Consider the following 288,358-nt stretch of genomic DNA (forward strand, 5'->3'; position numbering starts at 1 on the left):
GGTATCTGGATGGGAATATGAATAACAAGGGTTTTGAGGTACATGGGCCAAATGCTGATAAATGGGATTGATATGTTAGATCTCCTGGTCAGCATGGATGAGTTGGACCGAAGGCTCTGTTTCCATGCTGTCCATCTCTACGACTTGAAAAGAGTGTATGTTATAGAAGAGGTGATGCTGGAGGTTTTAAAACACAAAGGTATGGAAAGCCCTAGGACCTCATTAAGTGTATCACAGGACATTGTGGGATGCTAGGCAAGAAATGGTGGAGCCCCTAGCAAAGGTATTTGTACCATTGACAGCCAAGTGTGAGGTGCTGGAAGGCTGGAGGGTGGCATAGTGGACAGTGAAGGAGGTTTGCTAAGGTTACAAAGGGACCTTGATAATATGGGTAAATGGGCTGAAAAACCGTAGATGGTATTGAATCTGAATAAATGCAACTAATACATTTAGTACAACAAACACGGGTAGAGCTTATACAATTAATGTTCGGGCCTCAGTTAGTGTTTTAGTGCAGAGAGACCTCCAGGTTCAGTTACATATTTCTTGAAGTTTGCATCACAGGATGGATAAGGCACTGCTTGGCATGTTTGACTATTGCTCAGCCCATTGAGTGTAGGATTTGGGACGTCATGTTGAGATTATATGGACATTCCTGAGGCCTCTTCTGCAATACTCCATCCAGTTGTGGCCGCCCAGTTATAGGGAGGATATTATTAAGTTGCAGGGGTTCAGACGAGATTAACCAGGATGTTGCTGGGTATGGAAGGCGTGAGATTGAAAAATTGCCTTATGAAAAAAAAGCGATATATAGATCAATTTAATGGTAGGTGCCTTTTCCTCAGGGTGGGGGATTCTCAAAAGGAGAGATCACATTTTTAAAGTTAGAAGAGAGAGATTTAAAAAAAAAGACATGGGGGCAAATTGTTACACAGAGGGTGGTTTGAGTGTGGAATGAACTTCCTGAGGAAGGGGTGCATGTGGGTACAATTACAACGTTTAAAAGACATTTGCATGAGTATGTGAACAGGAATGGTTTGGAGGGATTTGGGCCAGCAACAGGCAGCTGGGATGAGTTTCATTTGAGATTATGGTGGGTATCAAGTGAAGGGTCAGTTTCCATGCTTTATGGCTCCATGACAGGAATATGGTTTCATTCCATTATTTAAGAAAGGTTGCAATAGAAAACCAGGGAACTAAAGACCAATTAGCCTAATGGTGGATAAGTTATAGAAGTGATTCTGCCAGACAGGAGTCACATTCATTTGGAAAAGGCAAGGATTGATGAAAGATAGTCAGCACGGCTTTGTGCATACAAAGTCAGGTCTCATTAACTTGATACTTTTGTTGAAGTGGTGACCATACATTGTCTACACTAAAGTCAGCAGGGTCTTTGACAGGGTTTAGCAAGGTTAACTGGTTCGTAAGATTAGTTCACATGGGATCAAGGGGAACTAGCCAACTGGATACAAAATTGGCTTGACAATAGGAGACAGAGGGCGGTGGGAAAGGGTTGTTGTTCAGACTGGAGGCTTGTGACCAGCGGTGTGCCATAAGGTTCAGGGCTGGGTCCACTGATATGCATCACCTACACAAACGATTTGGTTGAGAATATAGGAGTCATTATTAGTAAGTTTGTAGATGATCAAATTAATGGTGTAGTGGGCAGTGAATACAGTTATCGAATACAGTGAATACTCTGACCAACTGGGCCAGTGGACCAGGGAATGAAAGATGGAGTTTAATTCAGGTTTTGGATTTTGTTAAGACAAACCAGGGATGAATGACACAGTTAATGGGAGGGCCAGTGTTGTCGAACAGTGAGAGACCAAGGGGTACAATTACAGGTGGACAGGGTGGAAAAATTGGCATCTAGGAGACTTGCCGTCATTGTCCAGCGCTTTGTTAGATACGTTGGAGATATTTGTAACATTGTCCTAAATAGTTCTCTTGGGCAGAGGAAGCTACGGAGTGACGTTATAAAGTTTTACAAAACCATACGGTTCCTAAGAATGGTGAATAGCCAAGGGGAAGTGAGTCCAAAATTAGAGGCTATCAACGGGAGGTGAGAGAGCAAAGATTTAAAGAGGGAGCTGAGGGGCAACATTATCTACGGAGGATGGTGCATAGACGGAATGGACTGCCAGAGGCACATGGGAGAAACAAGAATAATTACAACATGGAAAAGCCCTTTGGCAGGAACATGGAGAGGTACGTGGAGAGGAGAAGGTTTGAAGAGAAAAGGGCCAAACGCAGGCAAATGAGACTCGTTCGGTCTAGGAAACGTGGGCAGCATTGAGGAGTTGGACCACAGGTTGTGTTTCCGTGCTGTATGACTCTGGGAATTTGTGTTGCAAACGTTTCGTCCCCTGTCTAGGTGACATTCTCAGTGCTTGGGAGCCTCCTGTGAAGCGCTTCTGTGATGTTTCCTCCGGCATTAATAGTGGCCTGTTTCTGCCGCTTCCGCTTGTGAGTTCCAGCTGTCCGCTGTAGTTGCCGGTATATTAGGTCCAGGTCGATGTGTTTGTTGATATAGTCTGTGGATGAGTGCCATGCCTCTAGGAATTCCCTGGCTGTTCTCTGTTTGGCTTCCCCTATAATGGTAGTGTTGTCCCAGTCGAATTCATGTTGCTTGTCGTCTGCGTGTGTGGCTACTAAGGATAGCTGGTGGTGTCGTTTCGTGGCTAGTTGGTGTTCATGGATATGGATCGTTAGCTGTCTTTCTGTTTGTCCTATGTCGTGTTGTGTTCAGTCCTAGCATGGGATTTTGTACACTACATTGGTTTTGCTTATGCTGGGTATCGGGTCCTTCGTTCTGGTGAGTTGTTGTCTGAGAGTGGCTGTTGGTTTGTGTGCTGTCATGAGTCCTAGTGGTCGCAGTAGTCTGGCTGTCAGTTCGGAAATGCTCCTGACGTATGGTAGTGTGGCTAGTCCTTTAGGTTGCGGCGTGTCCTTGTTCCGTTGTCTTTCTCTTAGGCATCTGTTGATGAAATTGCGTGGGTATCCGTTTTTGCGAATACCTTGTATAGAACTGTAGAGTTGCAAAAAGACGAAGAGTGCCATGTGTATTTCACCCACCTCTTCTGGTTCCACACGTAGGCGAACTTATTCACATTTCAGAGGCCCTATTCTCTACCAAGTTACTCATTAGCCCTTATTGAAATATGTGTAAAGGCTTTTGATAATTCAAAGACACCATATCCCCCGTACCACTACACCCCTTCTATACCCATTCAATTCAGCCATTTATATTCACACAAACAAATTAAATCCAACAGGCTCAGAAACAAATTCTCTTTTATAAAATGTGTTTCTAAGTGGCTAGTTATTGTATTTTAAAATATCATTTCTAACAATTTTAGTATGCTCCCGACTTAATGTCAGGCTAACACTATTGGGTTTCAGACTGGCAGCAGAAAGGGTTATGGGAGTTCTTCGAGGAGAAAGTGAGGTCTGCAGATGCTGGAGATCAGAGCTGCAAATGTGTTGCTGGAACAGCGCAGCAGGTCAGGCAGCATCCAGGGAACAGGAGAATCGACGTTTCGGGCATAAGCCCTTCTTCAGGAAACCATTCCTGAAGAAGGGCTTATGCCCGAAACGTCGATTCTCCTGTTCCCTGGATGCTGCCTGACCTGGTGCGCTGTTCCAGCAACACACTTTCAGCTCAGTTATGGGAGTTCTTGTTCATCAATCTAAAAAGGTTAGCTTCCAAGGTCAGCAGGTAATAGAGAAGTCAAATCAAATGCTGGCATTTATTACAAAGGGAATGGAGTCTAAAAATAGGCAGATCTCGCTAAAATTAGGCAAGGTTCAAGTCAGACCACACCTAGAATATTATGAACAGTTTGAGTGCCCGAAGGAAAGATACTGTCGCATTGGAGGCAGGTCAGAGAAGGGTCACTCGGCTGATCCTGGGAATGGAGGGATTTTCTAGTGAGAAGAGGTGGAGTAGATTGAGGTTGAACCCATTGAAGTTTAAATAATGAAAGAGAAATGGAATGAACCATCCAAGATTCTGAGGGGCTCTGATCGGGCAGATGCTGTGAAGTTAGAAAATAGAACACTACAGCACAGCAACAGGCCCTTCGGCCTACCATGACTGTGCTGTGAAAGATGCTATTCTAACTCATATCATCCGCCTGCACATGGTCCATATCCCGTATCCCTGTTCATGTTTCTGTCTAAATGCCACTTTGAAACTTTATTCACATTCTGTTGCTACGACCTCCCTCGGTAACCTCCATTCTCTGTATTAAAAAAAAACTTGTCACACACATCTCGTTTAAACGTCCTCTTTCTCACCTTATACTTATGCGCTCTAGTATTTGAAACTTACACATTGGAAAAGAGATTCTGACTATCCACATTATCTATCCCTCTCCGTATGTTATATTCTTGCACCTGGTCTCCTGTCAGCCTCTGATACTCTCGCAAAACAATCCAACTTTGTTTAATTTCCTCTTACACCTAACATACCATGAAAAACCTAACACAGGCAACGTGCTGATAAACCCCTTTTGTACCCTCTCCAAAGCCTCCCCATCCTTCCTATTGTGTGGAGATGAGAACTGCACACAGTGCTCCAAATGTGGCCAAGCAGAAGTTTTATACAATCACAACATCAGATGCAAACCACTATACACAACGTTGTGACCGATGAAGGCCAGTGTTCTATTTGTTTTCTTTCCTGTCTGAAACACTTCTGTTGCATTTTCAGGGAGTTAATGTCTTGCACCAAGATCTTTCTGTTTATCAACTTCCCTCAGTATCCTAAATTTCCGTTTGAATCTGACATCACCTCACACTTGTCCAGATTAAACGCAATTTGACATTTCTCTGCACATCTTTCCAACTGATTTGTAAAGCTTTGCAACCTTGGACATTCTTGTTTGTTAACCCCATCTCCACCAATTTTCATTTCATCTCCAATAATTATCTTTGTCATTTCCCTTCGGTTCAGTTGTAAGAGAATTTGTAACCAGAGGTCATAAAATCCGATCAAGGGCTCACCCATTTAAGATGGAGATGAGGAGGAATGTCTTCACTCAGAAGGTAGTGACTCTGGGAATTCCTGACTGGAGGGGGCTGTCGAGGCAGGGTCATTAAGAATATTGACAGCAGAGATGGTCAGATGTTAATGAATCAGGGAAACAAGGGCTTTGTGGAAAAGGCAGGAAAGTAGAGTTGGAGAGTATCAGATCAGCCATGATCAGATTGAAGGGCAGAGCATCCTCAATGGGCCAAATGGTCTCATTTCACTCCTACTTCTCATGGTCTTACCTCAAACTGAGCATCTACATTATAACATTGTGGGTCTCTGCTCACAAAGCTCCTTTAGATTCGGATGTTTAGATATTTATTATTACACAGCATTTGATCTACAATAGACAATTTTGTTGATGGCTCCTTGATATGATGTCATGGAAAACCATCTCGTATACAATCCAAGATTCCATCCATTATAGCCCTGATATTCATTGGTTTTCCTGTCGGGATGGAGACCACCATCACACACAGTGACGGTACTGCCCTTGATACAAGTATATTCAGTGTCCTGATCGTAACCATATTGACATTACCATCACTTTCTGGTGCCCATAAAATAATTCCTGCTAACGGTTGCTGCTGCTTGCTCCACCCAAATAGACTCCAACATTTGATCTTCAGATGCATATGACTGTCTCATTGATGCATTAACCTCATCCTTTCTTCGCAACTTGTTGCCTTTTTGCATTGATTCCAACAATCCTTCAATATTCCCTTCCCTGTGATGATCATACTGCAGCTACATCTCCGGAATGACGGTTCCATCATATCAATTCACTCTCATTCCATCTGCCATATGGCGAATACAGGGAGTTATTCCTCAGTAGTGGGGGTTTGAACAGATGGATAGAGGTTACAGAGACAGGGAGGCATACAGGGACACAAGGATGTTAGAGTTAAACAGAGTCACATCTGATCAAGAATGTCAGCGGGACAAAGGGGTTTTGGGATTGGAGGAATTTACAGAGATAGAGGGAGCTGGATTAAATTCTGGAGATAGGGATAGGGATGGGTATAGGGTGAGGCAGGCAGACTAAGAGGGACAGACTCTTCCAAGAGAAGAGTCCTAAGAAGATATGGAAGGTTGTAGTGACGGAAGACGTTCACAGATATTCGAAGGCTTCTAGGTTCTGAAGGCTCATAGATAGGAAGGCAATGGAGAATGCCAGGTTACTGGGTTAGAGACAGTTACACAGATGGGGAGGGTTGCACAAACTGAAAGACGTTCCTGTGGTTGGGAGGGTTGGGGGAGAACCAGGGTGAAATTTAAATAGATTAATGTCTAAGAATTGGAGAAGAAGAAGCAGATTATAGGTAGGTTTTGAGACGAGATAAGCTGGTATTGAAAGTGAGTCTTCTCGGAATTGGAGAGTCATAAAGATTGGGGAAACTGCTAAAATTGGGAAATTCGCCAGGAACTTCAAGAGATTACCCAACAAAGGATGATTAAATGGGCTCCATAGATTGGGGGTTTTGACAGGACTGGAAGAGGTAATACAAAGAGAGATGGATTTAGGAGTAGCAGGTGTTTATGGAGATACTGAGGGGTTGGAGCAGTTTACATAGACATGCAAGTTTTTAGGCAGTACTAAGATACACAGGCTTTAGTTAATGCAAGAATGGGAAGCTTAATGGGACTGGAAGACCGAAGAAAGTTATGGACAGTAGTGGTGGCTGCAAATGTTAACAGATTACAGAGAGACTTGCAGATTAGAGAGAGTGTGGGTATCAGATTCTGACAGACATTGTAGGAACTGGAGTAGCCTTGGCAAATGGGTAGTTTGCAGTTATAGAAGGTGCTGAAGGGACTGGAAGCAGGAAAAGGTGTGGGGGAGGTTTGTGGAGACAGCTTGTGGTTTGAGATACGGATGGCTGCAGAGACTGCAAGGGATCATACAGACAGGGAGTGTTCTAAGAGCAGGAGAAAGTAGCAGAAATAGAGAAAGTGCAGAGCCTGAAGAAGGTTCAGCAATCAGGAGGTTTCAAGCTGCAGGATAATGTTGCAAAAACAGGGGCAGTTGTAGGGATTGGAGGACCATACAAATATAGGGAGAGCTTTCGACACTGCAGGATATATTACAGACATGGGGAGAGTTTCACAACAAGAGGGAATTAGAAAGACCAGGAGGCTTTGAGGTTATTGGAGCAGCTTTGACTGCTCCAGGGGGAGATGTGGAGGCTGGAACAGGAGGCATAGTTAGGGAGGGTTTTAAGAATAAGGAGGACTTTTCAGAAAAACAGAGGGATGTGGGGATGGGACATGGCGAGAGTCACAGTGAGAATTACGGAAGCTCACGAAGGTAACGGAAAGAAATAGTGTAGTCACATTGGGAGGACGTTAAAGGTATAAAGATATGTAGTGACTTAAGCAGATTACATGCACAGGGAGGGGAGTAGGGACCAGCAGAGTTTACAGAGATTGAGCGCGCTTTAGAGAGGAAGAGTTTATCGTCATCATTAGGATTATAGAGACTAAGTTCCATGATAAAGACGGTTGAAGTGGAAGGTTTCAACAGACATGGAGGATGTTATCAGGTGGAGGGGGTTCCTAAAGTCAGGAGTTCGTTGGGAGATTACACTGATAGTGAGATTCTCAGGTAGTAGCCTGACATAGCTACAAAGACAGGGAGGTATTTAGATCTGCAAGGGATTACACAAATCGGGGTGGGGCGGAGAGGTCGGGAAGAAGATTGCAGGTTAGGAAGGCGGTGCTGAATTCGATGGATTTGACTGAGACAGGGTGGGGGGAGGGGAAATGAGGAAACTGGAGAAATCCGAGTTCATCCCTTGTGGTTGGAGGGTTCCTAGGCGGAAGATAAGGCGTTCTTCCTCCAACCGTCGTTTTGTTGTGGTCTGACGATGGAGGAGTCCAAAGACCTGCATATCCTTGGTGGAGTGGGAGAGGGAATTGAAATGTTGAGCCACCGGGTGGTTGGGTTGGTTGGTTCGGGTGTCCCAGAGGTGTTCTCTGAAACGCTCCGCAAGTAGCCGGCCTGTCTCCACAATATAGAGGAGGCCACATCGGGTGCAGAGGATGCAATAGATAATGTGTGTGGAGGTGCAGGTGAATCTGTGGCGGATATAGAAGTTTCCTTTGGGGCCTTGGAGGGAGGTGAGGGGGGAGGTGTGGGCGCAAGTCTTGCACCTCCTGCGGTTGCAGGGGAAGGTGCCGGGAGTGGAGGTTGGGTTGGTGGGGGGTGTGGATCTGACGAGGGAGTCACGGAGGGAGTGGTCTTTACGGAATGCTGATAGGGGGGGGGAGGGAAATATATCCTTGGTGGTGGGGTCCGTTTGGAGGTGGCGGAAATGACGGCGGATAATGCGCTGTACATGGAGATTGGTGGGGTGGTAGGTGAGGACCAGTGGGGTTCTGTCCTAGTGGCGGTTGGAGGGGCGGGGTTCAAGGGCGGAGGAGCGGGAAGTGGAAGAGATGCGGTGGAGGGCATCGTCAACCCCCCAGGTCATCTCCTCTGCACAGGAGCTCTTCAGCCACACACTCAAACAGACTCGCTACCACAGCCATATCTCCTTCCTCAGCACCTGCCTACGGAACCAACTTATCCCGCACGGACTCCGGACTACGTTCCGACCTACAAAACTTGGACCCAACCAGGACAACCAGTACCTACAACAAATCCGAAGCCTCCAGCAACAGACCTCCCTCCGGATCCTTCGCTCCACGCTTGCAGCCATGCGCCGCATTCCCTGCAACTCGACCTACCCCAGCTCAGGACAACACTCTCACAGAGCTGCCCCAGCTCAGGACAACACTCTCACAGAGCTGCAAAGGACCTCCACTGTTCTTCACCCACAGAAGGATCCATAAACTAAACAAACACTTCTTCCTGGCCATATCGGAAATTAAAGACAGTAAGTACCAAAAACTTTCATGTACTTACCCCCACACTCCGGATTCCTCAACTGTTCCAGAATCTTCCATCGGCCTCCGAAATCAGTCTGGCGCCATTACACACGCGGCCGCTACATCGCCCGCGGCAATAGCTGCCGCCGATGACGACGATGACGTCACTTCCGCCCCCACCGACCTCGCAGCCTCCGCGATCGCCGCCCAAACAACCGCCTCCGCGATCGCCGCTCAGACAACCGCCTCCACGATCGCCATGAAGACAATCGCCGGCAGATTCGCGACCTCTGCGGCTATGGGGAATAACTCTGCCTCTGTGGTCGCCGCAGCCACTTCCGCCCCCAGTGACGTCACTAACCTACACGCCCACAACGCCGCATGTGTCTCCGCCCCCACGCCGATCTCCACACCTGTCTCCACGCCTAACCCCGCCCCTGCGGCGTGTTCCATCACCACGCCTAACCCCGCCCCTTTGCCGATCTCCGACTGTGTGCCTAACCCCGCCCCCACGCCTATTTCCGTCACCACGCCTAACCCCGCCTCTTCATAGCCAACTGCCGCCGCGATATTAACCGCCACCTGAACTCCCCCACCCCTCTCACCCACTCCAACCTCTCACCCTCGGAATGCGCAGCCCTCCACTCCCTCCGTTGCAACCCCAACCTCACTATCAAACCAGCAGACAAGGGAGGCGCGGTAGTAGTTTGGCGCACCGACCTCTACACCGCTGAGGCCAAACGCCAGCTCGCAGATACCTCCTCCTACTGCCCCCTTGACCATGACCCCACCACCCACCACCAAACCATCATCTCCCAGACCGTCCATAACCTCATCACCTCGGGGGATCTCCCATCCACCGCCTCCAACCTCATAGTCCCACAACCCCGCACCGCCCGTTTCTACCTCCTGCCCAAAATCCACAAACCTGACTGCCCCGGCCGACCCATTGTCTCCGCCTGCTCCTGCCCCACCGAACTCATCTCCGCATACCTTGACACCGTCCTGCCCCCTTAGTCCAAGAACTCCCCACCTACGTTCGGGACACCACCCATGCCCTCCACCTGCTCCATGATTTTCGCTTCCCCGGTCCCCAACGCCTTATTTTCACCATGGACTTCCAGTCCCTGTACACCTCCATCCCCCATCACGAAGGACTCAAAGCCCTCCGCTTCTTTCTTTCCCGCCGTACCAACCAGTACCCTTCCACTGACACCCTCCTCCGACTGACTGAACTGGTCCTCACCCTGAACAACTTCTCTTTCCAATCCTCCCACTTCCTCCAAACGAAAGGAGTAGCCATGGGCACCCGCATGGGCCCCAGCTATGCCTGCCTCTTCGTAGGATATGTGGAACAATCCATCTTCCGCAACTACACTGGCCCCACCCCCCACCTTTTCCTCCGCTACATCGATGACTGTATCGGCGCCGCCTCGTGCTCCCTCGAGGAGGTTGAACAGTTCATCCACTTCACCAACACCTTCCACCCCAACCTCAAATTCACCTGGACAGTCTCAGATTCCTCCCTCCCCTTCCTCGACCTTTCTATTTCTATCTCAGGCGACCGACTCAACACGGACATCTACTACAAACCGACCAACTCCCACAGCTACCTGGACTACACCTCCTCCCATCCTGCCCCCTGTAAAAACGCCATCCCATTCTCCCAATTCCTTCGACTCCGCCGCATCTGCTCCCAGGAGGACCAGTTCCAAAAACGCACAACCCAGATGGCCTCCTTCTTCAAGGACCGCAATTTCCCCCCCGACGTGGTCGACGATACCCTCCACCGCATCTCTTCCACTTCTCGCTCCTCCGCCCTTGAACCCCGCCCCTCCAACCGCCACCAGGACAGCCCACTGGTCCTCACCTACCACCCCACCAATCTCCATGTACAGCGCATCATCTGCCGTCATTTCCGCCACCTCCAAACGGACCCCACCACCAAGGATATATTTCCCTCCCCCCCCCTATCAGCATTCCGTAAAGACCACTCCCTCCGTGACTCCCTCGTCAGATCCACACCCCCCACCAACCCAACCTCCACTCCTGGCACCTTCCCCTGCAACCGCAGGAGATGCAAGACTTGCGCCCACACCTCCCCCCTCACCTCCCTCCAAGGCCCCAAAGGAAACTTCTATATCCGCAACAGATTCACCTGCACCTCCACACACATTATCTATTGCATCCTCTGCACCCGATGTGGCCTCCTCTATATTGTGGAGACAGGCCGGCTACTTGCGGAGCGTTTCAGAGAACACCTCTGGGACACCCGAACCAACCAACCCAACCACCCGGTGGCTCAACATTTCAACTCCCCCTCCCACTCCACCAAGGATATGCAGGTCTTTGGACTCCTCCATCGTCAGACCACAACAAAACGACGGTTGGAGGAAGAACGCCTTATCTTCCGCCTAGGAACCCTCCAACCACAAGGGATGAACTCGGATTTCACCTGTTTCCTCATTTCCCCTCCCCCCATCCTGTCTCAGTCAAATCCATCGAATTCAGCACCGCCTTCCTAACCTGCAATCTTCTTCCCGACCTCTCCGCCCCCACCCCAGTCTGACCTATCACCCTCACCTTGACCTCTTTCCACCTATCACATTTCCGACGCCCCTCCCCCAGTCCCTCCTCCCTACCTTTTATCTTAGCTTGCTGGAAAAAATTTCCTCATTCCTGAAGAAAGGCTTATGCCCGAAACGTCGATTGTCCTGTTCCCTGGATGCTGCCTGACCTGCTGCGCTTTTCCAGCAACACATTTTCAGCTCATTACACAGATCGGGACTGCTCAATCGAGTGAATAATTTTTCACTGACAAGGAAGGCTTGGAGGAGCTGAAGACGTTTACCCAGATAGGGAAGGATGGGGAGGTTAAAGGCAAATACATTGACATAGAGGGTAGTATTGGTAGGAGGGGCTTACAGGGAGAGACAGGGCTGTCGGGGTTTACCGGGATGAAGGAATTTAGTATCTACTGGAGACATTTAGGGATTAGGTTGTGAGGGGTTAGAGAACCTGACAGAGACAGAGTGCACTGTGGGGACTAGAGGAGATTCCAAACAGAGGGAAAATGATCGGGAATGGAGGATATTACAGACATCACTAATACAGCATGGGCCAGGATTGATACCTGGGACCACCTGGGTTGTCTCAGTGAGGACCATACAGCAGAGGGGAAAGAAATGCCCTCACAAGATGGTGGGATTGAAGCCTCGAATGTAACTGTTCCTTGCCCAGCAGTGTCCTATATCTCTCAGCCATATTTCTGCTATGGCTGGAATATCCCAGTATCCAGAGCCAATCCATGCTCTGAGCTCGTCTGCCTTCCCAGTCAGGCTTTGTGCATTGCCAGTCAGCCCACCTGCACCCGCAACCCCCCCACCAATTGATACTGGTGCTTCTCTGCTTCAAGTCCAAGTCGCCCTCCCCATCTTGTACAGGTCACCTCTAACCGAGAAGAGATCCCAATCCCTGAGCCACCTACACCAGCTCCTCAGCCACACATCCATCCGGATTATCTTTTTATGTCTTTCCTCCCTGGCACATGGCACTGGGAGTAATCTGGAGCTCACTACCCTTGAGTTGCTGCTTTTTAACTTCTGACCTAATGCCCGATATGCATTTCACAGGGCCCCATCCCTTTGGCTACCTCTGTCATGTGGACCGATGTGCATAATAACCTCTGGCTGTTCATCCTCCACCTTCAGAATGTTCAGTAACAGCTCAGAGTCATCTTTGACCCTGGTACCCGGAAGGCAGCACACTATACTGGGGTCACTTCTGCAGTCACACAGTCTCCTGTCTGTCCCCCTCACAACTGAGTCTTCTATAATGAGACAGAATGTGGCAAACAGAGACTGGCATGAACTACCTGCAGTCAGGGCTATATCTGGAAAGAGGAGTATTTTAAAGTGATACAGTGATGATCCATGGCCAGTGTGTTAATAAACTGGGAATGACAAAGGGAGAAAGTCCAGTGAATACTGATCAAGTGATATCGTGAGTTTGATCAAGGAAATGCAGTTCAATAAACACAGGTGTAACTCTTCACAAGAACAGAGAGGGCAAGGGGTCCTTAAAAATAATGGGTAAGCAATGGCCATGAAATATCCTTGGCAGACACTATTAAGGAAAAGCTACAAGATATTTTGTGACTTTCGTCAGAGTCAGAGGATTCCCAATAAAGACTTCAGCCTGTTGGAAACCAAGGGGACAATCTGTGTATGGAGCCAGAGGAAGTAGGTGAGGTCTTCAATTAATACTTCCCATCTGTAATCACACAGGAGAAAGGCATTGTATCCGGGGATTTCAGTTGAGATGGTAAGGTTCGAGAATATGTTAAGATCAATATGGAGTAGGTATTAAATGTTTTCACAGGCATAAATGTGGATAAATCCCCAGCGTCCAATGAAATGTATCCCACGCTATTATGAGGGGGAAGGAAGGATATTGCTGGGGCCCTGCTGGATATATTTAATACTTTGCTAACCACAGGTGAAGTGCCGAATGACTGGAGGATAGCAAATGTGGTTCCTTAGTTCAGGAAGGGCAGCAGGGATAGGCCAGGTAATTACAGAGCAGACCGTTTGACAGCAGAGAGAGGGAAATTATTGGGAACAATTCTGATGGACGGAATGAATCAATAATTGGAAAGGCAGGAAACAATTAGGGATAGTCAGCACGAATTTGAAAAAGGAAAATCCTGTCTGATAAATTCAGCTGAGTCTTCTTTGAAATCACAAATAAAAGCATTGATGAGGGCAGTGCAGATGATGTGGATTCTTTGGGGTTCACTATGGCTTTGACAAGGTCCCACATGGAAGGCTGGTCCATCAGACCAATGCGATTCGAGGCAAGTTGGATCCACAATTTTTGGAGGTTTGGTTTTGTGTTTGAAATTCTTTCACCAGTGGGTGTATCACAGGGAACTGTGCAGGAACCATTGCTGTTTATTATGTACATTAATACCTTGGATGTGAAAGCAGAAGGTATCATTATTAGGTTTACAGATGACATGAGAGCTAAGGATGTTGTCCACAGTGAGGGGGGTGTGTCTCAGTATGCAGTCTGAAGGTTGAGGCTGGGACAGAATTTCATGAGAGTCATTTAAATAGACAAGGCAGGTAAGAGCGCAGCAGGCAATGAGGGAAAACTGATCAATTAAACTACTTTATTTCAACATAACAGGCCCAACAGGTAAGATAGACGAACTTGGTGCATGGACATGGGACTGGGAAACCATAGGTATGGCAGAAACACAGCTGAGGGAGGGACAGGGCTGACAGCTCAATGTTCCAGGGTACAGATTCTACAGGATGGAGAGAACAGGAGGTGAGAGAGGAGGGGGAGTGGAGTTTTTGATCAGTGAAGCATCACTGAAGCACTTAGAGAGGATATTCCTGGGGATCGCCCAGTGATGCTGTAATGGTGGAAATGAGAAATGAGAATTGGTCATCACATTGATATGACTGCACTACAGGCCCTTAATAGTCAGCGGGAAAAGGAGTAGCAAATATGTCGGGAGATCTCAGATATCTGTAAGAATGAGAGAGGAGTAATGGTCAGTGATTTTAACTTTCCAAACTTAGACTGGGCCTGCCAGAGTGTTCAGAGCTTGGATGGGAGGGATTTGTTAGGCGTGTTCTAGAAAACTATCCCAGTCAGAATGTAAATGAGCAGACTACAGGAAGAGGTAAAAACTGACCTCCCCTTGGGAAATAAGGTAGGGAAAGGGACTGAGGTGTTCGTGGGGAAACACTTTGGCAAAGTCACCACAATCGTATGAGTTTGAAAATAGCGATGGAAAAGAACATGGCTGGTCCACTAATTAATGATCAAAACGAGCCTTCCCTGAATCTAGAAGCTATGAGTGAAGAGTTTTAACAATTGATTGTTGAGGCTATTTGCAGGTAAAGGGATGTCAGGCAGATGGGAAGCTTTCACAAGAGAGATAAAATGAGAGTTCGGGACTAGCATATTCCTATTAGTGTGAATGACAATGCTGACACAAGTAAGAAACATTGGATGACTGGGGATATTGAGGCTCTGGTCAACACATAGGGGACACATGTCACATATAGCCAGCTAGATTAATAGAATCCATTGAAGAACATTGTAGGTGGAGTAATTCACTTCACAGGGAAGTCAGGAGGGCCAAACGGGACCACAAAACGTGTTGGCAGATGAGGCTGAGGAAAATCCAAAGAGATTCTTCAAATATATTAACAGCAGAAGATTAACTGGGGCAGAATATGGCTCCATGAAGACGAATGAGTGGAACCAGAGGAGATCGGTGAGTTCCTGAACAAAAATTTCACGTTTGAACTTACTGTGGAGGAAGACTGGGGAGGTCAGGAAAGAAAAAACAGTCATATCTTCCATGAGGTACTGAAGGTTCTAAAATGCATATAAAATGGATAAATCCTTGGGAACTAATCAAGTATATCTCAGGATATTGTGGGAAGCTCAAGAAGAAGGTGTGTGGTCCCTTAAAGAGATTTTTCTGTCACTGACAGCCACGGGTGATGAGCTGGAAGCCTGGAGGGTGTCTAATGTTGTGCCAGTATTTAGGAAAGGCTGCGAGGGAAAGCCAGGGACATCAACACCAATTAGTTTGATGCCAGTGGTGCGTACATTGTTGGGAGCGATTCCGTGGGACAGGAGTTACATTTGCAACGGCAAGGATTGATTAGGGATAGTCAGCACAGCTTTGGAGTACTGCGTAGAATTCTGACCATTCTGATCTAGGAAGCATTCCCTAAAACTGGAAATGGAGCAAAATTTGACAAAGCTGTTACTGATACTGGAGCGTTTGACACAATCGGAGAGGCCGGATAAGTTGGAATGCAACATGGGGGGAGGGGGGAATGAGACAGCTTTGGCAGATAAGGTTAAGGAGAATGCAAATAATTGTCTACAGCACACAAGTACAAAAAAGCAAATGGAGAGACAATAGGGCTCCTTAAAGATCAGTGACGCTATCCAAGTGTAGAACCACAGGAGATGGGCGAGACCTTAAATGAACATTTCATGTCAGAACGCACTGTGGACAACGACTAGGAATCAAAGGGAAAGAAACAGTGATGGCTTGTAACAAGTCCCCATTACAGAAGAGGTGGTGCTGGAAGTCTTAGAACACAAATGTAGAGAAATCCCAAGATCCTGAACAGGTGTATCCCAGAAAATTGTGACAAAGTTTGGCAGGGACCCAAACAGGGATATTTGTGTCATTGTCTTTCGCATTTCCATTGGGTGTAGATGGCTGAGGGGTGACCTTATAAAGGTTTAGAAAATCATGAAGGTGCAGGTAAGTTGATTAGCCGACGTCTTTACCCCAGTGTAGTGGGGTCCATAACGAGATGGGATTGAACTGCAAAAGGAAAAGTGTAAGCAATTCTGGAAAGTGCGAAATTAGGTAAGTCCTCTGGGCTGGATATGATTGATCCTTGGATTCGCTGGTAAGCCAGGAAGGAGATTGCGGAAACTTTGGCTTTGAACTTTATGACATCATTGTCTACAGAAATAGTGCCAGAAGGCTGGAGGATAGCAAATGTTGTCCCTTTGTCTAAGAAGGGGAGTAGAGACAATCCTGGGTAATTATAGACCTGTGAGCCTTACTTCGATTCTGGGTAAAGTGTTGGAAAGGCTTGTAAAAGAGGCTACCATTTCTAATCATCTGGAGATGAATACTTTGATGAGGGATAGTCAGCACGGTTTTGTGAAGGGTAGGTCACGCCTCACAAACCTTACTGACGTATTTGAGAAGGTGACCAAACAGATGGATGTGGGTAAAGCAGATCTTGGTAGTGCAGATGAACAGAGAGATCACTGTGTCCCTCTGCATGGATCGTTGAAAGTTGCCACCCAGGTTGATAGAGTTGTTAACAAGACATTCAGCGTGTGAGCTTTTATTGGTACAGGGATTGAGTTTCGGAACCATGAGATAATGCTGCAGTTGTACAAAACTGGTGCGGTCGCATTTGGAGTGTTGCCTATGGTTCAGATCACTGCATTACAGGACGGATGTGAAAGATTTGGAAAGGGTTCAGAGGAGATACTAAGATTTTACCGAGTCTGGAGTGAAGGTCTTAGGAGGAAGGCTGAGGGACTTGAATCTGTTTCTGTTCGCGAGAAGACGTTTGAGATCAATTAATTGAGACATATGAGATAGTCAGTGAGTTAGATGGGTTGGACAGTGAGAGCCTTTTCCCTCGGATGGCGATGCCGAGAACGAGGGCAGACAGGTTTAAATTGAGGTAGATACTAATATTAATAAATAGATATGGGGCAGATGCCAGAGGTCGGTTCTTTACTCAGAATAGTCGGGGCATGGAATGCATTGCCTGCAACAGTAGTGGACTCACCGACTTTAAGGGCATTTACACGGTCATTGGATAGGCATATGGACGAGAATGGACTAGTGTTAGTACTTGGGCTTCAGATTGGTACCACAGGTCGAAGCAACATCGAGAGCCGAAAGGCCAGCAATGTCGTGTTCTGTGTTCTAGAGAGCATAAATATGTGATGGGAAAGGAAAGACTTAGATGAGATTGCAGGAGAACATTTTTCACACAGAGGATGGTGCAAGCATGGAATGTGTTTCCAGGGGAAGTGGTAGAGAAAAGTACAATTACAACATGTAAAAGACATTTGGCAGGTACATTGAGAGGAGAAGGTTTGAAGGGACATGGGTCAAGTACAGTTAAACACGACTCGTTCATGTACTCTGGTCAGCATGGACTAGTTAGATCGAAGGAACCGTTTCCGTGATGCTTGGCTCTGTCTCCAGTTATTGGAGGAGGAGACGACCGAGGTAAGGCATGTGATAGACACTGAAGCAAGTTACAGCGATAGGGATGGTAGTCTGGAATGCAGTACATTTCAAATATGTGGTGGGACTATCGGGAAGGGAAGAGGTTACAGAGACAGGAATTGTTATAGGAGTTACAAATTATTGAAGACACTGGTCCACAAGACATGCCACAGATACAGTGTTGCAGAGTAGTGAGATGTAGTGCAACAGAACTTATAGTAGGGGTGGGGATTGAGCCTGGGGTGTTTCGTAATGTGCTCCCCCTCCAGCACTGTATGTATATCATGTCTTGTTAGCCGATTTTTGGAGCCCTCTCATTGCTCTCCGCTCTATGCACTGTGAGTGATCTTACCTCGCTACAGGATTTATTGAAGGATCCAGATCTCCGTGCCCTTTGTCTCTCTGGCTGACCGACCATCTTCAATGAGGTTATGGACGAGACACCCAGCAGTTGGAAAGTCTATTGAGTCAGGAACTCCCTAAATTCCTACAGGAAACAGAGAAATAGACAGAATGGGAAATTAGACTGTTGCACTGAGGGTTACACATGGAGAATAGCACTAAGTCACACAGATCTGGAAAATTCCAGGCTCCATCCTTGGCCTGTTCTGCTGCGTCTCTCTGGAGTGGGGAATTCTGTTGGCTCAGGATCTGGAGTAGCTGCAAGAGTGAGAGATGCTGACAGAGGCAGCAATTAGACCCACACAGTGAGGGATACCACATGGAGAGAGACTTGAGTGATATCACCAGACTGCTGGAAGATGTCAGTATCAAACAATTGTTTCGGAAGAATGGGTTTTGCTTCATTTTGCACTGGTATAAATAGTCAGGAATGAGCAACCTGTGAGCAGGTGAGGTAGTGGCCGAGTGGTATTATTGCTAGAGCATGTATCCGAAACCTCAGCTAATGTTCAGGGGAGACAGGTTTGAATCCCACCATCAGAAATGGATGATGTTTAAATCAACATTTTTTAAAAAACACTTGCAATTAACAATTCATGAATAAGTATGAAACCATTGCTGATATCTAAAATAATTTTTGTTCCTCAAAAAGACACTGGTCCTTTCGAGAAGGACATCTGCCCATCATCATGTGGTCTGCACGAAATACTCACATCGAAGTGTTTGCCTCTCAATTACCCTCTGAAATGGCCGAACAAGTTACTCAGCTCAAAGGCAGCTAGGGCTCGGGAGGGGGACAAGAAAGGCTGGTCAGCCAGAGACACCCATATCCCACAAGTAACTAAAAACAATCTTGTTGCACTGGGACCCAATGGAACCATGATGAGAATGGAGTGCTGGTAATTATGTTGGCAGGTTTATGGACAGAGCTTTAAACTGACAGAAAGGATGCAGGGACAGGGTTCAAGTGAAAGAAGCTTTCCAAATCCAAAGAGAAAAAGTGAAGCATCAGAACAGCATGGGAATGTGACTGAAGTCAAGCAGACAGGAACAGGATGGAAAAAGTTTAACTAAAACTGTACATCAGTGAATAGGTTTGTGACAGGAGTTTTGGGAAAGAGTAAATTATTTTTTTTTGGAATGGACGAAGTATCTTCAATAAGGTAGATGGATTTGTGACACAGAGATAAATGGTAGTTAGACCCTAGAGAGACATGGTTACAGGACGAAAAATAGGTGGAACATAAATATTCAATTGTTCACAATCTTGCGGGATCTAAGGCAGAATGGGAAGGATAGTTGGGTAACGCTGACAGAAATGGGTAACAAAGGCATTACAGAGAACGTATTTGGCCTCAGATCATGAAGTAGAGTCAGTCTGAGTGTAAATTCTGGCTACTACTTGCCAAGGACGCAAGCAGCAGAACAGTTTTAGCCACCGAACAGCATTTCATTGCTCATCACTGCATTACACAGGAACTCATTGGAATTTTTAACAAAGGCATTGTGATAATTTTGGGAAACTTCAATATTCACATAATCTGGGAAAATCACACTGACATGAGAAGAGGAGTTCAAAGAACTTTGTTTTTTCCTCAGTGTTTCTTTGAATAACATATTGTGCAACTGGCAAGGGACGTAACTATCCCAGTGACTGTTGTCTGATGAAGCTGAGTGAATGAGTAATGTCACACTGAGATCCTCCGGGAAATTGGGATAAAGTGACATTTAAATAGTTATAAAGCTTTAACATGAATCACAGAATGGACAAGACACAACTGGAAACAAAATCGCCCATCTACATGGGTTTGAATGGAGAACCCGCCTCAGGCAACTGTCTGTGTGGAGTTTGCACATTCTCCCCATGTCTGCGTGGGTTTCCTCCGGGTGCTCCGGTTTCCTCCCACAATCCAAAAATGTGCCGATTATGTGATTTGGCCATGCTAAATTGCCCGAAGTGTTAGGCGAAGGGGTAAATGTAAGGGAATGGGTGTGGGTGGGTTACGCTTCGGCGGGTCAGTGTGGACTTGTTGGGCCGAAGGACCTGTTTCCACACTGTTAGTAATCTAATCTAATCTAAAACTGACCAAGAGTTAACAGGATGAACAGACTGAAATATGTGTCTGTAAGCGAACAGTTGAAAACACTTGAAGAACGATGTAAAACACTCAACAAAAGGACATTCCATTGAAACAGACAAAACCTCAGCAAGAAATTCCCTGCTGTCCCTCACTCAGGAGAAAATGGACCATATTAGATTATCAGGCTTAGAAGATCACCAAAAAGTACAAACAATTCTCAAGCGAGAGAGTGTTTGTGCAGTAAGTGTTACAGGGATTGTGAACTGTCTGCTAGCAAGAGGGGGGCAGTGGGAAAATAAATAATCATCAGGGTTTAATGTCACAATAGGAACAGGGAGAGGTGAAGGTGCTGGAGGTGGTGAGAGTGTTACAGAGAGTGGTCAGGGCCTGAACGCTATTACAAAGCCAGTACAGATTGCTGCAGATGGAGGGGTTTGCAAAGGTAGGGAGGGACATATGTATTTTTGTTTATTCATTCATGGGCTGTGAGTGTCACTACCTGAACCAGCATACATTGCCCTCTGCTAATTAACCAGAGGGCAGCTCCGAGTCAGCCATATTGTTGTGGCTCTGGAGTCACATGTAGGCCTGACCAGGTTAGAATGTCAAATGTCCTTCCCTAAAGGATGTAAGTGAACCAGATGTATTTCTCCTACTGATCAAGAACGTTTTTATAGTGACCTCACCAATGCCCACCAAACATAGCATCCCAACTCCTGCTCTCAATGCTGTGACCAATGAAGGAAACCATCCCAAATGCCTGCTTCACCAGTCTGTCTACCTGGGACACCACTTTCAAAGAGCTGTGTCCCTGCATCCCTGGATCACTGACTGACAACACTACCTAGCCCCGAACATTAACTGTACAAGTCCCACCCTGGTTTGTTTCACCAAAATGGAACACGTCACATTAATCAAATTAAACTCCATCTGCTATTCTTCAGCCCACTATCCCAGCAGTTCTGTCCATCCTGTTTTTACATAGTTAACCTTCTTCACTCTTCAGTATATCACCAATTTTAGTGCCACACACAAACGTATTTATCAGGAAACTAATATTCTCAGCCAACCAATTATCCAAATGACAAACAACAATGGACTGACTGCACCTCCAGTCAGAAAAACAAAATGTCTCCAACTACGTTCTGTCTCCTACCGTGTAGTAAATTGTCTAGCTTACTTGACTAGCTCCTCCTGGATGCCGTATCCTTTTACGTTGATCAGAACGTATTACCCAGTTTTCCAGACGGAACGTAAAACATAAAACAGTACAGAACAAGGCCCTTCGGCCCTCAATGTTACGCCGACCTTTATCCTCCTCTAAGATCAAACTAACCTAAATACATTTCATTTTACACTATCATCCATATGCTTTTTCCAAGAGTCTATTAAATGTCCCTCGTGTATCCAACTCTACTACCACCACTACAGTGCATTCGATGCACCCACCACTCTGTGTGGAGAACCAAACTCTCTGAAATCTCCCCTTAACCTTCTTCCAATCACCTTAATATTATATTCCCTTCTGATAGCCATTTCTGCCATGGGAAAAAAATTGTTCACTGTTCACTGTCTGTGCCTCTCATTACCTTGTTCACCTTTACCAGGTCGCCCCTCACCCTTCTTCACTCCAGTGAGGAAAGCTTTATCTCCCTCAACCTTTCTTCATAAGACATGCACTCCAGTCCAGGCAACATCCTGGTAAATCTCCTTTTTACCATCTCCACAGCTTCCACATCCTTGTAATGAGAGGACCAGAACTGAACTTAATATCGAAGTGTGGTCTAAGCCGAGCTCCATAAAGCTGTAGCACAGCCTCACGGCTCTGAAACTCAATCCCCCAGCTAATGAAAGCCAACACAATGTATTACTTCTTAACAACCCTATCAGCTCGGGTGGCAACTTTGAGGGATCTAGAAGTGGAACCAAACATCCCACTGTTACTCCGCACTGCCAACAATCCTATTTTAACCCAATATTCGGAATTCAATTTCGACGTTCTAAAATAAATCACTTCACACTTTTCCAGGTTGAACTCTTTCTGCCACCTCTCAGCCCAACTCCTCATCATATCAATGCCCCGTTGCAACCTACAACAGCCCTCCACACTATCCACCATCTATCAATGTTTGTGTCATCGGCAAACTTACTAACCCACTCTTTCACTCCCACATCCAAGTCATTTGTGAAAATCACAAAGAGCATGGTTCCAGGAACTGATGCCTGCTGAACACGACTGGTCAGTGAGCTCCAGGGTAAATGCTTTCCATCTATCATCACCCTCTGTCTTCTATGGGCCAGGAATTCTGCATCCAGACAGACAGGTTTCTCTGGATCCCATGCCTCCGTACTTCCTGAATGGTTAGAGGTAATGAGGCGCTGCAAGAAAGGATGGAGAAGTACTGTGGGGACTGCAGAAGGTTACAGTGATAACATGTGCTGGAGAGGCTGAAGGGCAGGTCAGCAAGGGATGGATGTTACAGACAGATAAGGGTTGTAGGTGCTGGACAAGATGACAGACATAAGGATTTTTGCAGCGCTTTGGGGATAGTGGACACAACACTAAGTTTCAAAGTCATTTTGGAAAGTGATAAGGATAGTGCAGAAGTGAAGGTGTTCAATTTGGAGAAGCCCCCTAATCATTAGAATATGACTGTCACTGGGCATTATCATTATCACGAGACAGGATCTGGCAAACACAGACTGGGAGGAACTATTTGCAGTTGGGTTCATATCCGGATAAAGGAAGAAAGCTAAAGTGATACAGTGAGAATTCAGGGCCAGTGTGCTACCAGAAGAGTGAATGACAAAGGCAGTAACTCCAGTGAATACTGGTCAAGCGATATCATGAGCTGTATAAAGTAGGTACAGTGTGATAAAAACAGGGGAAGCCCTTCAAAAGTATAGTGTATGCAAGGGGGGGGGGGGGGGGTCTTAAAAATGAGGGGCAAACAATAGGCATGAATTATCCTTGGCAGATACTGTTAAGGAATGGCCATTAGGTATTTTATGAGTGTAGTTAGAGGAAGAAGATTGCCAGTTAAAGAGTTGCACCTGTTAGAAAACAAAGGGATAATCTGTGCATTGAGCCAGAGGAAGTAGGTGAGGTCTTCAATGAATACTTCCCATCTGTATCCACACAGGAGAAAGGCATTGTAGCTGGGGAGTTCAGTTGGGATGGTGAGGTTCCAGAACATGTTAAGACCAATAAGGAGCAAGTATTAAATGTCTTCACAGGTATAAAGGTGGAGCAATCCCCAGTGCCCAATGAAATGAATGCCAGGCTGCTATTTGAGGTAAGGGAGGAGATTGCTGGGGTCGTGGTGGATATATTTAACACTTTGCTGGCCACAGGTGAAGTGCCGAATGACTGGAGGATCGGGAATGTGGTTCCTTTGTTCAAGAAGGGCAGCAGGGATAGGCCAGGTAATTACAGGACAGATAGTCTGGCAGCAGAGAGAGGGAAAATTCTGGGAACAATTCTGAGAATTAATTAACGCTTGCAAAGACAGGGATCAACTCGGCTGAGTTATCATTGCTTTGGCAGTGGAAGATACTGTCTGAGGAATTCAGTAGCGTTTTTTTTAAATGGTCTCTCAAAATATTGAGGAGGGCAGTTCAGATGATGTGGTTTAGGTGGACCTGAATAAGGACTTTGACAAGGTCTCACATGGAAGGCTGGTCCAAAAGGGAAGATCTAAAGGGATTCAAGGCATGTTGGTAAATTCGATACAAAATTTGTGGATAAACATCTTCGTCTTTGATTTTCTTTCACCAGAAGGTGTACCAAAGGGATGTGTGCATGAACCATTGCTGGTTAGTCTGTGGAATAATAACTTCGATGTGAAAGCAAAAGAAATTATTTGTAGGTTTGCAGATGACATGAAAGATGAATATGTTGTTCACAGTGAGAGGGATGGTCTCTCGCTACAGTCTAATGACGATCAGATGATAATCTGAGCAGAGTTTAGTTCTGAACAATGTGAGGTCATACCTTATGGGAGGATGATAAGCGAAGTTCAGGCATAATGAATGGTTGGTTCTTGCGGAGTACTGAGGAACACAGGGACCTGTGGGGACAAGTCCCTGGATCCCTGAAGTTGTCAGTACAGGTAGACAGGGTGGGGGAAGGTACCTGAACTAGGAGCAGGAGGGGGGCACATATCCTGTTGGGACGAATTGTTAGAGCTGCTTGAGATGATATAAACTAGTCTGGCAGGGTGTTGGATCTGAAACAGTCAGAGGGCGGAACGATGATTGAGACTGGTACACAAGTTAAAGACAGCAATTTCAACAGACAATGAAGGCAAAAACAAAGCAGGGAATGGGGGAAAACTGATTATTAAACTGCATTTATTTCATTGCAAGGGACCTGACAGCTAAGGAAAATGAACTCACGACATGGATTTGAACATGGGACTGGGAGATTATAGTGATTACAGAAACACAGCTGAGGGAGGGACAGGGCTGGCAGCTCATTGTTTCAAGGTAGAGATGCTACAGGAAGCATCGAAGGGGAGGCAAGAGAGGACGCGTGGTGGTGGGTTTTGATTATGAGAATCATCCTAGCAGTACTTAGAGAGGATATTCCAGTGGGATCTCCCAGTGAAGCTATGTTAGTGAAACTGAGAAATACGAATGGGCCATCACTTTTGGAGTGACATGACTGTATTGCTGACCCCGAATAATTCGTGGCAGACTGAGGGACAAATATGTGGGGAGATCTCAAATATCAACCATAACAATAGGGCTGTTATGGTTGGGGTTTTTAAACTTTCCAAACTGAGACTGGGACTGCCAGTGTTCAGTGTTTGCAAGGGAGGAATTTGGTAATTGTGTTCCAGAAACTCCCAATCAATATGTAAATGGCCTGAAAACAGAAATGGGCAAAACCTGACCTCCCCTTTGGAAACAAGGTCGGGAAAGGGACTGAGGTGTTAGTGGGAAAAGATTTTGCCAAAGTGACCACAGTTCTATTAGTTTGCAAACAGCGATGGAAAAGGACAGGCCAGGTCCACAAGTTCAAGTTATAAAATGGGGCCAGACCAATCTTGATCGTATCAGCCAGGAACTTTCAAAAGGTGACTGGGGAGTCTATTTGCAGGGAAAGGGAAGTCTGGCAAGTGAGAATATTTTAAAAGTGAGTTAAAGTGAGCATTCAGTGCCAGCATGTTCCTGTTTGTGTGTAGGTCAATGCTGACAGCAATCGGAAACTCTGGCTGTCTATTGAGGATCTGATCAAGGAAAAGGGAGCACATGTCAGGTATAGCCAGCTGGATCAAGCGAATCCCTGAGGATCACAGGGGCTGTAGGAATACACTTTGGAAATCAGGAATGCAGAAAGGGTACATGAAATAGCCTCAGCAGAGAAGGAGAATCCAAAAGTCGTTTTATATATATATTAAAAGTAAATGAGTAAATCAGGACAAAATAGGTGCCCTTAAAGATCAATGAGGCAATTGATGATTGGAACTGCAGGATATTTACTAAGACCCTCAACAATTTTTTCCCTCTAGAACTTATTGTGGACAAAGACTGGGGAACTCAGGGAACAAGAGCAATACGTTAGACCGCAATTGGAGTTCTCTGCAATTCCAGTCTCCCTGCTGTAGGAATGATACTGTGAAACTTGAAAGTGCTCAGAAAAGATTAACAAGATATTGCCCGGTTTGTTGGTGAATAAGCTGGGACTACTGTCATTGGAGCATCGGAGACTGAGGGGTGACCTGACAGAGGTTTATATAAACATGAGGGGCACGGATTTGGTAAACATTCAGGTATTTTTCCAAGGGATTGTGTAGTCCAACCGTAGAGGGCATAAGCTTAAGTTTAGAGGGGAAAGGTTGAAAAGGGACTGAAGGAACAGCTTTTTCATGCACATGGTGATGTGTGTATGGAATGGGCTGAGAGAGAAAGTAACAGATATTGATGCTATGACATCATTTAATAGGTATCTGGATGGGTATATGAAAGACAAGGGTTATGAGGTACATGGGCCAAATGCTGGTAAATGAGATGGATTTATTTAGATCTTCTGGTCAGCATATCAGTTGGACCGAAGGGTCTGGTTCCCTGCTGTACATCTCTATGACTTTAAAAGAGTGCATGTTAGAGAAGAGGTGGTGCTGGAGGTTTTAAAACACAAAGGTATTGGAAAGCACCAGGACCTGATTAAGTGTATCACAGGACATTGTGGGATTAGATTAGATTAGATTACATTACAGTGTGGAAACAGGCCCTTTGGCCCAACAAGTCCACACCGACCCGCCGAAGCGAAACCCACCCATACCCCTACATTTACCCCTTACCTAACACTACGGGCAATTTAGTATGGCCAATTCACCTGACCCTGCACATCTTTGGACTGTGGGAGGAAACCGGAGCACCCAGAGGAAACCCACGCAGACACGCAGTGAACATGCAAACTCCACACAGTCAGTTGCCTGAGGCGGGATGTTAGGGAAGAAATTGTGGACACCCTAGCAAAGATATTTGTACCATTGACAGCCATGTGTGATGTGCTGGAAGGCTGGAGGGTGGAGTAGTGGACAGTGAAGGATGTTTGCTAACATTACAAAGGGATCTTAATGATGTGGGTGAATGGGCTGAATAAATCTGAGGTAAAACAAACAAGGGTAGAGTTTATACAATTAATGTTCGGGCCTCAGTTAGTGTTTTAGTGCAGAGGGACCTCCAGATTCAGCTACATAATTCTTGAAGTTTGCATCATAGGATGGATAAGACAAAGCTTGGCATGCCTGACAATTGCTCAGTCCAGTGAGTGTAGGATTTGGGACGTCATGTTGAGATTGTACGGACATTGGTGAGGCATCTTGTGCTATACTCCATCCAGTTGTGGCCGCCCAGTTATAGGGAGGATATTATTAAGCTGCAGGGGGTTCAGAAGAGATTTACCAGGACATTTCTGGGTATGGAAGGCTTGAGTTCTGGAAAGTGGCTGGACAGACTGAGTCTTTTTTCACTGGAGCCTGGAGGTTGAGAGATGACCTTATGGAAGTTTATGAAAAAGATGAGGGATATAGATAGAGTTAATGGTAGTTGCCTTTTCCCCAGGATGGGGGAGTCGCAAGAGGAGGGGCCACATTTTTAAGGTTAGAGGAGAGAGATGTTCAAAAAAAGACATGTGGGGCAAATGTTAAGGATGGGAGAAGTGTGGAACGTACTTCCTGAGGAAGGGGTGGAAATGGGTACAATTACAATGTTTAAAACACATTTGTTTAAGTACAGGAATAGGGAAGGTTTAGAGGGAAATGGGCCAGAAACAGGCAGCTGGGTTGAGTTTAGTTTGAGATTACGGTTGGTACCAACTGAAGGGTCAGTTTCCATGTTGTACAACTATGACAGGAATATGGTTTTGTTCCATTATTTAAGAAAGGCTGCGATGGAAAGCCATGGAACTAAACACCAATTAGCCAGATTTCAGTGATGGATAAATTGTGGAAGTGATTCTGCCAGACTGGAGTTACATTCATTTGGAAAGGCAAGGATTGATGAAAGATAGTCAGCAGGCTTTGTGCGTCCAAAGTCAGGTCTCTCTAATTTGATTGCTTTTTTGAAGTGGTGACCATACATTGTCTACACCAGCGTCAGCAGACCCTTTGACAAGATTTAGCATGATATACTTGTTGGTAAGTTTCGACCACATAGGATCAGGGAGGGCTAGCCAACTGGGTAAGTAATTGAGGAGAAAGTGAGGACTGCAGATGCTGGAGTTCAGAGCTGAAAATGTGTTGCTGGAAAAGCGCAGCAGGTCAGGCAGCATCCAGGGAACAGGAGAATCGACGTTTCGGGCATAAGCCCTTCTTCAGGAATGAGGAAAATTTTTCCAGCAGGCTAAAATAAAAGGTAGGGAGGAGGGACTTGGGGGAGGGGCGTCGGAAATGTGATAGGTGGAAAGAGGTCAAGGTGAGGGTGATAGGTCAGACTGGGGTGGGGGCGGAGAGGATTGCAGGTTAGGAAGAAGATTGCAGGTTAGGAAGGCGGTGCTGAATTTGATGGATTTAACTGAGACAACGTGGGGGGAGGGGAAATGAGGAAACTGGTGAAATCCGAGTTCATCCCTTGTGGTTGGAGGGTTCCTAGGCGGAAGATGAGGCGCTCTTCCTCCAACCGTCATGTTGTTGTGGTCTGGCGATGGAGGAGTCCAAAGACCTGCATATCCTTGGTGGAGTGGGAGGGGGAGTTGAAATGTTGAGCCACCGGGTGGTTGGGTTGATTGGTCTGGGTGTCCCAGAGGTGTTCTCTGAAACGCTCCGCAAGTAGCCGGCCTGTCTCCCCAATATAGAGGAGGCGACATCGGGTGCAGCGGATGCAATAGATGATGTGTGTGGAGGTGCAGGTGAATCTGTGGCGGATATGGAAGTTTCCCTTGGGGCCTTGGAGGGAGGTGAGGGGGGAGGCGTGGGCGCAAGTCTTGCACCTCCTGCGGTTGCAGGGGAAGGTGCCGGGAGTGGAGGTTGGGTTGGTGGGGGGTGTGGATCTGACGAGGGAGTCACAGAGGGAGTGGTCTTTACGGAATGCTGATAGGGGAGGGTAGGGAAATATATCCTTAGTGGTGGGAGGTGGCGGAAATGACGGCGGATGATGCGCTGTACATGGAGGTTGGTGGGGTGGTAGGTGAGGACCTGTGGGGTTCTGTCCTGGTGGCGGTTGGAGGGGCGGGGCTCAAGGGCGGAGGAACGGGAAGTGGAAGAGATGCAATGGAGGGCATCTTCGACCACGTCGGGGGGGAAATTGCGGTCCTTGAAGAAGGAGGCCATCTGGGTTGTACGTTTTTGGAACTGGTCCTCCTGGGAGCAGATGCGGCGGAGTCGAAGGAATTGGGAGAATGGGATGGCCTTTTTACAGGGGGCAGGGTGGGAAGAGGTGTAGTCCAGGTAGCTGTGGGAGTCGGTCGGTTTGTAGTAGATGTCTGTGTTGATTCGGTCGTCTGAGATAGAAATAGAAAGGTCGAGGAAGGGGAGGGAGGAATCTGAGACTGTCCAGGTGAATTTGAAGTCGGGGTGGAAGGTGTTGGTGAAGTCGATGAACTGTCCAACCTCCTCGTGGGAGTAATTGGCTTGACAGTAGGAGACAGAGGGTAGTGGGAGAGGGTTGTTGTTCAGACTGGAGGCCTGTGACCAGCGGTGTGGTATAAGGACCGGGCTGAGTCCACTGATGTGCATCATCTACATAAACAATTTGGTTGAGAATATAGGAGTCATTGTTAGTAATTTTATGGATGATCAAATTAATGTTGCACTGGGTAGTGAACATGGTTTCAAATGGGATCTCAACCAACTGGGCCAGTGGACCAAGGAATGAAAGATGGAGTTGAATTCAGGTGGTAGATTTTGTTAAGACAAACCAGGGAGGACTAACACAGTTAATGGCAGGGCCCTAGGCAGTGTTGTCTAACAGAGAGACCAAGGGCTGCAGTTACATTGTTCCTTGGAAGTGGCTTCACAGGGGGACAGGGTGGTGAAAGCGGCATTTGGCACATTTGCCGTCACTGGCCAGCACTTTGATGTATGAGTTGGAGATATTTGTAACAATGTCCTAAATATTTCCCTTAGGCGATGGGGTGACCTTATCAATGTTTTCAAAAGCTTGCGGGCCCTGAGATAGGTGAATAGCCAAGGGTAGGTGAGTCCAAAGCTAGAGGGTATAAACAGGAGGTGAGAGAGCAAGGATTTAAAGAGGGAGCTAAGGGGCAACATTATCCACAGAGGATGTTATATAGTCGAAACAAACTGCCAGGGCCACAAGAAGAAACAAGAACAATTACAACATTGAAAAGACATTAGGGCAGGTACATGGAGAGGGGAACGTTTGAATGGATATGGGCCAAACACAGGCAAAAGCGAATCATTCAGTTTGGTAAACCTGGTCAGCACGGACTAGTCGGACCGAAGGTTCTGTTTCTGTGCTGAATGCCTCTGTCTCCAGTTATTGGAGGAGGAGACTACCGAGATAAGGCATGTTATAGACACTGAAGCAAGACACAGAGACAGGGATGGTAGGCTGGAATGCAGAACATTTAAAATATGTGGAGGGATGAAAGGGAAGGGAGGAGGTTACAGGGACTGGAACTGATGTAGGAGTTACACATTTTTGAAGACACTGGTCAACGAGACATGCCATAGATACAGTTTTGGAGAGGGAGCGCAGAACAGAAAGATCCCAGGCAGCAGTCCCACCCTCATGTGGGAGGCCTGCTTTCCCCTTTGTGAAACTGATGCTCACGAAGACAGCACAGGTCTGGATTGATAACTAAATTTCCCATGCTGTCTTAGTACAAAGTAAGTTAGATTAGGGGTGGTGATTGAGCCTGGGGTGTGTCTGTACTGTGCTCCCCCTCCAGCACTGTATCCATGTCATGTCTTGTTAGCCCATGTTTGGAGTCCTCTCATTGCACTCTGGTCTGTGCACTGTGAGTGATCTTACCTCACTGCAGGATTTATTGAAGGCTCCAGATCTCTCTGCCCTTTGTCTCTCTGGCTGACAATGTGGTGATGGACGAGACACCCAGCAGTTGGAAAGTCTACTGAGTCAGGACTTTCCTGACTACCTACAGGAGACAGAGAAATAGACAGAATGGGAAATTAGACTGATGCAGTGAGGGGTACACAGGGAGAATGATACTGTGTCCCACAGATATGTGGAAAATCCCAGTCTCCATCCCTGGCCTGTGCTGCTGTGTCCCTCTGGAGTGGAGAATTCGGTTGGCTCAGGATCTGAAGTAGCTGCAAAAGTGAGAGATGCTGGCAGAGGCAGCAATTAGACCCACATAGTGAGGGATACCAAATGTGGCGATATGAGTGATATCACCAGAGTTCAGGATAATTTCAGGATCAAACGAGTGTGTAGTAAGAACGGGTTTAGTTTCATGATGCACTTCATGATGTATCAGTGCTCAGGGATGAGCAACCACTGAGCAGGTGAACTGCTGGCCTCGTGGTATTATTACTACAGCCTGTATGCCAAACCTCAGATAATGTTCAGGGGCGGCAGGTTTAAATCCCACCATCAGAAATGGAGAAATTTGAAATCAACATTTTTTTTAAAAATGGTAATTAACAATCCATAAATACATATGAAACCATTGCTGATGTACAAAAAAAAAAGCCCAAACACTTGTCCTTTCGAGAAGGACATCTGCTTATCCTCATGTGGTCTGCAACACATACCCACAGCAAAGTGTTTGTCTCTCAATTACACTCTGAAATGGCCGAGCAAGCTACTCAGTTCAAGGGCAGCTAGGGCTGGGCAAGAAAGGCTGGTCAGCCAGAGACACCAAAATCCCATACATGATTTAAAATTTAATCCATTAGGATAGACAATAGAACAATACAGCACAGAACAGGCCCTTCGACAGAACATTTGTCCTAGCTGTCCCACTGGAACTGTGCTGCGACCAGTGTCCTGGCCAACCATGTCGGTAGGTTTATGGACAGGGCTACAAACTGACAGAGAGGATGCAGGGACAGGGTTCAGGTGAAAGGAGATTTCCAAATCGAAAGAGAAAAAATGAAGCATTGCAGCAGCATGGCAATGTGGCTGAAAACAATCAGAAAAGAACAGGATGGGACAAAGCTGAACTAAAGTGGCAAATCAGCGACTTGGGCTGTGACAGGGAATTGTGGGGAAAAGTTAATTATGTGTTTTTGTCAAATGCACAAAGTCTCACCAATAAGGTAGATGGATTTGTGACACAGAGATAAATGGGATTTAGACACCAGAGAGCTGTGGTTACAGGGCGAACACAAATATTCAATGGTCACAATCTTGTGCAAATTCAGGCAAATGGACAACGTTAACAGTTAATGGATAACAAAGACATTACAGAGAAAGCATTTGGCCGCAGATTATGAAGTAGAGCATGTCTGAATGTAAATTCTGGCTACTACTTGCCGAGGACACAAGCAGCAGAACAGTTTTTAGCCACGGAACAGCATTTCATTGCTCATCACTGCATTAAACAGGAATCAATTGGAATTTTTAAAAATAAACACATTATGATAATTTGGGGAAACTTCAATATTCATATAATCTGAGATAATCGCAATGATAACAGTGGTATTGGAAGGGAGTGCAGAGAATTTTTTTTTTGTGTATCTTTGAATAACATATTGTGCAACTGGCTAGGGACATAACTACCTCAGACCGATCGTTGCCTGATGAAACTTAGTGAATGAGTAATATCACACAGAAAGATCCTCTGGGATATTTTGATAAAGTGTCGTTTAAAGAAATAAAAAGTTTTAAAGTGACTCACAGAAAGGACAAGCTACAAGTGGAAACAAAAATAGCCAATGACATGAGTTTGACAGGAGAACTGACCAAGGTAGTCAGAGGTACAGACAGACGTTTCTGTGGCCAGCAGAAGAAAATCAGAATGGTGTGCTGTTTCCCTGGTTCCAGGATCAAGGATGTCTCAGAGAGGGTGTAGAATGTGCTCACGGGGGAGAGGGGCCAGCAGTAAGTCAATGTTCACATTTGAACCAACGACATATGAAGGGAAAAGGTTGAGACTCTGAAGGGAGATTCCATAGAATTAGGTAGAAATTTAAAAAGGAGGTCCTCAAGGGTAGTAATATCTGGATTACTCCTGGTGCTACGAGCTAGTGAGGGCAGGAATAGGGGGATAGAGCTGATGAATGCATGGCTCAGGAGCTGGTATATGGGAGAAGGATTCACATTTTTGAATCACTGGAATCTCATTTGGGGTAGAAGTGACCTGTACAAGAAGGACGGATTGCACCTAAATTGGAAGGGGACTAATATACTGGAAGGGAAATTTGCTAGAACTGCTTGGGAGGATTTAAATTAGTAAGGTGGGGGTGGGTGGGGGGCCCCAGGGAGGTAGTGAGAAAAGAGATCGATCTGAGGCGGGTATAGCTGAGAACAGAAGTGAGTCAAACAGTCAGGGCAGGCAGGGACAAGGTAGGAGTAATAAATTAAACTGCGTTTATTTCAATGCAAGGGGCCTAACAGGGAAAGCAGATGAACTCAGGGCATGGTTAGGAACATGGGACTGGGATATCATAGCAATTACAGAAACATGGCTCAGGAATGGGCAGGACTGGCAGCTTAATGTTCCAGGATACAAATGCTACAGGAAGGATAGAAAGGGAGGCAAAAGAGGAGGGGGAGTAGCATTTTTGATAAGGGATAGCATTACAGCTGTGCTGAGGGAGGATATTCTCAGAAATACATCCAGGGAAGGTAGTTGGGTGGAACTGAGAAATAAGAAAGGGATGATCACCTTATTAGAATTGTATTATAGACCCCCCCAATAGTCAGAGGGAAATTGAGAAACAAACTTGTAAGGAGATCTCAGCTATCTGTAAGAATAATAGGGTAGTTATGATCGGGGATTTTAACTTTCCAAACATCGACTGGGACTGCCATAATGTTAAAGGTTTAGACGGAGATGAATTTCTTAAGTGTGTACAAGACAATTTTCTGACTCAGTATGTGGATGCACCTACTAGAGAAGTGGAAAAACTTGACCTACTCTTGGGAAATAATGCAAGGCAGGTGACTGAGCTGTCAGTGGGGGAGCACTTTGCGACCAGCGATCAGGATTCTATTCGTTTTAAAATCGTGATGGAAAAAGATAGACCAGCTCTAAAAGTTGAAGTTCTAAATTGGAGAAAGGCCAATTTTGACAGTATTCAGCAAGAACTTTCAAAAGCTGATTGGAGGCAAATGTTCACAGGTAAAGGGATGGTTGGAAAATGGGAAGCTTTCAGAAGTGAGATAACAAGAATCCAGAGAAAGTATATTCCTGTCAGGGTGAAAGGGAAGGCTGGTAGGTATAGGGAATGCTGGCTGACTAAAGAAATTGAGGGTTTGGTTCAGAAAAAGAAGGAAGCATATGTCAGGTACAGACAGGACAGATCGAGTGAATCCTTAGAAGAGTATAAAGAAAGTAGGAGTATACTTAAGAGGGAAATCAGGAGGGCAAAACAGGAACATGAAATAGCTTTGGTAAATAGAATTAAGAAGAATCCAAAGGGGTTTTACAAATCTATTAAGGACAAAAGGGTAACTAGGGAGAGAATAGGACCGCTCATAGGTCAGCAAGGCGGCCTTTGTGTGGAGCCATAGAAAATGGGGGAAATACTAATTGAATATTTTGCATCAGTATTCACTGTGGGAAAGGATATGGAAGATATAGACTGTAGGGAAATAGATGGTGACTTCTTGCAAAATGTCCAGATTACAGAGGAGGAAGTGCTGGATGTCTTGAAACACTTAAAGGTGGATAAATCCCCAGGACCTGATCAGGTGTACCCGAGAACTCTATTGGAAGCTCGAGAAGTGATTGCTGGGCCTCTTGCTGAGATATTTGTACCATCGATAGTCACAGGTGAGGTGCCGGAAGACTGGAGGTTGGCAAACGTGGTGCCACCGTTTAAGAAGGGCGGCAAAGACAAGCCAGGGAACTATAGACCGGTGAGCCTGACCTCGGTGGTGGGAAAGTTGTTGGAGGGAATCCTGAGGGACAGGATATACATGCCTTTGGAAAGGCAAACACTGATTTGGAATAATAAACATGGCTTTGTGTGTGGGAACTCATGTCTCTCAAATTTGATTGAGTTATTTGAAGAAGTAACAAAGAAGATTGACGAGGGCAGAGCAGTAGATGTGATTCATATGGACTTCCGTAATGCGTTCGACAAGGTTCCCCATGGGAGACTGATTAGCAAGGTTAGATCTCATGGAATACAGGGAGAAGTAGCCATTTGGATACAGAACTGGCTCAAAGGTAGAAGACAGAGGGTGGTGGTGGAGGGTTGTTTTTCAGACTGGAGGCCTGTGACCAATGGAATGCCATACGGATCAGTGCAGGGCCCTCTACTTTTTGTCATTTACATAAATGATTTCAATGCAAGCATAAGAGTTACAGCTAGTAAGTTTGCAGATGACACCAAAATTGGCAGTGTATTGGACAGCGAAGAGGGTTACCTCAGATTACAACAGTATCTGGACCAGATGGGCCAATGGGCTGAGAAGTGGCAGATGGAGTTTAATTCAGATAAATGCGAGGTGCTGCATTTTGGGAAAGCAAATCTTAGCAGGACTTATACACTTAATGGTAATGTCCTAGGGAGTATTGCTGAACAAAGAGACTTCGGAAAGCAGGTTCGTAGTTCCTTGAAAGTAGAGTCGCAGGTAGATAGGATAGTGAAGAAGACGTTTGGTATGCCTTCCCTTATTGGTCAGAGTATTGAGTACAGGAGTTGGGAGGTCATGTTGAGGCTGTACTGGACATTGGTTAGGCCACTGTTGAAATATTGCGTGCAATTCTGGTTGCCTTCCTATCGGAAAGATGTTGTGAAACTTGGAAGGGTTCAGAAAAGATTTACAAGGATGTTGCCAAGGTTGGAGAATCTGATCTAGAGGGAGACTGAACAGGCTGGGGCTGTTTTCCCTGCAGCATTGGAGGCTGAGGGGTGACCTTATAGAGGTTTACAAAATTATGAGGGGCATGGATAGGGTAAATAGACAAATTCTTTTCCTTGGGGTCGGGGAGTCCAGAACTAGAGGGCATACGTTTAGGGTGAGAGGGGAAAGATATAAAAGAGACCTAAAGAGCAACTGATTCACGTAGAGTGTGGTACGTGTCTGGAATGAGCTGCCAGAGGATGTGGTGGAGGCTGGTACAATTACAACATTTAAGAGGCATTTGGATGGGTGTCTGAACAGATAGGGTTTGGAGGGATTTGGGCTGGACGCTGGCAGGTGGGACTAGATTAGGTTGGGATATCTGGTCAGCATGGACGGGTTGGACCGAAGGGTCCATTTCCATGCTGTACATCTCTATGACTCTATGACTGGAAGATCAAACTAACCTACATACTCTTCATTTTACTATCATCCATGTGCCTATCGAAGAGTCAACTAAATGTCCCTAATGTATCTAATTTTACTACCACAGCTGGCAGTGCATTGCACCCACCATCACTCTCTGTTTAAAGAACCTACCTCTGAAATCTCCCCTTAACCATCCTCCAGTCGCCTTAAAATTACACCCCTAATAGCCATTTCTGCCACAGGAAAAAAATTCTCTGACTACTCACTCTCTCTGTGCCTCTCACCATCTTGTTCACCTCTGCCAAGTCGCGCTTCACCCTTCTTCACTCCAATGACAAAAAGCCGTAGCTACCTTAACCTTTCTTCATACAACATGATCTCCAGTACAGGCAGCATCCTGGTAAATCCCCTCTTTCCCCTCTCTAAAGCTTCCACATCCTTCCTGTAATGAAGGGACCAGCACTGAACACAATATCCCAAGTGGGGTCTAATGAGGGCTCTATAGAGCTGCAGCATGACCTCACCGCTTTAAAACTCAATCCCACAGCTAATGCAAGCCAACTCAACATCTTCCGCTTTCACAACCCTATAAACTTGCGTGGCAACTCTGAGGGCTCTCTGGACGTCTACCCCAAAGTCTCTCGGTTCATCCACACTGCTAAATATCCTGCCTTGAACACTAATCTGCATTCGATCACTTCACATTTTTCCAGATTGAACTCCATCTGCCACTTCTCAGCCCAGCTCGACACCATATCAATGTCCCGTTGCAACCTACAACAGCCCTCCACACTATTCACCACTCCACCAACCTTCATGACATTGACAAAGTTACTAACTCACTCTTCCAATCCCACATTCAAGTAATTCCTGCACAACAGGCTAAGGGCTTTCCATCCGTCATCACCTTCTGCCTTTCATGAGCCAGGAGTTCTGTATCCAGACAGCCAGGTTTCCCTTTATCCCATGCTTCCACACTTTCTGAATAAGCTATAAACATGTTTTGTCACATTCTCAAAGGATTCAATGAGATTTGAGGTATGACCTGGCCTTACAAAGCCAGGCTTACTATCTCTAATCAAGCTATAGGTTTTCCAAGGAATTATAAATCCTGTCTCACAGAGTCATCTCTAATAATCTGCACACCACAGACATATGACTAACTGGTCTGTAATTCCCACGATTAACCCTATTCTCTTTATCGGACAGGAGAATAACATTTGCCCCCTCCAATCTTCTGGACTCCACTAGACCGTGAGTGTGCAAAGGCTATCGCAAAAAGTGCAACAATCTCTTCCCTCGCTTCGTGTATAACTTTGGGTATGTCCTGTCTGGTACAACAGATGTATCTGACATTATGTTGTACAAAATTCTCAGCACATCCTCCTTCTTAACATCAGCCTGTTCACATATATTAGTCTTTTTCACGCTGTCCTCATCAATGACAATGCGCCTCTCAGGAGTGAATCCTGAGTCATAGTATTCATTAAGGACCTCCCCTACCGCCTCCAGCTCCAGGCACAAATTACCTCTTTTATCCCTGACCGACCCTAACCTCACTCTGGCCATCCTCTTGTTCCTCACAGAAGTGCAGAATGCCTTATGGTTTTCCTTAATCCTTCCCAACAAAGCTTTTCCATGCCCCCTTCTTGCTGTATTACGTCCATTCTTCAGTTCCTTTCTGGCTACCTTCAAGAGTCCCCAGAGTGTGGAAACAGGCCATTTGGCCCAACAAACCCATACCGACCCTCTGAAGGGTATCCCACCAGAACCATTCTCTACCCTATCACTCTACATTTGCCCCGACTAATGCGCCAAACCTACACATCCCTGAACACCATGGTAATATAGCATTACTGATTCATCTAACATGCACACCATTGGATTGTGGGTGGAAACTGGAGCACCTGGAGGAAACCCATGCAGACAATGGGAGAATGTGCAAACTCCACACAGACAGTCACCAGGGGCTGGAATCAAAATCGGGTGCCTGGTGTTATGAGGCAGCAGTGCTAACCACTGAACCACCTTGCTGCTTCATGTAGCTGTTAAAAGCCGTGTCTTATTCTTTCTTCCTCAACCTTAAGTAAGCTTCCTTCTTCCTCTTGACTAGATGTTCTACATCCCTTCGAAACGTGTTAAATGCTTCACTAAAGTCCATGTGGACAATGTTCACTGCTCTGCCATCCCCTCGAAGAGTTAATCTGGTTTGTGAAACACGGTTATCCACTCACAAAGCCATGCTGACTATCTGTAATAAGCCTTTCAAAATATACGCAGCTCCTTTCTCTCAGAATCTCCTCCAACAACTTCCCCATCACAGGGCTCACTGGGCTGTAATTTCCTGGCTTTTCCCTACAGTCCTTAAGCGATGGAACAGCATAAGCCGTCCTCCAGTCTTCCAATATCTCACTGTGTCTGTTGATAATATAAATATTTCTGTATGGGACACTGCAATCTCTTCCCTAGCTTCCCACAATATTCTAGGATCGACCTAATGAGCTACTGAGGATTGATCTAGCTTTATTTGTTTTAAGATTCCAGCACTTTCTCTTCTCTGGTGAGGATTCTTTCCAAGACATCACTATTTTTTCTCCAAGTTCCTGAGCTTCCATGTCTTTCTCCACAGTAAATACTGACAAGATTTCTTTTGTTTAAGATCTAACCCATTTCCCCTGGTTCCACACATACGTGACCTGATGTAAAGGCTTCTGAAAATTCAAATAGAACGTATATGCCGTAATAACACGCCCTTCCTACATCTTTATCTATACTGCCATTTATATTCACACCAACAATTAAAATTCAACAGGTTCAAAAACATATTTTCTTTTATAAAATGTGTTTCTAAGGGTCCAATTACTGTTTATTAACATATCATTCCAACGTATTTCAGCATGCTCCTGACTTCGTGTCAGGCAAATACTATTTGGCTTCAGACTGACAGCAGAAAGCGTTTTGGGATTTCTTGTTTATCAAATCTGAAAACGTTAGCTTACTGTGTCAGCAGGTAATAGAGAAGGCAAATCAAATGCTGCCATTTATTACAAAGGGAATGGAGTCTAAAACTAGGAAGGTCTTGCTAAAACTATACAAGATATCAGTCAGACCACACGCAGAATACTGTGAACAGTGTAAGTGCCCGAAAGAAAGATATTCTTCTCTTGGAGGCAGGTCAGGGAAGGGTCACTCGGTTGATCCTGGGAATGGATAAATTTTCCAATATGAGGTGGAGTAGATTGAGGTTGAACCCATTGACGTTTAGAAAAATGAGAGAAATTGAATGCAAAGTCCAAGATTCTGAAGGGCTTTGTTCGGGTAGATCAACAATGCTTTATGATGGCCTCACCAATGTCTTGTACAGGCACACCATGACATCCCAACTCCTACTTTCAGTGCTCTGCACAATGAAGCTAACCATCCCAAAGGCCTGCTTCACCAGCCTGTCTACCTGGGACACCGCTTTCAAAGAACTGTGTACCTGCATCCCGAGTTCTCTGATTGACAACACTACCCAGGGCCCGAACATTAACTGCACAAGTCCAGCCTGGTTTGCTTTACCAGAATGCAACACTGTGCATTTCTCCACCTGCTATTTCTAAACTCTCAGATAACCTTCTTCACTGTCCGCGTTACCACCAATTTCAGTCTCACTCACAAACTTGCTAACCATGGCTCCTGTATTATCATCCAAACCATTTATATCAATGATGCACAACAGTGACCCAGCACCGAACCCCATGGCACACCGTTGGTTACAGGCCTGCAGTTTGAGCAGTAACCCTCTACGAGCACACTCTGTCTCCTACCGTCAATCCTGTTTTGTATCCAGTTGGTGAGTGCTCCCTGGTTATGTGTGATCGAAGCTTACTAACCAATCTGCCAGGCAGAACCTTGTCAAAGGCCTTGCTAAAGTCCATGGAGACATCGTCTAGTGCTCTGCCTTGGTCTATCACTTGTCTACCTCCACAAACACTCAATCCCGATGGTGAGACATGTTTTCCTGTGCACAAAGCCGTGCTGATTATCGCTAATCCGCCATTGCCTTTCCAAATGCATGATGATCCTATCTCTCAGAATCTCCTCCAAAAACTTACCCACCGCTGCCATCGGTCTCACTGGTCTGTCGTGCTGTCGATGATACAAATATCTCTGCGAGGGGCCTTGTAATTTCCTCCCTAGCTTCTCACAAGGCGCTGAGATACATCTGATCATGTCCCCAAGGTTTTATCAACCTTTTTGATTTTAAGTCATCCAGTACCTCTTGTTCTCAAATGTAAACTCTGTTCCTGACATCACTACGTATTTTCCCAAGTTCCCGAGCTTCCATATCTTTCTCCACAGTAAATCCGAACGCAAAATATTTGTTTCAGATCTCACCCATCAGCAGTGATTCCACACAGACAGACTCATTGACCTTTCAGGGGCCCTATTCTCTCCCGAGCTAATCTTTAGCCCTTGTTGAAACATGTCAAAATGCTTCCGAAATTTCAAATATGCCTCGACCGCTACTAGCTTCCCCCATCCTTATCTATTCTGCCATTTATGGTCACACCAAAATATAGAATCCAAGAGATTTAGAAATATTCCCCTTTTATAAAACCACGCATCGCCCATTGCATAGACCGGGAGTGTTGTTCACAGTGGAGGAGATCACACTGATAGGGATAGATTTAGAGACTAAACAATTTTAAGAAATAATGGCGGTTGCAATGCTGAGAACAGGTTTCAGCAAGTTGGAGGATATAGACCTGAAGGAGGTTACACACATAGCGATGGCTTTAGGGTCTGTTGGAGGCTACACAATAAAGGGGTTCTAGAAACTGGAGGCATTTACACAGATAGGGACAGTACTAGTGATAGGCAGAATTCACGAAAACGGAGAGGATTGTAGAGTCTGCAGGGCACTACAGATATGAGGAGAAAGTGAGGTCTGCAGATGCTGGAGATCAGAGCCGAAAATGTGTTGCTGGAAAAGCGCAGCAGGTCAGGCAGCATCCAGGGAACAGGAGAATCGACGTTTCGGGCACAAGCCCTTCTTCAGGAAAGGGATTCCTGAAGAAGGGCTTATGCCCGAAACGTCGATTCTCCTGTTCCCTGGATGCTGCCTGACCTGCTGCGCTTTTCCAGCAACACATTTTCCACTACAGATATGAGAAGAGTTGCATCAACTTGATGATAATCACAGGCAGGAAAGTTTGAGGGGTTTGGAGTAGCTCACCATGATCGGCAGGGGCACGGAGACTGGAAATGTTATCGAATTGCAGACGTTTAAGATTACTGCAGGCAGTCAGAGATCATGAGAGAGTTACAAGGTCTGCTGGCGATTCCACAGGGGGATTACAGGGACTTGATGAAGTTGAACATGGATGTAGGATTGTCGGGACTGAAGCTGGGAACAGAGATAGAGGGATCAGCAGGGATTACAGAGATATGGAGGATAGTGGTCTCTGGTGGAAGTTCCACATAGAGGGATGTTTTGTGGAACTGCAGGAATTTGCAGAGATAGGCAGATTTGGAGTGGCTGGAGCAGTTTGCAGAGGCATGGAGAAATGTAGTAACTGGAAGATACAGAGATGGTGAGGTCTGTAGGCGATGCAATAATTTGGAAGGACTGGAGAAGCTGGAGGGGTTCACACACACACAAGGAGGATTGTAGGAGTGTAAGGAGTTTCCAGAGATAGGGAGGGTGGTGCCTTCTCAGTAATTAGTGGTTTGGAGCACTGTCCAGCTCGGGGAAGGTTTCAGAATAAGGGAGGGACAGAGCAAATGGAAGTTGTCGCAGAGAATATAGGAACGTAAACATGTCATTTTGGTGCTGTGTCACTGAGGGTCATCAGGAATACAGTTGTCCTCATTAAAATGTACAGATCCTCAGGGAAATGGATAGGGTGGATGCTGAAAGGATGGTTCCTTCCTCTTATGGGAGAGACACAAACAAGTGGTCTGTTTGACACAAGTGGAGAAAGGGGAGTTATCTTTCTCTCACTGGTTCAGACCTACTCCAGGTTTGTTCCCACACAGCTCAAAGCAATGCAATGCAATAACAAAGAGCAAGGTCCGTTGGGACTGCAGGAGATACGAGACGAAGGCCACGTTAGAAGCGATGAAGGGAGTGAGAGAGAAGGGAGATGTTCAACAGCTGGAAGGGTTTACAGGGAGTGGACACTGTCAGGACAGGAGAACATGTCACGCTCACTCATGAGAGGGAGATAACGATATGGCACAAGGTCAAACACAGCAGGAGGATCCCAAGCTCCGTCCCTGTCATTTACTCAGGGAGCTTCTCTCACCTAGTCTGGTGCCAAGCCCCACATACAAACAGCATGAGTGTTCCCAGATCCTGGTGCTCAGGGCCCAGTGCACTCACACCTGAACCAGTCGGTGTGGTATTTACACAGTTATACATTCTCCAGGAACACTGTGTCCTAGCCGACATTAACTGGTAAATTCAAACTCTTCCAAGCAAAGACCACGTGCACTCAGATTCCCTGCTTATACAATCCTCTGAGTGACAGTTTGCAGATAACAAGAAAATCCACAAAACTCCACTGCATGGGTCAGGGTCAACGATAAAAGCTTAATTCTCTCAAAATGGAAACTCCACGATTACTGCATCTCATGTAACTGCCACTTAAAAAATATTAAAATACAGAAAATTCCAAACGAAGTCTTTGATGAGGTGAGCCCTGGTCAGTCCTGTAGATCTGGGAGGTTACCAGTTGCACGGAGATTGCTTTCTACCAGAGCAGCACCAGGTCAGTGTCAGACACACAGACAGAATGGGCAAATAGATTCACATCTGAACTCACATCTCCCAACCTGGGAACCTGAAGCTGTGCTCACCCATTCTGGTAAAGATGTCCAGAATTAGGATCAAGATCAGTCCAATGGTCCAGTCAAAAAAGATCTGTGGTTCAATTTGTAACATCCTTCAGGTTTCACAACACGTTCTCAGACCCACCCTCCAGGTCCTATAAATCCCGCTCCATCTAACCTCCTGCAGGATCCAAGTCCCTTCCTACATTAGTACCACCCTCCAGGTTCAGCAGCCATTCTTACCTCTGTACATAAACCGAACTCTACAAATCTCCCATTCTCTGAAGTGTTCCCCAGAAAGGCTCTGGAACAAGGTGGATGTTATGAAGAAAGATTGAGATATCAGGACTGGCACGTTTTGCAGATATTAGCAACATTGCAGTGACCAAAATAGGCTTCAGGAATTTTGAGAATTGATGCTCATAAAGGAGGTCACAGCGCTAGGGAGGATTGTAGGGACTTGAAGAAGCCACTTGTAGGCACTTGAGTGTTGTCGGGACTGGAGGAATTTACCAAATAGGCCGGGTTTAAGACTGCAGGAGTCTGCAGAAAACCTTCACAGGTTAGAGTAGGGTAAAAGATCAACACAACATCGCGGGCTGAAGGGCCTGCACAGTGCTGTACTGTTCCATGTTCTAAATAGGGAGGGTTATGATGGCAGGAAGAGGTTTCGGAAAGCTGGAGAGGATGGGATCTGAATGAAGAGACACAAATAGGAAGGGTTACCAGGAGTGTTGGAGCTTACAAAGACAGCGATATTCTGAGCTGGAGCAGATGACCCAGACTGGGAGGCTTTTGGGGACTGGGGATGGTTTCACAGGAAGGGGAGGCCATAGAGCCACAGGAGGTTACAGAAATTTGGAGAGCTGGAGGGCCGACAGGGGTTTCACTGAGATGGTGACGTTGGGAGGATGGTGTACTTTACAGGGATAAGGATGTTGTTAGGTTGGGGAGGTTTACACAGGAAGGGGTTGTTTAGGGAACGGGGCAGATGACAGAGATAAAAACGGTTGTATAGATGGGAAGAACATACAGACTTATGGAGGGTAGTAGTGACAGTAGATGTTTATAGATACAGGAACGCTTAGGTTCTGCAGGTTATTTAGACATGGAGGATGTGGAATCGGACAGATTTTCCAGGAGATAACAAGGGCAACTTTGGTTGGAGACAGTTTCACAGATAAGGGAGCATTAGTAACCTCCTACAGTTTGGTCAAAGTGGGAAAGGTTGTAGGGGAGGGTGCAGTTTACACAGATAGGGGTGTAAGAGCTGGAGAAGGTTATAGAGATGGGTGGATAGATAGAGAGACTGGAGGAGCTTGTATTGATAGGGTGGGTGCTGGCGATGGTTGGATGTCACACAGATAGGGAATCTTATAGGAACTGGATTGGATGAGTCACAGGCATTGGAGCGGGTTCTACAGATCGCAATGCTGCAGGGACCTGAGAGGGTTGTAGGGTCTTCACAGATTGATTGTGTCAATCAGTCTGGTGAGCTAGGTAAGGTAGATATGGAAAGCTTAAATCCAACGTATACCATCTTCATTTTCCAGACCAGAACTTCAATATCCCTCATAAGCCACGAATCCCTAAAGCTGCCAGCTTTTCCCTTCACTCTAACAGGGACAAATTTGACCTGGCTTCTTAATACCACACTTTTAAAAGGCTCCCATTTGCCAGGCATTCCTTTTTGTTCAAACAGACTCACCCAGTTGATGGGAGCATGATGTGGAGGAGCCAGTGGTGACTGGGATGGGCAAAGTTAAAAATCACACAACACCAGCTTCCAGTCCAGCAGGTTTATTTGGGAGCGATTGGTTTTGGTTCGCTGCTTTATCAGGTGGTTGTGGAGCACAATAATAAGGCACAGAATTTATAGCAACAGGATTGCAGTGCCATGGAATGTAATAACAAACACATTTAGTTTAAGTTTTCACCTTATAGGATGATCACCTGCACTTTAAAACCTGGTACTGTGAGAAAAACCTGTTAGATTATAACCTGGTTTTGTGTTATTTTTAATTCACCCAATTGACCTCTGCTCGATTCTGCCTAATGGCCCCAAACCTGTCCCTGTTCCAGTTTCACACCTTAATCTGTGGACCTGTCTGATCTTTTTCCATAATTATGTTAAAACTAAGACAGTTGTGGTCACTGGACCCAAAGTGCTCTCTGACTGATACTTCAGTCACTTGCCCGACCACATTTTCTGGGGGGAAGTCCAGTGTTGCACCCGCCTGAGTAGAGTTGGGCCTTGTTAGAGTTGCATCTTGATTTAGGAAACATTCTTGGACACATTTGACAAATTGCACTCAGTATGGGCCTTTTACTCTCTGGGTGGTCCAGTCAATACTGGGAAAATTAAAGTCACCAACCAATACTACTCTATTATTCCGACAGGTATCTCCAATCTATCTACACATCTGCTCCTCTAGTACCTGCTGGCTATTTGGGGGTCAATAATACAGTCCCAACAGAGTGACCACCCCTGTTTTGTTTCTAAGTTCTAAACATGTGGCCTCATTTATTGACTCTTTAAGAGTATCCTTTCTAATCACTGTTGTTATGTCCTCCCTTATCAAAAGGACAACTCCCCCTCCTCACTCACTTGTCCTTCTGTCCCGCCTGTAGCTTCTGTATTGTGGAACACTGAGCTGCCAGTCCTGCCCTTCTCTCAGCCATATTTCGGTTATGGCTATAATACCCCAGTCCCCAGAGCTAATTCATGCTCTGAGCTCATCTGCCTTACCAGCCAGGCCTCATGCATTGAAATAAATGCCCTTTAAACCAGAAGTCTTTTCCCTCCCTCGTCTGTTCCCCTGGATATCCTGAATAGGAAACTTACTCTCAATGGCTAATGTATTTTCCCCTGACTTTTCGATGTTCCCTCTCTTAGTCAGAGTCCCAACCTCCTGCCAAACTAGTTTAAAGCTTCCAGGGTAACACAAGCAAATCTTCCCGCAGAGATACTGGCGCCCCTCTGGTTCAAGTCAAATCCATCCCCCCCACCCCCCACCCCCCATACAGATCACTTCTACCCCAGAAGAGATCCTAATGATCCAAGAACTGAAAACCCTGCCCTCTCCAACAGCTCCTCAGGCATACATCCACCCCCCGGCCTATCTTTCTATGTCTATCCTCACTGGGGCATGTGGCACTAGGAGTAATCCAGAGATCACTGCCCTTGAGGTCCTGCTTTTTAACTTCTTATCTAACGCCTAATATTCAATTCACAGGACCCGATCCCATTGTGTTCATGAAGAGGGTGTAGTAAAGGCAGCAACTCCAGCGAATACAGATCAAGCGATATCGTGATTTGATGAAGAAAACACAGTGCAATAAAACAAGGTGAAGCCATTCACAAGTACAGGGAGTTCAACGGGGTCCTTAGAAATGACTGTGAAATAATTTTGTCAGATACTATGAAGGAAAAGCCACAAGGTACTTTGTCAGTATAGTTAGAATAAAATGGCAACTGAGGAAAGGGTGAGGCCTATTATAAACCAAAGAAACAATCTGTGCATGGAGCCAGAGGAAGGAGGTGAGGTATTCAATGAATACTTCCCATCTGTATTCACGCAGGAGAAAGACATTGTAGCCAGGAATTTCAGACGGGATGGTGAGGTTCTCTAATATGTTTAGAAAAATAAGGAGGAGGTACTAAATATTTTCACAGGCATAAAAAGGTGGAGAAATCCCCAGTTCCCAATGAAATGTATCCCAGGCTGCTATGGGAGGTAAGAGAGGAGATTGCTGGGGCCTGGTGGATATATTTAATACTTTGCTGGCCACAGGTGAAGTGCCGAAAGACTGGAGGATCGCCAATGTGGTTCCTTTGTTCAGGAAGAGCAGCAGGGATAGGTCAGGTAATTGAGGAGAAAGTGAGGTCTGCAGATGCTGGAGATCAGAGATGGAAATGTGTTGCTGGAAAAGCGCAGCAGGTCAGGCAGCATCTAGGGAACAGGAGAATCGACGTTTCGGGCATTAGCCCTTCTTCAGGAATGCATAGGTCAGGTAATTACAGAGCAGATAGTCTGACAGCAGGGGCAGGGATATTATTGGATACCATTCTGAGGATGAACCAACACTTGCAAATGCAAGGATCAAAAGGAAAGAGCCCATGGGATCCAAGACAAGTTGGCAAATTGGATACAAAATTGGTGGATAATCTTTTTCATGTTTGAAATTGTTTCACCAGCGGGTGTACCACAGGGATCTGTGCAGGAACGATCGCTGGTTATTCTGGGGAATAATAACTTCGATGTGAAAGCAGAAGGTATCATTAGTCGGTTTGCAGATGACATGAAAGGTGAAAATGTTGTTCAGAGTGAGGAGGATGATCTCAGGCTACAGTCTGATGACGATCAGATGATAATCTGAGCCGAATTTAGTTCTGATCAATGTGAGGTCATACCCTGTGGGAGGTACGATAAGCGAAGGACAGACATAATGAATGCTTGGACCTTGCGGAGTGGTGAGGAACACAGGGACCTGAGTGGACAATCCAAAGATCTCTGAAGGTGTCAGCACATGTGGACCGGGTGGGGAAGGCACCTGAACTGGGAGCAGGAGGGGGACCCATATCCTTGTGGGACGAATTGCTGAAGCTGCTTGAGAGGATATAATCTAATCTGGCAGGGTGATGTATCTTAAACAGTTGAAGGGTCAGAAAGAAGATTGAGGCTGGTACACAAGTTAAAGAGGGCCATTTCAAGAGATAAGGCAGGAAAGAACATAGCAGGGAATGGGGGAAAACTGATGATTAAACTGCATTAATTTCAATGTAAGGGGCCTGACAGCTAAGGAAGATGAACTCAGGACATGGATTTGAACATGGGACTGGGAGATTATAGTTATTACAGAAACACAGCTGAGGGAGGGGCAGGATTGGCGGCTCATTGTTTCAATGTAGAGGAACTGCAGGAAGCATCGAAGGGGAGGCAAGAGAGGATGTGTGGTGGTGGGTTCTGATTGCATGAATCATCCCAGCAGTATTTAGAGAGGATATTTCTGTGGGATCACCCAGTGAAGCTATGTTAGTGGAACTGAGAAATAAGAATGGGCCATCACTTCGATTTGATTGTCCTACTAATCCCTAATAACAAGTGGCAAACTGAGGAAGAAATATGTCGGGAGATCTCAAATGTCAATCATAATAAGAGGGCTGTTATGATAGATGTTTTTTTTTAAACTTTCCAGCGTTTGCAAGGGAGGAATTTGGTAATTGATTTCCAGTAAACTTGCAATCAATATATAAATGGCCTGAAAACAGAATTGGGCAAAATCTGACCTCCCTTTGTGAAACAAGGTCGGGAAAGGGACTGAGGTGTTAGTGGGAAAGCATTTTGCCAAAGTGACCACAGTTGTATTAGTTTGAAAACAGTGATGGAAAAGGACAAACCTGGTCCATAGGTTCAAGTTATAAAATGGGGCCAGACCAATCTTGATCGTATCAGCCAGGAACTTTCAAAAGGTGACTGTGGAGTCTATTTGCAGGGAAAGGGAAGTCTGGCAAGTGAGAATATTTTAATAGTGAGTTAAATTGAGCGATCAGCGCCAGCATGTTCCTGTTTTTGTGCAGGTTAATGCTGACAGCATTCGGAAACACTGGCTGTCCATTGAGGGTCTGGTCAAGGAAAAGGGGGCACATGTCAGGTATAGCCAGCTGGACCAAGGGAATCCCTGAGGGTCACAGGGGCTGTAGGATGGAAATCAGGAATGTAGAAAGGGGATATGAAATCGCCTTGGCAAAGAAGGATGAGTACAATCCAAAACTGATTTTAGATAATATAGATACAATAGGAGTAAACGACTAACTCGAGACAAAGTAGGATCCCTTAAAGATCAATGACGCCGTCGATGTGCATGAATTCTGGATATGACTAAGATCCTAAACAAATTGTTCATTCCAGGACTTACTGTGCACCAAGACTGGGGAACTCAGATTACTACGTTGCAACACAATTGGAGTACTCTGTGCAATTCTAGTCTCCCTGCTGTCAGAAGGATGTTGTGAAACTTGAAAGGGTTTAGAAAAGATTAATAAGATGTTTCCAGGGTTGTTGCTGAATAGGCTGGAGATATTTTTCCTGGAGCGTTGGAGACAGAGGGGTGAACCTACAGACATTTATATAAACATGTTTATATACATTTACCCCTTCACCTAACACTACGGGCAATTTAGCATGGCCAATTCACCTAACCTGCACTTTTTGGACTGTGGGAGGAAACCGGAACACCCGGAGGAAACCCACAGAGACACGGAGAGAATGTGCAAACTCCACACAGACAGTTGGCTGAGGCAAGAATTGAAGCCGGGTCTCTGGCGCTGTGAGGAGCAGTGCTAACCACTGTGCTATCGTGCCACCCCAAGCAGGGGAGTGGAGACAATCCTGGTAGTTATAGACCTGTGAGCCTTACTTTGATTCTGGGTAAGGTGTTGGAAAAGCTTGTAGGGGATAGGATTTATAATCATCTGGAGATGAGTTAGTTGATTAGGGATAGTCAAAACAGTTTTGTGAAGGGTAGGTCATGCCCTCACAAACCTTACTGAGTTCTTTAAGAATGTGAACAAAGAGATGGATGAGAGTAAAGCAGTTGATATGGTGTATCTGTATTTCAGTAAGGCGTTTGTTAAAAGTCCCCGTGGTAGACTATTGCCGATAATACGGAGGCATGGGATTGTGGGTGATTTTGCAGTTTGGATCAGAAATTGCCTCACTGAAAGAAGGCAGAGGGTAGTGGTTGATGGGAAATATCAATCCTGGAGTTCAGTTACTTGTGGGTACTGCCAGGATGTGTTTGGGTCCACTGTTGCTGTCAATTATATAAATAACCTGAATGAGGGCATTGAAGGATGGGTTAGTAAATTTGCAGAAGACCCCAAGTTTGGTAGAGTTGTGGATAGTGACGAAGGATGTTGTAGGTTACAGAAAAGTTTAGATAAGCTGCACAGCTGGACTGAAAGTTTGCAAATGGAATTTAATGTGGAAAGGTGTGAGGCGATTCACTCTGGAGGGAGTAACAGGAACACAGGTTTATGGGATAATGGTAAGATTGTTGGTAGTGTAGATGAACAGAGGGATCTCTTTGTCCATGTACAGAGATCCTTGGAAGTTTCCACCCAGGTTTATGGGTTTCTTAAGAAGCCATTCAGTGTGGGAGCTTGTCTTGGTAGAGGGATTGAGTTTCAGAACCATTAGATCATGCTGCAGCTATACAAAATTCTGGGTGTGGCCACATTTGTTCAGGTCACTGCATTACAGGACGGATGTGTAAGCTTTAGAAATGATTCAGATGAGATTTACGAGGAAGTTACCCGGTATGGAGGGAAGGTCTTATGAGGAAAGGTTGAGGGTCTTTAAGCTGTTTTTGTTCAAAAGAATGTGTTTGAGGTCAATTAATTGGATATATAGGATAATCAGCAGGTGAGATGGGTTCGACAGTGAGAGCCTTTTCTCTTGGATGGCGATGCCTACCAAGAGGGGAGATAGCTTTAAATTGAGGTAGATATTAATATTAATAAATAGATATGGGACAGATGCCAGAGGTAGGTTTTTTACTCAGATTAGTCGGGGCATGGAATGCATTGCCTGCCTTAAAGTAGACTCGCCAACTTTAAGGGCATTTAAACGGTCATTGGATAGGCATATGGATAAGAATTGGAATAGTGTTGGCTACTTGGGCTTCAGATTGGTTCCACATGTTGGTGCAAAATCGAAGGCCGAAGGGCCTGTAATGCGCTGTCATGTTCTGTGTTCTAGTGAGCAAAAATATGAGATGGGAGAGGGAAGACTTAAAAGCGATTTTAGGAGAAAAGTTTCTACACAGAGGATGGTGCAGTTATGGAATGAGCTTCCAGGGGAAGTGGTAGAGAAATGTTCAATTTGGGGGGAGGAGAAGTTTGAAGGGATATGGGTCAAATGCAGGGAAACGCGACTCGTTCATGGACTGGTCAGCATGGAGTAGTTGGGTTGAAGGAAAAGTTTCTGTGCTACATGGCTCTGTCTCTAGTTATTGGAGGAGGAGACTACCAAGATAAGGCATGTGATAGACACTGAAGCAAGTTACAGCGTTAGTGATGGTAGTCTGGAATGTAGTACATTTCAAACATGTGGAGGGACAACCGGGCTAGGAGGAGGTTACAGAAATAGGAACTGTTATGGGAGTTACAAGTTATTGAAGACACTGGTGCATAAGCCATGCCATGGATACAGTGTTGCAGAGTAGTGAGACTTAGTACAACAGAACTTACAGCAGGAGTGGTGATTGAGCATGTGGTATGTGTGAACTGTGCTCCCCATCCAGCACTGTATCTGTGTCATGTCCTGTTAGGCGATATTTGGAGCCCTCTCATTGCTCTCTGCTCTGTGCACTGTGAGTGATCTTACCTCACTGCAGGACTTATTGAAAGCTCCAGATCGCCCTGCCCTTTGTCTCTCGGCTGATCAACCGTTTTCAATGTGGTGATGAACGAGACACCCAGCAGCTGGGAAGGTAATTGAGTCTGAACCTTCCTGAATACCTACAGGAGACAGACATATAGACAGAATGGGAAATTAGACTGATATAATGACGATTAAAAATGGCACTGTGTACCACCACAGAGACCTGGAAAATCACAGTCTCCATCTTTGGCCTGTGCTGCCTCATCTCTCTGGAGTAGAGAATTCTGTTAGCTCAGGATCTGGTGTAGCTTCAATAGAGAGAGAGAGAGAGAGAGAGAGAGCGAGAGAGAGAGACAGAGCAAGAGCGAGATACTAAGTGATATCACCAGAATGCTGGCAGATATCAGGATCACACAATTGTGTTGGAAGAACATGTTTTGCTTCATCATGCACTGATATAACCGGTCAGGAATGAGCAACCAGTGAGTAGGCGAAGTGATGGCCGAGTGGTATTATCGCTAGAGCATGTATCCCAAACCTCAGCTAATGTTCAAGGGAGGCAGGTTGGACTGCCACCATCAGGAATGGTGGAATTTTAAATCAATAATTTTAAAAATAGTAATTAACAATCCGCAAATAAGTATGAGACCATTGCTGATGTACAAAAAACCCAAACAATTGTCCTTTCGAGAAAGGCATCTGCCCATCCTGACGTGGTCTGCACGACATCCCCACAGCAAAGTGGTTGCCTCTTAAAGACCCTCTGAAATAGACGAGCAAGCAACTCAGTTCAAGGTCAGCTAGGGCTGGGCAAGAAAGGCTGGTCAGCCAGAGACACCCACATCCCAAACCTGATTTAATAAATAATCCATTAGCATAGTCCCACTGGAAATGTGCTGGGATCAGTGTCCTGGCCAATCATGTCGGGAGATTTATGGACAGGGCTTTAAACTGACAGAGAGGATGCAGGGGAAGGCTTCAGGTGAAAGGAGCTTTCCAAATCCAGAGAGAAAACGTGGAGCATCGGAACAGTATGGGAGTGCGTCTGAAGACAAGCAGAACGGAACAGGATGGGACAGAGTTTAACTAAAATTGTAATTCAGCGAATAGATTTGTGACAGAAAATTGTGGAAGAGAGTACACTAGGTTTTTTTTTTGAATGCACAACGTTGCTGCAAAAAGGTAGATGGATTTAAGACTCAGAGATAAAAGAGATTTAGACACTAGGGAGACATGGATACAGCGTGGACAAAAATATTCAGTGGTTCACAATCTTGTGCAAACTCAGGCAAAATGGGCAACGCTAACAATAATGGGTAACAAAGGCATTACAGAGAAAGCATTTGGCCTCAGATCATGAAGTAGAGTCAATCTAAATGTAAATTCTGGTGACAACTTGCCAAGGACACAAGCAGCAGAAGAGTTTTAGCCACCAAATAGCATTTCATGGCTCATCACTGCATTACACAGGAACTCATTGGAATTGTTAACAAAGGCATTGTGATAATTTTGGAAAGCGTCAATATTTGTATAATCTGGGACAATCACACGGACAACATTGATATTGGAAGAGGAGTTCGGATATATTTTTTTCAGTGTTTCTTTGAAAAACACATTGTGCAACTGGCTAGGGACATAACTATCGCAGAGCGACCGTGTAATGAAACTTAGTGAATGAGTAATGTCACCTGCAGAGATCCTTCGGGAAATTGTGATAAAGTGCAGTTTAAAGAAATATAAAGTTTTAAAGTGAATCACAGAAAGGACAAGCTACAACTAGAAATAGAAATAGCCAATGACATGAGTTTGAGAGGAGAACGGACCAAGTTAAACAGGCTAAACAGACTGAAATATGTGGCTGGAAATGAACAGTGGAAAACATTTGAAGGAACAGTGTAAAACACAACAGAAGGTCATTCGATTGAAACAGTAAAAATCACAGCAAGAAATTCCCACTGATCCCTCACTCAGGACAAAAGGGATCATACTAGATTATGAGGCTGAGAAGATCACCAAAAAGTACTTAAAATCTTGTAGTGATTGTGTGATTTAGGAGTAAATGTTAATGGATTGCAATGGGTATGCTCGCAGGAGGAGGGCTGTGGGAAGGGGAACCACGGTCAGGGTTCATTGACACGATAGGAACTGGGAGAGGTGAAGGTGCTGGAGGTAGTGAGAGTGTTACAGAGAGTGGTCAGGGTGTTACAAAGCCAGGGCGAATTGCTGCAGCTGGAGGGGTTTGCAGAGGTACGGAGAGACATAGGTATTTTTATATATTCATTCATGGGATGTGGGTGTCACTGCTTGGAACAACGTTCTTTGACCCCACTGATAATTACTGAGAGGGTAGCTCAGAGCCAGCCATATTGCTATTGGTGTACTTGCCTTTACTGGTCAATGCATTGAGTAGTGGAATTGGGACGTCATTTTGCGGCTGCACAGCACATTGATTCAACCATTTCTGGAATTCTGATTTCAGTCCTGGTCTCCCCGCTATTGGAATGATATTGTGAAACTTGAAGGGGTTTGGAAAAGATCCGCAAAGATGTTGCCAGGGTTGAGGGTTTGAGCTATATAGGTAGAGGCTGAATAGGCTGGGGCTGTTTCCCCTGGAGCATTGGATACAATTGTGAGGGGCATGGATAGGGTGAAATCCCAGGGTCTTATTCCCAGGATATGTGCTCTGTTACTGCCCCATTCACTGTGAATGATGAAGCTCATCCCAGGGCAGAGTCATAGAGACATACAGCATGGAATTAGATCCTTTGGTCGAACTGGTCCATGCCGACCAGATATCCCAACCTAATCTAGTCCCATTTGCCAACACCCTTCCTATTCACATACCTATCCAGATGCCAAATGGTGTAATTGTACCAACCTCCACCACTTCCCTGAACAGAAGATTCCATACACGTACCAATCTCAGTGTGAAAAAAGTTGCCTCTTGAGTCCCTTTTAAATCTTTCCCCTCTCACCTTAAACCTACACCCTCTCGTTCTAGACTCCCCCACCCCAGGGAAAAGACCTTGTCTATTTTTCCCATCCATACTCCTCATGATTTTATAAAGCTCTATGAGGTCACCCCTCAGCATCCGATGATCTTGGGAGGAGCCCACTCATGTCACAATGTGGCCCGGGTGATTGCCATCAGTTTCAGACCAATAGGAGAATTGGCGTGATCCTTCAGCCAATGGGAGTGAATTGGGGTGGGTCCAGCAGACCAACACGTGGCCATGAGCTGTGCAGTCACAGTGTCCCGGTGAGGGGGGACTGAGTGAGTGTGAAGGGAGTGGGAGAGACTGCAAAGTCTGGGGAAGAAATGGAGCTATTGTGGACTGGGAGTGTTTATAAATGCATGGTTTTAGGCTGCTAGACCTGAATTAGAAATTCCTGGTAAATTAGAACCAAAAGTACTGCGGATGCTGTAAATCTCTCAAAATAACCAAAAGGTACTGGTAAAGCTCAGCAGGTCTGGCAGCATCTGTGAAGAGAAATCAGAGTTAACGTTTTGGATCCACTGACCCTTCCTCAGAACTGATATTACTGAAAAGAAATGTTGGTTTATATGCAGAAGGTAGGGGTTAAGGAGTAAATGATAGGTGGTGATAGAGTCCAAAGAGATGGGAGCAATTGGACAAAGGAGTGGATAACAATCTGACTGGGGGAGGGTAAATAGCTGTTTATGGGGACTGTTAGTGGCTAACTATAGGTAATGTGTAATGGTAGGCTATGTGATAACAAGGCCTGGTGTGTGGGTTAAGAGGCTAGGGCGCTAGGAAATTGGAGAGTTCAGGACCTAAAATTATTGAATTTGATACTGGGGCTAGAGGGGTGCAGGGTCCCCAAGTAGAAGATGAGGTGTTGTTCTTCCAGCTTGCGTTAACATGTGGCGCTGGAAAAGCACAACAGGTCTGGCAGCATCTCAGGAGCAAGAGAATTGACGTTTTGGGCATATTCCTTTCATCAGGAATGCAGGGATTTGTGGTGGGCGGAGTAAGAGGGCTAGGAGATAAATAAGTGAGATGTGTGGGGTTGGTGAGAAGGGAACTAGGAAGGCAATAGGTAGATGTAGGTGGAGGGTAATGGAGAGAGGTGGAGTGGATAATTGGAAAGGAAGATGGACAGGTGGGACAGTTCAAGAGGATGGTGTCAAGTTGGAGGGTTGGATCTGGGATAAGGCAGGGGAGGGGAGATGAGGAAACCTTGATTCTGTGGTTAAAGGGTCCCAATGTGGAAGATGAGGTTTTCTTCCTCCAGGCGTCGTGTGGCTGGGATTTGGTGGTGGAGGTGGCCCAGGACTTGCATGTCCTTGGTGGAGTGGGTGGGGAAGTTGAAGTGGTTGGCCACAGGATGGTGGGGTTGGTTGGTGCATGTGTCCCAGAAATGTTCCCTGAAACATTCTGCAAGTTGGTGTCCTGACTCCCCTCTGGAGAGGAGACCACATCGAAAGCAAAGACCATAATAGGTGAGGTGTTTGGATGTGCAGGAAAATCTCTGCTGGATGTGGAAGGGTCCTTTGGAGGTGAGGGGGGAGATGTGGGCACAGGTTTTACACCTCTTGCAGTGGCAAGTGAAGGTGCTGGGAGTGGAGGGTGGGTTGCTGGAGAGCATGGATCTGACTAGGAATTCACAGGGAATGGTCTCTGGAATGCTGAAAGGAATGGAGAGGGAAATATATCTCTGGTGGGATCTGATTGTAGGTGGTGGAAATGGCGGATGATGATGCATTGTACCTGGGTGGAAGGTGAGAACTGGGGGTTTCTATCCTTGTTGCAGTTGGAGAGGTGTGGTTCAATGGCAGAGGTGTGGGAACTGGTGGAGATACACTGGAGAGTGTTGTTGACCACACGGGAAGGGAAATTGCTGTCCTTGAAATACGGGGCATTTTGTTGTGTTCTGGAATGTTCTGCCAGCTTGCATCAAGCTTCACTGGAACACTGCAGTAAGCATGAGACAGAGATGTTGGCCAGGGAACAGACTCGTGTGTTAAAGTGACCGGCAACTGGAAGCTCGGGTTCTGTTTTGCAGCAGAACGTAGATCATCAGCTGCCATTTCCAGCACCTCCACTGAGATGCTGCCAGACACAGGTTCCTGTCCCCTCCATTAACAGCTATGCACCCTCCCAGACAGATTGTTATCCACTCCTTTGTCTTTCCAAATGTTACCGTTTCTTTTGGGCTCTGTCCTCACCTATTATCTACTCTTTATACCCCTATCTCCTGCAGTCCAAAGATATGCAGGTTGTGTTAAATGGCCCAGCTAAATTTCCCGTAGTGTTCAGGGATGTATAGGTTAGGTGCATTAGTCAGGGGAAATGTAGAGTAATAGGGTCGGGGAATGGGTTTGTTTGAGAAATGCTTCAGAGGGTGGGTGTGGACTTGTTGGGCCGAATGGCCTGTTACCACACTGTAGGGATTCTAATTTTCCCAGCTGCCATCGGTTCTGAGGAAGGGTCACTGGAGGAGGAAACTGGAAAGGGGAGTTGGATCCAGTTTAGACTGGGAGGGTTTAATTACACTCTGAACAGGTAGTTAGGCCTGAATTAGAAACTCTTGGTCCCACGTTTATAGCAAATGGGAAAATGGCTGTGGCCCTCAGGTGGTGATAGGTCCTGGGTTATGGCCGCCATCTTTATTGGGGGCAAGGTACAGAGAGGCACATGGACATGTCCTCTTCCTGGGTGGGGGCGGGGTGATTGAAAGAGGAGCATTTACACATCAAACACATACCAAGAGAAATATTTGTCTTTACTGTTCAGCCTGCACTGACTGAGAGTTTTGTTTTGTCAATTCGTTTTATAGGATATTAATTGAGAATAATTGAGACAGGGATCTCAAAAGCATTTTTCTATCATCAGCAGGGTCATCAGGATCTGAATACCATTGACATTTAACTGTGGAAGGAGAAAGGTGTGTCTGTTCTGTCTGTGGGCAAGTATCTGGTTTTTATTTCAAGCAAAAAGCAGAAAGATTTGTGGTTGGATCACCCTCGGGGTTTGTGTTCAATTCTGGGCCCTGCAGCTGTGGAAGGAGGTATTGGCCTGAGAGGGAGCACAGATTTATCCAAATTACACCTCGTCTCTTTATAGGAACTGTCAGATTTAGACCCAATCACCCACTTCATGATGTTAATCTGTAAACTCCTTATTTTCAATTCCTGCAAACTTCTCATTAAAATTCCTTATGGACTCAAATTCCAGTACCATTTCAGGTGGAATGTTCCAGGTTCTGACAACTGTCTATTCATTCAGAAACTGCTGAAGTCCTTGTTGACTCTGGGGTTACAAATGGCTGAACTGAGAGATGAGATGATGTTCCTGAGCTCCCATTGAGATGAATTGGAACAGTACAGGAGGCTGGGGCAGTGTAGGTGGGAGCAGACAATGAAAATGATAGGGCTGCACTGTGGGTGCTGCTTGGCTCAATGAGAGTGTTTTGGAGTTGCTGGTAAACCGAGCGAGGGGAGACAGAGAGAATGTGAACCCACAGCTTCAGTTTTAGTGCAGGCCATTCATAAATTCACATGATCTCAATGGGAACAGCCAAGTTGTAAGCGATACCTGCTGAGTTTTTTTTAAACAGTTTTTAAAGTATAAAATGTCAGCTTAAGTAAAGATTGGGGCTTTTGATTATAATGGAAATGTTTGAAGAGAAAGAAGGTTGCTAGCTCATTTAAATTCTCCTAATGGGAGTAACTAACTGAAACAAGAGAGACATTGTGATCGGAGACCTCAGTGGTGTGCTCCTCTTGCACAATGTGGGAAATAAGGGACACTTCCTGTGTCCGTGACGGCTATGTGTGCAGGAAGACTGCCCATCTGCAGCTACTGGGAAACTGCTTTTCAGAGCTGGAGCTGAGAGTGAACTCACTGTGGAGCAATACTGAGAATGTTATGGACAGCAGGTTCAGTGAGTTAGTCACACTGCAGGTGAGGGTTACACAGGCAGAAAGGGAATGGGTGACCATCAGATCAAGTAAAAGGCTCAGGAAGGAAGTGCAGGACTCCCCAGTGATCGTTCCCCTTCTCAAACAGATATTGTGCACCGTTTGGGATTCTATATTGTGTATTTACCCTATCCATATGAGAGGGATTGAGAAAACCTTCCCTTCTTTCCACTAGCCCACCAGGAAATGGTGGTAGTGTCCTTACCTCTGAACCAGGAGGATCAGGCTCAGAGTTGAGTAACAGCATCTTTGAAAAGGCTGATTGGAAAACATGCCCAAGCCGCCAGACCATATTGTCCCCGCCTGAGCCTCTAAACAGAACCTTCCGGTAGTTTCTCTCCTGTCAGACTCTCCCATTGCTCATTTTGTCCAGGGTCCCCTCCTGTTGCTGCACTGCTCCTGTCCCTCACTCACCTGTCCATCCCCCAGTGTCCTCCACATTCATTCATTGTTTACAATCTCCAGCCCTGCCCCCTCCACCCTATTGGGCAGGAGCTGCTGTCAATCACCCAGCTTCGTGTGTGATCTGGAGCATGTGCTGTAGGAGGGGAGACAGTGCACGTGCGCAGTGCTGGCCAATTGTTGGTGTATGTGCAGGGCTGGTCAGGTCCAGGAGAGAGGCTGTGCGTGTATGGGATTAATCTGTCATTCGTAGTTTCCTACCTCTGGGAATAGGACCCAGGGAAATGGCCCCTGCCCTGATATCATGACAAGTGGCACAGTGGTTAGCACTGCTGCCTCACAGCGCCAGAGACCCGGGTTCAATTCCCGCCTCAGGTGACTGTGTGGAATTTGCACATTCTCCCTGTGTCTGCGTGGGTTTCCTCCGGGTGCTCTGGTTTCCTCCCACAGTCCAAAGATGTGCAGGTCAGGTGAATTGGCCATGCTAAATTGCCTGTTAGTGTCAGGTAAGTGGTAAATGTAGGGGCATGGGTGGGTTGCGCTTCGGCGGGTCGGTGTGGACTTGTTGGGCCGAAGGGCCTGTTTCCACACTGTAATGTAATCTGTAAGTGGTCGGCTATCAGTGGGGGCAGCATTTTGCAGAAAGTTATCAGAACTCGTGTGAAGATTCAGGAATGTTATGGAAAGGAACACAGATGGGCCTGCAAATAAAGTTATAATTTGGTTCATCTTAGTTCAATCAGATATGACTTGGCCAATGTATGCAGGATGGTTCTCATCAGAGGGTCCGTGTGGGGGAAATAAATAAAATGTTCCAGACTGGGGAAAAAAATATCAGTTTGGTTCTGACCAGGAAGGAAACCTGGGAGGTGGGGGAAGGATTCACCAACATCCAGGAGGCTCCGAGTCAGACTCATTGATTTGATTAGATTAGATTTCCTACGGTGTGGAAACAGGCCCTTCGGCCCAACCAGTCCACACCGACCTTCAGAAGAGTAACCCACCCAGACCCATTTCCCTCTGACTAATGCATCTAACACTGTGGGCAATTTAGCATGGCCGATTCACCTGACCTGCACATATTTGGATTGTGGGAGGAAACCTTTTTTTGGTTCTTAGTCTGCAGGCAGGAGCTAGGAAGCTGATTTCAAAGAGAAGAGAGTGTGTGTGAGAACTGGGTGTGGAGGAAAAGGGGTGAGGAGATTGGTTTGGATTTCAGTTCACAGAAGAGAGCAATTGTGAGACTGAGATTTAAAGCTTTGGGGGAACAAAGAAACTACAATTTAATACTATCACTGTCTTTTGAATTTCCATCCTGTGTTAACGGTGGTGACCTGTTTTCTCTGTTGTAGGGTTCTGAAAGGGCGGATTTGTGGATGAGAAATTCAAATTGAACTTCACGTTCCGTTTTGATAGTTAATTGATCCGTGCCGATCTGAATATCATTTGGCCTTTTCATGTGGAAGGAAAGGTGTGTATTCTGTCCATGGGCGAATATTTCAAATGTCAGTGTGACTGGAAAAATTACTGAGACACAGCCAAGTCCATGTTAGTGTGGTGACTGTGGAGAAAGAGTTCATTTGTTGTGAAAAGCCTGAAGAAACATGGCACATTTCCCAGGAACAATTAAGCTACAGATTTGTTTTGTATGAGGACAAATTTTTAATTAACCATGCAACCAGAAAGACACAAGGATACCTGCAGCATGAAAAATGCTATGAAAACAGGATTGTTGTAAAGGAGTTAATTATCGATCATGGCTTGTAATCCATTGGCGTTGTCACGTCGGTTCCAGTACCGTGGGGAAACACTGGAAATGTGATGAGTGCAGTGTAGGTTTCAGTTATCAAACTGGAAAAAGTGCATATGAAATTTACAAGAATTTTTGCCAGGACTCAGGGGTCTGAATTATAGGGAGAGGTTGGACAAGCGAGGATTTTTTTTTTGTTTAGAGCAGTGGAAACAGAGGGTGATCTTTTCTGGAAGTATATAAGACCATGAGAGGCTTGGATAAGGTGAATGCACTCCGTCTCTTTCCCAGGGAAGCAAGGAGTGGAGGGCATCAGTTTAAGGTCGAAGGAGAAATTATGAAAGGGAACCTGAGGGTCAACAGTTCTACACAGAGGGTGGTATGTATATATGGAATGAGGTGCCAGTGGAAGTGGTTGAGGTGGGTGCATTAACAACATGTAAAAGACATTTGGACAAATACATGGATAGCAAAGGGTCAGAAGCAGATGGGCCAAGTGCAGGGAAATGGGGTTAGCGTGGATGGACATTCTGGTCGGCATGGGCCAGTTTGGGCCAAAGGGCCTGTCTCTGCTGTAGGATTCTGACTCCAAGTATATTTACTATTTCTCACGCTATCTCTGCTAGCACCCTGGGATGTATTCCATCAGGGCAAAGAGACTTGTCTACCTTTAGCTCCATTAGCTTGCCCAGCTCTAACTCTTTCGTGATAATGATTGTTTCTTGGTCCTCACCTTCCTCAGTTTCCTTATCAATTACTGGCATGTTCTTCGTGTTCTCCACTGTGAAGACTGACTGCTGTGTACCCATATTCCTGAACATTGCTGGATAGGAATAACTGGGCACAGAACTCTGAGAGGTCTTCTTTGAGTCTTTATTGATGAGACATGGCAGTTACCTGGATAGTGTACATGCAGAAAACCTCCAGGCAGCATCAGGTAACTCCCTGCCTGTCCGATGTGCCGCTCCCATTCTTATACCTTTGTGGTTTGTGGTTTTGAATGGACGCTGTCTCTCAGTATTATCTCCATTGCAATAGCAGTTAAAAAGTTGAATTAAGCTCAACACTTTGTGGTTAAACCACATACCCCTCCTCCACGGCCCTGTGGCTCAGTCAGGTATATGACAGGCACTTCAGTTTCAGTGGGGCAGTCTGTCAGGATTCTGATGTGGAAGAGCCGGTGTTGGAGCGGGGTGGACAAAGTTAAAAACCTCACATCACCAGGTTATAGTCCAACAGGTTTATTTGGAAGTACAGGCTTTAGGAGTGTGCTGTGATTTTTAACTTAATCAGGATTATCTCTATGGTAACAGTGAAGTGCTTCAACAATTACACAGGCCATATGTTCCCCACATAATAGGTTCCCCTCTAGCAGTGTAAACTGCTACTCTGGCCCTGGGGATAGCTACTCATCACTTTTCTCCCCCAATCCCATCTGGCTTTCTGTTGATCTTTAAAGTTTTTCTAATAACCTAGTTTCTCAATGGTCTTTGCCAATTTGTAAGCTTTCTGTTTCAATTTGATAAACTCCCTTATTTCCTTAGCCACCCATGGCAGATTACTCCTTTTCCTACAGTCCTTCCTTTTCACTGATATATACTTTTGCTGAACAGTTTGAAAAATTCTTTGATATTCCTCCACTGTCGGTCAACTGTCCCACCGTTAAGTCTTTGCTTCCAGTCTACATTAGCCAACTCCTGCCTCATCCTACTGTAGTCTCCTTTGTTTAAGCACAGGATCTTGGGATTGGATTTAATCTTCCAGCTTTCCAACTGTATTCTAAATTTGACAATACTTACCACAAGTCTTTTATCAGATTACGAGGTGAGACGATGTTACCTGGGTGTTTTGGTTTTCATTGTCAAAGACCTTGGCTTTGTAATAAAGTACAGGATAGATATTCACAACGGAGTATTCTGGACGCTGTGAATGTCCTACACAGTCTAAAACCATAAATCACTGTCTCCCCTCAGTTTAAAATTGCAAAATCATTATCTCCCACACGCTTCCTCATCTTCTAAGTTTGAAATGCTAATCCCCCTGACTATCCTGCTTTTCCCAAAAATCTCCTTTGGTGAAGTTGGTGAGTTTTGGATGCTGCTTTTCAGTTATTACCGTAAGAAGATAAGCACTGGGCACAGGAGAGGCAATGCAGCTCTTCGAATCAGCTCCACCATTTAATACAGTGATGACTGAGCTCACCTCGGTCTCAGCTGTATTTTACCGCCTGCTCTATCTCACCCTTCAACTCATTGCAAATTTAAAATCTGTATCTCTTCATTAAATTTGCTCATTGTCCTGGCATCCACCTCATTTTGAATAGGGAATTCCACAGATTCACAACACATTGAGATAAGTACATTCTTCTTCATGAGAGTAGAATAGAGTCCCTACAGTGCACAGTCCACACCAACCCTATGATGAGCATCCCATTCAGACCTACCCATTCCCTGTAACCCTGCATTTCCTGTGGCTAATTTCCTAACCAGCACATGCATGGAAACTGGACAATTTAGTATGGGCAATCCACCTAATCTGCACATATTTGGACTGTGGGAGGAAACTGGAGCACGGCAGGAAACTCGTACAGACATGGGGGGAATGTGTAAACTCCACACAGTCGCCTAAGGCTGGAATCAAACCCATGTCACTGACGCTGTGAGGCAGCAGTGCTAACCACTCAGCTACCTCTGCTTAAAATCTGCTCTTCCTTATTAACCTCTCTATCACTCAATTTGCTGAATCTATATTCCTCACGTCAGAAATCAGGTCGTGGAAACGTATGTCTCCATGAAACCCAATGACAGCCCACATGTCCTGTGTGTCTGAATGGGGATTTGATAGACAACACCCTCCAGCCCACAGTTTTCATTCACTTACCAGAGACAGGGCTCAAGTAGCTTCCTGGGGACTACAACTCCCACAATCCCCGAGGCAGGGACTATACGTGTGTGGGGAAACCCGGCACTGTACATGTACAGAATGTGGGCGGATTTTGGAGCATGTGCTTTGGGGTACCTAGCAGAAAGTATTTCACACTGTGATTGGCTGGAGGAGGAAGACATCCACTTTTAGTATTGATCAGCCGGGGAATTAAGGTGTCACCACACCCACGTGGGACCAAGTTCCATCCCCAATGCCTCATAATGCTGGGAATCGACCAATGGGAAATCAAGAAGGATCTAACCCATTCTCCCAGCCTGAAGGTTCCTGTTCTGTCCAGGGTCTGCCACCTCCCTTTCTGTTTCCTTTTGTTTCATTCTGCTGTTACATTATTGACTTGCAGCAACTGAGAAGAAAGGAAGTGAACCCAGAAAGGGTGCAGAGTCTAACCAGGGACGGAAAGTGGTGGCATGGATCTGTTTATGAGCAACTCCATGAGAATGGGGAGGGTAAACATTAGGGGGTAGCAGAGTCAGAATGGTGGGAGGGAGTAAGTGGGCTGCAGGTTTACAGCTTTAGGGAAAGACAAGGAAAAAGATGTTCCAGAGAAACGAGAATTGTCTGTTCTGAATTTCTAATCTGTACATATTCCTTTATACAGGGTGCTAGATGGTGAAGATTTGCAACTGAAATCTCAAAATCATGTGCAGATCGTGATTAAGTTAACCAGCATTTGATGAACCAAAGACTGAGAGTCAATCAGCCAAAATCCTGCAACACTCTCCCTCAGAGCATTGTCGGTCTGTCTGCGCCAAATGAACTGCAAATGGTTCGAGACAGCAGCTCACTACCATCTTCTCAAGGGTAACTAGAGATGGGGAATAAATGCTGGCTGAGCCAGTGATGCCCATATCCTGGAAACGGTTTCTATCTCTATTTACTGAAACCTGATTGTTACTGCAGGATGATGAGGGATGCTGAGTGCACGCTTCAGGAGGCAGAACCATCACATTACCCCTGCCTATACACACACAGTATCTCAGCAACGGCACTGGAACAAAAGGCAATGAAGCTAAAGAAGGACTTAGATATAGTTCTTAAAGGTAAAGGCATCAAAGGGGATTGGAACACAGCAGGAACAGGAGACTGATGGTCAGCTGTTTCCCATTGAATGGTCAGGATGGTCAGCTGTTTCCCATTGAATGGGGGAGCAGGATTGAAAAGCCGAAAGCCCCCCTTCTGCCCCTATCTCCCAGGTCATATATATAACCATGGAACCCGGGTAGGAAGAAGTAGGCAGGGCAGGGACTCTCCAGGAGATTGCACCTCCACATCAGTTTTCAGTGAGGGATGATTTGATGGACTTTGTTTAACATTTGTCTTTAATGCAATGTTTGTAAATTTGGTTTTAAAAAATGTAAGAGTTTATTCCACGATAAATGAAACGAAAAGAAAAGAAACAAAACGATCTGAATATAACTGTTTTAAAATTTCAAACGCCGTATAAAACAAAATCCCGACGACTCCAGGACACCATCACTTTCCAGTTACTCAAATTCCAGGGAGATATTCCCCACCCCCCCCCTCCCCCGTTGGGACCTTTGGTTTGATTTAACTGATTTTCAGTTCTCGTTCTGTGAGCTGTGGAGTTTTCCTTTTTCCCCATTTCTCCGACCCAGAAGTGTTATCACAGCAACCTTCCCACCATCAAAATCATCATTACGCCATTATAGCAGTAAACCACCTGAATAACCAATTGAATATTTATAAACAAAGCCCATTATGGGCAAAGCAAACCATTACAAGTGGCAGAGTGGGAAAGGACGAAATCAAAGTAGGGTTGGAGGTGAGGGGTCAGCGCTGGAGATAAAGGGGTGCCCACCTCTATCTAAAGGCATCAAGAGCATTGATACACACCACATGCTCCTTCTCCAAGGATACCCTGCTGTGTAGCCTTTATCCTCAATCATAGAATAGAATCCCTACAGTGTGGAAGGAGAGCATTGGCCCATCAAATCCCACCAAACATCCGAAGAGCATCCCACCCAGAGCAATCCAGAGTAACATTGCATTTCCCATGGCGAATCCACTAGTCTACACAATCCTCGACACTGTGGGCAATTTAGCACGACTGATCCACCGAACCTGCACATCTTTAGCCTGTGGGAGAAAACCAGAGCACCTGGGAGGGGACCCACACTATCATGGGGAGAATGCGGGAACTCCACACAGGCCGTTCACCAAGGCTGGACTCCAACATTGTACCTGATGCTGTGAAGCAGCAGTGCTACAATCAATTTAAATCAAAATAGATGGCCCCTGCTAATTGTCACATTGCTGTTTCTGGAGACTTACTGCCCAAAGAGACATCCCCAAGTTCAGAAAGTGGCAATATCAATTCAGTCAACTCCAGCCCAGTTAATGTGATTAACAACCACAACATCAATACTCCAACAGTATCATCATGAACAAGGTCCAGTCCTGACTCTGATGAACAGTAACATCAGAATCAGAGTCCTGCAGTGATGTGTGAAGTCTACCCCACACGGAGCAGGTGGATGACCACTTCCCTGTGTCCCCTCACTGGGCTGTCAGTCATGTTGAAGACTCAGCAAATCCCTTGTCACGCAGAGAGGAAAACAACTCCTACCCATTGTAAACCCGCTGGGGTCTCAGGGGACAGGATGAATAACTGAATCCTCTCTCCCACATTGAGCATCTGAATGGCCTCTCCCCCTGCGTGGGCTCACTGGGGTCTCGGGGGTGGGATGAATCACTGAATCCCCTCTCACACACTGACCATCTGAATGGTCTCTCCCCTGTGTGGGATCGCTGGGGTCTCAGGGGGCAGGGTGAATCACTGAATCCCCTCTCACACACTGATCATCTGAATGGCCTCTCTCCTGTGTGGGCTCACTGGGATCTCGGTGGGGGGGGTGATGCATTTGAGTGAATCTCTCCCCACAAACTGGGAGCAAGTGAATGGCCTTTCCCCAGAGTGAGCTCTCTGGGGTCACTGCAGGTAGTGCATTTGAGTGAATGTCTCCCCACACTGTGAGAAAGTGAATGGCCTTTCCCCAGAGTGAGCTCGGTGTTTCAGCATTTCAGAGGACCTAGTGTATCCTTTCCCACACACTGAGCAGGTGAATGGCCTCTCCCCAGTGAACGCACCGATGTCTCTGCAGGCGAGAGATTTGAATGAATTATTTCTCACACATGGAGCAGGTGAAGGGTCTATATCCTCTGTGCCCTCTCTGGTGCCTCAGCAGATTGTAAGATTGAGTAAATCCCTTCCCATACGCGGTGCAGTTGAATGGCCTCTCCCCAGTGTGACTGTGTCGGTGTGTGTCCTGCTGGGAGGGGTAAGTGAATTCCTTCCCACAGTCCCCACATTTACATACCCCAGCCCTGGTCCCGTCCCATTGGTGTCTTCGCAAATCACATGACCGGTTAAATATTCAACAGCATGCAGAGCATAGGAATGATTTCTCTGGGCTCGGCATGCTGCTTTCCCTTTCCATATTACCGATAAGGATCAGGACCTGTGGAATTGGACGACTCTGCAGTTGATGTGATGTTAAAGCTGAGTTTCCCATGTGGAACTTTCTCTCTGTTAAAAAAAAAGTTTCACCATATCATTACGACAACTCCTAACACCAGCTCTCCCTTCAGTTCTCCTGAATTTCTAATTTTGGACTAATGCAATGACCTCAGTAATGTGCCTTTCTCTCACTTGTTTCTGAAAGTAAATTAGGATCATTTTGAATAACTTTACAAGAAGGACCCACACCTATTCTATCATGTATGAGTTCTAACCCATGGGAAGATTGTTGCCAGCTCCGATGACAGTCATAATGCTCTGACCACTTCGCCAGAGCCAGTGCAAGTCAATTCTAACAATTATCAATGGATTTTATATAAACAGGATGCCCCCACAATAGACACTCAATGCCCGCAAGTTGTTTTTTTTTCTTAAAGCCCCTCATGTGTCCGGCAATCTGGCAATACAATTGAAGATATTTTATACAGTGACCTTACAGTCTCAATTGCCAGTTCCAGTCCATGAAGCAGCCAGTAACATACCGCAGTGAATTGAATTCTAACAGCAGCATTGCCCTGGCAGGAGAGATTGCAGAGCATGAAACTGTCTTCTCTGGAGTATCTAAAATGAAACACTTGAAATGAACAAAATTCTTCAAGAGCTCAATGGGATAAATACAGCAAGGATGTGCTCCCTGGCTGGTATGTCTGGAATGAAATAAGTGCTAACTGTGGTATCTTTACCCAGCATCCCCTTCAGCTGCATAAATGTTTAAGATTTATTTGCTGCTCTAATTCCACTCTCTTATTGAATCCCATTTGTAACTGCTGTAATGTTGGTGGCCATGCAAATTGATAACACTTCACTCAATCCATCCCAAAACTTTTCTGTATCTGTGTCTCACTTTTGTTCACCAAGACCCTCATTCAATCTGACCTCTTTACAAACCCTGCCCTGATATTTCCTTAGAGGGCTCAGAATTAATTGTTCACAGAATTATTACTGTGCAAAAGGAGGCTGATTGGCTCAACAGTTCTCCAAAGGATCACCTCACTGAATGCTATTCTTCTGCCTTTACCCCATAAACCTTCCCATTCATCCCCTTCCAATAACTGTTCAATTCTATCCTCTTCATTGTACCTGACACCAACGCACTCTTTGGCAGTGTATTCCTGACCATAAACTTTCTCTGCATGAAAACATTTTGTCTCATGTCCCATGTGCTTCTTTTGTCAATCCCTTTACATCGGTGCGTCCTTATTATTGATTCTTTTATGCACGTGAACAGTTTGTCCTCATCTACTCTCACTAGATCTCTTTTGGAGATATCTTTACCCATCATATGCTGGGATAGTGACTACATCTCTCCCGGTCACAGGAGAGCAGTGCGAGACCATTCAGGTGCTCTCAATCTGGGATTGGGTTCAGGACATTATTCAGCCTCACTGTACTCCAGTGAATACACAACAGGGAGAGGCCATTCACCTGCTCTCAGTGCAGCAAGAAATTCACTCAGATATCCAGCTTGATGAAACACCGGCGAGTTCACAGGTAACCACAGTGATCGGATTTGTTTTGTTTGTTCATGGGATCACGGCATCACTTGCTGGGGCAGCATTTGTCATACGTTCTAACTGCCCAGAAGATGGTTCAGAAGCAACCCCATTATTCAGGGTCTGGATTCACATGTCGGCTGGACCAGGTCAGAAGTAACAGTTTCCTAGACCCAGTGACATTAAGAGTTGATTTATGGTCTATTATCCTATTTTGGAAATGATAATGAATGATGTTTGCAGTTGAATTAAAAGTGCAAGACCAAAATGGGTTTTAGCGCTGAAAATGTGTTGCTGGAAAAGTGCAGCAGGTCAGGCAGCATCCAAGGAGCAGGAGAATCGACATTTCGGGCATGAGCCCTTCTTCAGGTTTATGCCCGAAACGTCGATTCTCCTGTTCCTTGGATGCTGCCTGACCTGCTGCACTTTTCCAGCAACACATTTTCAGCTCTGATCTCCAGCATCGGGCAGTCCTCACTTTTTCCAAAATGGGTTTTATTCTAATTGAGCATGCCCTCCTGTTTTCTCAGTTGTTATTGACAACTTCATCCCTCTCGCACCAGAACCTGTTCCAGATAGTGTTACAGAAAAGGCAGAATGGTCAGCTGCAGCTGGTCACCTGACCCCAAAGGTTCACTCTCCACAGATGCTACCAAATTTGCTGAATTTCTCCAGCAATTTCTGTTTTTGTGTCTGATTTCCCAGCATTTGCAGATCGTTAGTTTTTCAATATTGATCTTGTCTGTTGCAGAGGAGTTTATTGATGAGTTTGGAGAGTTTTGAAAATTGCAAGTTAGGCCACAAATCAGCCATGATCATCCTGAATAGCAGAGCAGGGTTGAAGGGTTGAATGGCCTCCTCCTGTTCCAATGAAAGTTGTCCATCTGCAGCTTGTGGTAACATTTCCCCTCACTGTTCACTTCACATCCATGTCTAACACACTGTTACTGACTGAACAAACCTCCTGTGTTTGAACTAAACCTGCTCATGTTCAGTGGCTCCCTTTCCTGCCACCCGGGTTTAACTCTCATCATGGAATGCTGTCTCGTATTATTGCGGGAATGCCCACAAAGGGCTCAACCTGGAGTCTGTATCCCCTGGGATCCACAAAACCGGTTTATTTCCTTCTTCCTCTTTCATTCTGGCTTTGAACTCTCAGTTTAATCCACTCTCCTGTTATACTCTTTAACATACCCATGTGGATGGACTAGAGACAGCTGGGATTTATTGAAGGGAAGTGGGGATTAGGCGGAAGCACTAGGAGAGGTGACAGCAAAGACCGTACTCATTGTAACGGCAGAGTTTCTCCATGACCCAGTGAGTGGTGAGGCATCTGAGATTGTGGGGGGAGACAGATTCAATCAGGGATTTGGGAAGACACTCAGACACTGACCTGTCCATCTGATTGTTAACTCAGACAGATAGACAAAAAGAAAGATGCACATTTAGGCAGCAACTTTGGTGACCTGGGGCAGTGAACCATGCTTCAGACCCAATGATTCCAACATCAAATCTCTGAACGCAAAAACACAAAGCTTCCTACTTGTAAAAGGCTGTCTCTCAGCCTCCTCTTTTCTTGAGAAAAGTGTTTTGAGCTGTTCAGCATTTCCTGGTGGTTATAACCTCTATGCTCCTGTAAGTTTCGTGACTGAACTTTTATTTTCCTGTTCCTCGTGAGTGACGGCAGCAGCAGAAACAGGTCCTGACCTGTGAGTGGTTTTGGTTGGAATATTTGTATTTACAAATTCATTCTCAGCCTCACCTACGGTGAGAAATTGATGTAAACAGAAGGAAAGGAGTGAGTGAGCACCCACAGAAACACAAAGGCAGCATGTGTGCCTGAGCTGAATGAACCGGGCATCAGGAAAATGTGATGACAATCACAACTCGTTCAAATCCCTGAGGTGCAGAAAGAGGCTACTCAGCTCATCGAGTTTGCAATGACCTGCTCTCCCACCCTATCCCCATAACCCCACATTTACCATGGCTAACCCAACCCACCTAACCTGCACAATACAGACCATGTTAGCACAGCCAATTGAGCAAACCTGCACATCTGTGGGAAAGTCACAGATTACATCAAAATGCTTGGAATTGTTGATGAATTCTCACAAATATTTGACTGACGCAAATGATGTGGTTTTGAAAATAAAATCTGGGGGAAACTGCAGCCAGAAAGATTTCCGATTATATCTGGAGGAAGATAATTCAAAACTCATGCCATTGTCCCAGGGGGGCGCAGTGAACGTTACAGAGGCCTGGGAACCATCAGAAATGTAACAGGTTGTGAGGAAGGTGGGGGTGAGACAAAGACAAAAAGACAGTCTGTCACATGGGGGAAGGCAGGAGAGATTAAATAGCAGAAATGGTAGTGCCTCAAGGCCACGGGGAATAGAATTCGAGCTGGGAAACAAATAAGGAAACAAGGTATGCAGCTGTCAATGAAAAAACAGATTATAACTCAAAAGGCCGAATTGAGAGTCTGAAATTATTGCTCTCATTGGTGAGTACAGAATGCTGTAAAGCCTGGGTCATTCTATTACAGCCAACACAGGCAAGGACTGATTAGGGATAGTCAACATGGCGTTGTGCATGGGAAATCATGTCTCATAAAATTGATTGAGATTTTTGAAGAAGTAACAAAGAGGATTGATGAGAGCAGAGCAATAGATGTGATCTATATGGACTTCAGTAAGGCATTCGATAAGGTTGCCCATGGGAGACTAATTAGCAAGGTTAGATCTCATGGAATACAGGGAGAACTAACCATTTGGATATAGAACTGGCTCAACGGTAGAAGTCAGAGAGTGGTGGTGGAGGGTTGATTTTCAGACTGGAGGCCTCTGACCAGTGGAGTGCCACAGGAATTGGTGCTGAGTCCTCTACTTTTTGTTATTTACATCAATGATTTGGGTGCGAGCATAAGATGTACAATTCGTAAGTTTGCAGATAAGAGCAACATTGGAGGTGTAGTGGACAGCGAAGAGGGTTACCTCAGATTACAGCAGGATATGGACCAGATGGGCCAAACGGCTGAGAAGTGGTGATGGAGTTTAATTCAGATAAATGCGAGGTGCTGCATTTTGGGAAAGCAATTCTGAGCAGGACTTATTCACTTAATGATAAGGTCCGAGGGAGTGTTGCTGAACAAAGAGACCTTGGAGTGCAGGTTCATAGCTCCTTGAAAGTGGAGTCGCAGGTAGATAGGATAGTGAAGAAGGCGTTTGGTATGCTTTCCTTTCTTGGTCAGAGTATTGAGTACAGGAGTTGGGAAGGTCATATTGCGGAGAAAGTGAGGTCTGCAGATGCTGGAGATCAGAGATGGAAATGTGTTGCTGGAAAAGCGCAGCAGGTCAGGCAGCATCTAGGGAACAGGAGAATCGACGTTTCGGGCATTAGCCCTTCTTCAGGAATCCGGGGAGAAAGTCTCTGAAGAAGGGCTAATGCCCGAAACGTCGATTCTCCTGTTCCCTAGATGCTGCCTGACCTGCTGCGCTTTTCCAGCAACACATTTCCATCCAAGGTCATATTGCAGCTGTGCAGGACATTGGTTAGGCCACTGTTGGAATATTGCGTGCAATTCTGGTTGCCTTCCTATCGGAAAGATGTTGTGAAACTTGAAAGGGTTCAGAAAATATTCACAAGGATGTTGCCAGGGTTGGAGGATTTGAGTTACAGAGAGAGGCTGAACAGGCTGGGTCTGTATTCCCTGGAGTGTTGGAGGCTGAGGGTTGACCTGAGAGATGGTTTACAAAATTATGAGGGGCATGGATAGGATAAATAGGCAAAGTTTTTTCCCTGCGGTTGGGGAGTCCAGAACTAGAGGGCTTAGGTTTAGAGTGAGAGGGGAAAAATATAAAAGAGACCTAAGGAGCAACTTTTTCATGCAGAGGGTAGTATGTGTATGGAATGAGCTGCCAGAGGAAGTGGTGGAGACTGGTACAATTACAACATTTAAAATGCATTTGGATCGGTATATGAATAGGAAAGGTTTGGTAGGACTCGATTGGGTTGGGTTATCTGGTCAGCATAGACGAGTTGGACCCAAGGGTCTGTTTCCATGCTGGACATCTCTATGTCTCTATGACTGTATGTATAGAGAGAGGGCCGGCATTGGGTGGGATGACCCACCACCCTGTAAAGTCCAGAAGGCCGTGTCTATGGCACCGCCAGGCAACAAAACTCAAACTTGGACAGACAGGAGGGGGCAACAAAGGGAACTGACATAAACCAAACCTGAACCATTTACCTGGCTGAATGACAGATGTTGATGAATGAACACCCAGCCTGATAGAGAAATTGTTATAATGGGTCTTATTGGGAGAATATGGATGAATTAATTGAAGTATGTAATCTCACTGATGAGGATGTCAGGCAAAAAACCTTTCAGGCCAAGATGCCCTGACGTGTTACAGCAGAACCTGTCCCTGTAATGAGAGGGTGGGGGTGCGAGCCGGTTCCCCCCAGTGCACAGCCAATCAGTGGCTCCAGGCATTTACAGATATTACAGGGACACACTGGGGAAGGGACAGGCTGAATGGGCTAAAATAACCTTGGTGACTCAGGGACCCAAGGGTAATATCGAGGATCGTACAGAGAGGAAGCTTGAGGTGTATAAGGACCACGGGGATTACCAAACCTCAACCTGTGATGATGAAATTTGTTTAATGTATTTAAAAGATGACATGGGACCCCATGTAACTGTAATTATAAACATGGGACTCCCAGTGGGAGATAATTCTAAACAAATTCTGAATTGGGCCATGAAAGCTGAGGCAAACTCAGAAACACAAGGGAATAGCTGCATTACAGGGAGGGGAACCAGACTCGCAATGTTGCAAGGGAAGCAGGAAAGGGCATATAGACAAGGAACGTAAGCAGAGAGAGGGAGGTAGGTGTTCACATTGTGTGTGGCCTGTGTTCACGTCTGCACATGCATAGCCCATGAGTATTTATTGACACGCTGTTAGGGCTCCAGCAACATATGATGTTAACATAGGAGCATCTATATCATTTACCGATATGGATTTGCCCCTCACCCTCTCAATTACTAAAATGAGAGCATTCGGAGTGGGAACTGAGGAAGCTGGATGAAGCTGAAGGAACCTGTCCCGATGTAGGTCAGGAATATGACAAAATGCATTCAGATATGGAGTGTGAAACTGAGGAAAGGACCATTCTGGGAGTTGCCATTTTAGAACAATTAGGAGCAACTATTGATGTAGAGACCTGGACTATAACATAGGGACGCTCCAGCCAGTAATGGGACAGGAAGAAAATAAGAGGCGACATCGCCAAAGTAGCTGAATTGCAGGGAGAGTGGGACAGTCAGGGAATCTTGGGAGTTACAGCTAGGATCCACTCAGCGGTGTGGGTAACCCAAACAGGAATGTGGGTTATTATCTGTAGATCCTGTAAAGATCGAGGACCCTCTCACTCCCCACACAAACAGGATCCCATTAAAGCTGGGGCTGAGGAGGTTGTAATTGTGACAATGACAGATTGAGAGCAGCAGAGAATCGTCAGACTGACAGTATCCCTTACTAATTGACAGAAGCCAGATAGCTGTCTGAGGAAACAGTACACCTTGATCCAGTTACCTCAGGGATCCCACAATATTCCAGTATATCCCACCGGTAAATGGCTGATGGAGTTAGTCAAATTGATCTTACCAACACCTTATCACCTCAGTCGGTGAGCTAGAACATCTCTGGATATTAAACAGAGTATTGGGTCAGGTCATCCAGGCTGGGCTTAAAATTAACTCACAGAGAGTGCAACTGGGAAGGTAGGGATATCATACTGGGGAGATCAAATCATGAAGCGTGAGGGGTCAGTCCCAGCAGAACCAAAAACTATGATATTAAAACTGTCCAGCCGCACACCGTGAAGGGCGTAAGGCAAACCTTAGGATTGTTTAACTACTGTGGGAATTTTGTACGTAATATTCAGAATTGGCAGAGCCATCGAAAGCCCTGAAAGAAGCACTGGCATTAGCCAGGGAAGAGGGAGGAATCATGTTCACAGCATGCCTTTGACATTGTTCATGACCATGTGTTGGCCTTGGCTCGGTAAGGGTACATCACCCTCTGGAAGCCACATAGAGCATGAGGAACAGGTCAGAGAGTTAGTGGAAACAGCTAAATTTCCCAGTGAAGCAACAGTGATGAAGATTAGAGCTCACAAAAGTAGAAACTCCACACCAACAGGGCAGTGAGTATGTGGGTAAGACAGGTAAAATACTGACTGAAACAGTGCAGACATTTGGGGAAGTGGCAGTGACAGTAGCTACAGAAGCGAGAAAGGAGAGTTTAAAGACATTCTTAGAAACAGTCACACAACTGGAGAAACAGGAGCAGGAAAAGGGTGGGGCAATAATAGGACACAACAGAGTCTGGATGATCCAGCAGTGCCACTACACTGTATAAGACAAACATTATTAAAAACATATCATGTGCGGAACCATATAGGGCAGGATCCCATGCAATATCAGATGACCCACTACCGGGGTGGCCTAAAACAGGGAGAGGTTTTGTCGAACGTGTGTAGTCTGTACACTGTGTGAGCCAGAGAAAGCAATCAGGATAAAGTGGATCGAGCAGCTGAGACCCAGAAGCACATGAGAATAATTACAGATGGATTTTACATACACCTCCATCCCAAGCCCAGGGAAGGAAATCCTGCTGGGTCTTAATAAATAGGTTTACGCAGTGGGTGGAAGCATTCCCCTGCAGATTCTGACCAAGGGACACGTAGTTAAACACATATGTGCCCTGTTTGATACTGAACAGAAATCCCATCTCCCACACCACCCCCAGAGCTCAGGTACAGCAGAAGGAATGAAGCAGACACTGACAGCTAGTCTGACGAAGGCCCTGACAGAGACAGGCAGGGATGGGTTACAGTACTCCCCATCATCCCAATGAAACTGAGGGCAAGCCCAGCAAAAGGAACGGGGCTGTTCACCTTTGAATTAGTGACTGTATGGACTATGCAGCTGCCAGAGGGTGTGGCAGTGGGAGGGCACGAGATGTGCAATGGTAAGGATAGGGTTAAATAATTTGTGAAAGAACTGGCCAAGCAACTGCATGAGCTGAGAGGTGAAGTTGCAGAACGGTAGAGAATCAGAAACTGGAAAAGGGAGCAGAGAAACCTCCAAGCTGACATCCCAAACCCAGGAGATTGGGTCAGGGGGGATACATTGCTGGAACGTATGAAGGAAATGCAGCAGAATGCTGGATTTGGCTGGGGGAGCCAGAGAGGGACCTCTCCCATCATGCATTAGTAAGGAGCTCTGAATAAACGTTGGTCGTGCTGCACAGCACAGAACTGAAGGCTCCTCTTTGATATTTCTCCCAGCAACAGTTGTGCTGGGGCAAGTTGCCGGCTGGAGGTCTGTGGGTAGTGCTGTTCCACAAGGATCAGAACTGGGACATCTGTTGTTTGTAATGTATATAAATGATTAGTTTGAAAAAGTAAACAATTTAATTAGCAAGTTTGTAGATTGTACAAACTCACGAAGTTGTGAATCATGAAAAATGTTGTCAAAGGATACAGCAAGGAAGAGGGCAGTTGGAAGGTTATGTGGAGAAATTGCAGATAGATTTTAATTCAGATAAGTGTGAGATGATACATTTTGGGAGGTTCATTGTAAGAGGAATGTATACACTAACCGGAAGGGCCCTGAGCAGCATTGGTATACAGAGGGATCTTCAGGTGCAAGTTCACAGCTCCCTGAATGTGGTGAAGGAGGTGGATGGCAGGCTTGCCTTCTTCTGGATTAGTGGTGCTGGAAGAGCACAGCAGTTCAGGCAGCATCCGAGGAGCAGTAAAATCGACGTTTCGGGCAAAAGCCCTTCATCAGGAATAAAGCTTTCTTCTGTCAGGGGAGTGAATATAAAACTGTCATTAGGGCACCTTTGGAGTATTTTGTGCTGTTTGGATCACCACGTTATAAGGAGGACGTGGAGGCTTTGGAGAGGGTGGAAATAGGTTTACCAGGATGTTGCCTGGATTGGGAGAGGTTGGAAAATCTTGAATTGCTGTCTTTGGAAAGTCAGTGGCTGCGGAATAATCCGAGAGGCACAGACAGAGTGAATAATCTGAATCTTTTTCCATGGTGGAAATGATAAATTCTAGAGGCCATAGATTTAAGGGGAGAGGGGGAAGTTCAAAGGAAAGAAAACCGAAAGAACAGCAGATGCTGTAAACCAGAAAGAAAAACAGAAGTTTCTGGAAAAAAACTCAGCAGTTCTATCAGCACCTGTGAAGAGAAATCAGAGTTAACGTTTCTGGTGAAGGGTGACCAGAACCGAAACATTAACTGAGTTTTCTTCTTAGATGCTGCATGACCTGCTGAGAATTTCCAACAACATCTTTGCAAGTTTAAAGGAAGCTGTGTCAGACAAATTTCTTGAGCAGAAGGTGGTGAGTGACTAGAATGTACTCTCCTGGGAGTTGGTAAAAGCAGAAACAATCACAACGTTCAAGAGGCATTTGGACAGACACATAAGCAGGCATGGGTTGTCAGGGATATGGATCATATACACGGAGATTGAATTAGTTTGGAATAACATCATGATCAGCACAGACATAGTGGACCGATTATTCCTGTGCTGTGCTGTTCTGTTTTCCAGGGGGTAGAATGTGTGGAACGAGAGTTAATATTTTGAATGGAATATGTCTCTTCTTTAGAACATACAGTAAGTTGATGCATTTTGAGAGAAGCAATGTAGAAAGGGAATATATAATTTGAATGGCACAGACACAGAGAGCAAGACAGCAGGAATGGGGAACAAAGTGTACAAATCATTAACGGAGAGAGAACATAAATTGTTTTGAGGAAAACATATGGGATGCTCGGCTTCATTAATACGGGGAATGATAACAAACTCACGGAAAAGTTGTGATTTGGAGATGCCTGTGTTGGACTGGGGTGTACAAAGTTAAAAATCACACACCACCAGGTTATAGTCCAACATGTTTAATTGGAAGCACACTCGCTTTCAGAGTGACGATCCTTCATCAGGAGCCCTCCACTATCACCTGAAGGAGCGTCACTCCGAAAGCTATTATGCTTCCAATTAAACCTGTTGGACTATAACCTGGTGTTGTGTGATTTTTAACTTTGTACACGGAAAAGATGCTAACCCTTGACAAAGCTCTAGTTAGGTCACAGTCAATCATTGCATCCAATTCTGGTCAACAGATTCCTGATCAGAATGAGGAAGTTAAAATACCACAGAGGGGCCAGTTCCATAATTTGCTTCTCTTTCAGGACATGTGGATTTCACCATATCCCCAGACAGATGAATTTGCCCTTGCCAGACAAGACTGAGAGTCCTGGCCACAACCCTGTTAAACTGCCTCCCGGTCCCATTATCTTACCTCCCCTCCATATGAGCATATGTAAGTGAATCCCCCATTTACTGAAGGAAGAACCCTTCTGCCTTAATCTCTTCCCATCAACACATAAACATGAACAATACGATAATCAGTTTCTGTAATCCATCACACGTTATCACAGGACATCGCCATTCATCAAGCTTTGTAAGGTCATAATTACCTACTTTAAACTATCTGTTGACAATCGCCCATGTGACTGATATGCCTTTGTCCAATTCCTATTAAATATACTGTCTCTGTGGGTAAGGCAGAGATTCAGGAAGAACAGCCTCTGCAAGTATACACTCAGCTACTTTAGAGATGCTTTGAAACTCTCGCCGGCTGTCTAATAATAAAGCTACTGCTGTTGTGCAGAAAACTTGCGACGTCTGGATTTGTGGAACAAAATAGACATCAACAATGAAGGATATGAGTGATCTTCAGAGTGTGGCATACAGACTTACTGGAGTGGTTCACTGATGAAGAAAATGCTGTCACTGGATTGATTTGAAGAAATTGCTATTTTCTTTGAAGTGAATATGTAGAATATATTTTTGATAGAGCTGTATAAGATTACAACAGACGTAGATATAGCAGACAAAAATATCTGTATTCGATAGGTGATGGCATAAGATTTAAGATCAGATGTAAGGTTTTGAGATAGCGGGAGTTGAAAAATGTGGTGCAGGAAAAACACAGCAGGCCAGGCAGCATCCGAGGAGCAGGAGAATTGACGTTTTGGGCATAAGCCCTTCTGCAGGAATGATACTAGTGCGCCAAGCGGGCTGAGATAAAAGGTAAGGGGGAGGGAATTTGGGGGAGGGGTGCTGGGAATATGATAGGTGGAATGAGGTGAGGGTGACGGTGATAGGCCGGAGAGGGGCTGGGGGCGGAGAGGTCGGGAAGAAGATTGCAGGTCAAGAAGGCGGTGCTGAATCCGAGGGTTGGGGCTGAAATAAGGTGGGGGGAGGGGAAATGAGGAAGCTGGAGAAATCTACATTCATCCCTCGTGGTTGGAGGATGCCTAGGCGGCAGATGAGGTGCTCTTCCTCCAGACGTCGTGTGGCCAGGGTGTGACGATGGAGGAGGCCAAGGATCTGCATGTCATTGGCGGAGTGGAAAGGGGAGTTAAAGTGTTCTGCCACGGGGCGGTTGGGTTGGTTGGTGTGGGTATCCCAGAGGTGTTCTCTGAAACGTTCTGCAAGTAGGCGGCCTGTCTCCCCAATGTAGAGGAGACCACATCGGGTGTAGCGGATACAGTAAATGATGTGTGTGGAGGTGCAGGTGAATTTGCGACAGATATAGAAGGATCCATTGGGACCTTGGAGGGAGGTGAGGGGGGGAGGTGTGGGCACAAGTTTTGCACTTCTTGTGGTTGCAGGGGAAGGTGCCGGGAGTGGAGGTTGGGTTAGTGGGGGGTGTGGATCTGACGAGGGAGTCGCGGAGGGAGTGGTCTCTCCTGAATGCTGATAGGAGTGGAGAGGGAAATATATCCCTGGTGGTGGGGTCTGTCTGGAAGTGGCAGAAATGACGAAGAATGATACGATGTATCCGGAGGTTGGTGGGATGGAAGGTGTGGACCAGTGGGGTTCTGTCCTGGTGACGATTGGAGGGGTGGGGTTCAAGGGCAGAGGAGCAGGAAGTGGAGGAGATGCAGTGGAGAGCATCGTCGCCAAATCGGAGGGGAAATTGCGGTCTTTGAAGAAGGAGGCAATTTGAGTTGTTCGGTATTCGAATTAATCCTCCTGGGAGCAGATGCAGCGGAGACGAAGGAATTGGAAATATGTGATGGCGTTTTTACATGGGGACAGGGTGGGAGGGGGGTGTAATCTAGGTAGCTGTGGGAGTCGGTCAGTTTATAGTAAATGTCCGTGTTGAGTCAGTCGTCCAAGATAGAAATGGAGAGGTCTAGGAAGGGGAGGGAGGAGTCTGAGACAGTGCAGGTGAATTTGAGGTCGGGGTGGAAGGTGTTAGTAAAGTGGATGAACTGTTCAACCTCCTCGTGGGAGCACGAGGTAGCGCCAATACAATCATCGATGTAGCAGAGGAAAAGGTGGGGGGTGGTGCCAGTGTAGCTGCGGAAGATGGACTGTTCCACATATCTGATGAAGAGGCAGGCATAGCTGGGGCCCGTGTGGGTGCCCATGGCTACTCCTTTGGTTTGGACGAAGTGGGAGGTTTGGAAGGAGAAGTTGTTAAGAGTGAGGACCCAGTTCAGTCAGTCGAAGGAGGGTATCAGTGGAATGGTAGTGATTGGGTCGGCAGGAAAGGAAGAAGTGGAGGGCTTGAAGGCCTTCGTGATGGGGGATGGAGGTGTATAGCAACTGGATGTCCATGGTGAAGATAAGGATGGGGGCCGGAGAAGTGAAAATCATGGGTGGTGTCCCAAATGTAGGTGGGGAGTTCTTGGACTAAGGGGGACAGGACCGTGTCGAGGTATGCAGAGATGAGTTCGGTGGGGCAGGAGCAGGCTGAGACAATGGGTCGGCCGGGGCAGTCATGTTTGTGGATTTTGGGCAGGAGGTAGAAACGGGCGGTGCGGGGTTGTGGGACTATGAGGTTGGAGGCGGTGGATGGGAGATCTCCTGAGGTGATGAGGTTATGGATGGTCTGGGAGATGATGGTTTGGTGGTGGGTGGTTGGGTCATGGTCAAGGGGGCAGTAGGAGGAGGTGTCCGTGAGCTGGCGTTTAGCCTCAGCGGTGTAAAGATCAGTGCACCAAACTACCACTGCGCCTCCCCAATCTCACCATTAAACCAACAAAAACCTCCACCCCCATCCGCTCCAACACCAAACTCACCATCAAACTGGCAAAAACACCACCCCCACTTTGAGACAGTGGGAGATGAGCCAGTGTTTCTGCTGTCTGTATTGGCTGGAAATATGCAGAACATACTGCCTATTATGGTGGTGCAGGCAGAGGAGAAGATGAATAATTGATAAAAACAATTATATCAGATCTGAGGGAAGTAAACTTGCAGAGTTTGGGGGAAGTATAGGGAGTGAGAATATGGGATTCTGCTACAGAGAGCCAGTTTGGATTTGATGGGCCTCTCTCTGTGCTATAATGCATTTTATTTGAACTTGCTTAACTTGCTCTGGTCACCGATTAAATTGTCATTGAGGTAAATCTGCTCAGTGTTCCTACACAGACTAATACAGTCTGTCCTTCCACAGCAAGAGATGTTTACTGTTTTATACTGGGTTCGGGGGTGGGGGAGGGGAGGGGGGTGTAACGGTGTGTATAACAGTCTGCCAGCATTTATCCGAAATGGCAAAACACCAGTGCAGCCAAACTAGGGACCGACTCTGGAAATGTGGGGAATGCCAGAAGGGAATTCTTTACCCATCCCACCTGGAAACTGGCCAAACCAGTCAGACTGGGGAGAAGCTGTTGAGACACCAGTCAATTTACTCATAACCACAAGTTGAAGGATTTTTTTTCTCTTGTTCACATCAAGTAATGAACAATGGTTTTGGCAGTTCATAAAGTTTTGCATATAGAGAACTTAGTTTTGGAAATGTTCACAACATCATTGAACATGCAGATTCACACTGGGTAGAGACTTTTATTTTCCTTTATTCATTGCAAGAGTTGGATGTTGATTGGCTATTGACATCCATCCCTGAACCATGTATTCTGGGGTTTGTTTCTGATGCCTTGTTATCTATTGGGGATAAAAACAGTTTCAATTAGCTTTCTGTTAAATGCATGGCAATCAAGTCAATCCCATAACTCTCAGGCAGATTAGTTTCTTTTGAAGGGCTCTCCATCTCCCCAACCTCCTCCATCCTCACCCCCAACAGTACAATAATCTCACAGAGTTTCTTTGTGACTATGAATGAGACAATCTGATCAGCTGCTTCTTTCCATACTCCTATGTCGGGTTGGATCTTAAACTCCCCTTGCTGCAGTTGTGATCCTGCATCATTGTACAGCGTTGCTCGTATTTCATGTCTTGGCCTTTCAGTGTTCATGATACTGCATGTAGCTTCTTGTGTATGGGGCCGACGGTGTAAGAGTTTAGCTCTTTCTTTCCACCAACAGCAATAAAATTGTACTCCAACAAAACTTACAGATTAAAGCAGCATGAATACCTAAAAATGAGGTGTTAACCTGATGAAGTTCCCAAAGAGGACTACTTGTGTTCCAAACAGCATAAGCAGCAAGTGATAGACAGAGTGACGCAATCCGGGAAACAACAGAACAGATCGAAGATCTGCAGTCCAGCCATGGACTGTTGTCAATGAAGTCAGAGCACAGCTGGAGTTCTGAGGACAGTTCTCTTCAAGATATTACCCAACAAGAATGTCAGACTGGATTAATTATCATAAAACTCAAGTCCGTTTGATATTCATATATTTACAATCAGTGTTCAATTCACCAAATGTAGCTGAAGGTAAAGATAATCTTCAAGTGATTGTAACAGTGGAGACATCTGAATACTTGATCAGCAAATTAAAGCCTGTTGTGTTTAGATAGTAATAATTTTAAAGATATTTTTAAAAAGTAAGGTGACTTGAGTATAATGGAAGAAGGTGATTGGTGGGTAGCTGATAATCTTGTTTTAATCTGAAGTTAATTTAGGATTAGTTAACAAATAAACACATGGTAGGGAATCCCAGTCTCATGGAGTGCACATCCAGTTCCATGTGGGAAATCCAGGACACTTCTTGTGTGAGCGACAACCACAAGAACACGGAGGTGACACGGGAAATGTCAGGAACACTCGTTTGACCACAGCTAAAGTACTGCACACATTTCTGATCCCCTTATTCCAGGGTTAATGTGATCACACCAGAGAGGGTACAGAGGAGATTGATCAGAATGTTTCTCCGATTGGAAATTTCTGCTCTGAGGAAAAGTTGGATAGGCTGGGGATGATTTCCGAAAAGGATGAGCTGAGATTTAATTGAAGTGATAAAATGCTGAGGAATCCAGATCGAGTGGATAGGGAGGAGCTATTCATTAACAGAGAGGTCAGAAACTGAAGGTTTTAGATTGAAACTAATTCTCAGAAAGAAGGGGAGGGGAGACTTCATTTCACTCAGAGATGGTGAGGAGCAGGAACTCACTGATGGGGTGGCAGAGGCAGTAACCACCATCACATTAGGACAAAAGGTCATGGATGTAACTGAGATGCTGGAACATGCAGGGCTGCGGACTAAAGTCTGCAGAATGGGATCAATGTGATTTATTTGACATTTCTCCAGCATATTAAACTCAAGTCGAATTTGAGAATTTATGAGCATCATCAGACTTGATATCCAAATGTCGGAATAAATTTATCAGAAAGTTGCAGCACAGATCGCGGCCACTTGGCCCATCCTGTATGTGTTGGCTGTAATAGAACTATCCAGGCTTTACAGCATTCTGTACTCACCATTGACAGCAACAATTTCAGACTGTGAACTCTGCCCTCTATGTTCTTATTATCTGTTTTTCAATGTATTTCTTTGACAGCTGCACACCTTGTTTCCTAGTTTCAATCCCAGCCCGAACTCTATTCCCTGTGGCCTTGAGGGACTACCATTTCTGCTGTTTAATCTCTCCTGCCTTCCCCTATGTGACAGACTGTCTTTTTGTCCTTGTCTCACCCCCACCTTGCTTACAACCTGTTAAATTTCTGATGGTTCCCAGACCTCTGTGACTTCACTGTGTTCCCTGGGTCAATGGCACGAGTTTGAATTCTCTTCCTCCAGAGATAATTGGAAATCTTTCTGGTTGCAGTTTGCCCCAGATTTTATTTTTAAAAACAGAGCATTTGTATCAGAGTCAAATATTTGTGAGCCTTCATCCACAATTCCGAGCATTTGGATGTAATCTGTGACCCTCCCACAGATGTGCAGGTTTGCTCTATTGGCTGTGCTAACATGGCCTGTAGTGTGCAGGTTTAGCGGGTTGGGTTAGCCATGGTAAATGAGAGGTTATGGGGATAGGGTGGGAGAGCAGGTCATTGCAGACTCGATGAGCTGAGTAGCCTCTTTCTGCACCTCAGGGATTCAAACGAGTTGTGATTGTCATCACATTTTCCTGATGCCCGGTTCATTCAGCTCAGGTACACATGCTGCCTTTGTGTTTCTGTGGGTTCTCACTCAATCCTTTCCTTCTGTTTTACATCAATTTCACACTTTACGTGAGGGTGAGAATGAATTTTTAAATACAAATACTCCAATCGAAACCCACACAGGTCAGGAACTGTTTTTGCTGCTGGCATCACTCACAAAGAACAGTAAAATAAAGGTTCAGTCACAAATCTTTAGATTAGATTAGATTAGATTAGATTAGATTACAGTGTGGAAACAGGCCCTTCGGCCCAACAAGTCCACACTGACCCGCCTAAGCGAAACCCACCCATACCCCTACATTTACCCCTTACCTAACACTACAGGCAATTTAGTATGGCCAATTCACCTGACCCTGCACATCTTTGGATGGTGGGAGGAAACCGGAGCACCCGGAGGAAACCCACGCAGACACGGGGAGAACGTGCAAACTCCACACAGTCAGTCGCCTGAGTCGGGAATTGAACCCGGGTCTCTGGCGCTGTGAGGCAGCAGTGCTAACCACTGTGCCACCGTGCTGCCCACGAAGTAATCTAATCTAATCTAATCTTATAGGAACACAGAGGTTATAATCACCAAGAGAGTCTAAACAGCTTAAAACTCTTTTCTCAAGAGGAGGCTGAGAGACAACCTGGTACAAGTAGGAAGCTTTGTGCCTGTGTTTTCAGAGATTCGTGGTTGAAATCATTGGGATGGAAGCAGGTTTTATTGCCCCAGGTCATCAAAGGTGCTATCTAAATGTGCATCTTTCTTTCTGTCTTTCAGTCTGAGTTAACAATCAGATGGGTTGGTCAGTGTCTGAGTGTTTTCCAAATCTCTGATTGAATCTGTCTCCCCCCACAATCTCAGGTGCCTCACCACTCACTGGGTCATGGAGAAACTCTGCCGTTACAATGAGAACTGTCTTTGCTGTCACCGCTCCTTGTGCTTCCGCCTAATCCCCACTTCCCCTCATTAAATCCCAGCTGCCTCTAGCCCACCCACAAGGGCATGTTGAAGAGCATGACAGGAGAATGGATTGAAACCGAGAGTTCAATAGCCAGAATGAAAGAGGAAGGAGGAAATAAACCGGGTTTGTGGATCCCCTGGGATACAGACTCCAGGCTGAGTCCATTGTGGGCATTCCCGCAGTAATACGAGACAGCATGCCACGATGACAGTTAAACCTGGGTGGCAGGAGAGGTACACTGAACATTAGCAGGTTTAAGCTCAACCACAGGAGGTTTGTTCAGTCAGTAACAGTGTTTTAGACATGGATGTGAAGTGAGCAGCAAGGGGAAATGTTGACACAAGCTGCAGATGGACAACTTTCACTGGAAGGGGAGGTGGACATTCAGCCCCTCAACCCTGCTCTGCCATTCAAAACTCTCTAAACTCATCAATAAACTCCTCTGCAACAGACAAGATGAATATTGAAAAACTAACCATCTGCAAATGCTGGGAAATCAGAAATAAAATAAAGAAATTTTCAGCAGGTCTGGCAGCATCAGTGGAGAGTGAACCTTTGGGACCAGTGACCGGTCAGGTGACCAGCTGCAGCTGACCATTCTGCCTTTTCTGTAACACTCTCTGGAACAGGTTCTGGTGCGAGGGGAATGAGACGGTCAATAAAAACTGAGAAAACAGGAGGACATGCTCAATCAGAATAAAACACATTTTGGTCTTTCACTTTTAATTCAACTGCAAAAGTTATTCATTAACATTACATAAATAATAGGCCAGAAATCAACTCTTCATGTCACTGGGTCTCGGAAACTGTGTTAATTCTGACCTTGACCAGCCTACATGTGAATCCAGACCCTGAATAATGGGGTTGACCCTGGACCATCTTCTTGGCAGTCAGAATGAATGAGAAATGCTGCCCCAGCAAGTGATGCCATGATCCCATGAACAAACAAAATAAATCCAATCGCTGTGGTTACTTGTGAACTTGCCGGTGTTTCACAAAGCTGGATATCTGAGTGAATTGCTTCCCAACCTCAGAGCAAGTGAATGGTCTCTCCCCAGTGAGTATTCACTGGAGTACAGTGAGGCTGGATGGTGTCCTGAACCCAGCCGCACAGTGAGAGCACCTGAATGGTCTCGTACTGGTCTCCTGTGACCGGGAGAGATGATATTCACCATCCCAAGGGATACTGGGTAAAGATACCTCCAAAAGGGATCTATTGAGAGTAGACCAGGAGAAACTGCTCTCTTTCATGAAAGAATCAATAATGAGGAGGCACCGATGTCAAGGCATTGACAAAAGAAGCACATGAAACATGATACAAAGTGTTTTCATGCAGAGAAAGTTTATGGTCAGGAATGCACTGCCAAAGAGTACAATGGGAGCCAGGTATAATGAAGAGAATAGAATTGAACAGAACAGTTATTGGAAGAGGATGAATGGGAAGGTTTATGGGGTAAAGGTAGAAGAATAGCATTCGGTGAGGTGATCCTTTGGAGAGCTGATGAGCCAATCAGCCTCCTTTTGTGCAGTAACAATTCTGTGGATATTTAATTCTGAGCCCTCTAGGGAAATATCAGGGCAGGGTTTGTAAAGAGGTCAAATTGAATGAGGGTCTTGGTGAACAAAAGCGAGACACAGATACAGAGAGGTTTTAGGATAGATTGAATCAAATGTTACCAATTTGCATGGCAACCAACATTACAGCAGTTACAAATGGGATTCAATAAGAGAGTGGAATTAGAGCAGCAAATAAATCTTGAACATTTATGCAGCTAAAGGGGATTTTGGGTAAAGACACCGCAGTTAGTGCTTATTTCATTCAAGACATATCAGCCAGGGTGCACGTCGTTCTATATCTATCCTATTGAGCTCTTGAAGAATTTTGTTCATTTCAAGTGTTTCATATTTCAGTCCTCCAGAGAAGACAGCTTCAGGCTCCTCAATCTCTCCTGACAGGACAAAGCTGCTAATAGAATTCAATTCACTGGGGAATGTTACTGACTGCTTCATGGATTGGAATTGGCAACTAAGACTGTAAGGTTACTGTATAAACTATCTTCAATTGTATTGCCAGATTGCCAGACACATGTGGGGCTTTAAGAAAAATAACAACTTACAGGCATTGAGTGTCAGAGCGCCCACTGTTGTGTGGGCATCCTGTTTAGATACAATCTATTGATAATTGTTAGAATCAACTTATACCGACTCCATAGAAGTGGTCAGAGCATTATAACGGTCATCGAAGCTGGTAACACATTTCCCATGGGTTAAAAGTCGTATATGATAGAGTAGGAGCGAGGTTGGCTAGTAAGCTCCAGTTATTCAAAATCATCCTAATTTACTTTCAGAAACAAGTGAGAGAAAGCCACATGATTGCATTAGTCCAAATTGAGAATTTCAGGAGAACTAAAGGGAGAGTTGGTGTTGGGAGCTGTAGTAATGAAGGAGATAAATTTGTTTTACAGAGAGTTCACAGATGGGAAACTCAGCTTTAACATCACATTTAACGCACCCAATTCCGCACGTCCCGAACATTATACATAATATGGAAGGGGAAAGCAGCATTCCCAGCCCAGAGAAACCATTTGTGTTGTGCATGTGGTTGAAGATTTAACTGGTCATGTCATTTGGGAAGACACCAATGTGAAAAGACCAGGTCGAGGTTGTGTAAATGTGGGGATTGTGGGAAGGAATTCACTTACCCCTCCCAGCGGGACACTCACTGACACAGTCACACTGGGAAGAGGCTGGTCACCTGCCCCATGTATGGGAAGGGATTTACTCGCTCTTGCAATCTGCTGAGGCACCAGAGAGGGCACAGAGGATTTAGACTCTTCACCTGTGTTAGAAACGACCACAAAGTGCTGAACGGAACTAGACCTCTCAGAGTTCTGTGCCCAGTTATTCCTATCCAGCAGGGTTTAGGAATATGAGGACACAGCAGTCAGTCTTCACAGTGGAGGATACGAAGACCATGCCAGTAATTGATAAGGAGACTGAGGAAGGTGAGGACCTAGAAAGACCATTATCACGAAAGAGTTAGAGCTGGGCAAGCTAATGGAGCTAAAGGTAGACAAGTCTCATTGCCCTGATGGAATACATCCCAAGATACCAACAGAGTTAGGGGGAGAAATAGCAAATGCACTTAGTCATAGAATCCAACAGCAGAGACAGGCACTTTGGCCCAAACTGGCCCATGCCGATCAGAATGTCCATCCACGCTAACCCCATTTCCATGCACTTGGTTCATCTGCTCCTGATGAAGGGCTTTTGCCCGAAACGTCGATTTCGAAGCTCCTCGGATGCTGCCTGAATTGCTGTGCTCTTCCAGCACCACTAATCCAGAATCTGGTTTCCAGCATCTGCAGTCATTGTTTTTACCTTGCTTCTGAAACTTTCCTATCCATGTATTTGTCCAAATGCCCTTTAGATGTTGTTAACAGACCAGCCTCAACTACTTCCACTGGCAGCTCATTCCATATACATACCACCCTCTGTGTAGAACAGTTGCCCCTCAGGTTCCCTTTTAGTCTTTCTCCTCTAACCTTAAACTGATACCCTCCAGTCCTTATTCCCTGGGAAAAAGACTGAGTGCATTCACCTTACCCAGGCCTCTCATGATCTTATACACTTCTTTAATATATTCCCCCTCGGTTTCCTCTGCTATAAACAAAAACGTCCTCGCTTGTCTAACCTCTCCCTGTAAGTCAGACCCCTGAGACCTGGCATTATCCTTGTAAATTTCTTCTGTACCTTTCCAGTTTAATAACTCAAACCTACACTGCATCCATCACATTTCCTGTGTTTCCCCACGGCGCTGGAACCGACGTGACAACACCAATGGATTACAATCCATGATCGATAATTCACTCCATTACAACAATCCCATTTTCACAGCTTTTTCCATGATGCAGGAATCCTTTTGTCTTTCTGGTTTCATGGTTAATTGTCCTCATACAAAACCAATCTGGGGCTTAACTGTTCCTGGGAAATGTGTCATGATTTTTAAGACTTTCAAAAACCAATGAAATCTCTCTCCACAGTCCCCGCTAACACAGACTTCGCTGTCTCAGTACTTTTTCCAGTCACACTGACATTTGAAATATTCGTCCACGGACAGAATGCACACCTTTCCATCCAGATGAAAAGGCCAATGATATCCAGATCGGCACGGATCCAGTAACCATCAAAATTGAACATGAAATTCAATGTGAATTTCTCAACTGCAAATCCCCCCTTTCAGTACTCTACAACAGAGAAAACAGAAAGTGCTGGAGCTCCTCAGCAGGTCTGGCAGCATCTGAAATGGTGAGAGATGCAGGAAACATTGCAGCCTTGAAGAAGTGTTTCAATGATCACACCAGGCACGTGCGCTTGATAACCAGTATGGAGAAGATGGGGGCATTGTGTTCAACAGTTTTATACCAGAGACTCTGTCCCATTCTATTCCGTGTTTCTCTGAGATTCCCTCTTTTCAGAAGCAGGCAGGAGTGGGAAGCAGTGGAGAATGTAAATGATGTGTGACCTTCCTAGTGAGAGGATTCGAGTACCGGAGCAGGGATCCCTTTCGGGAAGGACCTTAGTGAGACCACACCTGGAGTACTGCATGTACCTTTGTTCCCCTTTCCCAAGGGGAGCTAGCCTGGTTATTGAGAGAGAGTAAAGGAGGGTCACCAACCTGACTCCTGGGATGTGTAGATAGTTAAGGGCTGCAGATGCTGGAAGTCAGAGTTTATACAATGTGGATCTGGGGAAGTGCAGCAGGTCAAGCAGCATCAGAGGGGCAGGAAAGTTGATGTTTTGGGTCAGGACACTTTGTCAGACCGAATGAATAGTCCTGACCCGAAACATCAACATTCCAGCCCCATCGTATCCATGCTGGTCATCAAGCGCCTATTTATTCTAGTCCCACGTTCTGGCACTCCGTGAAACATCTTGGTGTGATCATCTAAACACTTCTTCAAGGCTGCAATGTTTCCTGCATCTGTCACCATTTCAGATGCTGACAGACCTGCTGAGGATGTCCAGCAATTTATGTTCTTATTATAGATTTCCACCATTTTGCTGAAGCACATAGAGTCATAGACATGTATACAGTTCCATATTTTGTTGACTCACATTTCTGAGATGGCAGGACTGATGGCTGAAGAGGGACTCAATCCTCGTTTAATCCTCCTTTTCTTTGGCTTTCTGAGCTGCTGACTACATCACTAATATTCTACCTCCCATTCCCTGACCTGAATCGTACCCATCTAAGCCGACACTTTAGTTCCCAACCCCCTGCCAGACTAGGTAAAACCTCACCAAAGGAACTGCAAAAGCCCCCATCAGATTTGTCTCAGCTCTGCCCAGGGGTAACCGGTCAGGCTGGTATAGGACCCACCCAGAAACAGTCCAAGTGCCTGAAGAATCTAAACCTTTCTCTGGTACACCATTTCCCCAGCCACACATCCAGCTGATCTACCCTCTTATTCCTGCTCTCACGAGCACATGGCACTGGGAGTAAGTCTGACCTTATTACATTTCAGGAGCTACATTTCAATGCATCTCTGCTCTCCCTATATCTAGCTTTCAGGCCCTCATCCCTCTGTTTAGCGATGTTGTTGGTATCTGTGTGTTCCACCACCATGGGCTGTTTAACTTCCAGCTCCAGAAAGCCCTGCACCCGCTCCATGATATTGCGGATCCTAGCTTTATGGAGGTAACATACCATCCTGGATTCATGTCTGTGGTCACAGCAGTGCCTGCCCTAACCCTGAGCATTGAATCCCCTGTCACTATAGCCGCGTTTCCTCTCTTTCCTCCCGCTCTTTGCAGCGGAGCTCTCTGTGGTGGCATGACCCTAGCTGGTGCTGATTTCCCGAGAAGCTACCCCACCGATTCCCGCCCTTACAGAATCCCAAGCGGGATACAGTATCTGTATGAGAAGGGGATGACCACTGGGGACTCCTGCACCCCCTTCCTGAGCCTTTTACTTGATCTGATGGTCACCCATTCCCTTTCTGCCTGTGTAGCCCTCACCTGCAGTGTGACTAACTCACTAAACGTGCTGTCCATACATTCTCAGATGCTCCACTGTGAGTCCACTAACAGCTCCAGGTCTGAAAAGCAGTTTCCCAGTTACTGCAGATGGACACACTTGCAGCACACATAGCCGTCAGGCACACTGGAAGCGTCCCTTATTTCCCACACTGTACAAGAGGACCACACCGCGGGTCTGAGGTGCCCTATCACAACATCTCTCTACATTCATCTCGTTACTCCCATTAAGAAAATTTAAATGAGTGAGCAACCTTCCTTCACTTCAAACATGTACATTATGATAAAAAATATTTTACTTCAGCAGATATGTCATACTTTAAAAACTTAAATACTCCGCAGGTATCACTGAGAAATTGGCTGTTCCCATTGGGACCACGTGAATTACTGAATGGCCTGAACTAAACTTGAGTTTCAGCTTCACCTTCTCCCAGTCTCACCTCACTCTGTTTACACCCAACTCCAAAACACTCTCATTAAGCCAAGCAGCACTCTCAGTACAGCCTTGTCATTTTCAATGTCTGCTCACACCGACACTGCCCTCAGCCTCCTGTACTGTTCCAATGCATCTCAATGGGAGCTCAGGAACAGCATCTCATCTTTCAGTTCAGCCCTTTGTAACCCCAGAGTCAACATGGACTTCAGCAGTTTCTGGATGAACAGACAGTTGTCAGAATCTGGAACGTTCCACCTGAAATGGTGCTGGAATTTGAGTCCACAAGGAAATTCAAGGAGAAGCTTGCAGGAAATTGGAAGTAGGGAGTTTACAGGTTAACATCATGAAGTGGGTGACTGGGACTAAATCTGGCATTTGGATAAATCTGTGCTCTCTCTCAGGCCAATACCTCCTTCCACAGCTGCAGGGCCAAGAATTGAACACATACCCAAAGGGTGATCTGACCAGGAACTTGAACATCTTTCTGATTTTTGCTTGACAAAACTATTGGTGATATTTTCCCAGACTGAATAAACCTTTCTCGTTCCACAGTTAAATGCCAATGATATTCAGATCCTGATGACTCCGCTGACTGTAGAAACTTGTTTTTGAGATCCCAGTCTCAATTATTCTCAATTAATATCCTAGAAAATGAATTCGCAAAACAAAGCTCACAATCAGTGCAAGGTGAATAGTGAAGGCGAACACTTCTCTTGGTATGTGTTTGATGTGTAAACGCTCATCTTCAAATCACCCCCCCCCCCAAAAGAGGACATGTGCCTGCGCCTTGCTGTACCTTGCCCCAAATAAAGATGGCGGCCATAACCCAGGACCTCTCACTGCCTGAGGCCCACAGCTGTTTTCCTCTTTGCTGCAAATGTGGGACCAAGATTTTCTAATTCAGATTAACGACCTGCACAGTGTATGACTAAACCCTCCCAGACTACACTGATACATCTCATCCGGTTTCTGCTGCCACTCTCCCCTTTCCGCCTCCTGCAAACACCAAGGGTCATCACGGGTTCTGTGACCCTTCATCAGAACCGATAACAGCTGGGAAAAGTAGAATCCCTACAGAGTGGAAACGGGCTCTTCGGCCTAACAATTACACACCCACCCTCCGAAGTTCATCCCACCCAGACCCATTCCCCTCCCTATTACTCTCCATTTCCCCGGACTAATGCACATCCCTGAACACTACGGGAAACTTAGCTGGGCCAATTCACCGAACCTGCACATCTTTGGACTACAGGAGATAGGGGTTAAAGAGTAAATAATAGGTGGGGACAGAGCGCAAAGAGAGACAGGAACATTTGGAAAGACAAAGGAGTGAATAACAATCTGGTGGGAGGGTGGAAAGCGGTTAGTGGAGGAGACAGGAACCTGGTAGCATCTGAGTGGCTGTGGTGGAAATGGTGACTGATGAGTTACATTGTAGCTGCAAAAAGGTCCCGGAGCTTCAAGTTGCCCGTCACTTTAACACACAAGACTGTTCCCTGTCCAACATCTCTGTCTCATGCTTACTGCGGTGTTCCAGTGAAGCTTGATACAAGCTGGCAGAACACTCCAGAACATACCAAATGGTCTCCTATTTCAAGGACTGCAATTTCCCCTCCCATGTGGTCAATAATGCCCTCCAGTGTATCTCCTCCGCTTCTCACACCACTGCCTTTGAACCCCACCCTTCCAACCCCAACAAGGATGGGATCCCCCCCACTCCTCACCTTCCACCAAGATACAACACATCATCCTCTGCCATTTCCACCACCTACAATCAGACCCCACCAGAGATATGTTTCCCTCCCCTCCCCTTTCAGCATTCCACAGAGACCATTCCCTCTGTGACTTTCTCGTTAGGTCCACGCTCCCCACCAACCCATCCTCCACTCCCAGCATCTTCGCTTGCCACTGCAAGTAGTGTAAAACCTGTGCCCACACCGCCAAGGCACCAAAGGATCCTCCCACATCCAGCAGAAATTTCCCTGCCCACCCAAACACCTCAACTATTGTGTCCTTTGCACTCAATGTGGTCTCCTCTACACTGGGGAGTCAGGACGCCAACTTGTGGAATATTTCAGGGAATATTTCTGGGGCACATGCACCAACCAACCCCACCGCCTTGTGGCCGACCACTTCAGCTACATCCCCTCCGCCCCCACGCTGCCAAGGACATGCAAGTCCTGGGTGTCCTCCACGCCCAAATCCAAGCCACCCGACGCCTGGAGGAAGAACACCTCATCTTCCACCTTGGAACCTTTCAACCACACGGCATCAAGGTTCCCTCATCTCCTCTCCCCCACCTTATCACAGATTCAACCCTCCAACTCGGCACTGGCCTCTTGAACTGTCCCACCTGTCCATCTTCCTTCCCAATTATCCATTCGACCCTCTCACTACTACCCCATCTACCGCTACCTAGTCTCTTTGTAGCTCCCTTCCCCCCAACCCCAAACACCCCTCCCTATTTATCTCTCAGCCCTCTTCCCCCAACTCCCACATTTCTGATGAAGTGCTTATATGCCCAATATGTCAATTCTCCTGCTCCTTGGATGCTGCCTGACCTGCTGTGCTTTTCCAGCGCCACACTTTAACATAAGCTGGAAGAACAACACCTCATCTCCCAGTCGGGGACCCTACAATCCTCTGGCTTCAACATCAAATTCAATAATTTTAGGTCGTGAACTCTCCCACGTCCTAGTGTCCTTGCCCCTTACCCCACACACCAGGCCTTGTTATTACATAGCCTGGCATTACACACTACCTATGGTTAGCCACTAACAGTCCCCATAAACAGCTATTCACCGTCTTCCCCCCCACCCCCCCAGCCAAATCGTTATCCACTCTTTTGTCCAACTGCTCTTATCTCTCTTTGGACTCTATTCCCCCCCCCCTATCATTTACTCCTTAACCCCTACCTTCTGCATAAAAACCAACATTTTTTTCTCAGTAGCATCGGTTCCTGAGGATGTCACCGAATCCAACATGCGAACCGATTTCACTTCACAGATGCTGCCAGATCTGCTGAGCTTTTCCAGTACTTTCAGTTGTTGTGTGTGATTTACAGCATCCACAGTTCTTTCAATTTACCCGGAGTATCTAATTCAGGTCTAGCAGACTGAAACAGTGTTTATCAACCCTCCCAGTCAACATTAACTCCATCTCTCTCCCAGTCTCTGCTGTCTCTCCCACTCCCTTCACACTCACTGAGTCCCCCCTCACAGTGACACAGTGCCTGCAAAGCCGATGGTCATGTGGTGGCCTGCTGGACCCACCCCTCATTCACTCCCATTGGCTGGAAGATCACGCCAACTCTCCGATTGGTCTGAAGCTGTGTCAATCAGCCAGGCCCCATTGTGACCTGAGTGGTGGGATCCTCCCAGGTGCATCAGAGGCTGAGGGGTGACCTCAGAGGTTTATAAAATCAGGAGGGGCATGGGTAGGATAAATAGACAAGGTCGTTTCCCTGGGGTAGGAGAGTCCAAAATGAGAGGGCATAGGTGTAACATGAGAGGGGAAGAATTTAAAATGGATCAGAGGGGCAGTTTTTTTTCCCACCGAGGTTGGTGCGTGTATGGAATCTTCTGTCGGGAAGTGGAGGATGTTGGTACAATTATACCATTTGGCATCTGGATGGGTATATGAATAGGAAGGGTGTAGAGTGATATGTGCCAAGTGTTGGCAAATGGGACTTAGATTAGGTTGGGATATCTGGTCAACATGGACCAGTTTAACCAAAGGGTGTATTTTCATGCTGTACATCTCTACAGCTCTGCCCTGTGATGAGCTTCATCATTCATAGTGAATGAGACAGTATCACAGAGCACAGGGGCTGGGAGCTATTCAGCCCATTGGGGCTGTACTCTCTCCCTCTGGAGATGGTACCAGTCAGTTCCAACTCACCTCCCATTTGGACATAGCCTTCCAAATCCTTCCTTAAAAAGTTAAATTTCAAATTTGTTTTGACAATAGCTACTGAATCTGCATTCAGCTGTCTTTCAAACTATTCCAGATGCTCAGAACTTAGTGAGTAAAATAATCTTCACATTTTTAACCTGCATTATTTGCCAGTTACCTGAAAGTAGTTACTAAAAATTGTGACGTTAAAAATTTCTCACTCTGTCTCTCTATAAATGAAATATCCTGGAAACAAATCAACTACTGGTCGAAATCACTGCTTATCCTTCTCAGCTCCAAGGAGAATTGTCTGACCTTCTGCTAACTCTCCATAAAAGAGAAACCTACCTTAATTTTAAATTATTAGTGTCGTAGAGATGTACAACACAGAAACAAACCCTTCAGTCCAAATTGTCCATGCCGACCAGATATCCTAAATTAATCTCGTCCCATATGCCAGCACTTGGCCCATAGCCTTCTAAACCTTTCCCAATCACATATTCAATGAGATGTGTTTTAAATGTTGTAACTGTACCAGCCTCCACACTTTCTCTGGCAGCTCATTCCATACACGTGTCACGTTCAGCTTGAAACTTTGCCCCTAATATCCCTTTTCAATCTTTTCCCTCACGCCTGTGCTTTCTAGTTTTGGATTCACCTAAACAGGAATAAGACCCGAGCTGTTTACCTTATCCATGCCCCTCACGATTTTATCAACCTCTATGGTCATCCCTCAGCATCCGATTCTCCAGTGAAAACAGCCTCAGCCTATTCAGCCTCTCCCTATAGCTCAATCCCTCAACCTTGGAAACATCTTTGCACATCTTTTCTGAATCCTTTCAAGTTTCACAATATCATTCCGATAGCGGGGAGACCAGGACTGAAAGCAGAATTCCAGAAGTGACTGAATCAATGTCCTGTACAGGCGCAAAATGACGTCACAACTCCTGTACTCAATGCACTGACCGATAAAGGCAAGAATACTAAACACCTTCTTCACTACCCTGCCTATCTATGATTCCACTTTCAAGGAACTATGAACCTGCACTCCAAGATCTCTTAGTTCAGCAACACCGCCCAGGACCTTCCCATTAAGTGTAGAAGTCCGGCCCTGATTTGCTTTTCCAAAATGCAGAACCTCACATTTATCTAAATTAAATTTCATCTGCCACTCCTCAGCCCATTTGATCGGAGTCTCATTGTACTCTCAGGTAATTTTACTGTCCATTGCACCTCAAATTTTGGTGGCTACTTTAAACCTACTAACCATAGCTCCTATATTCACATGGAAATCATTGATATAAATGACAAAAAGCAGTGGACCCAGCACCCAGCCTGACAGCATTTTGCTCACCACAGGCTTCCAGTCCTAAAAGCACCCTTCACCAAGACATTGACTGCTCAGCAAGGTTAGAGCTCATGGAATACAGGGAGAACTAGCCAATTGGGATCCAGAACTGGCTCAAAGGCAGAAGACAGAGGGTGGTGGTGGAGGATTGATTTTCAGACTGGAGGCCTGTGACCAGTGGAGTGCCACAAGGGTCGGTGCTGGATCCACTACTTTTCGTCATTTATATGAATGACTTGGATGTGAACATAGCAGGCATAGTTAGTGAGATGACACCAAAGTTAGAGGTGTAGTGAACAGTGAAAACATTTACCTCAGAGTACAACGGGATCTTGATCAGATGAGTGAATGGGCTGAGGAGTGGCATTTGGGGAAATCAAATCTTAGCAGGACTTATACACTTAATGGTAAGGTCCTGAGGAGTGTTACTGAACAAAGAGACCTTGGAGGGCAGGTTCATAGCTCCTTGAAAGTGGAGCCACAGGTAGATAGGATAGTAAAGGCAGCATATGGTTAGAACATTACATAGAGGAGTTGGGAGGTCATGTTGTGGCTGTACAGGGCATTGGTGAGGTCACTATTGGAATATTGCGTACAAATCTGGTCTCCTTCCTATTTGAAGGATGTTGTGAAACTTGAAAGGGTTCAGAAAAGATTTACAAGAAAGTTACCAGGATTGGAGGATTTGAGCTCAGCTGGGGGTTGAATAGATTTTGAATAGACTGGGGCTATTTTCCCTGGAGCGTCGGAAGCTGAGAGGTGAGCTTATAGAGGTATATAAAATCATGAGGGGCATGGATAGGATAAATAGACAAAGTCTCTTCCCTGGGGTGGTGGATCCCAGCACTAGAGGGCATAGGTTTAGGGTGAGAGGGGAAAGACTTTAAAGAGACTTGTGGGGCAACGTTTTCACAGAGGGTGGTACGTGTATGAAATGAGCTGCCAGAGGAAGTGGTGGAGGTTGGACGAATGCAACATTTATAAGGCATCTTGATGGGTATATGAATAGGAAGGATATGGGCCGGGTGCAGGCAGGTGGGACTAAATTGCGTTGGGATATCTGGTCAGCATGTACTGGTTGGACCGAAGGGTCTCTGCTTCTGTGTTGTACATCTATGACTCTTTGATCTTCCAGCCAATTTTGTATCCAAATAGCTTGCTCCGCCTGTATTCTATGGTGTTGAACTTGCTAACCAGTCTGTTATGTGGAACCTTGTGTCTTTCTCAAGTCCAAGTTAATGACTTTCATGCACAAAGCCGTGCTGGCTATCCCTAATCTTTTCTTGCCTTTCCAATGACATGTAAATTCTGTCCCTGAGAATCCCTTCCAACAACTTGCCTGCCACTGACTTCAGGCTCACCGGTCTATAGTTACCTGGCTTTTCCTTACTACCTTTCTCAAATAATGATTTGGAGATGCCAGTGTTGGACTGGGGTGTACAAAGTTAGAAATCACACAACACCAGGTTATAGTCCAAACGGTTTAATTGGAAGCACACTTCCAATTAAACCTGTTTGACTATAACCTGGTGTGTGATTTTTAACTTTCTCAAATAATGGCACCCATCTTCCAGCACCTTGTCTGTGGCAATCGATGATACAAATATCTCAGCGAGGGGCCCAGCAATCACTTCCTTGGCTTCTCACAAAGTTCTGGGATACACCTGCTCAGATTCCTGGGATTTATCCACCTTTCTGCTTTTTAAGACATCCAGTACCTCCTCCACTGTAATATGAACAATTGCCAAGTTATCACTGTTTATTTCTCCAAACTCTCTAGCTTCCATATCATTTTTCAGTAAAAACTGATGTGAAATACTTACAGAATCTCTCCCACCGCCTGCGGTTCCATAGACAGCCTTACTGATTTTTGAGGGTTGCTATTCTCTGCCTGGTTACTCTTTTGTCCATAGTATATTTGTTGAATCTCTTTGGATTCTCCTGAAACCAATTTCCCAAGCTATCTCATGTCCTCTTTTTGCTCTCCTGGTTTCCCGAGAGTATCCTCCTCTAGGGAGTCACACAAACACAGCTCTCCATACCTGCCATATCCCTCCTTCATTTTCTTGACCAGAGTCTCAATTTCTCTAGTCATGCAGCATTCTCTACACCTACCAGCCTTGGCCTTAACAGGAAAATACTGTGTCTGTACTCACATTATCACAGGCCTATGGAGGCATTGGCAGATGTGGACATCAAAACAATTAATCATTCTCAGTAAAGAGGTACTGTTGAAAAAGCTAAGAGCCCAAAGGTAGATGGGTCTCCTGGCCCTGATAGAATGCATCCCAGAGATGGCGGGGGGAAATAGCAAATGCTCGTGATTATTCACTAAAATTTGTTCGACTCTGGGACAGTTCCGACAGATTGGCAAGCTGCAAACGTGATCCCACTTATTCTAAAAAAATGCATAGGGTGCTGGTGAGGCCACACCTGGAGTCCTGTGTACAGGTTTGGTCTCCTTACTTCTGCAAGGATGTTCTGGCACTGGAGGGAGTGCAGATGAGGGTCACTAGTTTGGGCCTGGAGTTGAGAGGGTTGGTGTATGTGGAGAGATTTAGGACTGAGTTCAGGAGGAACTTCTGCAGCTAAAGGGTTGTGAATCTGTGGAATTTGCTGCTGAGTAAAGCAGCTGAGGCTTTCATCTTGAATGTCTTTAAGGCGAAAGGTAGATTTCTGAACAGGTAAGCAATTAAGGGTTACAAGTAAGAGCAGGAAAGTGGAGCTGAGGCCATGAAAAGATCAGCCCTGGTCTTACTGAATGGCAGAGCAGGCTTGAGGGGCCAGATTGCTTACTCCTGCTCCTCTTCCTTATGTTCCCCCTTTCCAGCCATCCCTTTCCCTGGAAATAACCTCCCGCAAACAAATTTTGCAAGTTCTTACCTTGTGCCATTGAAATTGTCCAATTTAGAAGGCTACCTATTAGATCTGGTCTATTATTTTCTGTAACTATTTTAAAGCTAGTAGAATTATCAGAGAATCCAGACAGCGTGGAAGCGGGCCATTCAGCCCATCACATCCACGCTGAACATCAGAGCCTTCTACCCTACCCCTATAACGTTGCAATTCCAATGAGCAATCGACCTGGCCAGCACATCCCTGAACACTATGGGCAATTCTGCCTGGATAACCCACCCATCCTACATATCTTTGGACTGTGGGAGGAAACCAGAGCAACCAGACGAAACCCAAGCAGACAACCACAACAAGGTGATCATCCCTTTCTTATTTCCCAGTTCCATCCAAATAACTTCACTGAAATACTCCCAAGAATATCCTCCCTGAGCACAACCATAAAGGTATCCCTAATCCAAAACGCCATTCCGCCTCCTCTCGTCCCCCTTTCTATCCTTCCCATTGCATCTATACCCTAGAACATTAAGCTGCCAGTCCTATCCATCACTGAGCCACGTTTCTGTAATATCCATGATATCCCAGTCCCATGTTCAAAACCATATCCTCAGCTCATCTGCCTTCCCTGTCGGGCCTCTTGCACTGAAATAAATGCAGTGAAACTGCTCTGTCCCACCTCGTTCTGTGCCTTGCCCTTGCCTGCCTCGACTGTCTAACTTCTCAACTGTACCAGCCTTAGACATACCTCTTCTCTCACTATCTCTTCAGGTTTACCCCCACTCCCTCACTGGTTTAATGCCTCCTGAGTAGCACTAGCAAATCTCCCTGCCTGGATATTAGACACCTTCCAATTCAGGTACAATCCATCCTTCTTATGCACGTCAATTCTACCCCAGCAGAGATTCCAATGATCCAAACATAGCAATCCTTCTCCCTGCACCAGATCCTTAGCCACACATTCATCTGCTCTATCCTGCTGTTCCTACTCTCACTAGCATGCGGCACAAAGAGTAATCCAGATATTCCTACCCACGAAGACCTACTTTTTATCCTCCAGGATAATGTGCTATATTCTCTCGTCAGGACCTTATCCTTTCCTCTTCCGATGTCATTGGTACTAATGTACAATGAGCTCCCACTGATCATACTCCCTTTTGAGAATACTCTGCTCCCTCTCCGAGACATCCTTGTCCCTGGCACCAGGGAGGTACCACCCATTCTGATGTCTCACTGTCAGCTGCAGAAACGGCAGTCTGTGCCCTATACCAGAGAATCTCCTATCACCATCGATCACCAGGAACCTCATATACCTCACATTACATTGGAGCCAGTCTCTGTACCAGTACCTTGCTTGTCAGTGCGATATGCCCCTGAGAGGGTGACCTCCGACACTTTCCGAAACAGTATACTTGTTTGAGATCAATCAGCCGGGTCCCATTGTGAGGTGAGTGGTGGGATCCTCTCTCTCTCTCTCTGCCCTGTGATGAGGTTCATCATTCACAGTGAATGGGGTAGTATCACAGAGCACAGGGGCTGGGGGCTATTCAGCCCATTGGGACTGTACTCTCTCCCTCTGGAGATGCTGCAAATCTGTCCCAACTCCCCTCTCACTTGCCCAAAGCCCACTAAGTCTTTCCTTAAAAAGTAAAATTCTAAATTTGTTTGAGAACACCTGCTGAATCTGTGTCCAGCTGCCGTTCAGCCTATTCGAGGTGCGCAGAACTTACTAAGTGAAATGATGTTCACATTTTCACTCTGCATTATTTGCCAGTTACCTGAAAGTAGTTACGAAAAATTGTGATCGTGCTAACAATTCCTCTCTCTCTGCAAATTAATTGTTTGGAAACAAATCTGCACCTGGTCCAAATCACTGCTTAACCGACTCAGCTCCAAGGACAATTATCTGTGCTTCTGCTAGCTCTCCACAAAAGAGGAATGCATCTTAATTTATTAGTGTCATAGAGATGGACAGCACAGAAACAGACCTTCGGTCCAATTCTTTCATGCCGACTCGGAATCCTAAACTACTGGAGTCCCATTTGCCAGCTATTGGGCCCTATCCCTCAAAACCCATCCCATTCATGGATGCCTTTCAAATGTTGTTATTGTACCAGTCTCCACTTCTTCATCTGGCAGCTCATTCCACACACACACCACACTCAGCTTGAAAACGTTGCCCCTTAGATCCCTTTTAAATCTTTGCCCTCTCAACTTAAGCCCATGTGCTCTTGTTTTGGACCCACCTCACCTGGGGGGGAAAAGACCCTGGCTGTTCACCGTATCAATGCCCCTCATGATTTATAAATCTCCATAAAGTCACCTCTGTCTTTGACTCTTCAGGGAAAATAGCCCCAGTCTCTCCCTGTAGCCCAAATCCTTCAACCCTGGCAATGTTTTTGCAAATCTTGTCTGACTCCTTTCAAATTTCATAACATCCTTCCCAGAACAGGGATATTCGAACTGAAAGCAGAATTCCTGAAATGGCATAATCAATGTCCTGTATGACGTCCCAGCTTCCGTATTCAATGCATTGACTAATAAATATAAGCATACCATACACCACCTTCACTAGTCTGCCTACCTGCGACTCTACTTTCAAGGAACAATGAACCTGAACTCCAAGGTCTCTTTGTTCAGCAACACTCCCCAGGATTTTACCATTAAGTGCATAAGTCCTGTCCTGATTTGCCTTTCCAAAATACAACAGCTCACATTTATCTAAATTGAACTCAGTCTGCCATTTTTCGTTCCAATGGCCCATCTGATCAAGATCCTGTTGTATTCTGAACTAACTTTCTACACTGCCCACTACACCTCCAATTTTGGTGCCTTCTGACCATATCTCATATATTCACATCCAAGTCATTTATTGAAGGCCCCAATATCCATTGCTGCAGCACACTGCTGCTCACAGGCCTCCAGTCCACAAAGCAACCCTCCATCACCACTCTCTGTCTCCTACCTTCAAGCCAGTTTTGTATCTAAATGGCTCGTTCTCCCAGCATTCCATGTTATCTAACCTTGCTAACCAGTCTGCTTTGTGGAACCTTGTTCAATGCCCATGGAGACAACGTTCACAGGCTGCCTTCATCAATCATCTTTGTCACTTCTTCAAGAAAAAAAATACACTCAAGTTAGTGAGACACGATTTTCCACAAACAAAGCCACTTTAACTCTCCCTAATCATTTCCAAATACACATATATCCTGTCCTTTAGAATCCCTTCCAACAACCTTGCCTGCCACTGACTTCAGGCTCACTGTTCTCTTGTTCCATGGCCTCTCCTTACCACCTTTTTAAAAATAATGGCACCTCACCTGTCGCTATCAATGATACAAATATCTCAGGAGAGGCCCAACAATCTTAAAGGAGGACAGAGGGGGTTAGGGAGGATATTCCAGAGGTTTGTGTCCTTGGCAGCTCCAATCGTTGAGTGATGAAGGTGGGGGATAGCTGTCAACGGAGACAATTAGTGGTTAATCGTGGGTAGTGTGTAATGGCAGGCAATGTGATAACAATGTGTGTGAGTTAAGGGTTGGAGGGGTGGGGTTCAAGGGCAGTGGTGTGGGAAGTAGAGGATATACACTGGAGGGCATTGGGGTTGACCACATGAGAGGGGAAATTGCAGTCCTTGAAATATGGTCCATTTGGTATGTTCTGGAGTGTTCTGACAGCTTGCATCAAGCTTCACTGGAACACTGCACCTAAGCATGAGTCAGATGTTGGCCAGGGAACACGCTCGCGTGTTAAAGTGGCAGGCAACCGGGAGCTCAGGGTCGTTTTTGGCCTGAGAGGGAGCACAGATTGATCCAAATTGCACTTCGTTTCTTTGTAGGAACTGTCAGATTTAGTCCCAGTCACCCAATTCATAATGTTAACCTGTAAACTCCTTATGGACTCAAATCCTAGCACCTTTTCAGGTGGAATGTTCCAGATTCTGATAACTCTGTTCATTGAGAAAAATGATCCCTTTTAAATCTTTTCCTTCTCATCTTAAGCCTGTGTCCTCTAGTTCTGAACCCACAGAACCCGGGAAAAAGTCCCTGACTGCTCACCTTATCCAGGTCCATCATGATTTTATAAACATTTATAAGGTCACCTCTCAGTCTCTAACTCTCCAGGGAAAATAGTCCCAGCCTATTCAGCATTTCCCAATAGCTCAACCCGTCCAACCCTGGCAAAGTCCTTGCAAACCTTTTCTGAAACCTTTGAAGTTTCACAACATCATTCAGAGAACAGGGAGATTGGAACTGAAAACAGAATCCCAGAAGAGCATTAATCAATGTCCTGTACAACCACAATATGACGTCACAACAGTTGCATTCAATGCATTGACCAATAACGGGGAGTGTACCAAACACTGCATTCGCTACCCCGCCTACCTGTGACTCGACTTTCAAGGAACTATGAAGCTGCACTCCAACGTCTCTTTGTTCAGCAACACTCCCCAGGACTTTACCATTTAGTGTACAGGTCCTGCCCTGATTTGCCTTTCTGAAATCCAACAGCTCACATTTGTCTAAATTGAACTCCATCTGACATTCCTTGCGCCATTGGCCCATCTGATCAAGATCCTGTTGCATTCTGAACTAACCTTCTTCACTGTCCACTACACCTCCAATTTTGGTGCCTTCTGTAAACCTACTGACCATACCTTACACATTCACATCCAAGTCAATTATTTAAGGACCCAATATCGATCCTTGTAGCACACTGCTGCCCACAGGCCTCCAGTCCGCAAAGCAACCCTCCATCACCACTCTCTGTCTCCTACCTTCAAGCCAGTTTTGTATCCAAATGGCTTGCTCTCCCTGCATTCCGTGTTATCTAACCCGGCTAACCAGTCTGCTTTGTGGAACCTGGTTGAATGTCCACATAAACAACATTCACCGCCTGGCTTCATCAATTTTCTTTGTCACTTCAAAACATTCAGTTATGTTAGTGAGACACAATTGTGCATGTACAAAGCCACATTGACTCTCCCTAATCATTCCTTACCTTTCCTAATAGATGGATATCCTGTCCCTCAGAATCCCTTCCAACAACTTGCCTGCCACTGACTTCAGGTTCACTGTTTTCTTGATCCATGGCCTCTCCTTACCACCTTTTTAAAATAATGGCACCTCACCTGTCGCTATCAACGATACAAATATCTCAGGAGAGGCCCAACAATCACTTCTAGATTTCCAGAAAGTTCTGGGATACACCTGATCAGGTCCCAGGGCTTTATCAACCTTGATGCCATTTAAGACATCCAGTACCACCTCCTCTGTAACATGGACACTTTTCAAGTTATCACTGTTTATTTCTCCAAACTCTCAAGTTTCCATATCCTTCTCCAGTAAAAAAATGACATGAAATATTTGCATATCTTTCCCACTCCCCGTAGTTCCATAGACAGCCTTGTTGATATTTAAGGGGTCCTATTCTCTGGTCCAGTTAATCTTTTGTCTGTGATATATTTGTTTAATCTCTTTGGATTCTACTTAAACCAGTGCCTGAAGCTATTTCATGTCTTCTTTTTGCTCTCCTGATTTCCCTCAAGTATAAAAGCGTGATCCTGTACACTCCCAAATCCTCTGCCTTTGCCATATCTGCTCCCAGGAGGAGCAATTCCACCCCAGGACATTCCAGAAAGGCCTCCTACTTCAAGGACCACAATTTCCCTCTCACTTGATCAACAATGCCCTCCAATGCATACCCTCCACTTCCTGCATTTCCACCTTTATCCCACCACTTCAACCACAATAAGATTATAACCCTGCAATCTTCACCTTCCACCCCACTAATCTCCAGATACAGTGCATTAACCTCTGTTATTTCTGCTACCTAAAGTCGGATCCCACCACCACAGACATATTTCCCTCTCCACCCCTATCTGCGTTCCACAGACCATTCCCTCAGCAACACCCTTGTTAGGCCCACCCCCTCCCACCAACCCATGCTCCACACCCTTGACCCTCCCTTGCCGCCACGGGAGATGTAAAACGTGCGGCCACACCTCCCTCTGACCTCTGTCCAAGACCTCAAAAGGATCTTTTCACATCAGGCAGAGATTTGCCTGCACATCCCAAAACCTCATATACTGCATCTGGACACTATGGGAAATTTAACATGGTTCATCCAACTAACCTACACATCTTTGGACTGTGGGAGCAAACTGGAACACCCGAAGGAAACCCTCAAACACTGGGGAGAATGTGCCAACTTGAACACAGGCAGTTGCCCGAGGCTGGAATCAAACCCAGGTCCCTGGGGCTGAGGAAGCAGCGTTAACCACTGAGCCACAATACGGTGGGATCTTTGGTGCTGATGTGCTGCCCCACTGATACCTCGGTCACTCACCCTACCTCATTTCCTAACTGGCAGTGATGACGGAGTGAAATTATTGCTAGACAGTTAATCCAGATACCGTTCTGGGGACCCGGGTTTGAATCCCATCACGGCAGATTTTGGAACGTGAATTCAATAAATATCTGGAAAAAATAATCTAGTGACGACAAGGAATCCATTGTCAATTGTTGGAAAAACCAATGTGGTTCACTCACGACCTTTAGGGAAGGAAAATGCCATCCTTACCTGGTCTGGTCTGCATGTGACTCCAGACCTATAGCAACGTGGTTGACTCTTAACTGCCCTCTGGGTAAACGCAGCAATAAATGCTGGCCGAGCCAGTGACAGCCTCATCCTGTGAACGAATAAAGAAAACAGGTCAGGTTTTGTTCCTTCTCTAGTCGGTACATCCTACAAACTGAATCTGAAATGTTCTCGTACACACTGAACAAATACCTTTCCATCCAAGCCCTTAACACTACAGCACTCCGAGGCCATGTTGGTAAAGTTAAAACCCCTTATCATTGTATCCATATTATTCTTACAGATAACCGAGGTCTCCTGGTAAAATTGTGTCTCAATACCCCGCTGACTATTGGGAGAGAGTCTATAATACAATCCCAGTAAGATGGTCATCCCTTTCTTATTTCTCAGTACCAACCAAATAACTTGCCTGGATGTACTCCCAGGAACATCCTCCCGAAGCCCAGCCATAATGTTATCCCTAATCAAAGACACCTCTCTGTAGGTCCCTTTCTATACTTGCTATAGCATCTATGCCCTGGGCCATTAAGCTGCTAGTCCGATCCATCCCTGAGCGATGCCTCTGTAATTGCTGTAATATCCCAGTGCCATGTTCAAAACCATACCCTGAGCCCACCTTCCTGACCTGTCAGGTCTCTTGCACTGAAATAAACGCAGTGCAACTGGTCCGTCGCACCTCATTCTGTGGCTTGCTCTTGCCTGCCTTGACAGTCTGACTGGTGAACACTACCAGCCTCAGACTCACCTCTTTTCTCACTATCTCTTTAGGATTACCCTGACTCCCTCACGGGTTTAATGCCTCCCGAGTGGCACTAGCAAATCTCCCTACTCGTCAGGACCCCATGCTTTCCCCTTCCTATGCCATTGGTTATTTTCCCTTTTGAGAATATTCTTCTCCCTCTGTGAGACATCCTTGACACTGGCACCAGGGCAGCACCACCCCATTCTGACGTCTCACTGTCAGCTGCAGAAATGGCAGACTGTGCCCCTGACTAGAGAGTCCCCTATCACCATCGATCGTGCAGAACTGGATATACCTCACATTATGTTAGAAGCCAGTCTCAGTACCAGTAACTTGACTGTCAGTGCTACATTCCCCTGAAAGTCTATTACCACCTGCATTTTCCAAAACAGTATACTTGTCTGAGATGGGGATAGCCACAGGAGACTCCTGTAGTACCGACCTACCCCTCCTAGCTTTTCTGGCAGTAACCCATCAACCTGACTGTATCTGCAGTATCCTGCGTTCCTGAGACTGCCACCTATAACACCCCCGGCTCCTGTCAATTCCTCACTGCCTTTAATCACTCCTTCACCAATCCATGCGATCCAACAGGATTTGCAATCACACTTCCTGCAGACATAATCATCAGGATCATTGAAACTCTCCCTAATCTCCCACATCCGACAGGAACAGCACACCACTCTACAACAGGCCATCTCTCCGCCTTAACAATCTACAGACCAAGACAAAGACACAGTCTTACTGCTCGAAAAATACTGCCAGACAATAATTTAATGCTTACGTTTCATATCTTAAACATTTAATCAAGAGACTGTAAGACATTAAAAAGAAATCCTCACCTTACTCACGATTGTAGATTTAATAAAATAAAACCGACTAAGATTGATATTTGAAGAGACTGAAACTCACTGAGCTGATCCCCGGCTCGGAGTACTTCCAAGGGTAAGGTCTCTCGGAGGGCAGCTGTGAAATGTCTCTTTTTCTCTTCTCTGCCCACTCCACTTCCAGAGAGGTTTTTAACTTCACAGCAAGTCAGCTCAGAGGGGTCACTGCTTGGTTTTATTCACTGGGGGTTGTCTTTGCTGCCCAGACCAGTATTTATTGGCCACCTTTACCGCCTCCCTGAAATGCTGCAGTCCATGTACACCACAGTGATGTTTGGACAACAACCCCCCTCTGGCCATACAACCCTCCCTGTCTCTGTAATCCCCCTCCGGCTTCAGAAATTACATGTCCGTGGCATAAGATTTTTATTTGGATTCATTTTTGTTTAATAAACTCTCCCAAAAAAGTGAAATATTTTGCCCCCAAACAAATTTCTGTTGATTGACCTTTTGGAGAGGCTGACACATGGACGTTGCAGTATTTTATCTCACATTGTACACCTAGAATGATGGAACTTTCTTTGAAACATTGCTAAAGAGGGAGGCAATGGCTTAATGGTATTCCTGCCAGATGAGTGATATGTACAGTGTTCCGAGGATTAGGGTTAGAATCCCAACATGGCTGATGGCAGCATCGGAATTCAATACAATCTAGAACGAAAAGGCGAATGATGACCATGATTGTTGATTGTTAGAAAACCCATCTGGTTCACTTATGTCCTGTAGGGAAGGAAACGGTCATCCTCACCTGATCTGGCCAACATGTGACTCCAGACCCACAGCTATGTGGTTAACTCTCAACTGCCCTCAGGCAAAATACTTTACAAACTGTTAACAAATACTCCGCAGGTATCACCTAAAAACTGGATGTTCACATTGGGACCATGTGAATTTCTGAATGGCCTGAACTAAAACTGAGTTTCAGCTTCACCTTCTCCCTGTCTCACATCAGTCTGTTTACACCCAACTCCAGAACAATCTCATTGAGCCAAGCAGCCCTCACAGTGCAGCCCTGTCATTTTCATTGTCTGCTCATACCTACATTGCCCTCAGCCTCCTGTACTATTCCAATGCATCTTAATGGGAGCTCAGGGACACCACCTCATGTCTCAATTCAGCCCTTTGTAACCCTAGAGTCAACATGGACCTCAGCAGTTTCTGAATGAACTGACACTTGTCAGAAGCTGGTATATTCCACCTGAAAAGGTACTGGAATTTGAGTCCAAAAGGATTCTTAATGGGAAGTTTGCACGTAATTGAAAATATGAAGTTTACAGGTTAACATCATGAAGTGGGTGATTGGGTCTAAATCTGAGAGTTCTTAAAAAGAGATGACGTGTAATTTGGATAAATCTGTGCTCCCTCTCAGAACAATATGTCCTTCCTCAGCTGCAGGGCCCATAACAGAGCACACACCCAAAGGGTGAACCAACCATGAATTTGTACATCTTTCTGCTTAACAAAAATTTTGGAGATATTTTCCCACAAACAGAACAGACAAACCTTTCTCCTTCCACAGTTAAATGCCAATGATATTCAGATCCTGATGACTCCATTGACTGTAAAAACTTGCTTTTGAGATCCCAGCCTCAATTATTCTGATTTAATATCCTATGAAATGAATTCACAAAACAAAACTCACAGTCAGTACAGGAAGAATATAAAGACACTTTTTTCTTGGTATGTGCTTGATGTGTAAATGCCTCTCTTCAAGTTGCACGACCCCCCCCTCCCCCCCCCATCCTAGGAAGGGGACATGCACATGCACCTCACTGTACCTTACCCCCAATAAAAATGGCGGCCATATCCCAGGACCTTTCACCGCCTGAGGGCCGCAGCCATTTTCCCATCTGCTGCAAACGCAGGATTAAGAGTTTCTACTTCAGACTTACAAACCGCACAGAGTGTAATTAAAACCTACCAGTCTAAAGTGACTCATTATCTCCCTGTCTCCAAGGCCACTCTCCCCTTCCCTGTTTGCGTCTCCCACATTCACCAACGGCCGAATCTCGTGGCACTGCACAGGTAGAGTTACTGGTGACGTGTCATCCCACTGGCCACGCCCCTCATTCACTCCCATCGTTTGGATGACCAGCTGGTTCCACTTCATCCACCAGTCCTGCCACCTTTTCCTATTGGTCCGAAGCTGCCATCAATCAGCTGGAGCCCATTGTGAGGTCAGTGGTGGGATCCTCCCCCTGTCTGAATCAAACCCAGAAGGTGTATGGATGGTGTCAATCAGGAACAACAAGCAGAAGGTGCTGGGAAAGCTCAGCAGGTCTGGCAGCATCTGGGAACAGAAATCTGTACAGTAGCCCTTCCTCAGAACCGATGGGAGCTGGGAAAATTAGAATCCTGACAGTGTCGAAACAGGCCATTCGGCCCAAAAGTTCCACAGCGTCCCTCCGAAGGGTATCCCACACAGACCCATTCCCCTACCCTATTACTGTATATCTCTCCTGACTAATGCACCTAACCTACACATTCCTGAACATTATGGGAAATTCAGCTTGGCCAATTCAACTAACCTGCAGATCTTTATATTGCAGGAGATATGGGTTAAAGAGGAAATAATAGGCAGGAACAGAACCCAAAGAGAGACCAGAACATTTGGAAACAAAGGAGTGGATTATGATCTGGCTGGGGGGTGCATTGCTGTTAATGGAGGGGACAGGAACCTGTGTCTGGCAGCATCTCAGTGGAGGTGGCGGAAATGGCGACTGATGATCTACGTTCTGCTGCAAAAACAGACCCCGAGCTTCCAGCTGCCTACCACTTTAACACACGAGCCTGTTCCCTGGCCAACATCTCTGTCTCATGCTTAGTGCAGTGTTCCAGTGAGGCCAGAACATACCAAATGGCCCCGTATTTCAAGGACTGCAATTTCCCCTCCCATGTGGTCAATATGATCCACTATATCTCCTCCACTTCCCGCACCTCTGCCTTTGAAACCCACAACTCCAACTGCAACAAGGATAGAACACCCCCCCCCCCCCCCCCCCCAAGTCCTTACCTTCCACCCAGATACAACACATCATCCTCTGCCATTTCCACGAGCTACAATCAGACCACACCACCAGATTCTTAAGGGGTTTGACAGAATAAATACTGATGTGTCTGAGGGTAAATACTGAGGGGGGGAGTTTGAAACCAGATTCTGAGTCAGTCACAGAATCAAGGGTTCTGTTTCAGATTCGTCAAGTTTAAGGCAACACAGACACGGGTAAGGGGTTTCAGTAGAAATGGAGCTGGGGTGAGGAGGAAATAAGCAATGTTTAAGAGATTGGAATTCCTGGTGTTTGGGATTGTGTAGATGTCTGATCAGAAGGTCAGCTTCGCGTCAGATATAACTGCAATACTGTGAAGAGTGTAGTTCTGCTGAATAGTTCCCAGTGAGAGGGAGAGGCTCAGCAGTAAGGGAAAGGAATTTGTCAGGCAACGGGTTTAACCACTACAATGTTTCATTGGAGGAAACTGCGCCTAATCGAGTAGTAGGAATGTGGTAAGCAGTTTGATAACTGAGTAACAGTGGAGTAATGGAGAGGGATGATGGGGAGGGAGAGCTGGGCATCGTCAGTGTACATGTGAAACCCAACATGGTGCTTTTACACAATGTCATCTCCTGGCAGTCTGTACGTGAGATACAGGAGGGAACAAGGACACCAAATGCAAGAAATTCAGAAAGGAAAGGGAGTGGAGATGGAGCAGGATTTTGGGAGAGAAGGACATAACCAGAAAAGACAGAACAAGGAACAATATCTGTGAATCGGCGAGGGGGACTGATGAGGAGGAGGAGGAGGAAAGAATGTTGGAAAGTCTATAGTTTAGTGAAATTAGGGTAAAGGGTCAAGATGAGCTCTGATAAGGCTTGACAAGAGACTGGAGGAAAATGTAAGTTTAGGACAAAAACTGGGAACACCCCGTGAGGCAGTTTGGCCAGTGGGAGGGAGGGAAGCAGAAGATCAGATTATCTCAGTAGTGACAGAGAAACTCCATGTGCTCCAAACTCTTGTTGTTGGAGAGAAGGATGGAGGAGACAGAATGATGGACAGTGTTTCACAAAGAAACAAAACCTGGGTAAGTGATATTTAAAGTGAGTGAACAAACCTAATGTATTTAACTTTTATCCAAACTATTAAAACAAACGACTAAAGTCCTGGTTCGAATCCCAGCTTGGCAGATGGTGGAATCTGAATTCAAGAAAAAATAACTGGAATTAGGAATATCCTGATCTCCATGGAACCATTGTCAATGGCGAAAAAAACCCTGCCAACCTGACAGTGACCCAGCAAGCTACTCACTGAAATAATCACTGCAAAGTTTCAACAAAGGAATGAAACTGGATGGACCACTCGGCATCTAACAAGGCACCAGAAAATACAACCACAGAATCAGCCCCGTCGATGGTGCAACGTCCTCCAGACTAACATCTGGATTTTGGTGCCAAAATGTGCAGAGCTGTCTCACAGACCAATCAAGGAACAGCCTGACATAGTCATACTCATGAAATCAACCCTTACAGACAATGACCAGACAGCACCATCACCAGATTGTGGTGATGGAAAAGCCCAACAGGTCAGGCAGCATCAGGAGAAGGAGAATCGATGTTTCGGGCCTAAGCCCTTCATCAGCCTGACCTGCTGGGCTTTTCCAGCACCAGGCTCTTGACTCTGATCTCCAGCATCTGCAGTCTTCACTTTCTCCTGAAATCTCTGGATATGTCCTGTCCCACCGGCAGCACAGACCAGGCAGAGGTGGTGGCACAGACAGGGAGGATTTGCCCTTGGAGTACTCAGCATTGACTCCGGACACCAGGAAATCTAATGGCTCCTGATGATTACCACGTACTGTCCTCCCTTGGCTGATGGATCAGTTCTCCTTCATGTTTGAACAACATTTGGAGGAAGCACTGAGGAAGTAAAATGGTGTCAAACATACTCTGGGTACAGGATTTCATTGTCCACAATCGAGACTAGCTCTGCAACAGAATTACTGACTGAGCTGGGCAGGTCCTAAAGGACATAGCTGTTCATCTGAGTCTGCAGCGGGTGGTGAGGGAACCAAGAGTGTACAACATACATGATCTCATTGTTATGAAGTGGCCAGCTGCAGATACATCTGTCCATGACAGTATCAGTACGAGCGACCATCACACATTCCTTTTTGAGTCACAAGTCTTGGCTTAAAGTTGAGAAAAACCTCCATTGTGTTGAGTGACACTATCACCGTTCTAAATGGGACAGACTTTGAATAGATGTAGGATCTCAAACTGGGTATCTCTGAGGCACTGTGGGACATCAACAGCAGAACTGTACTCCAGCACAATCTGAAATCTCATGGGTTTGTAAATCCCACTCTCACCCATCACAATGGACAGTAAAGGAGGGCATGTCATGAGCAGCACCAGGCAGACCTAAAAATGAAGTGCCAACCTGGTGAAGCTACCAAAAAGGACCATCTGCATTTCAAACAGCATCAGCAGCAAGCAACAGAGCTAAACGATCCCACAACCAATGGAACACATCGGAGCTCTGCAGTTCTGCCACACCCAGTTGTGAACGGTGATGGACAATTAAACAACTCACTGGAGGAAGCATCACAGATATCCCCACCTTTCCTGATGGAGGAGCCTCACACATCCATGCACCAGATAAGATGACAGCATCAGCAGCAATCTTCAGCCAGATGCAAAGTGAGATGATCCATCTTAGCCTTCTCCAGTGGTTTCTAACATCACAGATGTGAGTTTTAAGCCAGTTAGCTTGAGTTTGAATAACATCAAGAAATGGTTAAGTAGTGCAAAGGCTATGGACTCTGCCAACATTCTGGCAATAATACTGATAGCTTGTGCTCCAGAACTTGCCATCCACCAAGTCACGTACTGCTCCAGCACTGGCATCTACCGACAATGTGAAACATTGCCTAGACATGTTCAACACAAAAACACAGGACAATCCAACCCAGCCAATTTCCCTCTATCAGTCCACACTCGATCAGCAGTAAAGTGATGGAACATGTTATCAACAGGGCTATCAAGCAGCAGCTGCTCAGCAACAGCCAGCTGAGTGACACTCATTTTAGTCTCCACCAGGGCCACTTAGCTCCCGATTGTGGTACCGCCCTGATTCACAACCTGACAACTAACTGAATCCCAGAGGCGAGGTGAGGGTGACAGCACAGTCCCACTCAAGACCACTAATTCTAGCTGATTCCACCCTTGTCGCAGCTCATACACTCTCATCCATATTGTGTTATCTCCAGACTTCATTATCCAAACGTACTCCTGGCCAGCTTCCCACATCCAACCTCCCTGTAATCTCAAGAAAAATCTCTGCTGCCCAAGTACTCCCTCGTACCAAAACTTGTTGATCCATCAAAAGGCTGCTATTCATAATCAACAACATAGAGCCACAGAGATGTACAACATGGAAACAGACCCTTCAATCCAACCCGTCCATGCTGACCAGATATCCCAACCCAATCTAGTCTCACCTGCCAGCATCCGGCCCACATCCCTCAATTTAAAATTCTCACACTTGATTTAATTCCTGATTGTGACCATCCCCTAGCTCGCTGCAACACACAACCTTTGAGACATCGACAACCCATTCTGTTCGAGACTCCCAATGATCTGTTAATTCATTACTTCACCTGTGTGGCTGCTTTTACAGTTGCCAAAGCAACAAGGTCTGAAATTCGCAGCCAAAACCTCACAGGTCTGCTTTCCCCCTTTAAGACATTCCTCAAAACCTGCTTATTTGGCAATGCTTTTGGTCACCTGACCTAATATCACCATCTCTGGCCTTATGTTTAAAATTCTCAATAATATTTTTGTGGAATTATAAGCATGATAATAAAAATACAAACTGTTGTTGATTTGGACATTATCTTCAGATCTTTACTGTTGCTGAGTGAATACTCTGTAATGTCTCTTACCCAACCACATTGTGGGAGCACCTTCACCACACAAACTGCAGCTGTACAAGAAAGTCAAACATCACCCTCTCCCCAGGCAACAGGGCTTTGGCATTAATCACTGGTATCTGTGGAAGGAGAAACACAGTCGATGTTTCAGGGAGTGCAAAACGGATTACAGGGATTGAAAATGGTGCAGAATTTGATAGTCAGAAATGGAAGGAAGATACACTTGCTTATTGGAAAAAGGAATTCTTGACTGTTAAAGATTTTCCAGCAAATATTGATAAGCAGCACATGGTCAGGGGCTGTGCGGCAGTGAAAAATTAACTTACAAAAATGTCCGTAAAAATAATAGTAAAATACCAAACAGACCAAAAATACACCCATTGTTCGATACTGACGAAGCTAGATATTGACAAAGTGGTCATGAGGGAGCCCAGAGATGAAGCAGAGCAGTATAAGTTGTTATGATCCCACAGTCATAGAGATGTATAGCACCGACACAGACCCTTCGGTCTAACTCATCCTTGCCAAACAGGTATCCGAAGTGAGTCTATTCCCATTTGCCAGCACTTGGCCCATATCCCTGTATACGCTTCCTAATCATATCATGTGTCTATTTAGATGCCGTTAACATGTTTTAATTGTACTAGCCTCCACCACTTCCTCTGGCAGCTCATTCCACCCACTGCATGAAAGAGTTGTCCTTTAGGCCCCTTTGAAATTTTATCCGTTCACCCGAAAGCAATGCCCTCTACATCTGGACACCACCATTCCAGGGAAAACACCTTGTTCATTTACTCTATTCATGCCCCTCATGATTGTATAAACCTCCATAACATCACCACTCAGCCGATGGCACTCCAGGGAAAACAACCCCAGCCTTTTATGCCTCACCCTACAGCTCAAATCCTCCATCCCTAACAACATCCTTGTCAGTCTTTTTTGAAACCTTTCAAGTTTCACAGCACCCTTCTGATAGGAGTCAGGCCAGAATTGCACACACTATTCCAAAAGTGGCATAACGAATGTCCTGTACAGAAACATGACCTCCCACATCCTATACTCAATGCTCGAACCAATAAAAGAAAATATACTGAACACCTTCTTCATCATCCTATCTACCTGCAATTTGACTTGCAAGGACTATGAACCTGCAGTCAAGGTCTCTTTGTTCTGCAAATGTCTCCAGGGCCTTGCCATTCAGTGTATAAGTCCTGCCCTGATTTACTTTTCCAAACTGCAGCACCTAACATTTATCTAAATTAAACCCCATCTGATCAATATCTCATTGTAATGTGAGGTAACCTTCTCCATTATCCACAATACCTCCAATTTTGTATGACCTGCAAACTCATTTACGATACCAAATAATTTAAATGAATGACGAAACAAATCCAGAAATAAACATCAATTTCTCTGAGTTTGAATGTGCTCTGTGTAAATCCTGCCCAATGACTCTGTACCAGAGAAAGACTGCACCTGTGCCTGGCTGCATCTTGCCCCCTACAAAGCTGGTGGCTCCGCATGTGTCCAGTGAATTTTTGCCCCAAATAAAGATGGCGGCGCGCACCCATGTCTGCAGCCACACTGAGGCAATTCCCCGTTTACTGAAAACACGAGACTGGGACGTTCAAATTTGTGTTTTCCGATGTGCACATTTTGTTTGTAAAACCTCTCCGCTCATACAGAATCTCTCTCACCTCCTGCGGTTCCACAGACAGCCTTGATTTTTGCGGGTACCTATTCTCTGCCTGGTTACTCGTTTGTCCTTAGTGCATTTGTACAATCACTTTGGATTTTCCTTAAACCTATTTCCTGAAGTTATCTCATGTCCTCTTTTTGCCCTCATGGTTTACCTCGAGTATACTCCTATTGCCCCTATACTCCTCTAGGGATTCACACAAAAACAGCTCTCTGTACCTACCATATGCCTCCTTCATTTTCTTGACCAGGCACTCAATTTCTTTCGATCGGCAGCATTCTCTACACCTACCAGCCTTGGCCTTAACAGGAACATACTGTCTGTGTACTCTTGTTGTCGCATGCCTCTGGAGGCAATGGCAGATGAGGACAGAGGAGCAATCATTCCCAGTAAAGAGGTAATGTTGGGAAAGATAACAGCCTAAAGCTAGATGGGTCTCCTGGCCCTGATGGATTGCATCCCAGGGACTAAAGGAGAAGGCGGGGGTGGTGGTTGGGGGGGGGGGGGGTGAAGTGAATAACAAATAGACTCGTGCTAATTCACTAAAATTTGTTGGATTCTGGGATGGTTTTGACAGACTGGAAGCTGCAAATGTGGTGCCACTATTTTTCAAAAAGGACCCGTTAGCTTAACTTCTGTAGTGGAGAAAATGCTTGAATCTCTCAAGGAAGTAGTGGTGAGATATCTGGGTAGAAATTGTCTCATTTAGCAAACACAGCATGGATTCATGAAAGGCAGGTCACATTTAAGGATTTACTGGAATTATTTGAAGATACGACGAGCGCGTTGGACAAGGCGGACTCGGTGGATGTGGTGTACCTGGATTTCCAGAAGGTATTCGATAAGTTGCCACACAAAAGGCTGCTGAATAAGGTAAAGATGCACAGCATTATGGGTAATGTATTATCATTGATATAGGATCGGTTAACCAACAAAAAATAAAGAATGGGGATAAACGGGTGTTTGGTTTAGTGTTGGCACTACAACTTGTTTGCAATTTACACAAATGTTTTGAAGTTGAGGACCAAGTGTACGGTGTCAGAGTTCACATTTGTTACAAAGATGAGGTAGAGCAATGTCTGCAGAGGCCACTGTCAGTCTGCACAGGGAGACAGATAGGTTAAGTGAGTGGGTAAGAGTCTGGCAGATGGGGTTCAATGTTGGGATATATGAGGTCATCCATTTTGGTTGGACTAACAGCAAACTGGATGACGAAATGGTGAGAACATGCACCATGCTGCTGTGCAGAGGGAGCTGGGTGTCCTTATGCATGAATCACAGGAAGTAGGTTTGCAGGTGCAGTAGGTAATTATGGCAGTGAAGGGAATATTGTCCTTCATTGCTAGAGGGATGGTTATGCTGCAGTTGTACAGGGTGCTGGGGAGGCCACACCTGGAATACTGTGTACAGGTTTGGTCCCCTTACATTAGCAAGGATGTACTGGCAGTGGAGGGAGTACAGAGGAGGTTCACTAGTTTGAGTCAGGAGTTGAGAGGTTTGGTGTATGTGGAGAGATTGAGAAAACTGGTTCTATAGTCATTGTAATTTAAAAGATGGAGGTTGGAGAGGAAACAATAAAATTATGAAGGGAGTAGATAAGATAGAAGCAGGGAGGCTATTTCCACTGGGGACGGGTCAAACTAGAGCATAACCTGAAAATAAGGGGGAGCAGATTTAGGGCTGAGTTCAGGAGGAGCTTCTTCAGCTAAAGGGTTGTGAATCTGTGGAATTTCCTGCCGCGTGCAGCATTTGACGTTATCAACTTGATTGCCTTTTAGGCAAAATGTAGATTTGTGAACAGGAAAATAATTAAGGGTAATGGTGAGAGAGCAGGAATGTGGAGCTGAGGCCATGAAAAGATCAGGCCTGATCTTATTGAATGGCAGAGCAGGCTTGAGGGGCCAGATGAAAGTTCTTGCCTTGTGCCATCAAAATTGGCCTTTGTCCAATTCAGAACCTTAACGTTTAGATCTGGTATATTATTTTCTGTAACTATTTTAAAACTAGTAGAATTACCAGAGACTCCCAACAGTGTGAAAGCAGGTCATTCAGCCCATCATATTAATACTGACCCTTAGAGCCTCCTAACTTCCTCCTGTAACATTTCCCAGGACCAGCCAACCTACACATCCCTGAACATTATGGGCAATTCAGCCTGGATAATCCACACAACCTGCACATCCCTCAACACTGTGGGCAATTCAGCCTGGATAATTCACCCAACCTGCGCATCCCTCAACAATGGGCAATTCAGCCTGGATAATCCAACCTACTCTACGCATCTTTGGACTGTGGGAGCAAACCAGAGGACCCAGACGAGATCCATGCAGAAAACCCCAATAATGTGATCATCCCTTTCTTATTTCCCAGTTCCACCTAAATAACTTCACTGGGCGTACTCCCAGGAATATCCTCCCTAAGCAAAAACATAATGCTATCCCGAATCAAAAATGCCACTTCTCCTTCTCTCTCGTCCCCCTTTCTAATCTTCCTATAGCATCTATACCCTGGAACATTAAGCTACCAGGCCTATCCATCCCTGAGTGATGCCTCTATAATTGCTATAATATCCCAGTGCCATGTTCAAAACCATACCCTGAGCTCATCTGCCTTCCCTGTCAGGCCTCTTGCATTGAAGTAAATGCAGTGCAACTGCTCAGTCCAACTTCATTCAGCCCATCATATTAATACTGACCCTTGCCTGCCTTGATTATTTGACTTCTGAACTGTACCAGCCTCAGACATACCTCTTTTCTCACTATCTTCTTGGGTTTACATCCACTCCTTCACTGGTTTAATGCTTCCCAAGTATCACTAGCAAGTCTCCCTGCCTAGATATTAGACACGTTCCAATTCAGGTACAACCCATCCTTCTTATGCAGGTCAACTCTACTCCAGAGGAGATCACAATGATCCAAAAAAATGTGAATCTTTTTTCCCCCTGCACCAGCTCCTTAGCCACTCATTGAGCACCTCCTCCTCTGTAATATGGATGTCACCATTTATTTCCCCACATTCTATATCTCCCATGTTCTTCATAGTAAACATGATGCAAAATACTTGTCTCCGTATCTCGCCCGTCGCCTGCAGCTCCACACAATGGCTGCATTGCTGATCTTTGAGGGTCACCTCTCAGTCTTTGACTCTCCAGGGAAATTACCCCTAGCCTATTCAGCCTCACCCTGTAGCCCACATCCTCCAACCCTAGCAAAGTCTTTGTAAATCTTGTCTGAACTGTTTCATGATTCACAACATCCTTTATGAACAGGGAATTTGGAACTTAAAACAGAATTCCTGAAATGGCTTAATCAAATGTCCTGTCCAGCCACAATTTGACGTCCCAGCTTCTGTACTCAATGCATTGACCAATAAATATAAGCATACCAAACACCATCTTCACTATTCTGCCTACATTCGACTCTACTTTCAAGGAACAATGAACCTGCACTCCATGGTCTCTATGTTCAGCAACATTCCCAAGGACTTTACCATTTAGTGTATAAATCCTGCCCAGATTTGCCTTTCCAAAATCCAACAGCTTACATTTGTCTAAATTGAACCCAGTCTGCCATTCCTCGCCCAAATGGCCCATCTGGTCAAGATCCTGTTGCATTCTGAACTAACTTTCTTCATTGTCCACTACACCTCCAATTTTGGTGTCTTCTGTAAACCCACTGACCATATCTCATATTCACATCCAAGTCAATTATTTAAGGACCCAATATCCATTCCTGCAGCACACTGCTGCTCATAGGCCTCCAGTCCACAAAGCAACCCTCTTTCACCACCCTCTGCCTCCTTCATTCAAGCCAGTTTTGTATCCAAATGGCAAGTTCTCCCAACATTTCATGCTATCTAACCTTGCTAACCAGTCGGCTTTGTGGAACATTGTTCAGTGTCAATATAGACAACGTCCACAGTCTACCTTCAAAAAAACTCAATGAAGTTAGAGAGAGAAAATTTCCCGCACACAAAGCCAAGTTGACTATCCCTCATCATTCCTCGTCTTTCCAAATACATGTAAATCCTGTCCCTCAGAATCCCTTCCAACAACTTGCCTACCACTGACTTCAAGCTCACTGTTCTCTTGTTCCCTGGCCTTTCCTTACCACCTTTTTAAATAATAGCACACGTTTTCCAGCACCTCACCTGTCACCAATGACAATATAAATATCTCAGGGAGGCGAACTGCCATCATTTTCTTAGCTTTCCACAAATGTCTGGGATACACCTTAACAGGTCCCAGGGATTTATCCACTTTTCTACGATTTAAGACATCCAGTACTACCTCCTCTGTAATATGGCCAGGAGCCGGGCAGTAGTGGACAATTCATTTACAGAAAGGTCTGTGAATGTGATCATAAAATACTAAACAGAGCAAAAATACACTCAGAGACTGAGGAAGCTAGATAATGAACAAGTGGACATCAAGGAGCTCACAGGCGAATCAGAGCAGTGTTCACTTTTATGATCCCACAGTCAGAGATGTCTAGCACCGAAACAGACTCTTCAATCCAACCCGTCTATGCCAACCAGATATTCTAACCTAATCTATTCCCATTTGCCAGCACTTGGCCGCCATCCCTCTGAACCCTTCCTATCCAAATGCCTTTGAAATGTTACAATTTTGGTTGCCCTTTAGGCTCCTGTTGAATTTTCCCCTCACACCCTAAACCTACATCCTCTAGTTTTGGGCACCACCACCCCAAGGTAAACACATTGTCTACTTACGCTATCCATGTCCCTCACGATTATATAAACCTCTTCAACATCACATCTCAGCCTATGACACTCCAGGGAAAATGGCCCCAGCCTATTATGCCTCTCCCTGCAACTCAAATCCTCCAACCCTGGCAACATCCTTGAAAATCAATTCACAAACCTTTCAAATTTCAGTGCCTCCTTCTGATAAGAGGGAGACCAGAATTGCACAAAATAATCCAAAAGCGGCCTAACCAATGTCCTGTCCAGCTCCTTTACTCAACGCTCTGACCAATAAAGGGAAGCATACCAAACATCTTCTTCACTATCCTATCTACTTATGACTCTACTTTCAAGAAACTGTGAACCTGCATTCCAAGGTCTCTTTGTTCGGCAAGACTCTCTAAGACCTTACAATTCAGTGTGTGAGTCTTGCTCCGATTTGCTTTTCTAAAATGCAGCACCTCACATTTATCTAAATTAAACCCTATCTGCCACTGCTCAGCCCATTGGCCCATCTGATCAATATCCCATTGTATTCTGAGACAACCTTTATCACTGACCATAATACCAACAATTTTGGTGTCACCTGCAAACTTACTAACTGTACTGCCTCTATTAATATCCAAATCATTTAAATGAATGACGAAACAAATCCAGAGAGAAAAAAAATCAATTTCTCTGGGATATTGGGTCCTTAAATAATTGACTTGGATGTGAATATGAGATATGGTCAGTGGGTTTACAGAAGACACCAAAATTGGAGGTGTAGTGGACAATGAAGAAAGTTAGTTCAGAATGCAACAGGATCTTGACCAGATGGGCCATTTGGGCGAGGAATGGCAGACTGGGTTCAATTTAGACAAATGCTAAATATGCTCTGTGTAAATCCTGCCCTTTGACTCCCCACCAGAGAAGGCTGCACATGCGTCCCGCTGAACTTTGCCCCCTACAAAGCTGGCGGCTGCACGTGTCCAGTGAATCGTTGCCCCGAATAAAGATGGCGGCGCTTACTCGAGTCAATCGCTAGATGAGGCATTTTCCCGTTTACTGCAAAAAACGAGACTAAGTTTCAAATTTGTATTTTCCGATGTGCACCAAATGTTTGCACAATCTCTCAGCCCATACCAACACATTTTCCCTCCCGCTTCCTGGTGTTTATTCCTTTCCTTACCGACAACTCTCCGCCCGCACATTCGCGCTGTTCGCGAGGATGATCACGCGGTATTACCAAGTCCCGCCCCTCGCTCACTGATTGGTCGGAGGGCCAATTGCCCCGCCAGGTCCTCCAGCTCCGCCCCGACATCAATCATCCGGGGACCTTTGTTGGCTGGAGCATGCGCACTGCTTCGTGGCTTTTGTTGCTATTCGTAAGTTACAAGAGTGAGGGACAAAGTTAAAAACACACAACCACCTGATGAAGCAGCAGCAACGCTAGTGCTTCCAAATAAACCTGTTGGACTATAACCTGGTGTTCTGTGAATTTTAATTTTGTCCATCCTAATCCAACACCATCACCTCCAAGTCACGAGTGAGGGAGGAATGCATAAGAACTAGGAACAGGAGAAGGCCATCCTGTCCTTTGAGCTTGCTCTGCCATTCAATAAGATCATGGATAATCATTTCATGGACGCAGAACCATTTACCCATGTTCTCACCGTATTCCTTAATTAATTATTTCTTTTTCTGAAAAAAAAGCTACCTTAGCTTTAAAAACATTTACTGAACTAGCATCAACTACTTCCCTGGGCAATGAATACCATTGAGGTGAAGAAGTTCCTTCTCAATTCAGTCCTAAATTTGCTGCCTCTAATCTTGAGTTGATGCCCTCTTGTCCTAGATTCACCTGCCAGTGGAAACATCCTCTCAACTTCTATTTTATCCATTTCATTCATTATTTTATATGTTTCCATTCTTCTGAATTCCAATGAATATAATCCCAATCTACTCAGCCTCTGTTAAGCCAAACCCCTCAACTCTGGAATCAACCTATTTAACCTCCTCTACACTCCCTCTAGTGCCAGTACATCTTTTCTCAACTAAGGAGATAAAAACTACACGGAGTACTCCAGGTGTAGCCTCACCAGAACCCAATACAGCTGGAACATAACCTCTGCTTTTAAGCACAATCCCTTCAGCAATGCCTTCTGAATTGATTGTTATATCTGGTGACTAACGTTCATGAAGAAGGCTTCTGCATAGCAAATAATGCAACTTTTTAAAATTCAAGTAATAATCTCTTTTTAAATGTTACTCCAACCAAACAGTATGACATTACATTAATGAACATTATATTCCACATGACTGACCATTGCCAAATCAATGTATCTATGTTACTCTGCAAAGTTTCACAGTCTTCGTTGTTGTGATTCTGTTCGCCGAGCTGGGAATTTGTGTTACAGACATTTCGTCCCCTGTCTAGGTGACATTCTCAGTACTTGGGAGCCTCCTGTGAAGCGCTTCTGTGATGTTTCCTCCGGCATTTGTAGTGGTTTGAATCTGCCGCTTCCGGTTGTCAATTTCAGCTGTCCATTGCAGTGGTCGGTATATTGGGTTCAAATCGATGTGCTTATTGATTGAATCTGTGGATGAGGGCCATGACTCTAGGAATTCCCTGGCTGTTCTCTGTTTGGCTCGTCCTATAATAGTAGTGTTGTCCCAGTCGAATTCATGTTGCTTGTCATCTGCGTGTGTAGCTCCTAAGCATAGCTGGTCATGTCGTTTCGTGGCTAGTTGGTGTTCATGGATGCGGATCGTTAGCTGTCTTCCTGTTTGTTCTATGTAGTGTTTTGTGCAGTCCTTGCATGGGATTGTGTACACTACATTGGTTGTGCTTATGCTGGGTATCGGGTCCTTCGTTCTGGTGAGTTGTTGTCTGAGAGTGGCTGTTGGTTTGTGTGCTGCTATGAGTCCTAGTGGTCGCAGTAGTCTGGCTGTCAGTTCGGAAATGCTCTTGATGTATGGTAGTGTGTGGCTAGTCCTTTGGGTTGTGGCATGTCCTCATTCCGTTGTCTTTCCCTTAGGCATCTGTTGATGAAGTTGCGCGGGTATCCGTTTTTGGCGAATATATTGTATCGGTGTTCTTCTTCCTCTTTTTGCAGTTCTGATGTACTGCAGCGTGTTGTGGCCCTTTTGAATAGTGTCTTGATGCAACTTCTTTTGTGTGTGTTGGGGTTGTTGCTTTCGTAGTTCAGGACTTGGTCTGTGTGAGTGGCTTTCCTGTGGGTTGCCAGGAGGTTATATCTGGTGCATGTTCCCTTTCCAACCCAACCCAATTGCAGGTGGGTTGGGTTGGAAAGGGAACATGCAAAGGGGAAACGGAGGAGGGCAGGCAGTGTATAAGGTCTTAAGGACAGAGAAGGTTCCAGACTGAGTCTGTCTGTCATAGAGAGTATGGCTGCCTCATGAAGTTTCAAGCACTGCAATGGGTCCATGCAAGTCATGTTAGTCAAGGATAGTATAACGGTGGCTGAGAGTACTTTTGATGAGGACTCTATTTCTGAGGTGGTGTGTGCTGAGGTTAGAAACAGGAGAGGAGAGGTCACATTGCTTGGAGTTTTTTATAGGCCTGCACAGAGTTCCAGGGAAATGGAAGAGAGGATTAGCAAAATTATTGTGGGTAAGAGCAAAAGTACCAGGGTGGTCATTATGGGGGACTTTAGCTTCCCCAACATTGACTGGGAATACTATAACTCTAGTACGTTGGATGGATCAGTTTTTGTCCAGTCTGTACAGGAGGGTTTCCTGACACAGTATGTCGATGGCCAACAAGAGGGGAGGCCACATTGGATCTGGTGCTTGGTAATGAACCAGACCAGGTGTTTGATTTAGTTTTAGGTGAGCACTTTGGAGAGAATGACCATAATTCAGATATGTTTAGTTTAGCAATGGAAAGGGACAGGTACATACCACAGGGCAAGAGTTATCAATGGGGCAAGGACAATTATAATACGATTAGGCAGGAATTAGGATGCATAGAATAGAGTAGCAAAATGCAGGGGATGCAGACAATGAAAATGTGGAGCTGGTTTAAGGAAGAGATATTGCATGTCCTCGATAGGTATGTCCCTGTAAGCAGGGAGGAAGTGATAAGGTAAGGGAACCGTGGTTTACTACAGAAATTGCTTTGCTTGTTAAGAAGAAGAAGGAGGCTTATGTGTTGATGAGCCAAGATGGTTCAGATGAGGAGATGGAGAGTTACAGATCAGATAGGAAGGATTTAAAGAGAGAGTTAAGAAGAGCAAAGAGAGGAGACGAGCAGTCTTTAGCAAATAGAATAAAGGAGAACCCTAAAGGTTTCTATAGGTATGTGAGGAATAAAATGATGATTAGGGTAGGAATAGGTCCAATCAAAGACAGAAGTGGGAAGTTTAGTGTGTACCCTGTGGAGATTGGAGAGGTGCTAATGAATATTTCTCATCGGTTTTCACTCAGGGAAAGAAGAATATTGTAGAGGAGAAGAATGTGGTATGAGATATTAGACTAGAAGGGATCGAGATTAGTTAGAAACAGGTGTTATCAATTCTAGAAAGAGTGAAAGTAGATAAGTCCCCTGGGTCGGATGGGATTTATCCGAGGATTCTCTGGGAAGCTAGGGAGGAGATAGCAGAGCATTTGGCTTTCATATTTGAGTTGTCATTGTCTACAGGTTTGGTACCAGAGGACTGGAGAATTCCAAATGTTGTGTCTTTGTTCAAGAAGGGCAGTAGAGATGACCCAGATAATTATACACCAGTGAGCCTGACCTCTGTTGTAGGTAAGGTTTTGGAAAGGATTATAAGAGATAAGATTTATAATCATCTTGCAAACAACAATTTGATTTCAGATAATCAACATGGTTTCGTCAAGGGCAGGTCATGTCTCGCAAACCTCATTGAGTTTTTTGAGAACGTGACCAAGCATGTAGATGAGGGTAGGGCAGTTCACGTGGTATACATGGACTTCAGTAAAGCCTTTGATAAGGTTCCACATGGTAGGCTGTTGGAGAAATGCACAGGCATGGAAATGAGGGTGATTTAGCAGTTTGGATTATAAACTGGTTTTCTAAAGGAAGGCAGCGAGTGGTGGTTGATGGAAAATATTCAACTGGAGTCCAGTTACTAGTGGTGTGCCACAAAAATCTGCTTTGGGACCACTGCTGTTTGTCAGTTTTAGAAATGACTTAGACGCAGGCATAGGTGGATGGATTAGTAAACTTGCTGATGACACTAAAATCGGTGGAGTAGTGGACAGTGTGGAAGTGTGTCACAGGTTGCTGGGGGACTTGGATAAACTGCAGAATTGGGCTGAGAGGTGGAAAATGGAGTTCAATGCAGCTAAATGTGAGGTGATGCACTTTGAGAAGAATAACAGGAAGGCAGAGTACTGAGTCAATGGAAAGATTCTTGGTAGTGTGGATGTGCAGAGGGATATCGGAGTCCATGTACATAGATCCCTGAAAGTTGCCACCCAGGTGGATAGTACTGTCAAGGCGGCATACGGTGTGTTAGGTTTCTTTCAGAGAGTAATTGAGTTCCAGAGCCGCAATATCATGCTGCAAATATACAAAATGCTGGTGCGGCCATACTTGGAATATTGTGTGCAGTTCTGGTACCTATATTTCTGGAAGGACGTGAGGAATTGGAAAAGGTGCAGAGGAGATTAACCAGGATATTGCCTAGTCTGGAGGGAAGGTCTTTTGAGGAAAGGCTGAGAGACTTGAACCTGTTCTCCTTGGCAAGAAAAAGGCTAAGAGGGGATTTGATAGAGACATACAAGATGATCAGAGGCTCAGATAGGGTAGACAATGGAAGTCTTTTTCTAGGATGATGATGTCAGTATGCATGAGGGGGCATAACTACAAATGAGGAGTGATAGATTTACGACAGATGTCAGAGGCAGGTTTTTTACTCAGAGAGTGGTAATGTTGTGGACTGTACTACCTGCTAATGTAGACAACTCAGCCACATCAGGATGATTTAAACAATCCTTAGATAAGGACATGGGTGATTTTGGAATAGTGTAGGGGGACGAGCTGAGAACAGTTCACAGGTCGGCGTGACATCAAGGACTGAAGGGCTTGTTCTGCACTGTATTGTTCTATGACTATTGTGCTACAAGAGATTTCCGCTGTCTTAAACAGAGTGACGGATCTTGTATGTTGGCTTACGAAATGTCACTGATCTCTACCAAAAATGCACGAGGTCGAGTCAGGGCAATAATAAGTTGCTGCAACAGGAGGGGAACAGGTAACTCCATACAAAACCCTGCTTCTTCTCACCTATTTTCACCTCCAAAACCGAGGGAGTTCCAGAAAAGCACCTCCGTATCCCACCACAACACTTTGCCCCACAATCGTGGTATCTGGCTGTGCACTAGGTGGAGTGGAATAGTCTGTACTGGGACCCACTGGAGCCCTGAAACACTTGGTAAAGACTAAAATCATCTGAGCATTGAGAACCCCACCACATTGTATGCATTTTCTATTGTTTTTACTCTGTTCCTGACTTCCCTTGTTTTTCCGAATGAACATGTTCTAAGTTGTGATTAGACACACCTGCACTCGCTGTGAATTGAACCCAGCCTCCCGGTCCAAGATTTGGGATATTTTCACCGCATCACAAGATATCGACTCTAACTTCCCTTGTCCCTTAATGTTTTTGGTGCTTAGCTGCTGAGTCATGCCCGAATCAACTTTGCAAATGGGAGGAAGGGGCGGAACTGGAGGACCAAGCAGCGGCTTGGTCCTCCAACCAGAGTGAGTGAGGAGCGGGGCCAAAGCATTCTCGGGAGTGAGCACTTCAGGATTGGTCAGAAAGCAAACTGTTTTGCAGGATTGATCGTTGTCACTACATAGTGGAGTGTTAAACCTCTCTCATAAATCAATGTGAGATTTTAAGAAATAGTTGTGATGTAAATCCGATAACATACATATTTCCAATCGTTTTGCACAAATTGAGTAAGAAACTTCTTTTCAAATTGAGAACGACTGGTAATTTACATACTTGGCCGGTATGGTTGAGTTGTAAAAAGGTTGAGTTGTACCGAACAATCTACTCGCATACTAGACAGCTCTATGTCTCTAAGTCGACACAAACAGTTGTTAATGACAAATATTTCACCCATGATTCTGTGCAGTTATGAATATTCTCTATAAACTCACCGGAAACCTCAGACGCATGCGCAGTGTCACATTGATCATTATCGAGAGAGCGACATGGAGCTGCTTTCTCCGGCAGCGGCTGCGATCGGCTTCAGAGAGCGGTGCTTTGAGCCGGTGTGTGGGAGCCCTCGCTGGGAGAAAGGAGCGGAGAGAACTCACAAGTCCGGGATACAGTTAAAAATAACTCGAAAATGACCCTTCAGATCCGGGTAAGGAGGCGGCGGTCTCTGATCAGGGAAGCGGCCAGGGTCACGGCCGCCATTTGTTTGAGGGAACAGGGAGCGCGGAGCTCAGGGCCGCCATCTTGAGAAGGTCAAGGTGCAGGAGGGCGGGGCTCTTGGGGTCTGTAGAACAATCAGAGGAAAGGGAAGACCCATTGTTACTGATTAATCCCACGGACACAGCGTCACTGGGCGGTCCCGCAGGAATATCCTCTCTCAGTCCTGCTGGGATGGTTCACCCAGTCAGAACCAGCAGCTCTCTCCTCTCTCAGCTCCCCTTCTGTCCTTCCTGCAGCATCTGTCCCCCGGAACATTGAGCTGCCTGTCCTGTCCCTCCCTCAGCTGTTGTTTCTGTAATACCTGTGATGTCCCAGTCCCCCCTTAGATTACTTCACTAAAGACAGGAATGCACCCGATGGATTTTTCTTAACATCAGCAATTGTTTAATATTCACTTACAGGTTTTTAATTGTATCTTTTTTGAAGTACTTAATTCACATTCAATCATTTGCAATGGCTGGATTTAAACCTGTGTCCAGAAAACATTTGCTGAGTTTCTGGATAAATTGCCTCATAATAATGCCACTAGGCCATCACTTTGCCTGCTCACAGGTTGCGCATCCCAGTGCAACATGAATCAAAACCCTTTCTTCCCGCACAATTATTTGATCCTGAACTCTGGTGATATCACTCAGTATCTCTCCATGTGGGATCCCTCACTGTATGTGTCTAATTGCTGCCTCTGTCAGCATCTCTCACTCTTGCAGCTACTCCAAATCCTGAGCCAACAGAATTCTCCGCTCCAGAGAGATGAGGCAGCACAAGCCAGGAATGGAGACTGGAATTTTCCAGATCTCTGTGGACTCACTGCCATTCTACATGTGTAACCCTCACAGCATCAGTCTAATTTCCCATTCTGTTTATTTATGTGTCTTCTACAGGTACTCAGGGAGTTCCTGACTCAATAGACTTGCCAACTGCTGGTTGGGAAGATGATTGTTCAGCCAGAGACAAAGGTCAGGGAGGTCAGGAGCCTTTAATAAATCCTGCTGCCAGGTAAGATCACTCACAGTGCACAGAGAAGAGAGCAATGAGAGGGCCCCAAACATCAGCTAACAAGACATGACATAGACATAGTGCTGGAGGGGGAGCACAGTACAGGCACACCCCAGGCTCAGTCACCACCCCTACTTTAAGTTTTGTTGTACTGAGACAGCATCGGGAGTTCCCAGTTTTCAATCCAGGCGTGTGCTATCTTGGTAAGCACGAGGACAACAGAGGGGAATGCAGGCCTGCAATGAGAGAGTGGTAATGCTGCCTGTGATCTTTCTGTCCTCTAATCCCTCTCCAACATTGTATCTATGGGTCGTCTTGTGGACCAGTGTCTTCAATCATTCTAACTCCTATAACAGTTCCTATCTCTGTCATCCCCTCCCCTCTTACCAATTAATTGACATATTTGAAACCTCCAGTCCAGACGACCATCCATATCGCTGTAACTTGCTTCAGTCTCTACAACATGCCTTGTCTCGATAGTCTCCTCCTCCAACAACTGGAGACATCGGGTCTGTTTCTGTGCTGCATGACTCTTTGTTTGAGGTTTCCTAAACGGAATGAGTTGCATTTGCCTGTGTTTGGCCTATACCCCTTCCAATCTTCTCCTCTCCATGTACCTGCGCAAGTATCTTTTCCATGGTGTAATTGTACTTGTTTTTACCATTTCCTCTGGCAGTTCATTCTGTCTATGCACCATCCTCTGTGGAAAATGTTGCCCCTCAGCTCCCTCTTTAAATCCTTGCTCTCTCACCTCACGTTTATGCCTCTAGCTTTGGACTCACCTACCCTTGGCTTTTCACCTTACTTAGGCCCTACATGGTTTCATAAACCTTTATAAGGTCACCCCGTGGCCTCCTCTGCCCAGGAGAAATATTGACGACAATGTTACAAATATCTCCAACTCATGTACTCAATGCTCTGACCAATGAAGACAAGTGTGCCAAATGCTGCTTTCCCCACCCTGTCACCCTGTGATGCCATTCCAAAACAATGTAACTGCACCCCTTGGTCTCTCTCTGTTCGACAACACTGTCCAGGGCCTGACCATTAACTGCATTAGTCCTATCTGGTTTGTCTTAACTAAATCCAACACCTGAATTAAATTCCATCTTTCATTCCTTGGCCACTGGCCCAGTTGATTAACATCCCCTTCGATAACTATATTCCCTGCCCACTCTTACACTAATTTTAGGATCCGCGAGCATACTAACAGTGACTCCAATATTTTTACCCAGATCCTCTATATAAATGATGCACATCAGTGGCCCCAGCACCAATCCTTACAGCATACTTCTGGTCAGAGGCCTCCAGTCTGAACAACAACCCTCTACCTCCTCCTATCAAACCCATTGTGTATCCAATTGGCTCGCTCTCCCTGATCCCATGTGATCTAACCTTACTAACCAGTGTACCCTGCTCAACCCTGTCAAAGGCCTTGCTGAACCCAGAAACAACATCTATTGCTTTGCCTTCATCTATCTTCTTAGTCACGTCTTCAACAAACTCAGTCAAGTTTGTGAAACATGTTTTCCCGCGCACAAAACCACTCTAACTGTCTGTAATCAGTTCTTGTCTTTCCAAATGCATGTAAATCCTACGTCTCAGCATGATCTCCAACAACTTACCCATCCTTGATTTCTGCCTCCTCAGTCTGCAGTTCCTTGGCTTCCTCTTGCAGTCTTTCTTAAATAAGGCCACAACATTATTTTCATAGTCAGACAGTCATACAGCACGGAAACTAACTGTTCGGTTGATGCCGACCATAATCTTAAACTAACCTCGTCCCTCCTGCCTGTTCCTGGATCACATCCCTTCAAACCTTTCCTATTCCTGTACTAATATTTCAAGCTTTATAATTGTACCCCTTCCTTGGGAATTTCATTCCACACACAAAACACACTCTGTAACAGTTTGCTCCTTATGTTTTCTGATTTTAAATCTCTCCCTTCTAATCTTAAGAAATGTAGCCCCTAGTTCTAAAATGACCTGCTGTTGGGAAAAAGACAAGTCACATTACCTCTATCTATACCCCTCATTATTTTATAGACTTCTATACCCTCACCTCTCAACCTCCAGGCTCAAGTGAAAAATGTCCCAGACTATACAACCTTCCTTTATAACTGAAACCTTCTATACCCATCACCATCCCGGTAAATGTGATCTGAACCCTCTCCAGCTTAATATCCTTCCTATAATTGGGCAGAGTATTCCAGAACAGGCCTTACCAATGACCTGTACAATCTACACACGACTTCCCAAACTCCTAAACTCGAATGACTGAGCAATGAAAGCAAGTACCATTTATAACCATCCTGTCTCTCCTTGTGGCAAACTTCAAAGAACTGCATACCTGAACCCCAAGGCGTACAACACTACTGAAGACCCTACCATTAATTGTGAAAGCTCGACCCTTGTTTGTTGTAACCTAAATGCATTACCTCGCATTTACCCGAATTGAACTCCATCTGCAGTTTTTCAGCCATTCATGCATTTCATCAAGATCCCTTTGTAATCTCAGAAAACCTCCATCACTGCCCAGAATGCCACAAATATCACTGCTCAGGCCCCTACAATTTCTTCCCCAGCTTCCCACAATGTTCTGAGATACACTTGACCAGGTCCTGGGGATTTATCTACCTCTATGTTTTAAAACATCCAACACCGCCTCTTCTATAATGTGGACTCATTTCAAGACATGGAGTCATCGAGATGCACAGCACAGAAACTGACCCTTTGGTCCATCTCCTCCATGACGTTTTTCATCCCATTTTCCAGAACTTTGCCAATATCCCTCTAATATCCTGCTATTTATATACACACCCAGATGCCTGCTAAATATATTTCTGTCAGCCTCCACCATTTCTTCTGGCAGTTTATATCATACATATCCCAGCTGTCCCTTTGGTCCCTACTAAATCTTTTCCTCTCACCTTAAAGCTATGTCTTGTAGGTTTGGACCCTCCCCCCCCCCCCACGACTGGAGAAAAGTCCTTATCTATTCACCCCATGCTCATCATGATTTTAAGAAACCTTTATACGATAACTCCTCAGCATCCCATGTTAAAGTGAAAATAATCCCAGTGTATTCAGCTTTTCCCTGTAGCGCAAACCTGCCAATGCTGGCAACACCCTTCTTCGTTTCTTCTGAACCTTATCAAGTTCCATAACATCACTGATGGCATTGAGACCAGAATTATACACAATATTCCAATAGTGTTCTGGCCAAACAATGTTTATTTCCCTTAGCACCCCAGGCCTTATCCACAGTAAGCTCCGAAGTGAAATATTTGTTTCAGATCTTGTAGTTTCACTCATCGTTGGATTTGTTGATCATTAAGGATATCGGTTTTGTCCCTAGCTCTTATTTTGCTCTTAATACACTTGTAGAATATCTTTGGATTCTCCTTAACTTTATCTGCCAAAGTTATTTCATGTCCCCTTTCTGCATTCCTGATTTCCATCCAAAGAGTATTCCTACAGCCCCTATGATCCTCAGGGATTCCCTTGATCCAGCTGGCTACATATGACAAGTGTCCCCTTTTCCTTGATCAGAGTTTCAGTAGACAGCCAGTGTTTCCGAAAGCTGCCAGCATTGAGCTGCACACTAACAGGAACATGCTGGTGGTGATCGCTCAATTTATCTCACATTTAAAATATTCCCAATTGTCAGAATTCCCGTTACCTGCAAATAGACTCTCTAATCAACTTTAAAACAAGTTCCTGCCTAATACTATCAAGATTTGTCTTGCCACATTTTATAACTTTAACTTTTGGACCAGGCCTGTCTTTCAGCAAAGCTATTTTCAAACTAATAGAATTGCGGTCACTTTGCCAAAATGCTCCCTCACTAACACCTCAGTCCTATTCCCTACTTTGTTTCCCAAGGGGAGGTCAGGTTTCACTCCTTTCTCCAGTTGGGCCATTGTGGTGTAAAACGGTTAAAAATTATGTCCCAATACATGTGTGAATCTAACCGGAATGGAGGTGTTGCTTAGTCCCGTGTGAATCTTATTACACACCTCCTCGTGTGAATCTTCTTATCTGTATGTAACCAGAATGGAATGTGTTTTTTAGCCTTGCTCTGCTGTTCACATGAATGTTTATATCTGGAAAAGAGTATATCAGCTGGAAAAGTCTCCAGTTCGGTGAGTCTGCTCCGGGGTTGCGTTTAACCGCCGAGCGTGGGTTGTTGGCAACCGCTCTACGAGAACTGACGGCTCCCAGTTCCGGTAACATGTAGAGTGAGTATAAGCCAGACCCGTTGTAAGTATGAGACCTGGTTGTGGCGACGCTGCGGGGAATAAAATGCTCATATTCTAGCAGACTCGCCTCTTGGTCGTTTGTTCTGTGTCAGACTACTCTCCTACGAACCTGACCTTGAGAATTTTTTAAAACATTTGGCGCTGCGAGCAGGGTCAATCGCAATTGAGGAGAGATTTTGATACAGAACAATGTTTTGGAAAAAGACTAAGAAACCAGAAGAACAAACTGTGGAGGTCCCGACCGTCCCGGGATGGCATGGACCGTGGCATGACGTGGCAGTTTGTTTGAGAAATGGTGGGGGGCGACCGGAGGAACCCCAGGGTCGCTGCTGTCCACCCTTGAGAGGATCCCAGTCCTGCCGAAGAACCCCTTGCCTGGGGTACAGCGGAGGATGTGGGCATGTCCAAAAAGCTGAAGCGGAGTTAACAGAATTGAATGGGATTGAACTGAACTGAACTGAGTGGAACTGAAGTGAATCAAATTGAACGGAACAAAATGGAACTGAGCTAAATTGAATTGAAATGGACGGAACTGAATTGAACACAATTGAATTGAACTGAACAGACCTGAACTGAGCTGAATTGAACTACACTGAATTGACTGAACTGAAATTAACTGAAACGAATTGAACTGAATTAAGCATAATGTAACACATGTATTGGGCCAAGCAGTGGAATGTGGTGTAAAATTATGTCCCAATACATGTGTGAATCATAATGTAACACATGTATTGGGCCAAGCAGTGGAATGTGGTGTAAAACGGTTAAAAATTATGTCCCAATACATGTGTGAATCTAACCGGAATGGAGGTGTTGCTTAGTCCCGTGTGAATCTTATTACACACCTCCCCGTGTGAATCTTCTTATCTGTATGTAAACAGAATGGAATGTGTTTTTTAGCCTTGCTCTGCTGTTCACATGAATGTTTATATCTGGAAAAGAGTATATCAGCTGGAAAAGTCTCCAGTTCGGTGAGTCTGCTCCGGGGTTGCGTTTAACCGCCGAGCGTGGGTTGTTGGCAACCGCTCTACGAGAACTGACGGCTCCCAGTTCCGGTAACATGTAGAGTGAGTATAAGCCAGACCCGTTGTAAGTATGAGACCTGGTTGTGGCGACGCTGCGGGGAATAAAATGCTCATATTCTAGCAGACTCGCCTCTTGGTCGTTTGTTCTGTGTCAGACTACTCTCCTACGAACCTGACCTTGAGAATTTTTTAAAACAGCCATTTACATATTGACTGAGACCTTGTCAAAGGCCTTACCGAACGCCATGATAACCACATCATCTGCACTGCTCTCATAAATATTTTTAGATAACTTTTCAAAAAAACTAAATTGAATTCATCTGACAGGATTTTTTTTTACAAAATCTGTCCTGAATCTATTCCTTTCTTTTCAATATTGATACATCTTGTCCCTGAGAATTGTTCCCAATTTTTACCCAATATCCCTGTGGCCAGCAAAGTATTAAAGAGATCCACCAGGGCCCCAGCAATCTCCTCCCTTACCTCCCACTGCAGCCTGTGATACATTTCATTGGGCATTGGGGATTTCTCCCCCTTTATGCCTGTGAAAGCATTTAATACCTCCTTATTGATCTTAACATGTTCTCGAGTCTCACCATCCTGACTGAAATCCCCAGCTACAGTGTCTTTCTTCTGTGTGAATACAGATGGGAAGCATACATTGAAGACCTCAGCTACTTCCTCTGGCTCCATGCACAGATCGTCCCTTTGGTTTCCAACAGGCTGCACTCTTTAGCTGGGAATCTTCTTCCTCTGACTCTCGTCATAAAATATCTTGTAGCTTTTCCTTACTAGTGTCTGCCAAGGAGGTTTCATGGCCATTGAGTGTCCCTAATTTTTAAGGACCCCCTTGCACTCTCTATAGTTGTTGAAGGGCTTCACCTGGTTTTATTGCACTGTATTTTCTTTACCAAACTCACAATATCATTTGATCAGTATTCCCTGAACTTGGTGCCTTTGTCATTCACTGTTCATGGTACACGCTGGCCCTGAATTCTCACTGTATCACTTGAAAATACTCCCTCTTTCCAATTGTAGGCTCGACTGCAAATAGTTCCTCTGAGTCTAATTTTCAATGATCAGTGATAGTGATAATGAAATGATAAGTAGCATTCCCCAAATTTGGACACACAACTTCTGCATGATCCTTAGCTCTTTCCATCATGACTTCAAAACGTACAGAATTATGGTCATTATCCCCAAACACTACCTTATCCTTATCTCTCTCAAAATATCCAGTACTACAGCCCACCCTGTCTGTTTAATATCCTCCAGTCCTTACCAATCACCCCATCTGTGTACCTTCCTCAAGCCTTTCCATCATATGATATCACTGCAAACTTCTCCAGACCCCACAGCATCCTCCATCCTATCCTACAGCACCTCACTCCCATGAACCTTCTACCATCCCTATAAACCTCCTTATCTGTATAAACCCCTCCAGCTCCCACAGCCATTCCTGCCCATCCTCCCTTTGTGTAAATTATGAAGCCACGTGACCGTTCCCCAGACCTGTAACCTTGGCCAATCTCTGCAATCTTATCTATCTCTGTGACCTCCTCCCATCACTACTAGCCTTCGTAACTCTGTAATCTCCTGCAGTCACTAAAATCATCCGTGAATGTGTACCATCCTATTGAGGACTGTCACCTCTTCCAGTCCCAACAAGTCTCTCTACCTGTAACCTTGGCCAGTCTGAAGAGTCCTTACTAACTCTGCAACCCTCAGTATTGATAACTTCATCCAGCCTCGATAACTGAGAAGATAGGAATGAGAAGGCTCCAAACCTCTGTTAACAAGACATGACATCGATACAGATCTGGAGGGGGAATACAGTACAGGCCCACCCCACGCACAATCCCCACCCCAATTTAAGTTCTGTTGCACTAAAACTTGCTACACTCCAACACTGCACCTATGGCATGTCTTGTGGACCGGTGTCTTCAATAATTTTTAACTCCGATAACAGTTCATATCTCTGTAAACTCCTCCTATCCCAATAGTCACTCCACGTATTTGAAACGTACTGCATTCCAGATTACTATCCCTAACGCTGTAACTTGCTTCAGTGTCTACAACATGCCTTATCTCAGTTGTCTCCAGTTATTGGAGGAGGAGACTGAGTCACGCAGCTCGAAAATAGTTCCTTCGATCCAACTAGTCCATGTTGACCAGAGTCCCTGACCGAGTCGCGTTTCTCTGCATTTGACCCAAATCCCTTCAAACCTTCTCCTCTCCATGTTTCTGCCCAAATATTTTTTACATGTTGTTATTGTACTTTTCTCTACCACCTGCACCATCCTCTGTGTGAAAAATGTTCTCCTCCAATCCCTTTTAAGTCTTTCCCCTCTCACCTTATATTTATTCCCTCTAGAACATAGAACATGGCGGCACAGTACAGGCCCCTCTTGATGTTGCGCCAACCTGTGGAACCAATGTGAAGCCCAAGTAGCCAACACTATTCCATTCTTGTCCATGTGACTATCCAATGACCGTTTAAATGCCCTTAAGGTTAGCAGATCGACTCCTGTTGCAGGCAGTTTGTTCCATGCCCCTACTACTCTGAGTAAAGAAACTATCTCTGACATCTGTCATATATCTTTCACCCCTCAGATCGCCATCTGAGGGAAAAGGCTCTCACTGTCCAATCCATTTCACTTTCTGATTATCTTAATGTCTCAATTAATTCATCTCAAATGTCTTCTCTCGAACAAAAACAGCTTCAAGTTCCTCATATCACACTCCCTCCATACCAGGTAACATCCTAGTAAATCTCCACTGAACCCTTTCCAAATCTTACACATAGTTCCTCTAATGGGGTGACCTATCTGCTCTGTAATTTCCTCGCCTATCCCTGCTGCCCTTCTTGAACAAAGGAATCTCGTTTGCTATCCTCCAGTCATTCGGCATTTCATCTGTGGTCAGCAATATATTAAATATATCCACCAGGGCCCCAGCAATCTCCTCCCTTACCTCCCAAAGCAGATTGGGATACATTTCATTCAGAGGGAAGGAGCCTTCAAGAAATCCTGCAGCGAGATAGGACCACTCACAGTGAACAGAGCAGAGAGCATTTCAGCGATCGATCTTTGGTATGGAGGACATGACATAGATACAGAGTTGAAGGGTGAACACAGAGTGTGATGGTCCCAGGTTCAATCCCCACTCTCTTGTTTACTTTCATCTCTGCTGTATTGAGCCTTCCTATATCAATATAGGAAGTTAACAGTTATCAATCCAGGCCTGTGCTGTCTTAGTGAGGATCAGTCCAACAGAGGGGAAAGCAGGCTTCCCCCAAGTAGATGATTTCAAATCCTAGGATCTTTCTGTTCTGTATTTCCCCCTATCACGCTGACTTTTGTCATGGGATGGAGTCATTCAGCAAGGAAACATACCTTTCGATCCAACTCATCTGTGCCAGGGCCTTGAATGCTTGTAATTCCCAGAAAAGTTCGTATTTCTGTAACCTTAACCCTGCCCACAATCCCACTATGAATTTGATCCCTACTCCAATACTGATGATTCTTCCGATTTGTAAATTGCTCCTGCCTTGATAACATGCCGAATCTCAATAATCCCATCCTGCACTCAGTACAATAAACCCATCCTGCACTCAGTACAATAATCCCATCCTGCACTCAGTACAATAATCCCATCCTGCACTCAGTACAATAAACCCATCCTGCACTCAGTACAATCATCACTATTTCTGTAGTTTTCCACAATAACTACAGTCCACCCTGTCACTGTAAAATCCTTTTCAGACCCTTTTCCAGTCGCAACAACACTCCACATCTCTGTTTGCTTCTCCAAGCACCTCTAACGCTCTCCCTTTGTGTGGTCAGTACTGTGTGTGAATAACCCTTGGCATGTGGATGGACAATATGGTATGTAAATAATCCTGTGGCCAGAGGATGGTCAATACTGTGCGAGAATAATCCTGTGGTCTGCGGTTGATCAATTCTGTGTGAATAATCCTTTGGCCTGAGGGTGGTCCATACTGTGTGAGAATAATCCTGTGGCCACATGCTGGTCAATAAAGTGTGTGCATAATCGTGTGGGCTCAGAATGTTGAATATTGTGTGTGAATACCCCTGTGGCTTGAGATTGGTCAACACAGTTTGTGAATGATCCTTTGGCCTGTGAATGGTCAATACTGTGTGTGAATAACCCTTGGCCTGAGGATGGTCAATACTGTGTGCGAAGAACCATTGGCCAGAGGATGGTCAAAACTTTGCGTAATTAATCCTGTTGCCTGAGGTTATTCAGTACTATGTGTGAATAATCCAGTGCACTGTGAATACTCAACACAGAGTGTGAATAATCCTGTGGCCTGAGGGCAGTCAATACTGTGTGTAAATAACCCTGTGGCCTGAGTGCAGTTCATACTGTGTGTAAATAACCCTATGGTCTGTGAATCATAAATACTGTGTGTGAATAACCATTGGCCTAAGGATGGTCAATACTGTGTGTGAATAATCCTTTGGACTGTAAATAGTCAATGCACATTGTGAACAATCCTGCGGCCTGAGGATGGTCAATACTGTGTGTGAATACGACAGTGGCCTGTGAATGGTCAATACAGTGTGTGAATAATCCTGTGGCCTGTGTACTATCAATACTGTTTGTAAATAATCCTTTGGCCTGAGGATGGACAATACTGTGTGTGAATAAGTTAGTGGCCTGTGAATGGTCAACACTGTGTGTGAATAATCCTGTGGCCTGAGGATGATCAATACTGTGTGGGAATAACCCTTTGGCCTGTGAATGGTCAATACTGTGTGTGCGTAATCCTGTGGCCTGTGTACTGTCAATATTGTATAAAAATAATCCTGTGGCCTGAGGATTATCAATAATGTGTGTGAAAAATCCTTTGGCCTGAGGATGGACAATACTGTGTAGGAATAATCCTGTGGTCTGTGGATAGTCAGTACTGTGTGTGAATATTATTCTGGCCTGAGGTTGTTTAATACTGTGTGTGATTAATCCTGAGGCTGGTCAATAATGTGTGTGTATAATCCTGTGGCCTGAGGTTTGTCAATACTGTATGTGTATAATCCTGTGGCCTAAGGATGGTCAATACTGTGTGGGAATAATCCTGTTGGTTGAGAATGTTGAATACTGTGTGTGAATACTCCTGTAGCCTGAGGTTGGTCAGTACAGTGAATGAATGATCCTGTGGTATGAGGATGGTCAATTCTATGTGTGAATAATCTTCTGCGGTGTGAATGGTCAATACAGTGTGTTAAAAATAAAATTCTTGGCCTGAGGATGATCAATACTGTGTGTGAGTAATCCTTTGGACGGAGGATGGTAAATACTGTGAATGAATAATCCTTTGGCCTGTAAATTGTCAAGACACTGTGTTCATTAATCCTGTGGCCTGTGAATCATAAAAAACCGTGTGTGAAAACCCCTTGGCCTGAGGATGATCAATACTATGTGTGAACAATCCTGTGGCCTGAGGATGGTCTTCACTGTGTGTGAATAATCCTATGGCCTGACGATGGTCAATACTGTGTGTGAACAATCCCGTGGCTTGAGGATAGTCAATACTGTGTGGGAATAATCATGTGACCTGTAAATGGTCAAGACAGTGTGTTCATTAATCCTGTGGCCGTAGGCTGGTCAATGCTGTGTAGGAATAATCCTGCTGGCTGAGAATATTGAATATTGTGTATGAATACTCCTGTGGGCTGAGGTTGGTCAATACAGTGTGTGAATGATACTGTGGCCTGAGCATGATCAATACTGTGTGTGATAATCCTCTGGCCTGTGAATGCTCAAAACTCTGTGTGACTAATCCTTGGCAAGAGCATGATCAATACTATGTGTGAACAATCCTGTGGCTGTGAATGGTCAATACTGTGTCAGAATAATCCAGTGGCTTGAAGATGTTCAATACTGTGTGTGAATAATCCTGTGCTTTAGGGATTGTCAGTACTGTGTGGGAATAATCCTGTGACCTGTTAATTGGTAAAGAGAATGTGTTCATTAATCCTGTGGCCTCGGGTTGGTCAGTACAATGTGTGAATGAACTTATGGCCTTAGGATGGTCAATACTGTGTGTGAATAACCCTTGACCTGAGGATGATCAATACTGTGTGTGAGTAATCCTGTGGACGGAGGATGGTCAATACTGTGTGGTAATAATCCTGTGGCCTGATGATGTTCAATACTGTGTGAATACCCCTGTGGCCTGAGGATGGATAAAACTGTGTGGTAATAATCCTGTGACCTGTAAATGATCAAGACAGTGTGTGCATTAATCCTGTGGCCGTAGGCTGGTCTATACTTTGTGAATAATCCTGCTGGCTGAGACTATTGAATATTGTGTGTGAATACTCCTGTGTCTATGCTGGTCAATACTATGTGGGAATAATCCTGTGACCTGTTAATTGGTAAAGAGAATGTGTTCATTAAGCCTGTGGCCTCGGGTTGGTCAATACAGTGTGTGAATGACCTTATGGCTTTAGGATGATCAATACTGTGTGCGAATAATCCTCTGGCCTGTGAATGGTCAATACCTTGGCCTGAGTATGATCAATACTATGTGTGAATGATCCTGTGGCCTGAGCATGGTCAATAGAGTGTCAGAATAATCCTGTGGCTTGAGGATGATTAATACAGTGTGTGCATAATCCTCTGGGCTGAGAAAGGTCAATAATATGTGTGAATAATCCTGTGGCCTGAGGATGTTCAATACTGTATGTGAATAATCCTGTGGTCTGAGAATGGTCAATACTGTGTGTGAGTAATCCTGTGGACGGAGGATGGTCAATACTGCGTGGGAATAATCCTCTGATCTGTAAATGGTCAAGACAGTGTGTTCATTAATCATGTGGTCATATGTTGGTCAATGCTGTGTGTGAATAATCCTGTTGGCTGAGAATGTTGAATATTGTGTGTGAATAATCCTGTGGCCCGTGGTTGGGCAATACAGTGTGTGAATGATCCTGTGGCCTAAGGATCGTCAATACTGTGTATGAACACTCCTCTGGCCTGAGGATCGTCAATACTGTGTGGAAGTAATCCTGTGGCCTGAGGTTGGTCAATATTACGTGTGAATAATTCTGTGGCCTGAGTGTGGTCATATTCTGTGTGTGAAAAATCCTGTGGACTGAGGACGGTCAATATTGTGTGTGAATAATCCTTTGGACAGTGAATGGTCAATACCATGTGTGCATAACCCTCTGGCCTCTGAATCGTCAGTACTGTGCGTGAGTAATCCTGTTGCCTGAGGATGATCAGTACTGTGTAGGAATAATCCTGTGTTTTGAGGATTATCAATACTGTTTATGAATAATCCATGGCCTGAGGATGGTCAATCCTGTGTGGGAATAATCCTGTGACCTGTAAATGGTCAAGACAGTGTGTTCATTAATTCTGTGGCCGTAGGCTGGTCAATATTGAGTGTGAGACATCCTGTGGCCTGAGGATTGTCAATACTATGTGGGAACAATCCTGTGACCTGTAAATGGTCAAGACAAAGTGTTCATTAATCCTGTGGCCATGTGCTAGTCAATGCTGTGTGTGAATAATCCTGTGCCCTGTGAATGATCAATACTATGTGTGAATATTGCTGTGGCCTGAGAATCGTCAATACTGCGTAGAAAAAATCATGTGATGTGTAACTGATCAGGACAGTGCGTTCATTATTGATGTGGCGGAATGGTGGTCAATACTGTGTGGGAATAATCCTGTGGACTGAGAATGGTCAATACTGTGTGTGAGTAATCCTGTGGACTGAGAATGGTCAATACTGTGTGTGAGTAATCCTGTGGCCTGAGGATTGTCAATACTATGTGGGAACGGCACGGTGGCACAGTGGTTAGCACTGCTGCCTCACAGCGCCAGAGACCCAGGTTCAATTCCCGCCTCAGGCGACTGACTGTGTGGAGTTTGCATGTTCTCCCCGTGTCTGCGTGGATTTCCTCCGGGTGCTCCGGTTTCCTCCCACCATCCAAAGATGTGCAGGGTCAGGTGAATTGGCCATACTAAATTGCCCGTAGTGTTAGGTAAGGGGTAAATGTAGGGGTATGGGTGGGTTTCGCTTCGGCGAGTCGGTGTGGACTTGTTGGGCCGAAGGGCCTGTTTCCCCACTGTAATCTAATCTAAAATCTAATCTAATTAATACTGTGGCTGTATGGTGGTCAATACTGTGTGGGAATAACCGTTGGACCGAAGGATAATCAATACTGTGTGTGTTAAATATCCTGCTGCTCGAGGTTGATCAATACAGCGAGTGAATAGTCCTTTGGCTTGAGGATGGTCAATATAGTGTGTGAAAACTTATGTTGCCTGAGGACGGTCTATACTGTGTGCTGAAAATCCTGTGGAATGTGACTGGTCAATACTGTGAATCAATAATCTGTGGTCTGTGCATGTTCAGTACTGTTTGTTAATAAAACTGTGGCCTGTGGATGGTCAACACTGGGTGTTAATAAACTGTGGCCTGTGCATGTTCAGTACTGTTTGTACTGAATGGTCAAGGCAATGTGTTTATTAATCCTGAGGCCGTATGTTCGTCAATACTGTGTGGGAATAATCCTGTGGGCTGGGAATGTTGAATATTCTGTGTGAATACTCCTGTGGCCTTTGTACTGTCAACACAGTGTGTAAATAATCCTGTGGCCTGAGGCTGGTCAATAATGTGTGTGAATTATGATACGAAGATTGGTGGAGTTGTGGATAGTGAGGAGGGCTCTTGTCGGCTGCAAAGGGACTTGGATATGATGCAGTGCTGGGCTGAGGAGTGGCAGATGGAGTTCAACCCTGCCAAGTGTGAGGTTATCCATTTTAGAAAGACAAATAAGAATGCGGAATACAGGGTTAACGGTAGGGCTCTTAGTGAGGTGGAGGAACAGAGGGATCTTGGGGTCTATGTTCATAGGTCTTTGAAAGTTGCCACTCAGGTGGATAGAGCTTGTAAGAAGGCCTATGGTGTATTAGCGTTCATTAGCAGAGGGATTGAATTCAAGAGTCGTGAAGTGATTTGCAACGGTACAGGACTTTGGTTAGGCCACATTTGGAGTACTGTGTGCAGTTCTGGTCGCCTCACTTTAGGAAAGATGTGGAAGCTTTGGAGAGGGTGCAGAGAAGATTTACCAGGATGTTGCCTGGAATGGAGAATAGGTCGTACGAGGATAGGTTGAGAGTGCTAGGCCTTTTCTCATTGGAACGGCGAAGGATGAGGGGTGACTTGGTAGAGGTTTATAAGATGATCAGAGGAATAGATAGAGTAGACAGTCAGAAACTTTTTCCCTGGGTACAACAGAGTGTTACAAGGGGACATAAATTTAAGGTGAAGGGTGGAAGGTATAGGGGAGATGTCAGGGGTGGGTTCTTTACCCAGAGAGTGGTGGGGGCATGGAATGTGCTGCCTGTGGGAGTGGTAGAGTCAGAATCTTTGGTGACCTTTAAGCGGCAATTGGATAGGTACATGGATGGGTGCTTAAGCTAAGACAAATGTTCGGCACAACATCGTGGGCCGAAGGGCCTGTTCTGTGCTGTATTGTTCTATGTTCTAAGTTCTAATAATTTTGCTACCCGAGGATTGTCAATACTGTGTGTGAATAATCCTATGGCCTGAGGACGGTCAATACTGTGTGTGAGTAATCCTGTGGCCTGAGGTTGGTCAATACTGTGTGTAAATAATCCTGTGGACTGAGGGCAGTCAATACTGTGTGTGAATAATCCTATGGCTCGTGAATCGTAAATACTGTGTGTGAATAACCCTTAGCCGAAGGATGGTCAATACTGTGTGCGAATAGCCCTTTGCCTAAGGATGGGCAATACTGTGTGTGAATAATGATGTGGCCTGTGGATGGTCAATGCTGTGGCCTGTGGATGGTCAATGCTGTGTGATAATAATCTTGTGGGCTGTGGATGATCAATGCTGTGTGATAATAATCTTGTGGGCTGTGGATGATCAATACTATGTGTTAAAAATCTGTGGCCTGTGCATGGTCAATATTGTTTGCAAATAATGGTGTCCTGAGGATGGTCAATACTCTGCGTGAATAACCCTTGGCCTGAGGATGATAAATACAGTGTGTGAACAATCGTGTTGCCTGAGGTTGTTCAATACTATTTATTAATAATCCTGTGGCCTGAGAATGGTCAATATAGTGTGAGAATAATCCTGTTGCCTAAGGATGATCAATACTGTGAGTGAATAATAATGTGGGCTGTGGATGGTCAATGCTGTGTGATAATAATCCTGTGGCCTGTGGATAGTCAATGCTGTGTGATAATAATCCTTTATGATGTGGATGGTCAATACTGTGAATCAATAATCTGTGGCCTGTGCATGTTCAATACTGTTTGTTAATAAAACTGTGGCCTGTGGATGGTCAATACTGGGTGTTAATAAACTGTGGCCTGTGCATGTTCAGTACTGTTTGTATTGAATGGTCAAGGCAATGTGTTTATTAATCCTGAGGCCGTATGTTCGTCAATACTGTGTGGGAATAATCCTGTGGGCTGGGAATGTTGAATATTGTGTGTGAATACTCCTGTGGCCTCTGTACTGTCAAACAGTGTAAATAATCCTGTGGCCTGAGGCTGGTCAATAATGTGTGTGAATAATTTTGCTACTCGAGGATTGACAATACTGTGTGTGAATAATCCTGTGCACTGTGAATGCTCAATACCGTGTGTGAATAATCCTGTGGCCTGAGAATGGTCAATACAGTGTAGGAAAAATCCTGTGGCTTGAGGATTGACAATACGGTGTGTGAATGATCCATGGCCTGAGGATGGTGATACTTTGTGTAAATATTCCTCTTCCATGAGGATGGTCAATACTGTGTGGGAATAATCCTGTGACCTGTAAATGATCAAGACAGTGTGTTCATTAATCCTGTGGCCATACGCTGGTCAATACTGTGTGAATAATCATGTAGCCTGAGGATTGTGAATTCTATGTTGGAACAATCCTGTGACCTGCAAAAGTTGAAGACTGAGTGTTCATTAATCCTGTGGCTGTGTGCTAGACAATACTGTGTGTGAATAATCCTGTGCCCTGTGAATGGTCGATATGTATGTGAATATTGCTGTGGCCTGAGACTCGTCAATACTGCATGGAAATAATCATGTGATGTGTAAATGATCAAGACAGTGCATTCATTAATCCTGTGGCCGTATGGTGGTCAATACTGTGTGCGAATAATCCTGTGGACCAAAGGATAGTCAATACTGTGTGTTTTAAATATCCTGCTGCCCGAGGATGTTCAATACAGTGAGTGAATAATCCTGTGGCCTGAGAATGCTCCATACATTATGTGAAAAATTACGTTGCCGGAGGACAGCCATATTGTGTTCGAATAATCCTGTGGCCTTAGAATGGTCAATAATGTATGGGAATAATCCTCTGGCCTGTGAATCGTCAATACTGTGTGTGAATAAACTTTGGCCTGAGGATTGTCAATACAGTGTGTGAATAATCCTTTGGACAGTGAATGATCAATACCATGTATGCATAATGCTCTGGCCTGTGAATCGCCAATACTGTGTGTGAACAATCCTGTAATTTGAGAATTGTGAACAATGTGAGTGAATATTCCTGTAGCCTGATGATGGTCAATACAATGTGAAAATAATCATGTGCCCTGAGGATGGTCAATAGCGTGTGTGACTACTCCTGTGGCCTGAGAATGGGCAATACTGTGTGAGAATAATCCTGTGGCTTGAGGATGGTCAATACTGGGTGCGAATATTTCTGTGACCTGTAAATGGTCAAGACAGTGTGTTCATTAATCCTGTGGCTGTATGCTGGTCAATACTATGTGTGAATAATCCTGTGGCCTGTGGATGTTCAAAACTGTGTGGGAATAATCCTGTGACCTGAGAATGGTCAATACGGTGTGTGAATACTCCTGTGATCTCAGGATATTCAATACTGTGTGTGAACAATCCTGTGGCTTGAAGATAGTCAATATTGTGTGGAAGTAATTCTGTGACCATGTAAATGGTTAAGACAGTGTGTTCATTAATCCTGTGGCCGTGTTCCAATCAATACTGTGTGTGAATAATGCTGTGGGCTGGGAATATTGAATATTGTGTGTGAATACTAGTGTGTCCTGAGGATGGTCAGTACTGTGTGTGAATAATCCAGTGGCCTGAGGATGTTCAATACATAGTGCGAATTATCCTGTGGCCTGAGGATTGTGAATACAGTGTCTGAGTAATCCTGTGGCCTGTGAATTGTGAATACTGTGTGTAAATAATCCTGTGGTCTGAGGATGTTCAATACATAGTGCGAATTATCCTGTGGCCTGAGGATTGTGAATATAGTGTGAGAGTAATCCTGTGGCCTGTGAATGTTCAATACTGTGTGTGAAAAATCATGTGGCCTGAGGATTGTGAATATAGTGTGAGAGTAATCCTGTGGCCTGTGAATTGTGAATACTGTGTGTAAATAATCCTGTGGTCTGAGGATGATCAATACTGTGTGTGAATAATCCTGTGGCTTTAGAATGGTCAATAATGTATGGGAATAATCCTGTTGGCCTGAGAATGGTCAATGCTGTGAGTTAATAATCCTGTGGCCTGATGATGGTCAATACTTTATGTGAATAATTATGTTGCGTGAGGATGGTCAATACTGTGTGTATTGGGTGAATAATCCTGTGGCCTGAGGATGGTCAATACTGTGTGTGAACAATCCCGTGGCTTGAGGATAGTCAATACTGTGTGGGAATAATCCTGTGACCTGTAAATGGTCAAGACAGTGTGTTCATTAATCCTGTGGCCGTAGGCTGGTCAATACTGTGTGTGAATAATGATGTGGTCTTTGAATTGTCAATACTATGTGGGAATAATCCTGTGACCTGCAAATGTTGAAGACCGAGTGTTCATTTATCCTGTGACTGTGTGCTAGTCAATGCTGTGCGTGAATAATCCTGTGCCCTGTGAATGGTCAATACTGTGTGGGAATAATCCTGTGACGTATAAATGACCAAGATAGTGTGTTCATTAATACTGTGGCCGTATGGTGGTCAACATTGTGTGCGAATAATCCTGTGAACTGAGAATGTTCAATACAGTGTGTGAATAATCTAGTAGCCTGAGAATTGCCAATACTTTGTGTGAATAATCCTGTTGCCTGAGGACGGTCCATACTGTGTGTGAATAATCCTGTGGCTTTAGAATTGTCAATAATGTATGGGAATAATCCTGTTGGCCTGAGAATGGTCAATGCTGTGAGTTAATAATCCTGTGGCCTGATGATGGTCATTACTTTATGTGAATAATTATGTTGCGTGAGGATGGTCAATACTGTGTGTATTGGGTGAATAATCCTGTGGCCTGAGGATGGTCAATACTGTGTGTGAAAAATCCTGTGGCTTGAGGTAAGTCAATACCGTATATGAATATTCTTGTGTCCTGATAATGTCAATACCATGTGTGAATAATTCTGGTACCTGAGGATGGTCAATAATGTGTGTCACCAATCCTGTGGCCTGTGATTCGTCAATACTGTGTGTGAATAATCCTTTGGCCTGAGGATGGTCAATACAATGTGTAAATAATCCTGTGCCTTCAAAGTAACAAGGCAGTGGGTTCAAAAATCCTGTGGCCGTTGACTGGTCAATACAGTGTGTGAATAATTCTGAGGCCTGAGGATGTACAATACGGTGTGCGAATAATCCTTGGACAGTGAATGGTCAATACCACATGTGAATAATCCTCTGGCCTGTGAATCATCAATACTGTGTGTGAATAACCCTTGGCCTGAGGATGGTCATTTCTGTTTGTTAACAATAGTGTGGCCTGAGGATGGTCAATAATGTGTGTGAATAATCCTGAGCACTGTGACTGCTCAATACTGTGTGTGAATAAACCTGTGGCCTGAGAGTAGTCAATAAAGTGTGGGAATAATCCAGTGGCCTAAGAATAGTCAATACTGTGTGTGAATAAGGCTGTGGCCTGTGAATGGTCAATACTGTTGTGAATAATCTTGTGGCCGGAGGCTGGTTAATACAGTGTGTGAATAAACTTGTGGTCTGATGATGGTCAATAGCGTGAATAATTCTGTGCCCTGAGGATATTCAATCTTGTCTGTGAATAAACCTGTGGCCTGTGATGGTCAATGCTGTGTGTGAATTATCCTTGGACAGTGAATGGTCAATATCATGTGTGAATAATCCTCTGGCCTGTGAATCGTCAATACTGTGTGTGAATAACCCTTGGCCTGAGGATGGTCAAAACTGTGTGCGAATAATTTTGTGACCTGTGAACCGTCAATACTGTTTGTTAATAATAGTATGGCCTGTGGATGGACTATACAAAGTGTTGAATAATCCTGTGCACTGTAAATGCTCAATACCGTGTGTGAATAATACTGTGGCCTAAGGGTAGTCAATACCGTGTATGAATAGTCCTCTGGCCTGAGGATAGTGAGTACTGTCTGTGAATAATCCTGTGACCTGTAACTGGTCAAAACAGTGTGTTCATTAATTGTGTGGCCAGAGGTTGGTCAATACTGTGTGCGACTAATCCTCTGGCATGTGAATCATTCGTACTGTGTGTGAATAACCCTTGGCCTGAGGATGATCAAAACTGTGTGAGAGAAATCCTGTAGCCTAGGGCTGATCAATACGATGTGTGAATAATCCTGTTGTCTGAGGTTGTTCAATCCTGCGTGAGAATAATCCTGTTACCTGTGAATGGTTAATACTGTGTGTGAATAATCCTGTGGCTTGAGGATAGTCAATTCTGTGTGTGAATCATCATCCGGACTGATGATGGTCAATACTGTGTGTGAATAATCCTGCAGCCTGAGAATGGTCAATATTTTGTGTTGATAAACTTGTGGCCTGTGAATCGTCAATACTGTGTGTGAGTAATAATGTGGCCTGTGGATGGTCAATGCTGTGTGTTAATAATTTGTGGTCTCTGCATGGTCATTTCTGTTTGTTAATTATACTGTGGCCTGTGCATGGTCAATAGAGAATATGAATAATCCTGTGCGCTGTGAATGCTCAAAACTGTGTGAATAATCCTGTGGCCTGAGGGTTGTCAATACTGTGTGTGAATAATCCTGTGGCTTGAGGACGGTCAATACAGTGTGTGAATTATCCTCTGGCCTGTAATTCGTAAATGCTTTATGTCAATGCTCCTATGGCCTGAGGATGGTCAATACTGTGTACGAAAAATCCTGTGGCCACTGATGTGGTTTTGGATGAGCAGCTGGTTGATCCTCTCCCTCCAATGTCCCTCCCTTCTCTGCAAACCCCTCCTGCTGCAGCAAACCGTACTGGCTTTGTAATACCGTCCAGGCCCTGGCCACTCTCTGTAATGCTCTCACCACCTCCAACACCTTCATCTCTCCCTGTTCCTGTTGTGTCATTAAACCCTGACAATGATTCCCCTTCCCACTGACCTCCTCCTGCGAGCAGAGCCTTTGCAATCCCTTCAAAACTTACTCTTAAAGCACACTCTCACTTCTGGATTTTAAGCACGTTTTGCTGATCTTGTCAGCCTCTTAATCTAATATGATCCATTTTGTCCTGAGTGAGGGACAGGAATGAGTTTCTTGTTGAGGTTTTGTCTGTTTCGATGGAATGTACTTTTTTTGAGTGATTTACACTGTTCCTTCAAATGTTTTCCACTGTTTATTTACAGACACATGTTCCAGTCTGTTTAGCCTGTTTACTTTGGTCACTTCTCCTGTCAAATTTATGCAAGTGGCTATTTTTGTTTTTCATTGTAACTTGTTTTTTTGTGATTCACTTTAAAACTTTATATTTCTTTAAACTGCACTTTATCACAATTTCCCGGAGGGTTTCTCCAGGTGACATTACTCATTCACTAAGTTTCATCACACAACCATCAATCTGACATAGTTATGTCCCTAGCCAGTTGCACAATGTGTTATTCAAAGAAACACTGAAAAAAAGTTATCCGCTCTCCCCATCCACTATCACTGTTGTCAGTGTGATTGTCCCAGATTATGCGAATATTGAAGTTTCCCAAAATTATCACAATAGCTTTGTTAAAAAATTCCAATCAATTCCTGTTTAATGCAGTGATGTGCAATGAAATGCTGTTCGGTGGCTAAAACTGTTCTGCTGTTTCTGTCCTTCGCAAGTAATAGCCAGAATTTACATTCCGACTCTACTTCATGATCTGCAGCCAAATGCTTTCTCTGTAATGCCTTTGTTATCCATTATAGTTCTCATTGCGCATTTTGCCTGAGTTTCTGCAAGGTTGTGAGCAATTTAATACTTCTGTTCACTTTTTGTTCGCCCTGTAACCACGTCTCCCTGGTGTCTAAATTTCTTTTATCTCTGTGTCACAAATCCTTCTACCTTATTGCAGAGACTTTGTCCATGCGAAAAAAAGACATAATTTACTCTTTCCCACAATTCCTGTCACATAACTTGTACATCAGCGAATAGGTAAGTTAAACTCTGTCCCTTTCTGTTCCTTTCTGCTTGTCTTGAGCCACATCCCCATGGTGTTCCGATGCGACACCTTTTCTCTTGGAATTTGAAAGTTCCTTTCACTTGGATCCTGTCCCTACATCCTCTCTGTCAGTTTAAAGCCTTGTCCATAAACCTACCGACATGATTGGCCAGGACACTGCTCCCAGCACGGTTCCAGTGGGACCATCCTAATAGATTATTTTGTAAATCAGGTATGGGATGTGGGTGTCTCTGGCTGACCAGCCTTTCTTGTCCAGCCCTAGCTGCCCTTGAGTTGAGTAACTTGCTTAGCCATTTCAGAGGGTCATTGAGAGGCAAACACTTTGTTGTGCTTATGTAGTGCAGACCACATCAGGATGGGCAGATGTCCATCTCTGAAGGACAAGTGTTGGGGTTTTTTGTACATCAGCAATGGTCTCATACTTACATGTGGATTATTAATTACTATTTTAAAAATTATTGATTTCAAATTCTACCATTTCTAATGGTGGGATTCAAACCTTTCTCCCCTGTACATTAGCTGGGGTTTTGGATACATGCTCTAGCAGTTATACCATTCGGCCACCACGTCACCTGCTCAATGGTTGCCCATCCCTGAACACTGACACCAGTGCATCATGAAGCTAAACCTGTTCTTCCGACACAATTGTTTGATCTTGATAACTTGCTGCACTCTGGTGCTATCACTCAGTCTCTCTCCATGTGGTATCCCTCATTTGTGGGTCTAATTGCTGCCTCTGTCAGTATCCTGAGCCAACAGAACTCTCCACTCCAGAGAGACGCAGCAACACAGGCCAGGGATGGAAACTGAGATTTTCCAGGTCTCTGTGGGGCACAGTGCCATTTTCCATGTGTAAACCTCACAGCATCAGTCTAATTTCCCATTCTGTCTATCTCTCTGTCTCCTACACGTACTCAGGAAGGCCCTGACTCAATAGACTTCCCATCTGCTGGGTGTCTCGTCCAACACCTCTTTGAAGATGGTTGGTCAGCCAGAGAGACAAAGAGCAGGGGGATCTGGAGCCTTCAATAAATCCTGGAGTGAGGTAAGATCACTCACAGTGCACAGGGCAGAGAGCAATGAGAGGGCTCCAAACATCAGCTAACAGGACATGACATAGATACAGTGCTGGAGGGGGAGCACAATACAGATACACCCCAGGCTCAATCACTGCCCATAATGTAAGGTCTGTTGTACTAAGACTAACTACACTGCAACACTGAATCTATGTCATATCTTGGTGACCAATGTCTTCAATAATTTTTTAAATCCTATAAGAGGTGCTATCTTTGTAACCTCCTCCCTTCGTTATAGTCACTTCACTAATTTGAAACGTACTTCATTCCAGCCTACCATCCCTATCGCTTAACTTGCTTCAGTGTCTACAACATGTCTTATCTCGGTAGTTTCCTCCTCTTTAACTGGATACAGAGTCATGTAGCTCGAACTTATCAATGCTGACCATGATCCTTATACTAAACGTGTCGCATGTGGCCCTTATCTCTTCAAACCTTCTCCTCTCCATGTACCTCCCCAAATGTCTTTTCCATGTTGTAATTGTACACGTTTCTCCCATGTGGCCCTGGCAGTCCGTCCCGTCTATGCACCATCCTCTGTGAATAATGTTGCCATCTTTAAATCCTTGCTCTCTCACCTCCTGTTTATACCCTCTAGTTTTGGACTTGCCTACCCTTGGCTTTTCACCTTACTGAGGCCCCGCATGGTTTTATAAACCTTTATAAGGTCAATCCGTAGCCTCCTCTGCCTAAGGCAAATATTTAGGACAATGTTACAAATGTCTCCAATTCATATCAATGCTCTGGACAATGAAAGAAAGTGCATCAAATACTGCTTTCACCACCCTGTCCAACTGCAATGCCACTTCCAAGGAACAATGTAACTGCACCCCTTGGTCTCTCTCTGTTCGACAACACTGTCCAGGGCCAAATCATTAACTGTTAGTCTCCCTGGTTTGTCTCAACAAAACCCAACACCATACGTCAACTCCATCTTTCATTCCTTGGCCCACTGGCCCCGTTGTTCAAGAGCCCCTTTGATAACTATATTCACTTCCCATGACACTATTAATTTGATCATCTGCAAACTTACTAACAATGATTTCTATGTTCTCAATCAAATTGTTTATGTAGATGATAGACATCAGTGAACCCAGCACCGATCCTTAGAGCACACCGCTGGTCACAGGCTTCCATTCTGGACAACAATCCTCTCCCACCTCCCTCTGTCTCCTACTGTCAAGCTAATTTTGTATCCAGTTGTCTAACTCTCTCTGATCCCATGTGATCTAACCTTCTGAACCAGTATATCATGCTAAACCCTGTCAAAGACTCTGTTGACGGTAGTGTAGACAATGTATGGTCACCACTTCAACAAAAGAAATCAAGTTAGTGAGACCTGATTTTGTATGCACAAAGCCATGCTGACTATCTTTGCCTTGCTGACTATCCATCCTTGTTACATTTGTAACATTGTCCTAAATATTTGCAAATGCATGTAACTCCTGCCTGGCAGAATCACTTCCACAACCGACCCATCACTGACATCTGGCTAATTGGTCTTTAGTTCCCTAGCATTCCATTACAGCGTTTCTCAAATAATTGACCAAAACTTTGTTCTTGTCATAGTTGTACAGCATGGAAACAGACCCTTCAGTTGGTACCAAACATAATCTCAAACTAAACCCATCCCAGCTGCCTGTTGCTGGCCCATATCCCTCCAAACATTTCCTATTCACGTACTTATCAAAATGTCTGAAAAACGTTGCAATTGTACCCACATTCACCCCTTCCTCAAGAAGTTCATTCCACACTCAAACCGCCGTCTGTGTAACAATTTGACCCTCATGTCATTCTTTTGAACATCTCTCTCCTCTAACCTTAAAAATGTGGCCCCTTCTCTTGAGACTCCCCCATCCTGGGGAAAATGCAGCTTCCGTTAACTCTATCTATATCTCTCATTGTCCTATAAACTTCTATAAGGTCACCTCTCAATCTCCAGGCTCCAGTGAAAAAAAGACTCAGCCTACCCTGCCAATTTTCAGAACTCAAGCCTTCCATACCCAGCAACATCCTGGTAAATCTCTTCTGAACCCCCTGCAGCGGAATAAAATCCTCCCTATAACTGGGCGACCAGAACTGGGCAAAGGATTGCAGAAGAAGCCTCACCAATATCAGTATAATCTCAACATGACGTCCCAAATATTCCACTCAGTTGACTGAGCAATAGTCAATCATGCCAAACACTGCCTTATCAATCCTATGGTGCAAGCTTCGAGAATTATGTACCTGAACCCGGAGGTCCCTCTGCTCTAAAACACTAACCGAGGCCCTAACATTAATTGTATAGGTTCTACCCTTGTTTGTTTTACCAAATGCATTAGCTCACATTTATTCAGATTGAATTCCCTCTACAGTTTTTCAGCCCATTCACTCATCAAGATCACTTTGTAATCTTAGAAAATCTCCTTCACTGTCCACTATTCCACCATCCAGTGTTCCAGCCCATCTCACGTGGCTGTCAATGGTACAAACACCTTTGCTAGGGGCTCCACAATTTCTTCCCTAGCATCGCCTGTCTTACAGTTAATCAGGTCCTGGGGCTTTCTATACCTTTGTGTTATAAAGCTTCCAGCACCATCTTCTCTATAACATGCACACTTTTCAAGTCATAGAGATGTACAACATGGAAACGGACCCTTTGATCCCACTCGTCCATGCTGACAGGAAGATCTGAATAAATCCATCCCATTTACCAGCAATTGGCTTATGTACCTCGAAACTTTTCGTATTCATGTACCCATCTTGATACCTATTAGATGTCATAGTATTAGTATCTGTTACTTTCTCTCGCTGCTCATTCCATATATGCATCACTATGCGTGAAAAAGCTGTCCCTTAGGTTTCTCTTAAACTATGCCCTCTAGTTTTGGACTCTCCAACTCCTGGGAAATGACCTTGAATGTTTCCCCAATCCATGCCCCTCATGTTTATATAAACCTCTTGTCAGATCACTCCTCAGTCACTGATGCTTCAGGGAAAATAACAGCAACAATCCTGGAAACATCTTATTAATTTTTTCTGAGCCTTTGCAAGTTTCACAACATCCTTCTGAGAGCAGGGAGACTAGAATTACACAGAGCACTACAATAGTGGTGCAACGTAGTAATCTTTAGCTCCCTGAGTTCCCCAGTCTTCGCGTGCAGGAAATCCTGGAATGAAAAATGTGTTTAGGATCTTAGCCATATCCAGCGGTTCTGCACATCGATGGAAATAAGGGTCCCTCCATTGTCCCCAGTTACTCATTTACTCTTATTGTATATATCTTATCTACAATCAGTTTTGGATTATCCTCATTCTTCTTTGCTGAGGCTATTTCATGTCCTCATTTTGCATTCCTGCTTTCCATCCTACAACCCCGATGCTCCCCATGGATTCCCTTGATCCAGCTGGCTATACCTGACAAGGGCCCCCTTTTCCTTGACCAGACCCTCAATAAACAATCAGTGTTTCCGAATGCTGTCAGCATTGACCTGCACACAAACAGGAACATGTTGGCGCTGAAAACTCAATTTATCTCACTTTTAAAATATTCTCACTTGCCAGACTTCCCCTTCCCTTTCCCTTTCTCAATCACCTTTTGAAAGTTCCTGGCTGATACGATCAAGATTGGTCTGGCCCCATTTTATAACTTGAACTTGTGGACCAACCTTGTCCTTTTCCATCACTATTTTCAAACTAATAGAACTGTAGTCACTTTGGGAAAATGCTTTCCCACTAACATCTCAGTCTCTTTCCCTACTTTGTTTCCCAAGGGGAGGTCAGATTTTGCCCCTTTCTCTTTTCAGGCCATTTACATATTGACTGGGAGTTTTCTGGAATGCAATTACCAAATTCCTCCCTTGCAAACGCTGAATATTGACAGTCCTAGATAAGATGTAAAGTTAAAAAACCCTACCATAACAGCCCTATTATTATGATCGATATTTGTGATCTCCTGACATATGTTTTCCTCAGTCTTCCACTGGTTATTAGGGATTAGTAGGACAATCGAATCAAAGTGATGACCCATTCTTATTTCTCAGTTCCACTAACATAACTTCACTGTGAGATCCCACAGGAATATCCTATCTAAGTACTGCTGTGATGATTCATGCAATCAAAATCAAAATCAAAACCCACCACCACGCGTCCTCTCTTGCCTCCACTTCGATGCTTCCTGTAGCATCTCTACCTTGAAACAATGAGCTGCCAGCCCTGCCCCTCCCTCATCTGTGTTTCTGTAATCACTATAATATCCCAGTCCCATGTTCCAATCCATGCCCTGAGTTCACCTTCCTTAGCTGTCAGGCCCCTTGCATTGAAATAAATGCAGTTTAATCATCAGTTTTCCCCCATTCCCTGCTATGTTCTTGTCTGCCTTATCTGTTGAAATTGCTCTTTTTAACATGTGCACCAGCCTCAATCTTCTTTCTGGCCTTACGGCTGTTTAAGGTCCATCACCCTGCCAGATTAGATTATATCCTCTCAAGCAGCTCTAGCAATTCGCCCCACTAGGATATGGGTCCCCCTCCTGCTCCCGGTTCAGGTGCCTTTCCCACCCTGTCCACCTGTTCTGACACCTTCAGGGATCTTTGGATTGTCCACTCAGGTCCCTGTGTTCCTCAGCACTCCGCAGCGACCAACCATTCATTATGTCTGTCCTCGCTTATCGTACTTCCCATAGGGTATGACCTCACATCGATCAGGACTACACTCTGCTCAGATTATCATCTGATCCATATCAGACTGTAGCCTGAGACCATCCCTCTCACTGTGAACAATGCCCTCACTTTTCAAGTCCTCTGCAAACCGACTAATGATATCTCCTGCTTTCACATCAGAGTCATTATTCCACAAAATAACCAGCAATGGTTCCTGCACAGATCGCTGTGGTACACTCGCTGGTGAAAGAATTTCAAACACGAAGAAGACTATCCACCAATTTTGTATCCAAATTACCAATTTGCCTTGAATCCCATGGGCTCTTCCCTTTTGGACCAGCCTTCCATGTGGGAGCTTGTCAAAGGCTTTAATGAACTCATCTGCACTGCCCTCTTCAGTATTTTGAGACACCATTTCAAAGAGCTAAACTGAATTCCTTAGACAGTATCTGCACGGTGGCACAGTGGTTAGCACTGCTGCCTCACAGCGCCAGATACCCGGGTTCAATTCCCATCTCAGGCGACTGTGTGGAGTTTGCACATTCTCCCCGTGTCTGCGTGGGTTTCCTCCGGGTGCTCCGGTTTCCTCCCACAGTCCAAAGATGTGCGGGTCAGGTGAATTGGCCATGCTAAATTGCCCGTAGTGTTAGGTTAAAGGGGTAAATGTAGGGGTATGGGTGGGTTGCGCTTCGGCGGGTCGGTGTGGACTTGTTGGGCCGAAGGGCCTGTTTCCACACTGTAAGTAATCTAATCTAATCTAATCAAATCCGTGATTACTAATCCGAGTTGATCCCTGCCTTTGCAAGTGTTGATTCATCCTCACAATTGTTTTCAATAATTTCCCTCCACCTACTGTCAGACTATCCGCTCTGTAATTACCTGGTCTGTCCCTGCTGTCTTTCTTAAACAAATGAACCATATTAGATATCCTCCAGTCATTTGGCACTTCACCTGCGGCCAGCAAAGTACCAGCGCCCCAGCAATCTCCTCGCTTACCTCCAATAGCAGCCTGGGATACATTTCATTGGGCACGGGGGATTTCTCCACCTGTATACTTGTGAAAATATTTAATACCTCCTTCTTATTGATCGTAACATGTTATAGAACCTCAGCATCCCAAATGAAATCCCTGGCTACAATGTCTTTTTCCTGTGTGAAAACAGATGGGATGTACTCATTGAAGACCTCACCTGCTTCCTCTGGCTCCATGTGCAGATTGTCCCTTAGTTTCTAACAGGTCTCACTCTTTAGCTGGGAATCCTCTCCCTTTAACGATGCTGATAAAATAATCTGTGGCTTTTTGTTAATTGTATCTGCCAAATATATTTCATGATAATTGATTGCCCCTCATATCCGACAATCCCCTTGCACTATCCAGACTTGCAAAGGGCTTCACCTGATTTTATTGCACTGTAATTTCTTGGTCAAACTCACAGTAGCACTTGAACAGTATTCGTTGGACATGCAGCCTTTACTGTTCACTTTTCAAGAAACACACTGGCCCTGAGTTCTCACAGCATCACTTTAAAATACTCCCACTTTGCTAATATAGAAATAGCTGCAGGTAATTCCTCCCAGTCACTGTTTGCAAAATTGTAATGATCGCAATAGTGGGCGGCACGGTGGCACAGTGGTTAGCACTGCTGCCTCACAACGCCAGAGACCCGTGTTCAATTCCCGCCTCAGGCGACTGACTGTGTGGAATTTGCACGTTCTCCCCGTGTCTGCGTGGGTTTCCTCCGGGTGCTCCAGTTTCCTCCCACAGTCCAAAGATGTGCAGGTCAGGTGAATTGACCATGCTAAATTGCCCGTAGTGTTAGGTAAGGGGTAAATGTAGGGGTTTGGGTGGGTTGCGCTTCGGCAGGTCGGTGTGGACTTGTTGGGCCGAAGGACCTGTTTCCATACTGTAATGTAATCTAAAAATACTGACAGGAGACTTAATTGTGAGTGGGACAGACAAGAGACTGTGTGGCTGAAGAAGATGGTGTGCTGCGTACCAGGGACAAGGATATCTCTGAGCGAAATAAAAGCAAATTACTGTGGATGCTGGAATCTGAAACCGAAAGAGAAAAAACTTTGACAAACGGTCAGTTAGACTCGAAACGTCAGACTCTTTTTCTCTCCTTACAGATGCTGCCAGACCTGCTGAGATTTTCCAGCATTTTCTCTTTTGATATTTCTGAGCGGTTACTGAACATTCTAAAGGGGGAGGGTGAACAGCCAGAGGTCATTGTGCACCCACATGGGATGGGGCCCTGTGAAATGAGTATTGGGCGTTAGGTAAGAACTTAAAAAGCAGGACCTCAAGGGTAATGATCTCCAGATTACTCCCAGTGCCACGTGCCAGTGAGGATAGAAATAGAAAGAAAGGCCAGATGGTTGTGTGTCTGAGGAGGTGGTGGAGGGGGCAGGGTTTCAGTTGTTGGACCGTTGGGATCTCTTCTGGGGTAGAGTTGACCTGGACAAGGGGGACACGGACTTGAACCAGAGGGGCACCAGTATCTCTGGGAGGAGATTTGCTTGTGTTAACCAGGAGCGTTTCAACTAGTTTGGCAGGGGGTAGGGACTCTGAATAAGTGAGGGACCATTGAAAAGTCAGGGGAAAATACATCAGCCATCTAGAGAAAGCCATGGGACGGAAAAGACTTCTGGTATAAAGGGCATTTATTTCAACGCACGAGGCCCTACTGGTAAGGTAGATGAACTCCGAGCATGGATTGGCTGTGGGACTGGGATATTATAGACAAAACAGAAACATGGCTGAGAGAAGGGCAGGACCGGCAGCTCAGTGTTCCAGGATACAGAAGGTACAGGCATGTCAGAAGGACAAGTAAGTGAGGAGGGGGAGTTGTCCTTTTGATAAGGTAAGGCATGACAATGAGGCCACATGTTTAGAACTTAGAATCAAGAAGGGATGGTCACTCTGTTAGGACTGTATTATAGACCCCCAAATAGCCAACAGATACTAGAGGGGCAGATGTGTAGAGAGATTGACAATACCAGTAGGAATAATAGATTAGTATTGGTTGGAGATTTTAATTTCTCCTGTATTGCCTGGGCCACCCAGAGAGTTAAATGCCCATATGGAATGCAGATTGTCAAATGTGTCCAAGAAAGTTTCCTTAATAAAGATGTAGAAAGCCTAACTCCACAGGCGTGTGCAACATGAGACATCCCCTCAGAAAACGAGGTCGGGCAAGTGACTGAAGTGGTCAGTCGGAGAGCACATTGAGTCCAGTGACCACAACTGTCTTCGGTTTAACATAGTTATGGAATAAGGTCAGACAGGTCCACAGATTAAGGTCTTAAACTAGAGTAGGGCCAGTTTTAGGATAATCAGACATGATCGAGAAGAGGTCAATTGGGTGAATTAAAAATCATTCAACACCATTCAATTACAGTCCAACTGAGGTATTTCGAAGCACCAGCTTTCGAATTCGAAAAGATGAAAGGTGTAAACTAAATTTGTTTGATATGACATTCCATGACACTGCTATCCTATTGCTATAAGTTACATGTCTTATGACTGTGCTGCACAACCACCTGATGAAGAAGCAGCACTCTGAAATCTAGTGCCTCCAAATAAATCCTGCTGGATTATAATCTGGTGTTGTGTGACTTCGAACTTTTTACACCCCAGCCCAACACAGGCTCCTCCACATCACGACTGCCGTTGAGTGGGTGAGTCTGTTTGAAGAAAAAGCAACGACTGGTAAGTGGGAGGCTTTTAAAAACGTGATCTCAAGAATCCAGGGCCAATATGTACCTGTTAAAGTGAAGGGAAAAACTGGCAGATTTAGGGATTCGTGGCTGATGAGGGGTATTGAGGCTCTGTTCAGGAAAATGAGAACAGCATACATTGAGTTTTACAGTCCAAATGACAGGATGAATCTGTGGAGACCCTACAATCCTCTCCGGTCCCTGCAGCATTCCTGGAGATCTGGAGAACTCACTCCAATCCCTGTGACTATCTGATCCAGTTCCGAAAACACTCACTGTCTGTGTAACATCCTCCCGTGTCTATCTCTGACCCTGTTAATGTAAGCTCCTCCACTGTCTCCATTCGTCTACTCATCTCCATAACCTTCTCCAGCTCTTACACCCCTATTTGTGTTAACATCACCCTCCCCTACAAACCTTCCCGCTTTGACCAAACTGCAGGAGGTTACCAATACTTCCTTATCTGTGAAACTGTCTCCAACCAAAATTGCTGTTCTTATCTCCTGGTAAAAATGTCAGACACCACACCCTCCATATCTTTATAATCTGCAGAATATAAGCCTTTCAATAACGATAAACATCTTCAGTCACGACTACCCTCCACATATCGGTTTGTTCTCCTAATCTACAAAACAATCTTGTGGACTTCAATGTGGACTCAATGTGGACTTCAACAGTTTCCTCATTTCCCCTTCCCCCACCTCACCCTAGTTCCAAACTTCCAGCTCAGCACTGTCCCCATGACTTGTCCGGACTTGTCCTACCTGCCTATCTCCTTTTCCACCTATCCACTCCACCCTCCCCTCCCTGACCTATCACTTTCATCCCCTCCCCTACTCACCCATTGTACTCTATGCTACTTTCTCCCCACCCCCACCCTCCTCTAGCTTATCTCTCCACGCTTCAGGCTCACTGCCTTTATTCCTGATGAAGGGCTTTTGCCCGAAACGTCGATTTCAAAGCTCCTTGGATGCTGCCTGAACTGCTGTGCTCTTCCAGCACCACTAATTCAAAATCTGGTTTCCAGCATCTGCAGTCATTGTTTTTACCATATTTTCTCCTCAGTCTACCATGGATTATTCAGGGTCAGTACGCTCATATCAAAGTGACCCATTCTTATTTCACAGTTCCTCCAACACAGTGGGTGATCCCACAGGAATGTCCTCTCTAAGTATTGCTGTGATGTTTCATGCAATCAAAACCCACCACCACGCGTCCTTCCCCTCTCGCCATCCCTGCTGCCATTCTTGAACAAAGGAACCACATTAGCGATCCTCCAGTCATTTGACACTTCACCTGTGGCCAGCAAAGTATTAAATATATCCACCAGGGCCCCAACAATATCCTCCCTTACCTCCCAAAGCAGCCTAGGATACATTTTATTGGGCACTGGGGATTTCTCCAGCTTTATGCCTGTGAAAACATTTAATATCTCCCCTTTATCAATCTTAATATGTTCTAGAGCCTCACCATCCCACTGAAATCCCTGGTTACAAAGTCTTTCTCCTGTGTGAATACAGATGGGAAGTATTCATTGAAGACCTCACCTACTTCCTCTGGCTCCATGCAGGGATTGTCCCTTTGGTTTCTATCAGGCCTCACTCTTTCCCCAGTAATCCTCTTATTCTAACTATACTGATAAAATACCTTGTGGCATTTCCTTTATAGTATCTGACAAGGATATTTTATGGTCATTGTTTTCCCCTCATTTCTAAAGACCCCCTTGCAGTCCCTAAACCTTTGGATGGCTTCGCCTGGTTTTATTACACTGTATTTTCTTTATCAATCTCACGATATCGCTTGATCAGTATTCACTAGACTTTCTGCCTTTACTATTCCCTCGTCAGGAACACACTGGCCCTGAATTCTCACTGTATTACTTCAACATACTCCCACTTTCCAAATATCGACCCAACTGCAGATAGTCCTCCCAGTCCATGTTTGCCAGATCCTCTCTAATGATCGTGATGCTGATAGGAGACTCCGCTGTGAGGGGGGCAGATAGTATATTCTTTGGCTGCAGAAGACATCCCAGGATAGTGTCCTGCCTTCCGGGTACCAGGGTCAAGAAGGTCTCTGTGTGGATAATGCACATTCTGAAGGGGAGGGTTAGTAGCCATTGGTCATTGTGCACATCATGTGGTAGACAATGGGATGGGGTCCTGTGAAATGAGTATCAGGAGTTAGGTGAGAGGTTTAAAAGGAAGACCTCGAGGGAAGTGATCTACAGATTATTCCTAGTGCCACCTGTCCCATTAAGGACTGAAATAGAAAGATAGGCTAGATAGATGTGTGGCTGAGGAACTGGGGGATGGGGTAATGTTTGGATCGTTGAGATCTCTTCTGGGGTCGAGGTGACCTGTACAAGGGGGAGCAGGTTTGACTTAAAACAGAGGGGCACCAGGATCACTGCGAGGGAGATTTGTTAGTGTTACCTGGGGAGGTTTAAACTCGGTTGGCAGGGACTCTGAGTAAGAGAGGTACCATCGGCCAGTCAGGGGAAAAATACGTCAGCCACCGAGAACAAGTTTCCTATTCTGGATATCCTGGGGCACAGTCAAGGGAGGGAAAAGACTACTGGTTTAACCTGCATTTATTTCAACACAAGGGGCCTGACTGGTAAGGCAGACGATCTCAGAGCATGGATTGGCTCTGGGGACTGGATATTATAGCCATAACAGAAACATGGCTGAGAGAAGGGCAGGACTGGCAGCTCACTGTTCCAGGATACAGAAGCTACAGCTCTGACAGAGTGAGTGAGATGGGAGAGTTGCACTTTTGATAATGGAGGGCAGAACAACAGTGCTTAGAAAGGATATTCTTAAGGGATCATCAAATGAGGTCATATGGTTAGAAGTTAGAAACTAAAAGGGGATGGACTCTCTTGTGACAGTGTTCCAGATTCGCAAAGAGCCAGCGGATACGAGAGGAACAGATGTGTAGAGAGAGTGCAGGTACCTATAGAAATAATAGAGTAGTATTGGTTGGAGATGTTAACTTCCCCTTCCACTGGGCCACCCACAGAGTAAAAGGCCCATACGGAGTGCAATTTGTCAAATGTGTCCAAGAAATTTTCCTAAACCAAGATGTAACTCTAACAAGGCCTAACTCTACTCAGACGGGAGCAGCACTGGACCTCCCCTCAGAAAACGAGGTCTGGAAAGTGACTGAAGTGTCAGTCAAAGAGCACTTCGGGTCCAGTGGTCACAGCTGTCTTTGTTAGAACAGAGTTATGGAAAAGGATCAGACAGGTCCCCAGAGGAAACTGGAGCAGGGCCAGTTTGGGGCCATTAGGCAGGATTGGGTGAATTAAAAATCACAGAACACTAGGTTATAGTCCAATAGGTTTATTTCAAAGCACTAGCTTTCGAAGAGCAGGTGATAATCCTAAAAGGTGAAAGGTAGAAACTAAATGTGTTTGATATTACATTCCATGACACTGCTATCCTGTTGCTATAAATTCTGTGCCGTACGACTGTGCTCCACAACCACCTGATGAAGCAGTGCTCTGAAACCCAGTGCCTCCAAATAAACCTGTTGGACTGTAAGCTGGTGTTGTGATTTTTAACATTGTCCACCCCAGTCCAACACCGGCTCCTCCACATCATGATTACCATCGATTGGGTGAGTCTGTGTGAAGGAAAAGGAATGACTGGCAAACGGGAGGGTTTTAAAAGTGTGATCTCAAGAATCCAGGGCCGGTATATCCCTGTTAGGGTGAATGGAAAAGCTGGCAGGTTTAGGGATCCCTGTCTGCTGAGGGATATTGAGGCTCTGTTTAGGAAAAAGAAAACTGCATACATTGTGTTTAATTAATCCATATCTTTTTCCAGTCCGAAAGACACGATCAATCTGTGGAGACCTTGCAATCCTCTCAGGTCCCTGCTGCAGTCAGGATCTGTAGAACTCACTCCAATGCCTGTTACTCACCTGATCCAGTTCCGAAAAGACTCACTATCTGTGTAACATCCTCCTGTGGCTATCTCCCACCCTGTCAATGCAAGCTCTTCCAGTCTCTCCATCCATCTACTCATCTCCATAACCTTCTCCAGCTCTTACGCCTCTATCTGTGTAAATGCCACCCTCCCCTACAAACCTTCCTACTTTGACTAAACTGCAGGAGGTTTAAACTTCCTTATCTGTGAAACTGTCTCCAACCATCCCATCCTACCAACATCCTTGTGCCTGTAAACTGCTTCATCCCTCCCAACCTCCCCATCTCCATGAACTCCTTCAGGCCCTATAGCTCTGTAACCTCTTGTGGCTCTATGGTCCTCACTCCCTGTGAAACTACCTCCCGTCCTCACACCCATCCCAGTCTGGGTCGTCTGCTCCAGATCAGATCATTGCTGTGTCTGTTACCCTCAATAATCCTAGCAACCCTTCCTATTTGTGTCTCTTCATTTAGATCCCATCCTCTCCAGCTTTCTGAAACCTGTTTGTGCCATTGTGACCCTTCCTATTTAGAACGTAGAACAGTACAGCACAGCCCAGGCCCTTCGGCCTCAATGTTGTGCTGACCTTTTATGCTACAGACCCTACATTTTACTATCATCCGTTTGCCTATCTAAGAATTGCTTAAATGTCCCTAATTATTGGACTCTGCTACCACTGTTGGCAGTGCATTCCACGCACCCGCTACACGATATGTAAAGAACCCACCCCTGACATCTCCTGTAAACCTTCCTCCAATCACCTTCAACTTATGTCACCTCATCATTTCCATTTTTACAATGGGAAAAGGATGTGGTTATCCTCTCTATCCAAACCTCAAATAATCTCATTCACCTCTATGAAATCACCTCTCATCCTTTTTCATTCCAATGAGAAAAGCCGTAACTCCCTCAAATATTCTTCGTAAGATCTCCGCTCCAGTCCAGGCAGCATCCTGATAAATCTCCTCTGCACCCTCTCGAAAGCTTCCACATCTTTCTGATAATGAGGCAAAAAGATGTTGAACGCAATGAACCAAGTATTGTCTAACCAGGGCTCGATAAAGCTGCAGCATAACCTCATAGCTCATAAATTTAATCCCCCTGCTAATGAAAGCCAACACATCATATGCCTTCTGAACAAGGCTATCAGCTTGAGTACCAGCTTTGAGGGATCAATGGACGTGGACCCCAAGATTCTTCAGTTCCTCCACACTGTCAAGAATCCTTCATTCCTCCCTGTAAAGGTTTTCTGCGGAATCGTTCAATCTTAAACCTTCCCTATCTTGGTAACCTGTTCCAATCCTCCAACACTCGTAAACTGGGACTTCTTCAAGTCCCGACATTCCTCCTTACCTCTATAACCTCCTTTATTAGTATCTTGCCTCAAAATTACTGAACCCTCTATTTGCCACAGCAATACTCCTGATGTCTGCATAACTGTCCAGAATGGCTGTGCACAGCTTCAGGTTCCCGGGCTGGGCGATGTGAGTTCAGATGTGAATCTGTTTGCCCATTCTGTCTTTGTGCCTGATACTGACCTGGTGCTGCTCTGGTAGAAATCACTCTCCGTGCATCTGGTAACCTCGAGATCTATGTTCCTGTCCAGAGCTTTGGAAAGTTCTTTATTTTGTCATTATTGTCAAGCGAGATGGTTTCGCGAGATGCAGGAATTGGGGATTGCCATTTTGAGAGAATGAAACGTTTATCATTGGGAATTGGGAAGCCTTTAAAAATGAAAACGGCAGTCCAGAGACAGTGTACAGTATTCCTGTTAGGGTGAAAGGAAAAGCTGATAGGTGTACGGAATACTGGATATGGAGAGAAATTGAGGTTTCAGTGAAGAAAAGGGAGTAAACATATCTCAGGAGAGAGTGTGAATCCTGAGAAGAGTATGAAGGCAGTAGGAGTGTACTAAAGCGGGAGATCAGGAGGGTGAAAAGGGGGCACGAGATAAAAACATAAAGGTCAAAATGGTAACGAGGGAGAGAATAGGGCCCCTTGAAGATCAGCAAGGCAGCCTGCACGTGGAGCTGCAGGAGATGGGGGAGATACTAACAAGTGTTTTACATCCGTGTTTACTGTGAGGAGGACATGGAAGATGTAGAATGTAGGGACATAGATGGTGTCAACTTGCAAAATGTCCATATTACAAAGGAAGAGGTGCTGGATGTCTTGTGGATAAATCCCCAGGACCTTATCAGGTCATAGAATCATAGAGATGTACAGCCTGGAAAAAGACCATTCGGTCCAACCCGTTTATGCCAACCAGATATCCCTACCGAACCTAGTCCCACCTGCTAGCACCCGGCCCATATCCCTCCAAACCCTTCCTATTCATATATCCATCCAAATGCCTCTTAAATGTTGCAAATGTACCAGCCTCCACCATGTCCTCTGGCAGCTCATTCCATGCCCATATCACCCTCTGTGTGAAAAAGTTGCCGCTTAGGTCTCTTTTATATCTTTCCCTTCTCACCCTGAACCCATACCCTCTAGTTCTGGACTCCCCGACCCTTGGGAAAACACTTTGTCTATTTATCCTGTTCATGCCCCTCATAATTTTGTAAACCTCTATAAGGTCACCGCTCAGCCTCTGACACTCCAGGGGAAACCAGCCCCAGTCTTTTCAGTCTCTCCCTATAACTCAAATCCTCCAACCCTGGCAACATCCTTGTAAATCTTTTTCTGAACTCTTTCTCAACATCTTGCTGATAGGAACGAGATCAGAATTGCATGCAATATTCCAACAGTGGCCTAACCAATGTCCAGTACAGCCGCAACATGACCTCCCAACTCCTGTACTCAGAACTCTGACCAATAAAGGAATGCATATCAAATGCCTTCCTCGCTATCCTATCTACCTGCGACTCTACTTTTCGAAGAGCTATGAACCTGCAGTCTGAGGTTTCTTGATTCAGGAACACTCCCTAGGACCTTGCCAGGACCTGACCAGGTGTACTCTAGAACTCTGTGGGAAGCTAGGGAAGTGATTGCTGGGTCCCGTGCTGAAATATTTTTATCATCGATAGTCCCAGGTGAGCTACCAGAAGACTGGAGGTTGGCTAATGTGGTGCCACTATGTAAGCAAGATGGTAAGGAAAAGCCAGGGAATGACAGACCGGTTCGCCTGACGTCAGTGGTGGGCACATTGAAGGAGGGAATCATGAGGGACAAGGATTGTATGTATTTGGAAAGGCAGTGTCGAATTAGGGATAGTCAGCATTGCTTTGTGCGTGGGAAATCATGTCTCAAGAAATTGATTGAGGTTTTTGGAAAAGTAACAAAAAGGATTGATGAAAGCATAGCAGTCAATGTGAGCGGTATGGACTTCAGTAAGGTGTTCGAAAAGTTTCCACATGGGAGGTTGGTGAGCAAGGTTAAATGTCATGGAATACAGGGAAAACCAGCCATTTGGATACAGAACTGGCTCAAAGGTAGAAGAAGAGGGTGGTGGTGCAGGGTTTTTTTTCAGACTGGAGGTCTGTGACACCAGGATCAGTGGTGGATCCACTATTTTTGTTATTTATATAAATGTTTTGGATGTGAACATACAAGGTGTAATTAGTAAGTTTATAGATGACACCAAAATTGGAGGTGTTGTGGATAGCAAAGAATGTTACCTCAGATTACAACGGGATCTGGATCAGATGGGCCAATGGGCTGAACTGTGGCAGATGAAGTTTAATTTAGATAAATGTGAGGTGCTGCATTTTGGGAAAGCAAATCTCAGCAGGACTTACTCACTTAATGGTATGTTCCTAGAGAGTGTTGCTGAACAAAGAAACTTTGGAGTGCAGATTCATAGCTCCTTGAAAGTAGAGTCGCAGGTAGATAGGATAGTGAAGAAGGTGTTTGGTATGTTTGCGTTTACTGATCAGAGCATTGACTAGAGGAGTTGGGAGGTCATGTTCTGGCTGCACAGGATATTGGATAAGTCACTTTTGGAATATTGCGTGCAATACTTGTCTCCTTCCTATCGGAAGGATTTTTTGTAAATTTAATGGTTTCAGAAAAGATTTGCAAGGATGTTGCCAGGATTGGAAGATTTGTGCTATAGGGAGAGGTTAAATGGGCTGGGGTATTTGAGGCTGATGGGTGACCATACAGAGATTTATAAACTCATGAGAAGCATGGATAGGTTTAACAGAAAAGGTCTTTTCCCTGAGGTAGTGGAGCCCAGAACCGGACAGCCTAGCTTCAGGGTGAGAGGGGAAAGATATAAAAGGAACCTAAGGGACAACGTTTTCAGGCAGAGGGTGATGTGTGTATGGAATGAACTGCTAGAGGAAGTGGTGGAGACTGGTACAATAACTGCATTTAAAAGGCATCTGGATGGGTGTACGAACAGGAAGGGTTGAGAGGGATTAGGGCCAAGTGTTGGCAAATAAGACGAGATTATCTTAGGATACATGGGTGGCATGAACGAGTTGGACACTGAAGGCTCTGATTCTGTGCTGTACACATCCATGACTGTGAATGTTTTCCACTGTCCATTTCCAGTCATACACTTCACTATTTCCCCTGTTTACCTTGGTCAGTTTTCCTCTCAAATACATGTAAATGGCTTTGGTTGTGATTGTCGGGTGTGCTTTATGGTCACTTTAAAAATCCATCAGCCCTTTGAATTCCACTATACTACAATTTCCCAGAGGATATCTCAGTGTGACATTACTCCTTCACTCAGCTTCATCACCCAATGGTCGATCTGAGATAATCATATCCCTGGCCATTTGCACAATGTGTTATTCAAAGAAACACTGACAAAAACATTCGGAGAGGAGTTCGGAGAATATCATTTTTGACAAACATTGAAGTCTCCCAAAATTATCACATTGCCTTTGCATTACACAGGAATTCATTGGAATGTGTAACAGTGTTGAGCAATGAAATATTGTTAGGCAGCCTCAAAACTGTTCTTGTGTTTTTGACACATGTTACCCAGAATCTGCATTCAGGCTGATTCAGCTGCATCATCTGATGTCAAATGCTTTCTCTGTAATGCCTTTGTTACCCATTACTGTCAGGGTTACCCATCCTGCACTCCCTGAGACCCCGCAAGGAGGTGGACCATAGAATATTCATGTTCCACCTTTTGTTTCTCCTGTAACCCACACCTTTCTGGTGACCGAATATTATTTAATCTGTGTCACATGTCTATTACCTTATGACAGGTACTTTGTCCATTCCAAAGAAAGAACATTGTAATTGAATTTTTCCCACAATTTCCTGTCACAGCCTAATTCACGGATGTACAGTTATAGTTAAACTCTGTCTCTTCCTGTACCTTTCTGCTTGTCTTCAGTCACATTCCCATGCTGTTCCGATGCTTCACCATTTCTCTTTGGATTTGGAAAGCTCCTTTCACCTGAACCTTGTATCTGCATCCTCTCTGTCAGTTTAAAGTCCTGTCCATAAACCTACCGACATGATTGGCCAGGACACTGCTCCCAGCACGGTTGTTTTAATTCCATCGTGGGATGTTGCTGTCTCTTTCTGGCCAGCATTTCATGCCCACCCCACGAGCTGCCCTTGAGCTGAGTTGCTTGCCAGGTCACTTCAGGGGACAGTTGAGATTAAACCTCCTTGCTCTGCGTCTGGAGTCACATGTAGGCCAGACCTGCTGTCGATAACCGATTTCCTTCCTTAAAGGATATTAAGCAGTTAGATTGGTGTAGTTGACATCGGCATTAAATTCTGGATGAACAGTCGGGTGAGAATAACCTGAGGTTATCACCTGTCCCACTCGTAGTTCACCCGTCACTGAGTACTGATCCCCGTGCACCATGAATCGAAACCCTTTCACCATGACCATTGTTTGATCCTGACACCTTCCTGCACTCTGGTGATATCGCTTATTATCGCTCCATGTGATATCCCTCACTGTGTGGGTCTAATTGCTGCCTCTGTCAGCTCCTCTCACTCTTGCAGCTGGTCTGAGATCCTGATCCAAAATAATCCTCTGATCAGCAATAGCACAGACCAGGGACAGAGACTGGGATTTTCGTGACCTCTGCTGGACTCTACATGAGTTATCTTCACTGCATCAGTCTAATGTTCCATTTTGTCTATTTCTCTCTCATGCAGGTAATCAGGATGTTGCTAACTCCTCTCTCATCCATCACCTCGTTGAAGATGCTTGGTCAGCCAGAGAGAGATGGACAGGGAGGTCTGGAGCTTTCACTAAATCCTGCAGTCGGTAAGATCACTCACAGTAAACAGCACAGGGAGGAGTTTGTGGCCTTCTGTATTCAGACCCGGAAGACAGGACAAAGATACAGAGCTGGGCAAGGAACAGCAACATTCTAGGCTTCATTCCCACCATCTTGTCAGGGTCCTGCATTCACCTTTGCTGTACTGGTCCTCACCGAGACAGCACAGAAGCCCCAAGCATCAATCCTGGCCCATGTTGTAGTAGTGATCTCTGTAATATCCTCCAGTCCCGATAATCCTTCCTCTGTTTGGAAGCTCTTCTAGTCCACACAATGCTCTCTGTTTCTGTCAGGTTCTCCAATCCCTAACACCCTAATCCCTAAACTTCTCCAGTGGATACTAAATTCCTTCATCTCTGTAAACCTCACAGTCCTGTCTGTCCATGTAAGCCCCTCCTAACAACACCACTCTCTATGTCAATGTATTTGCCTTTAACCTCTCCATCCGTCCCTATCTGGGTAAACTTCTCCAGCTCCTACAACCCTTCCCTTTTCTGCGAAAAATTTCGTAACTTCCTTATCGTTCTCCAAACCTTCAATCTTAATCTATATAAACTTCACCCTGTCTCCACCAACCCGCCTGACCACAGGAACCTCTTCCAATTTGTGCAACCCTCCCCATCTGTGTTACTGTCTCCAACCCAGTAACCTGGCATTCTCCATTGCCTTCCTATCGATGGAGCCTTCCTGAACCTGGAAGCCTTCTTATATCTGTGAACGTGTTCAGTTGCTCTAACCTTCCATATCTCTCTTAGTACACACAATACTCTTCTCTCTGAAACACCACCTGTCTGTGCCTCACAGTCTACCTGCCTCTCCCTATATCCATTCCTATCCCTATCTCCAGAAGCTAATCCAGCTCCATCTATCCGTATAAATTCCTCCAATCCCCAAACCCCTTTGTCCCACTGACATTCTTGACCAGATGTAACTCTGTTTAACTCTAACATCCTCCAGCCCCTGTAAGCCTCCCTATCTCTGTAACCTGTACCATCTGTTCAACCTCACACTACTGAGGAATGACTCCCTGCATTCAACATAAGGCAGATGGAATGACAGTGAGCAGATATGATGGAACTGTCATTCTGGACATGTAAAAACAGAATGATAATCGCTGGGAAGGAAATATTGAAGGTTTCTTGGGATCGAGGCAGGCTAGGCTAAAAGCCAACAAGGTGTGAAGAAAGGATGAGGTTAATGCTTTAATGAAATTGCGACGTGGAACTGAAATCCAAAATTTGGAGGCTATTGGATGGAGCTGGGAATAAACAAGCAGCAACAATCATTGGCCGGAATTCTTTTATAGGGACCAACCAGTGGTGGGAATGCAAACGTGGTTACAGTCAGAACACTGAATATACTTACAGCAAGGGTAGTACAGTAACTGTGTGTGACAGTTGTCTCCATCCCCACTAGATAACTAATAAGTGTCAGTGCTGTATTAGATAGCATCCTGGATTGTGTACTAGATGGTTTACGATAACATCATTGAACAGGCAGAGAATAGTGGGATATGGACCATGTCGGGGCAGATGGCATGTGTTGAGAATATCATCATGGTCGGCACAGCCATGGTGGGCCGAAGGGCCTATTGCTGTGCTGCACTTTCTAATTTCCTACTTCCCAGCATCTACTTGATCAAAGCACTTCCGAATCTTGAATCTTACATTCCATTTTTCTGTCATGTTTTCTAAACATCAGTTGGGTTGAAACTCAGTCTAATCCACCTCTTATTGGAAAATTCATCCATTTCCAGGATCAGCCAAGCGACCATTCTCTGACCTGCCTCCAATAGAAGAATATCATTCCTTCGGGCACTCACACTGTTCATAGTATTCTGGGTGTGGTCTGACTTGTATCTTGCATAGTTTTAGCAAGACCTTCCTATTTTTAGACTCCATTCCCTTTTTTAATAAGTGGCAACATTTGATTTGCCTTCTCTATGACCTGCTGACTCTGTAAGTTACCTTTTTCAGATTGATAAACAAGAACTCGCACAACCCTTTCTGCTGTCAGTCTGAAACCAAATAGTGTTAGCCTGACAGTAAGTGAGGAGCGTGCTGAAATGAGTGAGAAAGGATCTATCAATAAAAAATAACTGGACCCTTAGAAACACATTTTCTAAAGGAGAATGTGTTTTTGAGCTTGTTGGATTTTATTTGTTGGTGTGAATATGAATGGCAGAATAGATAAGGGTGTGGTGGGTGGTGGTATGGGGGAAATGTACTATTTGAATTTTCAGAAGCCTTTATGCAAGTTTCAGTCAGGGCTTAAGAATAACTAGGAAGAGAATAGGGCCCTTTCAATATCAATAAGGTCGCCTATGTGTTGAACCAGAAGAGATGAGTGAGATCTTAAACAAAAAAAAACTTGTCTGAATTTACTGTGTAGAAAGACATGGAAGATCGGGAGCTTGGAGAAATAAATAGTGATGTCTTGGAAAGAATCCTCAACAGAGAAGAGAAAGTGCTGGAATCTTAAAACAAATAAAGGTAGATCAATCCTCAGTAGCTCATTAGGTTTATCCTCGAATATTATGGGAAGTTAGTGAAGAGATTGCAGTGTCTCTAACAGAGATATTTATATTATCAACAGACACAGTGAGTTTTCGGAAGACTGGAGGGTGGCTAATGCTGTTCCATCACTTAAGGGCTGCAGGGAAAAGCCAGGAGTGAGCCCAGTCATGGGGAAGTTGTTGGTGGAGATTCTGAGAGAAAGGAGCTACGCATATTTGGAAAGGCAAGGGCTGATTAGAGATAGTCAGCATGGATTTGTGAGTGGGAAACCGTATTTCACAAACTGGATTGACTCTTCGAGGAGGTGGCCAAGAGATGGATGAAGGCAGAGAGTCAACATTGTCCACATGGACTTCAACAAAGCATTTGACAAGGTTCCAACGTGTAGAACATCTAGTCAAGAGGAAGAAGGAAGTTGACATAAGGTTGAGGACGCAAGGATCATTAGACCTCTATAGGGTTATATGGGGGCAGCACAATGCCTGAGTGGTTCGCACGGCTGCCTTATAGCACCCGGGACCCGATTTCAATTCCAGCCCCGAGCGACTGTCCGTGTGGAGTTTGTACATTCTCCCCGTGTCTGCGTGGGGTTCCCCCAGGTGCTCCAGTTTCCACCCACAGCCCAAATCAGCCATACTAAATTACCCACAGTGTTCAGGGATGTGTAGTATTGACACGTTAGTTAAGGTACATGGAGAGAAATAGGGTGTGGGAATGGTTTTGGGTGGGATGTTCATCAGAGGGTCAGTATAGAGTTGTTGGGCCAAATGGCCTGTTTCCACACTCTGGGGACTCTGAAGGTAGCCAGGAAGGAACTGAAGAATGGGCTTAGGACTGCCCGAAGGGGGCATGAAAAAGCTTTGTTGGGAAGGATTAAGGAAAACCATAAGGCATTCTCCACTTATGTGAGGAACAAGAGGATGGCCAGAGTGGGGGTAGGGCCGGTCAGGGATAGTGGAGGGAACTTGGGCCTGGAGCTACAGGAGGTAGTGGAGGTCCTTAATGCATACTGTGCTTCAGGATTCACTACTGAGAGGGACCTTGTCATTTGTGAGGACAGCATGAAAAGGACTGATATATGTGAACAGGTTGATGTTAAGAAGGAGGATGTGCTGTATATTTTCTAAACATAAGGATAGGTATATACCAGATAGGATGTACCCAAAGTTACTGCAGAAATCAAGAGACGGGATTGCTGTGCCTTTGGCGATGACCTTTGCAGCCTTACTGTCCACCGGAGTCGTACCAGATGATTGGAGGGTGTCAAATGTTACTCCCTTGTTCAAGAAATGGAATGGGGATAATCCTGGTTATTACAAACCTCTTGTTCTTATGTCTGTGGTGTGCAGATTATTGGAGAGGACTATGAGAGACAGGATTTATGACTCCTTGGAAAACCATAGTTTGATTAGAGATAGTCAGCATGGCTTTGGTAGGGCCAGATCGTGCCTCACAAATCTTATTGAATCCTTTGAGAATGTGATAAAATACATTTATGGCTCATTCACAAAGTACAGAGGCATGGGATACAGGAAAATTGTCTGGATACAGAATTCCTGGCTCATAGAAGACAGAGAGGGATGATAGATGGGAAGCATTCAGCCTGGAGCTCGGTGACCAGTGGTATTCTGCAGGGACCGGTTCCAGGACCTCTGCTTTTTATGATTTTTTTTTAAAAAATGACTTGGATGTGGGTGTGGAAGAGTGGTGGATAGTGTGGAGGTCTGTTGTTGGTTGCAGCAGGATATTGACAGGATGCAGAGCTGGACTGAGAAGTGGTAGATGGAGTTCAATCTGGAAAATTGTGAAGTGATTCATTGTGGAAGGTCAAACTTGAATGGGTTAAATGCAGAATATTTGGTTGTGTTGTGGAACAGAGGGATCTTGGGTTCCACGTCTATCGATCCCTCAAAGTTGCCACCCAAGCTTACAGGGTTGTTAAGAAGGAATATGTTGTGTTGGCTTTTATTAGCTGGGCGATTGAGTTTTAAAGCTGTAAGGTTATGCTTCAGATCGATAGAGCCCTGGTTAGACCCCACTTGGAATATTGTGTTCAGTTCTGGTCCCCTCATTACAGGAAGGCAGTGGAAGCTTTAGGGAGGGTAAATTGGAGATTTACCAGGATGATGCCTGTGCTGGAGGGCATGTCTTATGAAGAAAGTTTGAGGGAGGTAAGGCTTTTCTCATTAGAGTGAAGAAGGGTGAGGGGCGACTTGGTAGAGGTGAACAACATGATGTGAGGCAGAGAGAGAGTGGATAGTGAGACACTTCTTTATACCATAGCATTAATGCCTATTATGAGCAGGCATAATTTTAAGGTGATTGATGGATGGTTAAGGAGAGATAGACTCTTTACAAAAAAGCTGTGAGGTGGGTGGAATGCCCTGCCAGCATGGTAGGAGAGTCAGATACATTCGGGACATTTAATACACTCTTGGATAGACACATGGATGGCAGTAAAATGAAGGTTTTGTAGGTTAGTTTGATCTTACCGCAGGATGAAAGTTGGCATGGCATCATGGCTTAGGGGTCTTGTGCTGTACTGTTCTGTGTTCTACGTCCCGTATGGTAAACTGAGTAATAAGCTCAGGTCCATGTAAAAGGATATGGCATTCAGGAGGAGCTAGTCAACTAGATACAAAATTGGCTTGATGGTAGGAGGCAGAAGGCGGTGGCAGACATGTTGTTTTTCTGACTGGAGATATAGGACCAGCGGTGCAGTGGCTGCAGAGTTGTTGTAATTTGGATAAATGGTTTGGATGGGAGTATTGGTTTCCTGGTAAGTTTTTTTGGGTGGTACTGAAATTGGTGGTAAAGTGGACAGTGAAGGAGGTTATCTGATTCAACAGGATGAACAGTACTGCTGGGATAGTGGGTGAAGAATAGCAGATGGAGTTTAATTAGATAAATGTGAAGTGTTCCATTTTGGTGAAACAAACCAGGGTGGGACTTGTACAGTTAATGCTCGGACCCTGCATAGTGTTGTCAGTCAGAGACCCAGGGATGCAGGTACACAGTTCTTTGAAAGTGGTGTCACAGGTAGACAGGCTGCTGAAGCAGGCCTTTGGGGTGGTTACCTTTACTGGGCAGAGCATTGAGAGTAGGAGTTGGGATGTCATGTTGTGGCTGTACAAGACATCGGTGAGGCCACTATAAAAGCATTGTTGATCAGTCTAAAGAACTCCTCTCGTTCACTTACCTCCTTGAGGGAAGGACATCTGACATTTTAACCTGGTCTGGCTGACATGTGAATCCAGTCCACAGCAATATGACTGCCTCTTAACTGCCCTCTGGACAATTAGCTGTGGGGCAAAGAATTCTGGTCTAATCAATGACACCCTCATCCCATGAATAAATAAATAAAAATGTATATGCTCCTCACTACCTCTGCAAACCTCTCCAGCTGCAGCAATCCATACTGGCTTTGCAACACCGTTCAGGCCATGACCACTCTCTGTAACACTCTCACCACCTTCAGCAACTTCATTTCTCCCTGTTCCTGTAGTGTAATTAGCTCCTGACAATGATTCCCCTTCCCACTGCTCTCCTCATGTTAGCAGCCCCTTTGCAATACCTTTAACACTTACTGGTTAAACTCTCTCTGCTTTCAGGATTTTAAGTACTTTGTAGTGATCTTGTAAGCCTCATAATCTAATATTGTCCTGAGTGAGGGACTGGTGGGAATTTCTTGCTGAGGATTTTCTCTTTCAATAGGATGTCCTTTTGTTGAGTGTTTTTTACACTGTTCCTTCAAATGTTTTCCACTGTTCATGTACAGGCAAATATTTCAGTCTGTTTAGCCTGTTTACCTTGGTCAGTTCTCCTCTCAAACTCATGTAATTGGTTGTTTTTGTTTCTAGTTGTATCTTGTCCTATTTGTGATTCACTTTAAAACTTTATATTTCTTTAAACTGCACTTTCTCACAATTTCCCAGAGGATCTCCCCAGGTAACATTACTCATTCACTACGTTTCATGACACAACGGTCGCTCTGAGATAGTTATGTCCCTAGCCAGTTGCACAATGTATTATTCAAAGAAACACTTAATAAAATTCTACAATCTCCTCTTCGAATATCACTCTTGTCAGTGTGATTGTCAAGGTTATATGAATATTGAAGTTGCACTGAATTATCACAATGCTCTTATTAAAAATTCCAATGAGTTCCTGCATATTGCAGTGATAAGCAATGCAATGCTGTTCGGTGGCTAAAACTGTTCTGCTGCTGTGTCCTTGGCAATTAGCAGCCAGAATTACATTCAGACTGACTCTACTTCATGATCTGAGACCAAATGCTTTCTCTGTAATACATTTGTTATCCATTATTGTTCGTGTTGCCTATTTTGACTGGTTTTCCGCAAGGTTGTTAACCATTGAATATTTATGTTACAACTTTTATTCGCCCTATAACCACGTGTCCCTGGTGTCTAAATCTCTGTGTTACAAATCAGTCTACCTTATCGCAGACAATTTGTCCATTCAATAAAAAACATCATTTACTCTTTCCCACAATTTCCTGTCACAAATCGATTCACTGATGTACAGATTTAATTAAACTCTGTCCCTTCCTGTTCCTTTCTGCTTGTCTTCAGCCACATCCCCATGCTGTTCCAATGCGTCACCTTTTCTCTTTGGATTTGGAAAGCTCCTTTCACCTGAACCCTGTCCCTGCATAATCTCTGTCAGTTTAAAGCCCTGTCCATAAACATACTGACATGATTGGCCAGGACAGTGCTCCCTGCATGGTTCCAGTGGGACCATCCAAATGGATTTTTAAAAAAAATCTGGTATGCGATGTGGGTGTCTCTGGCTGACCAGCCTTTCTTGCCCAGTCCTAGCTGCACTAAAGCTGATTAACTTGCTTGTCCATTTCAGAGGGTAATTAAGAGGCAAACACTTTGCTGTGGGTACGTCGTGCAGACTACGTGAGGATGGGCAGATGTCCATCTCGAAAGGAGAAGTGTTTGAATTTATTGTACATCAGTAATGGTATGTATTGATTGTCAATTACTACTTTTAAAATAATTTATTTCAAATTCCACCATTTCAGCTGGTGAGGTTCAAACCTGCCTCCCCTGAACATTAGCTGAGGTTTTGGATACATGCTCTAGCAATAACCCCACTAGGCCATCACTTCGCTTGCTCACAAGCTAGTCATCCCTGAACACTGATACCAGTGCATCATGGAGCTAAACCTGTTTTTCCTTCATGATTGTTTAATCCTGATACCTTCTGCACTCTAGTGATATCAATCAGTATCTCTCCATGTGGTATTCCTCATTGTGGGGGTCCAATTTCTGCCTCTGTCAGTGTCTCTCACTCTTACAGCTACTCCAGATCCTGAGCCAACAGAATTCTCCAGTCCAGACAGACACAACAGCACAGGCCAGGAATGGAGACTGGAATTTTCCAGATCTCTGTGGGACTCAGTGCCATTCTCCACGTGTAATCCTCACTACATCAATCTAATTTCCCATCCTGCCTATTTCTCTGTCTCCTACAGGTAATCAGGAAAAATAGACTTCCCAACTGCTGGGTATCTCGTCCATCATCCCATTGAGATGGTTGGTCAGCCAGAGAGACAAAGTGCAGGGAGATCTGGAGCCTTCAATAAATCCTGCAGTGAGGCAAGATCACTCACAGTGCATAGAGCAGAGAGCAATGAGAGGGCTCCAAACATCGGCTAACAAGACATGACTTAGATACAGTTCTGGAGGGGGAGCACAGTACAGACACACCCCAGGACAATCACCACCCCTACTGTAAATTTTGTTGTACTGAGACAGCATCGGAGTGTCACAGTTATCCATCCAGGCTGTGATGTCTTAGTGAACATCAGTATAACAGAGGGGAAAGCAGGCTTCCCATGAGTGCGTGGGAATCCTGCCTGGGATCTTTCTGTTCTGTGTTCCCCCTCCAACCCTGTACATATACCATGTCTCGTGGACCAGTGTCTTCAATAATTTTTAACTCCTATAACAGTTCCTGTCCCTGTAACATTCTCCCTTCCCGATAGTCCCTCCACATATTTGAAATATACTGCATTCCAGACTACCATCTCTATCTCTGTAACTTGCTTCAATGCCTACAACATGCCTTATCTCAGTAGTCTCCTCCTCCAATAACTGGAGAAAGAGCCATGCAGAACAGAAACGGTTCCTTCGATCCAACTAGTCCATGCTGACCACGGTTCCTGAACGAGTCGCATTTGCCTGCGTTTGGTCCCGATCCCGTCAAACCTTCTTCATGTACCTGCCCAAATGTCTTTCCCATGATGTAATTGTACTTTTCTCTACCATTTCAGCACAACTCATTCAATATGTGCACCATTCTCTGTGTGGAAATGTGCTCCTCTGGTCGCTTTTAAGTATTTCCTCTCCCACTTCATATTTTTGCTCTCTAGTTATGGATTCCCCTACCCTGCTGTAGAGACCTTCACTATTCACCCTACGTATACCCCTCATGTTTTTATAAACCTTTATAAGGTCACCCCTCAGCCACCTACACCCAATGGAAATATGAAGGATAATGATACAAATATCTCTGCCACAGTCCCCACTGCGACTTTGCCACAATGTTCTGGGATACACTTATTCAGGACCTAGGGCTTTCTCTACCTTTGTGTGCTAAGACCTCCAGCACCACCTCTTCTGTAATGGGGACGCCTTTCAAGACATCACTATTTATTTCCTTTTGTTTCCTTTGTCCACGGTACATTCTGACATGAAATATTCATTTTGGGTCGCGCCCATCTCCTGTGGTTCCACACATGGATGGCCTTATTGATCTTTGAGGGGCCCTATTGTCTCTCTAGTAGCTTTTTTGTACTTGTATTCTGTAGAATCTCTTTGGATTCTCCTTAACCTTATCTGCCAAATCTATCTCATTCCACCCATGTTGCTTTCCAGCTTATCCAGCCTCTCTGTTTCTGTCAAACGCTCCAGTATCAGTAACACCTTCATCAATCTTTGCTCCATTTACAGTTTCAGAATATGCTTCCTAAAGCAGGAGGATCACAATTCTACACAGTACCCCAACTGGTGTCCCAGCAATGTCTGAAACAGCCGTATCATGATGTACCAACTCATGTACTCAATGCTGTGACCCACGAGGGCCAGTGTGCCAAATGTTGCTTTCCCCATCCTGTCCACCTGTGACACCACTTCCAAGGAACAATGTAACTGCATCCCTTGGTCTCTCTCTGTTTGACAACACTGTTCAGAGCTCTGCCATTAATTGTGTTTGTCGTCCCTGGTTTATCTTAACAACATCCAACACCTGAATTTTTCTCCATCTTTCATTTCTTGACCCACTGGCTCAGTTGGTTAAGAGCACCTTTGATAACTGTATTCACTGCCCACTATAACATTTATTTTACTATCCACAAACTTACTAACAATAATTTATATATTCTTGTTTATGTCAATAATGCACATGGGTGATCCCAGCACCAATGCTTATGGCACACCGCTGGTCAGAGGCCCCAAGTCTGCACAACAACCCTCTCCCATCATCCTCTGTCTCCTACTGTCAAGCCCATTTTGTGTCCGTTTGTCTTGCTCTCCCTGATCCCATGTGATCTAACCTTACTAACCATTGCACCAGGCTAAACCCTGGCTAAGGCCTTGCTGAAGTCAGCATAGACAACGTCTACTGCTCTGCCTTCATCCATCTTCTTGGTCATGTCTTCAACAAACTCTATCAAATTTGAGAGACACGACTTTGTATGCACAAACTTGTGCTGACTCTCCCTAATCAAGCGTTGCCTTTCCACATGCATGCAAGTCCTGTCCTGCGGAATTGCTTCCAACAACATTTGCACCACCGACGTCAAGCTAATTGGTGTTTATGTCCCTGGCTTTCCGTCGCAGCCTTTCCTAAATGCTGGCACAACATTAGGCAACCTCCAGGCTCCCAGCTCACCAGTGATAGAAATATCATTGTAAGTTTCTTCCCTAACTTATCCCAATGTCCTGGGATATACTTGATTGGTTCCCAGGGAGTTGTCTAATTTTAATGTGTTTGAAAACCTTCAGCACCTCCTGTTCTCCAATGTGGACTCGTTTGAAAATATCACTGTTCATTTCCCTGCTTCCCCACTGTGTTTTCCGCAGTAAGTTCTGACATGAAGTATTTGTTTTGGATCTCACCCATTTCCTGTGGGTTCACACATAGATGACTTTAAGGGGTCACATTCTGTCTCGAGTTAATCTTCTGTTGTTAATATACTTTTAGAATCTCTCTGGATTTTCCTGAACCTTATCTGCCAAAGCTCTGTCAGTTCCCCTTTAGGCCCTCATGGTTTCCCTCTTAAGAGTATTACTACACCCACAATGTTCTTCAAGGGATTGACTTAATCCAGCTGGCTACATAGGACATGTGCCCCCTTTTGTCTTGACCAGAACCTCCATATCCCCAGTCATCCAGTGTATCCCACTTGTGTCAGCATTGTCCTTCACACTAACAGGAATATGCTGGCCCTGAAATATTAATTAATCTCTCTTTTGAAAGAGTCCCACTTGCCCGACGTTCCTTTACTTCCAAATAGCCTCCACGAATCAACTTTCGGACAGTCTTGCCTAATACCTTCTGGACGGGGCAAGGCCAGTTTTGATCTTTAACTTGTGGCGAAGCCTGTCCTTTTCCATCGCTATTTTCAAACTAATAGAATTGTGGTGACTTTGCAAAAGTGCTGCCCCACAAACACTTCAGCCCCTTTCTCTCCCTTGTTTCCCGAAGGTTTTATCCTTTTCTCCAGTCGGGCCAGTTACATACTGATTGAGACAGTTTTCTTGAACACACTGAACAAATCCCTCCCATCCAAGCTGCGAACACAATGATAGTCCCCCAGTCTAGGTTTGGAAAGTTAAAATCCCCAACCATTACAACCCTATCCTTCTTACAGACATCTGAGATCTCCGACATATTTGCTGCTCAATTTCCCGCTGACTACTGCGGGCTTGTAGTACAGTCATATCAAACTGATTATTCATTCTTATTTCTCAGTTCCATAACAGCTTTACTGGGCGATCCCCAGGAATATCCTCTCTCAGTGCTGCAGTGATGTTTTCACTGATCAAAAACTCCACTCCCCCTCCTCCCTTGCCTCCCTTTCTATCCTTCCTGTTGAATCTGTCCTCTGGAACAATGATCTGCGAGTCCTGTCCCTCCCTCAGCTGTGTTTCTGTAATTCCTGTGATTTCCCAGAGCCATGTTTGTATCCATGCCGTGCGTTCATCTGCCTTACCTGTCAGGCATTTTACATCAAAGTAAATGCAATTTAATTCATCAGTTTTCCCTCATTGCTTGCTGTGCTCTAGCCTGGTTATCAATTGAAATTACTCTGTTGAAATTCTGTCCCAGCCTCAACCTTCAGACTGTAGCCTGAGGCCATCCCCCTTACTGTGGACAACACCCTCACCTTTCATGTCATCTGCAAACCTAATAATGATACCTTCTGTTTTCAAATATGAGTGATTAATGCCCCTAAGGAACAGCAATGGTTCCCGCATAGGTCTCTGTGGTACACTCGCTGGGCAAAGGCTTTCAATCATAAAACCAACCCTCCAGCAATTATGGATCCAAGTTGCCAACTTGCCTTGGATCCCATGGGCTCTTCCCTTTTGGACCAGCCTTCCTTGTGGGATCTTGTCAAAGGCCTGAAAGAATTCCTTGGAACCCACATCATCTGCACTGCACTCATCAGTATTTTCAGACACCATTTCAAAAAACTGAACTGATTTCACCAGACAAGATCTTCCTGTATCAAATCCGTGCTGACTAACCCTAATCAATCCCTGCCTTTCCAGTTATGAATTCAAACTGTCCCTCAGAATTGTTCCCAATAATTTCCCTCTCCCTGCTATCAGACTATCTGCTCTGTAATTACCTGGCCTGTCCCTGCTGCTCTTGAATAAAGGAACCACATTAGCGATCCTCCAGTCATTCGGCACTTCACCTGTGGCCAGCAAAGCATTAAATATATCCGCCAGGGCCCCAGCAATCTCCTTCCTTACCTCCTATAGCAGCCTGGGGTACATTTCATTGGGCTCTGTGGATTTCTCCACCTATTTATGCCTGTGAAAACATTTAATACCCCCTCCTTATTGATCTTACCATGTTCTAGAACCTCACCATCACGACTGAAATCCCCGGCTACATTGCCTTTCTCCTGTGTGAATACAGATGGGAAGTATTCATTGAAGACCTCACTTACTTCCTCTGGCTCCATGCACAGATTGTCCCTTTAGTTTCTAACAGGCCTCACCCTTTCGCTGGGAAGCCTGTTATGCTAACGATGGTGATCAAACATCTTGTGGTTTTTCCTCAGTTGTATCTGCCAAATGTACTTCATGACCATTGTTTGTCCCTCATTTTCTACAATCCCCTTGCCCTCTCTATACTTGTGAATGGCTTCACCTGATTTTATTGAAGTGGATTTTCTTTATCAAACTCACGATATCACTTGATCAGTATTCGCTGGAGTTGCTGCCTTTACTCTTCACTCTTCAAGGAACACACTGGCCCCGAGTTTTCACAGCATCACTTTTAAATACTCCCACTTTCCTAATATCGACCCAACAGCAGGTAGTTCCTCCCTGTCTCTGTTTGCCAGATCCTGTCTAATGATTGCAATACTGATAAGAGACTCAGTTGTGAGGGGGACAGACAGGAGACTGTGTGGCTGCAGAAGAGCCCCCCGATGGTGTGCTGCCTCCAGGGTGCCAGGGTCAAGGATGTCTCTGAGCGGTTACTGAACATTCTGAAGGGGAGGGTGAACATCCAGAGGTCATTGTGCACATCGGCCCACGTGACAGAGGTAGACAAAGGGATAGGCCCTTGGGAAATAAGTACAGGGAGTTAGGTAAGAAGTTAAAAAAACAGGATATTGAGGTTAATGATCTCCAGATTACTCCCAGTGCCACGTGCCAGTGAGGATAGAATTAGAAAGATTGGCCAATGGATGTGTGGCTGAGGCGCTGGTATAGGGGGTAGGGTTTTCAGTTCTTAGGTCATTGGGATCTCTTCTGGGTAGAGGTGACGTGTACCAGGGGGGATGGTTTTCACTGGAAGCAGAGAGGCACCAGTATCACTGGGAGGAGATTTGCTAGTGTTACCCGGCAGAATTTAAACTAGTTTGGCAGGGAGTAGAGACTCTGAATAAGACAGGGCCATCAACTCGTCAGGGGAAAATACATGAGCCACCAAAAGCAAGTTTCCTATCCAGGATATCTGGGCACAGTATAGGGAGGGAAAAGACTTCTGGTTTAAAAGGCATTAATTTCAACGCACGAGGTCTGACTGGTAAGGCAGACAAGTTCAGACCATGGATTAGCTCTGGGGACTGGGATATTATAGCCATAACAGAAACATGGCTGAGAGAAGGGCAGGACTGGCAGCTCAGTGTTCCAGGATACAGAAGCTACAAGCGTGACAGAAGGACAAGTAATCGAGGAGGGGAAGTTGTCCCTTTGATTAGAGAGGACAGAAAAACAGCGCTGAGAGACAATATTGTTAAGTGGTCATCAAATGAGGCCATATTTTTAAAAGTTAGAAACAAAAAGGGGGGTGGTCAGTCTGCTGGGATGGTGTTCTAGTCCCCCAAATAGCCAGCGGGTACGAGAGGAGAAAATGCGCAGTGAGATTTCAGGTACCTATAAAAATAATAGAGTAGTATTGGATAGAGATTTTAACTTCCCATGGATTTACTGGGTCACCCAGAGTATAAAAGGACCATACGGGGTGGCATTTGTCAAATGTGTCTAAGAATATTTCCTAAATCAAGATGTACAGGGCTTTATGCTACTCAGGTGGATGCAACACTGGACCTCCTCTCAGAAACCGAGGTCAGCCAAGTGACTGAAGTGTCAGTCAGAGAGCACTTTGGGTCCAGTGACCACAACTGTCTTATTTTTAACATAGTTATGGAAAAAGATCAGACAGGTCCACAGATTAAGGTCTTAAACTGGAACAGGGCCACCATTGGGGCCATTCAGCAGGATCGAGCAGGGGTTGATAGGGTGAAGGTAAAAATCACACAACACCAGGTTAACATCCAGCTGTTTACACAGGCACCTCGATTATCTGAACGAGATGGGCGGGCAATAGTACATTCAGATAATTGGTTGTTCGATTAATCGATTCCATGCCTTTCCTCTGGGGCTCGGAGCTTTTGATAATGTCTAGTCCCTGTTGAGGTGACTAGGCAGCAGCAAACCATGCGTGAGCCCTCATGCCCCGCCAACCCCGAAAACACCCCACTGCTCGGCCTCAAACCCTTCCAACACCGCCCCACTCACACCTCAACATCGCCTCCCACCCATTCTCAAACCCTTCCAACACCAACCCACGCCAGCCCCGCCACAAAGTCCCGCCCACCGCCACCCTCTACTTGCCACCCGCCCCCCCAACCCATCCAACATCACCCTCTGCCTGCCTCCAACAGTTCACCCCGCCCGCCCCCAAACCCATCCAACACCGACCCACGCCTCACCCGCCTCCAAAATGTCCAACGCCACCCTCCACTTGCCACCCATCCTACCCCTAAACCCATCCATCATCACCCTAGGCCTGCCTCCAACAGAGCACCCCTCCCACCCCCAAATCCATCCAACATCACCCTCCGCCCGCCTTCAACAGAGCACCCCGCCTGCCCCCAAACCTATCTAACACCGACCCACGCCGCCCCCGCCTCCAAAACCGTCCAAAGCAACTCTCCACTTGCCACCCACCCCACCCCTAAACCCATCCATCATCACCCTAGGCCCGCCTCTAACAGAGCACCCCGCCTGCCCCCAAACCCATCCAACACTGACCCACGACACCCCCCGCCTCTAAAACCGTCCAGCGCCACCCTCCACTTGCCACCCACCCTGCCCCCAAACCCATCCAACATCACCCTCTGCCCGCCTCCAACAGAGCACCCCACCCACCCCCAAACCCATCCAATATCACCCTCCGCCCACGTCCAACAGAGCATCCCACCTGCCCCCAAACCCTCCCTGTGAAACCACCTCCAATCCCCACACCCATCCCAGCCTGGGTCATCTGTTTCAGATCAAGACATTGGTGTTTCTGTTACCTCTGGCACTCCGAGCAAATCTTCCTAATTGTGTCTATTCGTTCAGTTCTCATCCTCTTCAGCCTCCTGAAACTTCTTCCTGCAATTATAACCATCCCTATTTAGAACACAGCACAGTTTCTCTTGTAAACACATCTTTCTGGTGACCAAATCTTATTTTTCCCTGTGTCGCAAGTTATTGCTGATACTTTGACAATTCCAAAAAAAAAACTGTAATTGACTTTTTCCCAGAAATTGCTGTCACAGCCTAATTCACTGGTGTACAGTTTTAGTTAAACTCTGTCCCTTTCCCGTTCCCTTCTGCTTGTATTGTCACGTCCTTATGCTGTTCTGATGCGTCACCTTTTTTCTTTGGATTTGGAGAGCTCCTTTCACCTGAATCCTGTCCCTGCATCCTATCTGTCAGTTTAAAGCCCTGTCCATAAACCTACCGACATGATTGGCCAGGACACTGCTCCCTGCAGTGTTGTTTTTATTTCATTCATGGGATGTTTCTGTCTCTGGCTGGCCAGCATTTCATGCCCACCCCCGAGCTGCCCTTGAGCTGAGTGGCTTGTCAGATCATTCCAGTGGGCAGTTGAGCGTCAACCTCCTTGCTCTGGGTCTGGATTCATATGTAGGCCAGACCTGCGGCACATAACAGATTTTCTTACTTAAAGGGTATTCAGTAGTCAGATGGGTATCCCTGCTACCGGCATTAAATTCTGGATGAAGAGTCAAGTGAGAGTAACACGAGGCCATTGCCTGGCCCACTGATAGCTCCCTCAGCCCTGAGTACTGATCCCAGTGCACCTTCTTCCTAACCGTGGTTTGATCCTGATACCTTCCTGCACTCTGGTGATATCACGCAGTCTCTCTCCATGTGATATCTGTCACTGTGAGGGTCTAATTGCTGCCGGTGACCGCACCTTTTGCAGCTACTCCAGATCCTGAGGCAACAGAATTCTCCACTCCAGAGAGACGGGCAGCACAAGCCAGGGATGGAGACTGGAATATTCCAGATCTCTGCGGGACTCAGTGCCATTCTTCATGTGTAATCCTGACTCCTTCAGTCTAATTTCCCATTCTGTTCATTTCTCTGTATCCTGTAGGTACTCAGGATGCTCCTGACTCAGCAGAACTCCCACTTCCTGTTTCCTTCATCACCACATTGAAGACAGTCGGTCAGCCAGAGAAATGGAGAGTGAGATCTGGAGCCTTCAGTAAATCCTGCAGTGAGGTAAGATCACTCACAGTGAACAGAGCAGAGTGTATTTAAGGGATCGAACTTTGGTCCAGAAGACATGACATAGATACGGTGTTGAAGAACGAACACAGAGCATGATGGTCCCTGGGTCAATCCCCACCGTCTTGTTAATTTTCATCTCTGCTGTACTGAGCCTTCGTCTGACAATACAGTAAGTTGACAGTTATCAATCCTGCCTGTGCTGTCCTAGTGAGGATCAGTACAACAGAGGGGAAAGCAGGTCTCCCTCAAGGAGATGGTATTGAAACCTGGGATCTTTCTGTTCTATATTCTCCCCTCACGCTGTCTCTTGTGTGATACAGTCATACAGCAAGGAAACATGCCTTTCGGTCCAACTCATTTGTGCTAGTGAATGCTTGTAATTCCCAGAAAAGTTCCTATTTTTGTAACCTGCACCCCTCCCATAATCCTGCTGTATATTTGAAACCTGCTCCAATGCTGATGACCCTCCCCATATGTAAATTGCTCCAGTGTCGATAACATGCCCAATCTCACTAATCTCAGTACAATAATCCCGATTTCTGTAATCTTGTACAATACTTACAGTGCCCCTGTCACTGTAAAATCCTCCAGCCTGGACCAAAGTACCCACCTGTGTATCTTCCTCAAGCCCCAGGAGAACATGATATCACTGTAACCTTTTGCAGGCCCTATAACACTCCTGCTTCCTGGCCTATAGCACCACACGACCTCAGTAACCTTCTCCCATCCCTACCAACCTCCTTATCTGTATTAACACCTCCAGACCCTTTTCAAGCCGCAACAGCACTCCACATCTCTATTTGCTCCTCCACCCCCGACAGCCCTCCCAGCACCTCAAACAATATCTCTTCATGTAATTCTGCAATTTGGGGGAGCACGGTGGCTCAGTGGTGAGCAATGGTGACTCACAGCGCCAGGGGATCCCAGGTTCGATTCCAGCGTTGGGTGACTGTCTGTATGGAGTTTGCACATTCTACCTGTGTCTGCGTGGGTTTCCTCCCACAGTCCAAAGATGTTCAGGTTAGGTGGATTGGTCATTCTAAATTGCCCGTAGTGTTAGGTGCATTGTCAGCGAGAAGTGGGTCTGGGTGGGTTACCCTTTGGAAGGTCGGAGTGGCCTTATTGGGCCGAAGTACCTGTTCCCATGCTGTAAGCAATCTAATCTAAACTCACCCTCTGCGTTCCATTTTGCTGTCCCTAAATATATCCCTCTATCTATAAACAGCCCCAAACCCTTCAAACCTCCAAGTCTCTGTGAACTCCCACAGCTCTAACATCCCTCCTTAACTGTGTAACCTTTTCCATTCCTGAAACACTCTGAAAATGTGGGCATCCTACAATCCTCCCTATCTGCGTAATCCTCTCAGGTCCCTGCAACACCCCCGATCTGTGGAACCAACTCCAGTGCTTGTGACTCTCCCAATCAGTTTCTACAAGACTTACCATCTATGTAACATTCTGCCGTCGCTATCACCCGCCCTGTCAATGTAAGCTCCTCTAGTCTCTCCATCAATCTAATCATCTCCATAACCTTCTCCAGCTCTTACACCCCTATCTGTGTTAATGTTACACTCCCCTACTACCATCCCTAAAGCAGTGAGTGCAATGCTCCCTATCTGTGTTAGTGTCTCCATGCTCTATTGCTGATCCTGTTTCTGTAAGCTCGGACAGATTGTCCAGCTTTCCGGTCCATATAATTTCCAGAACCTCAGCATCCGACATCAGCAAATGTCATCATTAACTACAGCCTTCCATATCTCTGTTCATTCCTCAATTCCGTACAACTTCATAATCTCTGTAAATAGCAACATTCCATATAATACTCCCTGTCTGTGTAAACTACCCCAATCCTACACTGAGAAGCCTCACTGTCCTTTTGATCACCTGTAGTCCCTTCAGATCTCCCTGTATGTTTCCTGACTCCATTGAATACAGCTCATCTCATGTTATAATTCCTCTAACTCATATGTTACTCCCCATCTCTGTGCTATTCTTCAATTACTGCATTTCTCATTCTTTATCTCCAGAGCTTCCAATCCCCCTGATTGATGTAAGGTTATTGATCCCTTGCAGCATGTTTAACACCTGTAGCAGTCTCCAACTCCTCAATGCATCCGGTCGCTGTAAACTCCTCAAATACTCCAGCTCACTGTCTTTGTAATATATTCCAGTGTCTGCAACCCTGTCGATTTCTGTATCCTCCTCCAGAACAGCACTCCACATCTCTGTGTAACTGATGGGAATGCTGCAAACCTATCTTCACAGTCCTCTCTAGCTCTCTGAACTACTGCAGCCCGAGAACTCTCAGCATCTTTGGCTCCTCCAATCCCTACACTTCTCTCTGGCTGTATGAACTGAACCAACTCCTTCAACCCCCCCATCTCACTCCTGCAGCTCCAACTATTGTCCATGTCAGTGTAATTCCCAGCACCAACAATCCTCCCGGTCTCTATAAACTCCTGCAGCTCCAACTACCGCCCAAATCTGTGTAATCTCCAGTCCGTCCAATTCCTCCCAGTCTCTATAAACTCCTGTAGCTCCAACTACCACCAATATCTCTGTAATCTCCAGACCTGACAACCCTCCCAGTCTCTGTATCTCCTGTAGCTCCAATGACCACCCCATTTGTGTAATTTCTAGTCCCTATATTCCTCCTGATCTCTGTAACCCCTTCAGAACTGATAACCCTGTAACTCTCCTTGACATCTTTCAGCCCGCCAACCATCTGATCTCTAACCACCAACAGTGATCTCAAACCACCCGAACTCTGTAACATCCTCCAGTCTCTCCGACCCAGCTTTTCTCTGTTAGCTTCTCTGGTGTCTGTATTCCCCTTTATCTCCAGTTACAGATCCTTGCTCAGGAGAAAATGTCTCAGTACCTAATCTGTAAGAACACAAGAATCTTTGGTGTATCAATAAATTTGCGTCATTTTCAAAATTTTAACGACTGCAAGTTCAACCTTCTCCATCTCTTCTCATCAATATCCCTCCATTTTGAAAAAACAGCCTGGTGAACCTTCTCTGGGCTGCCTCCAATGCGAGGACATTTTCCCTCCAGATAGGGGACCAAACCTGATCACAGTATTCTCAGTGCGGGCTGACAGGAGTCCTCTATAGTTATTATAAGCCTTCCCTATTTTTATTCTCCATTCCCTTTGGAATCAATGCCAGCATTCCATTTACCTTCTCTATGACCTGCTGGCCCTGTATGCCACCTTTCTGAGATTTATACACAAGGATTCCCATTTTTTCTGTGGTGTAGCTTTCTGCAATTGATCTGAAACCAAGAGGCGACAGCAATAATCAGAAAAGTGTTGGATTGTATGGTAAACGATATGCTAGAAATGATAACTGGACAGTTAAAAATCTATGGAAAAAGCGCAGTCCATTTATAGGGGTAGAATTAAGCCATTCAGTCCAACGGGTCTATTCCACTAATTGATTATGGCTGAATTGTTTCTCAACCCCATTCTCTCACTTACTCCCTGTAACCATTGATCTCCTTACTCATCAAGATCCTGGCTATCTCTGAGTGAGATATGTTGAATCACTTAGTACCCACAGCCCCATGAGGTAGTGAGTTCAACAGATCCATCACCCTCTGGCTAAATAAATTCCTCCACATCTCTATTCTAAAGGGTATTCCCTTCACTCTGAAGCTATGCCCTTGGCCCTGAGTCTCTCCTGCTCGTGGAAACATCTTGCCCACATCCACTCCATCCAGGCCCCTCAGTATTCTGTAAGTTTGAATGAGATTCTGCCGCTGCCTCTGAAACTTCATCAAGTGCAGACCCAGAGACTTCACCTGCTCCTCATATAATATGAATTTCATCCCTGGGATTGTTTTTGGAAACCCATTTCTCATACCCCTTCACATCCTTTGTCCAGACTCTGAATGAATAACGTGTAGAGTGTAGTCCCAACACTGGCCCCTGCGGAGCTCCCCTCATCACCAGTTCCCATCGTGAAAAAGACCCCTTTCTTCACACTCTCTGTCTTGTGCCAATCAGACAAATCCTCTATCCCTGCTCAGCATAATTATTAGATTAGATTAGATTACTTACAGTGTGGAAACAGGCCCTTCGGCCCAACAAGTCCACACCGACCCGCCGAAGCGCAACCCACCCATACCCCTACATCCACCCCTTTAACCTAACACTACGGGCAATTTAGCATGGCCAATTCACCTGACCCGCACATCTTTGGACTGTGGGAGGAAACCGGAGCACCCGGAGGAAACCCACGCAGACACGGGGAGAATGTGCAAACTCCACACAGTCAGTCGCCTGAGTCGGGAATTGAACCCGGGTCTACAGGCGCTGTGAGGCAGCAGTGCTAACCACTGGGCCACCGTGCCGACCGCATGTTGTCCTGAAAGGGAAATTTCATTTCACACACACTGCTGGATTTATTTTTCTGTCTGGCTGGAAACAGCAGATTATCACCATTACCTTCCCATCTGTAATTCCCTGGAGAAGGTGATGGTGAGCTGCCTTCCTGACCCATTGCAGTCCTTTAGGTGTAGGGACAGACACAGTGCTGGGAGGATGGAGTCTGGCTTGAAGGGCACCTTGGAAATGCTGGTGTTCCCGTGCAGCTGGAACTCCTGTCCTTCCAGGGTATAGTGGTTCCGGGTTTGGGAAGTGCTGTTGAAAGAGCCTGCCTGAGTGACCTCAGTGCTACTTGTAGATCTTTTATTCCTTCATTCATTCACGGACATGACCTTTGATGGCTGAGTCAGCAGTTCTTGTTGATTTTGTGTTGTTCCTGAGAAGGTGGTGAGCTGCCTTCCTGAGCCACTGCACCAGCCGTTGGAAATTCTGATCACCTAAAATCTCTCCCTTTTTAAATTTGTCACCCCTTCAGCTTCTGTAACTCTCCATATAACTGTAATCAATGACAGCACAGATTCCCTTCCTAAATCTCTATAATTACAATGATAGTGTGTGCTAAATTGGCACTTTTCGTCCTCTTTATCCATCTCATGACTTCTAGCCCCTACCATCCCACTATTTGGAATGCTTCCATTCTCTGCACCTCTTCATGTCCTGACGGACCTTGAAGACCACCAGTGCTTGAAAGTTTATATTCCGCCCAGTTACTGCTAGTCTTCTAACTCTGTAACATCCAACAGTTTCCAGTACCATACAACACTTGCTGGCTCTCAATTTGCATTTGTTGAAGTCTGCACATCTCTGTAAGCAGCTCAGAAAAAGCCCTTTAGACTCTACAAAGCTCCATTATGAACAAGCCACAATCTTTCTATTTCCTTTGCCTTCTTCTGTGTCTTCAACTCTCACTCTATCTTCCAGTAAACTTCTTTAGTTGCTGCAGGTCTCCCTAGCTCCCCAGATAACCTGTTCCATCCCATACAGCTCCCTCAATCACTGTAACACCCTCTGCTCTGTCTAATCCTCCTCTTTCCCACTGTCTTCCAGGCACAACAGCGATCCTGTAAGAGTGCAGTGCGGAACGGGCTGTTATAAATCTCAGCTGAGGCTTGAGGCCTACCATTACCTGGGAGTCACAAGGGGAGAGACCCTGAGAGAGAGCAGTAGAATATTAACCAGCAGCGAGGATTGAGGCCAACTGGGACTTGGAGTTGGAGAAACAGCAGAGCAGGAGGCTCAAAATCAACAGTGAGTCACAGAGGGAGTGACCATGTGAGGGAGCAACATGGAGCCAGAGCTTGAGGCTCACTCACGTCTTGGAGGTGAATGCACCAACATGGGACGATATAAATCAGCACTGAGGATCGAGGCCTAGTCATGCTTGGGATTCAGAGACGATGACCCTATGAGGGAGCAGACTGGAGGGGGAGCTGGAGGTTTGCACGCCCCTGACAGTCACAGAGATGGTGACCCTGTGAAGGAGCAGAATGGAGTGGGAGCTGGAGGATTACATGTAGCTGGGAGTCACAGAGACGGTGACCCTGTGAGGGAGCAGAGTGGAGTGGGAGCTGGAGGATTACATGTACCTGGCAGTTACAGAGACGTTGACCCTATGAGGGAGTAGAGTGGAGTGGGAGCTGGAGGATTACACGTATCTGGGAGTCACTGAGAAAACCTTCTGCTGCTGGGACCTGCCTGCACTGAGTTTGAATGAAGTGCAAGAGCCATCACATAAAAGGCTGTATGTTCATTGGCTGATAAAATACACCGTTATTAGTGACTCTCAGTTAATTACTGTAAGTCAGCAAATTTATTTTTTAACTTCTGAAGTAAAGATTGATCTCAGAAATATGAGGGGGATGTGAAATTCTGAGCCAGTATAATAAATTACGCTCAGTAAGCCACAGTGGAATAAGGGACTTAACCATATTATGATGTCCATGATGTTAACTTAATTCTAAGTAATTAAGTAAGTTACTCTAGACATGTTGCATTTTAAGACATGGCAAGGCGTGTTTGTCAAATGGAAAATGTGTTCTGTTACATTGGGAAGTCAGAGCGCCTGCTCGTGTCCTCGATGAACACTGGGCAGTGGAGCTCAGACAGTGACTAGAGACTCTGCCATGCTGAGAGTTATGGGGATAGCGCACACACAGAACAGACCACCCTGCAGACATGACAGCCTGGAATAAGTAAGGGATGGGGTCTAGGCAATCGAAGAGAAACAGCCAGGGAATCCAGGTATAGCCTGACATCTCCCTCCCAATTCAGTTTCCCATTTCGGAAGCTGACGAAGGTGCAGTCAGACCCATGTCTGTGGCCCCACAAGCAGCCTGACTGTACAGGAGGGGAGGGAGAAGGAAGGAGGAGCAATAGTCACAGAGGAGTCAGGAAACTGAATAAGGTGTCAGCGTGTCTGTAACTCCAGGATAATGGGGTTAAGAACGTTACTGTGTCTGCACGACAGTCGTCTGGTGGCCAGTGAGCAGTCAAAGGTCATGTCCACGTTGGTAGGGATGGCATGGGTAGGAAGAGTGAAGTGGTCTGGGAATCAGAATTTAGAGAGCTAGGTGGATGGTTAGCAAATGGGAACTCAAATGTATCAATCCCTGGAATACTCGCAGGGCCGTGTACAAGTGAGAACAGGACTCGGAGTTTTAGGTAGATGAGAGTGTGACTGGAACGATGGTGTAGCAGGAAGGGCTTCAGATTCCTGGGTCATTGGGTCTGATTCTGGGGAAGGCAGCAACTATACAAATTGGATGGGCTAACATGTGACAGAGCTGGGACTGAATTCCTTCTGGGGTGTGTGCGTGGAATTGAAAATAACTTGGCGTGTGTAAGGGATCCAAAAAGGAATAGTGGAGGAAACTACCAGGATTCTCAAAATAATGGGAGATACAGTTGGCACTAATTTACAACAACAAGTTTATCAGTGGAAGATGGAGTGAGAAAGAAAGCCTTAATTTGAGGTATTCTGCATGGACGTGAATACTCGGAATGTGGGGAGTTCCAGATGCAGATTGCTGTGAGGAAATCTGATGTACTGATCACCGAGAGCTGGCTCAAGGAATAGCAGGATTGGGTGTTAAATATTGCTGTGGATAAAGGATTCCAAAATGATAGAAGGGAAGGGAAAGGATGAAGGTAGAAGTACTGGTTGAGATTAGCATTAGTTAAGGAGTCCAAGAGAAAGAGGATCCGTCCAAGGACAGAATGAATTTGGCTGGAGCTACAGAACAAAAAGTATACAATTACACTGTGAGGTACAGTCTGTCGGCCAGCAACCATTGGAAATGATGGAGAGAATAAATATGCCGGGTTATTTGAGAGCGATGATAATACTACAGATTATGATACTGAGAAACTTAATTTATCCAAATATTGACTGGGTTATTGGTGGTGCAGGGTCATGAGGGGCCAGTATCCCTGGATTATATGGAGGAGAGCACACTTCAGGAGTATGTGTCCAGCCCAAGAGAGCATGTACTGTTGGAGCTGGTCCTTGGGAAAGAGATGGGGCAAGTGGATCCAGTGTCAGTAGGGGAACGTTTTGAGGGGCAGCGATCATTTTTTTTTTTGTAAAGTTCAGAATGATGGTAGAGAACGATATGCAATAATTGAGTGAGAGAAATATTAGTTGACTGAGAGCAGCCTTCAATAAGGCAAGAATGAAGCTGGGAACTTGTCAACAAGGCCAGTGAAATGGTAGCTGTAAATAGCTAGGTCAGATGGAGCTGGGATTGTGGAGATGTGGCTGCAGTGTGACCACGGCTGGGAACTGGATAATCAAAGGTTTTCCCCATTTCTACAGGAAGGATAAATAGGCCAACACAGTGAAGTAGTATTGTGTATAAAGGATGGGATCAGTATTATTGTGACGTTAATCAATTCACACACTGCTCCTCCCTGTCCTCATCCCTCATCACTGCGTATTGATCCTATCAGATATTGGTAACCTTTGAAAACTTCAGAAAATAGCACAGTATAGAGGAGATGACTCTGTCCACTGTCTGCATTGGACAAGATTTAACGTTTGTTAAAGCCATTGTTCTGTCTCCCCAGACAGTGTAGGACTTCAGGTGCAGATCCCGGCCCCTTTTTAAAATGGTTTGAGAATTTCTGCATGTACTCCTCTTCCATGTGTGACTCCTAGGTCCCTACCATACTCTGAGTGAAATAACAACTTTCCTCAACACTTCTCTAATATTTCATCCAATTACATTAAAGATTCACCGCTGGTAATTGAGCTCTCTAACAGCAACAAGATATTGTCTCCCTTTCTACCCATGTCCCTGACAATATGTGCACCCCAATCAAATCTCCTCTCAGCATCCTCCGTTCCTATCTTTCTTCATAACTGCACTTCCCTGTTCACAGGATGAAGAATCTCCTCTGTACCCTCTCCAGTCCAATTCCACCCTTCCATGTGATGGAGTGACCAGAACTGTACACAGTCCCCAAGCTGTGACTGAACTCATTACTTATACGGTTTCTGCATAAGCTTCCTGCTCTGAAGTTCATTATTTTGTCTGATAGAGGAAATAAGGCCATTTGCTACATTAATGAGATTATTGATGTTTCAGCTACCTTCGTTTATCTGCCCACACTGACCATATTGTCATTTTGTTGTACATTCCTCTCCATTGTCGATGTCCCCAAATGCCTTGCCTTGCACTTCTCTAGGTTGTTCGCTCCATTCACCTGGACCCCATACTTTCTGTTTTTAAACAGTCTGCTGTGGGCTCTCTCGTTAAATCCAACATGCAGTTACAGGTTAGTGCCTCAAACCGACACAGTCAGATTAATTACACACGATCTTCCTTGAATAAATCCAGACCGACTGTCCTGGAGTCCCTGGGACTTCCTCAGTGACCGTTTATCCACTGTCTCAGAATTCCAGCCTGGATATTTTCAGTCAGTCCCTTGCTTCACATTAAACAAAGCTGCGGTATTAGCCGTTCTCCAGTCTCCGGCACCATCCCTGCATTCAGTGAGGATTGGATAATGTGGGTAACTATGAGGAAGCAAATTTTCCCAGGCTTCTTTTAACAGTCTGGAACATTGTGTTACCCCGTTTTAAGGATTTGAATGTCCTGTATAATTCTCTGCTCCAAGTTTGTCACTCCCAATATTTCACACTGCATCCCTATTTTGATTCAGACAGACAGAGGCCTAAACCATCTTCTGATTTGGTCAAGTCTCATTTTAGTCCAGGTTCATGGAGAGTTTCTCTCCACAAGGTGAAGTGATTTTCTCATGATACAATCCGCAATCTGCCTCAGTAACTACCCTCCCTGCCCGCGTGGTTATCTTCTCAACTAACACTAACACGATGATTTTCGCCTTCGTCATAACAACTGCCCACTGCCAGGATATCCCAGAATGCAACAGCCTCCCTGTCCTCGATGCCATTATTAAAATGACAGTACAATCTTAGATTGGCAAGCCAAAACTGGCCTGGACATGGCAGACACGGTAAACCTGGGGCCCCACTTTGTGGCCAAGCCCCTGAGGTTCTGGTGGATTGCATGGTGCTGGAGAGGGACATTATCTTCCTCCAGGACTGGCAGGGGAGGCCACAACACCAGACCCTGCCTGCTTGGTCCGAAGGTGACCCCTTGGTCTGTGAGGTGCCAGCCTTCTGGGTGAATGCCCAGCAGTGTAGGAAGGAGGTCAGTGACCTTCTCCCCTCCACCAGGGTAGGTGCAACCATCTGCACTTTGTGCCCTCTCCCTCACTCTCTCTCTATTACTGCACCCACCTCCCACCAAGGTGCATGTTCTCCCACTCTCCCTAAATGCAGCACCTTCTCTCGGTCTCTCTCTAACCTCTTCTCTGTCCCTCTGCCCAACTCTGTCTGGTGTCTGTGCTGCCCACTCACTCACTCAGGACACCTCCCCACCTTTCCCTCAGCTGTCCCAGCACTAACAGATGTACCAACCTTTTCCATCTCCCTTAATAACTCTTGCTAATTTTCACATTCCAGATGGAACCATTCCATAATAGGAGAGAAAGAGCCAAAGGATTAAGGGTCTCTCCAACATTCAGCTCCACACCCCCTCACAGGGGATGTATCCTGACCCTAACAACCACGACAGGCTGACTGACCGTGTCCAAGCTCCTGGACTGGGATCTGAGACCCCCCCCCCCCCAACTCACTGTGCTGGTACCGTGACTGACTGTGGACAATGATATCAAGCTTCCTGGTTTGTGTCTGTGCTAAACACCAAGACAATACAGCAGGTGTGTGAGCCTGGTAGCTCTGGCTGAGGGGAAACACTGCTGAGGGCAGGGTAAGGCAACGCAATAATTCTTTGAGCATTCAAGTCAGTTCAAAGTGAATGTGTACGAACAAGAACTGAGCAGCCCATGAGCTGGGGGTGTGTCCCTGAGCACAGTGTCCTTGCAGCAGCATTGAGTGTGTACAAACATGGAGTGAGCAGCCCAGAGGGACAGCCCATGAGCTGGATGTGTGTCCCTGAGCACAGTGACCTTGCAGCAACATTGCAATGAGAGTTGTCAGTGCACCATGAACTGCAGCATTGAAGTACATGTGTACTTTCAGTGGGTCGGAGATGTGCTGAGATGGCATGGTGAGGCTGGCATGTGTCAGATGCCAACGTCGGGGATGTGGCATACGTGCAGCTTCTGTTAGTGCAGTGTCCCCTGAGACGTTGGTGTCCAAGATAGAAGGCCGTAAGAGCGAGGGGCGAGATGGAATCACCAGTTACCAGCTCGGACTTTCACGTCAAATTCTCCGTATTGAGTTTCCCGACAGTGGAAGGGGGGACATGAACCTGCAAGTTGATGAGGAGAGATCAACAATAATGTGGTTATTGATCATCAGTAATCATTCACTGAGCATCTCGCCACTGCCGCACGCAAATCTTGACTTAACGAACAGTCCAGCACAGGAACAGGCCCTTCAGCCCAGCAAGCCTTTACTGACACATGATGCCCTTCTAAAGTTCAAACGAAAGTTTTTGCTTCTACACATTCTATGTAATTCTATTCGTTGTTGTCTCTACTCTGTGTCAAGATGCCTCTTAAACCTTGCGATATTAGCTTTTTCCCCTCTTATCAGTGATTCCAGTCACTTTCCCATTCTATCTGGAAAAGCAAAAAAAACACTTGCCGAATATATCTCCTGAACTTTCTCCTTAAAACCTACGATCCTGAGTAATTGATATTTCTACTCTGGGAAAAAGTCTTTAACTGTCCTTCTGTCTATATCTCTGTCTCTGATAATTTTGTAAATCTCCATCACGTAGCTCCATAGCCAATGATGCCCAGCTGCACACAAACCATGTATGTTCAATTTCTCCTTCTGGCTAATACCATCCAAACCAGACAACATCCTGGTAAAACGTTTCCATACCCTCTCCAACACTTCAACACCGTGTGGCAACCAGTACTGTACACAATATTCTAAATATGCCCGAACTAAGCTTCTCTACAGCTGCAATGTGACTTGCTAATTTCCATATTGTATGCTCTGATGGCTGTCTGCAAGTTTGCCATCAGTCTTCTTGATCACGTGTTGCCACTTTCCGGGAACTGTGGAGCTGTACACATAGGTCCCTTTGGATGTTGATGCAGCCAGTAGTTTTTTCCATCCACTGTATACTTCTCTCCTGCATTAGACCTTCAAAAATGCATCACGTCGCAACTGTCCAGATACAGTTACATCTGTGTTTTCTCTGTCCAAGTCTGCAGCTGACCTACATCCTCCTGTATTCTCTGGCAATCATCCTCACAAGCAGCAACTCCGCCAATCTATTTGCAGACCTCCAGTCACAAAAACACTGTTCCACCACTACTTTGTCATCGAGAACCAAGCAGTTCTCTATCCATCTTACTAACTGACGGCGGATCCCATTTCACTTCACCTTCTGTATGAGCCTGCCATAAGGAACCATATCAAAGGCTCCATGCCCTCATCAATCAGTTGTCTCACTTCCCCAAAATAATCAAATTTGGAACACAGGATATTCCACACAAAACTGTGTTGCCTGTTGCGAGTAAGTCCATACTAGAATACTGTTGAAGCTGCACACATTCAGACAAGTGTTTATTCCATCACATTCCTGACTTGAACCTTGGAGATTAGATTAGATTCCCTCCAGTGTGGAAACAGGCCCTTCAGCCCAACCAGTCCACACCAACCCTCAGAAGAGTAACCCCCCCCAAACCCATTCCCCTGCACGATATTGAACCCTGACTAATGGACCAAACACGATGGGCAGTTTAGAATGGCCAATTCACCTGACCTGCACATCTTTGGACTGTGGGAGGAAACCGGAGCACCCGAAGGAAACCCACGCAGACACGGGGAGAACGTGAAAACTCCACACAGACAGTCACCCAAGCCCAGAATTGAACCTAGGACTTAGGTGAGGCAGCAGTGCAAAGCACTGAGTTCTTGATGGTGACTGTACAGTGGGAGGTATGTCAGGCCGTGATGGTTACTGTACTGTAGGAGGTATGTCAGGCCGTGATGGTGACTGTACTGTGGGAGGTATGTCAGGCCGTGATGGTGACTAAAAGAGGTGGGGGGGCGGGGGGTATGTTGGGCCGTGGTGGTTACTGTACAGTGGGAGGTATGTCGGAACGTGATGGTTACTGTACAGTGGGAGGTATTTGGGGCAGTGATGGTTACTGCACAGTGGGGGGGGGGGTGCGGTATGTCGGGCTGTGATGGTTACTGTACAGTGGGAGGTATGTCGGGTCTTGATGGTTACTGTACAGTGGGAGGTATGTCGGGCCGTGATGGTTACTGTACAGTGGGAGGTCGGTAGGGCCGTGATGGTTACTGTACAGTGGGAGGTATGTCGGACCGTAATGGTTACTGTACAGTGGGAGGTAGGTAGGGCCGTGATGGTTACTGTACAGTGGGAGGTATGTCGGACCGTAATGGTTACTGTACAGTGGGAGGTAGGTAGGGCCGTGATGGTTACTGTACAGTGGGAGGTATGTCGGGCCATGATGGTTACTATACAGTGGGAGGTATGTCGGGCCATGATGGTTACTATACAGTGGGAGGTATGTTGGGCCATGATGGTTACTGTACAGTGGGAGGTATGTCGGGCCGTGATGGTTACTGTACAGTGGGAGGTATGTCGGGCCGTGATGGTTACTGTACAGTAGGAGGGATGTCGGGGTGTGATGGTTACTGTACAGCAGGAGGAATGTCGGGCCGTGACGGTTACTGTACAGTGGGAGGTATGTCGGCCCGTGACGGTTACTGTACAGCGGGAGGTATGTTGGCCCGTGACGGTTACTGTACAGTGGGAGGTATATTCGGGCCGTGATGGTTACTGTACAGTGGGAGGTATGTCGAGCCGTGACGGTTACTGGACAGTGGGAGGTATGTCTGGCCGTGATGGTTACTGTACAGTGGGAGGTATGTCGGGCCGTGATGGTTACTGTACAGTGGGAGGTATGTCTGGCCGTGATGGTTACTGTACAGTGGGAGGTATTTGGGGCTGTGATGATTACTGCACAGTGCGGGGTTGGGGCGGTATGTCAGGCCCTGGTGGTTACTGTGCAGTGGGAGGAATGTCGGGCCGTGATGGTTACTATACAGTGGGAGGAATGTCGGGCTGTGATGTTACTGTACAGTGGGAGGTAAGTCGGGCCGTGATGGTGACTGTACAGTGGGGGGTATGTCGGTCCATGACAGTTTCTGTACATTGGGAGGTATGTCGGACCGTGATGATTATTGTACAGTGGGTGGTATGTTGGGCCGTGATGGTTACTGTACAGTGGGGGGTATGTCGGGCCGTGATGGTAACTGTACAGTGGGAGGTATGTAGGGCCGTGACGGTTACTGTGCCATGGGAGGTATGTCGGTCCATGATGTTTATTGTGCAGTTGGTGGTATGTCGGGCCGTGATGGGTACTGTACAGTGGGAGTTATGTCTGGCCGTGATGCTTGCTATACAGTGGGAGGTATGTCGTGCCGTGATGGTTACTGTACAGTGGGAGTTATGTCTGGCCGTGATGCTTGCTATACAGTGGGAGGTATGTCGTGCCGTGATGGTTACTGTACAGAGGGAGGTATGTTGGCCGTGAAGGTTACTTAACAGTGGGTTGTATTTGGGGCCGTGATGGTTACTATTCAGTGGGAAGTATTTGAGGCCTTTATGGTTTTTATACAGTGGGCGGTATGTCAAGCTGTGACGGTTACTGTACAGTGGGAGGTATGTCGGGCCGTGATGGTTACTGTACAATGGGAGGTATGTTGGGCCGTGATGGTTACTGTACAGTGGGAGGTATGTCGGGCCATGATGGTTACTGTACAGTGGGAGGTATGTCGGGCCGTGACGGTTACTGCGCAGTGGGAGGTATGTCGGGCTGTGATGGTACTGTACAGTGGGAGGTATGTCGGGCCGTGATGGTTACTGTACAGTGAGAGGTATGTCGGGCTGTGATGGTTACTGTACAGTGGGAGGTATGTCGTGCCGTGATGGTTACTGTACAGTGGGTGGTATGTCGTGCCGTGATGGTTACTGTACAGTGGGAGGTATGTCGTGCCGTGATGGTTACTGTACAGTGGGAGGTATGTCGGGCCATGATGGTTACTGTACAGTGGGAGGTATGTCGTGCCGTGATGGTTACTGTACAGTGGGTGGTATGTCGTGCCGTGATGGTTACTGTACAGTGGGAGGTATGTCGTGCCGTGATGGTTACTGTACAGTGGGTGGTCTGTCGGGCCGTGATGGCTACTGTACAGTTTGGAGTATGCTGGGCTGTGATGGTTACTGTACAGTGGGAGGTGTGTCGGGCCGTGAAGGTTACTGTGCAGTGAGAGGTATGTCGGGCCGTAATGGTTACTGTACAGCTTGGGGGGATGTCCGGTCATGATAGTTACTGTACATTGGGGGGTTATGTCGGGCCGTAATGGTTACTGTACCGAGGGAGGTATGTCGGACCGTGACGGTTACTGTACAATGGGAGGTATGTCTGGCCGTGATGGTTCATTTACAGTGGGAGGTATGTCGGGCGGTGATGGTTTCTGTACAATTGGAGGTCTGCCGAGCCATGAAGTTTACTCTGCAGTGGGAGGTATGTCTGGCCGAGATGGTTACTTTACAGTGGGAGGTACGTCAGGCCATGATGGTTACGGTACAGTGGGAGGTATGTTGGGCCGTGACGGTTACTGGACAGTGGGAGGTATGTCGGGCCGTGATGGTTACTGTACAGTGGGAGGTCTGTCTGGCCGTGATGGTTACTGTACAGTGGGAGGTATGTCGGGCTGTGATCGTTACTGTACAGTGGGCGATATGTCGGGCCGTGATGGTTAATGTGCAGTGGGAGGTATGTCGGGCCGTGATGGTTACTGTACAGCGGGAGGTATGTCGGCCCGTGACCGTTACTGTACAGTGGGAGGTATGTCGGGCCATGATGGTGACTGTACAGTGGGAGATATGTCGGGCCGTGATGGTTACTGTACAGTGAGGGTTATGTAAAGCTGTGATGGTTACTGTACAGTGGGAGGTATGTCTGGCCGTGACGGTTACTGTACAGTGGGAGGTATTTGGGGCCGTGATGGTTACTACGCAGTGGGAAGTATTTGAGGCCTTTATGGTTTTTATACAGTGGGAGGTATGTCGTACCGTGACGGATACGTTACAGTGGGAGGTATTTCAGACCGTGACGGTTACTGTACAGTGGGAGGTATGTCAGGCCGTGATGATTACTGTACAGTGGGAGGTATGTAGGGCCGTGATGGTTACTGTACAGTGGGAGGTATGTAGGGCCGTGATGGTTACTGTACAGTGGGAGGTATGTTGGGCCATGATGGTGACTGTACAGTGAGGGTTATGTAAAGCTGTGATGGTTAATGTACAGTGGGAGGTATGTTGGGCCGTGACGGTTACTGTACAGCGGGAGGTATGTCGGGCTGTGATGATTTCTGTACAGTGGGAGGTAATTCGGGGCGTGATGGTTACTGTACAGTGGGAAATATCTCGGGCTGTGACGGTTACTGTACAGTGGGAGTTATGTCGGGCTGTGATAGTCACTGTACAGTGGGGGGTATGTTGAGACGTGATGGTTACTGTACAGTGGGAGGTATGTCGGGCCGTGATGGTTACTGTACAGTGGGAGGTATGTAGGGCCATGATGGTTACTGTACAGCGGGAGGTATGTCGGCCCGTGATGGTTACTGTACAGTGGGAGGTATGTCGGGCCGTGATGGTTACTGTACAGCGGGAGGTATGTCGGCCCGTGATGGTTACTGTACAGTGGGAGGTAAGTCGGCCCGTGATGGTTACTGTACAGTGGGAGGTATGTCGGGCCGTGATGGTTACTGTACAGTGCGAGTTATGTCGCGCCATGACGGTCACTGTCCAGTGGGGAGTATGTCGGACTGTGATGGTTACTGTACAGTAGGAGGTATGTCGAGCCATGAAGTTTACTCTACAGTGGGAGGAATGTCTGGCCGTGATGGCTACTGTACAGTGGGAGGTATGTCGGGGTGTGATGGTTACTATACAGTGGGAGGTATGTCGAGACGTGATGGTTACTGTACAGTGGGAGGTATGTCCGGCCATGATGGTTACTGTACCGTGGGAGGTATTTCGGGCCGTGACGGTTACTGTCCAGTGGGGTGTATGTCAGGCCGTGATGGTTACTGTACAGTGGGAGGAATGTCAGGCCGTGATGGTTACTGTACAGTGGGAGGAATGTCGGGCTGTGACGGTTACTGTACAGTGGGAGGTAAGTCGGGCCGTGATGGTTACTGTACAATGGGAGGTATGTCGGGCTGTGATTGTCACTGTACTGTGGGCGGTATGTCGGCCCGTGACAGTTTCTGTACATTGGGAGGTATGTTGGACCGTGATGGCTACTGTACACTGGAGGGTATGTCGGCTGTGATGGTTACAGTACAGTGGGAGGTATGTCGAACCGTGATGATTACTGTACAGTGGGAGGTATGTCGGGCCGTGATGGTTACTGTACAGTGGGAGGTATGTCACGCCATGACGGTTACTGTACAGTGGGAGGTATGTCGGGGCATGATGGTTAGTGTACAGTGGGAGGTATGTCAGGCTGTGATTGATACTGTACAGTGGGAGGTATCTCGGGCTGTGACGGTTACTGTACAGTGAGAGTTATGTCAGACTGTGATGGTTACTGTACAGTAGGAGGTATGTCGAGCCATGACGTTTACTCTACAGTGGGAGGTATGACTGGCCGTGACGGCTACTGTACAGTGGGGGGTATGTTGAGACGTGATGGTTACTGTACAGTGGGGTGTATGTCGGGCCGTGATGGATATTGGACAGTGGGAGGTATGTCGGGCTGTGATGGTTACTGTACAGTGGGAGGTCTGTCGGGCCATGATGGTTACTGTACAGTAGGAGGTATGTCGGGCTGTGATGGTTACTGTACAGTGGGAGGTATGTCAGCCCTTGACGGTTTATGCTCATTGGGAGGCATGTTGGGAAGTGATGGTTGCTGTACAGTGGGAGGTATGTTGGGCTGTGATGGTTACTGTAAAGTGGGAGGTATGTTGGGCCGTGATGGTTACTGTACAGTGGGAGGAATGTCGGTCTGTGATAGTCACTGTACAGTGGGAGGTATGTCGGGCTGTGAAGGTTACTGTACAGTGGGAGGTATGTTGGGCCGTGATGGTTACTGTACAGTGGGAGGAATGTCGGGCTGTGATAGTCACTGTACAGTGGGAGGTATTTCGGGGCGTGATGGTTACTGTACAGTGGGAAATATCTCGGGCTGTGATAGTCACTGTACAGTGGGGGGTATGTCGGACTGTGATGGTTACTGTACAGTACGTATGTCGAGCCATGAAGTTTACACTACAGTGGGAGGTATGTCTGGCCGTGACGGCTACTGTACAGTGGGAGGTATGTTGAGACGTGATGGTTACTGTACAGTGGGAGGTATGTCCGGCCGTGATGGTTACTGTACAGTGGGAGGTATGTCGGACCGTGATGATTACTGTACAGTAGGAGGTATGTCGGGCCGTGATGGTTAGTGTACAGTGGGAGATATGTCTGGGTGTGATTATTACTGTACAGTGGGACATATGTCGGTGTGTGATTGTTACTGTACAGTGGGAGGTATGTCGGGCCGTGACGGTTACTGTACAGTGGGAGGTATGTTGGTCTGTGATGGTTCCTGTACAGTGGGAGGTATGTCGGGCTGTGACGGTTACTGTACAGTTGGGAGGTATGTCGGGCCGTGACGGTTACTGTACAATGGGAGGTATTTCGGGCCGTGATGGTTACTGTACAGTTGGGAGGTATGTCGGACCATGACGGTTAGTGTGCAGTCGGAGATATGTCTGGGTGTGATTGTTACTGTACAGTGGGACATATGTCGGTGTGTGATTGTTACTGTACAGTGGGAGGTATGTTGGGCTGTGACGGTTACTGTACATTGGGAAGTATATCGGGCTGTGACGGTCACTATTCAGTGGAGGGTATGTCGGGCCCTGATGGTTACTGTACAGTGGGAGATATATTGGGCCGCGATGGTTACCGTACAGTGGGAGGTATGTCGGGGTGTGATGGTTACTGTACTGTGGGAGGTATGTCGGGCCATGATGGTTACTGTACAGTGGAGGGTATGTCGGGCCGTGATAGTTACTGTACAGTGGGAGGTATGTTGGACTGTGACAGTTACTGTACATTGGGAGTTATGTCGGTCCATGATGGTTACTGTACAGTGGGAGTTATGTTGGACCGTGATGGTTACTGTACAGTGGGATGTATGTCGGGCCGTGATAGTTACTGTACAGTGGGAGGTATGTCCGGCCGTATTGGTTACTGTACAGTGGGATGTATGTCGGGCCGTGATAGTTACTGTACAGTGGGCGGTATGTCAGGCCGTGATGGTTACTGTACAGTGGGAGGTATGTCGGGCCGTGATGGTTACTGTACAGTGGGAGGTATTTCGTTCCGTGGTGGTTCTTGTACAGATGGAGGTAGGTCGAGCCGAGATCGTTACTGTACACTAGACGGTATGTTGGGCCATGGAGTTGCAGACTGTATGAGTTGAACAGGGCACGATTCTTCTGCTTCCGCTGGCCCATTGCATCTCATGGATGTCTCATCATTTGTTGCTCAATCTTTTTAAAGTTTGTCCCATTCCTTGTCCAGAGGGCTTCATATCATAAGCAGTGTCTGCAAAATGTGCCCTTGCTTCCCATTGTGCAGTGACCATTCTTACCGATATATGAAATGGAGAAGTGTATCTGCAGTAGGCAGATCGGTGACGATGTAGTCAATTATATGTTTCCCTTTTATTGATTTCCCCATAACCTGCCACAGAGCAGTCTCTCAGCCACAGGGACCAGCATCAATGCTGAGCACTGTATTAACTATGTACCAAGGAGCTGCCTTCTCTGCCTGGCTGTGTCCTGACAGTGGGACAGACCCTACCAGAGAGGATGGTGATGTTGCCTGGGACATAGTCCTGTTCACATAATCCTGCTCAAAGGCAATATTTAACTTTTGCTTGATTAGTCTGAGGGAAATATACAGCAGGTCACTTTCACATTTTGTGTAATGAAGAGTTAATATCACTTTGTTTCTTACATATTTTAAAATAAACCAAACATCATTGTTTTTCCGTTCAAAACAATTGAAGTGAACAATAATTAAAATACCAGAGGACACAGCTAACTATTACACAATTCAGTGACTGTCGTAAACAACCGATTCATGTTCAGATCAGTGAACACACCATCTTGCAGGCAGCAAAGCTATCGAAAATGACTTTGAGAAAAAAGCCTGAATTCAGACACAGTGTTATTGAGCCTCATCATGACCTCCAAAACATTTGCCATCTTCACAATATGTTCAGAGAGCTTTCAAACTGGAGCTGAGCTATTACTCACACAATGCCTCACAACAGACTGGTTAGAGACATACCTGAACAACGGGGAGTTGTGTGTGGCGCAGACTGGTCAATGGACTAGCACATGGCGCTGGTCCAGACGCAGTCCAACATTTGTAACAATGACCTGTAAACAACCATGTCTTGCAAATATATCTCTTCTGTGTGCCACCTAAACTCTGTAATCCTATACCTTCGACCCGATCCTGAATGAAGGTGTTATAAAGGTAGTGGTCTCCTGCAGCACGTGGCATCTTACATTGAATCCCTCATAAACCATATCCAGTGTATGTTAGCCCCACAATGTCAGTATCCAAACAGAATTGTGCAGCTCCATTGATGGATCGTATGATCCCAGCTCAGCATCCTTGTGTGTGACTTGAGCTGGAAATCTCTGTGTAAATGTTTGCAGCATTGTTCTCACATTGAACAGTAAAGTCTCTTTGCTGAAGTTTCGATAGCCTTTATTAATACCAACTTTAAGATTGTCCCATAAACATTATATCCCCCCCTTTATTCAGTTCACTTTTATAACAACAATATGATGAAAACAGTGCCCAACTCACAGTAAGGAACATTGAAATGATGAGTCTCATCACCACTACCAAGACCACATTATTATTAAGTACAAGGACTTTGAAAATATACAATTTTTCCCTTATATTAATATTGTGAACGAATAGTCGACTCTCCTGTTCCTTAGATGCTGCCTGAACGACTGTGCTTTTTCAGAATCACACTTTTTGGCTCTGATCTCCAGCATCTGCAGTGCTCACTTTCTCCCTGCTAATGCGCACTCATAATCACTTTCGTGGCAACAATATCACTGTGTGTTTAAACATGTTACAGTCTGATTGGAGTACATTTTGAATTGCTTCTATCTATCTCAGAGCTCAGTAATGTGCGATATGAATGTCAGTGTCTGTGTGATGCTCGGTATGTAGACCATGCATCTGAGAGATGGACAGATTGTTTCAAACATCATTTTCCTTCAGCTGTTCACGAAAAGCAAGTTACTGCCTGGACCTCAGCAGCCTGAGCAGACAAAACCCAAAGCACAGTGTCCAGCATTGGACATGACAATATTTTTCATTTTAATTTATTCATAGAATATGATTGGGATGGTATTTGTTGCCCACCCCGTGTTGCCCTTGAGAAGGTGGGAGTGAACTGCCACATTGACCCGCTGCAGTCCATGTGTTGTAGATGTGCTTTATGGAGGGACGTTGAAACAGTGACAATGAAAGAACCGCAATATGCTTCCCAATCAGGATGGTGGGTGGCTTGGAATGGAACGTGAACATGTGTCTACTTCCTTTGTTCTTTTTGATGGTCTTGGTTTCAGAGGTACATTGTAAGGAGCCTTGGTAAATTTCTGCAGAGCACCGTGTAGATGGCAGACATTTCTGCTACTGAGTGCCAGTGGATGAGGGTTGAAGCTGCACTCACACAGGCAAATGGGGCTATTCCATCACACACACATTCAATGTGTGTCTTGTAGATGGCGTGCAGGCTTTCGGAAACCACAAGGTGAGTTATTTCTGCAGGATTCCTAGCTCCTGACATATTCTTGGCCAATCAATTTATATGTATCAAATTGTGTCACTGGAAAAAAGCACAACAAGTCAGGCAGCATCTGTGGTACAGGAGAGTCGACGTTTTAGTCTAAACCCCTCACAGGAATGGGTAATGAAATTATATTGTCAGTCCAGTTCTGGATAACGGGAATCCCTGGGATATTGCTAGGTGGGTGTTCAGTGATGGTGGTGGCATTGAATATTGGAAGGTATGGTTCAATTTTCTATTGTTACAGGTAATCATTGTCTGGCACGTGTGTAATGGAAATGGCACTTGTCACTGTTAAGCACACTCCTTCATATTTCCAGGTCCTTGTTGCATTTGGATAAGGATTGCTTCAGTATCTGAGTAAATCACGAATGGTGTTGAACATTGTCCAATCATTGGCAAACATCCCCAGTTGTGACTTTACAGCGTAGGGATGGTCATTTATGATTGGGCCTGGGGCAGAGAGCATTCTGAGAGCTCACTGATACTGTCCCTCTGTCTGAGCTAGGAAGCTTGCTTTTAGTTCCACCTGCTCCAGAGGTGTCTAACAACATATCTGTGCAGAATAATGTTACAGTATCTTCCCCATGAAGCTGAGGGAGGATGTGGTTAGCTCAATCAATTGGACGGTTAGATATTAATGCTAACAGTGTGGATTTAATTCCTTCACTGACTGGGGTGACTAAAGGACTGTCCTACTCAACCTCTCCCTTACTTGAGGCATGATGACTGTCCAGTTAAACTGCCACCAGTCATCTCTGTCTAACGAGAGAGAAGCCCTACCATCGTGTAGGAGTATGGTGCCTTACTTTTCCAATTTTGATCTACAGGTTTACTCAGAAACCCCTCTCCTGGGGAACTGCTGCAGAGCTATCCTGGAGCTGAGATGTCTGCTCCCCACCAACCCCAGCCACCTTCCTTTCAGGTATAACTTCAGCCATTGCAGATGATTCCTATTTGCTCCAGTTTTGCCGTTAATCCTGGATACAACATTTGGTCAAATGCAGTTATGATGATGTTAAGTGCAGTCACTGTCGCCTCCCCTCTAGATTTCAGCTGTGTGTTTTCTTGTTGTGCATCATTAAACCCAGGGTTCAATGAGCCCAAGGGATGAGAGCCCAAACTGAGCTTCAGTGATCAGGTTGGTGTTGAGGAAGTGCTGCTTGATCCCACTGTAGATGACATCTTCATCACTTTATTAATGATTAGGATTAGAGCAATGGAGCAATCATTGATTGTCTGATGGTTTGTCTGTGTGTGTACCGGACACACCCATATCTTCCAATCTTCAATGCCACCATCACTGAACACCCACCTAGCAATAGCCCAGGGATTACCGTTATCCAGAACTGGACGGACCATATCATTGAACCCACACCCGGAAGTTTCCCACATTGTCAGGTAGGTCCCAGTGCTTTATCCCAGCAGGAACAGCTTGAATAGAATGTTATCAGGGTTCACAACATTTGCATTCTCCAATCCCTCCAGCCGTTTGTAGATACCACACACAGTGAATCGAATTAGCTGAAGAATGCCATATGGAGGGGACTAAAATAGATCATCCCATCGATACTTCTGTCTGATCATTATTGTGAATGATTCAGCCTTAGCTTTCCTATTGCAGTGCTGGGGTCTTCCATCATTGAGGAAGGTGGTATATGGGGGTCCTCTTTCTCTATTGAGTTGTTTGATTGACCACACAATTCAACCTGACTGCATGTGACAGGATTGCAGAGATACAGTCTGATTTGTTGGTTAGATATGTCTGTCACTAGCTGTTTATGCTATTTGGTGAGTAAGTGGTAACGTCACCTCATTTTGAGGTGTAACTGGTGCTGCTCTTGTCTAGCCCTCATGTATTCTCTATTGAACAACGGTTTATCCCTTGGCCTGATGGTCAGGGTAAAGTGGAGTATATGCCAGGCATGGACAGTGAAAATTATGCAGGAGTACAAATCTGCTTCTGTAGGTGATGACCCACATCACCTCACACAGGACAGTGTTGAGTTCTAGATCTCTGAAATCTGTTCTGTTTAGAATGGTGATAGCATCTCTCACATGTGCGCTCAAACACACAAACACACACACACAAACACACACTATTCACAATTTGAAACTAGGGCTTTGTCTCCAGAAATACTGTGTGCAGTAGTCACTTTTCCCAATATGGCCATCGTCAATGTGTCCACAGCCGGTAGATTGGAGAAGATGAGGTAAAGTATGTTTCTCCCTGTCAGTCATTCCGTCCCAACCCGGTGCAGACCCAGTCAAGCAGCTATGACCTTTTGGACCCGACCATGTCGATCAGCAATGCTGCTGCTGAGCCCCTCTGGGTGGTGGATTTGAAATGGCCGACCCAGTGTCGATTCTCCAGACTGGCATTCCACTCTCTGCAACATCTCCAGCCCTGCTTTCTTCTCTCTGTAACATCTCCAGCCTTGCTTTCCCATCTCTGTAACATCTCCAGCCTTGCTTTCCTCTCTCTCCGCAACATCTCCAGCCTTGCTTTCCCATCTCTGTAACACCTCCAGCCTTGCTTTCCTCTCTCTCCGCAACATCTCCAGCCTTGCTTTCCTATCTCTTAACATCTCCAGGCTTGCTTTCCTCACTCTGTAACGTCTACAGACTTGCTTTCCTTATCTCTGTAACATCTCCTGACTTATTTCCTCTCTCTGTAACATCTCCAGCCTTGCTTTCCTATCTCTGTAACAACTCCAGCCTTGCTTTCCACTCTCTCCGTAACATCTCCAGCCTTGCTTTCCTATCTCTGTAACATCTCCAGCATTTCTTTCAAATCTCTTTAACATCTGCAGCCTTGCATTCCTATCTCCGTAACCTCTCCAGACATGCTTTCCTATCTCTGTAACATCTCCTACCATGCCTTCCTATCTCATTAACATCTCCAGCCTGGCATTCCTATCTCCTGTAGCATCTTCGGCCTTGCTTTCTTCTCTCTGTAACATCTCCAACCTTGCTTTCCTCTCTCTCCATACAAACTCCTACCATGCCTTCCTATCTCATTAACATCTCCAGCCTGGCATTCCTATCTCTGTAGCATCTTCGGCCTTGCTTTCTTCTCTCTGTAACATCTCCAGCCTTGCTTTCCTCTCTCTCCATAACATATCCTACCTTGCTTTCCTATCTCATTACCATCTGCAGCCAGGCATTCCTAATCTCTGTAACATCTGCAGCCTTGCTTTCCTATCACTGTAACATCTCCAGGCTTGCTTTCCTCTCTCTGTAACATCTCCTACCTTGTTTTCCTATCTCATTAACATCTCCAGTCGTGCATTCCTATCTCTGTAACCTCTCCAGACATGCTTTCCTATCTCTGTAACATCTCCGGCCTTGCATTCCTATCTGTGTAACACCCCTAGCCTTACTTTCCACTCTGTGTAACATCTCCAGCCTTGCTTTCATATCTCTGTAACATCTCCAGCCTTGCTTTCCTCTATCTGTAAAATCTCCAGCCTTGCTTTCCTCACTCTCCTTAAAATCTCCAGACTTATTTTCCTATCTGTGTAACATCTTCAGCCTTGCCTTTCACTCTCTGTAATAACGCCAGCCTTGCTTTCCTATCTCTGTAAAATCTTCAAGCCTTGTTTTCTACTCTCTGTAACACCTCCAGACTTGTTTACCTATATCTATAACATCCCCAGCCTTCCTTTCCTCTCTCTCCGTAACATCTCTAGCCTTGCTTTCCTCTCTCTGTAACATCTGCAAACTTGCTTTCATATCTCTGTAACATCTCCGGCCTTGCATTCCTATCTCTGTAACATCTTCAGGTAAAAACAATGACTGCAGATGCTGGAAACCAGATTCTGGATTAGTTGTGCTGCAAGAGCACAGCAGTTCAGGAAGCATCCAAGGAGCTTTGAAATCGACGTTTCGGGCAAAAGCCCTTAATCAGGAATAAAGGCAGTGATCCTGAAGCGTGAAGAGATAAACTAGGAGAGAGTGGGGGTGGGGAGAGAGTAGCATAGAGTACAATGGGTGAGTGGGGGAGGAGATGAAGGTGATAGGTCAGGGAGGAGAGGGTGGAGTGGATAGGTGGAAAAGGAGCTAGGCAGGTCGGACAAGTCCGGACAAATCATGGGGACAGTGCTGAGCTGGAAGTTTGAAACTAGGATGAGGTGGGGGAAGGGGAAATGAGGAAGCTGTTGAAGTCCACATCGATGCCCTGGGGTTGAAGTGTTCTGCGGTGGAAGATGAGGCGTTCTTCCTCCAGGCGTCTGGTGGTGAGGGAGCGGCGGTGAAGGAGGCCCAGGACCTCCATGTCCTCGGCAGAGTGGGAGGGGGAGTTGAAATGTTGGGCCACGGGGCGGTGTGGTTGATTGGTGCGGGTGTTCCAGAGATGTTCCCTAAAGTGCTCTGCAAGGAGGCGCCCAGTCTCGCCAATGTAGAGGAGACATCTCTGGGACACCCGCACCAATCAACCACACCGCCCCGTGCCCCAACATTTCAACTCCTCCTCCCACTCTGCCGAGGACATGGAGGTCCTGGGCCTCCTTCACCGCCGCTCCCTCACCACCAGACGCCTGGAGGAAGAACGCCTCATCTTCCGCCTCGGAAACTTCAACCCCAGGGCATCGATGTGGACTTCAACAGCTTCCTCATTTCCCCTTCCCCCACCTCATCCTAGTTTCAAACTTCCAGCTCAGCACTGTCCCCATGACTTGTCCGGACTTGTCCGACCTGCCTAGCTCCTTTTCCACCTATCCACTCCACCCTCTCCTCCCTGACCTATCACCTTCATCTCCTCCCCCACTCACCCATTGTACTCTATGCTACTCTCTCCCCACCCCCACCCTCCCCTAGCTTATCTCTTCATGCTTCAGGCTCACTGCCTTTATTCCTGATGAAGAGCTTTTGCCCGAAACGTCGATTTCAAAGCTCTTTGGATGCTGCCTGAACTGCTGTGCTCTTCCAGCACCACTAATCCAGAATCTATAACATCTTCAGCCTTGCTTTCCTCTCTCTCCGTAACATCTCCTACCTTGCTTTCCTATCTCATTAACATCTCCAGCCTGGCATTCCTATCTCTGTAACCTCTCTAGACTTGCTTTCCTTATCTCTGTAACATCTCCTGACTTATTTCCACTCTCTTGAAAATCTCCAGCCTTGCTTTGCTATCTCTGCAACATTACCAGAATGCTTTCCTATCTCTGTAACGTCTCTAGCCTCACTTTCCTATCACTGTAACATCTCTAGGCTTATTTCCTCTCTCTTTAAATTCTCCAGCCATGCTTTCCTATCTCTGCAACATGACCAGGATGCTTTCCTATCTCTGTAACATCGCCAGGTTTGCTTTCCTCTCTCTGTAACGTCTCCAGCCTCACTTTCCTTTCTCTGTAACATCTCCAGCCTTGCTTTACACTCTCTGAAACATCGCTAGCCTTGCATTCCTATCTCTTTAACCTCTCCAACCTTGCTTTCCTCTCTCTGTAACATTACCAGAATGCTTTCCTATCTCTGTATCATCTCCAGCCTTGCATTCCTGTCTCAGTAATATCTCCAACCTTGCTTTTCTCTCTCTGTACCATCTCCAGCCTTTCTTTCCTATCTCTGTAACATCTCCAGACTTGCTTTTCTATCTCTGTGACATCTCCAGACTTGTATTCCCCTCTCTGTAACATCTTCAGCCTGGCATTCCTATCTCTGTAACATCTTCAGCCTTGCTTTCCTCTCTCTCCGTAATATCTCCTACCTTGATTTCCTATCTCATTAACATTTCCAGCCTGGCATTCCTACCTCTCTAACATCTCCTGACTTGCTTTCTTGTCTCAGTAATATATTCAGCCTTGCTATTCACTCTCTGTAACATCTCCAGCCTTGCTTTTCTATCTCTGTTATAACGCCAGCCTTGCTTTCCGATCTCTGGAACATCTCCACCCTTGCTTTTCTCAATCTGTAACATCTCCTGCCTTGCATTACAATCTCTGTAACATCTCCAGCCTTGCTTTCCTATTACTGTAACATCTCCAGGCTTGCTTTCCTCTCTGTGTGAGGTCTCCAGCCTTACTTTCCTATCCCTGTAACATCTCTAACCTTGCCTTCCTATCTCTGTAACATCTCCAGCCTAGATTTCCACTCTCTGTAACATCTCCAGACTTGCTTTCCCCTCTCTGTAACATATCCAGCCTAGCATTCCTATCTCTGTAGCCTCTCCAGACTTGCTTTCCTATCGCTGTAACATCTCCTGACTTGCTTTCCTATCACTGTAACATCTCCAGTCTTGCTTACCTATCTATGAACATCGGAGGAGAAATTGAGGACTGCAGATGTTGGAGATCAGAGCTGAAAAATGTGTTGCTGGAAAAGCGCAGCAGGTCAGGCAGCATCCAAGGAGCAAGAGAAACGAATTTTCGTGCATACGCCCTTCTTCAGGAATGAGGAGGGTGTGCCAAGCAGGTTAAGATAAAAGGTAGGGAGGAGGTACACGGGGGTGGGGCATTGGGAATGCGAAAGGTTGAAGGAGGTTAAGGTGAGGGTGATAGGCCGGAGAGGGGTGGGGGCGGAGATGTCGGTAAGAAGATTGCAGGTCAACATGGCGGCGCTGAGTCCGAGGGTTGGGACTTAGATAAGATGGGGGAGGGGGAATGAGGATGCTGGAGAAGTCTGCATTCATCCCTTGTGGTTGGAGGGTTCCTAGGCGGAAGATGAGGCGCTCTTCATCCAGGCGTCGTGTTGCCATGGTCTGGCGATGGATCAGGTCAAGGACCTGCATGTCCTTGGCGGAGTGGGAGTGGAAGTTAAAGTGTTCAGCCACGGGGCGGTTGGGTTGGGTTGGTGTGGGTGTCCCAGAGGTGTTCTCTGAAATGTTCCGCAAGTAGGTGGCCTGTCTCCCCAATGTATAGGAAGCCACATCAGGTACAGCGGATGCAGTAAATGATGTGTGTGGAGGTGCAGGGGAATTTGTGACGGATATGGAAGGATCCCTTGGGGCCTTAGAGGGAAGTGAGGGGGGAGGTGTGGGCGCAAGTTGCGCATTTCTTGCGGTTGCAGGCAAAGGTGCTGGGAGTGGAGGTTGGGTTGGTGGGGGATGTGGACCTGATGAGGGAGTCGCGGACGGAGTGGTCTTTCCGGAACGCTGATAGGGGTGGGGAGGGAAATATATCCTTGGTGGTGGTGTCTGTTTGGAGGTTGCAGAAATGACGACGGATGATGTGATGTATGTGGAGGTTGGTGGGGTGGTAGGTGTGGACCAGTGGGGTTCTGTGCTGGGGTCTATTGGAGGGGCGGAGTTCAAGGGCCGAGGAGCGGGAAGTGGAGGAGATGCGGTGGAGAGCATCGTCAACCACGTCTGAGGGGAAATTGTGGTCTTTGAAGAAGGAGGCCATCTAGGTTGTTCAGTATTGGAACTCGTCATCCTAGGAGCAGATGCGGGGGAAGCGAAGGAAATGGGAATATAGATGGCGTTTTTACAGGGGGCAGGGTGGGAGGAGGTGCAATTTAGGTAGCTGTGGGAGTCGGTTGGTTTATAGTAAATGTCCGTGTTGAGTCGGTCGCCCGAGATAGAAATGGAGAGGTCTTTTTAACATCTCCATCCTTGCTTTCCACTCTGCGACATCTCCAGCCTTGCTTTCCTATCTCTGTGACATTACCACAATGCTTTCCTATCTCCAGCCTTACATTCTTGTCTCAGTAATATCTCCAGCCTTGCTTTTCTATTTCTGCAATGTCTCCAGACTTGCGTTCCCCTCTCTGTAACATCTCCAGCCTTGCTTTCCTATCTCTGTAACATCTCTAGCCTTGCTTTCCTATCTCTCTAACATTACCAGACATACTTTTCTATCTCTGTAAGGTCTCCAGACTTCCATTCCCCTTTCTGCAACTTCTCCAGCCTTGCTTTCCTCTCTCTGTAAGACCTCTGGCCTGGCTTTCCTATCTCTATGACATCTCCAGACTTGCATTCACCTCTCTGTAACATCTTCAACCTTTTTTATAAAGTTCTCAGTATCTCGGATGATCGGGAACGCATTCAGCTCCAGCTCCTGAACGCGGTCTCCCAGGAGCTGCAGCTAGGTGCACTTCCCACACACGTGTACTCATCAAAAAATTGAAATCTCCCTTAACTCCCACATCCTGCAGGAGGAACATGCGACTGCCCTAACTGCCATCTCGACTGCTGTAAGACTAGAGTTAAAAGGAGTTTACCTGAACTTATCGGCACCTTTTGCTGAGCTGCTGCTCACTGAAACCGCTCAAATCAAAGCACGATGACCTACTCTGATCCTGATAGCATGTCAATGGACCGCTCCACATTTAGTTTTGGCGAGAGTAGGCGGGAAGTTACTACAGTGATGTAGTGAATGGGTCTTGAGCACTCCTTCACACAACACACATAATGACCTTTTCGTCAGTGCAGGTCACTGCTTGACCTTGGAAGGTGCCTTACTGAGGTCTTCCTTCTGGTCGTGGTAACTGCGCTGATGCAAATACTCCCCCGACATCCAATCCGCGTTGTCGCAGTCCTCTGGCATTTTCTGTCTATTAGTACTGCATTTCTGAATACCTTGAATCTCTTGATTGCATTCCAAACTGTGTCTCACTCCCCAGGGAGAGAGGTTGAAATCCCACTGATTACAGGCTATTTGAAAAAAACGTTTACCATTGGACATATGAGCGACACTCTGCTGATCCGCTCGTTGATTCTGCTTTTCCTTTCAATTTGTATATATTTATTCTGACAACTCTCCATTCCACTTTCCTGCATTTTCCCCGTAACCGTTGTTTAAAAATCTGATCTTCTCAGCCTTGAAGATATTTAGTGATCCAGCTTCAACAGCCTTCACAATTTTCTACAGTTGTTTCGCTCCCACTTGGTGGTTTTTAAACCCATGGCTTTTTTTTCTAGCACTGTGTGGAAATTGAACCTACGTTAAATGCTGTCCTATTCGATCACACCACCTCTGTGACCAAATGCAAAATCAAAAACGCAAAGTTTAGGAGCCTGCAATCTCTTCCCTCATCTTCCAAATCAGCATAAGGTACAGTTCATCGGGATCTAGGGATTTGCCCGCTTTTTATCCTGCATAAACTTCCAATTCTTCCTCAGCTTGTCAGCTTGTGTGTCAATTTGCTCAAAGCACTCTAATAGGGACTGACAGTGAATCCAGGAACTGCTTCTCCAAAGTGAAGACCGATATGTAATACGTGTTTAACATATTCTCTGGCTCTGTGCACAGATTGCTTCCTCGGGCCTTAATACTCCCTATTGTTTCTCTTGTTAACCTCTTGCCCTTAATAAACCGATAAAATGTCTTTGGATTATTGAGCCTATTGCCTGCAAATGCTTTTGGTAACCCCCTTTTTGTTCTTCTACTAACCTTCTTGGGTTTCGCCCTACACGTTCACTGCTCTTCTGGCACCTATTTTTGTATCTGCTACGTATTGATATAAGAAGTTCTCTGGAATAAATGTAAAGATATGTTTCCCCTCTTAAAAAACGTTCACTGCCCTAATGAATGTTTGGAATTGAAATGCCTAAATACAATGATCCTATTATTGGATTTACACAACTCAATGAATTGGTTAGATGTCTGCTCCTGTACACATGTGGTAGGAGCAACAGTATATATCTGCAACAGCCTTGAGGGCTGAACTGAGGAACAACGAATGGCGTAGGGGCATCAGTTGGCCATTTGGCTGTACCATTCAGAATGCTCATGGCTGATCTAAGTGTGTCTGTCTATCCGTCTCCTGTCTGTTCCCAATAAACGTTGACTATCCTGTCCAGCAAAGATCAGTCAAGCTCACACTTATGCACTTAATGGTAAGGTCATCGGGTTTGTTGCTGAACAAAGAGGCCTTGAAGTGCAGGTTCATAGTTCTTTGAAAGTGGAGTCGCAGGTAGATAGAACAGTGAGGAAGGTGTTTGGTATGCTTTCCTTTATTGGTCAGAGTATTGAGTATTGGAATAGAGAGGTAACGTTGCTGCTGGACAGGACATTGGTAAGGCAATTGTTGGAATATTGCGTGCATTTCTAGTCTCCTACGTATTGGAAAGATGTTGTGAAGCTTGAAAGGGTTCAGAAAAAAATTACAAGGATATTGTCAGGGTTGAAGGATTTGAGATATATGGAGAGGCTGAACAGTCTGGGGCTATTTTCCCTGGAGCGTCGGAGGCTGAGGTTTACAAAATTGTGATGGGCATAGATAGGATAACTAGACAAGGTATTTTCCCTGGGGTCAGGGAGTCCTGAACTAGAGGGCATAGGTTTAGGTTGAGAGGGGAAAGATATAAAAGAGAACTAAGGGGCAACATTTTCACGCAGAGGGTGGTACGTTTATGAACTGAGCTGCCAGAGGATGTGGTGGAGGTTGGTACAATTGCAACATTTAAGAGGCATTTGGATGCGTATAAGAATAGGAAGGGTTTGGAGGGATATGAGCTGGGTGCTGACAGGTGGGACTAGATTGGGTTGGGATATCTGGTCGGCATGGACGGGTCGGACCGAAAGGTCTGCTTCCATGCTGAATATTGCTGTTACTCTACGACTCTATAAAAGAGTCTTCAATGCTCCCTGAGGTTGAGGACATCACAGGTAGCACAACACTAAAGTGAAAGGGACGTCCTTATTTCTTTGTGAGACCTGTTATTTTAAAACTGAACATCAAATCACCACCTCTTTTCAGAAATAAGGAAAGAGTAATTAGGAATAAACATAAACCATTCCGGACTCCAAACCTATCCCACATTGCCACTGACCCTTTCGAATTGAATATATATCAAACCCAGCCTCTGTTGCTGTCTCAGGAAGAGAGTACCTGATAGCATAACACCACATGAGCATGAAAAATGTAGCAGAATGAGGCCATTCGGCCCATCAAGTCTGATAAGCCATTCAATCATTTCTTATATGTCACTCAACGTCATTCTCCTGCCTTCCCCCGAGAATCCTTATCGTCTTAAATCAAAAACTTATCTATTTGTGTCTTAATGACACTCTTATCTGCTTGTGTGTGATTGTGTGTGTGTGTCTGTGTGTGTATCCCCATTTGCTTGTAACCTGTGTATTTGTGCGTCTATCTGTCTTTTTGTGTATCAGCCTGTGTGTTGTATCTGTGTTTGTGTCTATTTGTGTGTGACTCTATATGTCTTTGTGTGTTTCTACGTGTGAGTCTGCCTATCCCCTTGTATGTATTGTGTTTGTTCGTATGTTGGGGTGTTTACCAATAATTCTGTGTATTTTAATGTCTGCATCTGTAGTTTTTGGGGGGAAAGTGAAAGGATTGTCGTTGGAACTGCCAGTGGGTTTAATGTGAGAATTATCTTTGACTGAGCACTGCTCCTTAATTGGTCAGTGGGATATGGATGTTTCAGAAACTCCACGCAAGCTATCCCAGTCCACTCCATCTTGTACTATGGCGGGTGAGGGAATGGATATTGGGAACTCCACCACCCGGCTTGGCCATTTCTGTCCGATTCCAGGCTGTTTCTCTTGGAATGGGAGAAAGGGAGGGAGGAAGTGAGGGCAGGAGTGGGTGGCCCTGCAGTTAGTGCTGGTGTAGGTGGGGCTGGGGGGAGTTGTGAGTTGTCCGGAATGAGTCAGCCGACAGTTTTGAATCCATATAGTATTATCTGTATTATTAGTGTGGGGTGTATTGCGTAGGTGACACAGAAAGTGTGGGAAGGAAGTTGCTGAATTCAATAGTGAGCGTGGAAGTGCCTGAGCCTTATTTGGAAATAGAGCATGAGGATTGTCTGGGGGTAGGTGCTATAACAGATACACAGTGAGTGTGAGGGATCAGAGAGAATATTCTTTGTCCTGACAGAGTGGGAAGGTTATTGATGCTTGTCCTGTATTTCTTCAGATCATCTCCGTGTCGAGGTGAGCCTCCCTGAATGTCTTGTCCAAGTCTCTCATTAATAATGACACAGAGCTCTCCCTCAGATTCCACAGAATCAGTTTAGCTGAAGCTTAAAAATAGCAAGGAGAAGCAAATGTTGGTGTGTTATATATTGAAACCAAAACGGAAATCTGAGCATCATATGTTCTGGAAATTAGATATACAAGTATCATGGATACTGCAGTTTGTTGGTTGGTCTCAAGTTATGTCTAAACTGCATTAACTAAGTGACTGCTCCCGCTGTGAAAAGTAAATTCTGTAAGTGCATATGAGATGGGTTGAAGAGTATGTTGTGAAGCAAACTAGAGAGCAGGTTATTTTGGATTTGGTGTTGTGTGAGCAGAAGGATGAATTAATAACCTTGCTCTGAAACAGCTTTTAAGTAATAGTGACATTAATAAGGTGCATTTTTCACGGTGTCTGCATATAAAATAGAATGCTTGAACATTCTAGTCAAACATCATGGTAGCCTGGAGGGTCAAGTTCGCTCCAGTGAATTGGGAAAGTACAATATAACATTCAGTGGGACACAAGCAATGGTTGTTAGAGTCATAGAGTCCGACAGCACGGAGATAGGCCCTTCGGCCCAAACTGGTCCATTCTGACCAAAATGTCCATCCACGCTAACCCCATTTCCCTGCCATTGCCCTGTATTTTTCTAATCCTTTCCTGTCCGTATATTTGTCCAAATGGCTTTTAAATGTTGCGAATGTTCCCGCCTCAACCTCTTCCGCTGGCACATCATTCCATATGTGTATCACCCCTGTGTGTAAAGCACTTGATCCTCAGGTTCCCTTTTATTGTTTCCCCTCTGACCTTAAACTGATGCCCTCTTGTCCGTCATTGCCTAACCCTGGGGAAAAAAAATTGAGTACATTCACTCTGTCCATCCCTCCCATGATCTGATACACTTCTATCAGATTCCCCCTCAGCCTCATACATCTAAAGTAAAATGTCCTAGCTTGACCAACCTCTCCCTATATCTCAGACCGTTGAGTCATGAAATTTAGATTAGATTACTTTAGATTAGATTACTTTACAGTGTGGAAACAGGCCCTTCGGCCCAACAAGTCCACACCGACCCGCCGAAGCGTAACCCACCCATACCCCTACATTTACCCCTTACCTAACACTACAGGCAATTTAGCACGGCCAATTCACCTGACCTGCACATCTTTGGACTGTGGGAGGAAACCGGAGCACCCGGAGGAAACTCACGCAGACACGGGGAGAACGTGCAAACTCCACACAGTCAGTCGCCTGAGGCGGGAATTGAACCCGGGTCTCTAGCGCTGCGAGGCAGCAGTGCTAACCACTGTGCCACCGTGCCGCCCATCAAACATGGGCCGAGTCCTTTGCAACATCCTTGTAAATTTCTTCTGCACTCTTTCCAGTTTAATATCATCCTTCACATAGCAAAGTGAACACAACTGAACATAACGCTCCCAGTATGGTCTCACCAGCATCCTGTATAATTGCAATGTAACTCCCTAATTTACATAATTAGTGATATACACTGATGAAGGCCAGTGTGCCAAAAGCTTTCTTCACTGCCCTGTCTACCTTTGAATCAACTTTCAGAGAACCATGCAACTGAATTCCAAGGTCCCTCTGTTCCACTACAGCCCTTAGGACACAACTATTTACCAGGAAACTGCAACCTTGATTTGACTTTCTAAAATGCAAGAACGTACACTGATCTATATTAAAATCCCATTTGCCATTTCTCAGCCACTTCTCCAGCTGATCAAGATACTGCTGTATTGTCTGAAATTTCTGATAACATTCCTCACTCTCCATGATGCTGCTTATTTTCATGTCATCTTCAAACTTACAAATCATGCCTATACATTCCCATCTAAATTATAGATATATGTAATATGCAGTGGTCGCAGCACCAACCCGTGAGGCATTCCACTAGTCACAGGCCTCCAGTCTGACAAGCATCCTTCCACTATTACCCTCTGCTTCCTACCATCAAGACAATTTTGTATCTAATTTGGCAGCTCCTCCTAAATTTCATGAAATCTAACTCTCCAGCACAGCATACCATGTGGAACCTATTGAAGGCCTTTCTGGAATCCATATAGACTATGTATACCACCCTGCCCCCCTCAACATTGCTAGTCACATCATTAAAGAATTCGAACAGATTTGTGAGCCATGGTCTCCCATGCACAAAGCCGTGCTGAGTTTGATGATGGGCTTTTGCCTGAAACTTTGATTTTCCTGTTCCTCGAATGCTGCTTGACCTGCTGTGCTTTTCTAGCACTACTCTAATCTTACTCCTAATCACACCCTGTCTTTCCAAATGCATGTATATCTTATTTCTCAGAACCTTTTCCAGTAAGATACCTACTACAGATTTTAGGTTTACTGGTCTATAGTTCTCAGGTTTTTCTTTGTAACCTTTCTTGAGTAGAGGGCACAGCTTTCGCTACCTTCCAGTGCTCCGGGACCTCACCCGTTGATCAGAGATGATGCAAAACTATCAGCCTGGGCTCCCACAATTCCTTTTCTGTCCTCCTGCAGTGTTCCTGAATATTTCTGGTCAGACCAGGAGATTAATAGAAATACAAAGTCTGAAAAATATGTCTCTTTATTTCAGGTACAAACACTAAAGAAAGGAAAAGTGACACAATGATGTTTAACATAACAAATTCGAAAATGTATTGATCATAGGAAGTGGCTTCAGAAGAATTTCAGTCATTTGGAAACCTGAGAATTTTCAGAAATTCACGATCCAGAAACGAGGGCCTTGAAACTGATCAGGAAATCAGAAAGAGAACATGAATGCTAACAAAAGAAACAAAAAACACTGTATAAATCTACAATCTGTATTTCAAAGGAAACAAAATAAAAGCAAGGTCAAATATGGAAATTTGTAATTAGGAGAGGAGAGTTTATTGTGAAGAACAGGGAAATCGTCAAGAAAATAATCAGTTACTTTGCATCTGTCTTCATGGAGGAAGATCCACAAATCACCCAGTAATACCCAGTGATATTGTGGGGCTTGTGCAACTAAAGACGTAAAGTCAATTTATATCAGTAACAAGGTAATATTTGAAAGTGTAACTGGATAGAGCATTGCTAAGTCTGACAAGCCTGATTACTTCATATTAAAATGTCAGGCATAAATCAGTAATAGAAGTATTAAATGCATTGTCAAGACTGTTTTATTTTCCTGTGCATTCTGCAGAGGCCAGAATCCATTGCAGATAAATGGAAGTTAGTAAACGTGGTCCAAGCACTATAGATTAATGGAAAGGATCCAAGCATCTATAAAGGGAAGAAGACATAGTTTGGAGAACTGCCGACCAATTAACTTCACATCTGCAGGGAAACTATTGGAATCTATTATACAGCGTGTGATACTGGATATTTAGAGATTTACAGCAACAATGGAGAGAATATGTATGTATTTCTGACATGTCTAACTAGATGTGCTATTGGTTGTTAGATTCCATCTACCACCACCTGAGAAAAGCAACAGCAAGTGACTTCGCCACAGGAAATAACATCACCACAGGATTTGACATCAACAACCCAAAGAAACCCAAACATGCAAATAGAAAGCAGGAAAGTTTAGCATTGCTTCGCAAGGGGTCAACTGAAGATGTTAAGTAATGAAACGTCTGGAAATGAACCTTCCAAACCTGCATCCATTGTGTACAGTGTTGGTGACCCAATCTGAGAAAGAATATACTGACCACAAAAAAAGTGCAATGGACGTTCTCCAGATTAATGCCACAGATGGCGAGGTTGCCTGATGAGGAAACTCGACCTATGTTCTCCAGAGTTTCAAAGAATGAGAGGTGGGTAACAGTGTAATTTGGAAAATTCACAAAACATATGACAATTTGGAAATTAACAGAATTATTCCCTGGCTGTCTAACCCACATTCAGGACAAATAATGGCAAGATAAGGGATTGGCCACTTAAGACCGTAATAATGAGGAAATTCATCATTTGGTGAGAACTGCCGAAAACAGGAGCATAGAAACCTGCTGACAGGGTAAGATTAGGGAGAATCCCCAGATATTCTGCAAGTGTGTCAAGCAGGAAAGAATAACAAGGGAACAGGTAGGAGTCATTAGTGACTTGCCAAATCAACTTAGTGTAAGGAGACAGAGGGTAGTGGTTGAAAGCTGTTAGACTGGAGACCGGTGTCCAATGGTGTATCACAGGGATCAGTGCTGTGTCCCTTATTATTTGTGATTCGGATGTGCTGGTGTTGGACTGGGGTGCACAAACCTAAAAATCACATAACACCAGGTTATAGTCCAGCAGATTTATTCAGAGGCACGTGCTTTCAAAGTGCATAACACCTGATGAAAAAGCAGCCCTTCGAAGCTAGTACCTCCGAATAAACCTGTTGGACTATAACCTGGTGTTGTGTGAACTATAACCTTCTTATTTGTGGTACCCATAAATGATGCAGCTTTGAATACAGACGGGGTTGGTGGGTGTATGACAACTAAGTTTGTGTTTGATACAAAGATTGTCCGGGTGGTTGGCAGTGAGGAGGAAGGCCTTATGTTACAGGAAGATACAGATGGAATGGTCAGATGGACAGATCAATAGCAGATGGATTGTAACCCTGATAAATATGAGGTGATACACTTTAGAAGAAGGAACCAGACAGGGGAGTACTCAATGAATGGCAGCACAGGAGGATGCTTAGAGGATGCTTCTCCACAAATCCCTGAATGTGACTAAATAGGTTAATACACAATTTGAGAAAGCATCGGAGACGTAAACATAACCTTTATTCATCAGGGCATAGATTATAAGAGCTATGCGGAACTTTGGTTTGGCCAAGATGGAATACTGTGTGTAGTTCTGGGAACCACACTACGGGAAGGGTCTGATTGTAGTGGAGGGGCTCAGAGGAGATTCACCAGGATGTTCCCAGGGATAGAGCAAATCAGCTATGGAGAGAGGCTGGATAAGCACGGGTTGTTTAGTTTGGAGGAGAAAAGGCTGAGTGGGCCGTGATTCGGAAGGATAGTATTCCGAGGGACATGGATAGACAGCAGCTGTTCTTTTCAGTCAAAGGACCAAGAACAGTGGAGCACATTTAAAAGTGAAGGGTTTGAGATTTGGAGAGGAATTGAGGATTGTTTTTCACCCAGAGGGTGTTGGGGTCAGGAATGCCCTTCCTGAGAGAGGAGTTGTCATGGTAACTTCACAACCATTAGAAAATACACGGCTGTGCAGTTGAACTGCCATAAGATTCACGGCTGCGGGTCTTGTGTCGGAAAGTGGGACTAATGTAGACCGTGCTGTATATCTGATGGTACAAAGTCTGTGCGTCTGTGTTTGTATGGCTGTGGAAGGTCAATCATTGAGTAGCTTAAGATAGGAATTGATGGGCTTCTGAAGAGTATATTAAGAGGGGTTTTAAGATTGAACTTGTAATATCTTCTGAAAATATGTCAATGGCAAAATTAAGGGAAAAAAGGTGCAGCTTTCTTACAGTCTGATACCAGAGAATTGAGGACAGGGAAAAGGCAGAACTATGGAGCAAATACTTCAGTTATGTCTTCACAGAAGAAAAAAAAAACAACAAAGAAAACTTCCCAACAATACTAGCGAACATTAGCCTGTTGAAAAAGAAAGAGAATAGAATGAAATTAGCAACCAAACGGTTTTAGAGGAAGTATTGGAACTGAAAGTAATGAGTACAGACAAAATCAAAAGATATTTATCAAATGGGAATCATATTTGAGAAAGTGACTTTTAGCATAATTATGGAGAAGCAATCAATACAATACGATTCAATTTTCAGGAAAATGTTTGATAAAGTCCCAAGCCTATTATGCAAATTCAAATCCTATGGGCCTGGGACTAATATGGTTTTAGAATAGGAGAGCTGGCAGGAAGCAGTGAGTAGAAATAAACAAGTTTTTTTTCGAGTGGAACCCTTGGCGGATATACCAGGACTGGGGCTTGGGCCCCAGCTATTCCCAATACACATCATATATTTGGTTGAGGAAATCAAATACAATATTTCCTAGTCTGCTGATGGCACTAAACAATATCGGATTGTGATTGGGTGAGCAGGATGTCAAAAAAACTGCAAGGTGATTGAGACAAGTGGAGTGTCTGGACAAATACGTGGCAGATGAAGAGCAATGGGGGGAGCGGGGATATGTGATGTTGTGACTTTTGATGGGAATAACAGAACGGGGGCCTATCATTTGAAAAGGGATTTTTTGAAAAACTTTGATCTATAAGGGAACTTAAGCTGCATTTTTGTTTCCTTCTGTGCAGCCCTCCGAGGTCAGTGCAGGGCAGTGAGATCTGAAACCAGAAGTCAATACTGGGAATGGCATTGGCACGCTGACCAGTGTACACAGACCCAACAAGTGGGGAGCTGTAACATTGAAAAGGATCTGGATCTCCCTGTACACCAGTCACTGAAAGCAATATTGCAGGAACAGAAAGCTGGTAGGCAGATAAATCGTGTATTCACCTTCATTTCAGGGGGATTTGAATCCAGGAGTAAGGGTGTTTTACTGCAGCTGGACAGGGCCTTGGTGAGATCTCATTTCGAACATTGTGCAGTATTGTGTGCAGTTTTGGTCTCCTTGCCTTATAAAGGACAAACCTGACATTGAGGGAGAGCAGCGAAGGAGACCAGACTGATCTCTGGAATGACGGGTTTGTTGTGGGTGAAGAGTCTGGTGCGGCTGGGCGTGTATTCCAAGGGGTTTAGGAAAATGAGTGGACATCTCTATGAAATACATAAAATTTTGTCAGGACGAGTCAGATTGGAAGCAGGGGTGATAATTTCCCTCGGTGGGACATCAAAAACAAGGGGCTACAATATTAGATACAGACAGGCCACTCTGTATTGAGATGAGAATAAATGTCTCTACTCAGAGACTGGTGAACCTGGGGACTAGTCTCCCAGATCAGGCTGTATAAACCAAGGCACTGAATATATATAAGGATTTCTATACAGTAAAGGGATATGGACAGAGCAGGGGCATGGTATGAAGATAGAGGATCAGATATCTTTACAGGTTATTCTCCAATATCACGGTAGCTGTATACCTGTGCAATACTATATTACAGAAAATCGTGCAATATTAATAATGGGGCCAATGGGAAAAAACGGGTAAGGGGTGAACCGCAAAATATCAGTAAAAACCAAAAATTAAAGTTAGTCTAACACACACACTATCACAGACTAAGTAAACCTTTTAATCATACATTTTAATGCAATAGTGCTCTTAATGTAACACTTTCACACTACAGTCACTGACTACAGCCCTGTACCTTTCACCAAGCTCTTCACCAGAAGACACGCAGGGCTGACTGACCACGTGATGCTGATGGGGAATCCCAGTTCTCCCCAAGATTCTCTTCCGGTTTTAAATAAAGTTCTTTCTAAATATAGACTAATACTCCCAGTTTCAGTCTCAGTTTCAAGGCTTGCAGAGCAGATTACATTCCTGTTTTAGCTGAACACATTGTGCATTTTGCAGACAGAACATCCTGAGGCTGGGTTTTATTGTTCAGCTGGTGCCTGGCAAGGAATCGCGTCACAGCGAACGGGAGTTCACTTTATAGAAAAAGGTGCGCAATTCACGAATCACATTGCAACGAAATCGTATTTAATAAACACGCGCTATCAGAGAACGGCCTGAATATTGAATTGAGGAGCAAAATTGATGGACCGAAGGGATTACAGCAATTCTTAGTTTACATTTCACAGTGTTAAACATATTGCGGGATATGAACACTGTGTCGGGAAAATTGCATTGAGGAGATTTTCTCCATGAACTAGAATGGGGGAGGCTCAATGTGTCGAATGACCTACTCTTTTCCCGATATTTCTGTGCAGTCTGTGGGAAAGCTCTGTAAATGTTGTCACAAGCTCTCAGATATGAGGTCTCTGCAGGGTCAATAGGTCTGTGTTTCCCGTTCCCTTTTCCGGTAGCAAGGCTGGGGCTGGGTATTCTGTCCGGTTTTATCCTTTAAGACCTCAGAGCAGTTTGATACAATAGAGTGTCTTGCTTGACCGTTTCAGAGACCATTGACGTGTTGATCACATGTCTGTGTGTCTGGAGTCACTCTTAGGCCAGACCAGGAAAACACGGGAGATTCACTTCCTGAAAGTACATTGGGGTAGGAGATCGAAGTTTAAAATCAACATTGGTGGAAGGTCACTCTTACTGACACCAGATCCTAGATCTTGATACTGTATTAATTGTTTATAACTTCCACCAGCTGCAAGAGCATTATCCTGTATTGGATTAGTAATCCAATGGTATTTCCACAACAGCCCCATCTCCACATAGGAACCTATCCGAAACCACACTGCGCAGGTTATTTCTGTACTGCTTGACAGCCCTGTCAAAAAGACCTCCCACCAATTTGATTATTGTGAAGGAACTGAGGGAGTGTTAAATTGTCACAATGCAATTATTCATCCATTAGGGGACGGGATATAGTTGAGTACTTTTCCAATTTGCCAGGGACTTGTCAGAGTTGGAGCTGGAATGAAGCAGCTTCCCCACGGACACAGCTTGTTGTGCGGCACAAGTCTTCAGTCCTATTGCAGGAATGGTGTCAGGGCCCATTGCCTTTGTCATATCTACTGTATTCAGCTGTTTCTTCATGTCACGTGCAGCGAATCGAATTGGTTGAAGACTGGCATCTGTGATTCTGTGGCATCATGACGAGGGTGAGGTGGATCATCCATTCAACACCTCTGGCTGAGGATGGTGCAGATACTACATCCTTGTCCTTTTCACTGATGTGCAGGGCTGTTCCGTTACATAAGATGGGGATATTTCTGGAGTCCTCTCCTCCAGTAAGTTGTTTAATAGTACACCGACATTTATGTCTGGATGTGGCAGCACTGCAGAGCTTAGATCTGATCTGTTGGTCTTGGGATCATTTTGTCCTTTCTATCAGATGTTACTTCTGCTGTTTGGAATGAAACCACGCAAGTGTGGTAGCTTTAATGGTTTGTCATCAGCTTTAGGTACACATGGTTCTGACCTTGGCATGTTCACCCACACTCGTCACTGAGCCATCACTCGGCTTGATGGTACTTATAGACTGATGGAATATCCTGGGGAAAATGTTACAGATTATGTTCGAATACAATCCTGCTTCTGTTGCTGCTGTTGTCTACAGCATCACTAGAATGCCCAGGTTGAGCTGCAATATCTGCAATTCAATTGGACTGACTTTCCCCCAGTTCGCATCGAGACCCATTCACCCATCAGCCATGTACTCAGTGACCTCACCTGGGTTCTGATGCAGTAATACTTCCATTTTCATATTCTCATTTTGCTGAGGGACTCTCCTTGGTGTCATGCTTCTAATTTGTTACATTACTCAAACCTTTTAACATTTTCATCTGAATCTTTTCCTTTCTCGTAATGCCATCTTCTGCGTTTGAATTAAATGTGTTTCCCTCTGGTTTTCTCCCTGAACATGATTAAGAGCTCTGTGGTGTCAGTGATGCCAGCCTTTTGCAGTTTCAGAGCCAATGAATGTGTGAACTTTGCGTTATCGTTCAGTTCCCAGTGTAGGGCGCTCCGTGTTGGACAGGGCGTTTGAGCAACTTTCACACACGTCATTGGAACTTGTTCAAAAACAGAAATTGCTGAAGAAACAAAGCAGGTCTGGCGGCATCTTCTGTAGTGAATGCGGAGTTCATTTTTCGGGTCCAGTGACCCTTTTACGAAGCTCTCACTTTCTCCAGCATTTTTTGTGTTTTTAGTTCCAGTATCCTTCGCTATTTCTTTAATTGAAAATTTGTGCTGTGCCTATTCGTTTCTGGAGAAGCTCAGCAGGTCTGGCAGAATATGCAGAGACAGAGAAGCAGAGTGAGCGTTACAAGTCCAGTGTGACTTGTTCAGAACTGAAAAAGGTTGGAAACTGGGCTTTTTAATCCCTTGCCAGAGATGGGGGATGGTTGACTTGGAAAAAATGGCGTGGCAATAGATAAACGGGCTATTAGCAGTTGTGAACAGGAAGATGATGCAAAATGGGTTTAAATTAAGGTGTGAATGGGGGAAAGGGGTTCTCTCTAACTGATTTTAAGATAATGAAGACACAACCACAAAAGGTCAGAAGGAGAATAGGAGGGAGAATGTTGACAATGTGGTATTAAATAGATCTAGATCTATACGTTTTCACAGTATACATCATCACTGCCTTCACACTAAGGAATTCAGGTGCTTGACCTCTTATTGGCACTAGTAAGAGTATCATGCTGCCTTAGTTTTGCAACATACAGCAAAACTAACAGTATGAAGTTTGGGCTGTTTTCTTTACTTGTCATTTTTAATATTCTTTCAAATTTGCAGTGCTTATCGTTAAACGTTTGATCTCCTATCAGAAGGAGTGTACGAGGTTCAGGGGTGGCATACTAGAAGTTTATAATATCATGGGAGGCATGGAGGGGGTGAATAGCCAAGGTCTTTTCTGCAGAATCTGGGAGTTCAAACACAGATGCACAGCTTTAAGTTGAAAGGGGGGAAACTTGAAAGGGACAAAGGGGCAACTTTTTTTACACAGAGGGTGATGTATGTATGGAATGAGCTGCCAGAGGAACAAGTACAGCTACAACATTTCAAAGACATTTGGACCAACGTATGAACGGGAAACGTGAAGAGGCATATGGACCAAGTGCAAGCAGATGGGATTAATTTAATTTAGAAACTCTGATCAGCATGGACTAGTTGGACCAAATGTTCTGTTTGCGCATGATAAGACCATGAATCTAGAAAGTGAGGAAAATGTACGAAAATATATGATGTAATAAATTGGCAAAAAATGTGAAAACAAGCATCATGAGCTTTTTCGTCTACATAAGAAAAGCTTGAAGATGTGTGTGTGAGCTGAGTCAGAAGTGAAGTGAGGAAAGTACATTGAGGCCTTTGGAGGGGGTGACTGGAGAACTGGCCACAGGGAACAGGCAGATAATTTACAACAGTATTTCCGCATGGGGAAGGCACTGTAAGCATGTCAATGGAATAAACAAATGGTAATAGGAGGGAAGTTCATGAACTGTCTCTAACAAAAGGAGCAAGGTTTTTAACTAACAGATAAGAATAAAAATAGACAGGTCAGCAGTAATTCATAATTAATTTTAAAAGAAGTGGTCACAGAGTGACTTGCGGCACTGTGTGAAATATTCCTTAATTCTCTGGATTAAAGGAGTGTTCCAGTGAAACTGGAGAACCTCCAATGTGGCGCCTGTCTTCAAGAAAGGAATGAGACAGAGGGCAGGAACAATTTAGCCTAACCATTATTGCTGGGAATCTGCTGGAGCCTGTTATGAAGGAAGGAATTGCAGGGCACTTAGAAAAGCTTAATGCAGAGTTGGCATGGTTTGTGAAGGGAAACTATTTTTCCTCTGTAAAATCATACAGATTATTTTTTGGAGATTCCTGAGAATGTCAAGATTAGAGCCATGCTGGAAAAGCACAGCATGTCAGGCAGCATCCAAGGAGCAGGAAAATTAATGTTTCGGGCAGGAGCCCTTCATCAGGAATCCCTGAGAAAGTGACAGGCAGATTTGGTAAAGGGAACTGATCAACATGAGGCTTTCCAGAGATTTTTCACAAGGTATCACAAAATAAACGTTCTGACACGTGACAGAAGCTCGTAGTATGATGAATAATATATTAGCATGGGATGATAGTTGTTTAATACATAGAAATCGGAGAGTTAGAATTAATGATCTAATGATAAAGACATATCTACTGGATTACCACAAATATCAGGCCGATGGCATCAGTTATTTACAATCTATACTGATAGCCTGACGGCGGGAGTTGAGTGCAATATACATCCGAGTTTGTGGATGACACTGAGAACCAAAATGCAGGCTGTTATTTCATGAAGAGGACTACCAAATAAGGAGCAGTACAAATGGATTGGAGCGTTCCTGTGTATGAATCATAACGTCAGCATGCTGATGCAGCAAGTAACTAGGTTGGTTCATGAGGCGGCTTCCAGGGATGAAAGGAATGAATTATTGAATGCATCTCCAATGGTGTGGCGATTATTCATTGTGGTTGAAATGAATGAGGGTAATATTATTGAAATGTACAAGATACAGAGGGAGCTTGACGAGGTAGATGCTAAGAAGGTGTTTCCCCTGAGTCTCGAACTCGAAGCGGTAGATACCAAATAAGGAACATCAATTTCAATATGAGGTGAAAAATGATGAACTCTCTCAGAAGGCAGTGAATGTCTGGAATTCCCTAACCCAGAGAGTGGGGAAGGATACAGGGAATTGGGTAGCAAAGTGGAGTTGAGCCCGGACGTACATCAGCCATGTTTTTATTGAATGAGATTTCAGGCCTGAGGGGCCGAATAGCCGACTCATGTTCCTACTTCTTAAGTTTTTACGTTATGTTTTTGGAAAGTAATTGGTTATTTTCCTGGAAGTCGTGTTGTACAATGTTGCATTTGGGAGAGGAGGAAATTTGCCTGAGTTAACCCTGGATGGGATATGGGGGCTGTATTCCGAGCAATTCCAGAGCATAAGTTACAGAGTGGGGAAGCCTGGAAAAAGGGATTGTGGCTCGGGGTCACTTCCTGACGAAGCCTGGAATTTCCAAGTGCACTTCCGAAACTACACCTAACCATCGGCATGACCTCAATCTGCCTGTGTGTAGCAGGTCCGGAGGGCTGAATCCAACATCAGAACATAGGGCAGAGGGACACGAGTGGGCCAATTGGCCCTTTGATACTACTCCACCAGTAAGTAAGGTCATGGCTCATCTCATTGTGCTCCCTTCTGCACTTTTCTCTCCATGCAGCAATATCCTTGATTCACTTGTCTATGGAAAATCAGACAAAGACATAAAAAGATCATATAATATTATATAATATTATATAAAGATTCAGCCATCCCAAACTTCTGGGAAAGAGAATTCCCACTTGAATGAAATCCCACTTTGTGAATTTTTCCTCACTCCGGTTCTGACTGTGGTTGGAGGGTGTCACTGTTTCCTTCTTTAGTCCCACTCATCCACTGCTCACAACAAATCTTAAATGTAACCAGGTTGGTGATATGACTGATGATAAAGGTCTCAGACTGGGTCAGGTTGAGTGACAGGAACAAGTCAGGCAGATTTCTTTCATCAGCCGCAGGTAACTAATAGGGCTAATGGAGCAGCATGTTAGATTTGTGGTTATCACTGCTGCCTCATATCAGCAAGGAGCTGAGCTCAATTCTAACCTCGTCCGACACTCTATGTGGAGTTTGAACATTCTTTCCGTGTCTGTGTGGATTTCTTCTCAGTTCTCCAGTTTCCTCCCACAGTTCAAAGATGTGCAGCTTAGTTTGATTGGCCATGCTAAATTACGCAGAGTGACCATGGATGTGTAGGTTAAGTGGGTTATTCATGGGAATTGCAGGGTTACATGGATAGGGTAGGGGGACAGGTCTGGATGGGATACTGTTCAGTGGGTTAGTGTGGACCCGATGGGTCGAATGTCCAGCTTCCACACTATACGGGTTCAATGACAACGGGATCAAGTTTGGGCTATTCAACTCCCAGTCGGTATATACCTGATCCACTCGCCTCAAGGCTTTGTATATTTCAATAAGATCAGCTCTCATTCTAAGGGTAACCTGTTAAAGTCTCCATAATATCAGCCCTTGATGCATGGAATAAATGAAGTGAAACACCTCAGAACTGCGTCCAGTGTTACTCTATCCTTTCTCAGATAAGAATGCAAAACTAAAACTAATCTCACACTCCGATGGGTCGGTTTATCTTTGTTTTCTCAGGGTGTAGTAAGTCTTTTGGACACTCTTCCCAGCAGAACATAGGAGGCAGAGATATTGAATATTTTTGAGGCAAGCTTCACGAATCACAAAGGAGTCCAGGATTATCGAGGAGTGGGCAGCAATATGCAGTGTTGGGGAAACTGTAGACAGTGGTACTGAATGACACAGCTCCAGAATATCCAGGAATTAAACGAAATGGATAACATTGATAAAGTTTTAAAGGGGAAACAAGATGACAGAGATCTGAAAGGTCTGCTTTGCTGAGCTCTGCATCACAATGATGCTCAACCCCACCCCACCACAGTCATTTACTTAAAAGTTAACACCAAAAGAGCTGTAGAATCCTTACTAATCCCATTTTGTCAAGTGGAAATGACAACATGGGAAAGGATCAAGTAAGTCCCAACAAGCGGTGCACCCATCAGAAGCTTTCAGCATGCCTCTGGCCGCACCTGCGACCCCCTCTGGTCGTTCGATGGCCCAGTTACTCACCAGGTCTTGGTCACCGAGTTCACCAAGTTACGTGAAATGATTGAAGAAAGGTTCAGCAGGAGGCTAGAACCACTCTCAGCCGTGCTCCACAAACATGAGCAGCAACTTGAAAGCCTTGGAAGCAGAACGGATGAGGTCGAGCGCCAAACTGCAGGGGCAGAGTCTGTGATCGATTCCTCTAAGGAGCGGATCCTCGCCCTTGAAAAACAGGTCCGTACCTTAACTGAACAAGGTGATGACCTCGAAACAGGGGCAGAATGAAGAATGTTCATATCATCCGTCTGCTGGAGACAAAAGGTGTTCAGCCAGTGAGATTTTTTTCGAGAACAGGCTGCAATGATTCCTTCACTTCAAAGCTGAAGAGGGACGGGTGAAGAGTGAAACAGTTCATCAGGTTACAGAGCGCAGGCCAGAATCAGGCTAATGCCCTCACCCTGCCCTTGTGCGATTACGTAGTTGCAGAGACAATCAAAGACTGATGGAAGCTTCCAGAACACAGGGAAAAGATCCGACGAGGGCTCCAGGATTATGTTCTTCCAGGTCTTTTCAGCGGCAGTGATTCAGAAAAGAAAATCTTTTGATGATATCAAGAGAAGACTAAGGGAACTTGAGATTCAGTACTCCTTCATGAGCGCAACGGTGCTCCGTATGCTTTCAATAGTTCTACGCAATGGTGGATCTTTCAATAGATCCATTGACGCTCCAGAGGACGCGAAAACTTTGTGGACACTATAAAGCAGGCTGGATGCTTTAATGGATATCGATAATTATGTTTCTCTCGTTTTAAAGAAAGTTTGTTGAATCTTTCTAGTATTAAGTCGTGTTAAATTGTAGTCCTGGATGGGTAGAGTACACACTTTTAACTTCATTAGTATTACTACTCGTTTTTCTCTTGCTTAGTTTGTGTGTAGGGTTCGGCTCAAGCTGGAGGCAGTTATGAAGGTGATCATGATGACTGAATGTCTACCAAAGGGCAGTTCATTCTCTGGATGCAGTATTGATAATGGGGCAGAAGATAAAGATTTGTGACGTGCAAATGCCCCAAGTGGACGGGGGGTAAATGCCCCTCCTGAGTGCCATTGTCACGTTGTATCCTTTTTTTTGTTTTTGTATATATTTAGTTATGGAACGTTAGGAGAGCTTTTTAGTTGTAGTATCTTTAGTTAGTATGTTTCTTTTAGGGCCTATGAGTCGTTTTTCATTGATGCTCAGCGATTTGTAATTCAAGTTCTTCTTCTCAGGAGTTCAAATGTTGTTCCAGTGTGTTATGGCTAATGTCATGCTTAAATGGTGTATTTGTAGCATTAAGGGGTGGCAGTTAAGAGGAAAGAAGCACTTTCTAGCCTTAAAAAGGAGAGGGTGGATATTGTGGTATTGCAGGAGATGCACCTTGATGACAAGGAACATTTGACATTACAGCAGGGCGGGTTTGATCGGGTTTATTTCTCGTCTTTTAATACTAGGAGTAGAGGAGAAGCCATACTGGATAGGAAGAATCTTCCATTTACATCACGAGATTGTATTAGGCACCCACGGAGGATCATAATCCTCAAACATATATGGGGAAGAAACGGTATTTTGAATGTTATTGCCCCCTGGTGCACAGCCTTAAATTCCTGATATATGCATTTTCCAAATTAAGTAATCTTTTGGTGCAGCTCATTATTGTAGGAGGAGACTTCAATTGTCTTTTGCACCACGGTGGACAGAATGCCCAAAAGCCCCCAGTACCATCTTTACAATCTCAGCAATTATTAGATTTTTGTGTGGAACTGGGGCTGATGGATGTTTGGAGGCAGATCCACCCCATGCATACTGATTTTCCTTTTCCTTTTAACCCGCAGAAATGCCACACTAGGTTGATCTCTTCCTCACCTTGAAGCAATCTTCGATTCAGTGGTGTTCTGTACAATTGGGAATATTACCATTTCTGACCATGCAGCAGTATAACTATTGGTTAAAATTAAGGGTAATATAGCAGGCTCAAGATACTGCCGAATGGATCCCTTTATTCTTAAGGATAGTAAGTTCATTGAGTATTTCTGCAATGAATTCAGATATTTCTTAGCCATTTATTTAGATCCAACCAGTAACCCATCCATTCTATGGAAAATTGCTAAGGCTGATGCCAAAAGAATAATTATTCCTTAGGATGCGGCAGATGCTGGAGGAGGAACGCTTGCTCCAGGCACGGTTGAAGGCAGCCGAGAGGGCATACTGTGATAGACCCTCGGTGGCTAGGCTGCAGAGGATCACAACGCTTCGGTGTACAATGAATTCCACGGACACACAGACAGCCAAGAAGGAACTACCTTCTGCAAAACAAAGGCTGTTTGAGTATGGTGATCAGCCGGGCAATTATTTAGCCTATCTTGCGTGGAAAAGAGAGCCCCAAAGCCATTGCCTCAGGGAAGGTACTGGAACCCTCACCTGCAATCGCATAAAGGTTAAAGCACCATTTCCGAGATTTTACTCCGAATTATATTAGACTGAGCATAATGAGGTTCGGTGGATTAAGATGGAGTCTTTCTTCAAGAACTTGAATATTCCAGGGGTAACCCACAAATAAGTGTCTTGCCTTAATTGTCAGTGCTGGAGGGTGTAAAACAGCTTCAGGGCGGAAAAGCGCCCGATCCTGACGGATTTCCAAGTGAGTTTTACATGTAATTTATAAACCTATTGTCAGGGCCGATGCTTACCATGTTAGTCACTCACACAGTCACGACTGACTCCTACCATCCTTAAGAGAGGTTCATGTCTCTCTTATTCTTAAGAAAACGAAGACACCGGAAGATTGTGCTTCTTATAGGCCCATCTCACTTTTAAATGTTGATTTCAAAATCTTGTCTGAGACCCTTACATTACGCCTGGAAAATGTGTATCCTTCCATTGTCAAACTGGACCACACCACCTTATAAAGGGCTGTAGATACTCCCAACAATATTAGGAAATTACTCAATATTGTCCAAGCGTGTCCAGAACAAATTATATAGGTATAAGTGATCCCTTTTGACGCAGAGAAGGCTTTTGATTGGGTTGAATGGCTTTATCTCTTATATACGTTGGAATGGTTTGGTCGAGGCAAAGTTTTAATCAAGTGGGTGATGGTCCTTGAAAGCGATCCTCTGGCCACGTTTCTCACCAATGTTGTGCGATCCTATAACATTAATATTGCTTAGGCAGTCCAAAGTAGACCCCTTTCGCCAGTGTTGTTTACGTTGGTGATTGATGCATTGGTGAAGGCCATCTGCAGGGACCCCAACATATCTGCCCCAGAAGTGGGAGAGAAGTCATGTAAGATTACATTGTCTGCAGATGATGGTCTAATATTTTTGCTAAATCCCACAGTTTTGGTACCTCAACTCATGTAATGCATAAGTTCGAATGGTGCCTTTTCCGGCTATACCATTGATTTTACAAAGTCGGAGGCCATGTCTATGGGCAATCTTGGGGAAATACCTGATGTCGATGGAGAAACCGGGGTTCTTTTTCAATAGTCCCAGGGCTTATGGGGATATTCCCTATTTAGGTGTATTCATTAATCCTATCTTTGAACTTATATTTAACGTAGAATTTGTCCATTTGTTTGACAAAATTAAACAAGACCTTAGAAGATGGGAGGCACTTCCAATATTCTGGCTAGATCGGATAGCTCTTATTAAAATGAATTCCCTCCCTTGTTTGCTATACCCTGCGTGAATGCTTTATTTGATGTTTCCCAGATAGATATTTAGGAGACTCAATGGATGATTTAGCTCTTTGATTTGTCACCATAAGCGACCCCTTATCAAGTTAACCAAATTACAAAGACCACACAATTTGTGGGGAGTAGTTCTCCCGGATATTAAAATCTATCAATTAAGCTCTTCATTACCCGATGTTGGTGAGGCCTCGGCGTCAATATGGTAAGATATTTCTAAGGCAAAGTGCTCCCATATTAGTCTGCTATTCATAGACAAAATGAGGATGGAGTTACGGAGTATTGCCATTTCCCAATGAGTATCAATAATTTTAAAGTAGGGAAGGCAATGTGTCCGATCGAGGGCAAAATAGCCAAACCTCATTTCTTACCCCAAAACTTGGTGTACAGTGTTTCCGACAGGGAGAATAGTGGATTCTATATTTAAACTATGGGCAACTCGTGGGTGTATCTTGCTTTGATGATTTATCTGAGGGAGAACCAAGGATATCCTTTGATCAAATAAGTTGTAACTATAGACTACCGAGTAGAGATCTCTTCTGTTTTCTTCTTATCAGTTTAGAGATCTTATTCAAAAAAGAACCACGCTTTTAACAGGCCCGTACACATCCGATAGAAAGAAGAGGGTGCTTAGTGCTAAGAACGCACCCTCTGTCAGTACCCTTTATCATTTGTTGGAGAATGGACCTCAGACGAGACTTTGTGCCTTTCTGATGTCTGCAAAGAGAGTTGGGGGTTCAGATCTCTTCGGACACGGGGGAAGATATTTGTGAAAATGCAAGAAGTATTTCGATCTGTAAGAAGACTCTTGCCATGTAGTTGAAGATTCTTCACAGAGTCTATCTGGCCCTAGATCCTCTCTCAAAATTCAAGATGGGCGTATGTCTTAAATACAGAATGACTATGGACACTCTTACTCATTGCTTGTTGACCTTCCACCAGGAGCGGTGTGTTCAGTGGGATGGAGAGGATCTTGGGGACCGAATTGGAGATGGATCAGTTTTCCCTTTTCCTGGACCTGCATAGTCTACCTTACACAGATGTGCATAGGAAAAATTACTTCAATACCCTCACTCTCTGTGTTCAGAAAAAATGTTCTGTTGTGTTGGGTGTCTGAAAACCCCCTGGGTCTGTTGGGTTGTTGTAACCTTGTCATGGAGCATAGCCCTTTGGACTTTTCTAAAGGTATGTTGCACCAGAAAATAAAGGATCTTTTATAAGACATGGCAGCCCTTTTTGAATTACCAAGATACAGGCTGATCTGCCACTCCAGTAAGGACTTTTATATAGCTATGACGAACTTGACTAATGAATCTAATGTCCAGAGAGGAAGAATTATGAACAAATGAATGTGTATTAGTTAATGCTTTTGAAGGTTGAGAGCTATTGTTTTGTTACACTGAGCTCTACTATTCATTTTCAAATTTTTTAAAATTTTTCTTCAGTCCATTGATTTACCTTTCTTTTTTTTATGTACGTGCACATGGGTGTAATTGTGTTCAATTTGCATTGGTTTTTTGAGTTGGGTACTTATTGGCTCATTGAAGCATTAAAGACTTTCTCTGAATAAAAATATTTTTGAAAAAATTAAAATGTTAACAGGGATAGAATAGAGTCCCAAAGGGCCACTTGCTCATTAATGAGACCACAAATTATGGTTTATCTTAAGGTTGAATAAGTTGACTCAAGCGAAATAACCAGAATTACTAATTGTGATTAGATATCGGTAACTATAAAATATGAGTACATTTTTGATTGGTCTGTGTGAAGTATGCTAACCATCGTATGAAATTTAAAAGATTATGGAACATATTTGTGGAGGGTTGGTCCCCATGGGAAATACCTCCCGAACACATGCTTGAAGAAACCCAGGGTAGAAAGTGCGTGAGTGTCGCCTGGTCAGTGACAGGAAGCCAGGGGGGTGAATGACTGAAAGTTCCTGCAACGTGAAGCCCAGGAGACAATCAGATCACACCGATCTTGTTAAATGGTACAGCACATTTGAAGGACTGAATGCACTCATCATGGATTGTAATTGCATGTGATTTAAAAAAAGAACACACTCTGTTCCTTCACCTAATGATTTACACACTGGGGCACTGTCATTTTCCTGAAACTAGGAATTATTTGGAATATTATCTGGAACATTCCATAATCAGCATTCTCCGGAGCATTCTACAATCTGGGGGGATATTACAAAGGCAAGAGATACGGGGGGGGGGGGGGGGGGGTGCTTCATGCAGGAGTGAGAGTGGTGGAGCATAAACCTTGTTCGGGTGTCGGTGCTGGAACAGACATACATTGAGTGTGAGGGACCAGAGAGCATACGAGGACCCTTATCCTCACAGTGTGGGAAATGTTATCGATGCTTGTTCTGTATTGCTAGACATTACTACAGATTACAGATACTGCACTGAGCTGGGTGGTGAGCTCAGACCTTGCTCGGTGGATCTGGTGGTGTGGCCCCCTTGGGAAGAGATGTACTAATCCATCCACCAGGACATCTGTGACCCTGTTGACAAACCGTGGCGTGATTGAACCTCATCTGCTATGCTCTGGGTAAACTGTACTCTGGGCAACCCCACACAGAGGAAAGATCAATCGAGTGCCCATTGTCCTTTTAAAGATGGCACCAGTGCCAGGGATAATGGAATATCCAGGGGCATTCAGGTGATGGCGGGTACCTCCAGCCATGATGGGTGGGGAAATCGGGCTAGCATTGAATGAGAGGGACACCATGGGGTAGGGTGGGTAGTTAATGAGGTGAGTTCAATAAGGTATCACCAGGAAACTAGCTCGGCCTCGTGCAGACAATCCCCCTTGTCACACCCAATGAAAACCATTCAAAGATAAATTATTGTTAGATTCAGATGGATGAGTTGAAGACTCTGCTGACCCCATTCACAGTTACAGAGCTGCAGAACAATTCCTCATCCAAAACTCTCCATCATCTGTTCTCACACCTATATTCTGTTCACCATCATTCCTGGTAATACTGACTTACTTTGCTGGATGCTATCGAAATGTCTATATCTCAGCATTCTGAAGCCTGTGAACACATCCTTCCCTGACATTGTTGCGAAATCTCACCCTCTCTGTCTATACCCAAAACCACTTTCATTTACAGTCATGCACAGAGACAGGGCATTCAGCCAAAACTGGTCCATAGCAACCAAAATGTCTGTCCACATTCACCCATTCCCCTGCACTTGGCCCATATTCTTCTCTAACTTTCCTATTCATATATTGCTCGAACAAAGTGCAGCGAGGTTTTGTGACATCAAGAAAGGCCTCAGGAAATATCTCGCTGAATCTACCATTCATCTCAACCGAGCAATCAGATTACACAGAAACAATTTGACTGGAAGTTATAAACAAGAAGTACAAGCAAACACTGGTGTAAGATGCGCATGAAAGTCAATACTGCAGGGAAAAAATGTGTACGTTTTAAACAGGAAATTAGATATACAAGCGTTTGCAGGCAAAACTCAACAGGTCTGGTACCATTTGAAGGAAAAAAGTCGAATATTTGGCCCTCGAATAGCACAGCAGGTCAGGGCGCATCCGAGGAGCAGGAAAGTCTATGTTTCGGTCATAAGCCCTTCATCAGGAATTCATTTCAGAATTCACTTTTTGCTAATCCTCTGTAGGAAGACAGTGAGTCGACATTTTTAATTTGGGGATTCTTCATCCGAACAGTTTTTGTTTCAGATCTCCAGTATATGCAGCTCTTTGTTTTAGTTTAGATCAGCAATTATCTTGCATGCTGCAGTATTAATGGACAACTTGATCTGGGAAGAAGGGGAAGGGGTGAGGGCAGAACAGCAGGCAATGTGTCAGTCACAGCTTAAGGCCCTGTCATTCAGAACGTGAATCCTGGGGTGGAGGTAAAGGAGGGCTTGTCGAAAGCACCGCATTGGAATTCAACATCATTTGAACAGATGTGACAGATCCAGAGAAAGTGGGAGGATGCAGTTTCTCTCGCAGCTGGTCATTGAGTGGCACAGTGGCTAGCAATACTGCCATACAGCTCCAATGACCTGGGTTCGATTCCACCCTTTGGTGATTCTCTGTGCGGTGTTTGCAACTTCTCCCTGTGTGTGCGTGAGTTTCCTCTGGGTGTTTGGTTTTCCTCTCACAGCGAAAAATGTTCAGGTTAGGTTCAGTGACCTCACTAAATTGTTCCATAGTATCCAGGGATGTGCAGGTTCGTTGGATTGTCTATGGGAAATGTAGAGTTACCGGGGTAACGTTTGGGTTTGTTGGTCAGGATGTTATCCAGAGGGTCAGTGTGGACTCGGTGGGCCAAATGGCCTGGTTCCACACTGCAGGGTTTCTATAATGTCCATGTAGCTGTCTGTGTTTGAAAACACTTCCCAGGATTCTAGCTATAAATGCTAACACAATTTGCCTCAACAAAATGCTACACCTTCCGTTTGTCTAACATGAACTCCATCAGCCACTCCTTGGCCCTTTAGCCTATCTAATCAGCATCCCGGTTTACTCTGAGTTAACCATCTTCACTGTCCACTACCTCACCTATTTTGGTGTTATCTGCAAACTCACTAACCATTCCTATTGTATTCACATCCAAATCATTTATATAAAATGACAAAATCCATTAGATCCTTGTGGTACACTGCTGGTCACAGGCCTCCAGTCCAAAGAAAAAGTTCACAAACATTTCCTTCATCTATTACCTTCGACCCAATTACGTCCAACTCTCCCTGTACTCCATATGATCTCACCATGCTAACCATGCCTTACTAAAGTCCACATTCCATTCCACAGTTCTATTTCTGTGCCTTCATTAATCTTATTCATCACTTCTTAAAAACGCTAAATCAAATTAGTGAGACACGATTTCCCACATGCAAAGTCATGTTGACTATTCCTTACCGGAATTTACATTTCCAAACACAAGTAAATCCTGTCTCTCTGAATCCCCTCCAACAAGTTACCCACCAATGACATCAGTCCCACTTGTCTACAGTTTCCTGGCTTTTCCTTATGAACTGTTGTTTAACAATGGCACAAACTTCCCTGTGACTGTCCATGATACAAGTATCTCAGCCAGAGACCGAACAATTACTTCCCTAGCTTCCCAATAGATTCTGGAGTACACCTGATCAGTTCATGGATCATAGAACAGTGCAGCACAGTACAGGCCCTTGAGCTGTTGATGTTGTGCCGGCAGTTTATTCTACTCTAAGGTCAGACTAACCTTCATGCCCTTCATTGTACTAAAATCCATCTTCTGTACTATGGACAATTTCAAGATATCACCATTCATTTCCCCAAGTTCTCTACCGTCCATATCCTTCTCTACGGTAAATACTGATGCAAAATATTTATTTAGCATCGCACCGATCTCCTGTATCTCCAAACATAGGTCAGTTTGCTGATATTTAAGGGGTCCTGTTCTCTCCCTAGTTACTCTTTTGGCCTTAATGTATTTGTAGAAACTCTTTGGAATGTCCCTTACCCTATTTTCGAAAGATATCTTATGTCCCCATTTTGCCCTTCTGATTTCCCTCTTGGATATTAGCCTATCCCTGGTACACCATGATGGATTCATTCGATCCCTACTGTCTGTACCTATCCTATGCTTCCGCCTTTACTTGAACATAGCCTCAATTCTGCTCGCCATTCAGCATTCCCTACACCTACCAGCCTTACCCTGCTCATGGACAGGAACATGCTGTCGCTAGACTCTGTAAATCATTTGTGAAGGCCTCCCACTTTCCTGCCAATAGCTTCGCCAAAACAGCTTTCCAAAGTGCCAACATAAAACGTTCAAAGTTGGCCTGACTCAACTTACAACTTTAAAATTTATATTAGGACTACTCTTCTCCATAACTAACAGTTCCTGCATAACAGGCTCAAGAAGCAGAATAGCCTCCTCCTTTCTCTCTGTAACAGACTTGAGAAGCTAAATGGCCTCCCCTGTCCCTTTGTAAAAGGGGCATGGAGACAGAATTACTTCCTCCTGTTCCTGCGCAGCAGTCTAGATGCGCTGAATTATCTCCCAAGGTTATGGAAGAATTTGACAACAGTGCACATAAAACAAGGAGCAACATTACACAAATTCAATGGACAAAAAACATATACCCTGGTTTATTGGCTCTGGAAATTACCCCACCAGTCACCATATGCAGCTGTTTTGTTACTTTATCACTGTCTCCCTTTATAAACAGTATATAATATACACAGTCCTGTAGTGTTCTGGCACTACTCCCACATACACGAAAGAAACAATAAGAAGATTGAAAAATTTATGGTCCATCCATAAGCAACGCCCATCCATTCCACCCACACCGAGTAAATGTTTCCTTTTATTGGGATATGAAAAGTGATGTCAGGAAGGAGTTAACTGGACCTGTTTGTTCAGTGACTGTGATTAATGTTAGTCTCCATGGGTTGCAATTACCCCAGTGGACGGTTTCCATCTTTTAATGATAAGTGGGTTCCGTTCAATGTGTTATCCCACAGTATGGTGGGAGCATCACCAACAGTGTTAACAGGAATCAGCAGCTCCAGAGAGACAGGGGGGAGAGATCAGAGTCTGAGCACAAGAGTCTGGAATGTTTCAACAATGGATCACAATCTGAGAACATTCGACTGGAATGTCCCAAGAATGGACAGGCGTTTAAACTGGATTGTTTGGTATTTTTCTACATATTATGATCGAAAGTCAGTATCGTGGCGGATCAAATATGCACTTTACATTATACAATATTTTTATTATCCAATCCTGGCTTTTGTTGGTGTACCTGGTGAGTCTCACTGTTCAGTCATTAATTCTATAAATCATGTTTGACAGTAATACTGATCTTTTGTTCACTCTACTCTCCTTGCCACTGCTATTGTTCCTGCTAAGACTCTAAATCCACATATTCACTTGACAAACCACTACTAAATTGTTAATTCACTCTCTCCCTCCTTGCTTCAGGTAGTGTTACTCATGGGTTGCTATGTTAACCTGCTCAGTTTCAGCTGTGAATCATGATTCACTGTATCACTGCACTTGCTATCTAAATATTGAAAGCATTGAGGTCACTATCTTCTGTTCTGGTTACAAACTGCATTTCCTTCCTCTGACTCCATCTCATCCCCGGCTAATATCTGAGGCTGAAATAGACAAATGACAACAGTGGTGATCCCTTTGACCATGAAACAATTCCTGACACTATATCCTGACCATTCCTAATTATAATTACTGATAAATCTAGCATATACTTCACTGGCTCATCCCAACTGCTATTTGAACAATGAGCTGTGAAATACAGTCTTAAAGATGGCATTCGTTTGTTGCGGACACTCACAGCTGCAAACCTGCAGAAACAAATCTGAGTCAATACTCCATAGCTCATATCTGATATCACACAGAACACCCCATCCATCCACCATTCCTGTGCACACTGATCTATAATGCTATTGGATCGGGCAATGCCTTTACTTTTCTATTCTCAAGCACGTCATTAACAGCTGCCCATGAACTATATCTCTCTGTCCATTATACCAAGCCCTAACAGTTGTTCACATTTAAACTGATTTCCTCCACGTGTGCTCTCTCTTACACAATGAGATTCACATCTAACACTGCCCCAGAACCACACACACGCACACATAAAACCCCTTGCCTTGAACCAATGCATGAAGATACAGAGACATTAATTTGTGGGAGCCCATTTACTGTCACTTGCAGTATAGGCGGCAAATTGCCCCGTGTAAGTCAGTTACGCAGTGCAAATGTAGTAGCAATATACCGGCAAAGCTTTGCAATACTACCATGCTGAGCAGCTGGTCCAGCTTACTGAGCTATACACTAGCATGGTCTGCACATCTCCCCAAGTTGGGCAGAGAGTCCAGTTTACTGAGCAATACACTGGCACAGATGCACCGCTCCCCATGTTGGCCAGATAGTCCGGTTTACTGAGCAATACACTGGCATATGCTGCGCTGCTCTCCATACTGGGTTGTCTACTTGTCCCAGTGTATAGTTTCTGCGTTTGTTCTGTTAGGCAAATTCAGAATTTAGTGGAACAAATTTGGTCAGCTGACCTGGCAATGCTTTTATTCAATGTTCTCATTCTTGTGACTTGAGCCGCCAACGTCTCGCTGCTCCAGATAGACTCCCTCCTTTTTTTTTTCTCATATTTCAACAACATGCTCTGTTTCTGTCTGAATTGTCCACTTCTATCTTTAATGTGAATCGCTCTGTCCATCTGTAGTTTTCACTGGCCTTGTTTGTTGGTTGTGCATTGTATCGAATACTGGCATTATGAAGTTCATGAATAATGTAATGGTGTGTGTCAGGCTATTGTTCACTTCCCGCTGTGTCCCATATGTTACTCCATGGACAGGGGAGTGTTTGCGGGGCTGCTGTTCACTTCCTGTGTGTCCCTTGAGGTGCTTCATGAAGAGGTGTCTGTGTGTGTGCAGGACAGCTGTTCACTTCTCGGTGTGTCCAACGTTGTGCTCCATGTTGGACAGCGGTGTGTGTGCTGGGCTGTTGTTCACTTGCTGGTGTGTCCCATATGGTGCTCCATGTTGGACAGGGAGTTTCAGCATCTTTGACTCATGTCTTTAAAACGTGGTCTGTGCCTGTCTACTGAAGGCCTGTGTTTGTCCCTCTCAGCTGATCACGTGGTCAGAAACGCGAGGCGGACCCTGAAGTATAATTATAAAGGAGTATATATCTCACTTTTAGCGGAGGGAAGTCTGATTGTCTCCTGTTATTGAAAAGTTAATGCAGTTCTGGTCGCTTCACTTTAGGAAAGATGTGGAAGCTTTAGAGAGGGTGCAGAAAAGACTTACCAGGATGTTGCCTGGAATGGAGAATAGGTCGTACGAGGATAGGTTGAGAGTGCTCGACTTTTTCTCATTGGAACGGAGAAGGATGAGGGGTGACTTGACAGAGGTTTATAAGATGATCAGAGGAATAGATAGAGTAGACAGTCAGAAAATGTTTCCCCGGGTACAACAGAGTGTTACAAGGGGACATAAATTTAAGAGGAGAAAGTGAGGGCTGCAGATGCTGGAGATCAGAGCTGAAAATGTGTTGCTGGAAAAGCGCAGCAGGTCAGGCAGCATCCAGGGAACAGGAGAATCGACGTTTCGGGCATAAGCCCTTCTTCAGGAATGAGGAAAGTTTGTCCAGCAGGCTAAGATAAAAGGTAGGGAGGAGGGACTTGGGGGAGGGGCGTCGGAAATGCGATAGGTGGAAAGAGGTCCAGGTGAGGATGATAGGTCAGACTGGGGTGGGGGCGGAGAGGTCAGGAAGAAGATTGCAGGTTAGGAAGGCAGTGCTGAGTTCGATGGATTTGACTGAGACAAGGTGGAGGGAGGGAAAGTGAGGAAACTGGTGAAATCCGAGTTCATCCCTTGTGGTTGGAGGGTTCCTAGGCAGAAGATGAGGCGCTCTTCCTCCAACCATCGTGTTGTTGTGGTCTGGCGATGGAGGAGTCCAAAGACCTGCATATCCTTGGTGGAGTGGGAGGGGGAGTTGAAGTGTTGAGCCACAGGGTGGTTGGTCAAGTGGAAGCTCTGACACCACAGACTGGGTGTGTGTGGGGAAAGGGATCTGCCAAATATGTCTGTGTCTTTACATGAGCATAGGCTCTCACTCTCATCCTTAAACACACACACACACACACAATAAATCTGGGGGCCTACTTTGCATTTTCAGATTTATATTTATGGAAAGATTGTATTTTGTTCAAAACAACATTCAATTTGTACGCAGCCAATCATTGTGGCATTTTATAAAGTCCTATTTTGGAAATAAAAACAGTATGACTCCAGGGTAAAACAAGTCGGACTCCACACAAGACCTTCCATGATTTGTGCAGGGAAGGTCACATCTTAGAAAACATAATAGAATTATTTGAGGAATGACAAACTTGATAGTGGAGAAAGGGCTGTAGATGCCATATACATGGACGTCAGTAAGGCGTTTGATGAGATAGACTGATGGAGAAGGTGAAGTCACAAGGCGTCCATGGTGTATTAGCTAGATGGATTAGAGAACTGACTGGGCAACAGTAGATAGAGAGTAGTAATGGAATGGAGTTTCTCAAAATGGACAACTGTTCTGTGTGGTGTTTCACAGAGATCCGTGCTGGGACCACTGTTTGTTGTGATGTGATGGAAGGTATAAGTGGTCTGATTAGCAAGTTTTCAGATGACACTATGATTGGTAGAGTAGCAGAAAGTTGAGGGGACTGTCAGAAAACACAGGTGAATGTAGATAGATTGGAGAGTTGGGTGGAGAAAGGGCAGATGTGAGGTGATGCATTTTGGAAGATCCAATTCGAGAGGGAATTATACAGTAACTGGAAAAGCCCTGGGGAAAATTGATGAACAGAGACATCTGGGTGTTCAGGTCCATTGTTCGCTGAACATGGCAGGTGATAGAATGATCAAGCAGGCATACAGCATACTTTCCTTCCTGCATTCTAACAATTTAAGAAGTGGAGAACCACAGACCAGTTAACTCGTCACCAACAGGAGGGAATCTGTTGGAATCTATTGCGTACAAGAGTAGGCAGGCCATATTACAGTTGTATAGGACTTTGGTTCGGCTTCATTCAGAATACTGCAGACAGTTCTGGTTGACACATTACTGAAAGGATCTGGATGCTTTGTGAAAAGGGCAGAGGATTTTCACCAGAATGTTGCCTAGCATGGAGAGAACGAAATATAAAGAGAGGTTTGGTAGATTAGATTTATTTTCATTTGAAAGACGGAGGTTGAGGGAGGACTTGATTGAGGTCTACAAAATCATGAGAGATGTAAACAGGGTGGATAGCAAGCTTATTCCCAGAGTGGGGGACTCAGTTACTAGCGGTCAAGAATTCAAGATGAACGGGGAAAAGTTTATTGGAGATATACTCGAAAGATTCTTTGCGCAGAGGGTGGTGGTTGGCTGGAATGAGTTGCCAGCGGAGGTAGTAGAGGCGGGGACAATAACGTCATTTAATATGAGGAAGGAGAGGGATACAGATCCTTAGAAAATAGGCGACAGATTTAGATAGAGGATTTGGATCGACACAGGCTTGGAGGGCTGAAGGGCCTGTTCCTGCGCTGTGATTGTCTTTGTTGAAAGGAAAATGAAATCAAGATCAAATGGGCTCAGCGAATATGTGGATACGATAATTTATTGTAGAGAACAGGAAAATGACAAGGAGACGAAACGGTTACATTGCATCTGTCTTCAAAGAGGAAGATCCAGGAAATCTCCCAGAAATACCAAGTCACTATGGGACCTTTGTAACTAAAGACTAAAATCATTCATATACAGTTATGAGGTAGTATTTGGAAACAGAACTGGGATGAGGATTGATAAGTCTGACAGACCGGATATAATTCAAACTGAAATTTCAGAGAAAACAGCAATACATATATTGACTGCAATAGGGACCACTGTATTTCTCTGTATTCACTTCGGAAGGTTATAAATGCATTCTAATGATTTACGAAGGGAAGAAATGGGAGAGTGGAGGACGACAGGGCAGTGAGTTGTCATCCACAGTAGGGAATCTTTTGCAACCTATTGTAACGAAGGTCTTATTGATTACTGAGAAAGTAATACCAAATTTCAAGTGAAATGTTCTGCATTTATGAAAGGGAAGTTATAATTTGCAAAATTTTTCTTGAAGATATCTCTTGTTTTTGTAAACAATGGCGAATGAGTGAATGTGGTACAGTCAGATATTCAGGAGGAGGTTTAATTAGCACACACAGTAAGTTAGCACGAAACATTAAAGCAAAGTGTATTGGTAGGAACATATGCAAACAGGGGAAGGTAAGCACTAGAGAAACTGTTTGAGAACATAGGTGGTGGTAGAAAGCTGTTTGTGTGACTGCAGACAGGTGTTCGCTGGTGTGCACAGGTGTCAGTGCTGTGTCCCTTTAAACGCCTTCATTTAAAGGGAATCCGAATACAGAAGAATCAACTAGAATCAAAGTGTTAGCTTGCTGTCTCTTTACGGATGCTGTCTTACTCACTGTGATCTCTAGCATGTATTGGTTTCAGTACAGATTCTGCTTCTGCAGTGATTTGCTCCTACTAGAAGTAAAGACATTCTGCACTAGTAACACAGAGAGTTGGGGAGACTGTACCTGTACAATTTTGATGTCGTGATCTAAGTAAAATGTACTGATCACATATACTAAATGGGCTTTCTCCATATTAATCCCTCAGATGGCACGATGGTCTGCTGAGGAGACTTGGTCTGGGATCAAGCGGGACAACGCTGATTGATTGTTATATGAGAACTTCACATCTGTTTTACTTGGGAAAAGGAGGAGGCAGGTACAGAACTCAAGAAGATAGACTGGGAAGCTCTTGAACAGATTGATGTAAGATGTGAGCAGGGATAATTGGTTTTGGCTGGTATAAAATTGGACCAATCCCCAGGACTAGCTCAGTTACATCTCAGGCTTCTGTTGGAGACAAAGGATGAAAGGTACCGATGCAAAGTTTTACATAGAATCTGGTCACAGATAAGGTGCCCGAGGACTGGAGAACACCCTTTATTGTAAAGGTGGTAGAGATAGAGCAAGAAACTATAGACCAGTGTGTGTCAGATCAGTGTTCGAGAAAATATTGCAGAAACTAGGTGGTGGTAGAAGGCTGTTTGTGTGACTGGAGACCAGTGTCCCCTGGTGCACCACAATGATCAGCGCTGTGTCCCTTATTATTTGTGGTATTTATAAATTATGTAGATGTGAACGTGGAATGGGAGTGGCAGTATGATATGCAAGTCTGTGTTTAACACAAATATTGGCTGAGTGTTTGGCAGTGAGGAGGAAGTTCTTATGTTACAGGAAGATATAGATGGAATGGTCAGATGGGCAGAAAAACGGCAGATAGGATGTAACCCTGATAAATATGAGGTGATGCACTTTGGAGGAAGGAACCAGACAGGAGAGTACACAATGAGTGGCAGCACACTAGGTAGCTCAGCGGGTGCTTCTCCACACATCACTGAATGTAACGGGGAAGGATCAAAGGTTACATAAGAAATCATTGGAAACAGTAGGCATAGCCTTTACTTGTCGAGGCATAGATTGCAAGAGCACTTTGGTTAGGCCAAGATGTAATACTGCGTGGAGTTCTGGGAGATAAATTACAGGAAGGATATGATTATTCTGGAGGGGGTACAGAGATTCACCAGGATGTTCCCTGGGATGGAGTATATCAGCTATGGAGAGAGTCTGAATAAGCTCGGGTTGTTAACTTTGGAGCAGAGAAGGCTGAGGGGGATGTGATTCAGAAGGATAAGATTCCGAGGGGCATTGACCGGGTGGATAGACAGCAGCTACTCCTTTTAGTCAAAGGGCCAAGAACAGGGGAGCACAGTTTTAAAGGGAATTAGTTGAGGTTTAGAGAGAATTCAGGGATTGTTTTTCACCCAGAGGATGATTGGGTCAGGAATTCACTTCCTGAGGCGAGGAGGTATCACGAGTCACCTCACAACCTTTAAAAGTATTTGGATGAGCACTTGAAGTGTCAAACCATTCATGGCTATGGGACTGATGTAGGAAAGTTGGAATAATATAGACCGTGCTGTATTTTGATGCTACAGAGTCTATGCTTCTGTGATTGTATGGCTGTGGAAGGTCAATCATTGAACCGCTTAAGACAGGAAGTAATAGGTTGCAGAAGAGCACATTAACAAGCGTACAATGTAAAAGCTTTTCAACGTACAATATACCAAGGTGAAATGTTGGCGAAAATAATTGTAGCTTCCTTACAGTCTGAAACCAGCGAATGGAGAACAGGAAAATGACAGACTATTAAGCAACTACTTCAGTTCTGCCTTCACGAAAGAAAAAAAAACTTCCAAGCAATTCTCGATCTACTGAGGAAGAAAAAGGAAATGCAAACAAATCAGTAAATAAATAGTTTTGGAGAAATTCTTTGGACTGAAATCTGATAAATCCCCATGGCCTGATAATCTTTATCTCTGATTCCTAAAGGAGTGGCCATGGTAATAATGCATAATTTGATCTGTCAATTTGCCCAGTATTTCTAAAGGAGGCAGGGAGAAAGCAGGGAATTACAGCCTGCTTAGCACCAAAGAAACAATCAGGACAGTACAAGAGTCGATTAGAAAGAATGCTTTGCCAGGGATCATTGAGAATTAAATTAATTTGAAAGTAATGAACATGGATTAAGTCAATGCCAAATTATTGAAGGCGAATCATCTTTGAGAAACCGACCGGGAAATAAATTATGGCGAAGCAATAAATGCAGTGAATTTGGATTTTCAGAAACTTTTTGATGAAGTTCCAAGTGTAGTGTTGTGACAATGCTACTCCTTTAACAAGGTTATGCTGTCCTTGTTTCTTTTTCATGGATGTCTTAAAAGCAGTGAATCCGAGAAGTCTGGATTTGACTACTCTAAAATAAAAACACGTCCAATGAGGAGCAAGCTATGCTAGATCTGTAATGAAACAGGAATAATTAATTATCTCATAGTTAGGAATCAACTTGGAAGGAATGATCACAGTATTGTTGAATTTAAAATACAGATGAGAGTGTGAAGATAAAATCCAATCCCAGGGTCCTGTCCTTAAACAAGAGAGACTAAAATAGAATGAGGGCGGACTTGGCTGAAGTCGACTGGAAACAAAGACTTTATGGTGAGAGATGACGAGCAGTTTGAGGATTTTCAAAGGAATCTTTCAAAGTCCTAATCAAAAGTACATTCAGTGAAAAGGAAACACTCTAAGAACAGGGGTAATCTGCATCTGGTGTCTAAGCAATAAGCGAGACTATCAAGTTTAAGGAGAAGGCATGCAAAGTGGCCAAGAACAGCACGAGCCTAGAAGATTGGGAAAACATTAAAGGTAAACTGAAAGCCACGAAAAGAGGTATAAAGAAAAGTAGGATAGAACACAAGAAAAAAAAAACTCGCACAGAATAGACAGATAGCAAATGATTCCCTAAATATATAAAATGAAAATGAGTGGCTAACGTAAATGTTGGGCCTTTAGAGGATGAGATGGAGCATTTAGTTATAAGATAGGATGAAATGGCCGAGGCATTGAGCAGGTATTTTGTATCGATCTTCCTAGTGGAGCACACTAATAACATGCCAATAATTGACAAAGAGATGAGGGTGGGTGAGGACATGTTTACAATCATTATTACAGTGTTGGGTAAGCTAATGCATATAAAGGCAGACAAAACCCTGATGAAATGCATCCCAGGGTACTAAAAAAGATAGTGGGGGTAATATCAAGTGTAATTGTGGTAACTTTCTAACATTTGCTGAACTCTGGGGCAGTCTCAGCAGATTGGAAAACAGCAAATGAGACACCACTGTTTAAAAAGGCTGGTTGGTAAAAGATGGGGAACTAAAGACCAGTTAGTTTAATCTGTACAGTGGCGAAGATGCCTTGATTGTATTATCAAGGAAGAAATAGCAAGGCATTTTGATAGAAATCGGCCCATTGCGCAGACACAGCATGGGTTTTGAAGGGCAGGTCATGCTTAACAAGTCTTTTGGAAATTTATGAAGACATTATGAGCAAGGTAGACAACGCGGTCCCAGTGGATGTGGTGTATCTAGGTTTCCAAAAGGTGTTCGGCAGGTGCCACACAGGCTGCTGCATAAGATAAAGATGGATGGCATTATGGGTAAAGTATTAGCATGGATAGAAGATTGGTTGACTAACAGGAAGCAAAGGGTGGGTCTAAATGAGTGCTGTTCATATCTGGCAAACAGTGGCTAGTGGTGTGCTTCAGGGATCAGTGTTGGGGCTGCAATTATTCACAATTTATAGAGATGATGTGGAATTGGGAGCATCCGTAGATTGTCAAAGTTTGCAGATGACATGAAGATGAGTGGCAGAGCGAAGTGTGCAAAGATCTATGAAACTTTTTAGAGGAACACAGATACTTTGAGTGAGTAGGCAAACGTCTGGCAGATGGAATACAATGTAAGTAAATGTGATGTCATCCATTTGTTAGGAGTACCAGTAAAAAGGATTATTACTTGAATGGTAAAACGTTGCAGTATGCTGCGCTGCAGAGGGACCTGCGTATCCATGTTCATGAAACACACAAGGTTGTTCTGCAGATACAGCAAGTACTGAGGAAGGCAAATGGTATGTTGCCCTTCGTTGCTGAAGGAATTGGAGTTAAAAGCAGCTAAGTTGTTTTGCAGCTGTACAGGGTGCTGGTGAGGCCACGCCTTGAGTATTGTATGAAGATTAAGCCGCCTCACTTGAGGAGAATGTACTGGCACTGGATGGGGTGCAGAGGAGATTCATGGGGTTGAATCCGGAGTTGAGAGAGTTGGTTTATGAGGAGAGACTGAGTATACTGTGATGATCATCATTGAAATTTAGAAGAATTGGGGGGGGGGGGAGGGAGGGGACGGACCTTATAGAAACATACAAACTAATGAAGGGAATGGATAAATACAAGTAGGGAGGATGTTTCCACTGGCAGGTGAAGGGAGTAGATTTAGAATTGAATTGAGAACGAACTTCTTCATCCAGAGTGTTCTAATTCTATGGAATTGCCTGCTCAGTGAGGTAGTTGATGTTTTTAAAGCTAAGGTAGATACCTTTTGAAGAATGAAGTAATTAAGGGATACGGTGCGAGTGTGGGTAAGTGGATCTGAGTGCACGAGTAGATCAGCCATGATCTTATTAAATGGCAGAGCAGGTTCGAATGACAAGACGGCCTACTCTTGCTCTTAGTGCTTCTGTTCTTCTGTTCTGAGGCAAGGGAAGTGGCCAGCTCACCCAGCGCAGACCCTCTGCTTTGGTTTGGTTGGCCTGATTTTTCGCAGTCTGCCTGTTTACTGAAAGCAGGCAGCCAATCGTGAATCTACCAGACTCAAAGAAGCAGGTCCATTCTGATTCTCCCTCACACTGACATCTCTCCTGTAAGAACCTGAGGTTGATGTTTCCTTTCATTTTTGCCATGGGGTGTTTATGGGGATTGTTTCAAGTACTTGGAACAACACCATTAAGTTGGGCTAATTTGTTGGTTTTTCAGATAGTTAAGTTATTCTTTCTGCTATCCTCTTGTGTATGTGTTTCAGTCAGCTGCATTACTCCTGGAATATCCACCTTACACCTGCTTAAGTCAATGAGCAAAGGTTGGGACTGCGCTACTTCCTTGAAATGATTTGAGGAGGTCTGTCCTGGTCCATAACAGTGTGTAACAGCTAGATCAAATATACTGGCATGGGTTGAGAATGGGAGAGTTGAAAGAAAAAAATGAATCAGCATAAACAGTTCTGTATATTTTGGAGTGGTAAGCAATGACTTGCATGATATTCCAAGAATTGCAATCCAACTATTCAGAAAGCATATCAAACATTTGTTCAAGCGAATTCAATGTAATCTTTCCAAATCTGCTGATGGTCCCAAATTGAGATTGTGAGCAGGTGGTCAGGATGTAAAGAAGTTTAAAGGTGATTGAGACAATCGAAGGGAATGGGGAATTACATATCAGGTGAGGAACAATGTGGATAGACGTGAAATTGAGCACACTGGTTGGAAATATAGAATAACAGGCTAGCATTTCAAAAAGAATTGATGTAAACCTGTTGCTGTATGAAGGTACTTCTGTGTATACATTTGTTGACTGCTTCACTAAACTCTGAGGTCAATGCAGGGCAGTGAACTCTGAAACCAGAAGTCAATACTGGAACTGAGATTGGCACGTGACCAGTGTACATAGAGCCACCAAGTGGGCTGATGTATCATTGAAAAGGATCTCGATCTCTTTGAACACCAGTCGCAGAAAGCAGCAACAGAAAGCAGATAGGAAGATAATTGGCATGCTGACCTACATTTCCAGGGGACTTGAATCCAGGAGTAAGGGTGTTATTTCTGCAGCTGTACAGGGCCTTGGTGAGCCACCATCTTGAAAATTGTGCAGTATTGTGTGCACTTTTGGTCTCCTTACCTAATAAAGGATAAACCTGACATTGAGGGAGAGCAGCGAAGGATGATCAGACTGGTCTCTGGGATGACAGGCTTGTTGTGGGAGCAGAGATTGGAGCGACTGAGCCTGTATTCCATGGGGTTTAGGAAAATGAGCGGAGATCTCGTAAAATATATAAAACTCTGTCAGGGCGAGACAGGTTGTAAGCAGGGATGATAATTCCCCTGGCTCGAACGTCTCAAACAAGGGGTCCACAGTATTAGATGCAAACAGGTCACTCTGCAATGAGATGAGAATAAATGTCTGCACTCAGAGACTGGTTAACCTGGGGAATTCTCTACGACATAAGGCTGTGGAAGCCAAGGCACTGAATATAAAGAAGGATTTCTAGACACTAAAGGGATGAAGTTGAAGCAGGAGTTTGGTGTGGAGATACATGGTCAGCCATCATTATATTGTAAGGGAGAGAAAAGTTGATGGACCGAAGTTCCTACTTCATTTTTTATTCCCGATAGTTAATCAGTTCAAAGGATATTGAGTATACAGTGTTTGGGAAAAGTGAATTGAAGAGATGTTTCGCCAAAAACTAAAGTGGGGAAGGCTCAATGCATTAAATGATCTACCCCTTTCCCGATGTTTCTGTGCAGTCTGTGGGAAAGCTCTGTATATGTTGATACAAACTCTCAGATGTTAGGAAAGAGGTCTCTGCAGGGTCGACAGGACTGTGAATCCCGTTCTCTTTTCCAATACAGAGTCTGGTGCCGGGGGTTCTTTCGAGGTTTATCTTTAAGACCTCGGAGCAGTTTGATACAATGGCCTTGCTTGGCAGTTTCGGAGACCATTGAAGAGTTTACCACATGTCTGTGTATCTGGACACATTTAGGCCAGACCAGGAAAGCACGGGAGATTCACTTCCTGAAAGTACATTGGGGAAGCAAATTGATGTTGACAGTTGACATGGATTTTACATCTCGATATTTTATTAATTGTTTCTAACTTCCACCAGCTGCCAAAGCATTAACCTGGTCTGGATTAGTAATCTAGTGACATTTCCACAACAGCAAATCTCCACATAGGGATCTATGGGAAACCGCACTGAGCTGATTATTTCTGTGCTGCTTGACAGCTCTGTCAGGAAGAACTCCCAGCAATTTGACTGTCGTGATAGGACTGAGTGGGTGTTAATTGGTCAGATTGTAATTATTCCCCTCTTAGGGGACAGGACATAGTTGAGCAATCTTCCACATTGCCAGGGAGATGTCAGAGTTGGAGCTGGAATGAAAGAGCGTGCCCAGTGACACGGCTTGGTGTGCAGCACAAGTCTTCTGTTCTATTGCAGGAATGGTTTCAGGGCCCATTGCCTTTGTCGTATCTACTGTGTTCAGCTGTTTCTTCATGTCACGTGTGGCAAATCGAATTGGTTGAAGACTGGCATCTGTGATTCTGTGGGCATCGTTCAAGCAACACTTCTGGCTGAGGATGGTGTTTCCACTGCATCCTTGTCTTTTACACTGATATACAGGAAGGTTCCATTCTTTCGAGGAATGGTAGAGCAACAGCCACAGCAATAAGTGCTGAGATGTTAGTCTAACAACCCCAGTAATGTTCAGGTGACCTGAGATCGAATCCTGTTACAGGAGATGGTGGAATTCAAATCCAACAAATGTTTGGAATTAAGCATCTAATGATGATCATGAATCAATTGCTGATTGTGGGAGAAACCCATCTGGTTCACTGATGCCCTTTATAGAAGGAAACTGCCATCCATACCTGCTCTGGACACATGTAACTCCAGACCCACAGCAAAGTAGTTGACTCTTAACTACCATCTGGGCAATAAATGGTGACCTAACCAGTGACACCCTAATCCCATTGAACAATCTTGTTTTTAAATAATATTTGTGGAATCCTCCTTTATCGTCAGTTGTTTCATAGTTCAACTCCATTTCTGACTGGAAGTTGCAGAACTGTAGAGCTTCTCTCTGATCTGTTTGCTTTGTAATCATTTCGCCCTCTCTCTCAGACATTAGTCCTGCTGTTTGGAATGTAAGTACAGTGGTCAAGTGCAGTAGCTTTAAATGAGTTGTCATCATTTTTAGGTACATATGGTTCTGACACTGGTACATTCACCAACGCGTCCCTGAAACATCGATCAACTTAATGGGAGTGACAGACTGAGGTATTATCCTGGGCAACATGTTACAGATTGTGATTCAATACAATTCTCCTTCTGTACAGCTGTGATCGACAGTACAACATGAATTTCCAGGTTTGAGCTGCAATTTCTGCAATGCAATTCTGCTGTGTGTCCCCAGTTCACACTGAGACCCATTCACCCATCACCCCATGACCTACTCTGGTTACTGATGTGGTAACACTTCCATTTTAGTATTCTCATGCTTCTGAGCGTTTGCCCATGGTGCCACACCTCTTACTTGTCATGATTCTCAAAACCTCTAAACGTGTTCTGCCGGGCAGCACTGTGACTCCGTGGTTAGCGCTGCTGCCTCACAACACTACGGGCCCGGGTTCGATTCCATCTTCCGGCGACTGTCTGTGTGTAGTTTGCACATTCTCCCCGTGTCTGCATGGGTGTTTTCCAGCTGATTCGGTTTCCACCCACTGCACAAAGATGTGCAGCTTAGGTTCATTGGCCTTGTTAAATTGCCCATATTGTTCAGAGATGCGCAGCTTAGGTCCATTAGTCAGGGGTTAATGTAGGATATGAGAATGGGTCTGGTTGGTTTAATCTTCAGAGAATCGTTGTGGACGTGTTGTGCCAAAGGGCCTGTTTCCACACTGTAACGGTTCTAATTCAGACATTCATCTGAATCTTTTCCCTTTCAGTCATGCCAGCTTCGGTGTTTAAATTGAATGTGTTTCTCTCCGTTTCTCCTCATTGTCTTCATTAAGAACTCTGTAGCGTCAATGATGCCAGTCTTATGTCATTTCAGAACCAATGAATTTTTACATCTTGCGTTATTGTTCACTTCTCGGTGTATGGCACTCCATGATGGACAGGAAATTTGAGCGGCTTGGACACACGTCTTTCAAGCTGTTCAAAGCCAGAAATTGCTGGAGAAATTCAGCAGGTCTAGCAGCATCTGTGGAGACAGAGAAACAGAGATAGTGTTTCAAGTCCAGTGTGACCCTTATTGAGAACTGAAAAGAACTCCTTAACCCCTTGACAAAAGTGGAAGAGGGATGATGGGGAACAGAGCATGTGGAGATGCAATGCAACAAGGGAATAAGCTTTTAATTGTGGTGAAAGGGAAACAGATATAAAATGGGTGTAAATTAAAGTGTAAATGGAAGAAATAGGTTCTCTCAATTGAGTGCAAGATAAAAAAAGTCACAGACAAGCAAGCAGAATGCATGAAAAATGGAAAACAGACATAATGGTGTCAGGCTGTAAAGTCATGGAAATGAATATGAACTCCTTCAGGCTGGAACGTACCAAATTATAAAAGGAGATGTTACTCCAGCTTGGGTTGTGCTTCATTACATTACAGCAGATCAGGACCGAAAAGTCAGGCATGAGAGCAACGTAGGTTATTGGAATGAGAAGCAAGGGGAAGGTCAGGATTATTCCTACAGACAGAGTGGAAGTGTTCCTTAAAACAGTCTCTGCTTTGTCTCCCCAATGTAACTGAAACTGCATTGTGAGCAGGAATGACAGGAGACTGGATTGAAAGAGTAAAGTGAAATGCTGCTTCACTTGCAAGTTGTGATTGGGGCCTGGGACAGTGAGGAAGTAAGAGGTGAATGGGCAAGTGTTGCAGTTTCTGCAATTGCACGAGAAGGTGCCATGTGGCAGTGGGAACGTGTTCGGGGTGATGGAGGGTGTCACAGAGGGAATGGTCCCTGTGAAATGCTGACAGTGGACGTGAGGGGAAGATATGTTTGATGGTGTAGTCCTGCAGGAGGTGGTGGAGGGTCGGAGGATGACTCTGTGAATGTGGATTCTAGTGCAGTAGGAAGTGAGGACAAGGGGAGATCTATCATTGTTCTGTGACGGAGTGAGGGCGATATCACGGGAAATGGGACAGTCACAGCTGTAGGTCATGTCCAGCGGATTTAGGGGACTTCTGGTTTGAAGGAAAAGGAGGTCACGTCACAGGCAGCTCACTGCAATGTGGCATCATCAAACCGAAACAACAGAGACGGAGAAACTGGGAGAATGGAGTCAGCCTCCGCTGATCATGTGTTCTGCCATAAGCAGAAATCTCCCCCGAATTATTGAAAAGAACCAGACATCTAAATTGAGGATTTCTGTCTCACATCTGGTCTGAAGCGGGATGTGGAAATAGATCCAGAGGAAGGCCAGTGGGTATACAGGAGCACACATTCAAGCATATATCTCATAACCCTCAGAAGTTATTGTTTCTGTTCAAAAAGAAGGACTCGAAAGAAGATGAACCACTCGTGTTACACAAAATCTGTCAAGGATACTATTCAATCACAAATTAACGAGTATTATTGTGTGCCCGGGTTTAGAATGTTTATTTCAGGGACCAGAAGCAGATGCTAGTCATGAATTTCAGCTGTGCTTCCGGAATTCCCCTCAGAAACCCCTGCCATTGCTGCTCCATCCGCTTCCCTGCTCGTCTCCACTTCCTGATTCCAGGTTCTCCTTCTCAAATTACAGAGCACATTCTCTCACATTATGGTCCCTACCCGTTTCACCTGAAGCTCTTTGATCAAGTCTACCTTCCCTGCACTAGCATCAAGATGTGTCTTGTGGTGCCATTTTGCCTCTGGTCTCAGTGTGGCTCGGCCTCTCCATTCATGCTGTTTTCCACCTCCCACTCACATCCTACTCCAGAAAGTATCCTTCGTGGAGTAAACCTTATTGAAAACACCTCTCCCCCTTTGCACTGAATTCACACTGTGATCCAACGTTCCAAAAGTACACTTAGCCTTCATCTCACTCTGCTAAAGGCAACTGCATGCAGATTGTGTGGTTTAAGAATTCCCTTTCTTACTTGAATTTGGCCAGAGATACGCTTTCACTGCAGAGATCATCACCCTATTTCAACAAAGGAATTCAAGAGTTTTACTTCCGAATGAAACTAGTTCGAGTTTCACGCTGTCTTAATACTGTAATATGGAGAAAAACAAATCACAGTATGAAGTTTGGGCTGAGTATTGTTTTCCTGTCGTTTTGAATATTGTTTCAAATTTGCAGTGCTTATCTTTAAATGCTTGCTCTTGAAGTTAGTATCAGATGGAGTGTAGGAGGTTGAAGTGTGGCGTTATAGAGTTTATAAAATCATGAGAAGCACGGATAGGGTGAAGAGCCAAGGTACTTTCCACAGGAGAGGGGACTTTGCTTTAAGGTGAAAGGGGAAGATTAAAAAGTGCCAAAGGTGCAACTTTTTCACATAGAGGGTGATGTGTGTACGGAATGAGCTGCCAGAGGACAAGTGGCAGATGCAAGTACAACTACAGCATTTCAATGACGTTTGGACAAGCGTATGAATGGGAAACGTTCAGAAGCATGTGGGTAAAATGTAAGCAGATGGGATTTGTTTAGTTTGGAAAACCTGGTCAATATGGACAAGTTGGAACAAAGGGTCTGTCTGTGTGTGATATTTCTGTATGAATCTAGAAAGCAAGGAAAAGAGAAGAAAAGATATGACATAAGCAAATTTGCAAGAAATATAAAAGCAAGCAGCACAAGCTTTTTTGTGTGTATAAAGAAAGTTCAAGATGAATGTATGACCTTTGGTAGAAATGAAGTCAGGGAAGCATATTGAGGACCTATGAAGGATGTGACTAGGAAGAACAGACAGATAATTTGCACCAGAATGTTACATCATTCCTCATAGGAGAAGACACTGTAAGTATTTCAATGATATAATCAAAATGGTACTTCTTGAACTGCCTCGAACAAAAGGAACATAGAACATAGAACATTACAGCGCAGTACAGGCCCTTCAGCCCTCGATGTTGCGCCGACCTGTCATACCAATCTGAAGCCCATCTAACCTACACTATTCCATGTACGTCCATATGCTTGCCCAATGACAACTTAAATGTATTTAAAGTTAGTGAATCTACTACTGTTGCAGGCAAAGCATCCCATACCCTTACTACTCTCTGAGTAAAGAAGCTAGGTCTGACATCTGTCCTATATCTATCACCCCTCAATTTAAAGCTATGCCCCCCCGTGCTCGCTGTCACCATACTTGGAAAAAGGCTCTCCCTGTCCACCCTATCTAACCCACTGATTATCTTATATGTCTCTATTAAGTCACCTCTCAACATTCTTCTCTCTAATGAAAACAGCTTCAAGCCCCTCAGCCTTTCCTCTTAAGACCTTCCCTCCATACCAGGCAACATCCTAGTAAATCTTCTCTGCACCCTTTCCAAAGCTTCTGCGCCCTTCTTATAATGCAGTGACCAGAACTGTACACAATATTCCAAGTGCAGCTGCACCTGAGTTTTGTACAGCTGTAGCATAACCTCATGGTTCCGGAACTCAAACCCTCTATTAATAAAAGCTAAAACACTTAACAACCCTGTCAACCTGGGTGGCAACTTTCGAGGATCTGTGTACCTGGACACTGAGATCTCTCTGCTCATCTACACTACCAAGAATCTTACCATTAGCCCAGTACTTTGCATTCCAGTTACTCCGACCAAAGTGAATCACCTCACACTTGTCTGCATTAAACTCCATTTGCCACCTCTCTGCCCAGTTCTGCAGCTTATCTATGTCTCTCTGTAACCTACAACATCCTTCGTCACTATCCATAACTCCACCGACCTTAGTGTCGTCTGCAAATTTACTCGCCCACCCTTCTAGGCCCTCATCCAGGTCGTTTATAAAAATGACGAAGAGCAGTGGAGCCACCACCGACCCTTGCGGTACACCACTGGTAAGTGGACTCCAGCGTGAACATTTCCCATCAACCACCACCCTCTGTCTCTTTCAGCAAGCCAATTACTGATCCAAACTGCTATATCTCCCACAATCCCATTCCTCCGCATTTTGTACAATAGTACAATAGGAACAAGGTTTTTTAAATAAACAGATAAGAATAAGGGTAGCCAGGTCAGCAGTAATTAACACTTGGTTTTAAAAGCAGGGTTACAGAATGACTGGTGGTACTGTGTGAAATATTCGCTAAGTCTCTGGATTGCAGGAATGTTCCAGCGAAACTGGAGACCCTCCAATGTGGCGCTTGACTTCGAGAAAGGAGTGAGTCTGAAAGCAGGAACTATTTAGCCTCACAATTATTGCTGGGAATTTGCAAGAGGCTGTTATTAGGAAGGGTCTGCAGGGAATTTGGAAAAGCTTCACACAGCATCAGCATTGTTTTGCAAAAGGCGGTCTATATTTTGACTATTAAATCATGCAAAGTTTTTCTGGAGATCCCTGAGAATGTAACAAGCGGGCGTGGTAAATGGGAACTGGTATACATGAGGGTTTCCAGAGATCTTCCACAAGGTATCACAAAATAAAAATTGTTACACCAGACAGAAGCTTATAGTATGACAGATAATATATTAGCATGGGATGACTTTTGGTTAACACATAGAAATCAGAGAGTCAGGGTTAGTGGATCCTCCATGATAAAATGTATCTGCTGGAGTATCACAAACATCAGTGCAATGGCAAGATTTATTTACAATCTATACCAATAGCCTGACGGCGGGAGCTGAGTGCAATATACAACCGAGTTTGAGTATGACACAGAGAACCAGAAGGAAGGCTGTTATATAATGGAGGGGTCTCCCAAAAAAGGAGCAGTGCAAAGGGCTGGGATTGTTTTTGTGTCTGAAACATAATATCAGCATGCTGATGCAGCAAGTAATTAGGTTGTTTCTTTAGGCGTTTCCTGAAAATAACTGGTTATTTTCCTGAAAATGGTGTTGTACAATGTTGCATTCAGGGAGAACAGATGATTTGTTTGAGCTAAACCTGGATGCGGGTACAGGGCTGTATTCACAGCGAACCTGTGTCTGTAACATGACCCACATCTGGAGCGGAAGTTACAGAGAGGGGAAGCCTGGAAAGAGGGATTGGGGGAGGGGGGTCACTTCCTGTCTGTTTGAATTTTCCAAGTGCATTTCCCAAACTTCACCTAACCATCAGAGTTGCCTCAATTTGCCCCTTCGTAGCAGGTTCGAAGGGCTGAATGGAACATCAGAACATAGGGCTGAGGGACACGAGGGGGCCATTCGGCCCTTTGACACTAGTTCAGCAGTAAATAAGGTCGTGGCTCATCTCATTGTGGTCCCAGCTGCACTTCCTCTCCATGCACCATTATCCCTGATTCACCTGTCTGTGGAAAATCAGACGAAGCCATTCTCGAGCTAATATAAAGATTCAGCCATCCCAAACTTATGAAAAAGAGAATTCCCACTGGAATGAAATCCCATTTTGTGAATTACTCCACATTCTATGTGGAGTTTGAACATTCTCCCCATCTCTGTGTGGGTTTTCTTCCAGTGCCCCAGTTTCCTCCCACAGTCCAATGATGTGTAGCTTAGAGTGGATTAGTCACGCTAAATTGCCCATTGTGCCCGGGAATGTGTAGGTTAGTCGGTTAGTCACGGGAAATGCGGGGTTAAATGAATAAGGTAGCGGGAACATGTCTTGGTGGGATGCTGTTCGGTGTGTCGGTGTGGACTCGATGGGCAGAATGTCTTGCTTCCTCACTGTCGAGGTTTTGTGACAATGACATCAAGTTTGGGCGGTACAAACACTCAGTGGGTATCTACCTTATCCACTCTCCTCAAGGTCTTGTATGTTTCAATAAGATCACCTCACATTCCAAGAGTAACCTGTTAAAGCCTCCATAATATAAAATCTTCATCTGTGGAATACGTGAAGTGAAACATCTCTGAACTGCTTCCAATGTAATTATATTCTTTCTCAGGTAAGGAGACAAAAATAAATCTCACACACAGATGAGATAATTTTTTGTTTTCTCAGTTTTAAAGACTTTGGACTCTCTTCCCCATAAAGCATTGGAGGCATAGATATTGAATATTTTTGAGGCACAGACAGAAGGTTCTTAAATAACATCAGAGTAAAAGATTATCAGGGAATGGGCAGGAATGTACAGTGTGTGGGAAATGCGGACATTGGTACAAAATGACACTGATTGAAAAACATCCAGGAATATAGTGCAAAACGAAATGATAACATATTAAAATGCTAACAGTGATAGAATAGAGTTTCAAAGAAGCATGGGACTGCTCTGTCGTTACAGAGAGACAACTCATGGTAGTTAACCCTTAGGGTCATCACACCTCAGTGATGGGGTGAGGTTGCGAGAGCGTTTCCTTCACGGCAACCTCTGTCAGTGTCGGGGAATTGAACCTGCGCTATTGGCCTCTCTCTGCATCTCAAACCAGCTGTCCAGCCAACTGAGTGGGAGACTGTGTGATTGTTACAGACAGAAACAGTTACAGACAAAGGGCAAGAGCAACTTTCATAACAAGGATAAAGGTACAATTCAGATCATTTTCAAGATAACGGCTGAGGATAAAAACGTTCTCTGCTAGAAATTGTATTTTATAACAAGACAAGTGTTTGGAAGCTGTCTTTGGCTGAATACAATAAGGTGCAACAAGTGAAGTGACCAGAATTACTCATTGTGATTTGCTATCAATAACCATAAATTAAGTACATATTCTTGCTTGGTCTGTGTAAAATGTGCTTACCATTACATAAAAGTATAAAGCTGATGGAATATATTGTTTGGAGAGACCGTCCCCATAGGAAATGTCCTTAAACAGGCACTTGAAGAAAACTGGGGTAAAAGTGCCTGAGTGTCGTCTGGTCAGTGACAGGAACTCGGGGGGTTGAATGACTGAAAGTTCCTGTAACATGGAGCTGCGAAAACCATCAGATCAGCAACCATCTTATTAAATGCTAGAGCAAGTTTGAAGGGCTGAATGGCCTAATGATGAATTTGAATTGTCTGTGATTTGAAAAATATACATCTCTACTCCTTGGGCATTGACATTTTCCTGAAAATGGGAATTATTAGGGGGGGGGGTGGAGAGAGAGAGAGAGGTGAAGAATGAGCCTAGTTTGGGGGTCGGTGCTATAACAGATATACAGTGACTGTGAGGGAGCAGAGATAATCCAGTGACCCTCATCCTGACAGAGTGGGGAAGGTTATTGATGCTTGTCCTGTATTGCTGGGCATTTCTTCAGACCGCAGATACTGCACTGAGCTGGGTTGTGAGGTCAGACCATGCTCGCTGGTTCTGGTGGTGTGGACCACTCTGGGATGAGAATGCCCCTCTCTCTACTAGTGCATTCACCAGGACCTCTGTGCCCCTATCGACAAACCATGGTGTAATTGCTCCTTATCTGTCATGCTCAGGATAAACTGTTCAGGGCAGGTCCAAAGTTAGAAAGCTCAACCGTGTGCCCATTGGCCTTTTAAAGATGGCTCCAGTGCCAGTGATTACAGAATCTAGGGTTATCCGGGTGATAGTAAGTACCTCCCGCCATGATGGGTGAGAGAATCAGGCTGACATTGAATGAGAGGGACACCATGGGGTAGGGAAGGTAGTTAATGACTTGAGTTCGATATAATAACACAAGAAAACTAGCTTAGCTTCGTACAGACTATCCCTCTGTCACACTCAATGAAAATGTCACACAGACAAACTATTGTTAGATTCAGCTCAATGAGGCAAAGCCTGTGCTGATCCTACTCCCAGTTACAGTGCTGCAGAAGAAATGCTCATCCAAACCTCTCCATCATCTGACCTCACAACAATATCCTGTTCACCCATTATTCCTGGAAATACTGGCTTATTTTGCAGAATACTGTTGAGAAGTTTACATTTCATTGTTCTGGATCCTGTGATCACATCCTTCCATGACATTGTATCTCAATATGGAGCTGTAAATGGATGGGAGCTGCACATTCTGTCACTTCCAGCATGGGTTGCAAGTTTCCCTACGCTGGGCAGGGATCTAACACAGTGTTACTGAGCAACGTACTGGGGGTGGTGGACACAGTTCCACACCCTGGTCACATATCCCATCTAGATTTATAGATCAATGCACTGCTGTGGTCTGCACAGTGTTCCACTCTGGACTGATTGCAGCGTTGTGTTCAGCAGTACACGAGCCTGGTCTGCACAGTTCTTCATACTGAACACTTATCTCCTCTGGGTTTATGGTGTCCGGTCTGGTTTTGGGAGGTGGATTGAGAATGTGATTTAAGTAATCATTTCAGTTGATGTGGCAATGCCTTTATTTTTGTTTTCATTCATGTGATTGGACCCTCCAAATTCTGACTCCTCCAGCGAGTCCCATTCTTCAGTCTACTTGCATAGTTCAGCAAGTTGTTGTACCATGAGTAATTGCCCAGTTTTAATGTGAATAACTGTCCTGTTTATTTCCCTCGGACTTGACGTTGCTCAAACTGGAGCATCGGGATTCATTGCAATAAACCTCAGTAAGGTCACTCCTCAGATCAACGCTCCAGGGAACATAGCCCTAACCAATTCATACTCTCAGTGTGGCACAACTTTACTCGCACTCACAACACCAGCAACATACTTGTAAATCTTTTCTGCACACGTTCAAGTTTAACATCTTTCCTACAGCCGTGAGAACAGAATTAAAGGCAGTATTACAGAAGTGGCTGAACCCAGCATGTAGGCGAAGGGGAGTATTGTATATGCGGGAGATTTGAGTCGGGAGTGTGGTGCTGGAAAAACCTAGCAGCATTCGAGGAGCAGGGGCAAAAGCCTGATTCCTGATAAAGGACTTTTGCCCAAAACGCCAAATTTTCTTGCTCCTCGGATGCTGCCTGACCTGCTCTGCTTTTTCAGCACCACACTCTCAACCCAGTGTATACCTCAGGTGATCTCCTTCTTCAAAGACCACAATTTCCCCTCCCACGTGGTTGACGATGCCATCCAGAGCATCTCATCCACTTCCCGCATCTCCGCCTTCGAATCCCACCCCTCCGCCTTCGAATCCCACCCCTCCAAATGCAACAGGGAAAGAACACCCTTTTCCTCAACTTCCATCTCACCAGATCTCCAGAAACAACGCATTATCCTCCACCATTTGCTTCACCTACAAACAGGCCACACCACCAGGGATATATTTCCCTCCCCACCCTGATCTGCGTTCGATAAAGAACATTTCCGGCGCGACTCTCTTGTCAGGTCCACGCCACCCACCAACCCATCCTCCACTCCTGGTACCTTCCCCTGCCACTGCAATAATTAGAAAACCTGGACCCTCACCTCCACCTCACCTCCGTCCCAGACCCCAAAGGATCCTTCCACATCCTGCAGAACTTTACTCACACTTTCACACAAATCGCCTATAGTATCCTTTGCTCCATCCCTGGCCAATATCATTTTTTTTTATTCCTGGGACTTGGGCATCGCTGGCTGTCCAGTATTGATAGTCTATCCCTATTTGCCCTTAAGAAGGTGGTGGTGAGCTTCTTTCTTGAATCGCTACAGTCCACTTGCTGTGGGTTGATCCACAAAACAGTTAGGGAGGGATTTCCAGGATTCTCACTCAACGACTGTGAAGGAACAGCGGTATATTTCCAAGTCAGGGTGGTGAGTGGCTTGGAGGGGAACTTGCAGGTGGTTTTTGACACAGACGAATCACAATTCTGGTGACCCTTTTAACCATGAGCTGATTCCTGACACCATGCCCTGACCATTATTAAATTTAACTACTCGCTGCTCCAGATTATGCATTACTGGCTTAACCCATCTGCTGTTTGAACCTTGAGCTGTGAAATACAGACTTAATGATGACAACAACCTGCTGCAGTCACTCTCGGTTTGAAATCTGCAGAAGCAAACCTGATTCGTAATCAGATCAAAAGCCCATCCATCTGACATTTCTGTGACACACTCACACGCACACACACATACACCCACCCACACACACCCACCCACACACCCACACACGGACACACACCCACACACACACACACATACACACACCCACACAGCCACACACACGCCCACACACACCCACATACACCCACACACACACCCACACACACCCACACACGCACACACATACACCCACACACACACCCACACACACACACATCCACACACCTACAGAAACCCCCACACACACATCCACAAATACACCCCCCCACACACACACACCCACACACACTCATAAACACAATCCCCCACACACACACCCACACACACACTCCCACACACACTCAAACACACCCACCCACACACACACGCCCACACTCACTCACGCACACACCCACAAACACACACAGACACACACACACACACACACACACAAACACACACCCACCAAACGCACACACCCCCACACACGCACACCTATACCCACACACACACACACCCACACACACCGACACTCAACCACACACACCCACACACACCGACACTCAACCACACACACCCATACAAACACCCATACACGGACACCCACACTCACACAAGCCCACACACACCCACATCCACACACTCACCCACACACACACACCCACATACACACACATACACCCACACCATAGACACAAACACTCACACACACAATCACACACCCACACACACACGCACACACCCACACACACCCACACGCACCCAGACACACAGACACACACACACCTACCCACACACACACAAACATACCCATACGCACCCACACACACCCACACACCCACGCCCACTCACACACACACACACCCACACACACCACATGCACACACATGCACATAAACCACACGCACACTCAAACGCACACACACACACACCACACACACATTCACACACACCCACACACAACCACACACACAAACACCCACACAAACCCACACACACAACTCACTCAACCACACACACTCAAACACATGCACCCACTCACACACACGCCCACACACACTCACGCACACACTCACACACACCCACAAACACACCCACCCAGACACACACATAGCCACCGCACACACACACGCACACCTACACCCACACCCACACACCCACACACACCCACATACACCTACACACACACTGACACACAACCACACACACCCATTCAAAAACCCATACACGGACACCCACTCTCATACACGCCCACACACACACCCATAGCCACCCACACACCCACACACAGACCCACACATACACCCACACACACCCACGCGCACACCCACACACCCCCAGACACACAGACACATTCCCACACACACCCACCCACACACACACATGCACCCGCACACCCACGCACACACACCTACCCACCCCATACACACACCCACACACATACACATTCACACACACACACCCACCCACACACCCATACCCACTCACCCACACACACACCCACACACACCCTTACACACACAAAAACACACACACACGCACACACACCACACACACACGCACACACACCCACACACAAACATACATCCACACACACCACTACACACTCGCACACACACCACACACACACCCACACACACCTGCACAAACACACACTCCACACACACTCACACACACTCCCGCACAAACACACGCACCACATGCACGCACACACCCACACACACAGACCCACACAACCACACACAACCACACACACACAAATACCCACACAAACCCACACACACAACTCACGCACACACCTTACACACACCTGCACACACTCACACGAACACACACACCACACATAAACGCACACACACAAAACCATACACCCACACACTCACCACACACATACACGCACACACACACCCACACACACAAACACACCCACACACACATCCCCACATACACCCACACACACCCAAACACACAACCACACACCCCCCCACACACCCATACACACCCACACATACATACACCCTCACACCCACACACGCTCACACATGCACACCCACACACACCCACACCCACACCAACAAACACACACCCCACACACACACCCCACACACACTCACACACACTCACATTACACCCACACAACCACACATATACACTCGCACCCACACACAGACAGTAACATACCCTCACACACCCACACACACCCTCACACCCACACACACACCCACACAACCACACACACACAACCGCCCACACATGCACCCAAACACACACCCACAAACTCCACACACACTTATACACACACCCATGCACACCCACACGCACTCATACACCCTCACACACACGCACACACCCACACAGACACCCACACACTCACACCTCACACCCAATCTCCCACACACACTCACACACACAACACACACCCACACCCACCGCACACACTCACACACATCACACACACCACACACACCCTCACACAAACACACACACTCTCACCCACACCCACATACAGATACATGTACCCTCACATACCCCCCACCTACACGCCCACACACACCCAAACACAAACCACACATCCACACACACTCACACACACACCCACATGCACACACACACACCCATACATACCCACACACACCCACATACCCCACACACCCACACACACACCCCCCAAACACCCACACACACATACACACACACACACCCACAGAAACACAGACACACCCACACACACACATAAATACAAACCCACACACATGCACCCTCACATATACACACACACACACACCCACACACACCCACACATGCAGACAACCACACACACACCGACACGCACCTACATACACCTCACACACACACACCACACACACACCACACACACACCCACACACACTACACACACACCACACCCACACACACACCAAACACGCACCTACACACACTACACACACACCCACACGCACACCCTTTTACAAACACATACCCACACACACCCACATACGCTCACACACACACCCACACACGCACCCACACACACCCCCACACTCAACCACACACACATCACGCGCACACACACAACACACACACCCACGCCCACACACCCATACACACATCCACACATGCACACGCACACCCACAGACACCCACACCCACACACAGACAAACACACCCACACACACATCCCCACAGACACCCACACACACCCATACACACATGCACACGCACACGCACACACCCACAGACACCCACACCCACACACACATCCCCACAGACACCCACACACACCCAAACACACACCCACACACACTCAAACACACACCCATACACACCCACACACACATACACCCTCACACACACACCCACCCACATGCACGCACCTCCCCACACACACCCATACAAACCCACACACACGCCCATACTCTCCCACACACACACTCACACACACCCACCCACACACACCACACCCACACACCCACACGCACACACCCACACACAGGCACACACACACACACACTCACACCCACACACACCCACACACATACACCCACACACACACACACACACACACACCCACAGGCACACACACGCAAACACACACACCCACATTACACCCACACACACACACACACAACCACACACACACCCACACACACCCAAACAGCCACACGCACCAACACACACACCCGCCCACACACACACCCAAACACACACCCACACACACGCCTACACACACACCCGTACATACCCACACGCATACATACACCCTCTCACACACACACACAGGCACACCGCACACCCAAACTCCCACACACACTCACACTCACACACACACACTCACACACAACACACACACCCCCACACTCACACACACCGCACACACACTCACACAAACCACACACACCACACACACCTACACACACCCACACACACACACCACCCACACACCCACAGACACACACACCCACACACCCACCACACACGTACACCACACACACACATTACCTCACACACACTCTCACACACACACCCACAGACACACACACCTACATACCCACCACACACTTACACCACACACACACATTACCACACGCACACTCACACACACACCCACACACACCACACCCACCCACACGCACAACCTCACACAAAGACACACACACACACTCACACACACTCATCCAAACACACATACCCACACATACCTCCCACACACACGCCCACACACACTCAAACACACCCACATTCACACACACACACACACACCCATACATACCCACACACACACCCCACACACACCCCACACACCCACACTCACACGCACACATACACACACACCCACAACACACAGACCCACGCGCACACACACACGCACACACACATCCACACACACACCCCACACACTCCCACACACACACCTCATGCACACCCACGCACACGCACACACCCACTCACACACAACCACACACCCACACACACACACTCACACAACCGCCCACACACACCACACACACACCCACACATACCCACATGCACACCCTCACACACCCACACATACTCAAACACACCCACACACATATACCCACACAAACCCAGACACACACACACAAACATACACACACTCACACACACCAACACACACATTCGCATTCACACACGCCCACACACATTCACACCCACACACACACACACACGCCCACACGCACCCCCACACACACCTACACACACCCACATTACACCCACACACACCCACACAATCACACACACACACCCACACAGACACTCACACCCACACACACGTACACACACACCCATACACACCCACACACGCACATACACCCTCACACACACACACACCCACACACACACGCACACCCACACCCTAACTCTCACACACATTCATACAAACCCTCCCACCCACACCACACACCCACACACACCGCACACACATTCACACACACACCAGACACCACACACACACCACACACGCACCCACACACACCCACACACACCACATACGCACACCCACACACACCCACACACACCACATACGCACACCCACACACACCCAGACACATACACAACCACACACACACACCCACACACACACCACACACAAACTCCCCCACAAACACACTCACACACACCCAGCCACACACACCACACACCCACCCACACATACCCACACGCACACCCACACACAAACACACACCCACACACACACACTCACACACACTCACCCACGCTCACACACACTCACCCACACACACACCTACACACACAGTCACACATACCCACAACCCCCACCCACACGCACACACCCAAAACACACACCCACAAACACACCCATACACACCCACACCCACACACAAGCACACACCTACACACACATATACCCACACACACACACAAACAAACCCACACACACACCCACACACACACCCTCACACACACACTCCCACACACACCCGCACAACCACACCCACACACACACCCACTCAGGCACACACACCCACAAACACACTACCCCCACACACACCCAAACATACACCCACACCCCCCCACACACACCTACACACACACCCAAATACACCCATACACACACAACCCCCACACACACACTCACATACACACACCCACCCACACACTCACATACACACACCCACCCACACACACACCCTCCCACAAACACACACCCACACACACCACACACACATACACACCCACCCCACACACACCCACATTACACCCACACAACCACACATATACACTCGCACCCACACACACAGTAACATACCCTCACACACCCACACACACCCTCACACCCACACACACACCCACACACACCCACACACACACAACCGCCCACACATGCACCCAAACACACACCCACAAACTCCACACACACTTACACACACACCCATGCACACCCACACGCACTCATACACCCTCACACACACGCACACACCCACACAGACACCCACACACTCACACCTCACACCCAATCTCCCACACACACTCACACACACACCCACACACACAACACACACACACACCGCACACACTCACACACATCACACACACCCTCACACAAACACACACACTCTCACCCACACCCACATACAGATACATGTACCCTCACATACCCCCCACCTACACGCCCACACATACCCAAACACAAACCACACATCCACACACACTCACACACACCCACATGCACACACACACACCCATACATACCCACACACACCCACATACCCCATACACCCACACACACACCCCCCAAACACCCACACACACATACACACACACACACCCACAGAAACACAGACACACCCACACACACACACAAATACAAACCCACACACACATGCACCCTCACACATACACACCCTCACACATACACACCCACACACACACACACCCACACACACCCACACATGCAGACAACCACACACACACCCACACACACCGACACGCACCTACATACACCTCACACACACACACCACACACACACCCACACACACTACACACACACCACACCCACACACACACCAAACACGCACCTACACACACTACACACACACCCACACACACACATCAACACTCAAACACAGCACCCACACACACCCACACGCACACCCTTTTACAAACACATACCCACACACACCCACATACGCTCACACACACACCCACACACACACCCACACTCAACCACACACACATCACGCGCACACACACAACACACACACCCACGCCCATACACACATCCACACATGCACACGCACACCCACACACCCACAGACACCCACACCCACACCCACACACAGACAAACACACCCACACACACATCCCCACAGACACCCACACACACCCAAACACACACCCATACACACATGCACACGCACACACCCACAGACACCCACACCCACACACACATCCCCACAGACACCCAAACACACACCCACACACACCCATACACACCCACACACACATACACCCTCACACACACACACCCACATGCATGCACCTCCCCACACACACCCATACAAACCCACACACACCCATACTCTCCCACACACACACTCACACACACCCACCCACACACACCACACCCACACACCCACACGCACACACCCACACACAGGCACACACACACACACTCACACCCACACACATACACCCACACACACACACTCACCCACACACACCCACCCACATTACACCCACACAACCACACACACACCCAAACAGCCACACGCACCAACACACACACCCGCCCACACACTCACCCAAACACACACCCACACACACGCCTACACACACACCCGTACATACCCACACACATACATACACCCTCTCGCACACCGCACACCCAAACTCCCACACACACTCACACACACACACTCACACACAACACACACACCCACACTCACACACACCACACACACACTCACACACACCACACACACCACACACACCTACACACACCCACACACACACCACCCACAGACACACACACCCACATACACACCACACACTTACACCACACACACATTACCACACACACACTCACACACACACCCACAGACACACACACCCACATACCCACCACACACATACACCACACACACACCCACACACACCCACACGCACAACCTCACACAAAGACACACACACACACTCACACACACTCATCCACACACACACTCACACACAGACACACATAACCACACATACCTCCCACACACACGCCCACACACACTCAAACACACCCACATTCACACACACACACACACACACCCCACACACACCCCACACACCCACACTCACACGCACACATACACACACACCCACACACCCACAACACACAGACCCACGCGCGCACACACGCCCACACACACGCACACACACATCCACACACACACCCCACACACTCCCACACACACACCTCACGCACACCCACCCACACGCACACGCACACACCCACTCACACACAACCACACACCCACACACACACACTCACACAACCGTCCACACACACCACACACACACCCACACATACCCACATGCACACCCTCACACACCCACACATACTCACACACACACCCACACACATATACCCACGCAAACCCAGACACACACACACAAACATACACACACTCACACACACACCAACACACACATTCGCACCCACACACACCCACACACATTCACACCCACACACACACACACGCCCACACGCACCCCCACACACACCTACACACACCCACATTACACCCACACACACCCACACAATCACAGACACTCACACCCACACACACCTACACACACACCCATACACACCCACACACGCACATACACCCTCACACGCACACCCACACCCTAACTCTCACACACATTCATACAAACCCTCCCAACCACACCACACACCCACACACACCGCACACACATTCACACACACACCAGACACCACACACACACCACACACGCACCCACACACACCCACACACACCACATACGCACACCCACACACACCCAGACACATACACAACCACGCACACACACACCACACACAAACTCCCCCACAAACACACTCACACACACCCAGCCACACACACCACACACCCACCCACACATACCCACACGCACACCCTCACACAAACACACACCCACACACACCCACACACACACACTCACCCACGCTCACACACACTCACCCACACACACACCCACACACACAGTCACACATATCCACAACCCCCACCCACACGCACACACCCAAAACACACACCTACAAACACACCCACACCCACACACAAGCACACACCTACACACACATACACCCACACACACACACAAACAAACCCACACACACACCCACACACACACCCTCACACACACACACCCACACACACTCCCACACACAACCGCACAACCACACCCCCATACACACCCACTCAGGCACACACACCCACAAACACACTCCCCCCACACACACCCAAACATACACCCACACCCCCCCACACACACCTACACACACACCCACACACACCCATACACACACAACCCCCACACACACACTCACATACACACACCCACCCACACACTCACATACACACACCCACCCACACACACACCCTCCCACAAACACACATCCACACACACCACACACACATCCACACACACCACACACACACCACACACACACCACCCACACACCCACCCACACACACCACACCCACACACACACACACACCACACACACACCCACACACACCCACGCACACACCCACACACACACTCCCACACACACGCACACACACACCACACACACACCCCACACACACACCCACACACACCCACACACATCCACACACACCCTCGCACAAATACCCACCCACACACATCCACACACACACCACACACGCTCCACACACACACCACCCACACACTCACACCCACCCACACACACACACTACACACACACCCCCCACACACACTCCCACACACACACACCCACAAACACCAGACACTCGCACCCACATGCACGTCCTCACACAAACACACACCCACACACATCCACACACACATGACACACACCCCACACACTCCACACACACACACACACACACCCACACACACACCACACACACACACACACACCCACACACGCACTCACATCCACACACACACACCACCCAGACACCCACACACTCCCACACACATGCACACACACCCACAAACACCAGACACTCGCACCTACACCCACCCACATGCACACCCTCACACAAACACACACCCACACACATCCACACACTCACCCACACACACACCTTACACACCCAAACACACACCACAGACACACACACCCATACCCACACACACACCACACACACCCACCCACAGACATACCCACACACCCGCAGACACAGACACACCCAGACATAGACACACACCCACACACTCACCCACACAGACACCTCCACACACACACACCCACACACATATCCATCCACCCACACCAACACACACCCATGCACACACACCCACACACCCATACACACCCACCCACACGCACCCACCCACACTCACACACACACATCCACCCACACACACACACCCACACACATCCACGCACACCCTCGCACAAACACCCACCCACACCCACCCACACACACCCACACACACCCACACACACCACACACATCCACACACACACACCACACACACCCCACACACTCCACACACACACCACGCACACACTCACACCCACACACACACACACTACACACACACACACCCCACACACACTCCCACACACACACACCCACACACCCACAAACACCAGACACTCGCACCCACATCCACCCACATGCACGCCCTCACACAAACACACACCCACACACATCCACACACACACCACATACACCCCACACACTCCACACACACACCCACACACTCACACCCACCCACACACACACACACCCACACACTCACATCCACACACACACACACCACCCAGACACCCACACACTCCCACACACACGCACACACACCCACAAACACCAGACACTCGCACCCACACCCACCCACATGCACGCCCTCACACAAACACTCACCCACACACATCCACACACTCACCCACACACACACCTTACACACCCAAACACACACCACAGACACACACACCCATACCCACACACACCACACACACACACCCACAGACACACCCACACACCTGCAGACACAGACACACCCAGATATAGACACACACCCACACACCCACACACTCACCCACAAGACACCTCCACACCCACACACATATCCATCCACCCACACCAACACACACCCACGCACACACACCCATACACACCCACCCACACGCACCCACCCACACCCACACACACACACCCACACACATACCCATACGCCCACACTCACATACCCACCCACACACACTCACACGCACACACCCACACACACACCCACACATCTCCACACACCCACACACACACACCCATACATACACACACACCCACAGACACACACTCCCCACCCACACCCACACATACTCACGCACACCCACACACCCACAGACACACACATCCCCCCCACACACACACTCACACCCATGCTGGGCAGATAATCCAGTTTACTGAGCAATACACTTGCATGTTTTGCACAGCTCTCCATGTTGGTCTTCTCACAGTTTATGTTGTTTGAAGTTTTCTGTGAAACCGATTCAGAATTTGATGAAACGATCCATTTCAGCTGATCTGAAAATACCGTTATTCAAGGTTCTTGTAATTTTGTTCTGTATGGGTCCAATATTCCAGTTAGTCCCACTGCCCTGTTTTTCCAAATATTTCCACAATATGCTCTCACTTAATTAATTGTCTGTTTCTGTCTTCAATGTGAATCTCTCTCTGTCCCTCTGTATCATTCCCTGGCCCTGGTTTTGGGCTCCATTGTGTATCAATTGCTGGCATTAGGAAGCTCAGAAACAATGAAATAGTGTGTGTCAGGTTGTTGTTCACGTCCCGTTGTGTCCCATGTGGTGCTTCATGGACGAGGCGGGGGTGGGTGGGGTTGGTGTTAGCATGTTCCGGGCTGTTGTTCACTTTCCAGTGTGTCCAATATGGCTCCCCATGGACGGGGCTGTGTGTGTCGGGCTGTTGTTCACTTCCAGGTATGTCCCATGTGCTGCTCCATGTTGGAAATGGATGTGTGTATTGGGATGTTATTCACTTCCCGGTGTAACCCATGTGGTGTTCCATGTTGGACAGGGCTGTGTGTGTCGGTCTGTTGTTCACTTCCCGGTGTGCCCCATGTGGTGCTCTATGTTGGACAGCGGTTTCAGCAGCTTTGACTCACGTCTTTGAAACTTGGTCTGTGCCTGTCCACTGAACGTCTGACTCCTGTGTTTGTCCCTTTGAGCTGATCGTGTGTTCAGTAACAAGAGGAAGCCCCTTGAGTATTATTGTAAAGGACCAAGCGTCTAGCATCCCTGACAATGCTGTCACTTTAAAAAAGATTATTTGCTCCTTTTCTTTAAACAGATATATCAAAAGCCGAACTGCCTACTGAAAATGGCTGAAGGAAATAACTTTGGAAACTTTTAGGGTATTTTTTTTTATAAATAGTGATAACAAGAGTCAGTTCGCACAGACCAGGTTTTCCAGTTTTTCTGAGCTATTACAGTAACTAGGTGCTTGCGGTCAGAGAAGGATTGGACGCTTCAGTAAATGATCCCGAGCTGCTATTCTCTCTGAAATCTGTCCTGATGCTGTTTCCTCCTGGACTGGAGAATTGCACTCGATACTAAATGGCCTTGGATGTGTCTTTTTTTTCCAAGGTATGAGATTATGGGATGATCGTACATTGGAACAGTTCATTAGTGGAAGGTACTGCATCTATTATACTGTTGCGATTTCCAGTAGTTAAGTTATTCTAAACTCCTCTTCTTTTTATATGTGTTTTTATTAGAGTGTTTAAATAAATTGTGTTTTGCTTAAAGTTGACCAGCCGCATCACATCTGGAACATTCACTTCACATCTACCTTTACTATAAGACAATGTTGGCGTCCAGGCTAACATACTAAAGTATTTTAAGGCAGTCTGGTCTAGTCCGTCGCAAACTGGGAACTCTTGTCCGTTTTGAAATCGATAATTCCAAATTGGGTTCAGGTTTAGAATCCCCACAGTGTGAAAACAGGCAATTTGGCCCAAAAAGTTCACACCAACCCACCGAAGATTAACCCACCAAGACCCATTCCCCTATCCTATTATTCCATATTTACCCCTGACTAATGCAACTAACTTACAGATCCCTGAACAGTACGGGCAATTTAACATGGTCAAATCACCTACCCTGCACATCTTTGGGCTATGGGAGGAAAACTGAGCACCCAGAGGAAACACACGTTGGGACGCGGAGAATGTACACGGAGAGATTAGAACATAGAACATAGAACATAGAAGAATACAGCGCAGTACAGGCCCTTTGGCCCTCGATGTTGCGCCGATCCAAGCCTACCTAACCTATACTAACCCACTATCCTCCATATACCTATCCAATGCCCGCTTAAATGCCCATAAAGAGGGTGAGTCCACCACTGCTACTGGCAGGGCATTCCATGAACTCACGACTCGCTGAGTGAAGAACCTACCCCTAACTTCAGTCCTATATCTACCCCCCCTTAATTTAAAGCTATGCCCCCTTGTAATACCCGACTCCATACGCGGGAAAAGGTTCACACTGTCAACCCTATCTAACCCCCTAATCATCTTGTACACCTCAATCAAGTCACCCCTAAACCTTCTTTTCTCGAATGAAAACAGCCCCAAGTGTCTCAGTCTTTCCTCATACGATCTTCCTTCCATACCAGGCAACATCCTGGTAAACCTCCTCTGCACCCGTTCCAGTGCCTCCACATCCTTCCTATAGTATGGCGACCAAAACTGCACACAATATTCCAGATGCGGCCGCACCAGAGTCTTATACAACTGCATCATGACCTCAGGACTCCGGAACTCAATTCCTCTACCAATAAAAGCCAGTACGCCATATGCCTTCCTCACTGCACTATTTACCTGGGTGGCAACTTTCAGAGATCTGTGTACATGGACACCAAGATCCCTCTGCTCATCCACACTACCAAGTATCCGACCATTAGCCCAGTACCCCATCTTTTTGTTATTCTTCCCAAAGTGAATCACCTCACACTTAGCTACATTGAATTCCATTTGCCACCTTTCTGCCCAGCTCTGCAGCTTCTCTATATCCTGCTGTAACCTGCCACATCCTTCCTCACTGTCAACAACTCCACCGACTTTCGTATCATCCGCAAACTTGCTCACCCAACCTTCTAACCCCTCTTCCAGGTCATTTATAAAAATGACAAACAGCAATGGTCCCAAAACAGATCCTTGCGGAACACCGCTAGTGAAGGCACTCCATGAAGAAACTTTGCCATCAACTACTACCCTCTGTCTTCTTCCATCCAGCCAATTCCTAATCCAAACCTCCAACTCACCCTCAATGCCATATCTCCGTATTTTCTGCAGTAGCCTACCATGGGGAACCTTATCAAACGCCTTACTAAAATCCATATATACCACATCTACCGCTTTCCCCTCATCAACCTCCTTCGTCACCTTTTCAAAGAATTCAATAAGGTTTGTGAGGCACGACCTGCCCTTCACAAAACCATGCTGACTATCCTTGATCACATTATTCCTATCCAGATGTGCATAAATCCTATCCCTTACAATTCTCTCTAAGACTTTGCCCACAACAGAAGTGAGACTCACCGGCCTATAGTTACTAGGGTTATCCCTACTCCCCTTTTTGAACAAGGGAACCACATTTGCTATCCTCCAGTCTTCTGGCACTACTCCTGTAGACAAAGAGGACATAAAAATCAAGGCCAATGGCTCTGCAATCTCCTCCCTTGCTTCCCAGAGAATCCTAGGATAAATGCCATCAGGCCCAGGGGACTTATCTATTTTCACCTTTTCCAGGATTTCCAACACCTCTTCTCTACATACCTCAAAGCCATCCATTCTACTTATTTGTGACTCAGTATTCACATCGACGACAATGCCCTGTTCCTGAGTAAATACTGAAGAAAAGTATTCATTCAGTGTCTCCCCAATCTCTTCCGCCTCCACACGCAACTTCCCACTACTATCCTTGACTGGACCTATTCCTACCCTAGTCATTCTTTTATTCCTAACATACCTATAGAAAGCCTTAGGGTTTTCCCTAATCCTACCGACTAAGGACCTTTCATGTCCCCTCCTTGCTGCTCTTAGCTCTCTCTTCAGGTCCTTCCTGGCTACCCTATAACTCTCAATCGCCCCAATCGAACCTTCACGTCTCATCTTGAGATAGGCCGCCCTCTTCCATTTAACAAGGGATTCCAATTCCTTATTAAACCACGGCTCCCTCGCACGACCCTTTCCTCCCTGCCTGACAGGTACATAATTATCAAGGACACTCAATAGTTGCTCCTTGAACAAGCTCCACATATCATTTACACTCTTGCCTTGGAGTCTACTTTTCCAAGCCACACATCCTAAGTCATGCCTCACCGCATCATAATTTCCCTGACCCCAGCTATAACTCTTGCCCTGTAGTACACACTTATCCCTCTCCATCACGAGAGTAAAAATCACCGAATTATGGTCACTATCCCCAAAGTGCTCACCTACCTCTAATTCTAACACCTGGCCTGGTTCGTTACCCAGAACCAAATCCAGTATGGCCTCACCTCTTGTTGGCCTGATTGTTGGGGACAAATGCGGGGTTTGGTAGTTGCTGGTGTCTTTTGTTCTTGGTGTTGAATTCAGTTGGTTTAAACAGTGATTTGTGTAGTAATGGTCCTTTCTGTCTCCAAAGGTGCTCTATATGTGAAAGAAGTGAAGTTAGAGATTTTGCAAAAGGTGAGCAAGTCAAAGTTTTTGGAATTGGCAGACAAGCTGGAGTTGGGTTTGCGTTTGTTTGTGAGAGAAGGAAATAATTACAGCTTTAGTTTGGCATTTGAATTTTGGTGGAATACCATCAGAATCTTTGGAAATGGCTGGAATTCAATTGCAGATGAGGCAGCTTGAACACAGAACTGAAGTAAAACAATTTGAAATTTGATTTTAAGTAGAATTAAAGAAAAGGAAAGGAAGAAGGGAAACAGAAAAAGAAAGAAGAAAAGCAAAAAGAGAGTGAGCTTCAAATTCAAATGTTATCAATTTGAGAGAAAAGTCGACTTAGAAGAGTGGCCATGAAGGTAGACGGTAGGCTGAAGGAGGAGGATAGTGAGGATGAGCAATTCTATGGTAGCCAAAGGCCTGACGGGTACCTGTTTAAATACATCCATGAATTGTCTACATTTGATGAGACAAAAGTAGAAGCGTTTTAATTTCATTTGAGAAAGTGGCTAAACAAATGCAGTGGCCACTGACCATGTGGATTTAGTTGATCCAAACAAAGCTGGTAGGTATAAGGAGTGAGGTATTTGCATCCCTATCGGAGGAGGTATCTGGCCAGTATGTGGAGGTGAAGAAAGCCATCTGAAGTGCACATGAGTTGTGCCAGAAGCCAACAGACAGTATTTCAGGAATCTAAAAAGCGTCTCTGGTTAAACGTATATTGAGTTTGAAAGAATCAAACAAAGTAATTTTGAAAGGTGTGTAGGGGTATGAAAAACGAAGCAAACCTATGGCACTCTGAGAGAGATTCTTATTTTGGAGCAGTTCAAATATTCACTTCCTGCAGTCGTGAGAACTCGTGTGGAAGAACAGAGAGTTACAATGGCAAGATTAGAAGCTGAAATGGTTGATGATTATTAGTTGGCCCATAAATCAAAGTTTGGCTTCTGTGAGGGATTGAGAAGAATGTGCGAGATCTTCTTAAAATACATACCTGTGAGAGTAAGGTTTACTGGCATAGGCCAGGAGTAGCAGGTAAAGGAGTTACAGCATTAAGAGGTACAGAAGCATGTAAATCTTTTAAAGCTGAGACATGAGGAGATATATCATTGAGAAGGACTATGAGAGAGATGCGACGTGCTCCATTATGTAATGTGTGGTTGGAGTGTCCAGTGAAACCATCAACAGAAATATTTCACAATTGGGAAGGAGGCCTTGAGCCTGGTGTTTTTTGCGTTACAACATCTCAGAATTTAACTTGCAAATATCGTGCCTGAGACAAATCTATATACGATCATAATACTGAACTGTTTTTGGAAAAAAAAAGGGTGAAAACTTCCGGTCTGTTCAGATAGAGATTATTATTGTTGCCATTCAATTTTGAAGTTATACAGGTGACAAGATGAGAAACCATACTTGCTTCCAAGTTGTCGAGACTTGGATGAAGAAAGACAGCGGTATTCTGTGACCGGAGTAAACTGACTGAAATAGAATGGAGTTGTGAATGTTTCCATGCTTAGTGTCAATGCAATATATATGTATTGTAGTCTACTAAAAAGTAAGAATAAAGGGTTTAAAATGAGGCCATCTTTGTATATTGATGATTTTTTTCTTCAAATGGGAATTTGTGACTATATTATCACTTTAAAAAGTTTATTTTCTCTTGGGTTTTTTTGAAGCGAGATCTTAAAGGCTGAGGTCACGAACTGCCTACTGAAAACGGCTGAAGTAAATAACTGAGGAGGCCTTTAGATTTTATTAAAATAGTGGGAACAATAGAAGGGCAGTGGCCAGCTCTCCCAGACCATGTCCTCTCGTTTTGATTTTAGCTGTAACATTCAGAAGCTGCTTGGGATCCCAGAAGATTGGAAGCTTCGATAGATAATCTCTGGATGCTCTTCTCTCTGAAATCGCTCTTGATGTTGTTTCCTCCTTGATTGGAGAACTGCACGTAAGATTCTGTGTTTGAATTTACCCTTTTGCCGAGTGGTATGTCTATGGGATGTTCCTGTATTAACACAGTTAATTAGTTGAAGACATTGTATCTATTGTTTGCATAAGTGTTCCAATAGAGAAGATATCCCAAATTATTCATCTCTTTGGTTGTGTTTTAATAGAGTGTTTGAATGAATTGTATTTTGCTTAACATTGAGAGGTTTGACCAGTCACAACACATCTGGAACATCAAATTCACATCTACGTTTTAAAAAAGGTAAAATGTTTTGAGGGTGTCTGATCTGTGCCAGAACATTTGTATCTGAGGGGCTTCTGTTTGTGTCCTGTAATTGAAACGTCAGTGGAGGTGCTGGGGATGGTTTTCGGAGGTTGTGCAGTGAGCTGCCTCAGATATTCAGGGATAACCGAGAATTTGGTGAGCATGGGATCTGTAGTTACATGAACAATAAATGGAGCATGGTCTGTAACATGAACAATAAATGGAGCAGAGGCTGCAGAGACGGAAGCTCTGAAACCACGAAGTCAGTGTGTGTGGCGAAAAGGGTCTGCTGCATCCACCCTGTGCTTTTCAGGAACAGCTTCCCAAGCTCCACTTAACCCAGGAGCAGAGTGTGAGGGGACTGAGTGAACAAGGAGCTGGTCACAGAGTGGTGTCACCTCCTTCAACACAACCTGCAGCTTCACACCAGGGGAAAGACGGTGCTGACTTTGGCTGTTAGGGTCACAGTTTTATTCAGCTTCTGTGATCCGGAACTTTCCGGACAGGAGTGGGTCACATATCCATCATCGCCCAGTATCTCAACATCAATGTCACCATTCAGCGACGGAGGATATATATATATACATGGTGGATGAAGTGAATGTTGTCTCCTCAGCAGGGTGTATCTTTGTTTTCCCAAAATAGTGGGATTCCCGATGGTGTACATAGCTCTGTGGAGTCCCAATGACAATGGGGAAAGGTAGAAGAACTGAAGGAACTCTCACCTCACTAATGTTACAGTGTACCCATGCGCAGGACATAATGTTAGTGAATGCCCACTGTCCTGGCAGCAGCCACAGCCTGTTCATTCAGAAACAGTCAGCTATTCCCATCATCCTCAGATCTCCATTTGGAAAGAAAGGATAGAATCTTGGATAAAGGCCGTCCTCTTCGTACATGGCACAAGCACCTTCCCCCTCACCAC

At 45.4% G+C, this 288,358-nt stretch overlaps 3 long non-coding RNA genes across 11 annotated transcripts; 1 reads left to right on the top strand and 2 right to left on the bottom strand.

Annotated features, from left to right (window-relative positions):
- Window positions 1–18,114: 18,114 nt before the first annotated feature.
- LOC148139957 (uncharacterized) lies at window positions 18,115–51,356 on the bottom strand. Its single transcript, XR_015753291.1, has 3 exons — window positions 51,241–51,356; window positions 30,653–30,776; window positions 18,115–18,210 (listed from the first exon to the last, which is right to left on the bottom strand). It is a non-coding gene; the product is annotated as an uncharacterized LOC148139957 (long non-coding RNA).
- Window positions 51,357–81,249: 29,893 nt separating this feature from the next.
- On the bottom strand, window positions 81,250–128,100 carry LOC148139958 (uncharacterized). Of its 9 annotated transcripts, none has more exons than XR_015753252.1 (6): window positions 122,006–122,066; window positions 114,444–114,550; window positions 111,615–111,697; window positions 109,011–109,118; window positions 105,861–105,969; window positions 81,250–81,364 (listed from the first exon to the last, which is right to left on the bottom strand). It is a non-coding gene; the product is annotated as an uncharacterized LOC148139958 (long non-coding RNA). The 9 variants fall into 9 exon arrangements; XR_015753253.1 differs by lacking the exon at window positions 122,006–122,066 and adding an exon at window positions 121,960–122,000; XR_015753250.1 differs by lacking the exons at window positions 111,615–111,697; window positions 122,006–122,066 and adding an exon at window positions 127,973–128,100.
- Window positions 128,075–193,265, top strand: LOC148139959 (uncharacterized). The gene is made up of 5 exons (XR_015753258.1): window positions 128,075–128,181; window positions 129,134–129,248; window positions 170,428–170,539; window positions 187,241–187,368; window positions 192,818–193,265. It is a non-coding gene; the product is annotated as an uncharacterized LOC148139959 (long non-coding RNA).
- The last annotated feature ends 95,093 nt before the right edge of the window (window positions 193,266–288,358 follow it).

The sequence above is a fragment of the Chiloscyllium plagiosum genome, unplaced genomic scaffold, assembly GCF_037043375.1.
Source record: "Chiloscyllium plagiosum isolate Xiang-an unplaced genomic scaffold, Cpla_swu_hap1 HiC_scaffold_36, whole genome shotgun sequence".
Taxonomy (NCBI): domain Eukaryota; kingdom Metazoa; phylum Chordata; class Chondrichthyes; order Orectolobiformes; family Hemiscylliidae; genus Chiloscyllium; species Chiloscyllium plagiosum.